General features: G+C 39.2%; 4 protein-coding genes across 15 annotated transcripts; 2 read left to right on the forward strand and 2 right to left on the reverse strand.

Annotated features, from left to right (window-relative positions):
* The first annotated feature begins 1,276 nt into the window (after positions 1 to 1,276).
* HECW2 (HECT, C2 and WW domain containing E3 ubiquitin protein ligase 2) lies at positions 1,277 to 150,595 on the forward strand. Of its 3 annotated transcripts, none has more exons than XM_058839804.1 (29): positions 1,277 to 1,440; positions 47,361 to 47,701; positions 74,165 to 74,272; positions 85,804 to 85,898; positions 89,796 to 89,871; positions 91,675 to 91,844; positions 94,293 to 94,435; positions 97,306 to 97,406; positions 97,978 to 99,315; positions 99,482 to 99,577; positions 101,893 to 102,043; positions 102,417 to 102,520; positions 105,641 to 105,765; positions 106,371 to 106,556; positions 110,438 to 110,572; positions 113,322 to 113,424; positions 114,415 to 114,511; positions 117,898 to 117,981; positions 119,677 to 119,786; positions 123,250 to 123,370; positions 125,392 to 125,505; positions 129,109 to 129,261; positions 131,296 to 131,394; positions 132,577 to 132,706; positions 133,287 to 133,433; positions 133,829 to 133,943; positions 134,704 to 134,789; positions 136,116 to 136,228; positions 141,725 to 150,595. In XM_058839804.1, the coding sequence occupies exons 2-29, from the start codon at positions 47,410 to 47,412 to the stop codon at positions 141,834 to 141,836; spliced, it is 4,704 nt and encodes a 1,567-aa protein (XP_058695787.1). In that variant the 5' UTR covers positions 1,277 to 1,440; positions 47,361 to 47,409; the 3' UTR covers positions 141,837 to 150,595. The 3 variants fall into 3 exon arrangements, with proteins under 3 accessions (XP_058695787.1, XP_058695788.1, XP_058695789.1); XM_058839805.1 differs by lacking the exon at positions 1,277 to 1,440 and adding an exon at positions 30,704 to 30,718; XM_058839806.1 differs by lacking the exons at positions 1,277 to 1,440; positions 47,361 to 47,701 and adding an exon at positions 68,212 to 68,603.
* Positions 150,596 to 154,179: 3,584 nt separating this feature from the next.
* STK17B (serine/threonine kinase 17b) lies at positions 154,180 to 169,626 on the forward strand. Of its 4 annotated transcripts, none has more exons than XM_058840434.1 (8): positions 154,180 to 154,246; positions 156,300 to 156,449; positions 160,118 to 160,330; positions 161,975 to 162,119; positions 162,389 to 162,515; positions 163,383 to 163,431; positions 164,766 to 164,945; positions 166,755 to 169,626. In XM_058840434.1, the coding sequence occupies exons 2-8, from the start codon at positions 156,328 to 156,330 to the stop codon at positions 167,035 to 167,037; spliced, it is 1,119 nt and encodes a 372-aa protein (XP_058696417.1). In that variant the 5' UTR covers positions 154,180 to 154,246; positions 156,300 to 156,327; the 3' UTR covers positions 167,038 to 169,626. The 4 variants fall into 4 exon arrangements, with proteins under 4 accessions (XP_058696417.1, XP_058696418.1, XP_058696419.1 ...); XM_058840435.1 differs by having other exon boundaries at positions 154,183 to 154,242; positions 156,303 to 156,449; XM_058840436.1 differs by having other exon boundaries at positions 154,227 to 154,242.
* Positions 169,627 to 187,189: 17,563 nt separating this feature from the next.
* On the reverse strand, positions 187,190 to 195,101 carry LOC131579709 (baculoviral IAP repeat-containing protein 5.1-like). 2 transcript variants are annotated; one of them, XM_058840062.1, is made up of 4 exons: positions 194,929 to 195,101; positions 194,182 to 194,291; positions 193,755 to 193,869; positions 187,190 to 187,517 (listed from the first exon to the last, which is right to left on the reverse strand). In XM_058840062.1, the coding sequence occupies exons 1-4, from the start codon at positions 195,064 to 195,066 to the stop codon at positions 187,311 to 187,313; spliced, it is 570 nt and encodes a 189-aa protein (XP_058696045.1). In that variant the 5' UTR covers positions 195,067 to 195,101; the 3' UTR covers positions 187,190 to 187,310. The 2 variants fall into 2 exon arrangements, with proteins under 2 accessions (XP_058696045.1, XP_058696046.1); XM_058840063.1 differs by lacking the exon at positions 187,190 to 187,517 and adding an exon at positions 192,214 to 192,668.
* Positions 195,102 to 200,866: 5,765 nt separating this feature from the next.
* SLC39A10 (solute carrier family 39 member 10) lies at positions 200,867 to 251,753 on the reverse strand. Of its 6 annotated transcripts, none has more exons than XM_058839705.1 (12): positions 232,957 to 233,041; positions 231,573 to 231,727; positions 219,253 to 220,323; positions 218,038 to 218,239; positions 213,850 to 214,019; positions 212,673 to 212,891; positions 211,214 to 211,334; positions 209,556 to 209,924; positions 207,642 to 207,722; positions 205,864 to 206,054; positions 203,922 to 204,090; positions 200,867 to 203,014 (listed from the first exon to the last, which is right to left on the reverse strand). In XM_058839705.1, exons 2-11 carry the CDS (start codon positions 231,582 to 231,584, stop codon positions 203,932 to 203,934), a joined length of 2,595 nt encoding a protein of 864 aa, XP_058695688.1. In that variant the 5' UTR covers positions 231,585 to 231,727; positions 232,957 to 233,041; the 3' UTR covers positions 200,867 to 203,014; positions 203,922 to 203,931. The 6 variants fall into 6 exon arrangements, with proteins under 6 accessions (XP_058695688.1, XP_058695689.1, XP_058695690.1 ...); XM_058839706.1 differs by lacking the exon at positions 232,957 to 233,041 and adding an exon at positions 232,584 to 232,697; XM_058839707.1 differs by lacking the exons at positions 231,573 to 231,727; positions 232,957 to 233,041 and adding an exon at positions 251,620 to 251,753.
* Positions 251,754 to 288,358: the final 36,605 nt, after the last annotated feature.

The following is a 288,358-nucleotide window of genomic DNA, read 5'->3' on the forward strand; positions in this document are numbered from 1 at the left end:
CAATGACTTTTATAGCTTGACCTACTTTGGAATCCAGCCTCTTACACTTGTATCTGGAGCAGTTCCTCTAGTACAGAAGGGCTGAAGAGCAAATTCCCTCCTTCTATTGAAGCCCAAGCCCACAGTGCCATGGGCTTCAGTACAGAAAGGATTTGGAGCCCAGGGCTTTGAGAATCCACTATATTTACTTTTTATTTTGACATGCATTAATTTAATATAGTTGCCATCTATACATATTCTGCAGAAACTATGTAGAAAGAATACAGAAACCCATGTAGTTTCCCATCTATTGTTTTATTTATATATAATAGAAAACAGATGTGGAATACAAAGTAGCAATGACTGATGTGCTCCGTGGTTGTGGGAATATTTTATCTTAATATGATATACAGAACAAAGCATGAGGTGCTGTCTCATAATAATAACCATAACCTTGATAGTGTAAGAATATGTCAATTTTCTCCTGTTACTGACATTACCGTGTTTTTGTTGGGCTGCAATTCTGCAGTGTTTCACATCTCTCTTCCTCTAGATTACTACGTGTTTTGTACATATTCATGTATTTTAAGTTTTCATTTCATTTGTGGTGTTTTTGTAACCACATTTTCCTGTGAAAACAATCTTGAATTCATTGTGATGGACAAAGCAGAAGTGAAATTGCCGAAAAAGTAGGGAATGTAGAGCTGTCGGCTCTGACTGCTGCGAAACAGACGGGTAATTGGCACTGAGGGGATGTGGAAGGCTGGCTCATACTCACGGCTGATGACACCGATAGCCGTCAGTGCAGATAACTGTGTGTGACTTAAAAAAAAAAACCCACCCCGGCGTTTCAAAGCACCACCTCAGTGGCGCTTGCTCGTCAATAGCGGTAACAATGTAGCAGCCGCAGGAGCATTTCCCTCGCTCCGCACGGGGATCGCTGCTCACCCGCCCGCCCCGTTCGCTCATTCTCGGGGTTGCTGACCGGGGCTCGCCGAGCGGATCTGGGTCCGGGCCGGGGTCCCCTGCGACGCGCTGGGCGCTGCACCCGGGGCCTGGGCGGCCGCATCCCCCTGCCTTGCGGGCGGCTTTGTTATCGGCTGCCCGGCCCCGGCGCCGCCCAGGCCCGCGGGGCTGCGGCCTCGGCCCCGGCCCTGCCGCCCCCACCCACGGCCGTGCCCGATCGCGGGGAAGATGCCGGCGCGGAGGCGGGGGCTGGCGGAGGGGCGGGGGGCGCGGCCCCGGCGCTGAGACGGCGCGGGGGCGGAGGGCGGCGCGGGCGCCCCTGCGCGGGAGGCGCTCGCCCCGCCGTGGGCGCGGAGGGGCCGCCGCCACCGGCGGGAGCCGCGTGCCGCAAGGACGGGGTGACTCCGGCCGCCGCCCGGCTCCGCAGCGGCAGCGGGAGCCGCCCTCGCCCGGAGCCCGCCGCGGGCGCGGAGCCGCAGTGCGCGCCTCGGCCAGGTGAGTGGGCGCCGGTGGCCGCGGGAGCCGCCCGCGGGGCTGGGGAGGCGGCGGGGCCGGCGCGGGGCTCTCCGCGGGTGACGGCGGGGCCGCGGCAGGTGCGGCACCCCCGGGACTCCGCTCCTCGCCCCAGCGCCCGCCGCGGTGGCCCCATCATGCGGGAGGCTCGGGCGCCGCGCTGCCGCGGAGCCCCGCAGGGTTCCGCTCGGCTTAATTTAAGTCGGTTTTGGGCCATTAAATTATAACTGGTTTCCTGCCCGGGGAAGGCGTTCAGCACTTTGTGTGCCGCGTTTATTTCCTCCGGGCTGTCCCCCTTCGCCTTTTAGTGTATTTATTTATGTATAAGGCTGTTCTCCAGATTCTATATAGCACTGTCCGTGGTGGGGAAGAAGGATCACCGCAGTTTTCAAGCGTGTTGTTTTCGAAACAGGGGGACTTTATATGTGTTTCTATTCCCGTATGCACGAAATACAGCACAATGACAGTATGTGTGTGGGAAAAATAGGTTTATATTCGTGTCCTCACTGTTCTGTGGATTGTTTGTTGATGTGGAGATTTTGTTCTTTTCTTAGTACGTTTTTGGTTTTTTCTCTTAACCTTTTCAGTGCATATCACTACAAACCAGGGTGTTTGAGAAAAATGAAATTCTCTTTTGGCTTGTATGATGCCAAAACAGATGAGAGTGTGGTATATGTAGTCAGTAATAGAGTTACATAATTTATTATCGCTTATTTTGTTCCTGTATTTATGTCAGGAACACGGAGAGAATATTTTTAATTATTTTTTCCCCTCCCTTTTCTGGGGTGCTGTGTGACACAGTCTTTGCACTACACTACATTGCATTAGAATATTTGCAAGAGATTCGGCCCCGAATCATTCCTGTACCCGAAACACCATCAGGGGCCTTACCTTGCTTCACTTTGTTGATGTCCAGGACTGCTTCCTGTATGCTCCAAAATTTGTAGATTTGTAGATTTTTTTTTTCTGCCCCAACAACTATATTGTTTTCTTACTTTTTCAATAAAAAGTAAGTCAGACCTTTATAAATATTTCAGTAGTGGTTATGCACAGCGCTAAGGTACAGAAGGAAATCTGTGTCATGGACAAATTGAAAAACATTCCTTCTATAGGCAGGTGAGCTGTTTGCTCACGTATTGGACTTCCTTGGAGAAAATGTCTTTATAAGATGATAATATGTGGTTGCAGTATCAGGCCATAAGGCATGATGTCATTATTAGCATATGAAAAGAACAAGCCTAATGGTTCCTGTCAATCAACACTGCTGTTCAGGCTCTAAATTTCCAAAAAATGTGGTGGTTGCTTTTGTGTCAGCTGGAGCTACCACAGTGGATGTAGAGTCTAATCCACATGTGTGTATCTGTCTTTCTGTTTTTAAAAGAGACACCTTAAAAGGGGCTCTGAGATTCCATGGAGCTCATATGATTGACTGGAAACCACTTTTAAACTTCTGCTTGGTAGTAGTTTAACTTGACAGAACTGTAGATGAAAAGCCTCCTTTCTGTCCATCTGTCTTTATAAAAACAGCCTTCTGGTGATGCCAGAGCAGAGCCATGGTTTGTTAGCACTATGGATTTAGTTTGGCTTCAAGCATTTACCAGCCTCTGCAAGGACCCTCTGTCTTCCTTAAAGACCTATTGTTTTCTTGCTATTTGTTTTTTAGAGTGAATTTAGCTTATGGGCATTTCTGTTTGTTTTACACTTCCAGTGTTTTTTCAAACCTGGAAGAATGCACAGTGTTACACCTTTAAGAAACTGTATGATAGTACAGTGGCTGCTAGCCAGAAATAATATACTGTTTTGTCAGACTTCCTGAGAAGAAATTGAATGAATTTTATGTTTTCCCCCTTTATAAGATTAAGTAGTAATGCCTAATGGAAAAGAAATTAACTTTTTCCTTTATGTGCCAACATGCTTTAAACTGCAAAGATTTGGTATGCTGTAAAATAAGGGGGATTTCTATGTATGAGACTCAATCTACAGATTAAATTCTTGAATAATTACGTATAATTCCTCTTCCTTTTTTTTTCTTTTTAATCTAACTCAGCATTTTGTTTGTTCAAAAACTCCTTCAGTCAGTGGCAGAATGCTTAGAATATTGCATTTTCTCCATTGGCTAATGAACACCTGTTCAGGTAATGTTACTGAATCATTAAAAACGAGATGTAAATAATGTGCTTCAAATGTAGCAGCATGTTCAAAATCCTTTATTTGAGACTGTATCCAAAACACTGCCTTTCAAAGCATGGAGTGCTCTGACTGGCTGAGCCTAATTTTGTTTGATCCTGCTGTCGTTATGCATGGCACGGCCATAACCTTTGTCTTCACATTGTCCCTTGCTAATCAGAGGGGGAGAGGCTGGAGTGTAGCTACCACCAGAAGGAAGTGTATCAATTTCATTGCCAACAGATGGAACAGAATTGACTGTTTCATGTAGAAGTTCTCTTATCTATCAGGAAAGGAGACATACTCCTGCAACCTTGGAAGCGTATGTTTTGGTGCTTTGAAGCTACTTGGCGTTATGTGAGGTGTTTCTCTAATCACATCGGGGCCCTTTGGCAATTGAGAGTGACATGATCGATTATTTTGATATTTGAGTTTAGTATCTGAGAGAAGTTCCTTGTAATTTCCATTGAAATTGGAGTAAACTTCATAGTTTATGTATCATTTATTATACATCACTATGCAGGGTGTTTGTGATGTGCCTGCACGACAACTTGTTTGTGGTCAGTGGGAATATCAGTGAGGAAAAGGCTGAAAATCCATCTCTGGCAGTAGGATAAAAAATAGTGATACAGCTTTGTGTAGCATGGATGTGTGTTACAAGGACACATCTTTGTGGGAAGTAGGATATGATGCTAAAATACTGTAGTACTTGCAGAAGAGTTCAAGTAGCACTTTTTGGTTTTATATTTTTACAGAAACACAGACATCAGTGCTTGAAATGTGTCTTTTCTTAAAATTGAAGGAAGTTGTGGAGCAGTTGCATGCTCACTTCTTCATAGTTGTGTTAAATGGCTGTGGTTGGATTGTGAATTTTCATTGGAAGTGCAAGCCCTGACTGTTTGTTGGAGGTGGTCGCTCGCATTACAAGTGGATGTGTTTGTTATCCCTTCCAGCACATAGGAATCCTGTAACTTGGTTTGATAATAAAGTTGGTGTTAGGTTTCCAAGTTCTGCTGACAGGATGAACACGTTTAGCATTTGAAGCAAATGGGAAGTCACAGCCTTCATTTCACTCCATGTTCCCTTGGAGAGCTGTTCTTTCTTCTCAGGATACCTGGTGGTACTGGGGAGAAAATGACAAGTGTCCCAGGCTAAGTCTGGTTTGGATGTAGCCATGGGCTTGTGCCATTATTTTGAGTTTTGTTACATTTGCACAGTTTTGTGTTAGAACTGTATTTTTCTTTGTTTGGGGAGGACTAGAATGCTAATAGCAGTTGCTTAATGAACAATAATACTTGTATTTCATAATTTGTTTAATAAATTTGTCATAAAGTAGGCAGTTTTGAAAAAAAATAAACAATAATTATGTTTGAAAGAAAGATTTGAAAGAGGATCTTTTCTTTGACATGTAGTTATCAATGTTTCTACATGGCAAGTTGCAGCTTGTGTCTGTGAAACAGTAATAGTGGAAATGAATTTAGAATTGAAGTGTGAGTCCATCATTATTTGACCAAAAGACTCAACTAGTGCAGTCAAACCAAACCTAACAGCTCAAGTGGTGCATTATTTGTACTTTAGAACTAAGGAGATACCCAAAAGTGGATGATTGATGGGTCATCTGAATTGTTTCCTTTTGGGGGGGGGGTTAAGGAGTCATTGTGACATAATAATTGTTTGGGTCTTTGTTCATGGTATTAATGAACATGAAAATGAAAAGAATGTTGAAAATAAAGACTAGGATGTTGCAATAATAAAATAACTATTGTTGAGCTGGTGTTTTTTGATGTTGCATCATAAGATCGGCAGACAAATGGAGGAGTTTTTCATACAGTGTTTTGGTTCAGATTTCTTGAAGTCTGTGCCTCCTTTCATTTGTGAAGCTGTATATACACACACATAATTTGATTTTATGACTTCCAGTCATAAAAACTTTAATAGCATTGTCAATATCCCTATATGCCTTATCTTGACCACCAGAGAAGGATATTAGGTAACAAAAATTAACATTTTGATAAGAAGCCCACCTAAATATTGCATGGAGGACAGTCAAATGTGTTTTGTTAAGTGCTGTGGTGGCCAGGATCCATTGGCTAGGATCCACTTGAAAAATCAGATTAAAAGTTTTTGTGCTTGACAAATCCAATGTCATTAGTTTAAAAATTCCCTGAAGGGTAGTATTGTAATTAGATGAGCCCAAAGCATACAGCAGTAAATTTTATTTTCTTCAAGGCATGACCAGCAGCATCTTTAAAAATGAAAACATTGACTGATCCTTGTCAGATAGAGTAGCCACAGTAGGAAAAAAGAGTTTTCCAGGAATAAATGTGATAGCTGAAGCTGCAGCACCTCATGGTGAGTGGAGTGGATCAACCATAGACTGATGGGAAGCAGTGTGGTCTGTAAGGATCCTGCTGAAAAAAATGCTCAAAAATGGTAATTCACTTGGTGCCTTATATCAAGGGCATTGGATATTACATGCCGAGCAAAATAATGTTAAAAATATTATAAAACCAGCAATGCCCTTTGGATCTTGACTGTCAGAAAGGTCAATCTTTGAGTGATTCCTTAACCTCACTCTCACAAGAGCATGTGAGCTTCATAGTGCTAGGCTACAGCATTCCAGCTTCAGAAGTACTTGTTCAATGGTCTATTTTCTTTATTTAAGAGGAATTTTTAAAAGGCCAGTCTGCTTGGTTGATCTTATTATTCTCCTGCATGTTTACTGATTTGAATCTGTTTTGAGCTGGTAGTTTGATAGAAGAGATTTCTCCTACTAGAAACAAGGAGTAGAGATTGTAAATGTATTATCTCTAAAATGTAGCCATAACTACATAAACCCATATTTTATGTTTCTTGCTTCATTGCTCTAATAAAAATGTCTTCATTGTCTTCACCAACATAAGTATCACATTCATGGAAATAATTTCCAAAATATTTATATTGTGAAGGAAAATAAGAAAAACACAACTGTTGTGCTCTGAGTCTTGCAGAACTTCCCCTGAGGAAGGTAAGGTAAGGCTGGGGCTGTACGTGCTGAACCTGAGTGCTCTCATAGGGTTGTGGCACTGTCCAGGTGTCAGAAGCTCCCTGGCCTGCCTTGGGCCAGTGTCAGCAGCTCTGATGGAGCACTGCTAAGGGACAGCCATGGGCTAGGGACTGTCCTAACATGGATTAGGGACAAGACAGGCCTGTTCCGTGAGAAACGTGGGACAAGAGCATTTAGCGTGTGCTCTCTCCTGCATGGCTTCAGCATCTGGCCTGTTCTCATGCAGGTACAGATGTAGCCACAGAGATGCTGCTGCACATGTGTGGATTAGAAAAACTCCGATTGAATGCTCTTTATCTAGACAAAGACAGGAGGCCACTGTCACTTAGGAGGAAGCAACCCTTAAGGAAGTTTGGTGCATATTGTTGTTTCATATCTGTGTGTCTGTATAAAAAAATAAATATATATACATACACACACGCACATACAGACATTGTTTCATATAATAGCCATCTTCTTATGTTTTGAAAAATGCCATGTTGAGCAATTCCCAGACCTTCCGAAAATGCTGTTAGGATCTTTTAAGTATGTGTAGCTAATTATCATAATTGGAGTAAATGTCACAGTTTGTGATTGCCTTACATGGTGTTTTAGTATCAAATGTTCACCTAATAATCTCTGCTTGTGTAGATACGACATCACTTCTCTGTTTCATTTCCTAAAATGTGTTTTGACTTCCTTGGAGTGAAATAACTTTGAGCAAAATACAACTTTGGCCTAACTCAACTTTTATAAAAAAGTCCCATTAACTTGAGTGTGTGCTGTCAGCTTGCTCTGAGCTTGGGTAATATGCCTTATGTTGGGCTGTTGACAGGCTGATATTTTTCATTATGGAGCTATAGGTTAATGTAGAGAGCCACTGCAAAAACCCTGGTGCTGCTGCTAAGCAGATGTAAATTGTCACACTTCTTAATGTTCCACAGAGCTCTTGATTTTTCCCACCTCTTGCCTTAGTTTCAGTGTCATATATTTAGTTGCACTGAACAGTGTAGATCTATTTTTTGTTCTTGATACCAAAGATGTAGGCTTTTTCATTCTTGAGAGAGAGGTTTTAGGGGTTTTTAAATCTTTTTAGGCATTGTATAAAACATACTGTAAATATTGCAAATTATGGAAGGCTGCTTTTTATAGAGTGGATTTATGGATACCTTTATATTAAATAGGTAAATAAAGTCAAATTGTCAGACTTCATGTTCTAAGTGGTGGACTAATCACTGGTTTAAAATGTTATCCTTATTTTCATTAGTTGAATTTGGTTGGGTGTTTTTTGTTTACTTTATTGGGTATTGGGTTTAATTTTGCCTGGTAGTTTTAAGAATACTCATTTCCAGTGACATGTTGTGTATTTTAAAAACTGGCTCATTGTTTTGGAAAAAATCGTTGCTTTTTATGTTGTTTCATTTCCTCTTTATACTGATGTTGATACTGACTGCGTACAAAGGCATAGATTTAAGTACGGGGTTTCTACTTAAGGTAAGTCAACAGTAGGTAAGGCTTTGGCTTAGATACACTACAAATAAGTCTGGTTTTGATTTATGTTGAGCTGAAGATATGCTTGCTCCATCTTGATAGGGTAAATCACTAAGTGCAACAATTAATTGCCAAGGCTTTAAGAACATGAAGTCGGGAGGTTTTTAAACCTTGCTTATGCTTATCTTGGTTTTTAAAGAGTTTGAAATGCTATAAATAAAAGAAGTGTGTTCAACACCTCTTGCCATAAACTTCAATTGTCAGCTGTACAAAGGGTATATGAAGTCAATATGAGGAGGACTAATGCATCTGTTTAATTTCTCTTTTAATGGGAGAACTGCCACGGATTTGCTTGAAAGAAGCTTTTTTTTCATATACTGCTGGGTTTTGGGTTTAAGTTAGTACACTTTGAATCTGTTCATGGAAGAAAATATAAGTCTCAGGTCTTGTGCACGTCACTGTGTCTCCTTTCCAAGGTTTGTGTTGTTATTGTCACCATAGAAGAGCTTTTCTTTCTTGTACTTGGATAAAAATTCACCCAAACAAATGGGAGATTGTGGTGGAGGAACAAAGCACAAGCATTGATGAACTCTCAGTTACTTGGTCTGGAAAAAATCAGAAATACTTCTCATTAAATCTTTCTTGAGTGTGATTTCAGGGGTACTTTTTGCTCTCATATGTGGACATTTTTCTGACAAATTAATGTGATTTTTAAATTAATGACATCCCTTTATTAATGTGTAAGAATAAGTTCAGGCTATCTGTATATTAAAGACTTTGTTATCTGAAATACGCATTGATTAACCACATGTGAAATGTTATGTGTTGACCTAGTGTCTTACCTGGTTATGTGTCATTTGGAAAAGAAAAAGCAGGATTGAAAGAGCAAAGAATTTAGCTTTCTACAGGATATGCTTCATGACTTGTGGCTGTAAGTCAGCTGCAAGCAAACTTTATTTGTCAAATAATTATTTTGATCATAATTTGCAACCCTAAAATAAATTGATTGTTTACTCATGTAAGTAACCCCATGAAAAATTAATATTGGAATAATTTCTTGTTAGTACAGAGCAAGTTGTCTCTCCCTGTCCCTGCAGTCTGGACAGCAGCAGGGCCAGGACAATTAGGATCCATGGAGTATCACAGCTGAGGCTGCTTTTGTGTCTTCCTGCTGCTGAGGATGGCTTGTCCTTTTGATCCTCCTCTATCCAAAATACGTTTGGAATGTAAATCTCATTTGTTACCTCTTGGGAAACCAGTAATGAAATCTTTTACTTTCAGACTGACGACCTAAGACTGGTGTGGATTGCTGAAGGCTAGAAGTTGTCTTTTAAGGGAGAACAAATTAAAGGGAAGTTTTGCATCCTGTGGATAAAAAATGAATCTTCTTAACTGAGTTCTGTGCTGGATGATTTGAATAAGGGAAGGTGGTCTTGTGTATAATAATATTGTCATTGTTTTTCTCACTGTTTTCAGACTTGCTGAGATTTACTGAAAAAGGAGATGCTTGTATGCCCGGTTCCAGCTAATCTAGATGGATATAATGCTTAATTGGCCTACTGTGATTTACACTTCTTAGATCAGGCCAAGTACAGTTTAAATTGTTGAGTGGATTAACAGGATGTAATCTGCTTTGATTGGTGTAGCTGATCAGTTTTCCCTCATTCTGTGCAATGTACTAAGCAACTGGTTGAAAAATTTGGTGAAATGTGGTTTTCTGCAGAAAACCAGCAGAAGTATTGCATGATGCATTCACATTTCCTGTATACAGGGAGAAAGTTTTCTCCTACAAATATTCTACTTTGTAAGTTACTCATTGGATATTTATGTTACTGCATATGCTCTCTGATATTTGTAAAATGTTAGATAGATTTGAGTGAAGACATTTTATCTCACTAAAATGTAAATAGTAATTTACATGGATGTAGTAATATTTTGTAGGTCTTTACTTAAAAGTTTAGTTCTTGTCATTACCTCAAATTAGAAACAGTCCATGTGTGATCTCTTAGAGCATGAATGTTCCAAGATGTAATTAGGTGCTATAGCCATATTTTCACCTGCAGGTGGTATTTCACTTATTGATAGTTTGTAATAAATAGCATGGCTAGAAGTCTGAGTTGAACAGAGTATCACCTATTTTACAGTTAGCAGGAATTGAATTTTAAATTCTCAATTGACTGAAGTTTTTATCCATTATTCGCACATGGAAAAGTCCCAATGAATAAAGAGCTAGAAGTGTTTATAGCACTGTTCCTCCTGGACTTCACAGAAAATTTTTTTCTATAGGCTTTTATAGTGGAAAGGTTGAGTTGGACTGTGAACTGTCCCACGGGTGTGTGGATCTGGCATAATGCAGTTAGCAAAGCCCAGGATTAATGCTCAAAGAACTGAGGATAAAATGCCCTTGGTTGTAAGGATTCAGCTGTGGAACAGTCTGCCAGATCACATTAGTGAAATCTGAACTCCTGCAAATGCTTCCAGATTTTGAGTTTTGAGGAAGCCCTTTCATGACAAGTGATGTCTCAATGTGAAAAGCTTCCTTTTGCTGCCCTTATCATAGAATCACAGAATGTTGAGGGGCTGGAATGGAACTTAAAGACCATCTAGTCGCAACCCCCAAATTTATCTCATTTTCAAAAAGCACACAGTAAAATAAAACAGTGCTTCCTTAAATGTTGCAACCTCCATGAAACCTGTTTAGGACTTCACTATTGCTTTTGATTTATAAATACTGTAATACTGGTCTTGGGGGTGGCATAAAACACCCAACATACATCTTCCTGTCTGTTGAAACTTAGGATAGGAATGTAATGGATCCACCCAAAATCAAGCTTCCTAAGTATCATACCTTCCTAGAAATAGTGTTCTATAAAGAGTTATGCCTAGCTTACCCTCTAATTTTTGAATGATAGTTCGACCATTATGGAACAGATTATTTTAAATTCAACTTCCTAACTGTAAGAGTCCAAGTGATTTTATGTAATATTACATTGTGAGATTCTTTTCCTCCTAATTATCGCTGGTGTGTGTTTAAGGAGGTATTTTAATTGGAAAACCACAGAACTCTAATCAATTTAAGCACAGAAAAGGAACAATTAATGTTTTAAGACTATGTGTTCTGAAATGTCATGTATCCATTATCTTAAAATTATTCTTTTGATTACTTTCTTTGAAGTTTTCCTATCTTATCATCTTGTATGTCCCGAAGTGCTTTCTCTTCTGATTTCCTTCCTCTACCACTCTCTCTCTCTGTTTTGTCTTCAGGCATCTCTGCAATTATCTTGTCATTTTCATCCCTCCTCAGACCTCCAGTAATTTTGGATTTCTGCAGTTCTCTGCATGCACATTCATACTCATGGCTTTTGTCATCCTTTTCTTGTCCTTTTTGGTTTAGTAAGGATGGGAGCCTGGAGAGTGAAGTTTTGATTACCCTTGCATAGAGTAATAGAAAAAACCGCGTTCATTAGAAAGAAATATTGTAGTTGTTGGGGTCACCTCTGAAGTCAGCCATCCTGGCCAGCCATGGGACTGTCAAAATGTGAACTAAAATGAGGGTTGTATTCACAAAACAGGGAACATGATTAGAATTCAGCTCTGTCTCCCTTTTTCCTGGTCTGTAGCAGATGCCTTGGGTCACCTTTTTTATCAGCTGCTGAACTCTGCCGGTGCGGTAACATTTTTTAAAGATACTGCATCTGAGAGACTGAAAGTCCTTGATGTCTGATTTTCTCCTGTGTGTCAGGAAAGGGTGGCACATGGGAGCTTTTGCTTTCACCTCCAGCAGCTTCTGTGCATTGGCAATGAGGAGGAATATTCACTTGAGATTTTTTACCCCTCTTCCTTGATGGAAGAGTGGGATGCTGCTTTCCAAAACAAGAAAATGGAGCAAGGACTGATCAGGATCAATCTGCAAACTCATTTGCTTCAGCTATGCTTATGGCTTTTTTTAGCAGTTGGAGTGAGTTTTACTGTTTTTTTATAGAACTTAGCCATAAAAGATTAAGGTTAGTACCAGGACTTTTTTTAGTCACTTCAAAAAATTAAAAATATAGTGGTTTGCCCACACACAGAATACTAATTTTAGTTAAGATTTTTTTAGCAAAATCATGAAATTGTTAGAGCCATTTCTGAGCTGAGAACACATTTGTAAAATTTTTTAAATGTTTTCTGCATATGGTATTATTAAGCATGAGTCTAGAATGGTCCATGGTGCTTTATTAGGTTTTGATAAGTAATTTTATCAGAAGCCAGGAGTGTGAGTAATAAGTAAATGTACACGATTTATATGTAGTTTAGGCAGACATTAGTGTTGCAGAAATAGAAGCACCACTAACGAGCAGCAACTGAGGTACCTGAGTAATGAAAACCCTTACTGGTTTCTTTTAGGACAGTAATACTTGCATCTTCCCTTTGACCTCTTGGACACAAACTAATTTGTTTAAATTTCTGGACAAAATAATTCCTCTGGCCATTAAGATGTCCAGAAACTTTCTGTATTCCCTTTTGCTGTTAGAATATCATGATTAGCATCAACACTTAGAAACTCTGCACAGTCTAACTTCACTGTCATAACTGATCTTACTGAAATGTGTTCATGTCTCAAATTCTGCATTTTGATTCTTTTGCCTTTCCTGTTGAATATTTTTGCTGGAAGCAGCTGCTCACAGCAGAGAATTTAAAAAGCAGCTGTACAAAGATTTCCAGTCATTAACTTGTATCAGTGTTCTCTGTTCCTCTGGAGTGCCCGGGTTCATATGTTGCACTTGGACTCTGGTCTCATTTGAGGCACAGAATGGTGGGCCGTGCTCTTGACTTGCTGTTGTACTTGATGGGAATTTAGCATTGGGTAATGCTTTAAGAGCAGCAAAGGAGTGGCAAAGTAGCATACTGGGTACATAACTCATACCAAGAAGATCAGTTAGTAAATTTAGAACAGCCTTTCTTTTGGGAATGTGTGGAGGCAAACAAGCAGTTTCAAGGGAGATGAACCACTTCTGCAAAATCACAGTTTCATTGTAGACACTTGGTATAGCCTGGTGCTTAACATTGGGTTGCTCTGCAGTTATACTTGGTTGCCAATTAATAGCTTTGCACTAGGAGATAGAAAAGTAGAGGGAATGGGAAGAAGAGAATTTTGAAAATGTAGTTTAATAAAATGGATTGGATCATGAAGATTAAAGAATAGCACAGGAAAGCATCAGGCTTATGCAAAGGGAGAGCAGTTTTAGCAGGATTAATTTGTTGCCAGCCTTAACAAATCTGTACATTTTCATTTGTTTTCGTTAGAAGCCTGGAGTGTAAGCTGACTAATTGTTTACTAGTTAGGAAGTGGAAACTGCAATTATTTGGGTCAGTGGATGGAAGGTTTGTCATCTTTTCAGGTTCAAAAGGAGCCTCTGAGATAAGTATCTTGAAACTCTTAAAGTCAGAACATTGAATTATTGTATTTCCAGTTGCATGACTGTTACCTTGTTCTTCTCTGTGCAGTTTTGTGAGGATAATTAAATAACCTGATGTTTTGAAAAATTCCAAGGAAGATGCGTAACAGCTCACATGCAGCAGACACCACGATGTTTTTTCTATTAGCGTGCAGTGGCCCCTACTCTCCCTAGGGCTCCAGGAATGTATTAAACTTTTCCTAATGGCTGTGTTCAAGGCCAGTCCTTATTACAAAAGTGAGAGAAAGAACTCAGGGGAAAAAGAAGAGGCAGAATTTGACTAGAAATAGTGTTACTCTTGGTGTCAAAGCTACCTTTAAAAACAAACCCAAATTGTTTGGTATTGCTGTGAGAACCTTTTATTCTGTCTATGCTTTGCTTTCAGCATGGAGATGATACTTGGCTTTGGAAATACTGTTTTATGTCAATGCATTCATGCAGTAATTCTGTGGAAGGGAGGACTTTTCCTGCTAGAGGAAAGCTTTGGATAACTTAATCACATTTCAGCCTCCTGACAAGTTGCAGGTGGTGCTCTGGCTGCTCTTCCAGAGAACAGTGACTCATCATGACCTACAGCACGGTTAAGATACAGGTAAACTCACATTGTGCTGAGTTTTAGATGAACTAACACGTACACTTGAGGTTTTTTCCACAAAGTTTTTAAACAGTTAAATGCACTCACTTGTGACTCAGTAAACGTTGTTCTTTTTTTGACCAAAATGCCAAGCTTGTTAAAATGCTTCTGGATTCTTTAGGAGAGGTCTTTAAAATACTTTATATAACTTACTATAATTGTTTCATGAAGTGTTTCAGAATAAGGAAAATTGTGAGATAAAACTTGGGGTGGGGAGGAGGAAGAGAGGATTTGACTGAGAGGAAGAAAATAAATAGCTACTATGCTTGGAAGGAAAAATAAGTAGGGATGATTTTGCAGTTTTGCATGTTACTGAAGACTGTTCACTTTACAGTACGTTTGTGACATGCAAAAATTTGTTGTAGGTGTGGGTGAATTTTTTTGTATTGCAAATTATTTTCTTTGAAAAAATCTTGCTTTGTTTCTTCTTATAAACAAACCAAGCAGCCACAGTGTGCTTCTAGTAATTTGGTGGGAAACAAAGTTTATGTCACTGGCTATGATTGAACAAGGCAAATTTGGACCTTAATACCTAATTGGTGTCCAAGGTGTTTACTCTTAGTAGGAGTATGGAAAAAGAATGTTGGAGTTCATCTGGAATGTGGTTGTAATGCATGTTATTGTCTTGCTTCTGTAGTGTGTGCACAGTATAAACCATAATTGTTTTTGAAAAGTTCATTTCTTATTTTAACTTCTCAAGATTATCTGTTGCAGAACCCAAGTTAAAGTAATATTGTTGGCTACAAGTCAGGATGATTGTGGTTGTCTTTTTTTTCAGGGAACACCCTAAGTACTATCAGGCAAATATTTTTATATATATATAATTTATGTTAATTATAGTTTTCAGAACAAGAAATTGTATAAGGGAATTTATGTAAGTTTAAAATATATGTCTGTTATAATTGATCTTTAGACATGTGAGAGGAACTGAAAATCAAAAATTAAATTTCATGTCAGACACTGAGATGGTATCGCAGGGCTAATTTTTGCACTCAGACTTTTTTCCTCATTTTCATATGGAGCTTACAGGTAGAGGCTTAGTGCAGGACTGGGATTCTGCATTATAATATTTATTAGAAAGTGTGTTTATCACCCTTCAAAAGGTGGCTACTTCTGTGGTAGAAAAGTGGGACTGAAAATTGGGGTGTTAAGGGAAACTCAGGTCAGAAGGAAGGAAGGTATTGTCCTTGTCTTGAAAATGTTGCCAAAGAATTGTTGGCCAAAATTGAACACTAAGCAATGAACCTGTGTTTTATAATGGAGTGTATTTAAGACCTGAACTGTTTTGAAGGTGAAATCCCAAATCATCAAAGCATTGAAGCATACTTTTCAGTCCAGTTTGGCAGAATGCTGAAGTGCCTACTTATTTCCATAGATGCTTAATCAGATGCCTGGGGGAGAGCTGCAGTTGCAGATGTTGAGAAATTTAAGTCAGGCTCCTTCCTCTTTTGAAAATCAGCTCTATTTTTACAAAACAGAATCCCTAGATTATCTTTTAAAAGCAGGTTCTTGTAAGGATTTTTTTTCCCCCTAGAGAAAAGGTTTTAAATAAAAAAGGACAGAATTTGCTTTTGAAATGGAGAAATATGAGTGTGGATGAAATGAATACTAGAGCTTTCCATCTTTGAAATTACTTTTGAAAACAAGCAGAGAGAAGTTTAAGTGTGTTATTGCTCAGAATATTTTTGTTATTTTCTTGTTGATTGCTGTAGATGCCTGTGTATTAAAATGCTAATTTTTTTTCCAGGTTAGCCTTTATTTACAATGTGCAGTTTTTGACTGACTCATGCCTTGTGTGATAGGCCTTACGTGAAATGCAGGTGAATGTTCTTCTTTGTGATTTATATAGTGTTTGGGGTTTAATAGGATTACTGGGGCTTTAGCCTGAGGTGCTGCAAATCAGTAAGTCAGTGTCAGCTTGGTGCCAGGCAGGTACAATACTGATCACAGGGGCATTAGAGTGAGCAGCTGTGCTTCTTCTAAGCTGTGTGCTTAGAAACCAGCAGCAGAAGTGTGGTCAGTAATGCTTAAGGCCTAGCTCTTCTTATCCTCAGACAGTCTGTGTAGCAGAGAAAAGCAAAATAATCCTTTATTCCACTCCCTGCTCCCTAGCCAAAACATAAGCTGAAATGCAAACCAAAGATTGAACAATCTAACTGGATGAAATAATCTGTTCCTACACTAGATATGAACATCACCAGTCAAGTGGATCCCTGTTTGTTTAAAGTGTTCTGCAGATCATCTGGGACCTTTAGTCTGAGAAACATGGTTTGGGTATTAAAAGGGACCACCTTCTTCATGTGATTCACAAGAACAAGTGAAGAAACAAGTTTGTAGATCAAGAAATGGAGACTCCAGAAAGAAATGCTGTTCACTTCACAACCTTTATGTGAGTTCTTCCAGAGATAAACTGAAGCCTTCTCTTTATGAACACATCATGTGACAGGGATTTGCCCTCTGCCTTTCCCAGTAAACAGTTCCAAGGTTCAGCTGCAGTTACTGCTAGGAAATTGCAGACTGTTTCAAGGTTGAATTGATGCAGCTTTAATTGTTAGCTGCTGGATCCTATTGCATTACTATCAGCAAGTTTGAAAAGGTCTTGCTACCAGATCTGCTTCTCAGGGAATAAGTGCTTATTTCTGGTAATCAAATGACCCATCAGTCTTCTCTTCATTTAGCTGACTTGGGCAGGGCTCCCTGAGACTTCAAAAATGGAAAAAGTAGATGGGAGAGGAAAATAAATAGCATATAATGATAAGAGCATATGATGTGAAGCAAATAAGATGATATCTATGCAACATATCCCACTGCAAAGATAGAAATATTGAGAAAATCAAGAAGACCTTTAGGTCCTTTCCCAAGCCCTTGAAGTCCTCCACGTGAAACGGTGCCTGGCGTGGGTGGTGGTGATGCCAGCGTGGATCTTAGCCAAGCACTGCTTTGCAATTTTCCATGATTGCCTTTGAAGCAAAGACCATAAAACAGGAAGGTGTTAAGACAAACTTACAGCTTGGCTGAGACACTGGGAATGGTGCTTCTTGGAATTAGTACTTAGGATATTAATCCACATTTTTTGTTAAGAAAAACAGAATTGTCCAGTGTATAAAAATGTTTAAATACTTTTTTTCCCCTACAACAGTATTGACTTGCCCTATACATCTGTAACCAGTGTTGATTTAAACTCTAATTTTGGGGCCACTTTTGTGTGAATTTCCATTACATGCAATATGGATACAAAAAGTCTGCCTGCACAAAAAGTGTTGTAGTCTGTTGTAATCCTCTAAATTTAAGGATTTGTAAGGTAGCAGAGGAAGGACTAAGAATAGCTCTAGAAAAATAGTGATTGAAGGTTGCTACTACCAAAACCATTCATCCAGCCTGCAGCCCACTCTCTGTGTGCTCTGCAGCTGTGCCAGAAAATATGCTGTATGAACAATGTGGACAGTTGTGGCCTGTTCTCTGTTTTTTGGCTCAGCCTCAGAGTGAATCAGGAGGTGTGCACATGCTTTCTGGCAAAATACCCTTTTCAGAAGTGCTGGGGGAGGGCATGTAACCCAGTAATTGTGTCTGGGTGTCTTTGCTGCACACATGACAGTTCAAGGGACAGAGGAAATGCAGGATTTGGTCTTCCGTTGGCACTGGAAGAATCTCAGGTGTCTTGTCTAGTCAGGAAGAGTAGGTGTACTGCATTTTCCTTCTGAGTGCAGACTGAAACTTTGGCCTTGTTAGGAGGTGGTACTGAATCTTGCCTCCCCAGGAGGTGTGTATTTGATGGGTACATTTTCCAGCCTGTCATGTAGAGAGGCAGAATGGTTGGATTGAATTCTGTCCTTAGAGCCAATTCTGTGGCAGTTGCTGCATCTTCAGGATCAGGACCTCCGAATGGACTTTGTACAGTCTTCAGGTGTCATTTGTCTTTTCACCATATCTTCAAAGTTATTTACTGCATTCGTCTGTTTTCCTTGTCTTTCATTCTACCATCTTTCTTTTTGTGTCCTTTTAGCTTCTTCCAGTAATTATTAGCTCTGATCCCACTGGTGTAGCGTTTTTTTATTTGAAAAGTATGCATCTTGGCTGATGATACCTTGAAGCAAGACAGTCAAGGCTAAAGAATGAGTGGAAACAAAGTTTTCTCATTTGGAAATTAAATGCCTGACTAGGATCTCATAAGTTTGAATTTTTCTGTGTTTTTTCTTTGAATAGAAGCTGGATTTTGGCATTAGGGTGATATTGGCGGGGATATCCGTATAATACAGGCCACTCAGATACCTGTTTTTCCTTGGCCTAAGGAGTTAATAGCACGCCATTTGATGCTCTTACCCTGCAGTCATAAAGGAAAATACCTTTATGATTCTTAAGTCCATCCATTAACCCAGCACTGCCAACCCCACTGCTACACTGTGCCCCTATGTACCAGTTCTGTGCATCTTCTGAATGCCTTCAGGGATGGTGACCATTTCCCTGGGCAGAGGGTTTCAATGTTTGACAGCTCTTTTGGTGAAGAATTTTTTCCTAATATCCAATCTAAACCTCACCTGGTGCACCTTGGGGGCATTTCCTCATGTCTATTCCTTGTTAACTGGGAGAAGAGACTGACACCTACCTGACTACAACCTCCTTTCAGGTAGTTGTAAAGAGACGTAAGGTCCCCCTGAATCTTCTTTTCTCCAGGATAAACTCCCTTAGCCACTCCTTATCAGATGTGTGCTCTTCACCAGCTCCAATGCCCTTCTTTGGACATGCTCCACCCTCTCTCTCAATGCCCTTCTGTAGTGAGGGGCCTAGAACTGAACAAAGAGTTTGAACCTCACCAATGCTCAAAGTTTTAAATAAATTCATTCTGCTTTCACTCATGTTGGGTGTCTTGTCTTCAACTGTGTCACCCTAAGAAAACAAAAAACATGTTGCAGAACACTGAAAGGAAGAAAAATCCTCTTCTTTTTTTTCTGTGTGGTTTTGTGGTGTGAATAGTATGGCAGTGTGGCACTGTTGAAATTAGGAATTTGCTAATTAGTTAAATATGCCTTAAGCTCATTTTAGTTCCAATCCCTAAGTATGCATATGTTTGGTGTAGAGCTGTTAGGGAGTGGAAGGTGAGTGTAGTGGGAAGACAGGCCAGGGAGGTGCCAGGCTTCTCCCTTGCTCCATGAGAACCCGTATCATTGGGTGAAGGCAAACGTTGGATGGATGTCTTTGCCTCAGAGTGGGGAGTAGAGCACTAGAAGCAAACATTGTTAATAGCATTAACTTAGTATTTTATGTTGGTACTGTTTTTGTACATACTATACAATATTAGAAGCTCCGTGTTTTTAGGCAGTCCCAAAGGTATCAGGGAATTTCATGCACATGTAGCTCAATGAAGCTTTGTTAGCTGAAAGCCATTTTTTTGTTGAGTGGGAGTCTTCAGTGTTTCTAAGTCTTGTGAATGTTCTCTCTTTTTACTTGTATATCAGTAGGAGAAATGGACATGCTTCAAAGTACTGTAAAAACTAATCCAGCTCGGAGAAAGTCGCCTTTGTCTCCTATTGTTTTGTTTTCAGTGAAATGCAAATTGGCTTTCAGGTTGATGGTAATACCACAGACACATTGCAAATAGAAGATTATATAATAAAGACTGAGTGTGTGTTATTTGATAAACTTAAAGCTTTGGTCTAGAAGGAATTCTGAATCAAACTATATAAGCATTACAATGAAATGCAGGTGAACGTGAAATTTAAGTCAGGGTTAAGCTTCAGAAACTTTTAACTTGGATGAAGAATTGAGTGATTTTAAAGGTTAAGAAAAAAAGTGTAACTTTGGTTAATGAACTGTTTAATCAATGTGTCAGAGTTCCCTTTACTTTCTTCTAGAAACATCCTAGTTTGTCAGGTTTCTTTTCTTGTTTGGAGAAACTCAGGACCTGTGTCTAAAATTTGACAGAAGTTTTGGATAATTCATTAGTCTGATAAAAAGTGTGTGCTAGAGGATTTGGCAATTGACTTAATTTCTTCTTTAAATTAGTATGTTGGGAGATAACAGACTAATATGTTCAGTATCATCGTAAAGATAAACTAAAACCATGATGAGCTATGGTGCAAGAAAATACAGCTGTATCCAGCTGAGGGAAGGTGACCCATCTCTTTTAAAACTCCCACTAAAACTGGTTTTACTGCACAATTGGTCCTATTGGCGATTCTGAATCTGAGATTAATGATTACTGACATGGCTTAACTAAAGGACTTTCTGGCCTGAAAATGGCAGAAAAAAAAAAATATCTGTGTGGTGTTTCTTTTTCTCTGTGATTTTTCTTTTTTTTTTTTTTTTTCCTGTAGGTGAGGAATCACATTTAACTGTGTGCTCCTGATTGCAGTCTGTAGTAAATTTGTGAGAGTTTCACAGTAACAAGATCAGACAGCGAATCAATCAGAGATGTTCTTGTGTTGGGTTTGGCTTTTGCTGCTGCCTGTGATGTGGCTTCTAATGCATCGGCAAAGATGAGTTCTGCTTCTTTATCACTGAGATACCAGATAATTGTTTCTGTCAGGATCTCTGGATTTTCTGTGTGCTTCCCATCACTGAATGAAAGTCTATATTAACCCTCACTGCATGTTATGTTAATTTTTATTTGATGTTGGTTTTTGATTTTGTAGATGTCTGAAATTCTGTGGCATTGCTCTGATTTCTCAGCATTTTATGCCATCATTTGTTGAGGCTAATGGATAACCTTGTAAGTGCCACTTCAGAGCCTATGCAACATAAAGTGATTTAGAGCTTGACCTAGAACAATACCCTTTGTCCTGAGGATTTAAAATCACAATCATAGAATGGTCTGGATTGGAAGAGACCTTAAAGGCATCCCATTGCCATTTGCAGGGACTGCTTCCACTAGACCAGGTTGCTCATCGCTGCTCCTCCCTGGCTGTAAATACATCCAGGGATGGGGAGTTCACAGCCACCCTGGGCAGTATGTTCCAGTGCTGCACCATCCTCACAGTAAGGAATTTCTTCACTATATCTAAGCTAAATCTGTCCTCCTTTGTCTTAAAGCCCCTGCCCTGGTCACTAGTCACCAGTGTCCAGCTCTCTTGTGGGCCCCTGGGACTGGAAGGCCTCCCCAGAGCCTTTTCCAGACTGAAGATCCCCAGTTCTCTCAGCTTGTCTTTATACTTGTTTGTGGAGTTGAGAATTCTCTATCTAAATCCAGATTTTCTGACTAATATTGTCTACCACTCTCTACTTGCTTTCCAGTTTAAATTTTAGGTGTAGTGATATGCATCTGAATTTGGGTACCCACTGACCAGTCTCATTTTCTTTCTATATGTGGAGGATTCCTAAATCATTTCCCATTAAAGTTTTGTTCTCTGTTCCAAGCAGTGAAATATTAAGCCCAAGCTTCATTTTTCTGGAGGTCTGTGCATACTTTTTTTCTTTCGCTGCTGGTATAAACCCTTCACTATGCCACACTGATCCTGCCCCACTGCAGTTTGTGGGGCAGGATCACCAGAAATTAGCATGAGGTGTTTCTTTTGTGGAACGCTGTTTGTATAGTGCTTATAGTAGCATGCGTGCTGCTTAGTGTAAGACTGTGTTCCTCTAATACTGGATAAGCTTTTAAGAGTTATTATTAATCCTTAAACAAAGAAGAAGCTACAGAATTAAAAAATTCAAAATGTATGCCTATGTCCTTCTTGGGAATGAGTTCCATCCTGCCTAACCACAACAATTATGTCTTCAAGTCCTTCTTAACCTGGATTGTGCTGTGATTCTAGTAGGGATGCAGAAAAAGCAGCTTTCCACAAATAAAATTTAGAAAAGGCAACAAAGGCTGGGTTTTGCAGTATCTGTGCCTAGCCTAGCACCTGTGTCTCCAGAATGGCTTTATTTGTGAATCTTCACACATCCACTTTTATGTAAAACTGGGCTGCACAACTGGCATTTAGTATTGCATGGCCAATGTATTATATAAGGAAACAGTACTTCTGACTCTGATGTGTAATAATATTTTGTTATAAGGAGAAAAGACAAGAAAATAAGAGGTTAGGTCATAAGTCTGGAGAAACAGAGGGGTAGAAGGTAGGAGGGAGAAAGAGGATATGAATGAATTCTACAAGTAATAACTTCTAATGTTTTTATAAAAATAAGCATATTTTTTTCAGCTTTTAAGATGCTCTTGGCCTTTTGTAAGCTTTCTGAACACTAGGGGAGCTGCTGAACAGCTCAGGGTTTAAAAAGGCCTGGCACGGTGGTAAAGTTTGCACGATGCTAAGTTGGCCTTGCATTTACATTTTTAACTGTCAGGTGACAGCAGGATAGTTAGCGCCGTTCTTCAGGGCTCTGCTCTGGCAGAGCGGTGGGGAAAAGATGGCAGGTCCTACCCTGAATCAATATAGCAGTTCCCACTGACTTGTAGGGAGCCCAATGCTTTCTAAAATATAGTCTCTAGCAAATTGAATATTATTTTGAGATTTTTATGTGCTGCTGACCTGCCAAATGCTTTTTATTTTGATATTCGTTTATCTGTTTAATTATTTTTTTGTTTATATTCTTCAGGGCAGGAATTGATTCTCACTCTGTGAGACAGAGGACCTTATTTGATTCCTGCCTGGGGATAGTTCATTGTATCTTAACATGTGAATATTCCCTGGGCAAAAGGGTATTTTTTTTCCTCAAATCCATTAAAGTTGGGTAGGCCAATCTAAATCAAGCCTTGTGTGATGAAATCCAAGATAATCCAAAGATAACGCTTGAGGATGTCCAGTCAATAACAACTGTTTGATTAGAGGTTTTTTTTGTAGTGCAGACTATTTCTTCCCAAGCATCCAAAACATCCAGGGTATCCAAGTTTTTACTTCTACCTTCTAAAGGCAGGTTGGGTTTTTCTAAATTTAAAAATTCTCATACCTCTTTTACCATAATGAATGTCAAAGTAAGGGATCTCTTCCATGTTTTTTTTGACTCTGGGCTAAGTGAAAGCTTATGTACTTCTGTGATGTTTGTGCCACTTGCAGGATGGGTGTGGGATAGCAAATTCTTCCAGGGATGTGGTCACAGCCCTAAGCCTGCCAGTGTTCAGGAAGTGTTTGGACAACACTCAGGTACATGGTGGGATTCTTGGGGATGGTGCTGGACAGGGCTAGGAGCTGGACTCGATGGGTGTCTTCCAATCCAGCACATTCTACAATTCTGTGAAATTTTGGCATAGATTTGACATCAGAATAGAAATTAAAACTTGAGGCTTGGATTCTTTCCTACGTTTTTAGACTACATTTTTGGCTATAGCAAGTGAAGCATGAGACATGCAAAGAACAAAGTCCACCATGGCAGTTCCATATAAACAAGTTCACCTTTGCAATCATGGAAAAATAAAAAGATTGCGCTATTAAAAAATCAAAACACTCCAGCATTTCTAAAAGATTGATGAATTTAACCAGTGCTGAAAATGTATCATCCGCTTGTGTAGTGTGTATCATCTGCTTTTTTTTGTCCCTTCTAGTCTAGACAGTTTAGGATGCCATTAGTGAAGTTTCCACTTGTTTGAGAGTGCTGGGATATTGTAGAAAGAATGTGAATGAAGAGCAGGGGTAATTTCTCAAACAAAGCCTGACAGCTTCTTTGTGACCCCTACTGTTTGTGGACTTCATGCTGAGCAGTTCTAGTGATGAATTCTGACATGCAGTAAGCTATGGTGCATCCAGGCGCTAGAGAAAGTCATTCACACAGAGGTAAAAGGTGAAGTAGCAGGTGCTATCATGTAGTAACTGGCACAGCTCCTTGGAAAATCAGTTAAGCTAATCTTGGTTTATGCCAGCCTCAAGTATACTCTTAAAATGTAGCCAAGACACGTTCTTACAAATAAATATATATGATAATAATTTTCAAAGTGAATGGGAAGTTACTGCATGTTATTCATACTTACCACTCTCAAAGATTCCAGTTTTCTCCATTGATCATTAGTAATTGTGAATATCCCACAAGTGATATACATCTGACTTTAAATGATGAATTTTACTGGGTTGATATATGTGATCTTGGTGAGTATAATGTTTTTTCTTTATAGGTTTTTGTTTTTAATATATGGAGGAAAACAATCAGAATAGCAATAGTAGTGTTTCATGTTCCTAGAGGACTTAGTAAAGTACCAGTAAAAGAGGCCCAAAGAGAAAATACTACAGAAAATGAAGGGAATGGGTTATGAAACGTAGCATATTAAATAAAATAATGCTGTTAAGATAAAGGGTTGTTACTACATTGCAGAAGTATTAGCCTGTAACTATTGTTACCAGTTCATCTTGTCAGCAGTGTTCTTCACTTTTGCTTTTTGAATTGGAACATTTTATTTAGACATCTCTCATTCCAGCATGTTTTTTACTTGCATGGAAACAGATGATTGTTTTACTGTATCATATTTTTCTTTAACAATACATATACAAGGGATGTCTGCAATTTTGAGGATCTTTTTTCTTCCATAATGATGATCTGTCCATCTGTTTCCATGTGGGGTTCTTGTGCATTGCCATTGTTATAAATACCAGTGAATGCAGATACTGCAATGACTCACTCATTGTACATGTCTAATCTTTAAGTATCTCTGGAATATTAATGCTTCAGGCTTCATAAATACATCAGATGTTGCAATGTCTTCTCATGGGGTCTGCCTCAAAATAATTATTAGCATGTGGTAAAAGTTGAACTGTGTCCTACAGAAATGAAGAGTGTTAACGAGAGTTTTAATATAATTTCCACTGTGCCTGTAAGACTTCCAGAAAAATAACACTAGAAGAGTTAAGTAGCAGCTATCAAAAGTATTTATGTATGTCATTCACTGAAAATGGTTTTCCATTTAATCCTAGGAAAAAATAGACATGATATATCGAATTTGATGAGTGTACTGACAATTTAGTGTGAAGGCAAATCCCTCCTCAAAAGGAAGAAATGATTTGTTCTCCACAATTGCATTTAGGAACCTAAACCTTGGCATAAATGACATTAAGTTATATGACCAATTCTCCTGAGCACTATTAAATGTTTTTGGAAGCTTAATTGTAATGAATTAGCTGTTACAAGTTTCTTCCTTCATCCTGGCACTAGTGAGTTTAATTTATATATAATATCTAGGAGTCTGTACCTGTGTCCAACTCAATTTGAACACATGCCATGAGGTTTTTTAAGTGCCATGTAAGGATTGTACAATTAAACATCATAAGTACATTAGTAGACGTAGATCCATGTAATGTTGGTAGATGAGCCTTGTTAAAGCGTCTCCACTGTAAATAGAGCATCTTAACTTTTTATTTAGTTGAGCTTTTGAGTTTGATATTAAAAAAACCCCCCACAACTTCCATTTGTATTAGTGTCTGTATAAATATGTGTATGTGTATACACACACATCCTTTCCATTTTACAACAGAAACTGAAAATCCCAAATCCAGACACAGCAGAATGGAGCTGCATGGCAGCTCCCCTTGCCTTGGTTATAGGGGATATGTTTTTTAGGACTATTGAATCAGTGTTTAATATTTAAGTAGAAAACATGAATATTTTCATAACAGTTATGCTCACATGGTTATGATGTATCAGAGCACAACGTAGCCAATAATTCACTGCCAGTTCCCTAGTGCTGAACTTATGAATTATTTACTCTCCACAGCAGCAGAAGGATGCAAGTTAAGAGCAGAGTGTTGAGTAAGGGCGGCTTTGTGCTCATTGCATTACAAAGCCATGCTTAAAACAGCTTCAGTGTCACGCTATTGTTTTTCTTGTGCTCAGGAAATACCTTTCAGAAGTGTGAGTGTGAGGAGGAGAGAGTGAGGGGTGCCGCAGCCGATCGTTGGCTCCTGAATGCCCTGGTGCAGCACAGTTCAGCAGCCCAGCTTAGGGGAAGGGAAAGCCTCCCGCAGCCCCAGGGCAGAAGGAGGAAGAAGTGAGGGTTCATCCAGTGAAGTATGGGCTGTGAAAGGAATTAGCAAAGCATCTCACTAGGAAAGCTTCTTGGAAGGAAATATGAATATATCTTTTTATGGAGTTTAAACACCCCTGGGATTTCCTATCCATGCCATGTCCTATCTGAAACCTCCTGAAATCCTCCTGAAAGCTTTGTTAAAGTAGCTTCAAACTTTTATTCTTTGGTTTGTTCGCTACTCATGACTTACATATTTGTGCTGGAAGCTTGTATAAATTTTTTAAAAATGTAAAATACCACTTCATTTTATTCATGAGTCTACTGACCTGTTGTGAATACAAATTTCCTTGTGTATTTGGGACTATTTCAGTGTCTCTCTATGACCTGAGAGACATCCCTATGTGGAATTCACTCCAGTTATAGAGAGCATATATCCACTGCAATCCAGCATGATTTAACTGACTAGTGTGAGCATAAACAGCTTTTATTGAACTGTGGCAATAGTGGCAATTTAGTCTAGATTTGACAGCTTATGCAACGTTTTGGTCTTAACTGTACAATGATGTAAAAAAAAAAAAAAAGTAATTGAGTTTAGCTGTTTGAAGGCAGTTTTTTTGGACAGCTTGCCATTGCAGTAATACACAGGGATGCAAACAATATGGTTTGCATTAAAGAAGGTACTGTAATCATTATTCTAAAATGTTTATCAAAAAAGGACTAATTGAAGGTGTTACCATACTGTGTTTGTGTTCTGTTCAAAGGCAATACATGTATGTACTGACCCAACAATGGGTGATGCTGTAAGTGACCTTAAGAAAAGATCAACTGTGTTGAAAACACTTGATGAAAGTTCTGATTTCCAGTTTTGATCAGTGATGAATTAATGAATTCTTAGTGTTTTAATGCCTTCCTCTTTCTCCTGCCCTCTTCAAATACATTTAGGAGACTAATGTTTCCATAAAGTCAGATTCATTAGTAAGGAAGGGACTAAGGCAAAAACCCCCCAACAATTGAGATAAGACCTAAATGACTGCTGTACATAGTGCTTCTTTCCTGCCACCCACAAATACCTTGATGCAGGATAAAATTAAATTACTGTTGATTTTTTACTGATTAGGTTCAGTTGTTCTCTTAGATTATAGTCATCAAGTTCATTACATTGTGCATTTGGCAAGAGTAGAAAGGAGTCTTCTTAAACTCCAGCTACAATATAGCAGTATTTTGATTACATTGAAAAATTCTGTGGCAATTCACAATTAATATTTTGAGAGGGTTATAAAAAAAATTTCTTTCTAAGTAGTAGTTTATCTGAAGTCAAATCAATTAATTTACTCCTTGATAAGACCATGTCTGCATAATTTTCTGGTTTTTTGGGTCTCTTTCTCAGAAGGGTGGCCGAGACATGGCAGGGGGTGGCTTTGATGGAGGGGTAAAGGAAAGCAGAAGGATGCTCAGCCCCTCTGGGGAGATGACTGAAAGCTGTGCCAGGGCCCTGAGAGAGCAGTGCTGAGAAGGGCTCTCCGTCCCAGGTCTGGTGACAGAAAACAATCTGCCAGAGAGTGAAGCAGAGGAAAGGAAGGCAAAGACAGGCTGGGTGGCAGAGGCAGAGATGGCTGATACTCCCCATAGTGTTTGTTTTTTTGGCATATATGTACTAATCTTTTTTATTTGTGTTACTCCAAAAACATGGATTGGTTCAGAATGACACATTGCATATGAAGCAATACAGTGCACTACAGATACTGACTACTGCTTTAATAAAGTCAGTGTAGCTATTGTTGGGGAAAAGCTGATAAATATTTTGACACAAAAAGAGAGAATGTCAGCCATTTACTGTGGGGAGTTTGGCAGTCTTTCCAAATTAGGCAATTTGGACTAGTCTTCCATTATTTTTGGCCAACTTTGCTGGCACTGTACTGGTTTATCAGAAACATCACAAATAATTTTCTGAGAGTGAATTCTTTTGGAGAAACAAGACGGGATACTTTTCTTTGCATGGGAGGAGATCATATATGCAAAAGACTGACATATGATAAAACAAATCTTCCTTTCACTTATTTCACTGTGTTCAGATGATCTATATTGAGTGCTGGAAGAGTTGTGTGATTACCCGCAGACATTCCCTTTATAGTGCATCAAAGGGCCTTAGGAACATGCACTTGATCACTGCAATAAATTTTGGTAATTAGAGGCATGGCAAAATGCTGTTGCTAGAAAGTGGATATAAAGAGTTGAGACTGTTACCTTTAGCAAGAGAAGGAGATCAAGGGAATGCTAAAAGCATGCCAGATTGTGAGTGTGCTTAGTGCCTATAGCTGTAAACTCTAAAATTCATAAATGCAGTGTGAGATTAAGAGTTTGGGCAAAAGACTGATGTGGTCAGGCTAGAACTAGGTCCTTGACCAACAGAAGCCCCTTTAGTTTAAGCTTTTCTCAAATGAACAGCTGGACAAGAAAGATTATTGTTAGATAAGAAACTATTGTAAAAAGACTGGGTTTCTCCTGATAAATAAATTGGGTTTTATCAAAAGCACTACAATATTTGAGAGCAGTCCAGTTTAAGTATTTAATTTAAAAAGAATTTTGGTATTGTTGTTATCTTAGAGAGTCATTGCTGAAATAAACTTCAGTCTCTCTAATAAAATATTTAGTTTCAAACTATTATGCTCTACATCCTGCAGGGCACAGACTAATATTTTCCATGAGTCAAAAGAGAATGGTGAGAGTATGGGCAGGCGGCAAGATTTGCGGTTTTTTTTCAAACTACACCTTGGCAATCAAAACGTACATTTTCTTCTGTTACTGTTTCTGGCTTGCAGATGTGGGATTAGATCAAGAGAAATCTGCCCTGAGGGTAAAAAATTCAGGAAAACAGAAAAACTGGTAGTAAAAAAGCATTTAAAAAATTTTAGTGAAGAGATCTTTTTAGTTATGATGTGCAAGAAGGCTTCTCCCCTTTTCCTTTGGTTTTTAGGACATGACTTATCTTCTGACACAGCTGGTGCTTACTATGCTGGCTATGGTAAATAAAACATGTTGGTTGTGTTTTCCAGGTTGGCATATTTGCTTCTTTTTGTTGATTTTTGTCTCCGTGGAGAACACGTCACCTTGTTGTGTTTATAACTCGAATAACTTGGTTGTGCATATAGCTTTAAAAAGTCATACTTGGAGTCTAGTGATTTTTTTTTTCTTTTTCCTTTTTTTTTTTTTTTTTTTTTTCCCTGACATGTTTCCTTTGTTAGACAATGAGTCACAAGCTGTCTTATCCTATTAATAGCTTATTAATTTTTAATTTCAAAGACTCCTTTTGTAAATGTACTGTATTGAGTAAATCGTTAGGAGTTCTCTGCTTCTCTAAATAAGTAATTATGCATTTCAAGGTAGTTCTATCAGTTTAATTCATTGATTACACACAAATTGTACAAATTAACAAACAACATGCTAATAAAATCCGCTGTTTATTGAAGGGTGACAGTTCTCTCAAATAAAACATGGCTCTGGAAAACTGTTCCTGGCAGTGTAGCTTGTTCATAATGTTCTGTCATTTGTTTTTTTCAAATCCTAATCTCTAATGGCACATATATTAAAAAGAAGTAATTGGAAACAAAATCAACAGTATGAATTCTGAAAATATTCTTCAGTCTTTTTTCATAAATATTTTGAAAGTAATTTAAAATATTCAGATAGTTCATAGCAATACAGTGCTAACATCTCCTAGGTGCCAACTAGAGAAGGTGTCAGGGATACTGTGAAAGAGAATTGAGGAGAGCTTTATATAGAAATTCTCAGTTGAATGTGTCAGGAGGGTTTAAACCGTTTTCTTGGTGTATCATACTTCAAAAGGTGTTTCAGGGACAGTTAGGATGAAGGGAACAAATTCTGATAAGGAACCTTGAAGCTCATGGAGGAGGAAAAGCACCAAATCTAGAAGTAATGAAAAGTATGCTTTAAAGTAACAGTCATTTCTGTGGTTTTCTTACCGATTTCACAGAAAAGCATTAGGACCAGAGATTTAGTCCTGGGAGTCTCCTTATTTAAGAAACTTCACTGTACGTATTCAGACCCCTCTGACTAGTTAATTCCTCTTCACTCTGTCTTTTCTACTCCTTAGAAAAACCTGCACTATGTGAACTTAAATTCTCTTAAGAACAAAATGCAACTATGATTATGTGAGGTTGATGTTAGATGTAAAATAGCTCTTGTATTTCCAGAATCTCACCTACTTCTAGTTTCATCTTTAGCAAAAAGAATGGCATGTTATGAAATGCAGGGTGTCTACACCGTGGTTTTGACTAATTGGAAATCATAATGCTTAAAAAAACCCCACCAACCAATCCACAAAAAAAACCCCAAAAACCAACCCCCCAAAAAAGCTCCAAAAACACCCACACAGCAACTGTTTAATGCCCATGAGAAAGTTGATTGTGTTAAGCTGAATATTCCACTGTCAATCTATTAATAATGGAAGAGTTTAGTCATAACTGAACTCCAACTGTGGATTAATAATGGAATCATTATGAATTCTAGGTAAGAAGAAATGACCGCCTTAGCTATGGCTCTCATGTATGTTACAACCTTAGAGTTCATGATGCTTATAGGAAATGACATCTTCACCTTGAGAATTTGAAGTGAGTAAAATCATATTTGCTACATGAAATATATTTCTGTGTTTGTTTTATTTGATGATTAAAACAAAGTGAGATCTCGGTTTTGTTAGAGCTTTTTGTTATGAGAGTGCTCCTTTATTTGAAAGACCTCAGGCACTGTGCATGTTAGGCTTTACCCTGGTGCTGAATAAGCCTTGCCATCTGCTGCTGCTCCCAAGCACTCAAGAGGGGCAGAGAGGGTCCTGTTAGCTTCAGCAGGTATTGAGCTTGCCCTTACCTGGTCAGCAGATGCTTGTGTATATGCTTGAGCTGACCTGGTAAATGTTGGGGGGAAACATCCTCTGGCTGCAGTTGGAACTTTAGGAATGATGTTTCACTGGCCACACTTTCTGGATAAGGATAAGTTGCATTTTAGGATGTGCTCCACCAAATATAACTGTTAGACGTATTTGTGCCTTAGCACAGAGAAGTTTCCTCTGTATGTAGATTGTAAGAAAACTATAAAAGCCTATGCTATATTTAGATCTGTTTGGTTATTGCTCACTAAATATAGGCAATATCCAAAATTGTAGTTTTTAGCGTTAAGGAGTCATGTATTTTTCACTAGTTGCTTTTCTGGTCTCATATGCTTAAATCACTATATTTTTGTTGCCTGGCTGTATGACACCCTGTGACACCCTCTGCAGCATTCTGTAATCTCCAGGAATTTCAGTGCCTGTTATATCATGCATACTTGATTAAATCCTCCCGGTAGCCTGTAGGTAGCAGAAGGTACTGCCCCTGAGGCTTAAGTTTCCAGTAGGCATGCCTGATAAAAAAATAAACAGGAACAAATCAACAAGGAACCCTATCAGACATTTCTTAGTGTATCCATCATAGCTGGATGCTAGTTCAGATAGTGCATAACACTTTTCCAAGGATGTGGTTAGAACATAAAAGCCCAGGACCTCTCCTGGGGCCTGGAGACACCCTACATTCCCTGTGCACACAAGGGAAGAATTGGGACTCTCAGGAGAGTGAAGTGTAAGAATTGCAGGTTCTGATTAGCTCTGAAAGGCTGGTGGCATGACATGGGAACTGTTTAATTTTCTGACCCTCGTGGAAGTTCCCAGATGGATCTGTGGCAGTATTTCTGATCTTTTAATTACCATGTCTCTCCCCCTGCAGAATAGTCTGTCCAACCACCAAGTGTGCTATTAGCACTTTTTAACAACCCATCGATTTGCTTTTGTGTAGCCGCTGCTCCCTGAGCATCCGCTGGGCAGAGCTGAACTCCAGCAGATCAGCACCAGCTCCCCTTGCCTTGACGGGCAGTGCTCTGGGAGAGATGAAGACAATTCCAAACTGAGTACATCTCATCTTGACATATCCAGGCACGTGCAGCCTCTGGCTGCTCCTGGATGTAGTTCAAGACCTCAGAGGTTTGCTGCATCACTAGGGTTCATAGCAGAGAAAGTAAATTCTAATATTTCATCTTGTGTGGTTATAATCCTTCAGTTTGGAAACTGCTTATTGTTGTGTGTACCAGTCCTCTTTGCTTATTCTAACGTAAGTATTTGTCAGTCTCCAGTGAAGTTTGGAGTGTTTTCCTAGGGTTTTCCCTTGCACCAGAAGTATCAGTTGGCAAATTTTAACCCTTAAATGCCATAAGCATGCTGTACACTCTAGGTGTACCTTTGCTAGGTCTTCTATTGCCATTTGCTTCAGGAGCTGAAGCTCTGAATTTTGGTGTTCAGGAAAACACACAATTACAGTGATGATCCAGGTTTATACTGGCAATCCACTGCAGTACAGATGGGGGTTGATAACCCAGAACTTTTGGTGGTAATTATGTAGAAAATGCCAAGAAGCAAGTTAATAGGTTTAAGAAGTTATTTTCATGGAAAGCTGTTGGCATGAGTGTATGTCATGTATATCTGCTCAGAATTGGTCATGACTTCTGGTCAGGTGCAGTGGGGAGCCACTTCTACATCTCTGTTAGGTTGGATACAGTTGTAAAACAATTTCTTCTTATAAGAAACACTAGAAAGTAAGTTTGAGAATAGCATGTTCTATAATTGAAGCTCTTTTTTTTGTTTTAGACAAGATGCAGCATCTGATGGGATGTCAGCAACACTGGTACACGTATTCCTCTGTGATCAAGGAGAAATGGAGTTAAAGTAATTGTGTTAAGCGCTTAAAAATACTCTGCTTTGTTTCCTACAGTCAGTACTAGTGGGAGATGACAAACTAGTGGCTCAATATTAGGACACTTGGATTAAACACTTTTGCCATGTGGAGGATACCTATTAATTTGAAGTTAACTAATACAGGCCACGTTACATTAGTAGTAGAGGCCTGCTGGGCTGTTTTCAGCAGTTGCTGCTGTTCCAACTGCAGTTGGCATCACTGATGTGTATTGGGGGTATTTCAGTGAAGCCTTTGGAAAGAACGAGTGGTCTGCTTTCTCAGTGCCTGTAAAACTGCTGCCCTTCAACAGCAGACCTGTGTTGTCACCCAGACGTTGGTTGTGACCAATTAACAAGAGTAGTTAAGTGCTTTTTATGGTGTTTGATTTTTCTGAAGGGTTCAGCTTTGGGGTTCAGCCTTATTTTGAAATATGTTTTTCTATTGTACCACTGCTTTCTCTAAAAACTGGTATTCTTTTGCAGTTCCAGCACGCTCCATGAATTTTTGGTGTTGGCAGCCCTAAGACTCGTTTGTGTGTTAATCTGAGGTTTGTGTTTGCTTTACAGTGTGGTGGAGGTGTCAGATTGTTAGTGAAGTACAACATCCTCTGCTTGATTAGGCTGCTGCTGCATTTCAGGAAAAACAGCTTAAAAGTGCTGTTATGAAACCTGATGGTGGTTGCCTAAACCTGATATTTTTTTATTACTCGCCTACTGGACTTGCATCACAGGGATAAAACAATTTAGTGGTAATAAACAGTAATTTGTCTGCAATTGTATGGTCATATAATTTATTAGGCAAACAATTTTAAAAAAATCAAAGCAATCTCAAACTACATGGAAATCCACCAGCTCCCCAGCAGTGTTGATAGGAGACTTCATTCATATATTTTCAAATAATGACGTGATTTTGGCAAACTATTAAATCCAGTCAGTATGTGGGTATTTGTTTTGAGTGACTTGTCTTTAATTCTGCTTAGTAATAACCTACAACAGAGGTTGGCGGTGGTAATTTGGCACAACTGAAGGGCTGACACAGAGGCAGTGACATTATCTAACCAGAAAACTGCATTGCATCTTGCTTTTAGGGAAGGTCACCCTGGGAAGTCAACTTCCAAATGCAGGATAATGCGGGGACATTTCCATTAATAAGGTAAAAAACAAACAATCAGTATAGTTTGGGATTTTTTAGCTTTTTCCCCCCCAAAAATAATTATTTTCCCAAAATTTTATTTTATGTTGTTGGGTTTTGATCATGTTGCATATAGCCATTTTCAGTCTTTCTTTTTTGAACCTTAAGCTAGGAGATTTGCACAAGCAATATTGAGCAACTGGATCCTGGGTGGTAGGGAAGGGAGGACAGTGTGCTTGAAACCAAAATGCATTTGTGCATAGTAAGGACACCAAAAATAACAGAACATGTCGATTTCTTTTTCTTTTTGGTTCTATGGTAAAAGACTGACTGTTTCTGAAAAATCTGGAAAAAATAGGTGTTTCTGATCATCGAGTGTAATGCATCATAAGAAAAGCAGAGATAAATCTTGAGTGTTTACTAGGCTGAATGTGAAGAAGGGAGGAAGAAATATACTTTATTTATAATATTCTGGGTTTCAAATAAATCATGTGAATTTTACTCTGAATTATCAGTTTTAAGTAGCTGTATGTCTATGCAAAGCTCAAATCCTAAAGTGTCTTCATAAAGAGTAAGCCAAGGACATTTCACTGAAAAATCACTATCATGTTATTGCACCTGTTTTACTGTTCCTCCCGCAAAAAGATTAAAATGGTGTAGGTATATGATTTAAAACTTCATCCATAAAAATGTTGAAGTTACCTCTGCTGTAATGGTGCTGTGCTTTTTGCTTTTTTGCTTTTTAATTTTTTAATTTTTTTGCTCTTTAATTAAGAATATGTCTGATGTGGATTAAGCTACATTTTATAGTTGCACATTGAAAAATAGATTACATTTAAAATCAAGGAATTAATTTTAAAGAATGCAGTATGCTATGATGTCTTTGTTTCGTTTTGTCACACAGCAATTAGCAACTCTTAGCTCAATCAGAACAAGTCCTTTGGTTTAAATACACCCAGGTCCCTTTAAAAACATAAAGGCACAACACAACATGTTAAAAATAAAATAAAAAAAAAAAAAATCCCCGACATAATAAGTGTAGGAAATTTAGGACTCCAGATGAGATTGTCTGAACTTCTGTTTATATATTTGGTGGTATGTGTGCTGGGATTTCTTGGCTGTATTTATAAACACTGATTTCAATCTTTTTCCGTTTCCTGGGGCTGTAGCACCTACGCCCTGGGGTGGATTTATATAGAATTGTGGTGTGTTCCTGAATGTGTGTAGCCTCCACCAGAACTAGCGCAGTCTTTATTAAAATCCTTTGTTCCGTTGTGTCTGTAATGTGACTTGATGTTAAAAATGAATGTGAAAATACAATCAGAAAATTTGACGCATTTGGCTCAATTTCAGATTTCCTTTGTTGGTGGGGGGCCAAAGTAATTTTATTCTGAAAATGAAATATTGAGATGAAAAGATAAAGATTTAAGTAGTTACTTCAGGGTTTTTTGGTAAGTCTAGTGGATACATCTGCTGCTGGTTGCTGTATGTTACCCGGTGCAGGAGTCCTCTTACTAATGGATTCTTTCTAAACACACAAATTGCAGATGGGGACTGGGCTGCAAGAGACCTGTGCCTGCTGGGAGATGGATGAGCAGACTTTGCTGCACATTCCTGCAGATGGCAGAGGGCAGAACTCTTCAGAATCCTTTATGCCAAGATCCCAGGGGCTGGGGTTTTTGTGGGCTGATGAATTTAGGGCCAGTGATAGCAATGTAAATACGTGCAATGAGAATCCTTTCAACAATGGTCTATTTCTTTGCAGGATGAAGATGAATGAAAAATTTTTCAGCCTGGAAAAATCCTGTGATACACAGCTCTATTTTTAGCTCTACTTATTAAAAACTCATGCATATTTAATAGTAAAAGTATTAATTCATAATAAGCCTCATCTTTATATAGCCCACTTTGTATTGTTGTCTTTTCACTAATTGTTCATGTAGCTTCTGAAAGATTTCTGCTTCATTTACTGCAGAAACCAAGGAAAGCAGAAAATGCAGCGGTAATCCTGTAAGGAGAAAAAAATTACAGCATGTACTCACTGAACTAAATAATTGTAATTGTAAGGTGTACTTAAAAGGAGGGGAGGCATGGCTGGTGATAGCTTTGGTACCTCTAACTCCTCAGTGGTCTGTGCTCTAGCACAATTTCCTCATCTCAAGAGCACAGACCAGACACAGCCAAGTGTGCACTGGGAGGCATTTGCAGGTGATAATGGCATGTGCAGTTACCCCAGGAGTATCTTGGTTGTCAAAGTGGTGCTCCTTAGGACTCTTAACTGGTGCTGTCTTCTCTTGAGTGGTTACAGATTGTAAACTGTAAATCAACAAACTGTTAAATAGGGGAAGTTTTTCCAGTCTGTCTCCCTCTTCCTTTCTAGTTGAGATTTGGCATGTGTCTCTGGCTCTGAGGCTGTTCCCTGTGTTTCCTCAGAGCTTCTCGCCTCTGACCACTTCAGTGATTGCCCTGAAGTGGTTTGACTTTGAGGAGGGAGGGAATTTGTATGGCATAGATTATGTCTAAATGTCCTACTGATGTCTTGCTGCACCTTAACAAATTCAGGCATCTTCTCTTAATAACCTGTTGATATAAATTAACTAATCTGACTGACACTGTTGTGGAAGAGAATTTATCCAGGGCACAGAAACTACTTACCAATCTGACTTCTTTTTACTGAAATGATAAAAGTGCTCTGTTTCTTGAATTATTCAGCTAAAATGTATCCTTAAAATTATTTCAGTGTTTTCAAAAAAAAGATAGTAAAGCAGTTGGTGCATAAGAGTTCTGACAGTGTTCCAAGCATGAAGTTCTGACCTAAAATATATTTTGGAGGAAAATCTGAAATAGGACATAATACTGCAATCTCCTTCTTTAAAACAAGTTATTAGACTTGGAAGTGTTTGTACGGTGCTATTTTGTGGTTTTTAAAAGACAAGACTGTTGCTGTTAAGCAACAGAACTGGTTTGGTTTAGAGCTGAAGTGTTTTGAATATTAAACTGATTTATCCTATAAGTAGAGAGGGTGGTATCAACACTTTCCTATAGAGCCCTGCCGTCTTTCTGCCTGGATTTATTTAGGCTGAAGATCAGCATATGTGTTTAACACAGACAAACAATTTGGGTTTTTTTTCTTATTCTGGGCTCTTTTTTTGTGGATTATAAGGAAATGATTTAAAGAAGGTAGAGCAGGTGTTTTCTGAAGGAGGAAATCTTTAGGGCTTTCAATCTCTGTAGTTTCTGCAAAGATTGCATTCATAGCTGTTTGATTCTCTGCAGTATTTCTAAATTAATACACTGGCTACCTTAAGTTAAACTCAAAAAAATATATATGAGAAACATGATAATAATGATGTGTTTTATGACATGTTTTTGGTAATGGCACCTCCTCCTTAAGGACATACTTAGGACAGTCAGCACGCAAAAGCCATTGCTTTGAGCTGGCATGACCATCAGTTCTTCTCTTCTTAGTGTCAGGGATGCCTTTAGTAGATGTTTGTTTTGTAGAGCTTCATTAATTCAAAAAGTTTCATTTAACTGTAGACAAGCAGGAATGTTCTCATGTTTTAATTCAGCCAGAGAGTCTCCTCAAATCTTTATGGAAATGCAGGCTTTGTGGGGGGACAATTATAACTGGCAAAATGACCTAAATTGAAATATCAAAAGGGTAAAAGGGGCAGAAGGATGGAAATTCACATTTATACAGACGGACAGTTAAATTCACTCCAGCAAAATTTGTCAGTTCTTAAAAATAATTGTTTCCTGTTTTCCTCGTCTACTGATTGTATCTACAGTTTATTTATAAGATTTAGGTACACAAAGCTTTGGGTTGGTTTTGTTTTTAATTTTCCTTTGTTTTGTAAGGAGACCAATTGAGTCTTTTTAAAACATCTTCCCGCCCACATTATGATCAGTTTTACCAGGTTGGAACTTGAAAAAAATGGAGAATCGGGGAAATTGCTTTGCTCTGGCCTGGTGGGCACTCTTCTATTCTACTTTTAGTCTGCCAACATGTTTCAGTTACAGAATTCTTGAACTTGCAGTCAGTTGATACATGTTCTGCACAAAGAAAAGCATTTTTTTGAAGTTGATAATGCCCCTTTGTGACAGAACTGAATATAGTATCATGAACTCAAGTGTGTGCTGCTTGGAGAGAAGCAGCATTCCCGTTTTCCCTGGTAACGTGGGAATCTCTGTGTGAGAGATGTACCTGGTCTGTGGTGGTTTGTTACCATTTCAGTGGGTGAAATCAATTCTATCTGGTAGAAAATTGAGCTCAAACAGGCTTGAAAATGGGAATGACTGTATTGGATTTAGGTTTGCATGGATGGAAGAATGAATGTTTAATCATATTCATTGTATGTTCCGAGGATTTCCATCAGCATAGAATGGATTTCCAGTTAAAAATTGAACGAAAATTAATTTATATAAATGCTTATTGCATATCTAACTCTACATACACCAGGTTTTAAAAACTGCCAAATAAATGCTTGAATCAGGCTCTGTTAAGTATCACTAAAATACAGCTGTCATTCCTGGATGTGACACTCATTGAATAGTTTCTGCTTGAGTACCAGTTGCAGAGTCTTGGAATGAAAATGTAGAACTATTCTCATAGTAAGCAGTAAATAATTGTCGTACTTCTTCTGTCAAGTACATTATTTTATAAATGGCTTTTTGAATTGTGCCTTTTTTGGCCTGGCAGATTTCCTTTATTTTTTTCCAAAAGAATACATCTTTTCTGTTTGTCAAGCTTTTTAGCATTGTATGCTTTCTTCTGGTACTGTGTTTATTTCCTTTCCTGAACAGGCAAATGCTAAGTTTTTCTTTTTCTGCAGAAGTTCTGTGTTTTGGTCTTTACTTTCCCTTGTGAAAAAGCCTTGGGAGAAAACTTATAATTGGATAATTCTTATATTTATTTATATTTATTTATAATTGGGCTGTTGCTGCTGATGTTCTGGAAATTCTCCTAAAGACAGGAGGGATTTCAGGAGAGTTGAATGGGTTACCCTTTTTTTTTTTTTTTTTGTCATTTATAGGCTCCTGTAGACTTTCACATATGTAAGTATGAGCATATATTATAGTTTATTCACAGAATAATTGAATTCTAATTTCCCCATACTGTGACAAAGTAGCTTCTCATAAAGATTATAGTCTGTCTTTCTAGTATAGACATTTGAAGGGGGCTGTGTTTTAGATGGATTATATGACTTGGCATCAGAAGTCTAAACTGAGAGAAGTTGCATTAGTACTTGAAGGGAAATTCTTGAATACAACCAATCAACAGCAACTAGCAGTAGATACAGCTGTGTCATGGACACTCAAGATCAAAGCCTGGCAGTGGAGATTCTGGTTTTGAAGTTTTCTGTAGACTACCATTGCATCTTAAATTATCCAAGGCCACAGTTCACAATATGCAGGGTTTAATGGCTGCATGGCTGTACCTTGAGTCTGTGCCCCAATTGTGAACTCCACTCCACGAGTGCTGCTACAGGTAAGATTACTGAAATAAATGAACTTGGTTCAAGTAGTTGCCACACCAGGAGGAGGTTAAGGAGGGGATATCGTACATGTGGAACATGGCCTGTTGGTTGTGAAATTGCCCTACAATTTCACAACCAATTTCCAGTCAGGTTTTGTTTCTTATGTGAGTAGCCTAGAGGATGGAAGCCTATCTGGTATGTTTAATTTAAATTTATGTGCCGTTCTTATATTGCTACTTTGGTGAAAGATGGGAATGAGTTTTAGGCAATGGACATCCTCCTGTATGTCTGCAGAGTAATACTAAGATACATCTGCAGGCCAGATGGATCTCACAGCCTGGCAGCTGCAGCAGAAGGGATTAGATGAACCCTCTGTAATCTCTTCCATACAATTCCAGACAGGTTATCCAGGCTCTCAGTGTTCAACTCCACAGTTCATGTGGCTGAGTTAGCTTGAAGTGTTTCAGGGCTTCTTACTCCACCTGAGCTGTGGGGACAGTATTGTGGGGACATGGGACATTTGTCTTCCTCGACAACAAGGGACACCAGTAAGTACCCTCTTAACCTGGTATAACTGTATGGTGCTGGGCTATGCATATGTGTGTGGATGTATGCACTGGTCTCTGGGAACGTATTTATGACTTTAATTCTTTTGACCAGTGGCCAGTGTGATGTATACCAGCTTGCTCCATGCTGAAGCTTTTGCCTGGTAATTAATGCAGTAAGTTGTACCGAAAGCCCAGTGCCTGGTGGGCTACTGGGCAGGGTGTGTGGACCTGTCAGAAATATGCACAGCTCTTCAGACTGCTGGCTTTGATAAAAGGGTTGAGCAGGAACTTCTGTCTGGTGTAAGGAAGTTGCTGTTGGGTAGACGATGGAAGGTTTACTCAAGCAGCTAAGGTCATATGAGAGTGACATTTGTTTCCAGGTAGATACAAAAGTGTATAGGACTCATCTTACGAATTAACTGTATGAAAATCAATTGAAAATACGTATTCTCTTACACTCTGAATTAACTGAACTGTTCTCTGGCCAAATAATGAATGGACTGTTTTCTTAAAGTGTATGTTTATGCTGAACTATATGTTTTTTCCCTTAGGGTAGATTTTCAGCCAGTCTAAATTATATGGTGGTTTTGAAATCTGAGCTGATGTTTAACATCTGAGCTGAGTCACCAGGTTTGAGTCCAAAGCAGACTGGAGATGCGTGCGCACGTTCTTTCCTTTTTTCCTCCCTCTCCTCAGCAGCAACATCCTTGTCAAATTACAGTGCGGTAAATTTTAGCTTTACCTTAAAACATCTGAGTCCAGTTTCCAGAATTTGCAAGTTGGGATTTCCCAGCAGTGATTTCAGAGGATGAGTTAGCAGACTGAAGGCAGAGTTTCCTCAGCACAGTTTACTTCCCGCATGGCTCAGAGCAGGGCAACAAGGCAAAAGGACATCCCAGCAAAATTCTATCCTTTTTCATTCAGTCTCGAGTAACTGCAGCTTCTTCCACAGATCAAGACAGAAAGTGGTTTTGGCCCTCTGAATGATTTTTTGGAGGACCTCTTCCCCTAAGGACACCAGCTACCTGGCACAGCCAGCACAACGTCAGGCACGTCATGTAGTCTGGCACACCAGTGGGAATACTTTGAATGGAAAAGTCAAAACGTTTCTCTTTGGGAGAAGCTCTACAAAGTGCTGTGTCTTTCAAGATGCTTAAGTTGACCATTGACAATTTTCCTGATTAAAAAGGAAATCTGGTTGAAAGATTGTTCACATATAGGTTTGTTTCTGGAACCTGTGAAATTTATTAAGTTCTTTCATCATCATTGCTTCAGGCTGCTTCTAAGAGTATCCAGTAATTGTTCTAATTGTTCTAGTAACTGTCTTATGAAAGACTGGGGGGCTTTGTTGAAGGAGGAAGTAAGCAGATCAGCAGAAAAATAATTTTTCTGAATTTAACTTGTCTCTGTGTTTCTGGAAAGAACAATTTATATTTCAAGACAGTTGCTATTCAGTTAATTTAAAGCTGAATTAAAGCAACTTTTAATTTTATTCCATTAAAAAAGAGAGATATTAAAGAACATTTAAGCATTTCAGCTAGTATCTAAATCCTGTGTCAGTTATGATGGTAGCTTTCAATCATTTTTAGTATCTTTCAAGAGCTCTCCAAATAAAAGTAATATTCAGAACTGGCTGTTCAGGGAAAAAATAGTGAATAAAAATTAATTGTCAAAGGTGTAAAACAGAACGGGGGTGAAAAAAGAGAGACTTCTCTCCCTTTTAATCTTTCTGATATATCCTGAGTATCCTTGTAATTAAAAAGAGAAATGGTGTCAGAAGTGTAATGATTTGATTTTTCCAGTTTATGACATCGCTCTTTTGATTTTCATCAGATCACAAACTCTCTAGGTTTGGAATGATCACTTTTTGCCTTCCTGCCATCTCTGGACTTGTTTGTATCATCTACCTGCATAACTAGTAATTTAAAACACGCAGACTTAATGAGCATTCAGGCATTCTAGGTAGCAATATTGAACAGTTAGGACTATATTTTAGCTGAAGGATCTCATAACTTTCTGCCTGCTGTTGATGCTCAGAACTGTGCAGTTATATAATATGATGATAGTTACATTTTTGAAATACTGTATTTTATGATCTACGGGGACAAAATTAAATTTCCACTACGTGATACAAGTTTGTTAATTAATGAGCTAAATCCTAAAGACTTAGGGTATAGCCATGGTCATGTAAGTGAAAAGGCTTTATTACCTTCTCCTTGTTAATCAGTGGAGAAAAATAGGCATCCCAAAGAACTGATTTTTCTTGGCTCTTGAAGAGATACTGTGACAGCTTTTATATTCATCTTTATCTTGGTGATTGAATAGGAAGCATCCAAATGTGTTAGCTTAACTTGGATCTGACAGAATGTTAGCTAATGGAGGAAAAATCCTATTAATCAGTGAAATACCTTCTGAGAAAAATTCCATTATGTGGATTGCAGAAAACTTGATGAGTAGAAATTCTTGGAAAAATTCCAGCAGGAGTAACAAGAAAAGGACATCTGGGCAGAAGGATGAAGCTTTTCACTCACTTTTGTCGGCAGAGAAAAGGATGCCTCATGCCAGCTTTATCTGATTTTATTATTTTGTTGTGAGTGTTTTTATTTTATTTTATTTTTCGTAGACCAAATCTGGTATCTGAAATAGTGAAATACAGGCCTGAAAGGAAACTATTGAATTAAAGATCTATCCAGTTAATCCCTTTGTCTCAGGCCAAATCAGCTCCTGATGATTGTGCTGAGTAAGTAGCTGGTGGGTTTTACTGGGAGAGGCCCATCTGTCCTGCTGGCAGAGGTGCACAGCAGCTCTAGAGGGGAGAAAGGCTCTTTAGTGCTGGAGCAGGGTGAGTGCAGAGTGGCGAAGCATATGAGTGAATCATGGTTAACCATCACCCGGGTGCATATGCAGGTTTTGCAGCCGACAGTGAATTCTGACTATTCTGCTTTTGCCAGAGTTTCTAGCAGGTTTGAAGCCAGTATAGGGACTGGAGAGTCCTGCCTTATCGCAGAAAATATGCTATTTTTGAGGTCTGTGCAGAGAAGAATCTCCAAATTCTGAATTTATTCAAGAAACATTTTCTCAGCCACTTTAAGCTCAGACAGATGGTCAGTTTGAACCTTATATTGTAGCCTTTATAAATCTTCGTACTGAACAAAGCACAGGTGTAATTGGAAAACCAGCATGCTTTCTTGTTTTTTGTATTCTTAATGTGTTCTTCAGCCTATATAATTATGGGGATTGCTTATCTCAGCATGGGAGAGGCATTTGAGAATTATGCATGATGTGAATGTGTCCAAAGGAGAACAGGAGAGCTGGTGAGGGTCCTGTGAGGAGCAGGTGAGGGAGCTGGGGGTGTTTAGCCTGGAATAGAAGAGGTGCAGGGGGAACATTACGGCTCTCTACAAGTTCCTGAAAGTAGTCGGGTGTCAGTCTCTTCTCCCAGGTGACAGACAAAAAGACCAGGGGAAGCGGCCTCAAGCTGCCCTGGGGAGCATAATTGAATATTAGGGAAAATTTCTAAGGGAAAGGAGTTGTCAGACATTGACAGCGGTGAACCTCTGTTGGAACTCTGAATCCAAAACTTTTTACAAACCTGCGTTAGGTTAATTGTTGGGCTGGATGTTGGTAAAGGTCTTTTTCAGCCTAAGCGATTCGGTGATGCCGTGGATGGGGGACATTTGGGTGTCGGTTGTGCAGCGTGTCCCGCAGCAGCAGAGCCAGCCGTGTGCGGAGCGCTGCCGAGGGCAGGGAGCCTGGGCTCTGCGGGCCGGCGAGAGCAGGCGGTGCCCGCTGCTAATGACGGGGTTAATGAGCGCATCCCCGGCAGCGCCCCGAGCCCCCGCTCCGAGCACAGGCCGGGGCCCCGGGGCCGGCCCTGCCGAGCTGCTTCACTCTCAGCGCTCCGGGAGGAGGCTGGGAGCAGCACCCGTCTGCCGCATCAAAGAGCACTACATAAACAAGAAATGAATCACTGGTAGGAGTAAGATAAACAGGGCAGCATGTGAACTCTGCTTTGTTTTGCGTGGTGGGGTAGGATTTTTTTGTTATTCCTATGCTGGAACTCTTGGAAATCCATTAATGTGTTTTTTTAAGATGTTGAATATTTGGCTGTGTGAAACGGCCTGACGTTTCTTGTCAACCTCCTTTAGTGAAGAAGGTTGGGAAAGAGGATTTTTTCTGTCTGTATTTTGTGTATTAAATGGAACTGTTTCCCGTTCTAGTCCCTCTGCTTAGTAATTGGGGAGTATATTTAGATAGAAATAATCCTGAACTTGGGCCACTTAGAGATTAAGAGGAAATCAGTTCTAGTTCTCTCTAAGCTTGTCAAGTACTGAAGAAAATGCTGTGATACCGATAAGCAGCTTTGATACAGGTTTCACTTTTCAACTGAAATAGTTTGCTAACGTTAGTATCTGCTGATTCCCTGAATGCCTGTATTTTCCTATGCTTTTAATTCAGGTTGAACATTTCAGTTTGCCTTCATGAAACAATATGCCTGGCCAGCTTGGTGTGATACTGACTGATAGCACTGCTCTGATCGCATTCAGCCTGATGAGCTCAACCTACATGGCAGGGCAGGTGCACACAGCTCATCCTGGGCATTGTCTTTACAGCATGTCTGGGTGCAAATGCTCAGTGGTGCTTAGCAGGAACTGAAGGTGGGAGGATAATTCTTATTTTCAGTCTATGGTAGGATGTATGTGTTAATGTTCTGTTAGTTATTAGTGACAGACATCAAGAATTGTTAACCCAATGAACTAATTTCTTTTGTAGGCAGGAAGGCACTGTGTAAGTTTCTCATCTCTTTTCTGGGTTACAAATAATTGAAGTAGTGGCTCTTCTTGCCCTTCTGTCACTTCTTATGGCTTGGGTTTTATGGCAATCATCTTTTCCCCTTTTACAATATGAGTATTGTATTTCTCTCTTCACAAATATCCTTAATTAATCTCATTGTGAGATACTACATAGCAGAGTATTATCTGACATAAGGGCCCCCTTGAGGGTCCCTTTACGACCTCTTTTAATGATTTAGAAGATGCTGTAAAAGCTTATGAGTCCTGAAAGCTTGAAGATTTTTCTTTAACACACAACAGGAGCTCATTTACATGTGAGTTAAACTTGTTGGCTGCAAGTTGTTTTCAGTTGCTTTATGTGGTTTGTTTAGTTCACACTTGGAATTATGAATAGGATGGAACAAGTTATCCAGTGTTTAGATTTGTGGTTTACTTTACTTTCAGAAACTAATGTGTTTCAGCAGAGTGGTAGGCATTAGGACTTAAGAAAATGGACTGTTGCAAAGAAGTTAATGTTTTTCTCCGGTTATTTTCATCTCTCAAACTGTGGCGTAGTCCTGGCTAGTATAAGTTAATTCTCATGTGTCCTTAACCATAGATGAGTTTGTCCATCTGCCATGTATAAATTTTCAATATGTTCCAACAAATGCCAGTGCTGCCCCGGGTACAGCGTAAGGCTCTGCAGCAGAAGGAAATTTCTTCTTCCCTTCTATTAAAACTTTGTCTTTAACCTGTAGTCCTCCTGCATGACACTTATTTTGCAGAGATTCTACTGCTGTAAAACCACCACATACAGTAGTTCAAAAATACATGAATCTGTGGCTGTGGGACAGAAGAAAATTAATTTAATAGTTCTCTGTCACGCTGTTAATTAAAACTGCCCGATCTCCTGGCACTGAGGTTTCACGTGGTTCCCATGGAGCATGAGCTGCTTGTTGTGGTGGGCAGCCTCAGGAGCAAATGGGGACCTCCTGACTTGGGGGTAGAACTCTGTCAGTGTGACATTTAACACTTAACTGTAGTGTGTGTGCTGCCACTCACAGGGCTGATCCGTGTGTTTCACTGGCTTGTAGGGAATGTGGAGGCTGTTTCTTACCAACTTTTCTGGTCTCAAAACACTCTGGGATTTTCAGATCTAGTGAATAAAGCTTTGCCTAGAGAAACAAGATACTAACTTCCCTGACTCATTTAAAAAAGCCCTTTTAACTAAAGTTTCCCTTTTGTCACCTACCCTGATGTCAGAGTGTGTGGGAACATGGCAGAGAGGAGGTAGTGAACCCTGCTGATATCCAGCACCTGAAGTAAAATGTGTACGCAGCCAAAATATTCCTCATGTAAGGAAAGACTTGGTCATGTACTTTGTGAAGTAAACGTGGTCGTCTCTGTGTTGCTTCTGTATATGTAGAATTATTGAACTGAATTTTTGTTTCCTTCCTTTTCTGCATTATTTGATGCTGAATCACATACAGGGTATGATATGCTGCACACAGCTGGATAAGTTGAACTTTATTTTTCCCCTTTGTTTGTTCTTAGTGTTTCAAAACATCTCCCATTCTTTTTGGTATGCCTGAAGAGTCCGTCCATACACTGAAATAGTACTGAAAATAAAATTGAAGATAAGTTATGATTTATTGCAAGTTGTGAGTAATGTGAGGGCTTATTTTCAAATGACAATAACTTAGAAGCTATGGATAATGAAATGCAAGTTCTGGTTCTGAATGTATGGTGTGATGATATTGGCATGGCCCTTTCAGGGAAGACACTTCAGGGAAGTGTCTGCTCAGGGCTGGATGAAAACAGTCAATGACAGCTCCTTTGCTGAAAAAATTGCCTTGAATTCCTAAGGCGCTCTTTTCTAATGGATAGAAATGGACAACAAAAAGTTTGACTGCACAGATGAATCGACTAATTGGATATATCTGTAGTCTAAAGTACCTCAGTCAATGGTTTGACATATTTTTGTATGATATAGAGGACCTCGGAAGCTATGCTTTGTACCTTATAAGGTAAAATCCTTACAAGATGATTTTATAGTAGCATAAATCTGGGATACAATATTTCTACTGAAATATGTCCAACCTTACTATTCTCTTCAACACTTATGCTGATCAAAGAGTGCATATAGAATATTGCTGAAACTACCATAAACATCATGTACTGCTGTGATTTTTATGGTAGAAGATGAGTTCATTATGTCTTTTCTCGTAAGGCTACTTCACTCTTAAGGCCAGACTTAAATTAGCTTTGTTACTGTGGCTGTTCTTGTTTCATAGATTATCCTGGATGATTTGCTTTTTGCTGTTTTCTGGCTTACGAATGTTTTTTCTTGGTTTATGGCTAACTCTGAATTTTGTTGTAAATGAATCATGGGTTTTTTAAATGCACAGTTCTTTGCAGTGGTAGAGCAATGAAGAAAAAGATTGCACTCAGTCTGTTTCAGGCTTCTGTGGGAACATTTTTGAGCTAATACTTCTCAGTTTAATAACTGACTGAGTCACCTCCTGTCTCACTTAAAACTTTCTTTTTTCCTTCTTTGTGATAGATCTCTGAACAACAACTTTTTTACGTGAATTGGCAGAAGTGGAGAAGAGATGGCCAGCTCAGCCCGAGAGCACCTGCTCTTCGTGCGCCGTCGCAACCCGCAGCTCCGGTACACCCTGAGCCCCGAGAACCTGCAGAGCCTGGCCTCTCAGGGCACCATGCCTGAGAACATGAACTTGCAGCGTGCCAACAGTGACACTGATTTAGTCACCTCGGATAGCAGGTCTAGTTTGACAGCCAGCATGTACGAATACACCTTGGGACAGTCTCAGAACCTCATCATTTTCTGGGATATTAAGGAAGAAGTAGATCCAACTGACTGGATAGGACTTTATCACATAGGTAAGTCAGAATTGTGTTCAATATTTGTGTGTTTCTTACTATTTTGCCACTTCATATTTCTTTTTCTGGTATGTGTTCTGGTATACTACAGAATTAATCTATAGATAAAGCTGAGGTCCAACTGCAGACAGTTGCCTTGGATTCCTCTTCGCTTTTCTCTGCAGTTAGCTATGTAAAAACATGATTGTAATTTATGTAGATTTAGTTCCTCAGTGACCTGCTAGGAGATGAAATGCATTATTCTTAAACAACAAATATGCATATAGTTTCCTGTTTCCACCTTTGCTGGTGGCTGGCTTACAGACTGGAAAATTTGAAGTACCATACTCATCATTTAACTTGATGTGCTTACAGTCCAATGCTTATACATTATCTTGGACAAGTAACCTATTATCACTTGTGAAAAGCTACATTATCATTTGTATAAGTCTTTGATTTTGTAGAACTGAAATAGCATCAATTCTGAAGGAGTGAAAATTTCTGTTTACGAGGAATTCTTGTAGAAGGAAATCCTCTCCAGAGATTCTTCTGTGTGGGTTTTTTTTTTTTGTGCTGTTCAGGCTATTTCATAGGAGGGAGCTGGAAAGAGCATTAGGCTGTCATGCAAGGGCCTGTGGGTTGTGCATGCCGTAACAAATAATGTGCCTCCAAAGGGGTGATCATTAGGTCAATTGATTGGTGCTGAGAGCATCACAAACCTATCTGGGTTGTGATTTTCCTCTGTGTTGTGCTTAATCAAGGATGCAAACATCCCTGCTGCATGTGTGGTTTGGAAATGTCCAAAGGACAGTCTTTATGTCTCCACTAGGAAGGGAGCACCTCCGGTACCTGGAGCAGCATGTGGAGTTTCATCACCCTCTCAGGAATCACTTCACATGCACTAAATTTAACCAGTGCACTGAATTTCACCAAGTGAAATTATGATGGGTTCATTTGTTCCAAAATTGTCCTGCTTCTCTGGACCTAATTACTCATGTACAGAGAATGGTCAATTCAAGCTGCCAGAAGCAGCTATGACAAAACTGATGGAGACAGTTCTGACCACTGAAGTTATACCTGTGCTGGGGACTAAGTGTAGTGCAGTGAAATGTAGTGCCTCAATAGGATTTTTGAGAGCACTTGCTGTGCCACCTTTTCCTAGGATGTTCCATCTCTGCATCATTTAATGTTACATTCTGTGCAGATGCTTATCTTTTTTCTTGGTCTGACATTTTTTTCCATCATTACCATAGTTCCACAAACTGGACATTATTAACTTATGCTGTTCCAGTGCATACCTGGCTATAAAAACTCTATTGGAGTTGGTGTATAAGCTGCAGTCTCTCCTGGAACAAACTGTGGATGTGCACTAACCTTTAAGCCACCTAAATGGAGTGTCTCCATACTATACAGGAAGGGAGCTCCTCAACAGCATTAGCTACTGAAGTGTGATCTGTGCTGTAAAATGCACAGACTGCTAAATGAGCTGAACCATACTAATTTAAATACATCGAGAGCTTCATCTGCATAAAGGTACAACAATCTTTCCTGTTGTTTCTTTATGGTTCACAGCACTTCAGGATTGATATTCAATAAACTAAAATGCAAAAACTCTGTAAAAATTCTTATTGATTCTTCCTCTAGGCTGAAAGTGATTTTTCTTTTTTTCATGATTAAAAATATTTCTACATTCAGTGTGTTGAGTCTCTAAAGTATGAAACAATATTAAGTTACCACAGGATAAGAATCCTATAAGGAACACCCAAATTTATGCCTTCTTGGCCCTGAACCCTCCATTATATGACCATGTGATACCAGAGTGTGTGAATGCTTTCTTGTTAAATGGTGGAAGGTCCAAAAGCTTTTGTCTCCATTGCCACTTGGAATCCATGAATAGTGATGTGAGTTTTGTTAATGATTGAAAATAGATCTGAGCAGAGTGTTTCCTTTGTCTTGTGGTTTCATCATTCTGAATGATGAAATTGCACATTTTTTAACAACAGAGGTAAGGACATAGTCTGATAGCATGCCTGTCTATCTTTGATGTCAATTTTTTGATCAACTCTTTCAAGTGTTAAAAAAACCCTTTTCATTTGCATACCTTTTATAGCCACAGTTAAGGTAAGTTAAATTCTACAGGTGTAATCCAGCATTTTTCGTCCTGTATAACAATTGTTGTGAAGTACCTCCGTTTTCCACTTATTCCTTTGGAAGTTAAGGACACTTCTTATTTTCTCAGGAGAGGCATGCTAGTTGGTGAATATTTTTAAGAATAAAAGCTCCATTATCAAGCATATTGTTAAAATTTAATGCACTTGCTTGAGGTTTTCCATCCTGGTCTTTGTTTAAAATGAAAATTATTTCATTTAAGTCCCGCCTCAGGCACAGGCTCTGGGAATTCTGTGTGGTCACTAACACAAGGCAGCGCTGGGGCGCTCTGCCAGCTTGCTGCTGTACCTCCAGTATTCCCCCATGTCTTCTAGTAAAGCTCCATTTTTCGAGGAGCTAGAGGCAGAAAAAGGCAAATATTTTGCTCTTATTTTAAAACCCAAAAGCACAGTCCTGTGGCTTAACTGTCGTGCAATCGGGATCAGTGTTTTGAGGGGAAAAAGTGGTTGTTGATTCTGTAAAGAGAAGATGAATATTCTAAAATGAGCATTATTCTGAGCTCAGGCATTTGTACAGAGATTTGGCAAAGATCTGAAGCAATCCAGGTACATTTTCAGCTCAAGTTAAGTTTTGTAGAATACATCCATTATAAAAGGAATTGAAAATGGAACACTGGAATCTGTCTTGCCTCTTCATTCACTAATTTACTCAATTAGCATGTTCTCATTAGTTGTCTATAAAGAGAAGGCTGATCTGTGCTTCTGAGTGTGGTTTTATTGCTGGGTTAGAACTGCAGTGGCTCACTAGGAATCCCACCAAAGCTCTTAACAGAGGTTTCTGTAGAAGAGGCTGACCAGAAACCACTGCACACATTCACCCAGACATGGACTGATGCAGTTGGTCACAAGGCTGTCAGCAGAGTCACCAACTCTCCTGTTTGTGCTTTGCAGGTGACTGATTTGCTTTCACTAAGGAATAGTAGATGGAGCTTTTCCTAGTACAGTACAACTTCAGTGAATTGTTTGGCCTGCTAAATGGTTAAGAAAAGAAATGTTACCTTTTAAAATGAGAAAAGCCCAAGGGAACAAACACAGAATCATGTTATTCTGAAGGACTGATTTTTTTAATTTATTTTTCTTTTTAAGCGCATGTCAATATTTTTTTTTGGGGACTTCTGGTTATTTTATTCAAAAAAAGGAAAGAAGTCATAAATGAACACATACGTTGTAGAAAAGACTGTGTTTTATGGGACATTAATTCACAGAATACTCCTGTACAGAAACTTTTGGTCTTTCATTTTTAAATGCAAGGAGTTGAACCTTACTGAAAGATTCTACATAGCTAAATTCATGCTCAGTTTTTCTAGAATTTTGTATTTTAAACAACGATTTTAGATTTATATGTGAGTTTGCTCACTTGTAGCATACTTGTATCTTCTTCAGTTTCATCAATGTGCATGTTAAAACAAGGCCCGTTTTCTTGCTGAGGATTTGCTTTGTATGCATGTTCTTTTTTTTTTTTTTTTTTCTTTCCCAGTGTATTCCTAAGGATTACCAGAAGAAAAGTGTATGTGAGGGACACGGTGTATTCTCTGAAGGCAAACTTCCTTTTTCCTGGCTATTTCTGGATTTGTACTGGCTGAACTTTTAAAAGTGTCAGTGGCACTTGTGGAATGGTCTTGTCCATCAAGTTTTGTTAAAGCAGCTTTCTGTCTGCAGAGGCGAGATGTGTGGGAGTGCAGATAGCACAGCTGTGAAAGCACAGAGGGGTGTCCCACTGAGGCTGCGTGCAAGGCAGGAATGTTTGCTCTCTTTGGGTGAATTGGGCAGTGTTGCAGTGAAACGTGGAATTGTCAAATCTGAAATGCAGGTTTATCATTTTGGATTCAGCTTTAAGTTCTGCCTAGAATGGAGTTGTCATTTTTTCTTCAGAACTGGTAATGAGGATTGTCACTTGAGAGTGACAAGGCGTGATGAAATTTGAAGAGGGGGCTTTTTAGTAGAGATACTGGGCCTGTGCTTACTTTGAGAAGTAGAGGTAAATTTTCAGTTTTCTTCCTGTCCTAAGGAGAAGGAAGGAAGAAATCCTCTTCTCAAAATTTCTTGATTTTTAATTATGATTTAGACTGAAAACCACTATCTTTTGAAGTTGTAAAAGACTACAGAATTTAACAGACATCCTCTTAGACCCATAAGGTTTTCCTGTTCAGTAGCGACCCAGCATTTGCTTTGTGCATGCCTGTTTTAAAAATTATTGTTGTTAAAAGCAATATTTAATATGTTGGAGGTTGTTTCTTATTTCCTCTATTTATGAAGGATCTGCATCTTGCTATGGCAAGAGTCAAGCTCTTGGAATCTTGAAGTGAGTAAAGCTGTGCCAAATATTGGTCCCAGTTGGAATCAAAGAAGATAAATGGATATTCAGTTTGAAGTAACTATGAGATCCCAGTTTTCTTGCTACTGTGTTATTATAGCAACAGGCTTCCAGGACTTCCTTGGAAAGTGAGAGCTGCTCATAAAGACGAACAGGTGGACTCTCCACTGCTCATGGGGTGCTGAGGGAAGTTGCATCTTGATAAGTGTTATGGGTTGTCATGAAGTCTCATATTAAAAGAAAACAGGAAGTACAAAATAAGGAATAAAAAGTCAGCAGAGAGAAGTGAACCCTATTTCTGGTTAAAATAGATTCTCTCCCATGGCCAAATTGCCCAGGTTGGCCTATTTTTGTCCTAATTTACAGAGTCCTATTTATGAGATGCTTGCCCTCATTCTAGAGATCCTTAGCACATTTGAAATGCTGGGTGTCAAAGGCCATTGTATTTGTTTCTATTAGCTGCTTTACAGAGGCTGCTTGGCTTTTTGTTATACATACCTACACCATGGATCCAAAATAGCATTATAAAACCAAACAAAAATAGAAAGAAACAAAACCCCCCACCCCTGATGTGAAGTTATGTAGGGCAATTTAGACAGGCTCTGGGTTTATACTAAGCTTCCTAGGGTAATGGAGTTTGCAGCCTCTTCTTTTCAGGTCAGACAGGATTAAAAAGAAAAAAGCTTTTGCATAAACTGCCTTTAGTACACCTAAAATAGAGGCTCACATTAGAGAGATTATAGACTGTTAAAATACTTTATTCCTAGAAGATTTTTTTGGTTTGCATTATAGAAAACATACAAAGTAGTATCTTCATTCTCTTTCAGAAAATTCTGATTATTCACTTGATTTCCACCCCCCCTTCCTTTTCTCTTCTTTCCTTGTCTGTACTTTAAAACGTGAGCAGTACTGTTCATGTCTGTTGACTACTTGCTAGGCATAAAACTATAAATTTGTTGTTACTCCCCATTCTGGCTGCTTCTAAGGTCTGCAAACCATAGGCCTGAGTTTCTGTGTGGAAGAGTCTTTACCCAGCTGGCTCCATGAGAGTATGTGGCTTTGACTTCCAGGATGCTGGCATTGTGCTGTTTGTCATCAGCCATGGTGAGTGGGAAAAACTGCTTTGATTTCTTTTGCTGGTGATGTAGTAATATTTGGGAAAGGCCACCTCTTGAGTGGGATAATGAAAAGTGGAGGCAGTCTAATATAACAACTGTATCCTAAAATGTGATGAGGCTTCAGTGCTCTAAAAAAAAAAGTATAATAATCTAGGGATCTTCAGAAGCTTTCCCTCCAGGTACTTTCAGTTCTTCCTAAGTCCTGACCCACATACTAAGCTCCTTTTTCACCAACATGGAATTTGTTACTTTCTCCTCTTCAGTTGTGAGCTGATGAACTTCATTCAAAAGTCAGTGTATTGACAGTGTAATACCATTTCTTTACTGCAAAAAATTAGAAGATGTGGATAGGAAGTGTTTTCTCTATGCATTTTTCATTGCAGGTAGCAGATGCCTGAAAAGATACTTGTTACATTAAAATATATACATTTTATTTGTTTTAAGAGGAAAATAATTAATTCCCTGCTCAAACCCCCAAAATCTAGGCTCTTGTGGGATGATACATAAGTTCAAGCTGTGACAGGAAAATGTCCTGCCAGAACATCCAAACTTTCCAGTTAATTGTGGATTTTTTCAGTTTTTGAGATAGCCCTGACCTGAAAACTAGACAAATGTAGCTGCGGGGAGGACATTTTCAGCTGTGTTGTCAGTATCTTTCCACTGCAAGAGATTTTGGTGTGACAACATTTATAATCCTTTGGATAGAAAGTGGTGTTCTCGCCATCCTGCCTTTTTGAGGTAACTGTTCTAGCAGATGGAAAGATGGCAAATACAAACACGGGATAATAAAGAACCATGTAGACCTCTGGATTTGTAGTATTCCCTTTTACCATAAAACTGCCTTGTGTCAGCTTGTATTTTAATTTGTTTGAAGGAGATTGGTTTTAAATTTCTTTTAAAGACATTTCCAGTGCTGTTTTCTATCATGAAATCAACATACCATACAGTATTTTTAAAGTAATTTGGAAAAAGTTCTTCCAAGCCAGTGATAACGTAATTGAAAAAGGAATTGCATAAATTCATCTATTGATTTTTTTATTTTTCATGTGAGAAATAGATTATGGATTACTTTTGCATTATGCATAGTGTTAGAATTCGTCCTGTACATTTTTAATGAAGTTCTTGGCTCCTGTGTCTGCATGGATTTATCAGTTTCTCAGTTAATGGAGAATCAGTTAATGGAGAAGTGTTATAAGCTGAGTGTTAAAAAGCATATGTTAAGCACGTGACTGGGGTGGGTAAAGCCACTGGGACATGAAAAGATGACACACAAACATACAGGAAATCACATACCAGGACTCTGAGGCTAACCCTTCATTGGCAGATATGTTTACTATAATATTTTAATATGTTCTGGTATTGGATACACAGGTTCTTAAATTATAACTGGAGGAGGTTAATGAAGGTATCAGTACTGATTCTGGTAGGCCTCCTTTCCCAGCAAAGCATATCAAGATTTATCTTGCAATTTATGCTATTTGAAGGACAGAGAATGGCCAGATCTGAAACTTTTCTGGTATGGAAAAATTTTCAGCTGGTCCAGAGTAGTACCCCATCCCTTGTACAATTTGCCATTTTGGCATGAGGGAGGTTCTGGTTTGGGGTGAAGATGCTGGAGCTGTGCAGTTACGCTGACTGTGCTTTGCTGGCGCTCGCCCTGCGGGCACAGCAGAACCTGAGCGTGTCTGCGCTGGCAGTGTGTCCTGTCTCCGTGCACAGCAGCAGCCAGGACTCCATCACACTCGCTGTAATAGGCAGCCAGTTTTCAGGCAAGCAGATCCTCTTTCTGAGCTTTGTTTCAAGGTCTGCTCAAACTCTCTTCATGAGATTTGCCTCCTTTGTGCAGCAGTCATTCTGAGTTAGTGTCAAACTGTTTAGTTTTACATCCTGTTGAAGTCACTGATCACTAATGTGTCAGTAGTCCTTGAAACTTCATAAAAATTAGTAGGTTCATTGCCCTTGTTGTTCCTGCTCTAACCTTGCGAATAAATTAATCCCTTATCTCCCAATGTATGGTAATGCAAAAAATGAACCTACAGTGTCCATAAAGGTAAGGTAATCATTCTGCATGTACTGTAGTCGGGCAAAGAGGAAAAAGACAGACACCTATTCAGATACGGTATGAGCTCTCATGCTCTATTAAATGCATCCTTCCTAGAGAATCTAAATTTTATCTAATTGTCAAAAATGTACTTCATGTGACTTAGGTCACATGTGAGGATAATATTCAAAAGGTGAATACTGAAATCTTGGACCTAATAGGTGTCATCCACGAAGAAGACTAAGAACTGAATGCATTCCACGCCTTGCAAAATCAGGACCTTAATCAATGTTTTATCTTTGCCTTAGAAAGTGGAAGCATTTTCTTGTTTATGAAGCTAGTTAAGCCTTAATGGGTTTGACTTTATAAAAAGAAATATGTGTAGAAAAACATTACAATGCAGTCGTGGGCACATTTGGTTGTCACCAAGATAAATATCCAGTAATGACCTCATTAAGAAAAGAAAAAAAAAATATTTCTATGTTCACTGTAGTTTAATTTGTATCTAGGGTTTCATGCATGACATAGTTCAGCAGATGGTAGCCTGCAGGCTGGGGGAAAATTCAGTTTGACAAATTTTTCAACATAGATGCATCTCTCAATTTTAGTAGACTTCCAGACAGGCAGTTGCTTCCCAGATACTGAATAAGGATGCAACAATCTACCAAAGTCAACAATGAATAAGATTTTTAGGAGTTATTGATGGAGGTGGTACTTAATGTGCAGGCAACAACACTTTTGTGATGTATTCTTAAAGTTGTAAATTTGAGCAACGGGGTGAAAAGTGCATTGTCCAGTTCCTTTTGAAAATCCCAAACCAAACATACCCTTCTATGTGTTCAGAAATGAAATCCCAGCCATCCGACCTGACTGACATCAGTACTACTGCCCCAAGGGATGCGAGGAGCTGTGGCTTTTGTTGTGCATTCGTTAATTTTTGGGTTTGGGAAGCAGTCCTTATTCCAGCATGTTGACCTGAGTGCACTCTTCCTCTCCTGTTCAGGCAGTGAAATACAGATCTGTGTGTTTCAGAGTCATGAAGATGACTGTGCTCGGTGCTGCTGTTCGCTGCCCGCTGGCTGAGCAGCGCTAAACTGGCAGAGCATTTACTCTCCTAAGAATACAAACAGCTCTGGGCCGGTTTAGCATCTTGGAGGGGCTGAGAGACAGCAGCAGGAGTTACCTGCAGGAGTGTGGAACCAGCAGTGGGAGGGACACTGCAGGCAGTAATTTGCCACTGGACCTGCTCAGCTGCAATGTGCAAGTGGCCCCAGCAGAGAGGCTGTGATGGGATGTGATTTGTAGGCTACTGTAAAAGGAGTGTGAGTCTGCACTGTTTGCAATTACTTATGTCTGGGTTTACTTGTGTTGCTGGGAGTAGCTGAGTTGGTGAGCCTTTGTTTCAAGTTGCATTCAATTCTAGGTTCCCTTCGTTGCCTGAGGAGTCCCAGGGAATTAAAGCTTTTTAAAAATACTCTCCTGGAAATGGAGAAGAGGTAATGGAAATATTGTATATAGGTGCTTTCAATATAATTACACAAGTTAATAAAACTTCCTTTCCTTTATTAGTCTACGTTTTTGTGTTATTTTTTGCTGTTGCATGTTAACAGTATGCAAGAGAGTGGTTTTTATTTTGGAGATTTTGTGCTAAAAAGTTAAAAAAGCAAAATCGTTATCTCATTTCTTGACTTCTGATGATGCTTTTTGGCCCTGGTTAAAATGATACTGCTTCTAAAGAACTGCAAAATGACCTTTGTATTTCTTCTGGCTTTGGTCTCATCCAGTTTAATCTGCAGAGCTATTTAGTACTTATCATAAGAATAGTTTGGCTTCATTTCTCTTATCTTCATGACATCATCTTAAATATTTGAGATGATAAATAAGTATATTGGCATCCTTTTTGTTGAAGAGGTAAATCTTAACTGTGAAGTAATCATCTATCTCACTACAAAACTGCTAAAGCCTAAATGTGAGAAAAATGATCTGGCAATGTATATGGGGGAAAAAACCACATTCCTATTACTCTGAATGTGACAGAGTGGTGCTTAACACAAGTTAGCAGTTTTAATGGTTGTTACTTGAAAACTGTTTGTGCCATCAGTGCATTACTCAGAAGTTAACTTATCTTGGAAATTCTAAATTGTCTTCAGCTGAAATAGATTTCAAAACTCATGAGTGATCTTCTCCTTTTCCCCCCTCTTCTCCATCTATATACTGCATGTCATGTGATAAAGAATAGGTTATAAGATGCTATTTTTTAGATAATGTCCTTTTGCTTAGGACTGCTCCGCAGTTAAATGTAGTAAATCAAGACTTTTTCATAAAACTCCATTTAAATTGCCAAAGGAAAATTGTCTTCTGTTTAGCTGGAGCATGAACTCTACTAGTTACTTTGAGGTGGCTTATTTGATACACAAGAACATTTACTAGTGCCTTGAGACATTGATACATTGCTGGAAACCCCTGAAGGTAATGAGTCTGTGATGAGGTAATTCAGTGGTGTGTTACTCATCTCACTGAAAATGCTCTCTTGCATATATGGTTTGACCATGGACTCTGTACCTTTAGGGATAAGCACCAGGGTCTGAAAGCTCTCATGAGGCACACAGGCAGCAGTGTTCTTAATTTAAGTATAGGGGAGATCCATTAAACTGTTTCAGGGAAGGGTTTTTGTCTTTGTAGGGAGAAAACAAACTTAGGAAAACCACTTCCTGATTAGCCATAGCATGTTGCTTTTAAAGTGGGTGTAAGGAGAGTTACGATGATGGGAAACAAACATTATGTTTCACAGAAAATATTTCAGGTTCTTTTAGAATTCCTTCCTGCTCGTTTCTTTAGAAATCTAAGACTGACTTATCTTATTGTGTGTGTATATTGGATGAATTTCTTCCAGGATGTGTTGGCTCATTTCCTTGAGTACTTCTAAATTTTCTGAATTTTTTTTCAGTCACAACAGATAGCTCAAAAAGCTTTAAGGAAATGAGTCAACCTCCTGAAATAAATTGCTTTCTGAATAGAGGATACTGAGTTTGACATCACAGACGCCCTTGATAGTTCTGTGGATACTAATTAACAGATAGTCTCTGAAAATCTGTTGTGTGCTCCACCTTCCAAAAGGATTTGGGAGACAAATATCCCCAGTGACCACCTGAACTTTCCTGTTAGGAATGTGGGGCGTGCTTCTAGACGGACAGGTGTGAGAGGTGCAGACAGGGAGGTGATGGGCAGGCTCTCTAATGCAAGATTAAGGATGTTGTTGAACTTAAGTGTAAATTAATAGGAGTAATGTAAAGGTGCTAAGTTGAGGACTACAAAGCTTTCCTAAAACAACAATGAAATATGAAGGCTGCATGGGCAAAGTGCTTTGGTCCTTATTTTATTACTCACAAGCAATTTGCATTCTGGTTCCAGGAGCCCTTGCTGTGGGTGTCCTGAGTGTCCTGCAGATGCCCAAAGCAGGTGAGGTGAGGAAGTGCCTGGCCACATTCTCTTTGGGTTGCAGGAGTCCCAGCAGGGAGTTTCCTTGCTTGGGGCTTTGCTGAGTCACTGCGCTGGCAACTGACTGCAGTCTTATATAGTCAGATTAAAAATAAGTAAGAGGACACCATTTTAGTAACATATCTGTCTTATACAGTAGGTAGGCACAGGATTCGGGATTTTCTTTGCTTCCCAAGGATTACTCAGCAACTCGGGGACAGAAATGGGAAAGCCAGCACCAAACACCATGATCTGGGATTTTCTCTCTAATGAGCCTAACTAAAAGTAAAACCAGATGGCCCTTAATATTTAGGAAGTTTTATGTCTGGATCTAAACTTTGAGCTCTGAGGCAGCAAGTAATAAGCCAGCTTGCCCTGCTTTGATGCATTACACAGAAAGTCCCTGATGCAGGCAGTGAATACCACATCTCTTAAGCAGAGGCAATGTGCATCTCCAGACAGGTGACATGCACTGTCAGGCACTCAAAGGAAATCTGAATACATGCACAATAGAGAGAAGAAAGCCTGGAACATCTGCAAAGGAGTTGACCCTGTTGGTTGTAAAGTGTCTAAGACCAGTGAGAGTTGCATAAAAGCAGGTATGAAATACAAATCCAACTGCAGTGGAAGGAGACAGAATAAGGTGTAGGGCTTTGTCTCTGGTTTTGTGGTTATTGTCAGTGATTACTGCCTGTAACTTGCAGTTGTGAACAATTAAGTTCCTACATTTCTCTTGTTGGAGCATAAGTGTTGGCCATGATAGTTTGGTACCATGATCTCTGAGGTTTTTAATACAACCTTTAGGAGTGAAGTACCAGTGCGTGCAGGCAAAAGGACAGAATAGTTATGGTTTATTAAAAAACAAGCAAAAGCATTGCATCAATAGAAGCATCCCTTTTGAAGAAATTATTGATTGATTCGGCAGGAATGCAAGAAAGAAAAACAATGCTTGACACAAGATTGACTTGCAGGTCAGCGTACTTACCTAGTTGCAGCTCCAGCTTGAGCATAGGGGATAGTATATCCCAAGTGTGATAGAGAGAATCAGCAAAAATAGGTGGCTAAAACCATCAGGACAAACTCCTGCCTCATTGTGACAAAATAGGTTTGGTGGTCTCAGCAAAGAACCAATAAAAACCTTATGAATGTCTGTCAGACAAGCCCCAGGCTGCAGTCCAAGGGAACTTGAATCAGGTCAGGGAGAGTGCAAGAATGCAGGCACTGAGACAGCAGTGAACACTTTATATTTCTTCCATCTGTATACCTTGCAAAAATAGCATCTTTGAAAGTGTATGTGCAAATTTGGAATGTGCTGTGCTCCTGATCTATTTCTGGATTATCCTGTGTCTGCTTAAAGATTAATTCAGTGTATAAGCACGCTATACTGTTTGGTGGACTGGACTGAGGAAAACATTATGTGCTTCTGTAAAGTGAACTGGGTCAGACTTTAGTCATATGCTCATCCAAAGAACCTGTTCTGGTGACTACAGTGTTTCCCTAATTGTGCTGTTAAATTCTGCAATGTCAGCGTGCTAGTGCCAGATCCCCAAATGGGACAGTCTGTGTTTGCAACTAATCAGTGACACACAATATAAAATTATGCAAAAATACAAAAACCACAGCCTGGCTGAAACTTATGCTCCAGGGACTTGGTTCACAAATATTAGCAAAGTTTACAGCTCACTGTACAAACCTGTGGCTAGTTAGGTGGGATATAACCAATCTGAATGGATTTTTTGTTTGCAGTTTTATATACTTTTAAACCCATAGATATATTTTTTTGTATATTTGTATATATTTGTCGTTTTTGTATAATGCTTGCCCACTTCTTGGATGTACACTACCACATTGAATAGTTCTGGCTATGCTCACTGGAAAAATATACGTTTTTGGAAACAGAGTATTTTATTTCAGGTGCAACATTAGTAGGAAATGCTTAGAAAAGATGTTTGCTTTGTGTAGGTTTATTGGGCTTTATAATGAAATCAGATTCTTGAAACATTTATTCTTTTTGTTGGTCACTTTTGAATTTGGGTTAAATTACTGAGACATTGAAGCATGACAAAAGGATATTGTCAAAATATAAATACTTTTCTATATTCCAAACCAGGAAGCTCCCTGGCTTTCTAATAAATTCCCTAAGGAACCTATTACTGTCAAATGACAATAGACTAGTTTGCATTCCTGCTTAAACAACTCATAATATTGAAGATAAACTTAAAAACAACAGCTGCTAAGGGAATATTAAAATCCCACAAGATCCTGAAGAGATGTGTGTTGCAGAGACACAGAATAAAATGTTTTTTGACAAGTTTCAGAAACTAGAAGAATTTCTGAGGGGCAGTGAGTAATCACTTGAATCTGGAAAAGGTGTTTTCCCTAAAAAATATTTTTGGGAATGGACTAGAACACTGAAAATGAAATGCTAGCTGATACTGTTACTGTCAAAAGGTTGGAACAGGCTAAGAAGAATTTTGATCAATGTCAGAAACCGTAAGCAATAATCAAGTGCAATCAAAAGTGAAGCTGAGGAATCAAAAGGATGTCCTTTCCTTTCAGTGATGAGTCAGGGCTCTCCACCCAGTGTTGAAGGATGCCACATTGCTGAAAATTCATGGATATCTGTGCCATCATAATAGGTCCAGGGTTCAAACCATCAACCATTTGAGAGTGCAAAACCCAAACTAACCTCCTGGATTCCTAGATGTCAGCTGTTGTCTGTAGGAAAACTTTTTTCTGTGTATCTGATCTGTTCTGTGGGTGTACTGCTTCTTGTTTTAGCCCTCATTCCTAGCAATAAATAGCACTTTCACACACTCACACACCAAAAAAAGAAATAAGTCTAAGTAAACACCAAGTAAAACAAGGGCTGAAAATGCAAAAGTGATTGAGGGTCAAATGAACCTCCACAGGACTCTTGGGAAGTGTGTTTGACACATGCTTTGCTCTTTGCTGGTTCATTCCAGGAAAGGAAAGAGAACTGTGGGGAATGCTGAAGGTGGGACTTAGTATCAAAAGCAAAATGAGAACATCCAACTAGGTGGCCATAAAAGCAGCTGGCGGATCACTGTGTGCGGAGGCAGGGTCAGCTTTTGGGTGATACTGGCTCTGTAATTCAAAATGGTTTGTGCTCAGAGTATAACACCCCTGCTGATGCTTTTTGGGTTTTGTTTTTTTGTTTTTTTTTTTTTTTTTTTTTTTTTTAAAATATGTATTGCAGTAAACTTTCAGTAATTCTGGTAGAAACTTCCACTGGCGAAAGCTACTTGTTAGAACTGCTGGAGGGTGTACATATGTGGGCAGTTAAAACACTTAATTCGCATTCGTGGTTACAGTCATTCTCCTTCATGGCCATGAGCAGAACAAGCCATCTGGCAAGGGAGTGCCTCCTTCTCATCACACAGCTGAAAGCTTCCCACAAATGAGATTTCAGCTCATTAGGATACTTTATGCCTTTACAGGGATTTGAGAAGAAATATGTACCTTTAATCTCTTGTGCTTTCATCTGAGTTGCATGTTTTCATTCTGTTCTAGAAAATATATTTACTGAATTTAGCCTTTTGATTGCATATATGAATTAAAGATTTTTTCTGCAGTTTATTCAGAATTGTTATAAATGCCTAATGAATTATTTGGGCCTGCGGCTCTTTCATTGAAAGTTGTGAAATGATTGGAGGGTTAGAAGTGTGAACCCTTGCTGAATAACACTGCTCTTGTGCTGATGGCTTCCTTTATTTTGATAGGTAAAGATTAAAAAGTTACTTTTGGGGTGTAGCTGCTTATGGTTGGTTGGTGTTTGTCTGTATCTCTGAAGCACCTGGAAGGTCTCGTTGGTCAAGATGTTGGACATAGATAAGTGGCTGATCTGAAGTGACTGAGCTCATCCTTTGAGCTATATCATTATTTTCTAGCATTTGTAAAATGTAAATATTTCTGCCAGTAATAGGTCTCTTAGAATATGAATAGGAAAAGAGCATATCAGGTGGACAATGCACCAGTGAATTCAGGTCACTTTTTCTAGAAGATAATTGCAGAAATGGAGGGATTTGTGTCACTTAAGTAAGTAAGAATGAGGTTTTCAAATTATTGATGTGATGAGTAACTAGTTCTGGCTTTTCACCAATTTTGAGGATCATCTGTCAGGTGAGTTTTTTTAATTAATAAATTTATTAACGTAAAGGCTGTGTAACCTAAATTATAGATGCTTACAATTTATCATCACCTCACTTTTAGGACTATAGGATGAAAAGGGTAAATGAGCATGATACTTGTCAAAAAGTGGTTGCAGAATTTATGTGAATTTATAAAGTACTCATGTATCATTATTAAGTTGTAGGGCAGGGGAAACAGGATGGTTGCTAATAATTAGGCATGGAATGGCTCCTGATAATTAGGGCAAGAAGTTTTGTAGTTGATTAGGTAAATAGTAACAGGTTTGATACCTCCCTTAGCTACAGGGAACCCATCTTACCACTGGCTGGGTTTGAGACAGTAATGTACCATTGCTACTGTAAACTCTGTATAAAACAGGGCAGCGTCTTCTGCGAAAAAGGGAAAGGGAACAGAAGGGTAAGCGAAAAAGGAAAGCAGGAAACTAGACAATGTTCTGTGCAAATCTACAGGTCAATAACAGCAAATATGCTTGTAATGAATTTTACACTGTTTCATGGGTAGCCAACATGGGGCATTTTGCTAAAGGCTGTCTGGAAATAAAGGTGAGTACTCAAGCTGAATGTTTCAGTAATACACAGTTGCCAAGTACTTCTTTCATATCTGATTCTAAAATTTTATAAATATAAACAGAACAAGTAACACTTGGCAACAGTTTCAAAATACAGATTTAAAATAATCTGCATATGATTTTGAAATCTCTTCTAACCTGTTGTGCTTTTCCTACTTGTGCATTGGAGTGGTGTGTAAAGGGCAGATGTACATTTCATAACACTTCAAAATGGTGTTTAGTCTTTAGATTTGCAAACAACAACAAAAAAGTAAAAATAGAACACAGTCATCCATTCTATTTTAAGTCCTCTCAGTTATGGCAATTGCATTTGCTGACAGCTCCATGAGAAAAGCCTCTTCTTGAGGTATAAGTCATTTACAGAAGGTCTACATGTGGAAGAAATTGCACTTTAGATTATTTTATGAGCTAATAATGGCTCTCAAATGAGCCCATATTCTACTGAAATTAAACCCAGAAGAGATCATTACATCATTCATTATAATCTACTGTCTATTACAGGCCACTCAGTGTTGTCCAAATTTCACCTCTCCTGAATATTCCTGCTCTGAGAAGATGAAAATGTGACTGTTGCCAGAGAGCAGCAGCAGTCTGAATTGGAATAATGTTCTGATTGCAGAGCAGGAATTGCTCCAAGTACATTTTGAGGCTGAGAAGGAGGGAAGAGGGATGGCCATAACCCTATGGCCTTTCCTGAAGTGTTATCTACTGTTTCCACTTGAGAAATGTTTGACCAGAAAAAAACAAACACCAAGCAAAACTGCCTGTTTCTCTGGGACCTTTCTGCACTGGGTGTCTGCATACAGGACCAGATGCTTGCTGGTTAATAAATAAACCAGCATGAAGGCTGTAGAATAAATGACCCCTCACTTTTTCTGCTGCCTGTGGGATTACATGTGATGTGTATGAAGACAACCACAGCAGAGAAAGCCCTCTGTGGAAGTGCAGCTGTGCTAGTAGCAAAATTGTGCTTTTGTTGGTAATGTTTATTTACCAACAGAATTTCCTGGGGGCAGGTTAGGCTGTGTAGACAAGAGCGTGGCTTTGCTGGTATCACATCTTCCACAGCAGGAATACTTTGTTATATTTCCGAATTTTTCTGGCAAAGATTTGTGATGGGAATGTGGTCACAGATAAAAGTGCATGCCCCTTATCCTTGGAAGCTGTAATCCTCTTCTGCATGCAGCTAAAGCAAGCTCAGCAGCTCGTGTGCTGCCAGCAAACAAGTGCTTATCTGACACCATATAAGGCTGTGGCTGAGGAGGAAAATGATGAAAAACATTCCACAATAAACTTAGACTGGCAGATTTAATATGGCTGAGAAGAGCTTAGACAGATTTTTTTTTTTTTTGGCTTTTTTGGTTTAGCTCTGACAGCATTTACCCCCATAATAACCTTTTAATGTTAATTAGGAAAAAATTCCTTGTGTTTCTAGATATTCTAAACAATTCTGTCCCAGAATAACAGGATTTTAGGATGTTGGTGCACGCCGGGTTTGTTGTAGAGGTTGGTTTTAGTTTTTTTTTCCTCTCAGACTTGTTACTGTTAAAAGCAAGAGAAACACCTTGAGGATACAAGAATGCGGGAGTGTCAGGATGTGTTTAGGGCCATGGTGGGGAGCAGGATATAACAGTGAGGAGCATATTGAGAAGGAATTATGGTTGTGAAGATGAGTTTAAGTTTTACCAAGATGGGAGATGCAGTGAAGTGCTTTTAAAAAAAAAGGAAATGATGCTACAGGAGAGAGGCTTCTCTTTTCTTTAATATATTGCTTGCATCTTTGCTGTCCTTGTGTCCTCTTATCTTTATAATGCAATAGCCTGCTAAGTTATTGTAGTACCTTAGATACTTGGAATAGTCCAACTTTGGTAGCCACTGGTGGCCTAAATCTGAATTTCCAGACTGTTCCCTGCCTGGTGGCCACTGCTTTTAGCAGTCTCTATCTTCTGCAGACACCACTTAGCTCGAATCACCAGCAGCTGAGATGATTGTGAGTTGACAGGAGAGCTTTTGCCTCATCTGTGTGCTGCTTCTTTCAGGAAGAGATTGAAGCACCCCCCGTTCTCCCTCACATATAGCTAACTGGATCTCGAGAATTAAATGGTAGGTGATTTATTAGCATTTTTCAAAGATGTTGGGAGTCATCTGCCATATCATTCAGCATCTAATAGTGTTTATGTCTAAGGGTGTGCAGTGCTATCTGTCAGAATTTATTCAGTGTCATTCTCTAGCTTAATTTTTGGTCTAACATTTATGTATTTCTTATAGTAGCCAGTCATTAGCAGTGCAGTGCAGGAGCAGCCAAGCACTGTGTCTGTGTGCTGTGCAGGATGTGGTTTCCAGGTGAATCGGTCAGCTGGCAGGTGACTCATGATGCACAAGGCGCTTGTGCCATGGGACTGGCACATGTGTGAAACCTGAACTGTAGATGGGAATGAAGTGCACATCGTTTATGAAGAAGGATTAGTAAGATTTTCAGGAAAGAGGTTAAACTTGAGGTCATTTCCTTCCTCTTGTTACGCTTTTGAATTTCTGCCAGTAAGATGGGTGAAAGGACTTATTTTTGTCTTTGAATGCTTTGAATTTCAATGATGCCTTCACTTTGAATACAGAGAAATGGAATTCCACTTTATTCCTGCTGTTGTACTGTCATATGTCTGAAAAAATGACTTGTATTTTTTTTCAGAATCTTTGTGTCCTGCATTCTATTTAACTAATCCTTTGAGCTACTGCTGTGCCCTGAAATACCACATTGTGTGAGAGCATATGGAGATGCTCTGATCCCCATGCTGAAGTGTTACTGTACATAAAGAAGGAATCAAAATGTATATATTATATGTATAATTCTTGAAAAAGAAGGAAATGGCCAGTGTCAGAATATAAGCTGTGTATGAAAATGAGAGCAAGGATTTCCCCACTCTATTAAGTTTCAGTAGCAAAAAGGTTTCATGGTTTGGTGTTTGGATGGGGTTGTATGGTATGGTTTCTATGCTCTGCTTCTGCAGCTGAAGTAGGAGAAAAGTGTTAGAGATCATGATGATTCCATTCTGTCAGTCACAACTAGAAAAATTAATAATGCCTCTTGCTGTGTAAAGCAATAGAGTGCAATAAAAGTCAGCAACACGTTAATGTACGTCACAGGCTGCGCACGGGGAAATGCAACTGGAGTCTTTATGCTTCTTGCCCACAGCTCAGGGGCAATCAGTAGAGGTACAAGAAGCTTAAATTTGGTTGTGCAATAGGAAAAACTGCTGCTGTGCAGTGAGTAACAAATGCCTCTTTGCTTTTCTGACCATGGGTCATGATTATACATGAAAACGATCCTTTGCCGCTAATATAGCAGGACTGTGACACCAGAAGGCTGAAATCTGTGTCCAGGCTGGAATTTGCTACTGTGTGAGGCTGTAAGAGCATCTCTAGTACCTTTTTCTGCCTCTTTTCTGCTTTTGCTTTTTATCTCAGTTGAAAACTTGTGTCTTGTATTTCTGTTACTTCACAAGTTTTTTCCAAAGTGTCCTGAAGAGTAAAGAGAACTGTGATAGTACGATCTTGCAGCTGCTTAGGGAGCTTTAAAGACTGTCCAAGAATTTTCTTCTTAACTTTTTTTGGGGTTGCTCTCTTGATATTCAGGGAGAAATGTTTCCAGCCATTTAGTACACAGCAGTGTGTTACATTTCTCTTACAATATTCCAGTTCTGATGTTCTTTCGCCTTCTGTCCTTTGAAGATACAATTCCTAGAGGTGCTCATGCAAGCACAAAGCAGTACATTAGCTTTCATCTCTTCGTTAGCAAAGAATCCATCTTAATTCCTTGGACTGGAAGCGTTTTTGGAAAACCTTCAAGCTGAATAAGAACAGATACTCCTGTAAGAGGTGGAATGGGGTTTTTTACTTTTTGTTTTGTTTGGTTTTTTTTTAATCTGAGTATTAGTAGGAAAACCAAAATTTGCTGAGAGCCTGAACCTACAGCTCCACAAGTATGCAGTTTAATGAAATGTGTGCTGTGAAAGATTTAATCTCAGACTATAGACCAGATTGCAGATTCCTTTAGGAACCCTTTTTGTTCTTGAGGTGCTGGGCCTGCTTTGGCACGGTTTGGGTCCTTGCCACAGGCTGAAGGAATTTTAGGTCAGCTGCAGTTGTAGTTCTACCAGGAGGCTGTTGAAGAGTCACGAGCATCTGAGGAATAGAGACTTGTACAAGCTCCTGCCCTGAGGTGGCATTTACCACCCTGAAGGAGGAGAGGTAGTAATGGAAGCTCTCTGCTACCCGCTTGTCCTGCTGCCCAGGAGTGCCCTGTGCAGAGTTATCCTGACTTTAAGGCAGCTTCATCCCAGCCAGACGTCATGGAGCACTCCCCTCTTCCCTGAAATAACTGGATTTGTGGGGAAGTCATGTGGGAGAGCAAAATACTGTGTAAACAAAAGCCAGCACTTCCAGTGAGCTCCCGCTGTGCTTGTTGCTGTGGCTGCCTTGCCGTCATTTCTAGGATTTAAGGATCCTCCTGTTTACATCAGCCTGCCCATGCTGCAGGGCTGTGGCCATGCTGAGGAATCCTCCCATGGACAAGGCAAGGAAGGAAGTGGAGGGAGGATGGGGCTTCGGCATCCTGTACCCTTTGGAGGGGAGTGGCTGCAAATAGCAGAGCTTGAAGGACGTAATACCTTATGTGTTCTAGCACAGGCTGCTCGAGCCCAGAGAAACCCTTGAATAGAGGAGAAGAGGCAGACGATGGTGTGTAACCGCTCGAAACTGCCGCGGAGTTTGAGAACATCCTTCTAAAAGCCTTTCCTTCAAATGACAGGAGGAAGGGGGAGGACAGACGTGTCTCGTGGAGCTGAGATTATGCAACAGTGCTAACACAGAGCTAAAGCCTCCAAACTTGAGCTGCACAGGCTGGGCCCAGAAGGCAACTTCTGTAGAAAACACTGGTTGTGATTGGGAACGAGGATGCTGTTTTCAATATCCATCCTGTAAAACATTACTGGTTTTTATTCTTCTGTTAATTGGGCTCTGATGGAGGAATGCAGTTTAGGATCCACAGGCATCCTCTGGAATGGCCAGGTAAGGCTAGAAGGTACAACTAAGTGTTGATCTTTAATTTCAGCAATGGTGCTGTCTTTCATGAGAAATATTTTGGTTCCACCAGATAACCTGTGTTCACAGGCTGAGATGGGCAATTCTGAAAATCAGAGAAATAAGCTCTGGCTTAGTGTGTTAATATTTGTTTATATGGTACTAACTGATGCCTGTTTTAAATGGATTGACATAATGTGATTTATTATAGTAATTGCTTGCAGTAGAAACCCTTGAACCTGTTTACTTAATGACTTTCTGGAAAAGGAGGGAGGCCTCAGGTGATAAAATATATCTTCTCCTTAGAATTGTCCTGATACAGTTTCCAGTTGCTTTTAAGCATATTTTGGGTATAAGGAAGAAATATTAATTCATTAGGTCAGTAAACACTGTGCTACTTATTTACTGATCACCCATGGATTTTTGTTTCTAGAACTAAATTATTAGAGGTTACCAAAGTGAAAATTGCACAAAAGTTAGCGTTGCAGACTTTCCCAGTTGTTTGCCCAAAATCCACTGTACATATTTTTTGGAATGTTCTTGTTAGTCTTACATTTTGGTGACAGTCTGTTTTACTGCTTGGAAGTCTGTGCTCACACTGAAAAGCAGAATGCAGTTGCTGGCATTGAGATTGAGGTCTTCAGAAGCAATGCATGTAAATGCATGTAAATTAATGTTTTGTTTTACATTGGAAATGCCATCCTAGAGATTTCCTGATGGTTGGCTCAAGTTCAGAAATATTCTCCAATGCAGATTAACCACAAGCCTGTTTCTTTTAAAGACTAAGTGACATGATGGAGTAAAATAGGTAGGGGAGTGGCCCTTCTTGGTAGGATGTTTATGGGAGGAACCGATGGCAAATCCACAGATCTCAGCCTCAGACAAAACTAGATTGTAACCCTGCTATTCTCCAGCCTTCCAGCGCTGCTGATCCTCACTGTAAGAGAACACTTGCCAAGAGAAATGAGTGAGTGATGCTTTAAAAGCTTAGTACCAATACTCCTCTTAATAACTGAATGCATTGCACACACCATCTTCAGTGCCCAAAATTTATTGACATTGGCCTAAAATGTGAAAGAAGTCAGCATTCTGATAATATGAACTTAATTTAAAATTTTAAATTGAAACTGAAAAATAGAAACACTTTGAAAGATTTTGTGTAAAGCATCTTCCAGAAAGGGATGAAAAATTGGAGATTGGGATGTAAATCCCAAAGGAGGATAAGAGAATTATGCAGGGATACAATGATGTTACCAACGTGATTGATCTTTTCTGAGCTAAGCTGCATGGATTTTTCAAGAGCTGTGAATTAGTGTATCCATATATGGTAGTGAAAGATGAGAATTGTTAAGTTGTATATAATTAAGGCTGACAGCCAGAATCTATTAACATCACCTTTGCTCTGGTATGAGCATCTTTATGAAAGTGTTAGAGTAAAGAGATCAGAATGCAAAAGTTTGAACCTCTTAGATTGCTATAGTGACCTTTGCTTATTGCACAGGAAAAAAAATTAATCAGTGATGTTTCCACACCAGGGATTTGTGCTTTCTATAATGTTTTGGTATTTTGAAAAATAAAAAATAATTTGCGTAGATGGAAACAACCCTTTTATCACAAAACCTGACACTACTGAGGACAGAAACTGGGACCAGAAGATGAGTGTTGGTGTGCCTATGACTGGTCTGTGCACTGGGACTGTAAAGCTTCTTTCACGTAGTTCATCGCTAGCAGTTCCTCTTTCTCCATTTTATAAAGGATGGTATCTTATTTGTTTATTTGTTGTTTTAATTTATGCAAGATGACACTGTGAGGTGATGGATCTCAGGTAGCTTATCCTTTTTTCCTGACAGAAATAATGAAAGATGTAAGACAAAGAACAAAATGTGAGCTCCTCAGAAGCCTCCTGACCCCTGATGTCAGACACTGGCTTAGCACAGCTTCCAACACTCCGTAACATCCTTGTGCAAAGCTGGGAGTAGGAGATGATAAAACATGATTGTGCAGCCAGACAGGCGGGAGAAATGGGAAAACAGCAGTAACCCCTGACATTGGGGCAGGCTGGGGGCAGACTGTCTGCATATCAGCTTTGCAGAAGAAGACCTGAAGGTCCTGGTGGACAAGTTGAGGAAGAGCCAACAGTGTGCCAGTGCAACTTTTCTTAATGCCAGGTTTGGCTGATTGTTTAGTAGTTAAATAAAGAAAACATTGTTACTCAGAAAGTTTTTGCTTTACAGTGATTTCAAGGAGCTTTGCTCAGAGTGAAGTTCCACACAGCGATACATTTATTATTACCCACTTTTTGCTGTAGGACATTATCTAATGTACTCTGATTTGTACAGGGGCTGCAGCTCTGAGTTCTGTTCTATAGTATTTTTTGTCTAAGAATTACTGAAGATAGAAATTGCGCATCTTGCATTGTTTTATTTCTTTCATAAGTGTAGCCTCACTGGACAAGATACTGATGCAGTAAGACAGTATTTTGTTGCATATTTTATGTTCTGGGAAGGGATATTTATATCTACTCTTTGGCCCAGATTCTGGAACAGCCGCCAGTTTCACAAACAGCAACAATTATGTGCTAAAAGGAGAATAGAATTGCTTAGAATCGAAGTTCCCTATGGAATATATATTTATGGAGGGAGAGTGTGTGCATGTATGTTTGGGGGAAGAGAAGAAATGAGGGAGTGATAATTCTGATGTTGCTCTTTGTGCTCTTAAACACTTTCATTTTTTTGGTCAATATTTTTATCAGCATTATTGTGTACTTGTTTTCATTCCATGCATTTTTTTCCTGTTCAGTTTTTCTTTTTAAAATCCATGAACCGATGTTTGAAGTTATTTTTTCCATATGCATTAGTAATGTTATTTTCCCCCTATGTCAGTAACATCATAAAAGTAGAAAAAAATCCATCTGTTTCAGAAGAAAGTCAAAGCTGACCAAAATAAATTCTGTAATTTGAGTCGATTACTGACAGGCAGTGGTCTGTTAGCATTTTCCATCCCTCTGTCTCTACCACCTTCTGTTGCAGTGGCAGCGTGCCTGTGGGCAGAGTATCAGTGATTTAGTCTTCACTGCTGCAAAGGACTCCATTCCTTCATGGAAGAGCTGGAAACCCAGGCACTTCTGTAAATGTGGGATTTTATTAAATAAACTGAAAGAAAGCGTTCTGAATTCTTGTAACTACCAACTCGGAATTTGAGACTCAGTTCATGAGAACCTTTTCTGAAGCTCACTAATATCCTTGTAAAAATTCCCATTGACTTTGCTTTGTGACTGATTTAAAAAACAACAGTTTCTTGTGCCTTATTTTTGGAAATCTTACCAGTAAAAGCATATTTCATTGCTTCAGGCTTTGTTCATTTGTTGAACAAGATAAGAATAAAAAACCTCATGCATATTATTATACCAAATATCCATCCTTCTGCTTATAATCATGAACAGACTCTTTCCAATTGATTAAATACAGAAATTTGGAACTAGAGCATGTTAGGTGAGATGTTTACTGTCAGGAATACAACCTAATTTACCTAGATGAAATGAGAATGCTGAATAGTTTAAAACTCTTGTGTTTCAGATAACTGGAATTTGTAAAGAATCTGCTCACTTTTGGTAGTAATGTTTTAGATAACCACATTTATATGGTGAGCAGTCACTAGTGTAGTGTTGCTGGAAGTTAAGCTGAATCTTATGGCTTCCCAGTGTTCTGTCTGGAAAAAAATAGGGGGTCTTGGGATAGGAAGGCACAATAAAAAAGTAAATAAATTCATCAACAGTGTATTCTTTTGGTTAGTGTGTCATTGCAAACCACACAGATTTTTTTATAAGGCCTGTGATGATTTACAGGCTGTACACATTCAGTGCTCCTCTTCATACAGCTTTGAAAAAAACCCCAGCAAAATGTGGGAGAGATACAGCTTTGTTTACTCTGAAAGTTTTTTACTCTAATGAAAAATAAGTAAGTGCAGTTTAAGATTTTCTGGTGCATGCAGTTTGTGTCCAATCATGTTGATTCTGCACGAGAAGTTAAGCCTGAAGGCATTACAAGCTTGAGGATCACAAGTGTTAGAAGAACTGTTCTGTCCCTTCTCCTTGTCATTGAGATAATTATGAAACTCTCCTGGACTTGTCATGGTATTGAGGTGTTGAGACTAAAGCTTTATAAAAATTCTCAAAGTCACCCATGGCTGGAGGCATAAAAATATAAGTAGCTTGCCATGGCCCCTTCTTGATTTTTCAGAGCTCTTCTATGTTTTGGGCAGTGTGTAAGTCCACTTGAGCAACTGCAGAAATCCAGCATGTGCCTCTTAATGCTCCGTGTTGGTTTGGTGGGATGAGATGTACAGATTGCACTAATCATAATTCAGTGGGATTACCACATGAGCGCTGAGATGAGCTGTCAGAATGAAAGGAGAAAGAGAATCTGTAGTGGGAATTCATATTTTTAAGATGAAACTAAGAAAGCTGCATTGTTTATTATTCTTTCATAAATAGTACATGGATATCTCAAATGTAGGTGACGGTTCTGTAATCTTATGTGGGAGTTCCTACCAAAGGAATGAGCTTCATGAACAAAGCCACAGTAGCCTAGGTTCTTAGTGAAGTCTTTTTAGATTTGTAGAATGCACTCAAATGTATATAATACAAGAGGGTCTTTTTAAAAAAGATTAAAGAATATGCAGTATCACTGGAAAGAATTAGGATGTTGTATTTGACGTCATAGATGTAGTTCTTGTCTAGTCTAGTTAAGAAACAGCTGCTGAAATGCACTGGTACAATGTCACAATGCATACTTCCTAAAACTTCCTGTACAAAAGAGTTAAGTTGGATTTATGTCAGCTTTGTCCATGTCATCAGAAGTAACCTTTGTGCCCTTTCAAACAGCTTCTTGCCCTGGTTTTCTTTCATTCGCATGGTGTTCTGGGTGTCCGAATACAGGCTGGAACCTAAAAAGGCCCTAAGACCTGTGTTTGTTAGGAGAAAAGTCTTAATTTGAAAAGGGATAATACTGATATTGCTAAGCTGCTCTGCAGATACTATTTGCTTTGAATGTTTTCTCTGAACGTAATTTTCTGAATCTCTCCTTTCTAGCTCTGGCTTACTGACAGTTCTGCACTTTGGGCCTCTAACTGGATACCCTTAGTTACAATTCTGCATTTCCTGGCTAGGGAATGAATGCTAGATTTTCACATCACAGAGCAGGACCAGTGCATAACATGGTGTGGTAACTCTGTGATGCAGTTTCAATCAGCTGTACACTCCTAATAGCCTCTCGGTTGGATTAGAGAAGTTTTGGAATTTAATACCATAGCTTGGCAGGTCACCTCTTACAGGAAGACTTCTATTTACTTTGGCTGTGTGTCTGTCTGCTCACTCTGCATAAATTGGTCTATCAAGTGTACAAGAGAAGCTATTTATCTTTTGCCAGTTAATTCAATATATTTTTTATTTTTTTTTAATGTAATACAAGTAATTTTTTGTATCTGGGCCTCTTGAAACAGAAAGCCAAGAAAACTTTGCTGAAAGTTATTTTTTGCCTTTCCTCCTTTAGATGAGAACTCTCCAGCCAATTTCTGGGATTCCAAGAATCGGGGAGTGACTGGCACGCAAAAAGGACAAATTGTATGGCGAATTGAACCTGGCCCCTACTTTATGGAATGTGAGTACCTGTTTATGCAGTGCATATTCCAAGGCAGGTCCACAGGGTGGCATTTGATACCCATTTCATCAGTCCCTCTGGTAAAGCAAGGAAATTGATTGTATTGTTCTTACCGGGGAGCATTTCCCAATGTGTTTGCTGGACATGATAAAAATGGAGTGGAGCTTAGATGTATGGTTGTATTCTAGTGATGTTCTTAGCAAATTTCACTTTAAGGGAGGAAGGAGTTGCCTTGTGTGGTGTGATGTAGTATATACACATTTGAAAGATGAAGTCCCTTCCCAGAGAAGTTCCAAATTTCAGCTGGACAAATATTAATGGTAAGTGTGTGTGAAGGAAAAGGTAGTAAGCTGATACTTCTTGCTGATGTTTGTTAGCAGGAAGGTTGGATTTGTCTCTAGGAAGTGCCAATGTCCTGTTCGGTTGCATCCGAATTTCTCAGCTGAAGATTTGTTACACTGGAAAATCCGCTGGGCAGTTTGGAAATACTGAGAGTCTTTATGTGACTGAAATAAAAAGCCTTCAGTTGAACTGTGTAATGACTGTTGGTAGTCAAGCTTCAAGTGGAAGAGCTACACCCACCACTCCCTCAGACAACCAGGATTTATAGGAAGCTGAGCTACTCTGCTGTGGGCTGGGCTTTTTCTTTGTTGTTTTTTTGCTTTTTGATGAAACTATGCTATCCTACCATATGAAGCATATGATCCCTAAAGAAACTGATCATAGGATATTGTATCAGAGCTTGCTAGGAACTCTGATGTGCCAAGCATCAAAGTGGCAATCTGTTCCAGAAGAGCTCTGAGTTGCTCTACCACCTGTTCAGCCTCACAGTAATGAATATTCTTTCATAAGTTAAAAAAAAATAAAAAATAAAAATACTCCCACTCTTCACTTCACTGTGGTGAAATAAAGCATTGCAGTGCTGCTTATTGTAGGTCTTGGCAGCAATTTTTGTTCCAATTAACTGATAGAACAGTAATACATGTATTTAAAGAGGTGTTGTATACCCTGTACTAAAAATAGATATTAAAGCTTCCTATTTCTAGAACTCATCATTGAATCTTGCCAACTTGCCCTATGTGTTACACAACACACTTCTCAAAAAAAATATAAAAGTGCCTATATAGGATAAAACTAAATTCCATTTCAGGAGTTCATCACATTATAATTACCAAACTGAAGACAATGCTCAAGAAAATAATGAAGATTATTAACTTCTCTGGTGCCAAAGACACTGGTATATCAAAGCAGATTAAAATGTCTGTTAGTAAAGTTCATTGCCTTACCTTTCTTGTACACAAACTCCATTAGTGTTGTTGCCAGTATGGGCAGTTTAACTTCAAGGATGTTTGTCTCTTCTAGCTGGTTATGTGTTGCTCCACAGTGTGTTGAGGTTAGACTGTTGAATAGTACTTACAGTTCAGCTGAGTAACCCAAACTAATGCTTCAAGAACTACTAGCTTGGACTTAAAATCAGCTGCAACTGACTTAGCACTTTGCAACTTAGTCCACATTGCAGTCAGCTGAAAGGAAGTGCAGGATGTGTGTTCTTCGGTCATGGTGAGCTTCACTATCAAACAGCTCTGCTGCCATACAATGAACAAGAGACAAGCAATTGTGTAGCAGCTGAGAGCTGTAAAAAGGAATGTTTATGAACATATGTTGCTATAGCACATAGTATGGTAGATAAATATGTCACCAGTGACACTTGAGTTTTGAGTAAGGCCAAAAACTGCACTGAAACACTTTACTGAATTTCTGATTCCACTTTTTAAATGAGAGGTCTCCACAGATCCATGACCATGTTTGCTCAGCAAGGCTTTTCCTGAAGCTTACAGGTGGTGAAGCAGCACTGATGTAACTACAGGCAGCTGCTCTTTTCTTTTACTTTTCTATTCCTCAGCTTACAAAATCACAGCAGGGGCAAACGCAGCAGGTGGCTGCGCCCTTCAGGTACAACCGCGGTGTCACTGCGATGCAGTGCCAGGCGGGTGTGGGAAGAGCGGTGCTGTCAGGTTTCTTACCACGCCCTGCAGACCTGTCACTGCCCAGCCTGTGCCAGCCACACATCCAAACTTAGCTCCCCTGTTAACCTCCTTCTGCTGTTATGGTGCAGATAGGATTTGTCTCTCACTATAGCACTGCACGTGATGCGTGTCATAGCAAGAGGGAGAGACAAATGAAGAGTCTAACATTGTCAGTAAACATGTGCCCGATTTATTAAATTTAAGGTAATGCTGATGCTTTATTCCATCATTGTTTTCCAAATTTGGGAAAGAGCTCTCCAGTTGTAGATTTCTTGTGTTTAGAAATATCTTTGCTGAGAGGCAGAATAGATGAGATACAGGTTGCGGTGTGTTTGGTTTATCATATTTACTTTTCACAGTAATGACATTCAGCAGATCATTAGCAGTGTCCCTGAATTTTTAAAGCAGCAGATCCCATAAAGGGGAGGAAACGTTGGGGGAGAAGCATGAACAAAATTTGTAAGTGGATCAATCTAAAGTCAGTTGAAGACTACCCACAGCATAAGAATACTCATTGTATCCAATCTGCTCACAACTGGGACCAGCACTTGACCTGCTAAAGTGTGGTTTTTATTGAAAACTTTCAAGGACAGAGATTTTGTGGATGCTGTAGGTAACTTGTTCTAGTGCTGCAGTATTGTTCCCGCTAAAAAGATTTCTGTGAAATCCAATATGAATGGCTGTAGCTTAAATTTGGGCCATTGCCCTTTTTAAAAACTGCGATAGAACTGGAAACAGTAGAGATAGCAACATTTTTCCTGCCTTAACCTCCTCTTCACCAGACAAAACAGGGCCAGCTTCTTTAGCCATTCTCACATGTCATGTTCTGTCCATCCAAACCACCTTTGTAGCCCTTTGGTCTTCACTCTCCATTTTCTCCATGCTCTTGAGCCTAGGGACCCAAAACTAGACACAGTATTCCTCACCAGTACCAAGTAGAGGGGGACAGTACTTAATTGCCATCTGTATACTGTGAAACCACATAATTGCAGGTTCCCTGCTATATACTGTGATACCTACATGATTGCAATGTGTTCTGCAAGCCTGAGAAGCATTGAACTTGCTCTGGCAATGAGAACTGATGATGCTCATTAACAGTTATGCTAAGGAACTACAATAATCCTTTAGGATTTACACTCAAAACTGGCCTAAAGTTGTCATGTCTTTTTGGGAGGAAAAGGAATGCAAGTTACTAATGCTGGATAATGAGTTTTGCTCTGTCAGCATGCACTTACACCAAAGACTGGATGTGGGTTTTCCCTGGCAGTGTCAGAGCCTAGGGACATTATGTATCTGTTCACCAGTAACATCTCTGGGGGGGTGAAGTGCAGAGAATTATGGCATTGCTAACGAGCCATATGCAAACAAATCTCATGCAGAAGGAGTATTTCCATTTTAATTGCATTAATGTTAATCAGTGGGAGTCAGCTGGGTTATGCCTTAGACTCCTGCAAAAAGAAAGATTTGTGTTTTAAGAAAAACATCTTATGCCTTAATTTGGGAAGCTATTTTTCCATGACCATAATTGTAAATAATTGTAAATTTATTCACCAAAGTCTCTCCAATTTAGGCTTATGTTTCAAGGTGTAGGCTTGGATAAACATTTTTCTGAATTTCTCATTACTGTGTATCTGCAGTCTTGTAACTCAGTGTTAAGATCACTTAATTTGTTCCTCTTAAAAATCCCTTCCTAGGGATTCAGTATCTCATATTTTTCCAAGAAAGTAACATGTAAAGGCATAGTTTGCCATCTGCTCTATTCAGATCAAGCAACCTGCAGAAAGAACGGAGGGGAGAGTCTCCTCTTCGTACTAAAAACAGACGTTAATTCCCCTCAAAGCATCCAAAATTAGCAAAACAAGGATGATCAAAGGAAACTCTATTTTTCTTGGACAAAAATCAGCACAAAAATTCTGTAGGCTCTTCCCTGGAAGGGAGAATCAAAGGCATCAATGGTGAAATAAAGAGAAATTAACTTAATGTATTCCAGAAAAACAAGCAGCCTCTGAGAGGAGTGGCTGAGGAAGGGGAGGGAGGAAATACTATGCAGAGGAGAAAGGAAATATTTGCAAAATACCAAGTCCAGCTCACCGTCACAAACAGCCAATGTCCTTAAGATGTCACCTCGAGACAATGTGAGTGGCTCTGAACTGCAGAGCCAGCCCGTACAAAGGCAGGTGTTCCTCTTGCTTTTCCCTGGGGAAGGAGCAAAAGCGCTTTGTAGGCATGAAAGAGAACTCAGTCATTTTAGACATTCAAGAAGGTGAGTTTGAGGATCAATATGCCTGATTCGCTGTTTCCTCACGTAGCAGAGGTGGCTTTCAAACATCCTGCTCTGAGGCTTGCTAAAATGTGACTGAAGAAAAACAGTGACTCATTACATGGCTCCCTCAATATTTTTTTGCTGTGTAAACTGCAGAAGGATTGCTAAACTCAGCTCTGAAGTTTTCATCCTCCTGTAAAAGGAAACAGGTTCAAGTAGTAATATCCTAACTGGTGGCAGTAGTGGGAAAGTGCCACACAGGTGTGGTCATCTGGTATTTAGTGTGGCATCAGGCTGTTCAGGTCCCTAAGTACATCGAGGCCTTTACTTTCTGGTGCAAGAGAGGTTTCAGTTGCCCCAGAAATTATTTCAGATGGCAAGTGTTTCTCTGGGTATAGGAGTCTGTGAGCTTGGGATGGAAGGGGCTCCCTTTGGGGCATTGTGCTGGAAACAGAGTGGATGGTGATGGTATTCCTTCTGGAGAACAGAGACAGCAGAAAGGTGGCATGAAATGATCCGTAGGAAGGCCGGTGATAGAAAAAACACGTAAGAAAAAGCCTGAGTTTTATTTGTGGCTAGTTGGTAAAAGCTGCTGCTCATTTATAAGCTGCAGCTTCTAAGTCAGTTTTCTGCAGTATGGGGAAGGACAGGTCATGATGGAGATGCCATGGCAGGGAGATTCACCATAGGACAGCACTGCTGTGCAAGAGGTAACTGGTGCTTATGCACTTCCATATGCAATGTGCCCAGAAGTTAAAAGCTGTACATATTCTAATAGGTAAAAGAGTGGGGTGGTCACTGTTCAGCACTGTGGATGATCGTGTGTTCACTCTTGATCCTCTACCATGGTCCTGCCTGGTTTATTAGTAAGGGCTTAGGCTGAGAGCCTGCTTTGAGTTTGTATTGACCTTGTATTTATAAGTTATAGTCTTGGTCCCATGAGTGTTAATTACAGTGTCTACAAGAAGCACCTTCACCTACTTTACCTGTCTTTGTTTTTTTTTATTCCATTTTGGTGTCACAGTCATTACTTTTAGTAGAATAGAAATACATTGATTTGCATGTATTTTCTTTGCCAGTGCTATGGCTTTATGTTGTGAGCAATAATCCATAGTGGCAGCTGTTGGGGTTCATCCAGAGACTGCCAGTCTTGTCACATCAATAATTTCCAAGTTCCCCCTGGGATGTTCGTGGTTAAATTACTTCTGGTGCCACACTGCGATACTTGGCCGCAGTGACTGCACAGATGCAGTGTGTTTTGAACTAAAATCTCATTTGTGGCATAGAATCACAGAATAGTTTCAGTTGGAAGGGACCTTTAAAGGTCTCTAGTCCAACCCCCTTGCAATGAGCAGGGCCATCTTTGATGGGTCAGATTGCTCAGATCCCTATCCAACCTGATCTTGAGTGCTTCCAGAGGTGAGGCACTTACTACCTCTCTGAGCAGCCTGTGCCAGCATTTCACCACCCTCACTGTATAAAGTTTCATCCCTGTGTCTAGTCTGAATCTATCCTATTTTAGTATGAAACCATCACCCACTGTCCCTGGTAAAAAATTTGTCCCCATCTTTTTGATAAGCTCCCTTCACATATTGAAAGGCTGCAGTGAGGTCTCCTCAGAGCTTTTTCTGCTCCAGGCTGAGAAAACCCAACTCTCTCAGCCTGTCTTCATAGGAGAGGTTCTCCATTTCTCTGATCTCTTGGTGGCCTCCTCTGCAGTCACTCCACCAGGTCCCTGTCCCTCCTGTGCTGGGGCCCCCAGAGCTGGGTGCAGGGTTCCAGGTGGCATCTCAGAGCAGAGGGGCAGAATCCCCTGCCTTGCCCTGCTGCCCACGGGGCTTTGGATGCAGCCTGGGACACGTTTGGCTTTCTGGGTTGTGATTGCCATTGCTGGGTCCTGTCCAGCCTCTCCTCCACCAGCATGCCCAGCTCCTTTCAGCAGGGCTGCTCTTGATCCGTTCATCCCCTGTGAGTTAAGACCATGAGTAGACTGTGAGATATATTCAGAAGACATGGTAATGTGTGTGTTCACATTTGCACTGGTATCATGCTAAAAGTGAGGTTTTATGTGGTGCTCTTGGTATTCAGTCCCTATTTCCATGAAATTATAACTTCTGCAAAAACAGTGTATTAAGACTGAAATTGCTGTACTTTGTAGCTAGCAAAGCAGATTCCCAACTCTCTTTTTTCTTTTTTAGATATTGAAGGAAAAGAAGTACCAATTTAGTAATTGAACTTTATATACTTTTAGCTTTTAAGGGCTGCTTGTAACTAGAGGTATGAACATAGTTTAGTTTTTGTAATGGTTTTGACCATAACGATCAATGTTAATGAATGTTCGTAATTCATTGCTTGCACCCAATCTTTATATTTTTGCCATTTAAAATTTTACCAGTTAAATTCTGTAAAGGTCATGGTTTTCTCACATGGAATTGTTCTGAGCCTGGAACATTCATCTGTGCAGTGCCCCGCAACCAGCGCCCTTTCAGTGGTCTGTCTGGGGACTCATGGTTATTGTCCCTACTCTATTTATAGACATAGTCACTGAGTTAGAAATACTTCTTTTCTTTTTCTGCTGGTTTTTTATGTTGTCTCTTAACAGCTATTTTTGAGTATCACAAATAACTGAAACAGGATCAAGTCTTGTATTTTTTACATTTGTGGCAGGTTTTGTTGACTTCCTTAAGCACATAATACTCCAGTGTTTTGTTTTAAAGGTTAGATTATAATTAAATGCTTTGCCAAACTGGAGCATAATAGTCATTGCTCATGACTATAAATAAAAATCTCTAATGACAGCAAAGTGAGTGGGGCTGGCAGGGATAGGATGGCTCTGTTACCTGAACAAGCATTTGTCCGTGTTCCCTTTGAAGCAGGTTAGATGGAAAGACCACTGGGACATAAGCATTTTCTGTTATTGATCCTACTTTAGCTAAAATGCTTTCAGTAAGTCACTTTGTAGGCGGTTTGCCTAATGTTCCTGTAAAATAAATTCTGTGATACACCTGCTGAGAGAGATGACAAGTACCTGAGGGCTGCCAGCTTTGGCCCTTGCATTCTGCTGCTGTGTTTGCTACTGTCCAGTAGGAAATAATCAAAAATGCACATGCTGAAAGGGATGCAGAGAAGAGAATGCTAAATGTCCAAATAGAAATGTGGAGTTCACTGAACTGTCACACTATGGAAAAGTTCAACTGGCAGGACATGCAGAGCACTGCTAAATTTCTGCAGTTGTCTATCAGGTTCAGATGGGAAAAAAATAGGATTTAACACAATTTCTTTTGCATGGATTTCATCTCCCTTTATAGCTTTGTAAAGCATGAATGCGAGTGACTTCATTTGTTCTAGTTTTCTTAAATATGTTTTGCAGAACATGGTCTCATATTTTTCCAGTGAGTTACTGTGCTGTCAGCTTTTTCCTTGGTGAATGTTGGAGGACATATGTTTCTATCTGCAGAGAGCCATGGATTCAGCCCAAGTACCTTCTGGGCACTCAGCTGCAGTGGCCAGGAAGTTTTAGCTGCTGTGCAGGTTCCATACAGTGAATTGGGAGCACTGTTTTGCTCCATAGAGTGTTGTAACCCAGCTCGGATTTGACTTCTGGAGATGTGTCTGTTTATCCCTTCTCAATGGAGATGATCCCACCTCTAATATTGGTGTTTTGTTTGACTGGGGTCTGTCTGAAGCAAGCTGTTCTTACAGCAAACACACCTGCCTTCCTGCATTGTCAGTCTCATGAAAAGAATACATTCTCCTAGGATTATGCTTACATGTTTAAGTATTCTTAGTATCTTTCTTTCATAAAGCATTCTTCTGATGGACAAAGGTAAAGTATTAAAGGCGGTAAAAAAGTAGTTAGTGAGGCACTTTGGGGAATTAGTGATGTTTTCAACCCAAGCTGTTACTTAGTGTAAGCTGATCCCTTTATTATTGAAGAGGCAAAAGTATATGATCCATAGAGGTAAGAGCACTATTATTTCATGCAGGTGTTCTTTCGAAATTCAAATGTCAATGTTTGAGTCCCAGAAACCTTTACTGATTCCAACATTTTTGTGTAATGGACCTGAGCTATAAGACTATGGTTATAAAATGGTAACAGCTATTAGCTTTTAAAGAAGGGGATTATGGTTTCACAGAGTTTTCTGATTAATTAGCATGCATGTATATATATTTAACTTTTTATATGGCCATGTGATAACTTTGAAAGAATCATAAATTCCCCAATTTAATTTTTGGTTTATTTTTAAATAAAGAAGGAATTTATTGTAGTCATTTGATGTCTGGAGGAGTGTCAATTATAAGAAGGCACGTGTAGTAGCAAAAAGACATTAATTTTTCCCCTGATTGAAAATTCTTTTGTGTTCTGAAACATCTTATTTTCATTAATGATACAGAAAATGGTCCAGTGGTCAGCTACAGATGTTTTTCTTTTGCTGGGTTTACTGTTCTTAACATTTTCATTAGGGATCCCATGCAAAGGAATCTCATTAACCTGTTGAGGAAGAATAAGGAGGAAAGAAATAAAAGATGTGCCAGTTTCCCCTGAAGACAACACATAAAAGCAAGGTGGCAGGAGAAATGAAAGAAACTGGGAAAACTCTGTAGGTGACACATGCTAATATGCATTTAGAGTATGGAATAGTTCAGAGTAAATGTATGTGTTAATGTAGTATTGAACTAATTTCTCAAAATATTGAAGTCCTGTTAGCAGATAATTGAACTTACTGCTGCTGAAGAAGTCTGTGTTTGTGGGGCCTTAGAACACATCTCAGCACACCACCTGTAACTACCAGGAACAGCCATAGATACTTGTTTTCAATATATCTAGAGGTCAGGAATCAATCAGTCAAGAATCAAGAAAAACCTCTTCTAATCAAGGTTTTTTTCCTGATAGCACAGCACAAGACATGTCAAAAATCTACATCCTCAGCTGCTTTGAACTTACAGGGTTCCTCTGAGATTCCTTCATCTGTTAACATTAACTGCAGTTTCTAGCTTTGTTAGCCAAGAAAAAAACCACTTTGCTGTCTCTTATACTATGAAGTGTTTGTATTGTTGCTGTGTATAAGATCCAGTCTTGTAAATCCATGTTCATTTTGACATCTGTGTGCATATGGCAGGTAGCCCATTTTTCAATTTTGTGCTGAATTTCAAGCACAGTGTCTCTTGTATTAATCCCACTGACACAGTGCTAACAGCAGATCTGCCGTTTCTCTAAATGCATGTGTGAATGAAGTGCTGTATAAAGCCCAAACTGAATCAGTGCCGCTTCTGCTGGCAAGTGAGAGAAAAAGTATCCATGTCATGTTTTAAAGTGCTCTGCTTTTTCTAATTATTTCTAGCAATAAGTTCTGAAGTTTGGTCTTTTGTTTGTTTGATTGTTTTTTTTTAATTTAGTGTGCATGCAAAGGGATTGTCCTTGATCCATTTCTTGAATCAAGCATTGTTCTATGACCAGCCATATACAGGTATTGGAAAGTACTGTACACTCATGGGAATCATTGAGAGAAACAAGTACGAGGCTGCAAAACTTGTACTATTGCATTTCAGCCTTTAGATCAATGTACCTGTCAGTGTAGTGAGAGTATTTGTCCACCATCACATTATGGATTGTCCATGGATAAGCAGCTGGTAAGTTTTCCATTGCTGGATTCTGTTGAAAAGTGATGAGCTGAGGGAAGATAGTCACAACAGGCTGGATAAACAGCAGCTCCAGAAACTATCCAAAAAATTGAGCTTTGATTGCGATAAAAGTAAATAGAAGTAAGCAATATAGTTGGAAATTGTAAGTCTTAGTGGAATAATACATTGTCTTAACCACGCCCTCATGTAGGCATAATATGTTCTCAGTGTGAATAAGAGATGCTCAGACTTGAGTTCTTGTTACTCAATATGTGCATTTTACAATGTGGAAAGTCCACTACTTGGTATAAATCCTCCCAGATTTTTCAAGTGCTGAGCCTCTGATTTTGTGTGACCTAGAAATTTTTGTTTGTCCTGAATGCAAGTATTGTTGGTATGTAAGCAGAACTGCTCAGTTCAGGAGGAAACTAACCCATAGTCGTGCCTGATAACTTCTAGGTCTGATAAACCTTTGTAGGTGATTAAAAATCCTGTCTGCATTTTGAATTTTGCTCTAAAGCTTGTGGTAAATAGAGCATGTTTTGTCTGTGTGTGTGAACTCATCTGTGAGGAGGAGGCAGTGGGCTCAGCAGCTTCTCCACCTCCTGATTCCCTGGAGGCACTGTCAGCCAGATACTTTCCTTTGAAGGGTTGTTCTGAGGTGTCTCCTCTGGAGGAAGATAGTAAATGAATGTTGATCTGTAGCTGCAGCAAATTTAAAAATAAATAATCCTTTTTGGCTGAGCAGGCTTGCAGGGTGGGTTTCTGAGTAGGGATAAGTGGGTATTTTATCTTGCAGTGATGAAATACCTCAACCCTCAAGGAATCATGCCATATATGTCTCAAAACTCTGCAGTTTTGTACTTCACTGACTACTGCCATATTGTTAAACCAAGCAGAGGAATTGAACTGCCAAGACTTTCATACACATCCTCTGTCTGAACTGACTGCTGTAATTCCTGCCTGCCTTTGGCCATTGCTGTCTGCCTGTGGCCATCTCTGTACCCAGAGGTAAAACCCTCATCAGCCTTACACAGAAAAGTTATCCCAATGGAGAAGGAAAACAGACATTCTTCCAGATAGGGAAAATCCCACAGGATCAAGGGCAGCCATAATTATAGCTGTTCTGCTTGGTTGGAAGAATGCAGAGGAACTACAGGGGCGGTCAGTTAAACATAATACTCCTTTGTTTGCAGTAAATGCAGTTTAGCAAAACAAAACTTTAATCAGTGGGACCAGAAACATGGTGCAACATTTACCTTTCCTGTTTTCTGATATATAAAATGATTCCAGCTTCCTTCAGGTATGTGTCATGTTATTCCAAAGTCCTACAGAACCATCCTAATGGGAAATGTCCAAATGTCCCAGTATGCCTTTTCCAGGGCTGATGATATAGTAGCAGAAATATAAGTTGCAGAATTAGGTAAGTTATCATTTTTGTCTTTTAAGTAGCAGTAGCAGACCCAACACGCAATGAGGATATAACCAGCAGCTCTATTTTTAATTTCCTGTTAGAGTATTTCTGAAGATAGGTCACTGAATGCTGGATCCTTTTGTTGTGTTTCTTTTGCCTAGGGTCAGTCATGAAGTGTTTAATGTGTTTTTTGTTTTCTTTCCAGCTGAAATAAAGATCTGTTTTAAATACTACCATGGTGTTAGTGGAGCCCTGCGAGCTACTACTCCATGTATCACTGTGAAAAACCCTGCTGTGATGGTGAGTTTAGTCTATTTGTTAATTGTATTTGTAGAAGATGATTTATTGATGGGTTTCATAAAATGATAGTACTGATGACAGCATTAACTGTCAGACCAACCTGTCAATGTCTCCTATTTTTACTATTGACAGCAATTATTTTTAAAAAAACATGTATTGCATTACAAAAACTATAAAACTGGGAAGTGCTTTCCATGATTTTGTATTGCTCATAATGAAATAACAGTAAAAAGTCACTGGGTTTAACTGAAATCTTTTATGCTGACAATTTGACTTTGCTTGTATTCAGTTTTTTGCTGCTTACAGTCTTCAGTAATTTAACACTGTAATAGAAATTTTTCCCACTGATTATATATATAACTTAAACCATGTCCAGTCTCTGTTTCTTCCTATTTCTTAAACATTTCCTAATATTCAGTATGAAACTGTTGCAGAGATAGCAATTGTTAATATAAATGAAACTGGACTCTTGCAAAAATTGCTGAATTCTTTGAGTGTTCATATATCATTGAAATTTGGTAATTCCCTGATTATCGAGAAGTATTGTCTTACTGTGTTTGTGTTATGAGACTTGTTTAAGTTTTAGAGGAGTTTTTTTAGTTGTTTAAGTAGTAGTGGAATAATTGTTAAAGAAGTGGCAGAAAAGGCTACCAAACTTGTACCATGGTGCTTTTGCTGCAGATAATTTATCTAACGAGTTAGCTTTTCAGCTAAGCTTCAGCAAGTTTCACAGTGCATTTGATTCGTTGATGTTAGCTGCCAAATATTTAAGATCACAGCTGTCAGGGTGGCGTCCTGACAACTGCAGCATTGAAGATGCAGTAAAGCAGAAGTTACTCAGACTGAATGGCTTTTATTCTGAACTTCTGCTTTTTCAGTGTTGTGTCTTATATACAAGTGCATGCAATGGTTATCTGACACTAAATGTGCTATACTAGGCTTTATATCTTAATATACCAACTGTGTGGGGGTGTTCTCGTAGAATTACAAACCTAGGTGATAGCATCATTTAATTTTCAGATCTTCGTCAGCTCTCACTGTGAGTAACAGTTTCACAGATGCATACAGACTCGATACTTTACAGGAGAAAATGTGTCATAGTTAATGAGCCTGACAGCTGCTGTCTTTAATGTCAATTTATAAACTGAAGGCAGTAAGGTAGTCTGATTTTGAACAAGAGGAAAAAATGCATCTCAAAGTAACCCTTGGAATGCGTTGCATGCTGCACTATAGCATTACTGAGAAGCAGAATGATTGTACTGAATGGAGAAAGCAGTTGAACTTTTGTATTTTCTTGACCTTATCATGTTATCCACCAGTAATTTTGAGGTTCATTGGACAAAAGGACATCTGAACTTCTGTCATCTAAGTATGCATTTAATGATTTGGCAGCTACCTGGAGATCTGTCTTTCAGAGTCACGGTAATTCTCGAAGGCTTATATCAGCTTTCACTGTGTAAATTTCTTTCCTTTGAAAGATAATGTAGGGTCCTGGGTATTGTTCAGAATTCACACACCTGCTGGAAAGGATAATTTTACATAAACATTTTTGTTTGCGTTAGTGCAGTGCAGACTTTCAGAAATAGTGAGCTGTCAGTTTTCCTGATGAGAATGTTGTATGACAGTTCAGATGATACTTCCTAAAAATGTCATACTGGCTTAGTTATGTGTAAGTAAACCTATTGTTAAACATTCAAACCTCGCTGCATTTCCATGGCTTTGGTGTTGAGCTTAAGCACTGTGCAGTAGAGATCACTGGGTTCTCTGGGTACTGGTTCTGTCTGTTCCTAGAGAAATGCTGTTTGAGGAAATGGTAAGAAAATCATGGTGTGCTCACTCGCCTTTCTAATGATACAATAAAATTCCTTGCTTACTGGATTTTCTCATACTGATGGTGTAGTTCAGTCCATCGTATTTTGGATAAGCAGCTAACATTCTATTGTGTTACTTTGTCTTAGGGGAAATAGAAGGCCTGGTGGAGCATTCAGAAACACTGTGTTATACCAGATGACATGGCCTTTGTGCAGCAATACTTATGTGTGTGTGTGTGTGTGTGTGTGTACTGGGATGAAATTTTTCACTTGGCTCAGAAGGATTGAAACTGCTGTTCAGGTCATAATGGAACAGGACGAGGTTATATAGAAAAGTTATGGAAGTGCTAAGGAACACTGCCACCATTCATGTTGCTATAGATGAATTGTGGGCAAATTCTATTTACCATTACATGAGGTTATGATTAGCAATAAATTTTTTTTTATTTGAATGGAGTCTGACTTGTAGCAGAAAAATAGGTATAGAATGGGGAAGGCCTTTTTGTTTATTAAGAGTAACATTTTTAACAAGGAAAACTGTGTGTGCTGAAATAAGTCCAAAAGAGGAAACTGGAATACGCAGCATTCCTGTGGCCTTGCCTGAACAGCACCACTGTCACAGTGGGATGCACCCCTCACTGCTTCCATGGTATCTGTCTGTAGACAAGGGGACACTGATCCAGCTGGAATTAACCCATTGCTTTTGATGCCTTCATAATTTTGCTACCAACTGTCGCTGCTTATGCATCCAGATAAAATCATTGGCATAATAAAGTCATGCTGGGTGGAAAAGGGATAGTTCTGAGCACTCTGGCAAGGCTCATCTTGCCCTGAGAGGTGGGAAGTGCGCCTGAAGCCAGCAGTGAGGGAAGGGAATGGACTGGCTGATGAGTGGCAGCGTGTCCTCTCACAAGACCGCTGAGGCCCACAGGGATGTCAGGCCCCAACACCATGGCTGTTTCTTCATCACTTTGGAGAAATCCACACATTTGCTAATGCCCATGAGATTCCAATGTGCTTGCTGATCATCGTGGGAAGTATTTGAAATTATATTATTAAGTAGCTTAAAGCAGTATAAAAAGGAATGATTGTGTGTTTGATGAATACAAAGCGGCTTCCCTGTGGCTCCAGAGTCATTTATCCATCTGGTGACTTCAAACCACTGCTCAGCTGCTCAGGGCTGCCTCAGTCCATCTATGCACACAGGTGTGCCCATTTTTATTCAGCTTATTTGCATCATTCAATGCATCAGGCCCTGTTCTATCACTGGTATTAGTCCTTAGTCCTGTATTTGCCTCAAGTTTTTTCTGTGTCACCTCTCCTGCCTGGGAGCGAGAGCAGTGCCTGCCCGGGGAACCATTTGTCTTCAAAGATCTCTCCATTGATGCCTCTGTGATGGATTATTCGGCTGGATGCACATCTCCTCTGTCTTTAAAGACAAATCCTTCTGCTAGTTGAAAGAGACAGACATTAATACATGAGAAACATTTTATTCTGAAGTAGTGCTTTACCTAATGAGGGATTTCGGTAGAAACCAAACCTCAAAATCTGTGAAGCATAAGCTTTTAGGCCACATTTATATTTAGATGTCTGATGCGCTTTTCTGTTTAAAAGGAGCTTTTGTTAATAGAGCTGAAAGCTTTTTTAGTCTCTCTTTGATCTCTTTGCTTTTTTTTTGTTGCACACTAAATTATCTATTTGTGGAAAGTGACAAAAGTTACATATGCTGTCACTGGACAGCTGAGTGCTTTGATGTGTATTACAAATCCATACTGTTTGTTATTTTACAAAAGGGAAAGCTGTAAAAGATACAGGTTTTCTCTGATTAATATTGTCTGCATGTGTATTAGCCTATACATGTTCTGTTTGGAAGATTTGGGCTACTGGTGTATTAGCACTGTGTGACATAAATAATAGATATTTTGCTGTAAACTAATGCTGTGGCTGAGACTGTCTGTGGTAATAGGCAGTATTTGGTCAGACCTTCCTGAGCATAGTACCTTAAAATTGTGTTTTCATCCCCAGGCATGTACAAAGCAGATGAAAATTTCTGTGGTATTGTTCTTTTTTTTTTTCTCCTTTTCAGATGGGAGTAGAAGGCACAGATGAAGGTGCTTCTGGAGCTCAGCACTCTAGGAAGTTGGTCAGCTTTACCCTATCAGGTAAAAAACAACACTTCTCTGTGTTTTACAAATTATTGTTTAAAAAAAATGTAAGTTGCTGTTCTAAATAACATCAAAGATGGAATGCTTTTCTTCATTAGCCTCTGTAGGAGCACACTCTAGTGGCTTGAAAGATGTCATTTCTTTAGTACTTCTGTTTGTTGAAAGCCAGCCAGAATCATGGATCTCCAGGAGTGAAAGAAATGGATTTGTTATATCCCAGAATGAAAAATTTAGGGAAATTTCCACTTTGCACAAGGGACAGTTCCTCTCAGATTGAAGAGTGGAAAACAACTTCTAACTAAAATGCGGTCTGGCTCCATCACTTTGAAAAAAGCAATAGCTGCAAATGGTGGTTTATAAAGGGAAAAAAAATTCACTTGTGACAGAGCTAAGCTGTCACTACAGTGAAATAGCTGTAGGGGTGCAGTCTACCAGCTTCACTTGTTTTGATTAGCGCTTTTTTCCAGGGAAATCTTGTGTGAGACAGAAGTGCGTTCAGCTTGAGCAAAGGCAGATGAAATTTGCTTTTGAATCTTGAAGAGTTGACAATAAAAATGTGTAGAGATTGTAGAGGTAGAGGAGAAAAATTCCACTGCTTTTTGAAGTGGCCTTTCAGCAGTTACCTGAGATAGAGCTGATAGGTTGTACAGACTCACATAGCGGACTGCACAAGTAATTGCTTTGTGAATCTGAAAAACCTGTTTTGTTTAATATACAGTTGTGATTCTGCCTGAGGAGTCCCATGAAATCATTTTGAAAGGTGTATTGACTGATATATGTGACATACGTAACATATGTCCTGTAATGTTTTTAGGTTGTTCATTTGCACATGACATTTTATTTCATCGTGTTTCTACTGTGTGGCTTAATTCTGAATATGGTGTAGGATCCTTTTTTTTACCAAATCCACAGGCATGGCATTTAATTTTAGAGCAGTGAATTCTGCCTGCATGTATAAATGATATGTGCCAGTTGCATTGCTGCATGCAGCATACTGAGGTACTTAATGGAAAATACACAAGTCTTATGCTTCAGCAAACCTACAGAGAAAAAAAGAAATATTTCACAGTTAAGTTTAGAATATAATAATATATAAAAAAGTACCTCTTTATTTTTGTTGCTGAAGCTTGCACTATTGTTGAAGTCCTTAGTAATGACAATACTCTCCTGAGGAAGTTATTATTTATTATTCTAAGTTGCGAGGGCTGCAGTACTGAGGTTTCTCTAGGAAGAAAAAAGCCTTTTCAGAAAATTTTGCCTCCTTTTATGTGAGATGGATTATCTGCTCTGTTCTGAGAAAATTGCATCATAGTCCAGAGCAGACTTGGGAAGTTACATTTATCAAAGACTGAACTTCTGGAAGGTGTCTGTTCACTGCATTACCTCCCATACAATTTTTTATCTCCTCTTTTCATCCAGAAACAAAACAAGTACTGTGATTAATTTTGGGATGTTTTTGTTGGGGTTTCTTTTCTTTCTTTGAGTGGAAATACCTTAAATACCTTACTGAGAAAAGCATTTGTAGGTTAGCTACAAGTTTATGCTTTTTGTTTTACAAATAACTGGAGGCTCAAATGTAAATGAGGATGTTGATACCTTTCTTCCTTATATTCTTTTGGGAAAACACTTGATTTCCTGCTGTACATTGGATCCAGTTAATGTGTGAGTACTTTTAAGTTGCTTTATTTAGTAATCTATGGTGAATTGATTTCCTGGGTAATATTTTAGGAATACACTACTTTGTGAACTAGCTTTAATTTACTCAGTTCCTTTTTCCTTCCTTCTTGTTTTGCTTTATAGATATTAGAGCAGCTGGACTTAAAAAAGGCATGTTCTTCAATCCTGATCCTTATCTAAAGATGTCCATTCAGCCAGGCAAGAAAAGTACATTTCCTACATTTGCTCACCATGGCCAGGAAAGAAGGTCGACTATCATCAGTAACACAACTAATCCTGTTTGGCACAGAGAGGTAATGTATCCCTTTTGAGAGCTGTCTGCCTGCTGATGCAGTGTACCAGGCTTGCATTTTCTCCTCATGCATTAGTCCTCTGAAAGCTGTGAGCTTATTTTGTAGCTAGTTATTTAAAGTGACACAGAAATTTTAGTAATTTTAGGAACCTTGTTGGTGGATAGAAACAGTTTTCATCTGCATATTAAAGCTGGGTATTTAAGCTGTTGGCAGGTTTTCGTTCCCTTCTGTGCTAAAAAAAGGCTGAACCCACTTAACCACCGTGTCGATTCCTCGAAATTGCAAAAATAAATTAATTAAGGTTGGATTGTATGTTGTGAGAAGACTCTTTTTAAAGAGAAGTTACACTACATGAACATTTATGCCCAGTTATTGCAACAACCATTCATTTAGAAATGGTACTTTCATGGTGTGTAGCAGGTGACAAATTTTCAGTTTTGTCAGGCTGAGGGGGAGCAAGTTACACTATGCAGGAAGGAAAACCCAGGAAGGTGTTAGAGCACCGCTCAGCAAGGGGGGAAAACAGGTAATCTAGCAGAAGCCAATTTGCCAAACGTGTTTGTGTTGGGTAAACTGTGCAGATCCCATGGAAGGAATTCAGTCCCACAACTGTCGTTGAATTCAGGAGAGCCATGTCTGGGTTTCTGAAGATAAATGTTTATGTGGCAAAGTGAAACTGCTGACACACATCCATAGCCCTTTCAGGACTGGCAAGCCTGTACTGTGGTGAATGTTAATGTATTCTGTAGGAAGATGAAAACTGAGTAGGCTTTTGGAAATGTTTCCACAAATCATAAAGCAAACAAGCAGTAAAGCACAACTGGGCAGGGTCAGTATTAGCACTGCCCTGGGGTGCTGGGTTGTGGGAAAGACTGTAGATGTGAACAGTCTTAAAATCTTTTTAAAAATTGAAGTTTTGATCTCTAAACTGATTCTCCAATTTTCTGTTTGTCTGTCCATCTATCCAGTAGACAGAAAGAAAATCTACTCCTTTTTTCCCCCTCCCTTTTTTTCTCCTCCAGTTCTCCTTGGCTTTGAAGCTTATTAGAAAGAGATAATGTTCACTGGTGCACACATTGTATCAGCTTGCTTTAGCTGCTGGATCTTCCCTGTAGCAATGCTCTGACAACAGCAGTTATGATCCCATTACATATTCCGTCCTAGTGGTGCAGAATTGATCCTGTTCTACATCTAATACTTTCTGCAAAGTAATTTGCAATATTATAGCAAACTGAGAGTGGCAAGTTTTAAAGTTCTGTTTATCAGAGGAACCCAGTTGTGACAGTTGCCCAGCATGAGGAAGGGATTTTATTCCTGACCCAGTTTAATTGGTTTTTTTGAAGATGTTTATGTGATGCCTACAGCTGAACTGAAGAGCTGTTTCTCCTATTGTTCATTGTTCAGTATATCTTTGGCTACCTAACCACATGTGTATTAGGCATTGTGCACAGGTTGTGGTTTGCTCAGAGGTCTTAAAGGTGGCAGATGGTAAAAGTATAACCAGATGACCTTGTTTTTTTCTGAATAGGTTATGCCATACTTTGCTTGTTTATTTGGAATATCTTAAAATCTAGATGACAAATACAAATTTTGGATTCCTAAGCTTGTTTTCCTAAGGGAATTTTTCATCACACTGTATGTATGTATGTGTGTGTGTGTATCTGCCAACATGTTTACTTAACATTTGCCCTGTACCACTTCTGATCTAAGAGATCTAAGAGATGAAGTACTCAAAATGCACGAAAATGAAAGCTGTAGAGAGTAACTGTGTTAATGTTCCCATGTAGGGAAAGCTGGAAGAATGATTTTACCAAATATCAAGAAATCTTCTGTAAATTAGCACCATATTGTTAAAAGGCCCCAAGTGTGGGAAAGGTTCTCTTGGAGTTCGCTGAGATGTGTCAATGCTGGGGCAAACCTCCATAGAAAATTCTCCTCCTCTAGTAATGCTGCTCCTGAATACACATTGCCCTTTTGACTTCCTGTCGTGCATACAAAACATGAATGCAAAGCATGGTATTGGGAGAGAAATTCTTCTGAGCACAGTCTGGAGTGAGACACTTCCTTCCTTCCTCCCGCACTGACCTGTCAGAGTGCAGCAAGGATTCCTTCTCTTTTTGCTTTCCCCTATGCAAATAGGAGCAAGCAGTAGGATACATAGTATTTTGCTTTCTGACCCTGAAAACTAGACCCTGAAAGTGCTTTTATCAGGTGCAATTTCTTACTGAGAGTTCTTTTCAAGGAACAGTGAAAGAGAATGGGGAACAGTAAAAAGCTACTTACATATGCAAAAATTCATTAATAAATGACGTTGTTATATTTTGCCATGTGGAAACTGCTGTCATCAGTCATTACTTTTAGAGTTCGCTGCACATTAATAGTAATTAAGTACATTCTTTCTGAATAGAGGTGTATTGATATGGTGTCAAATATGTTCTTTCCTTCCAGAAATATTCTTTTGTTGCACTTCTAACAGATGTCCTGGAAATTGAGGTTAAAGACAAATTTGCCAAGAGTCGTCCAATCATCAAGCGCTTCCTTGGGAAGTTAACCATACCTGTTCAGAGACTATTGGAGAGACATGCAATTGGGTAAATGAATACATTCTTAATGCTAACTTGTGTTCAGCAGGAAGACTCAGCATCTAGGATACTGAGGGCAAAGGGCAGCCTTTCTGGCTTATTGGTACAGACTAGAAAATTTTTGCTACATCTGTACTAAGAAATATATTGTAATTGTAATAGCTTTATTGCCTGACTGGAAAATGGCAATGTTTCTAGCCTGGTCCTGAATACATGTACCCATGTTTGTGTTGATGTGTGTCTATCTGTTTTTCAGCTTAATTTCTTTACATGAAAAAAATGCTATTCACAAGAAACATTATCCTCTGGCTAGCTAGTCAAGAAGCAAGGCATTATCACACTACTTCATGGTTGTGTGCAAATCTCTTAGAAGAAGCAGATATAACTGACTGACTTCTTGAACAGCTGAAGTCTTTTTAATTGTCAGTTCAGTAATCAGAGATTTAATATCCCTTCAGTGAATTGGCCAGTCCTGCAAGGCTGTGACTCCTTATTTTTCAGAGTGCTTCTAGTACTACACAGTTTAAATTGCCTGTCGTTATGAATAGCTCACTGATGGAAGTAAATGTCTCAGTCAAAATTCACCTGTTGTGCATGCCTTTTGTTAAGGCCTGGCCTCAAAGTTTGCTAAAGTTAATGTGTCTCCATTGACTTAAGCCACTGAATTAGGCCCATGTGGAATTATGGTGAAATTAAACGTGTATTTTCTTCTTTAAAGCTGAAGGGAATGGCACTGTCATCACACTTATACAAACTGGCCTCCTTTTTCACAGATATTCCCCTCAAAGTAACAAGTTGCATAAGGGGAGAAAATCAAACTCAATTTGAAAACAGTTTTCAGCTTTACATTTTCAAAGTGGTGTCTGCATTGGTAAGTAAAGGAAGAATAAAATTGTAGAGTAGCTTAAAATTTTGGTAATACCTTCTGACACAGAATTTGTTAAAAAACATTTTTTTAAAAAACCTGTCCATTTGCTTTGTAGTGGTATCCAAGAACAGTGCAGGTATATGCACAATATAACTTTTCGAAAAAGTGCCTCACCTTGTGCCTCACCTTGTGTTTCAACAAATTGTGTTTGGTTGAACAAGCAGCTTTTTCTAATAAATTTGCACACTCCTATACACTCAAAAATAGCACCATGATACAGGCTAGTTTCAAAACCTAGAGCAGGGTGTTTATTTCCTTGCTAAGCACCAAAATGTTTTTCTGCTCTGGGATCTCTGGTGCTGTGATTTCTGGAAATTGCCAGTTTGCTGTGTTCATCAGTTCTCACCTCTGTTTTTTCAAACCATTAATCTGGAACACTTTTCCTGTTTTCTTCTCCATATTTCAATTCTATATATTTGATATATAAAATATTTTCAGAAAAGGAGAGGCAGTGTAAGAAATTAGTATTAAGAATATGGATATTTGGTTGGTTTGCCATACTGCTGTTGGAACTGACATTAAATCTGTTTTGCCTCTTCATCTGTAATATACCTGTCCATTTTCAGTTTTTGTGTAAAGACAGACAGTATTTCACCAAAGGTTTTGCAAGGTAAAGTAGTGGTTAATGTAGATGTGAAGTAAAAATCTATCAAATACACAATTAACTGCTAATGCTCATGCTTTTTTGGTTTTTTTGGGATTTTTGGGTTTTTTTGGGGGTCAAGCAAGTATAACACCATCATTTTAGTGATGTCAAGGATGATTATTAAGGAACGAAAAGGTGAAATCCAGAACCAGCCACTTTCAGATAAATTCTGCCCCACTTTTAGCTGTAGTCAGGGCTCACAAGTTTGTGTAATGAAATGGCCAGTGGCTTTTAATTTCCTGGAAAACATGATAAATGAGATGAGAATCATCTACAATTGATTTGGCTGAATACAGAGAAGGCATTATGCATGACATGGCTTTCTCTATTCTTGAATGGCCTGGAGTAATATAAAACTTATGTAAAAACTGGAAACCTCAGATACCTAACTGATGAATTGTACTTGGAGTACAGAGTGAAGAGTCTGTGACAGGTCCTGGAGACGCTACTGCAGAGATTTGGTATCATGTGAGCTACAGAGCAGCATGGAAAGGGGAGGCTGCTTGTCCACTCAGGGCTTTTTTTTTCCTAAAAGTTTATGCAAACTACTGCAGCTTATTTCACTAATAACTGCTTTTGGTTTATTTTATTTTATGAATGCTCTCAGCAAAGGAGAGATGTTTGTACCAGTATAAAGTTATTTGCATAAATAACAATAATTTCCTGTGGAGGTCATTAGTATCTCCCTCTTCTTCCTTCAGCTGTCCCAGCTGTGCTGAGGGGAGCTGGGGCTGTGAATTCTGGCTGTGCCTAAATTAAAACATACAGCCTGGAATCTGATCCAAAGTCTCAAGCTGATACAAGTGTCTAATCTAGTCTGAGCCCCACTGAATTCAGTAACTCTTAAGAACGTATTTAAAGATAAATCCAAGCATTAATAGCTTTTCTTAATCAGAATGTAGAAGTGCTTTCTTGAAGTGAAAAATGATGAAGTAACTATTTATGACTTTTGTACATAGTAAAAACCACAAGGGGGCAGAAAGGTTTTGTTAATTATTAAACACTTGTATTGGGGGAAAGAGGTGGTTAGGAGAGAGGGATCTTTGCAGTTTGATGTGTTTTGAACTGAAGATGTCTAGTGATGTATAAGAATTTGTGGGGCACCATCTGTATTTGGAATTGATCAAACATAGTTTTTTAAGCTGCTTTGTCTGTTAACTAAAGGTATTTTAAACCATTGTTGGTGCTTGTGCTTTTCCATACAAACCGAAGTATGTGGCCAATTTTAAGACCATAATATAAATTACATACTGAAAACATGAAACCTGCAAAAATTTTTAAAACCTAATATTTTTGATTTTGCAGAGACCAGGTTCTCAGCTATAATCTTGGCAGAAGGCTTCCAGCTGATCATGTTAGTGGGTATCTCCAATTCAAAGTGGAAATTACATCTTCTGTTCATGAAGGTGAGAATTTGTCGATCATCTGGATCTCCAGATAGTCGTATGAAGAGAGTTTCTAAGTATTTCTTTGTCTAGGCTTTTCTGTTGTTGAGGACATAAAATACCTTCTCATTCATGTGTGGTCCCCCCACTACAGATTTTTTCTATTGAGATTCAAAATTTAGATATGGCAGGTGCTGACTTGGAGATGGCAGTTCCCAAACCACCAACACTTAGCATATTGTTTTTTATTTTCTTTCTAAACAAATCTGCTTATGATGCTCATTTTATGCATTTTATGCTTGGCACTGCTCTGTCCTTTGAAAGCAAAATGGGAATCCTTTAAAGTCATACTGCACACCTCTTAGTTTTTCTATATCCTACAAAACAGTACAGACTTATATGGAGAAAATTCTGTAACTGCTGTTCCAACACGGTAGATGCCTCTGTTATTTTGATTAAAGTTTCTTCCCTTAGTTTTTTGATTGAAGTAAGCAAACATCTTCAAGGATGTGTATTTTTATATAATTCAAGTAGAACGAACCATGTATTGCTGGTGCTCTGTGTTTCATGTTCAGTCTTTCTGTCTCTGCAGATGCTTCACCAGAAACAGTTGGCACTTTGCTAGGAACCAGCTCTGTAAATGGAGACTTGGGGAGCCCCTCTGATGATGAGGACATGCCAGCAGGACATCATGATACATCCACGGTGTGTTCCAATGGCCCAGTCTTTGAGGAATCTTCTGGAGACACAATCCTGAGACACTCTTTAAGGACTAGTAGGACTTTGGAGACAGACCAGGATGAGCTGACCTCTGGTGCTTCAAGATCATCCCCTCCCAGAGGTCGCCAGGACTCACTAAATGACTATCTCGATGCAATAGAACACAACAACCATCCCAGACCAGGGACATCTGCCTGTGGTGACCGTCCACGAGGAGCCTCCCCAAAACTGAGGAGTAGCTTCCCTACTGACACAAGACTTAATGCTATGCTTCACATTGACTCGGATGAAGAGGAGCACGAGCTGCATCAAGACCTGGGTTTTCCATCTTCTTTGGAAGATGATGGTGGTTTAGTAATGCTCAATGGTGCTACCAGAAATGTCGAAAGAAATGAAGTAAGTTCCTTGTCAGATCAGGTAATGCCAGGACCTGCAGAGAATGAAAGGGTTTCAGCCTCTGATGCTCCTTTGCCATCAACTGATGACCAGCAAGATTCTCTCCCGGAGCTTCCCCCTCCAGAGGAAGGAGGCGAAAGCCTGCAGGGTTCTCAGGCTGAAGCCCCAGCAGAGCAGGCTGGCAGCGAGTCCTCTGCCCCTCCGGAGGCAGAGCAGCCTCCCGGCAGTGCAGACACGGGAGCTGCTGAAGCTGCAGGTGGGAGCAGACGGGGCGTCAGCGAGACGGAGTCCACTGACCAAGGCTCGGAGCCTTCGCAGCTGTCGTCAGAGACGGAGCAGAGCGACCCGGCTCGCACCGAGAGCGTCAGCGAGGCCAGCACCCGGCCCGAGGGGGAGAGCGACGCCGAGGGGGCCGACAGCTCCTGCAACGAGAGCGCGACGGTGCGGCGCTCCTCCGTGGAAGTGCGCTGCTCCTCCTGCGAGAGCACCAGGTTTCCCGAGACTCCAGCCTTTTCTTCCCAGGAGGAAGAGGAGGGAGCCTGTGCCCCCGAGGCAGCGGCGGCGGAGCCGGGTGCTGAAGCACAGGACTCTGCGAGTGCTGCTGGTTCTCTGCCGGCCGTGCAGTTACCTCAGGAGGAGGCACAGGAGGCTGAGGCAGGTGAGCTGCAAGACCAAGAGGAAGCAGAAGAAATCTGGCAAAGAAGAAGAAGCCTGCAGGCAGCAGCTGCCCAGAGCCAGTCTCAGGATGAAGAAATTGAAGGAGCACAGGCAGCTTGTGAGGGTGCCACAGCGCAGCTTGAAGGAGCTACTGGAGGTAACAACTGCAGGAGGCACTTTCTGGAGTGACCTTACTGTATCTGAAAACAAAGAGAGTTAATTTCTCGATTTCAAGATTTGAAATTTCTTGCTCAGTTTAGAGGCAATTCTAGGGCTTCCCTACATTGACTGAAAAAAATAATTTGTGTGTGTTTTGATTCCAGGTTCTCCCGCCAATGGCCATCAGCCCTTGAGGTCCCTGCCTTCGGTGCGTCAGGATGTTAGCCGGTACCAGAGAGTGGATGAGGCTCTGCCACCAAGTGAGCTTCTCCATGCTTTAACTGGGGGATAAGCTGCCAGGGTCTCATTACTGAAAGTTCATTACATTTCCTTTTTGAATGTGAGAACTGAGAATGAGCAGCTGAGAAGTTGGAAGTGAGGAGTGATGATGGTTGAGTCCGGTGTTGTTGTGATAATTACACCTGGTGCACACAGACTTGTCACTCATGCAGAGACAGTGCTGCCTTTCCTGTGTGCACTGCACAGGGAGAGGAGGTGATGGTGCTTGGGAGGCACTGTGAGGTGTCAAGCACTCTAAAATCTCTGAATACTTCTTGTGTGGTAATGATTTACAAAGGAATATACAACATCTCTCATATCTGGAGATTAACTTCAAGGTCTGTGCTTTCCTTGCATTTTTTGAGGCAGAGTGAAGATTTTATGTTAAATAAACCTGGACATGAAGCCTTAGAAGAGCCTTAATGAACAAATGAATTGTAATTTCGCTAATGCATATGAAAAATACACGGCTCTCATTTATTGAACTTATTCACTTGCTTAAACTTTGAGAAGTGAAAATCTATTCAGTATTAGGAATACTGAAAGGACTGAGCCCCCCCCCCCAAAAAAAAAAGGTACACAGCTGATAGGCAAACATTGCTTTTAACCAAATAGGCAAAAAAAAAAAAAGTAAGTTCAGACCCACTGAAGTCTGTGGCAAAGCTCTGTTACTTTAAAAGTCAGGAATTAAGCTATTTAGTGTAAAATGAACAGATCCCTATTTCCCAGTATGGTATGGGACTGTGTTTACTCTGTAATTGGAGCAAGTAACTGGAAGGAGCCTGATAGCAGAACACAAATATAACTGTGTGTGGAAAGCCAGGATGATGATATGGCTGTGCTCCCTACTGGTTCTGTTACAATCAGATTAATCCTGTGTGCAGATCTTTGAGTTAATTAACTGCCATCCTATTCTACCAGTTTTACATTTTAAAAAACTGTGTTTGGGAGACAAATATTTCAGAAATGCGCAGAGATAGCTTGTCCAGTTCTGTCGTTGTAGAAGAAAACTATACACTACAGCAACTACTTGAAAAAACTGCTGAAATGCTAGTGGAAAAAGCTTTGGCTGTGTAGTATTTTAACATTTCTGACATTTGCTGGGTTTCTGCACATTCATGTGTGGTATGATGCATGTACACATCACCCTTTTTCAGTCAAAGCCCAATACAATACTCTATGTAAATAAATAATTTGATAATATGAATAAAGTCTACTAATCATTGTCTAGATTAAGTTTTTTTCTCCAAAGCTCTGCTTTCGGATGTGTGACAGGTTTAATATTTTAATACTGAAAAATTAGGGAAACTATTAAGAATATTATTTTGAGCTGTAAACAGTAATTTCTTTTTAATTTGGGTTATATTAAATTTGTTGTTCCACCAGAATTTGAAAGTAAGGATGAAAAATATGTGTATTTCTTTCAGTCTTGTGTCAGGTCAAGTTAAAGAACAAGAGAATTTAAATGTTTATCTTTAATTTTGCCTATAATGTACACCAGTATGCTCCAGTTCCTACATTCCTGGGGAAAAATTAACAAAGTGTGATCATGAAATTTTGATGAATGAAAATTTTGCAATTCAGCAAGCTATTTGTAACACATTTGACTAACAGTGATTTGATAAAATATAGCCTTATATAGAAACTTAGCAGAAGACAGCCTTGTCCATCACAATGCTGATGCAAATACTTTACTTTGGAAGCCATTGCCCAAGTGTTTAAACTTGTCAGAATTGGGCATAAACATGACAAGAAAAACCCCAGCTTACTGGGATATATATATATATAACATAGATATACAGTGGTTTAGGGCTTGACAATTAAGCAGGATAATGAGTTCACAAATGTAAACAGTTTGAGGGTTTTTTATTTTTGTTGTTTGATTTTCCTCCAGTGAGCAATTCCTTTCTTCCTGGAATACTTGGGTGTTTTATTTTGTTTACAAACTCTGGTTTAAAAACTTAAGTGGTTTTATTTTATCAGCAGATACTACTTTCACTTAGACTTGCAATATAGATAGTCTCATCTAGACACCTTCTGAGCTCTCAAAGACTATGTTTCAGTTGATGTGCTATGTGGTTTGCATGATTTCTGTAGTTGCAAGTGTCTAAGAATTGGGCATTTGTCTGTTTCTGTATAGATGTGTATTTTGTATATACATATGTATATATGTTGAAGTAGTAATTGTTATAGAGACTTGAAACAATAGACAGGGTTTTAAAAGTGACAGAGCTCATACAAATCAATGAATAAACCCCAGGCCCTCCATAGTTTACAGTATTTTATTGCTCCTTAGACTGGGAGGCTCGAATTGACAGCCATGGACGGATTTTTTACGTGGACCACGTGAACAGGACAACAACATGGCAGCGACCCACAGCTCCCCCAGCCCCACAGATTCTCCAGAGGTCAAATTCCATCCAGCAGATGGAACAGCTGAATCGCCGGTAAGAATTACCCTTGGTGCTTGTGAATTTGGTGTGCTTGCAAAGCTGCATTCACCATTGCAAGACTGAGAGAGGAGACAAGGCCACAGCTGCTCCCACAGCTGGCCTTACATGGTTATTTTTATGTGGCAGTTGCTTTTGGTTTGCATGTGAGCTTCCAGGACTTCTGCGTTCCACCTGTGATCTTAAGCTATGTGACCAAAAATAATACATCTGATAATGGTTGTCAGAAATTCAAAAGGCTATTAATGCAGAAATCAGAGGTAAATATATGTTAACATACATGGCAGAAAATATGGGCAGGCTCTCTCAGAGCCAGAATTGGGTCATAGTTACCATATACTATATGTAAAGTCCAGTTTTCCAACCCTAGGTACCAGAGCATCCGAAGAACAATGACAAATGACAGGCCTGAAGAGCACACAAATGCCATGGATGGAGCTGCAGAGGAAGCTGAATTTCATCATTCTAATTCAGGTTAAAAAAATGAATTTTTTTCCCCTTCTCCAAAGAAGGGAGCTCATCTCATAGAGGATTTAGTGAAAGTACATAAGGCAAACCCTAATTTCTTCCTCTGAAAGTCTGTGTGAAAATAAAGCCATTTATTTTCATTGCTGTCTAGTTTTGAAAGTTATGACTCAGCCTCCTCAATATGCTGAAGAGAAGATTGTGAGATTCAGAGGACTTTTCTATCAGTACCAGACTAGTTTAGAAAGCAGGACATTTGCAGTGAAAAAATATGAAATTGTGTGGTCTGGCTTACAAATATCTTGACTTTGCTTATGCAGTTTGAAATAGTAGAATGTAGAACTAGAAGGGGCTTTATCTCTGTAGATAGAGCTGTTCCTAGGCCATAATTGCCAAATGCTGTCTTGTGAGTTCTTATATTCTCCACTTGAGGGGCATTCTTTGACTTTTTAGACAGTCTACTCATCATTCTTCTTATATAAAGATGTAACATATATACTTAACATATACATAATACATACTTGTAACATACTCTTATATCCATTGCTTCCTAGTCTTTCCTTGTGACTTCTGGTTTTAGGTCTCAGATTAGTTTTTTGGCCTACTCAGAATTGTCTTGAGTTGGTCTTCAGCTTCTGAGGAATATTTCAGAAAATCAAATAAAACTATGACTCTTGTGTACTGAAGAGGTTGTGGAAATGTCGTATATAAAACACTCCTTGTACATTCCTGCAGAAGGTTTGTTTTGTTTTGTTGGTTTTTTTTAATAGTTTGTCACTGACCAGTGTTCAGTCTTTGGTCTGCTAAAATCAGGTTCTGATCCTTGTGTGCAGAACTTTGGCACAAATATCTGTTTTCATCTGGTCCTTGTGAGTTGATTATCCCTACCTGCACACAGATCTTTGTACTTTTCTAATGTGCCTCTGTGGTTTTGAATCTTGTCCATCCTGCTGTCCAAGTACTGCAGAATCTCCTAATTGGAGCAAGTTTTGTCTTCCCTGTCCAGTCATTAGTAAAAATAATGAGTAGGACCAGACCCAGAGAGATCTTAGTAAAACATCTTGATGGACTCTAACAGCATATAGCCCATTCCTTCTGTGAACTCTTTCAGACCTCTGACAGAGTTACTGGTGTCTCAGCCATTTTTCCATCTTGTTTCCTAACTGTTAGAGTGCATGTCACCTGACCTAAAGGCTTTGGAAACCTTTAATTTGCACCACAAAGTTTAACCTGTTCTCTCTCACCTCCCTTTTTTCATTCTTCTGATAGACAGTTAACCTTTGGAATGAACATAGGAAGAAAGACTGTTTTTTAGAGTGAACATCATTATTTTTTTCTTTTCACTAAGCAGTTCTCTCCTTGGTCATCTTCCTACTAAAAATTTACTAACACATTTATAAAGTTTGTTATTCATCCAGTCCCAGCTGTGTGGTGTCATGTGCTTTGGCTTTGTCTCTAGATGCTCTTGATGTATTCTTATAAAAGTCTCTCCTAAATTAATCAGATATGCAAGCAGTGTCACCCATTTTCGAGTTTCAAGTCATTGTAGAACTTGAGATTTACCCAGGTGTTCCCTTTTATTACTTGTAGTCTTCAATTCTGTTGTAGCTGTTTCCTTTTCTTTGTACATGTGCAGCCAGATGGTTTGTGCTGTACACAAATCAGCTGTGAGCAAATTCAGGTCAAACCCTAAACAGCAAATTCAGCTGAATAAACTTTGCATAAACCAAATTCATAAGCCTCAAACTGTGATAAAAACCCACCTGGGTACCCATTCTGGTTTCCAGATTGCCCGGACTGTGACAGAGGACTTACCTGGTGCATGTCACAGCATCTTCCAGGGTGTGAGAGTTACTTGTAAAACTTTGATGTACACCCAAGTTTTGCACCAGTACAGAGTTCATGTAAAACTTCAGTGTGTGTCTGTGTCTGCAAAACATTCCCAGCCCAAGTATTCAGGCACAGCTTCAGGAGCCTTTGTGCTGCTCTGCCTTCACCCCATTCAATGACATGCTCCATGTGGGACAGCTTGAGGTCTATTCTTTAATTAGTGTTTCTAAAAATCCTCTTGTTCATTTATTTTACCAATTACCCTCTCACTTCCTGGTTTCCTCTAATGTGTTTATTTTCTCCATTCCCTTTTTTCCATATTTACCTATGCATACTTAGAATTTTACCTTTATTATTTTCCTCTTCTTTTGTTATTTCTTCTTACTTTTCCCTCAGCTTAGAGTCTCATTCACTGCCTTTCTCCTTGCTCTGCTTGTGTGTTATGATCTTTTATATCTGTGATAACTGTGGTCTACATGATTGATATTCATTTGATGGAGAAGTGTGCACATACTGCAACGTTTAAAAAAGAAAGAAACTGAAGTGTAGGTGGCAGCACACAGTGTAATATCACTGAAGACCAAATCTGAAATTGCAGTTTTTCATTTACATTAAAAATATGCTTCCAAATATCTTCAAAGAGAATTGGAGGCAACAGTTTTGACATTGTAGCAAACACCACTCAGTATATTTTCATTTCCTTCCTGGTACTGAAGAAAAATCAGGGCACTTCTTCTGTAGTTGCTAGGAGAAGACACAAATGTTTATTGGAAGTTGAAATGTGAAAGGTACTTCCTTGGCAACCTGATTCTTACTTTCATAAGCTTCTTCAATACTGTATCAAGACTGGGGCTGTGGTAATGGCAGATTTATTGTTTAAGAAGGAATGAAACATTTATAAGTGTACAATGACTTTTATATCCATTAGTTAACATTTAAAAATAACTTACCTGCATACAGCTACAGTGTAGCAGTGCAGACATGCCCAGGGGACTTTCTTGCATTTTATATACAGGCACAAACTTGGTAACCCAAACAATTTAATGTGATTTTATTTTACTGATTGTTTACCAAAAACACAAGTAAATATTAGTAAACTAAAATGGTCATATTTTCAGAAACTTCAGTGTTATGTTAGAAGAGATTTGGGTACGCTTATATGTGGACTGTCCTCAGTAAATCTGGAATAGTTGTGTACTTAATACTTTCCTTGCTTGTGTGATTCACATCAATCTAGTTGTTTGCAGGGATGCTTTGGTAATAACTGCTGGAAGCCTTTGTCATTTACTTTGGTCTTAGATTTTCGAAGAGAGAATGTGCTGCCTCACTCTACCTCCAGATCCAGACTTACTTTATTGCTCCAGTCTCCCCCTGTGAAATTCCTTATCAGCCCAGAGTTCTTTACAGTGCTGCATTCTAACCCTGTGAGTACGATGACTACAGCTCAAAAGCTTTCATAAATATGTGCTTATAAATGCAGTTGCTTTGTGTACAAATATACTGCTCGGTGTGTGATGTTGAGATATTGGTAGTACATAGGGAGGCTAGATTCACTCATCATTGTCCCCTCAAATTATTGGGCTATCAGAGCCATTCTAGCTCTGCATGATAGCAATTTTTATTTTCCACTCGGTTCTTCATCATTCTTATAATACAAAATTATTTGTTTATGGAAATAATAGCTTTCTTACTGTGCTTTGCACAGGGTGAGACACAATTCTGAGAAATACCTTCCTGCTTAATGGCAGTATTTGTTTCCCCCAGATTGCCTGGTTTATATCAAAGTGTATAAGAGGTCACACTGAACAAAAATCCATCTTAATATATATCTTTTCCTTTTCTGCCCGTTCTTCAGTGCTTCTTTTTGCATTAGTTCCCCCCAGTGTTTCTTTGTGTAATGGGATTTATGGTGTAAGGAGAAGCAATGGAATGAGTAACTTCAGCAGATCCACTTACAATGAACAGGGTTGTCTTTTGTGGTCAGAGCAGTTTTCTCTTTGAAAAGCCTTTGCTGTTGTGTGTTTTTCAGAGTGCCTACCGCATGTTTACAAATAACACGTGTCTGAAGCACATGATCACCAAAGTCCGGCGGGACACCCACCACTTTGAGCGCTACCAGCACAACCGGGATCTGGTGGGCTTCCTCAATATGTTTGCCAACAAACAGCTGGAGCTGCCTAGGGGTTGGGAGATGAAACACGACCATCAGGGCAAGGTAACTCTACAGTGCTAAGAAGGCCTTGTGTTCATCAGTTTCTGAGTTGAAATGAATGTACTTGAGGTAAAACAGATGGTCTGGGACAGCTCTGGGGAGGACCACTCTGGTGGTTGTGTATTGCTTGGAAGGAAAGAGATGTTATGGAGATGATGAGGAAGAGATGGTACAGAGTGGGTTTCCTTAGGAGGTATTAGAGATCTTAAATAGTTGCAGGTCTCACTGGCTTTTTTAAATAGGTGTCAATTTTTAATTTCCTAAAAAATTATTTTGATACCACTTTCATGGTTGTGATGTAAGTTTTAATGTAACTTTAAGCTATTGCATCCTCAGTATATAGAACATGATACTTTTTTGTAAAAAACAGCATGGTTAAAAACAGACTGTGATTAGCATTTGAGGAAGTGATAAGGCTTATCAGTTCATTAGGATTACTGGCATATTTAGCTTCTTGGTTCTTACATTTATCACTCTCAATGTGGTTAGCTGTGAGAGTCCATATAAATAATGATCTTGATGCTTGGAAAGATTAGACAGTTCTAAACTGAAGGGTAAAACTGTTTGAGGGTTGTTTCCTAGATTTTTTTAACTCTGAAAAGCACTTTGTTTTTTTGTTAGACACGCAACTAGGAATGTGCAATTCTACTAATGTTGTTCTTTGCCTCACTGTTTTCATTTTTAAGTCATTCTTGTGCTGTTCAGTTCTTCAGAGGCCAGTTTTCTCCTGAAGAATAGGGCAATTTTCAATTTTCTTTAATATGTGCTCCATAGAGAGAATTAGACCTTTGGATTTCTGGGATGGTATTTTGTGACAGCAATGCTACCACAGTATTAATCAAGAAGAGGAAGCACTGAATAAATTCCTACTGGGATTTCTTCACTTTGAATTAGTCTTAGTATTGCTCATTTTCATTACGTGTAATTGTCTGTGTCACAAGTGCCAGTTGTGGCCAGTAGAAAAGCCTATTCAGTACTCAAGAGAGACCATGGCCAGCACATGGCAAGAGCAGTGCTTGGGGACACCAAACCGAAGCTGGACCTGCCTTTATTAAAGCATAAACCTAAAGAGAAGCAAGTTGAACTTAGCCATAACTCAACAGATAATTACATTTCCTTTGTTTAACTGCTCTTCCCTGCTGAGAAGAGGTTTATCCTTTATTTTTTCATATATCACAGTGAAAGCTTGGTGCTCTTGCTCATGAGGCACAGCAACGGTTCAGGCCCTGGTGCAATGCTGAGTAGTGGTGTTTTCACTCCCCCTTGGCAGTGTGGTGCTGCTTGCCTGTCCTCTGCGTGGGCTGTCTTCCAGGGTCAGCTGGGGACTGCTGACCTCTGAACTCCCTCCAGAGCTGCACAGCAAAACCCTGCTGCCCACTCTTCTTTGACTCCTCTGTGTATCCCCAACAGGAGATAATACAGTGCAGTCCTCCCTAAGGGTCTGGTGTGACTACAGTGTCGTTTCTGATGAGCATTACAGATGATCCTTCATCAGTCACCCACCACAGAGAGGCAGAAAGGCATTGGAAAGATGGGGTAGCAGGAAGCATTATATAGGCTTTATATCACCTGAGCTGAACTTTGAGATTCTGCCTTGCTGTGTCCATGTGCATACACACAGACATTGTACAGATATGTGCAGTTGTGCACTGTGTGTAAGCACGTGTACGTATTTTAAAGCCAGATGCAAGTCTTTGTGCTTTTTACTTAGATCTCTGCAAGACGGACATATATATATTAGAAGTTATTAGAGGACATTTTTGGTTTTTCTCTCTACAGTTAAAGAAATCATAGTAATTGACTACTGAAGTCTTCAATAGGCAGAAAAGGTGTTTTAGCAAGCTTCACAGATTTTAACTGGAAGAATAACCAGGGCAACTATTCATGTTTAATGGGCTAAATATAGTTTTGGCACGACCTATTCTATGTCAGTCTCTTCAAGCATTGTAGATTTATGGATTATAGCTAGGCAGGAGTTATGAGAGGAATTTTTTTGGAAGGAGATTGTGAACCACACTGTATTTTGAGCTGTGTGCCAGTGTCCAGATTAGCCCAAAGCATTGAAGCTCCAATGGTTATCTTCACCAAGGCTTCAAAGTGTGCTAATTTATGCTTTGTTTTAAAATAGGTTATTAGTAGCTGGCCTGCAACCATACATATTTAATAAGTTATGATTGTCTTTATCTTCGTGTCTAAACGGAGTTGTTATTTAAATAGAATTCTGTGGAGCGCTGCATGCAATTCTGGAGTGCTGCATTAACTCAGAACTGAGTGGTGCAGCTCCAGGTGGTACTACCTCCTATACTAAATCAGGATTTTTTTACTAAGCAATTTAACAATATGGTGTTGACTTACTGAAGTAGTGTTCTGCAACTGTGGTGTCTCTCCATATGCTTCTCCCTCCTTGGGAAATGGAAGTATGAATTTTCTCCCACTGCAGTCCATAATGGCATGTATAGCATGACACACTGGTTTGTCTACCTACCTTCACAGCAGTCAGAAGAATTGTATTTGCTCTGGTCTGGTTTTCCCAAGCAGTCTGAAATAATGATTCCATGAATATTGGAAGCTGGTGGTGCTGCCAGAAGAGTTGTTCTGCTCTCTTCTCATCTGTGGTGAGCTGAGGTTACAGAACCCAGCAGGGAGAGGGACAAACAGAGAGTAATTTTAGCCTGGACCAGCTCCCCTGATGGGTTCACTGCATGGCTACACAAACACTTGTGCCAGCACAAGGCAGGAAGGGCACACAGGGGATGAAACCAGTGGTCAGAAGGGGGAAAGATGAGAATATTTCTGTTGCTGACACCACAGGAATATATTGTTTGTGGAACTGTGGTTGAAGTCCCTCACTGGTAGCCAAAAACAGAAATGGCTCCCACAGTCCCTGACCACCTCTCTGCTAGTCCAGATTCTTTGATTCCTCGAACCAGATGTCACTTTCCTGTAATTCTCCTGTTCAAAACAATTTTTTTGCCACTTCCACATGTTTCCAGTATTGTGACAGAAAACATGGAGTGTGTTGAAATAGAACAGTGCTGGTTTCCAAGTGCAACACTGGTGCTGAAAAAAGTTTGAATTTCAAGGCTTAGAAACCTGCTTGGTTTAAACTGGGTAGAATTGTAGGAGGTTTCAGTTTTCCAAGATTCATGTTCCTGTGACCTTGTTTTCAGCAAATGGTTGACTGGCCAGTATGTGGTTGTTCTCATCAATTGCCTGATTTAAATTTTTTTGTTGCCATCATCTTTGTGTTCTTGGCTGACCTTTCTTTTTGGTTTTCAGAGACTATTTTTTTTTTGTTTGGAGTGGTGCTTTAGGATGTTTTTTGCATTTTGTTTCAGTTTTTAGAAAAAAAGGTCAGTGAACTTAGAACACTTGTAGCAGGAATATGGCAAAAATGCCTCTTGGCCTCTTGGTAATCATAGTTCATCACTGGGTGCAAGCATACACTTGACATATATACAGCCAATTGTGTTCATAATTATATGATAAATACTTCACAAAAGGTAATAGGTTTGCCACTTAATGACACCTTTTTAGATGCTTATAAGGGGATGAAAAGGAGAATACACCAGGATTACTTTTATTAAATATTCAAGTTTTCTTTTCTTGACAGTCATAATAAAGCTTTCCACTTCTGATGCTTGTCAGATGACAATTTCAAAGTATAGACACGAACAAAATAAGGCATTAAACAATTAATCCCTTCAGTGGGATAGAAAAGTGTTATCCTCCTCCTGCAGAGGGGAAATGCAAGCCACAGTAACAGATTTCTCACAGCCCCACCTGATCAAATGAAACCTAGATCCCCAACAGGTGGTAACCTCAGACATAATTTATATAAAAAAGTATTGCTGATTAATTCTGTCTTCCCTGTCCTCCTGCAGGCTTTCTTTGTCGACCACAACTCACGCACCACGACGTTCATCGACCCACGGCTGCCCTTGCAGAGCAGCAGGCCCACCAGTGCTCTGGTCCATCGGCAGCACCTGACTCGGCAGCGCAGCCACAGTGCTGGGGAGGTGAGTGGGGTCTGGGCCTCCTCCTCGGGAGCAGCACCTGGTTAACACCAGCCTCTTTCACATTCCATGTGGGGAGGAGCATGATTCTTCTGTAACAGTGCAGCAGTCCGCTGTAAGGATTTATCTTTTTTCCTGCTAGCCGTTGTTGCTTTTAACATGCAGGAATTCAGAGGAAAAATAACAAATATGAGTTTTTCTTACTTGGAATTTGCAGTAACCACACTTAACCACAGGAGAGCATCTGATTACTGATTACTGGTTCCTGTATCCAGTCTTCCACTGACAAAATATGTGTTGTCCAGCATGGTGTCTGCTGAGTTTGTTCATATATAAGTGTGCAAAATGAGAGGGGGGGAAAGATACATGTGTGACTATACATCTAATTCTCCAACTTTCTCATGAAGTACGAGAAAACCATACCACATACAGCTTTATCAGTCTGTTACATGGCTTTGAATATGTATTTCATCTCTACTTCCTGATCAGAAATACATGGAAACCACTATTTTGTTGTTATGTTGTTGTGCACTGTTTTCACTGGCTGTCCCCATATTGTTGTTGTCACTTCCTTATACTGTTGTATGTGCAGTGACTTGGACTTCAGTTGTACTTTATTTAAAAGCCTCTGTACTGTGGTTGTCTTTTCAGGAGAGGGTTATTCCATGCCAGGAATTGAAGATAACACAATTCAGAATAGCAGGAGAAATGCTCTGATTTATCCTTTTCTTAGCTCAGTCTTGTGGCAGATGAAGGTCTGCCAGACCTCTGTTTCAGAGCAAACATCAATCTTAGTGTCTGCCACTTCTCTAACAGGGCTTCCACTGAGCTGCAGCGTGTGCTACAGCACTGGCTGCATATCTTGTCACATCCTGTGTGAACATGGTTTAGTCAGCCCCCCTCCAGTGTCAGGTATATTTTGCAAATGGTTTTAAATAGCATTTTCCATCAATTTGCTGATGTTATGTGTAAGACAAGAAAGTTAGAAGTGCCTTCATATAGCTATTTAGATCTTGAATAGGGTAAAGAAAGTACTTCTGTTGTGATTGATTTGTAGCAGAGCAGAGGTAATTTTTTCTTCTTGACTTTGCCCAACATGCACTCAAATTATCTCTCTTTAAGCAGCATCCAGTAGCTCTGCACTTAAAACACGTATTTGTGACAACCATGCTGCTGAAGTTGTCAATGCTGCAAAATAAGTATAGTTCATCCGACAAGAAATGATAATATATACTGCATATACATAGTGCTGCTTACCTGTCAAAATTTCCCACTTCATCTAGATACATGAAATTGCTTAAACCATTTTTCTACAAGCAATTTTAGAAATGTTTCCTTGATATTGTTACAGTTGTAAATTGAATTGAGGTGTAATTCCAGATAGGAATCTCAAGCATAGCAGTTCAATACAGTATTGCCACTCTAGGATTAATGATACAATTATGTTCTTTTGTCATTTGTATGAGCCTGAACACCAGTTTTTCCTCTGCACTTTAGGACTTATGTATTGCATATTTGCATTTTTTCCCTATTTTTAAGCTATTGCATAAAGGAACTGTACATTACTGCAAAAGATGAGTACTTAATTAAAAGAAAAATACTTTCTTTGGCATTAACTTGCCATGAACTTTGATGTTCTGAAGTCACTGACCCAGTTTTTACAGAGGGATGCTCTAAAGCAAACATGAACCAGTGTAAGGAATGCCTTTTTAGCTAAAGCCGAACTGCAGTGTGAAGCTGGGGCTAATAATAATGGCATTCCTTTTCCAGCACATTGCCTAACAGGAAATGATTCTTCATTTTTCTGAAAGAATATTATGAGAGAGCAGAAAGGTCTTGGGAGATATCTTGGGACTTTTGCTGCTTTGTGATTTCAGAGATTGGATTTTAAAGCAACATTTTATAATTATTTGATCTTTTGCAGTTAGATGTTTTAGAGATCTTTGAAGCTTGGGAGTGCAGTTTAAATGCTAACCATTACATGTAGGCAGATAAACGGAGAAGTAAACAAAGAGGGTCCAGCAGGATGAAAAAGAGATTGATCAAATGTTTTACAGAGATAAAATACTGAATACTGAGAAATATCTGAAACCTCATCATGCAGTAAACTGCAGCAGTTGCCCTGACATAACAAATGCCTTTAAGAACAATTTTATATTGTGGTTCTACCCTAAAAATTATTCACATGCAATTTTTTTTAAGCCCAGAAGGTGAATACAAGAAAAACAGAACAATGTTTCTGAATTACTCTAGGAGACAAGTTTTTACCAATTTTGGACTTTTTTGCCTTGCCTGAATGTGAATTAATTTCTTTATTCTCCTTTGAGGCTTCAGCCACAAACTTGTTTCCACTTCAAATTTAGGGAAACTCCACTGATGCACAGAGGTAATAGAGGTTCTAATGAAGGAGCAGAATTTTGTTTCCAGAATATTTCGTATAAAGATGTCCATGAATTACAAAAGACAAAATTAAATCACAAAATTAAGAGAGGTATCCCAGTTTTAATTTTTTTGATCTCTTTTCAGAATGGGACTGTTTAAAAATAGCAGTAAGTTTTGCATCAGTTTTGGTTCTTCCTATTAATGGGCCCAGTACAGTATGTGTGTCCTAACATCACAGCTGCTTCCTGCTGCAGTGATTACTGGGGATAGTGATCAAGCAAAGCCTTGATGTGTGAGAAGTAAATTCTCACTTTTCTGAGTGCACGTGCTGGCACAGAGATGCTCACTGTGGTTACTTGCACATTTTCAGGTCGGAGAGGACTCCCGTCATTCAGGACCCCCAGTTTTGCCAAGACCATCCAGCACTTTTAACACAGTCAGCAGAGCTCAGTACCAGGATGTGGTTCCAGTGGGTACGTCAGCACTGGGGAGTTCTCCATCTCTGTGGGGGTCATGGTGCTGTGCACTGCTGGGGTTTCCATTTGCTTGGGATGGCTAAAAGTTGCCACTGGTTATGATCCTCCTGTCCATCAGCATTTCCCCACTGTTCAGTTGGAACCTTCAGAGCTGGAAGTGTGCAGAACCGAATTACTGATGTATTTTACCTTCCTAGCTCACAGGATGAACTGGAGCCAGGGAATCAGATTGGGTCCTAATGGGACTCCATGTATTCCTAGTGATTTTTAATTTTTATTTTTTTTCACAACTTCTGAGCATCTATTTTGGCAGGATTGCAGAAAGTGTTAATCAGCTTGGAATTAGTCATTAGCTTAACTTCTGTTCTCAGTTACATACACACAGAGTTACTGACTTCTGTGCCACCACATACAGAATGTAGCTTATTACATCTAGCAGCTGTCACATTGTGCTAAATCAAGATAAATTAATCCGATTAACTGTAACTGGCTCTTTGTACTGTGGCATGTTTACTTGAAAACCTCTGCCCATTTAAATCCTGCCCCTTGCCATGGACATGGTGTGCATGCTTCACAGGCTCAGCCATTAATGAGGATTTGAGGGTGTTTCCAATGGCCGCTTAATGTTTGAGAATAGATTTCAGTGCAGTGAAAACCAAGATCCCTGCAATTTTATTCCAACAATAAATATTCTGGTTTGGCCTTAGCTAAGAGTGTGAATGCTGAAATATAATAGAAATTGCTAACAGAATTATAGTTTCTAGCAGTGGAAAGGATATGTCACAATGAGATTTGGTTCATAATCAAGAAGTGTGTTCCTTAAAAGACAATAGAATTGGTAGTCTTACATACAAAAGTATTAACACAATACTTCTAACCTTAAAACTGTGAAGGTGAAGTGTGTCATTATTGTTGAAGACTCAGGAATGGCATCCTTTGTTTTGGGATCTCCTTGTTTCAGCATGGTATTTTTGTTAACATTTTCAGCTTACAATGACAAGATAGTTGCATTTTTGCGGCAGCCCAATATCTTTGAAATTCTACAAGAGCGTCAACCAGATCTTACCAGGAATCATTCACTCAGGTAAGAAAATTAGTGAAGTTTGCTATTCCTATTTCAGTAAAAAATGCTATTTACAATTAGCTTTTCATTAATTCATTAATTTTCATTAATTAACAGTGGAGCATAACAGATTATAGACTTCTGGTGCATTCAAACATATTCATAAAGCTGTGGGAAATAGTTGTTTACTGTATTTCTGTGTAACGGCCTGTAACAAGGTTGAGGAGAAGAGAGGTAATGTTTTATTATCAAATAAAGGTACCTACAAGAAAATGTTTGGAACAACTGGCATAAGAGACGTGCTGATTTCTTCCTAATGTGCCAAGACAGCTGGATGGCGCAGCAAATGTGCCCATTCATTTGGTATGTGTACAGCTGGGAGCATGAGGCAGAATGGCATTTGGGTTTGTCCTTATCTTCACAAAGCACATTACAGAAAGGCTGTCCTGACCCTATGACATCTGGAGGTAATCTTGTATCAATCAGAATTTTTGATGTCTCTCCAAAATTTACAAAATGGGATATCTACAGATTTTTGCAACAACATCTGAGGAAGGATGATCTTTGTTGTGTGGTTGCTATGACTCCCTCCTATGTTAAGATTTGGAAATGGAACCAGCAACTTGGATAGTAGTGACCAGAACTGAAATGAATGTATCTATTCTCCCTTGGAAACTAAATTTAAAAAATGCTGCTTTGATTGTTGGCAGTCTCTCCTGTGCAGTGCTGTGTTCCAGAGAAGATTATCATTAATATAATATATTATTATCATTATTATAATATAATATTAATATAATGTACCTGGCATGGCAGCCAGCACTGGTACTCATTCTTTTTCTGTTTTGTGTTACTTACTGATCCCTTTTCCTCTGTGTTCTGCAAGTTCCGAAAATTCAACAAGCTGCCCTGTTTTGCAGTTTCCCCATGTGTAGTGTAACAAATTTTGTGGTGTGACTTCTGTGATAAAGGTGTGGTTTACCTTCTAAAGAATTCCTGGCTGCCAAAACTGAAACAATGTACTAGCAGAATACAAGCTCTCTAGAAAATACAGCAGAAATCTACAGTTCTCAGCATGTCAAAACCCATATCACTATACCCATATCACTATAGGCAAGTTTGTCCCACCAGGCTTGGTTTGAAATCTGCTGGGGAATAGTATACAAACAATTTCTGGTTGCTTGTAGTTTTATTGCTTCATATTCTTTTTCCCAGGGTGCTTGATTTCCTTTAGTGTGATAGCAATCGGTGTAATTTTCTTCATGTGTGTTTTGGGGTTTTTTAACAAATCAGAGTTCAAATTGCTCACAAGATTTGTTGGTATTCCCCGATTCTGCTTCTGGTAGAACATTGCTTCCTGATTACAGATTCATAATTTCCCACAAACTGAGACTTTCTAAAGAAAAGATGGCTTTCAGATTAAAAATGGAAGATCAGAAGATAAAAGCTAGAGTTTTCTGTACCTCCTCATTTGCTTGAGATTATATGTCCTGCACATTTACTTTGGAAGGAGACTGGTTTATGCCTTAACTGACTTGTGTCAGCAGAATGACTGGGGATTTTAATGAACATAGTTTTATTTTACATTGAATGGGATTGGTTAGAAAAGCCATTCTGTTAAGCTGAATGGTTCCATTCTAATTTTAGTATTTGAAGTTAGTAATTTGATTAAGGTAAATTACCTTCCATTATGCCTCTCCTATATCCTTCTAAAGCTGATGCATCAGTAACATTTTCATTTTTATAAAGATGTCAGTTTTATTTTTCTTGGTTAGTCTTTTAAGACCCTGATTTAGCAAATTATTGGAATCCATTTCTGTTTGACACATTGTGAGACATGGATATTGCTGTACACTTGATAAATTAACTGACCTTGATAAATTAACCTGAAATCCTTCAGTATTAATTCTTTGTGTAAGAAGAGATAAGAAGTTGAGATTCTATTAATATATAAAATAAAACTATACTACATGTAGAAAATTGCTGTTCAGAAGTTTCACGGTGGAGTGAGAACATTATATTTAATATATATTTATTAGGCATGTTGCCAAGATTAAATCTTCTTCCAAGCCAGTGCAGGTAAAACTGAGAGGCTGCTAAATAATGTAAAAGGCTTCAGGCAAAGGCATCTGTTATACATTAAATATAATTTACATCTTAATGGAAGGCAAAAGGCATATGTATTAAAAAACTGTCACTGAAATCACAACTCTTGCTGGTAACCCAGGAAGTCATGGATTGCATTCATGTGGAAGGCTGCATATATTAGTTAACCCAGATAATGCCCTTCTGGTTTCTGGTGTTGCTGCCCACCGAATGCTAAGATATATCTTGTAATCCACCATTTATTTCCTCCAGCCTTGCCATTTGGGCACTGATATAAAGTGAAGTGGGCTCTGGAAGTGTCCAGATGTCCCTGCTCTGCCAATTGCACGGACTGTTTTGGACCTTCTTGTCACTGTTGGTAATAGGACCTGAGGTAGACGGACCTCTGAGCTGAGCTAATGCTGCTGTTCTTATACAGAGGTCTTTACTTTTCGATTTGTTTGGGGGTTTTGTCCTTTGGATTTGGGACAGGTTTTACTACATAGATTTGGTTCTTGTTTTCTTTTCCTCCAGAAGTGTAAAGCTAAATTAGAATTTATCTCTACTGTACTGTCGTACTGACAAAGAAAAAATATGAAGGATATACTTGTGTTTCAGAATGCAGGGAAAGGCTCTGCAGAGAAAAAGAATAGGAATCCAAGGAATTACATTCAGTACAGATCCTAAAATTACCATGCTCAGAACTTAGGATGCACAGATTCCACAACAGTGACCAGACTGGGTCAAGGAGAAAGAATGTGTGCTTAGATGAAATAGAGGGGAGAAATAATACAGGTTTTTTTACTGGAAGATACCGTAAATGCAGTATGGTATGAAAATGCTGGCTTTAAAATTACAAGTATGCATTGTAATGTATGGCTTGCATTTGTACAGAGATTCAGATGAGGCAGTGCCTCTTTATTTAAAGAGTTCACTTTTGCAGTAGGAATGTTCTCTTACAAGTTTCAGCCTCCTACTTTGAATTCAGAGACAGGGACTTGAGTGTGAATTTGAGGGATTGATTTTCCTTTTATTTTTTTTTAATTTCTTAAAATTTTCTTTTACTGTTTGAGTGACTGTGCTACCTACAAAGTGCATGAGCATGGAAGAGATGAGGGTAACAGGAGCATCGTTCCTCAGAACTAATTAGCTTTTTGATTCTAATATTTTACTGCTCACGTGGACTTGATATGGCAGGGAAAAAAAGTAGGGAAAAGCATAACCCAGAGGTTTCTGACATACTCTGTACTTTTTCTTTGTGCTGTGGTACACTTTGATGCCCTATTTGCAAAAGGTATTTTGAAAGCCTTTTTTTGCTTACACAGGGAGAAGATCCAGTTCATCCGGACAGAGGGAACACCTGGGCTGGTGCGTTTATCCAGTGATGCAGACCTTGTCATGTTACTCAGGTAGGTGCTGCTGCTGCCCATGCACGTGGAACATGCTGTGGCAGCTGCTGAGGAGCTTTCAGGGAACAGCATGTGCTGATGTTGTCACCCAATCATTTCCCCTCCACTCCTTGGACTTGCAGCTGGGAGAGCTACAGCTCAAGGCTCAGGTTTTATTTTCATCATGTTCAGTTCTAGATGGTCACACTTTTCACAGGACGATGGAATACGAAAGGCAAGTGTAAGAGCACTGTGGTTGTGATTTATATGGGTTTTCCCAGACCACCTTTAATTGTCATGTTGCATCCAGCCTTGATGCTTAGAAAGGTGATGCAGCTCAGACCTTTATTCAACCATGTGCCTTGTGCTACTTTTAGAATGTATCTCTTCAGTTCTGTGCTCTGGGAAGTGCCTGTTTGTAAAGGCACATCCTTGAGAGGTGTTTTTATTATCTTGCCTCTTCACTGTGCTGTCAAGCATTGTTCCCTTTAGTCAAAGCAATATTCTTACAGACTTCAGGAAATGGGAAGCTGATTCTTTACTAGTTTTCATTTAAGCTATTAACTCCAAAAATCAGGCAGATTTTTTGCTAAAATTAAACCCTTTAATCTTGATGCTGTGCTATCATCCACAGTAAAAGTGCATCAGGAAAATCACAGGTCCTTTAAAATTGAATCTAGTGAAATAGAATTAACATTAGTAGTTGTATGATGAGGCCAGGTTGCATAATGATAATCTTTCCTGGTCCCTAAACCTCCAAGTTATTACAACTATTAAAAAAAATAAATCTCATTTTAAATCTATGTTTGGGCCTTTTTTGAAATGTAAATATTGTTTCTTAAAAAACTTAGAAGATTTTTGTGTAACTCGGAGGAAAATACCATATGGCCATGACTGTAAAAAGAACATTCAGGAAGGACCCATTTAAAAAAAAATCCATGTAAAAAAAAAAAAGTCTAGCTGTGTTTTTGGTGAACAGACTTAGTAAGAAACATCTTTTATTTGAACATTGTTTTCATTGCATTGGATTGCAGGAGATTGTCTTGCAGTTCTTTCTATAGCTCAATTTTTGAAAATAATTTTTACATATTATCACAGTAATTTGTGTCATGTTTCCCATTCAAGAGTACATATATATATATATATATATATACATGCATACATACACACACAGATGCAGTGATCAGGCTGCAAAATGTTTGGGGTTTTTTCACCTAGAAAGTTGTGTATCACTAATAAATGAAGCATGAAGTAACTTAACTTGAACAGGCTAGATGTGATACCTGGTTCAGCAGGAGTGTTATTAAACATAAAATATTATGCTAACAAGCTTACCAGTCAATACACGTAACAAGTTCAGATGTGATTCTTAATCCTGGAGGCTTAGTGTGTTTCTGAATAAGGTTATTGACCCCTTTGCAATGAGAACATTAAAAAATAAAAAAAAGAGGGGGACCCATGAATTTTCAAGGCTGATTAACTGTATTTTAACCTTGAGAACAAATATCCAAATAGCAGTTACTGCTTTCCAGTACTTTCAAAATCTTCTTGAGGAAATGGAAATAAAATATTTTGGAGCACTGTAAGTGTGCACAGTGGAAATAGTAAGTGACTACCAAAGAAAGCAGGTTAATAACTAGAGATTTATCCTTAGAAGGTGAAACCTGCCATTTATTCAAATAAACATGTTCTTTCTTCTTTGCTTCTTTTTGCCAGCTTGTTTGAGGAGGAAATAATGTCATATGTGCCGCCACATGCCTTACTTCATCCTAGTTATTGCCAGTCCCCGAGAGGCTCGCCGGTGTCTTCGCCTCAGAACTCTCCAGGTAAGTTGCTCAGTCAAAGCTTCTGCAGGGGCTCCGTGAAACCACTTCTTATCCTTGATAAGACAAAGATCTAGAACTATTTTTGAGCAAAGTCAACAAGTACAATTGCATTTGACTGTCAGACTTGGACATTTGCCTTGGGCTCACAAGATGCTTTGCTGGGTGTATTACATCTTCAGGGGTTGTGATTTTGTTCTGACTTGTAAAAAACATGCAGACTTGTTTCTCACTGATGTGAAACAACTGACTGCTCATGCCAGCATCCTGATGCCTGGAGAATTAAAAGCATGGATCTAATAACTGTGCATTAAAATGGCAATGTAATGGGGCTGTGGGGCAATAAGGGACAATTTTATGTATAAAAGCCAGCTTGTTATACTTTAACACGAGCTTAAAACCTAGGATGCTGCAGCTGTCTGAATATTCATGTCAGAATGGAATGAAAGTGATATTTCAGATTCTAAGTTGCAGATCAGAATTAAATTCTTGCAAGTATGAGAAGTTCCCTTTGAAGGCCATGTTGATAGATGTTGCTATGCTTAGTTTCCTCAAGATAATAGATAAAAAAAATCAGAAGTGGCTTAAGGGGATTTCTACAAATTTGATAACGAAAGTATAGATAAATAGAGAACATTTGGGGCGTAAGCAACTCTAGATAGTTCTAGACAACAAGAAATTTTTATCAGAAAAAGAACTGTGATTTTCATGGGCATTTCCCAGTTCACAATAATAAAAAGCTTTGCTTTTTCATGGAACCAGATTAAATGCATTCATAAACATGCGGTAGCTTTTCCTGCTGTTGGACAAAGGACCTCTGTGAGATCTCTCTGAAGAAACTATCTAAAGACTTCAGTGATCTTATGGCATTCTGCAAAGCAGTGAAATACAATAATCACATTTATTAATACTTTTAGTATGTGTATGGTTTAGACATAACTGTTTCTCTTTATTGAAGAGAAGGGAATTATGAAATCTGCATGTATGCATCTTACTTCCAATTGCAAACCTGTCAGTCTTTTATAAATAAAACCAGTTTTGGCTTCCAGAGTTAAGATTTCTTAATCACTGGTATGTGTACCAAAGCATGCTGGGCATGGCTTCATTCCAAAAAAGTCATTTCAAAATACATTCAGTCTTTAACATGTGATATTCTCATTTACTCACAGTAGCAGCAGATAGTAGAGAATGAGCAGTGATGGTTTTAGTCTCATTCTCCCTAAAATTGTAATCTCTCTTCTGGCTCAAAAAAAAAAAAATAGAGAGACCATTGAATCTCTCTGTCAGTCTGCAAGCATGCGCATCTGTGTTGGTGTACAAATGACTTTTTTGATGAGAAATTGTAAATAGCCCATGTTTCTATGGAGGCTCTGTGTTTTCTCAGCAGCTAAGTAAGCTGGCAGTGCTGCACTGCATGGGGTGGGGTGTTAAGGATCCATTGTTCAGATCAGTCACAATCACTTGTACTTTCTCTTTTGGGAAGGATGAACAGTCATGAAGCTACTCTTTATATCTGCTTTAAAATATAACCTCTTTGAAAATCAAGTATGACTATCACATTAGTGGTGGTTTTTAGCTCTTCCATTAGCATCTTTTGTTCCCAAGGCGGAAGTAATCACTATAATTGCCCAGGAATTTCTTGGCATATGCATCTGATTCACAGTGAGGACTTGTCATGTGCTGATGGAATATTATTATGCTGATTTCTGAACCATGAAGTAATGTGTTACCAGATTCATGTTTTGTGGTACCCTTCAAAAAATCCAGTTTCCTTCAGTGGTTAACATTGAAGTTTACTTTTGTTGCCTTTTTCTGGTGACTGCATTTTTGTACATACTTTGACCCAAAGCAAAACAAACAGTGGAGAGGGAAAAGGCCAATAGTTAAAAAGCTGTTTAGAGTTTCTGTGAGTTTTCAGGAGATTTCAGCCGAGTGTACCTTTGGAAGCTCTTGGTGCTCTCAGTAAAAGAGGAAAACCACTATAGCTCAATCAATGACTATGATCTGGTTTTCCAGAGGGGTCCATCATGTTCCTTTTGGAGCCCTGCAGATTCCATGATATTTACTATTTCTCCCACACTTCACTTCAAGCCTGGAACAAGTGCCAAGTGTCTTTCAGGTCAGACAGGTCTTTTAAAGACCTGTTAAATGGCATTCAGTGTTGTTAGTGAGCTCACTGCTCTCTGATCTGTGCAGATAGACTCTGCAGCTCCTTCCAGCCCCACTTCCGCAGGATGTGCTGTCGCTTTTTCTGTCAGACCCATGGGCTTTGTGGCTGCTCTTCCCCTGTCTCTGCCCACAGGCTGAACGGATGCACCTCCTCTCTTTTATTACCTGAAGCCTTACATTCCCATGCCTTCCCCCACAGTAGCAATCAACGTTTCTGTATTGGCTTAGTTTCATGCAGGGACCCAAAAGTAAACTTGCATGAAGAACTGAGCTAAAAGACAGAACTCTGCATAAAACTGCTGCTAAACTGTTCATTTGTGCTTTCAGTGCATTAGAGGTGACCTCTAGTTCCAAAGAAGTACTTGGCAACTTATGCATACTTTACGGCATGAAAAATTTTAAACATCCTCCGAATTTTTTGTGTGGGATGTCTACACAGTCACACGGGGAAGGAGTTTAACTGCTCCTTGGCACCCTGCCTCACAGTTGAATCAGTGGAAATAATTTATCCAGGGAGGCAGTGAAAGTCCTAATGAGGGCTATTCTCAGAATAGATCAGACCAAACACCTAATTTGTATATACTGGACTTCTACATGCAATTGTAGGGTATGCCTTTTTTTTTTTTTTTTTGGTGTACAGTTCTCACCTCTCCTTGCTTTTAAGAAATTGACCCTCAAAACCAGTTTTTCAAAATTAAATTCATTTACATGACGATCATGCATGTTTCTGCGGCCACAGATTAGAAGTTTTACAAACTTAAATTTGGTAGTCTTTCCATTCTTCCTATATTTTTCTTCCTTGTTACTTCCTGAGGAAAAAGCTTCTGCTAAGGAAAATGTTTTCCTTCTTCCTCTTGGTGTAGTCAACAGGGGCAATGCAGGGTCTAGTCTGTTTATACTTAATTTCTGAGTTGCTGTTTTCCTGATAATATTAAAACCAGAACAGAACTTTATTGCATGAACTGTTATAAAGGTTAGACATAAAGCGTGCTTGAAAAACAAAAAGTCTTTCTAGTTACTTGTGCTGTTCTTTTAATCCATCTTTTGCATTGACCTGGATTTACTCTCTTGAGATTTACTTTTGAAAGATGATACTATTGAAAGTGAGCAACCAAAAAGTCTTGGATGCAGAGCAGATTTGAAGATATGCAGCTTTTTTTTTTAGTCTTTATAAAGGTGACTAAACCAAGCACATACCATGCATACCTTTTGCTAGTAAGGAGTCTTTCCAGTAGCAGATGGGACATCCATCAGGTCATGTCACTAGGGCTCACTCTTTGCTCCTTGCTCCCTGCAGGTACTCAGCGTGCCAATGCCCGAGCTCCAGCTCCGTACAAAAGAGATTTTGAAGCCAAACTGAGGAACTTCTACAGGAAGTTAGAGACTAAAGGATACGGACAAGGCCCAGGGAAATTGAAGTATGTTGAAGCATCTCATGAAATTTAATTTCTTTTCAGGCAGCTTGCCTTGCCTCATGTATCTGCAAACTTCTTCCCATTAAAAGGAATGCAGATGTTATGGTTACCCAGGCATTTCTGGGAATATAAAACCTGTAATAAAAGACTTAATGCCAGCATGTGATTCATAGCAGAGGATACAGCAAGTTCTGAGCACCTCTGTGCTCCCTCCAACTATGTTTTTGTACAGACAATATTACCAATACAGTGCCAAAAAGAGCTTTGGGAAGAGGCCTGCAGAATAGGAGGCATCTGAATTCTTCCATTATAGCAACTGCAATGATATAAACAGTTACATTTTCTCATATCTTTTTCCACTAAAAAAAATTAGATAGGCCAGTCTTTTGTACATCATTGCCTGTCCTGATACTATAGTCCTTTTTAGTAAAGAGGATTCACATGTTAAATGTTATTAAATACATAGGATTGCCTTAAAAAACAGCTAATATTTTTATTTTAGCAGTCTGAATGCTAGAGTGCTTGAGTGAGGCCTTGCCTCCTTCATTTATTTGCTAATCATGTGATTATGTGCTGTTATATATCAGGATTGTCCTCACAAGATACTTTCAAAATTTTGTAAATTGCCAAGTCTTGTGCCAGTTAACAAACTCACAGCCATGAGGCACTAGAACATGATTTAATAATTTCCTCTGTTATAAAAAGGGGGTTTTCTATCTGGTTTTGGGTTTTTTTTTTTAATTTCCTTCAGCCAGTCACTTCTCTTATTTTGCAGAAATCTATGCAAAGCTCAGACTTCATTCATGTGAGCTTGTAACAAGTTCTGCAAACTGAAATGGGATTAAAATTGTATTGTTTAGACAAGTCTTAAGAGGCAAAGGTTGAGCAGTTTCATATAATGAAATCATAAACAGTAAAAATCTTGTCTGTGAAAACTTTGTCCTGAATGCTTGGGCAAATAACCGGTGGGGAGCATTCGTTCCCTGAAATATCTGTTCCATTTCTTACACCCTTTTTTCCTGTCCTTTCTTCCCTGACCTATTTGCCATCACACTGTAGATTTTTAAGCTGTAATTTTACATGTGAATGGAAGTGTTCTCTGGGTTGCTTTCCCAGGCAGCAGTGCTGACCTGTTCAAAGCAGGGCCCAGCACAGCTCCACTGCTACCTGGGTCCTCTTGTTGTCCAGATACCTGCTCAGTTCCTGGGTTCTCTCCTTGCATGTCCTCGGCAGGATGGCTCAGGGCACTCACTGGGCTCTGCAGGGCCAGCAGGGGCTGTGCAGGAGCCTGCGGTGGGTTCAGCTGCCTTCCTGCAGGCCGCAGCAGCTGCCGTCTGACAGGCACACACAGAAGGCAGTATTTGAATATAAAGCAAGTGAAGTTTCAGGAAACTAGTTAAACACATTTTTATAAAATGTTTAAGTAAGGAGGATTCTTTCACCTCTTATTTTATATCTTCATGACACTTCCTCATTTTCACAATTTTTCTTTCAGAAGGTCCATTGCGTTTTCACACGTGATGCTTCAGTGGGGTTTTCTACCAATAATTGCCATTCCTTGTAGACCTTTTGTACCATCATACACTCAAGGATAGTGTGTGTTTCTGGGTTTACCGTACTGTGATTTTCCATGGTTTTATCATTTTCTGTGTTAAGAGATTTATTTTTTTGGAAAAAATTAGATTCCTACTCACAGTAAAACTCACTTAGGGACCCAGCTTTTCAAAAGGATTTCAGACTTAATGAAAATGCCAGCTTCAGGACCTTTCCCCTTAAGACTTTAATTACAGAAGAACCAAGGTAGACAAACAACTACACTTCTTTGTACAAGGGACATTTTATTGAAATGTAAAGTAGACCGTTGAAGGAAATAGACTAAGAGGAGCTTCCTGATCTGGATAAAATTATCCAGCAGAAACAGGTATCTCTGAAATCACCCTGTTACTATCCTGCAGTGTAAATGGTTGTTTCCAAATGTGGTTCATGTTCACAAATTGCTGTTTCAAAATAATTTTGCCCTTCAGATTAATCATCAGGAGAGATCACTTGCTAGAAGATGCCTTTAACCAGATCATGGGCTACTCAAGAAAAGACCTGCAGAGAAATAAACTCTATGTCACGTTTGTTGGGGAAGAAGGGTGAGTAGAACAGGAAAGTATTTGTGGTCTGAGAACTCTGTCTTGCATCTTCTCTCTCACCAGCCTTGTTGTCTAGAGTGAAAAGAGGAAGGACTGCAGTCAGGAAATGCCACATACACAAGCCTAGAACTTACAGCTGTTCAAGATGGCTTCTTAAGCATTTTGCAATATCCTGCCTTTGTAGAAGTAATGTGAATGCTTGTGTGAATTTTCCCAATAGTTGGTGTGTGTCTCAGAATGTTGCTGGGAAAGCAAATTAAAAACCAAACAACTTTCTAGTGTTATTCATATTACTTTTCTCTCAGTGCTGTTGTGTCTGCAGGGCTTACCAAATGACAGCTGCCATTTGTTGGAGGGAGAGTGCTTTCGGAGTAGGCTATGGGCTCAGTCCTTAATTTAGTCCCTGTTTGAGGCACTGGGAGCAGAAAGCCCTCAGTGCTGCAGGAGGTGCTCACTGCCTCTCCAGGCCAGGGCCTACCTCACAAATAAAAGCAACTGGGCTGTTGTCAGTTGTTAAAAAAACCCAAATATTCCCCACACTTCTAAGTCCTCTTCGGAGAACTCTCAGTCCGTGTCTAATGAAAAGTGTAATGTGTTACATGTTGTGAGATGAGCTCTGCAAAGCAAGATGTGGTTAGATTTCCTCTGCTAGTGAAACTGAAACAATGTACTATTTGCTGCTTTTGTCTCTTGATTTGTGCCCCTTTTGGCAGTTCTTAAAGCCCACTTGTCTGTTGTTGAAACAGTTCATGAGTATATTTGTAAATACATTCAAACTTTTATTCCATGATATTCAGAAAACTGCAGCACAGCTCTTGGAATGCTGTAGTGTGTGCTATTGCCATGCAATGTGTGAGTCTTTAAATTGCAAAGTTGTAATAGAAACATCTCTTACAAGATTAGATAAAATTAGTGTCTTTGAAAACCTCTAAATCCTGCTGTTTGTTTAAAGTTCACTCTGAAGCACTCACTGTTTAATAAAGATGCAGTGAAGTCTTAAAATAAAGGATGTTGACAGCTGAGAGCCAAGTGTGGACTTGTTCATATAAATAATATCACCATGCTGTCTGAGGAAAAACTCAGAACTGGAATGGCAAGGCTGGTACACAATGAGATTATGCTGTATTGACAAAGGAGGGTGGGGATGCAGGAGCAAGGCCTGTTTTACACAGCCCCTACCAGCCTTTACTTTCACAGCTGCAGACTCAAATCAGATTTAAAAATGAAAGGGAAATTTTTAAATCATACATGAGATAGAGATTGATCCAGATACACCATCTCCTTTCATCAGACCTCAGACTTTTGCATTTTATCACTCAGCAACACAAAGAGTGACCTGGAAATGGGGGTGACACCTTCTGTCCCCATTATATCCAGCTTTACAGGAGACTCTAGCCTTAATGGAAAAGAATAAGTTAATTAAGAGCAAAGTCAAATTAAAATGACGTCAGTCCTTTATTTACACATCTGTATTTTTAATGAAGAAAGGATGTGTGCAAACAGTGTTGTTTCATAAGAGATGGTGCAAGGATATGTATCACATCCAGCTACTCATTTGGCCAGGTGAAGAAAGACAGGTCAGGGTGGAGGAGAGGAGGAATACTGAAAGTTAATTGTTTCCTATTTGCTTCTCCTTTTTTAAGAGTTTAAGTAGGAGTTTGCTTTTGCATTTCTTTTCCTCTTGGTAAAGAGATGTAAGTCATAAAGTAATGGGTAAGGAAATACATACATAATACAACATTTTAGTAATTATTGATTTATTAGTGTATAAAATAGTGAGTGGGCAATTCAGACATGGTTATTGCTGTTCAAGTTATTTCTGTCGTAAGTCTCAATGTTTATCTTCATCAACTCTTCAGTTTCTATACTCATCAATTGTGATGCTCATGTAATAGTTTTTATACACTCATAATTCATGTGGTGATACATTACAAAAATTCAGATAGAAAGAATATGGTTCCTTGTTTTTCCTGAGTTCTTTGAACTACTAGGAGAAGCTGCTTTGCATTTAAAAGTGGTAAATCTGAAGTATTAATGGCGCTTCCTAGGAGACATGAGTCATGTTGCCAACAACATATTACTGTCCTGAATATCCAAATGCCCCACAGTTGCAGCTGTTGTGTGGTTGCATACCTCTTGTATGAAGTTTTCTCACCCTTGTGCCAAGCCTTTAATTGTAGGATAAATCTCACTGGCAGTGCAGGACTCTCTTGATTGATTTACTTAACATGACTCACAGTAACTGCATACAGAGGGAGCTGTATGAAATGGCTGATAGTCAAACACACAGTTTCCTTTCTATCTCAGGATTTCATAGTGTGTCTGATTATCTCAGAAGTTTGCAAGAGTCTTCCAGGTGACCCTTTACTTCCTCCTGGTATTTGTGCCAGCAGTTATCTATGGTATCAAACCATTTTTGATTTTTTTTTTCTCTGATTTATTGATGTAATCAACCCTTTCTTGCCAGGGTAAGGATCTGTTTCAGTACTTCACTGTTGAAGCTTAGCAGAAGTGAAATACTTCCAAGTGACTGAAGGGAAAATGTTTTTTATTCAGCTGAGGAAAGAGGGTTTGTCCTTAGCTTGATAATGGCACCTAGCCTTTACTTTCCTGACAACTTCTTCCTCAAAAACAACTCTCATTTGTGGTTGTCTTTTGTAAAAGTTTATGAGCCAAAACATTCATAGCAGAACTTTCTGAAAGCTGACCTTCTTGGGGGTACTTCTGTCTGTGCATTGTCTTAGTACTTGAGTCAAATATTAAAACTTTGGTCTATAAAAGATGTATATTTTTATCTATTTGTTAGGGTTATAATATTCTCTGTTCCCCACTGGAAAACCCCTAGTTTTCTGTTTTCCAACTCTAACAGAGCATTAACATCATACCTAACTCATTTTGCTGGTGACCTGCAAATGTCACAATTCAGTCTCAGTGCATTGTCAGCAATGAGTTTGTTTATCATTCAGGAAGAAGGGGTTATTTGGATTCACTAATACTGGAATCTTGAAATAGGGAAAAAAAGAAGAAAACAATAAAAAAAAAACAACAAAGGAAGTGCACTCTCCAAAAGACATTTAAATGCACTCAAATCTGGAAGACAGACAAGAAAATTTAGACCAAGAAACATAAATCACTGAAGCAATCTCAGACTATATTGCTGGGGGAAACAGAAATATTATCCCTCAAATTGTCCTATGGTTGCAAGTCTGTAAAGACAAAACATGACCGTTGTTTATTTTCATTGTTAATTTGTCAGATGCAGATAAGTCTGATTTTGGCTCTTTTCATGATTTTCCTCCTCCCCACCCTAGCCACCCCCAGTTATTTGGTTATATTCCTGTGGCAAAAAGGCCATTACAGCTGGAGCCAAAGGTTTTTTCTGAGAGCAGCCCACATGGAGAGCTTCATTCCAGTCCTCCAAGCCATTCCATTTTAAAATAGTCCCTTGAGAGTTCCACATACTTTGGCATTAGGCAATCTGCATGGATAAGGGTCTTGGTTAAAATCTTACGAAATTTTAATCAAAATATAGTGTAAGGAATGTAGATTAAAAAAAAAAAAAAGAAAGTTTCTTCATAGTAATATCAGGTTTTTTCTTTAAAGGTTGGACTACAGTGGACCATCAAGAGAGTTTTTTTTCCTGGTGTCGAGGGAGCTCTTCAATCCATATTATGGTTTGTTTGAATATTCAGCCAACGATACCTACACAGTACAAATAAGTCCCATGTCTGCTTTTGTAGACAATCACCATGAGTGGTAAGAATTATTTTATTTTTGTCTTTCAGATACATTTTCTGTTATTCCCATTTGTAGAGCAACTGCTCAAATCTGCTCAGACTTGTAACACAGAATCTGATCTTTTTAACCAGCAGCAAAATAATTGCATTTCTTTGGACTTCCCTGATTTTGGTTTCTCTTGTGGTTTTTAAATGATCTTATTTCTCACAAGGTCAGCAAAATTATGATTTGGAACATGTACCATGGGATTGTCTCAAAACACAACTCCCTGCATTTCTTGTACATTAGCAGTCATTTCATGAAAGCAATATTAACCTCTTGTGTATTAGGAAAACAGCAAGAAAAAATAACAACATACTGACTTTTTGTCAGCTAAGGGGATGAAGGGAGGTTTCAGGCATGTATTGCTGTATGTAATTTTAAGTCTAATTTTGAGTCTTCCTAAAGAGTACAGAGATCTCCTCAGGGGACAAACCCCAACATACTTATTGGAAGTTAATATGTGGTGATACCTTAATCAGGGGTAGGGAGAAGACTGCTGATGACACAGCTTTGAAACAGTCCGTACATTTATCCATGCTTCTAAAATAGTTATCGAGGATTTTTGCATAATCGCATTTTCACAATTATAAGCCAGTTTAAATCGCCCTCAGTTGATTTAAGCCATGGCATCACCATAAATCTGTAAAGCCATGCTGTGACTATTAACAGAGAATTCTGCTGTGTTAGTAGTTGGATTGCATTAATAGCGGAAAGACAACTGCTCATCTCTGTAGGACAGATATGCACTGAGTTCCTATTTTTTGAAAGCCAGTTATAAAGAATGAGTGTCAGAGGGGAATCTCATTACTAATTTTACAAATTAAAAGAAAATTAACTGGTTGGCAGCTCAGTTAGTTGAAGCAATTTGCCTGTTGAACTCCAGTACTTCAAGTCTCTATTGGAAAGGCAGAACAGACTGGCAGAGAGGTGAGAGAAAACCCTTACGTGCTATGCAGCTTCTGCCAAAACTTTTATTCATCCCTGGCTTCTGCAGTGCTGGACCAGAGACCTTGGGAATGAAGGAGGCATGACCCCTATCTCTTTTAGGGAGTGCTGGTTTTGTACAGCCCCAGGGGGAATTCAGAAAATGCAGCTGTGACAAGCAATTAGTGCATGGAAAGGAGAAGGCTCTGCATGTCACATCCTCATCTTGCAAACATTGTACAAGCAGGTATAATAAAGCCCTAATTTTTCCAAGAAAAATGTTGTAAGTGATGCATAAACAGAAAGTTCAAGAAACATTTACTTTGAAAACAAACACTAGACTTTAATCTAGTTCTAGAATTGTGGAAGAGTTTTCACAATGGATCTTGATTCTCATGGGAATATTTGCAAAGACCCTCCTATTTCAAGGTGCTGCCATCTGATCTCAACCCTGGCAAACTTCTTCCTTACACACCCAACAAAGTGAAGATAAAGGAAGAGAGAGCTGAGAAAAGGAGATACAGATCCTGTTGACATAGGGCTGGAGATCACTACAATACATGAAAAACTGTCTGGCCCTGTGAAAACATACATAGACCTCCTTAACCACAGTCAGAAGAGGGAGCAAGGAGCCACTGTAAGCAGGAAAGACAGGCAGCATGAGCTGTCAGGCTGGGAAAGAGTAGAAAAACCTTTGGCCTCTCTGTAACATGAAAAAAACTTAATCCTGTAGGGGTGTAAAATGAAAATAGATAGTGGATATCATTTTGGGAGATAATGTGTTTATAAAGTGGCTGCTCTGGCAGTGGCTGATTGGGTTAAATACGGATTTGACTTTTTTGAGCAGTTGTAACTTAGGTATCTGAGGGATTTTCCACACCCTGCAGACTTGCTTTTTTTTATTCTTTTTTTTCCCTGTCCCTTACTGAGAATGTTAAAGAAACCCAAGAAATAAACAAAAATACCACAATTTAGACATAGCTGTCTGATTTAATAATACTGTTTGGAAATACATGCAAGTTTTGATGACCGAGCAGTGTACCAACCATAGTTTCAGTATCACGACTGTAACTCTTTCTCTTCCAGGTTCAGGTTTAGTGGTCGAATTCTTGGTCTTGCTCTGATACATCAGTATTTGCTGGATGCCTTTTTTACAAGACCCTTTTATAAAGCCCTCCTTCGAATGTGAGTAGAATTGTTCTGTCTTCTCTTTTGTTTGGTTCCTTCCCCATCAAATGATGCCATTTTGTGTATGGATTATTCATGATACTTTATTGACAAAGGAGACAGACCATTACTTCTAATTCAATAAATTGATTTAATTCCATACATTTTTTTTTTAAATTTCCTTGTTTCCAAAACCTCAGAATGATGTTTGTGCTCAGTATGAGAACCTCGTGTTTTGTTTTAGCCCTGTTACCAGCTTTATTCTACAAAATCGTAGATTTGAAGATGTACAATGAAATGCTGTGGGCTTATTCCAGATATTAATAGAGTTCTTATTCATTTGTCATGTAATGACTCACAGGATAGGATATGAATCACTTCATAACTTAGACTGCACCATCCATTCTCAGAGGTAGACTGATTGTTGGCAATCTCCATTTGGAGGAGCTGTACTCTGATAGACTTCAGACTTAGTTTCCAGAACTACTGCTTCTGTTCTGGCTGAAACAATGAGAGCTGTGCTTTCTCAGCATGTCTGGAACCTAAGATCCAATGAATGTAAGGTGCTTTACTTTTTATTTGAAAGCTGGTTTTGAGAAGTCTGGAAGCTTTTTTTCTTTTCTATAAAACATTGCATGTTTGAGTAGTGGGGAGTAATTCATCCATTCCTACTGCACGTGTATTTCAAAAACACCTAAATGCTAGCAGCATCATTTTAGTGAAGAAGGACGAGGTAAGGGAAAGTATGGCAAAAGGTAAAAAGATCCTTTGTGGTAAGCTTGAAATCTAAGCAGTTCAACGAATGATGAGAGATGAGGCAGTGTAGCCACATAAAGAACACTGCTTGCTTGTTAAAAAACCTTACAATTTCCTTTATTATTTGAATTTTTTGTCTCTTCAATGTATGTATTTTCATAATTCCTGAATGTACTTCACAGGAAACATGGGGCAGACTCACCATAAGCTTAAGAAGCAATGTGTCTTCAAATTAAATTCTGGAGTTTTGTGTATTTACAGAATTACTTTGTGTTATATAATAACTGCTGTTACCAGGCAAATAAACAGAGATTTGAAATTGTCCTCTTTACTGATGTTTCTCTTGGCTCCCATTCACAGTCTGTTTTGTCTGAGTTTACTTTCTGAGCACAGGCTGCTGCCATCATCTGTATTTATTTGTTTTCTTCTTCTTTCTCCTCTCAGACTCTGTGACCTGAGTGACCTGGAATATCTGGATGAAGAGTTTCACCAGAGTTTGCAGTGGATGAAAGACAATGATATACACGATATCCTAGATCTCACATTTACTGTAAATGAAGAAGTTTTTGGGCAGGTGTGCAAGTTTCTTCATTTCCTTCGTGCATTCAGCTGCCAGATAAAAATTTATTTGGACAGAAGAAAAAGTGTCCCTATATGATGCTTTGAACATGTATTAAAAAAATTCCTGCTGGTGAAACCAATGTTGAAATCCAAGGAGAAATTATTATTTGTGCCCAGTCAAATGTGTTCTTGTGGTTAAGGAGATTTTCTGGAGAGTATCTGAAATATCAAGACTTTAGGATTGCTTTGCCTAGAGGTAGTTAACCTGGATTTAATTGCAGCAAAGTTGCCATTCAAAGGTATTACAACACCTTTGTTAAGGTATTATTCAGAAAACTTCACTACTTTAGTCACTTCTTCTCAACTTATTCTTAATACTAATTACATAGATTCCTCAGACTAAATGGAATTTGAAATACTATTTGAAAAAAGCATTTTTTATATGTTCTCTCACTTCACATATTTTGGTTTGCTAGTCAGGCTTGGTTAGTGATTTTGAGGAACTACTTCAACTTAAAAATTTGAATTATTACAATTCCTTCTTTTGACTTTATAATAATTGTGTTGTCACTTGGTCATTTTTTTGTTCTAAGATCACAGAACGTGAACTAAAACCAGGAGGTGCCAATATCCCAGTCACTGAAAAGAACAAGAAAGAATACATAGAGAGAATGGTGAAATGGAGAATTGAGAGAGGAGTTGTACAACAAACAGAAAGTCTAGTTCGTGGTTTCTATGAGGTAAAAGGCTTCAAAATTAAATTTACTTCCTTACTCTTTCCAAAATATTTTTCTTCTCATATACATTTCCAAAATACATGGTCCCAGATACAATCAGAAGTGCCCTAGCAGATACTGGAAGAGGAAGGGAGGGTAAAAAAAAATTTTTAGTCATTGATGTAAAAAGTATGGTTATCTTCTTTGCACTGGACAGTACTCTCCATCACTGTATGATTAACACTGCATCCTTGCTCTGTTTCTGCATTGGGTCTCTGAGACTTGTTTGTTTAAAAGGACAAAATCTGAATTTTGAATTACTGAAATGATACCTGGTAAATACCTCAGTAACAGACTTTATGGGGAGGCACAACTCAGTACATGAAGAAAGCTGCTATGTATTTCATTTCCTTTCACAGGTGGTTGATGCAAGACTGGTGTCTGTATTTGATGCCAGAGAACTGGAACTGGTTATAGCTGGAACAGCAGAAATTGACTTGAGTGATTGGAGAAATAATACAGAGTACAGAGGAGGTAACTTGAGTTTTGACTTGTTCAGTGAAAGTGTCGAGGACTGTGGAACTACCCAGCTCTTGAGACAGTAAAGAACCATCCCATGAGATATATTTATAGTACATTAAGCTAGTGTCAGGGGAAGGTAATTTGTCCATTTTAGTTTGCTTCATTGCATCCCCTTGCAGCTCTTCCCTGGCTGTTCTTGCCCAGACAGCACAACAGAGCACTCTTCTCCACAGAAAGTGCCAGCTGCACACTGGGAGGGTACGTCCCAGATGTGGGAGAGAAATGGAAATGGTAGCCATTCTTAGTCAGAGATTCCTCTTTTTTTTTTACACACTCAAAGCTGACATGAAATCAGAAATCCTGGTGGCTGCAGGCTAGTAGTTGAGATAATTTGAGAACAACAGAAGATTTGGGAACAGAAGATTTGAGATACTGTGATACAGATGGTTGTAGCATCATTTGTAGCTTTAGATAGATAAATACCACAGTATTGGAACATTTCAAGAATTGGTATTCCTGTTAATGACTGATTAATGGAAGAAATGTTTGCAGGAGGGATCTCACTTCTTTTTGTCATGGCATATTCATTCTCTGCCTTTAGGATTTTTAAGCATTTTAGAAATATTTTTCTCTCCCCTCCTGCCTTTTGATGCAATTGGATAAAGAATATGGCATTATTGTGACTCGGGTTACACTAGGAAAAGCTTACTAATTATTTCCTCAACCACTTTCATAGCACCTAAAAGTATAAAGGCTCTTGTTGTTTTAACAGGTTATCATGACAATCACATTGTAATTCGGTGGTTTTGGGCTGCTGTGGAAAGGTTCAACAATGAACAACGACTAAGACTTTTACAGGTAAGAAATCAGCTGATCTGCATAAAAATAATTGAATTTTCATGCTAAACTAGCCCCATCCTGGTTTAGGATACCTGTAAATTATGGTGATGTTTGCTAGTGGGAATAGCCTGAGTCAGAGGCTAAATTAAATGTAATACATTCAAGTGACAGAAGCTCACAGCTATTTTTATAGATTTCTAAGTTAAAAATTACATTTAAGTTACAATGGCTGAGGTCAATAATCCTTTACTGTTGTTTGATTAAAAGTACATTAAGACTCCTAAAGATAGAAAAGGAAAACTGTGTAAATGGTTATGTCATTAGGTAGAAATGTTAATAGTATTTATACAGCTTAGGAAGGAAAAAAGCTTAGATGGAAGTTCAAGGCCTCAAATTATAAAATAATGATGGAAACCTTAAAGTCAGTCCAATTCCATTTTCACTAAACCTGCAGGTTGCAGTCACTCTGCAGCTGGAGGACAAAATATCTCAACAGAAGAATATTTATACATGTGCATTTACTACTGAGTTAAATTTTTTAAGGTCAGGTTACATCCATCCTATCCACTGCAAAGCATACCACGTTATTGATCTTATATGAAATCTGCTGGTTTTAGCAATTCTGAATTTTCACCTGATCACTGAATTATGAAGAATTTTCTTTTTTGAATCCGTTTCAGTATTTTTAAAAAAACTGTAAAAAAGCAGTGTGGAACATCTCATTTGATGGAGAGACAGAAATGTGTTCCTATCACACCTTTTAGTCAAAAGTTTTATAACATCCAGGTCATTGCAAATTTAGTAGTCTGTGATCTGTTAAAAGCTAGGTTTGATCTGATCATGACAGGTTGTAAGTAAAACTGCTCACCCGTCAGTATTTCAGCAAATGTCAGTGAGCATACCTAACCTTCAGAATTTACTCCTTTTCTTACAGGAGTTAACTGTGGTTTATAAAGCAGTGGAAATCTATATAGCTAGAAAGGCATAACACAAAGCCACCTGACATTATTACTTTTTGTATTAATTCCTTTTAATGCAGGAAACAGCAGCAAAAAAACTCACTTAGGCTTAAGTCTGAGTAACTGGATACTGATAGCATGTTATTCTACAGTATTTATGCAGCAGAAAAACCTTTGGAGGAGATTAATCTGTTAAGTTGCCTCTTGTAGAGCCCAGCCAGGAAGTGGTGCGTTTGCCCTTAGCCTCCATGTAAAGTAGCATTTATTGCTTGTGCCTCATGGATTCCCTTGCTTTGCAAATGCTTTTCCAAAAGTGTGTGCTGCTGTGAGTGTCTCCCCAGCCCATGTGTGCAGGCCCTGTCCTGACGTGTGTTTGTGCTGGCAGTTTGTCACAGGCACCTCCAGCATTCCCTACGAAGGCTTTGCCTCTCTCCGGGGGAGCAACGGGCCCAGGCGCTTCTGCGTGGAGAAGTGGGGGAAGATCACTGCTCTTCCAAGGTACAGCTCTGGGGGCACTAATGCCAGGGTGTCTTCCCAGTGCCACTCTCTGGGGTAACAGAGCACCTGTTTGACAAACACTAACAACTTGCTTTCACTGAATATGCAAATATACTTTCCCTTACATGCAAATTTCCTTCCCCGTTGTTGCAGCGTCTGATGCATCCATTTTGGTTTGAACTCAGCTTTGTTCCCTTAAGATGGACAAGGCAGTGTAACTGTGGCTGACATACATATTGTAGTGTTTTTATCATGGAAAATTATTTTAGAATGATAGCTACTTCTGACTTTCTTTGTTACATTTGATTAAATGTGCATGTATTTACTTACTGAATGTACAGTTCACAAGTTAGGAGCAAAACTTAACATGACTTGAAATAGCTCTTGTGATGATGTCTGACTGAAAGCTACTATCATATTTTTTGCATCAGACACAGGCTTTATATTACAGTTTAGTAATAAATTTTTTATGTTTGGTCTGATGTCAAGTGTTAACAAATACTGAAGAGGCAAGTTGTGAGTGCAGAATAGGTTGGGAGGGACTAATTTCACTTGAGAAGCAGCAAGAGAGACAAGAGAAAGTAAGGATTTCAAGGAGAACAAGTAAGATCAATTGAAATAGGTGAAGAAGGTAAAGGAACAGTGTGAGAGTCCAAGATATGAAAGCAGGAGTTGAGCTGTACAAGCCCTTGAAATTTATATTGGGTAGGGCAGGTTTAGAGGAATAGGATGAAAAGATTAAAAAAAACAAAAAACAAACCTTTCCAATTTTTACAGCAGAAAAAAGAATTCTTTTCAGAGGACCATGGTAACAATACCAGGACTAGACTAATATTAACATGTGATGAAAAAAATACCTTCACTTGGCTTCTTCATTGAAAAAATGACAGGTTCTTGTCTTTACTGTGATCATACTGATAGCTGGGAGATTTTCTTTCACCTGTGAAAGAGCTGTGATTCTGCAGCCTCTAGAATGGATTAGAGGTGGTTAGACACAGATTAGTGTGTGGAGTGTGGGCAACCTAACTCTGCTTCATCAGACCTCAGCTTTATTATGCTGTGTACAGCCTCTGAAGGCAGCTTTGGGCTGGGCTGATCCATGGAGGAGACTCAACCCTAATCATAAACCCACTCTTCATAAACAAGATGCCTTGGGATTAACTTGCATTCAGAGTCTCATCTTTGACACAGGGTGGCTGTCAGAGACACACAGAGTCTCTCTGACCAGCAACCTGTAGGTTTTTCCTCCAGCACAAGGTCAAAGACAGAAATGTCTCTTGGGTTGGCTCCTGCCATCAGAACCACATGGAGAAGGTCCTGGACTCAGAAGTGGTGCTGTGAAATCCACAGGCACTGCAGGTGGCCTTTAAACAAAGCCATATTTCCTGTTTACAGCACAAATGAGAGCCAGGCAATTGAGGATGAAAGGAATCCAAATCCTGAAAATCAGTTTAATCTCAAATATTCTGTTTCATCTGGGGGCTTGGTAATATCTTGTAGCCCAATAAGTCTCCTTTATAGTTTGATTATGATTGGCCTATGGTCTAGTTTTGATTTTGTTTAAGAAGTAAAAGCTGTGACTTTTTAGAAAAATAATTTCTGACTTCAAATTTCAAGATTTTTCTTTTTTGTGAGTTTAAGTAAGAAAAAAGATTGCATGATTTTTTCCATGTATTCTCTGAAGCTGAAATTCCCGGTGCTTGCAAGCAGAGCTTGCAGCATGGAAAATGGTTAGGACCTGCCAGAATAGGATGTTCAGAATTTCCTCTGGAAAGCTTATGCAGAACCCTGGTTGCAATAAATTGCAGAATAAAACTGCTTCCAAAAGTGCAATATGGAGAAACACGTTGAGAATCTTTGCAATCATAGGCTGTTCATCAAGTTTGGGGGAAATGCCAACTCCTCACATTTAAGAAGTTGTATCATTCATTGAAATTTCACTTGTTTCCCTTGGTTAGGAAACGTTTGATTTTTGTCTCTCTGGATCATTTTTAGCATACAAATGTGAGAATTAAAAAATAAAAACTGTGTGTGACAAACACCTATGGTCATCATGAGCAAGCAGTTCTGGGTATTCACACATGGGGAACCTTGATCTCATAAAAAATGAAGCATCTTCCATGTTTGTACTTAAGTGGGTTAAGCCCCAAGCCAAAAGCACTGTTTGCATTTTTGCACGTGTATATTCTTGGATGGAGTGCAGCTTCAGCCTGGGTCTCAGCAGCCTCTGAGACTCCCCGCGCAAACACTGGGTACTGCTGGCTTGGAGGTAACATATCAGTAACTACAACCCCGAGTAGCAACTTTCGAGAGGTTTCCTAACAAGCCCAGCATGTGTCAACACATTGCTGGATCTGCGGGGAACGCTGCCCTAGGACTCTCTGACTCTTACTGATTCTCAGATAACTAAAGCTTTTATGTTAAGGCCCATCACTCACTCCTGGCAGTGTTGTACTTTGCAAAGTGCCCTCTTAGCAGGAGTGCCTGTGAAATTTGATAGTGCTTGGTGCAGGGGTGGCAAAAGTGCAGATTTAACAGGTCAGTGGACTTTGTTTCTTCCTCTGTTTCTAAAAACACTACTGCAGTGCTGAAAACACATAAGAAAGCCCATCCCCATCTCTTCTTCCTTGTCTGAGACACAAAGGGCAGCTAGGATAGTCACTTAGGTATGTGGCTGTGGCCTAAGCAGCTGTGAATGTAAACACAAAAGTTTTCACTAAATGTTTGCCTAGTTCCCACTGTTCTGACTTCTGTGTAATCAGTTCTGCTGAATCCAAATAGTGAGATTTCTGTAAGGCACATGTCAGGTTGCTGAGCTTGTATCCTCTTTTACACTAGGTAGCATGTAAAATGCCCTGGAAGGATTGATTATTACGGGTCTAGCTAACTATTGCCGTGCCAGTGCCACTACTACTTCCTTCTTTTGCACTGAATTACAGATCAGACTAAACTAGGGGAGGGACTGTTACTCTTTCAGTTCACTCCCATGCTGAGAAATTGGTTCCAGGTTCATTGCTGTACATTATTTATTCATGCATGTGATGATTCACTTGAAAGTTATATTTATGTTTGACTATTGCATTTTAAGCCTGTCACTTGCTTCTACTACAGTAATCAAAATGAAGGGGAGTTTAATTTGGAATCTGGGAATCTAGACTTTAGGCACCAAGATGGGTTTTTATGTTGTCATGAGATGTGAGCCCAGGAAGATGAACAGTTGGTGGCCATGTGGTTTGAAATGTTGGAATGGGGAGATACTACCCAGAAGGAAAAAAACACGTTTCTCTCAAGGACTTAGGAAGTTATTTGCTGGGGTTGGAAAAGCATGCATCGCCTCAGAAGACAAAGGTCTTGCTTTTGTCTTTTTTAATTACTTGGTTTTCCACAGTAAGTGATTCCATTTTCAAAATTGCCCTCAAAATAAGATAAAACTCAGTTCTCTTAATAAATGTAAACAACATGCCAGCTTACTATTAAACCAGTTCATAATGAATCCCTTGCTAATTATATACTGTGTCTTTTATAATTTGTGGTTTTACAGCCCACACAGCATGATCCATAGTTCTAATGAGTGGCTGTCAGCCCCATGGAGCAGAAGCATGTGGTTAGGCTCTTAATTGCCTAAGACTCTCCAACACTCTACACTGAATTCAAGGGATCACGGAGTTCCATTTGCTGCTGGGCTTAAATTGGTCTTTGTCTTCAAAAGAGTATTTTCAATTTTTTTAAAGTACTCTGCGGGAAATGGAATAATTTAATCTATGTCACAGATATTATTTTATAAGGTTTTTTGGAGAGGCAAAGGAGGCTTTTCCTCCAGAAACCTTAAGAGAGATGACTGGATAGAAAAGTTTTACCAGACCTCTGGAACAGAGTAGAGAAATGCCATCTCTGCTGCACTACAGCATGTAGCAGCGGTGTTCTTCTAAGGGTACTACAGTATTTGGGGAGGCTGCTAAAAGCAGTGGTTTTTTTAAGTGATAGCTTATTTGGTATTTGGACTGTGTTTATAATAATAGTGTGCTGTATATACATATCTTCAGCCTGATATTTTTATGACACTACAAGGCTGTAACTGAGTGGGTGTTTCAGCTTCAATGAGTTTCAGTTTGTAATAGACTCTTGGGTTTTTTAACAAGTGAGATTAACCCACTTCACTCCATGTTCCATTCCCATAGCTGGGAGCTGAGAGGTACTTAAAGTGGCAGTTAATGAATTTGCTCACATGGAAGGCAGCACTTTCTGGCTCAAAGGAAGTCTGTACAGGTCTGTGATAGACAGCTGGATTGTGGGACTCGTTAGGTTAAATGACGAGCTGCATTTGCTGTAAAGACAGAGCTTGCTTCCATTAACATGTTACATATTTACACTTAATACAGATCATACTGATGAAGGGCAGGGCACTGCAGGAGGAGTTTGGTTTTCAATTAAATAAATAAAAGAATAAATAACTCTGTGATGTATTTTATTGCAAAAGAATGAAGTATTTGTAAACAGAGACCTGGCAAAATACTAAAATCAGTCTAAAGTGAGGCTTTGTAACAAAGCTTTAGAACAGAAGAGATGCCTCTTCCAGTTTCTCTCTGCATCACTTCATCCTCAAGAACCCATCACATTAATAGTTACATGATCGATTTCATTAGAGCAGGCTCATCCACCACAGTGTTTTAGAAAGTATCATCCTTAGCATGCCCTGAGGTCAGGCAATGATATCTATGATTCCACTACGAAGAGAAACCATTGTTATCTCCCTTTTCATTCCCTGGAAGAGGTATTGAGAGGCTGTTCCAAATGTGTCAACAAACTGGAAGTAGATGGACTTCAGAAACTGAGAAATAAATTGCATGGTCGCCCTCTTAAGAAAGCAGGGTGGTTGCTAGAGGTTTGTGCATGGTTTTGTGTAATTCCAAAAGCTGCTGGCCTCTAGGACAGATATGTCCATTGGGAGTATCATCACAAGCAGTAACGCCTCAAGAACACCAGCCATATGCCAAGGACATTGTAGAAGGAAGAGCATGTAATTTATCTGTCTTTGACCACTGTGGGATTGTTTCCTGTAGATCTTGAGACATATGGAAATATCTTGTTTATCATTACAAATACAGTATTCAAGTATCATCCATACAGAAAAGAAAGGCTACATCTCAGAAGACACATTTAAAACCAAGATTTCAGACCAGACTGTTCGAATTGTACCATGCCAAATCATTTTTTTTCTTCATGCACATTTGATGGACAAAATTTATCCCATGCCTTTTGGACTGTCAGTATGTTTCTAAAGACCTTCATAAATGCTTCTTACTGGCTTATTTTAATGAGAAGAAAGTAGATTAAACCTCACTACCTGTTCAATTGGAAAACATCATTTGACAGAACAAAGTCTTCTAAAATAATACTATCTGCCCATCTCTATTCAAGCACATACCAGTCAGTGTGTTCTCTTTTGAACTTTTCAAATAATACACTTCTTTACCTCCTCTCTCTTTTTCCCCTCAGGGCTCACACTTGTTTCAATCGTCTGGACCTTCCCCCTTACCCATCATTCTCTATGTTATATGAAAAACTGTTGACAGCAGTAGAAGAGACAAGTACTTTTGGACTTGAGTGATACACAAACCACAGTGCCCAGCTCATTGGACTTTTGTGGATCTGTCTTCTCAAGGAATGAATGAACTTTTGTATTGGATTTCCTAGAGGAAAACTGTTTCATGGTGCAATTCAAATAATGAGGTTCCACAAAGGAGCTTGTGAAGCAATTAAAAAGCATTGCGGTAGTGGCAGAATTCTCGACAGTGAAACTAGAGTGTGCTTGGTGTGCAGGGAAAGCCAAGTCTTGCAATCCATGGGGTTTTGGGATGGCTACACTTCTTAAGTTTATGTTCTGAGCAAACCAGAAATGTGATGTCATGTTGGGATCCATCTGGCTACTGCAAAACTGACATGTACCCAAGGACTGGATTTCATCAGAGTTGTTGAATAGAAAATTCAAGTCAAAATGTGAAATTATGCAGCCCCTTACCTACCCAGTAAATTATCAAAAAAAGTATACAGCTGAACTTTTATAATTTTATTTTTTTTTTAAATTCATGAAGGTACATACATTACTTTATGCCATATGTTATAACAGCATATCCAACACTTGCTTTACCTAAGACTACGAGTGCCTGCATGGGGAACACCATAGAGCTCAAGTTCCTGGGGCAGAAATGAGTTGGAAGGAAAGTCAGCAACAAAGGATGTAACAACAACGGCTTGTGCATTGAGGGGGTTTGTGGAAATGTGTTTGCAAGTGGTGTGTATGACAAAATATGAGCTGTTACAATGAACTTAATAACTTATTAAGACTGATTTTATGCTTTATACTGCATGGAAACTATTTTAAGAAGAAACTAGCAATTTATCACAGCATATCAGGAAAAAACCCTAACACAGTGACTTCTGTTTATTTTTATAGGTTCATTATATTATGTTTCTTAGAGTGTAAACAGGAAACAAGCAAACAAAAGTGTTATTTCTGTTTTGTCACTTTCCATGCTTGAACAGACATTCTGCTAGTGTTTATTCTTTAAGCACTCTCCAGGGAAAAAATGCCTTTTATTTTTATAAGAGTAAAAAACTCCCGAAAATATTTTGCACTGAATGTACCAAAGTTGAAGGGACATTATGATCTGACTGATAGCAAATTGCATCACTATCAAATATCTATAAAAATGCTTAGAAACCAGGCTTTCTTCACAGTGCCATGTCTATAGATATCAGGACTGTGCACATAAGTAATAATTTTATAATACTATATGTGATATTGTAATATGCATTTATTTTAAATGCATCCGGGTCATTTTTCATGCATTGGATAACTTAATGCAGTGGAGTTTAATACAGATATTTCATATGCTCCCCACAACTTTTTATTTGTACAGCACTGTAAAACACTAGCTCATTTGGAAAACCATGAATAACTTTAAGGTGAGCCACTGATCATAATGCCACTGTCCTGTATCAGTGAACACCTACAAGATGTAAACTGTTCGTAGTGTCCAAGCTTGCGTTTTCACTGATAAATAGTTTTCTTATCAAATGTTATTTGAAGCAGTTTTTATGGCATATCAAACACTGCATGGACACCGATTTCTTTATGCTTAATTTTGCTGAAATACACAAGGCTTGCTTGCTTCTATTTTTGGTACTTTTCCTCCAGATGGTCTTGTGGAACACTTGTGCAGCTGTGCCCTGTTTCTTGCACAGCTGCTGTCACGCACTGCATCCACCACATTTTAAAATTCCAGGAGTTGTGCTCGGATACTGGATGACAAGAACGCAAACCCAGCTCTGTGCTGGCCCTTCTGGTAGCGCCACAGCACAGCAAGCCCTGTTCTGTGAGAAAAGTAGCTTTTGAAGTAACCTTCTCACTTTGGAGGCTCTTGAAGGGGCATCTGAGGGAGGTGTCCTGCTTGTTCTGGTGGGAGGTTTTTTCCAGCGGAGGCGAGCATCCCTGGAGATGTCATCAGCAGAGACTGCCAGTCCACCCGCCGAGGCAGAAGGCAGCTGCAGCTGTGGTGGTGACTGAGAAAGCCCTTCAGACTTGCTGAGGAAATGTCACATGTGCAAAGGAAAAGCAAAATCAGGGGGAAAGCATTCTTTTATTTCAAGAATAATTGAGCTTCTGCATGACATCTGGGACTCTCTTAAGTAACTTAGGTTTTCTTAGGCTACTTCTGGCTGGTATGAAGTAGCAAAGAAAAGTCCAAACACATCGCCCTGTTTCTACACGTATATTTATCAGTCTTTGCTAAGATTGCATGTCACAGGTGCTAATGCACATCTCTTTTCAGAACATGAATGAGCAGTAGGCAAACTGACTTTTCAGCAGGTCACTCCAGCATGGCTCATGTTTCATAGGATCCATTCACTGAGTAGCTAAAACTCTGGCACTCGGAGTAGAATGCAACTTCTGATTGGTCGAAGGACTACAGAATTTTCATTTTACAATACTGTGTTATCTGTGGTCTTAAAAAAGAGATTTCCCAGGTGGAAACTGTATCTACAAGTTTTGAACCAGATACTCTTTGGAATGAAAAGTTTAAATATTTGGCACAAAGTAAGTTTATACTAGTTTGCCTTTTAAGTTATGCTTTTGTACAAAACTAAAACAATAAACGCATCTTGTCAATTTTTATTTAAATATATCTGCTGCACCCATTTGTTCTGTATTTATGCATGTAAAAATAATTTAAATCAGCCATGATAATCTGGTATTCTGTAAAGATGTGACAGGGTCACCGGTGGGGCAGCTGTCAGTTAGAAAATAGATAAATATTAAAAAAAAAAATCAATCCAGAACCTTTGTAGCACTAAACCCAAGAGAGACTAAGGATAAGTTGCTGCTTCCTCCTCTGCTGCGAACATCCCCTGGGGGACTCCAGAAAAGCACTGAGTGAAGGTTGAGGTGTCAGCTGGGTACAGCTCCCTGTGCTGCCTCAAGCACTTGGCCCTTTGTGATGGTGTAAGTGATGCTGCTGCTCTGAAGGGATTAGCAAGGAAGGGAGTACAGGAAAGGAAGCCTGAGCTTAGTCAAATACCCACATCTCCCGGTAACTGCTTGGAATGTTCTCCCTTTGGTTTTTTGAAGCCATTCCTGTTAATCATGTCCCAGGGGAAAGCCAGTTTTCATGTCCTGCAGCTAACTGCAGCAGGCAACCACTAAGCAATTGCTTATGACAGACACAGTGTAGCAGGGATGAGGGTCCTCCCAGAGAAAGGCTGGGGAGCCTTTCCAAAGCTGTGTATCTCCTCCTCAGAGTTTTTCCAGATGGTGCTAAGGAGCTTTGCATTCAGGAAAGAAAAAAGTAGAAGAGTCCCTTCAGCCAATGTTAACTCATACTAACTTAACCTGCACCATCTCCATCACACAGAGGCTGGCAGGGGATGTCCCTGCAGGAATTTAAGTGAGGTGCCCATATTTCCTGCTCTGCTGGGAATGGAGCCACACATCACCAGCCAAGAAGCAGCTCCCAGGTCACTGCAGCCTGGGCAGGCTGGCAGCAGAGTGGCCTCTGTCCTGTACATGCCAGGGCCAGGGCCCCTCTCCCCTGCCCAGCAGAGGTATGTTTGCTCACCTGGTGCTGCTGGCAGTCATTACAGCCAGAACACTCCTAAATACACCACAAAAGCTTGGAATCAATGAAGTTGTGCAGTGTGGCACCTGCTGTAGCAAGCAGTCACCCTTTCAGAGCCTGCAGGCCAGCAGCTGTGAGGGGAGTGGTGCCTTTGGCCACAGCAGGTAGGGCACAGCCATCTGCCACCTCTGTCACACTGCCAGCAGCACCTGGCAGGGCACAACAGGAAAGCCTTTCTATCCAGACCTTTTTCCTCACCCCCTCTCTGCCTGTTGTTTTCCCTTAGTATTCATCAAATATTTGCCTGCTTTTGCTTTTAAACATCATTATCCTTGTACTGACTCCACCATGAAAAGTGTTAACATGGCTTAGAGAGTATGTGGGATGAACTCTTCTGCATTCATTCACAGGCCTGCTTATGGGCACCACATGAACTCCACATGGCAGCAGTTAACCCTGGGTCACACAGGGGCAGGGGATATCTGTAATCTTCGGGGAAACTGAAAATCTAGGCAGCAGCATCCTGGCAGGACATCACACAAAGCTTCTTTAGGAGCTGGACTGGCAGAGCACCGGACTGCTAGTTTGCTCAGTTTAAAATTATAGGAAAGAGAAGAGGTTTGTGGTTTCTTGTGTATTTTTAATCCTTTAAAAGAAAGTTTAAGAAATAATTCCTTTTGAAGCATTTGCAATGGTATCATCTTGTTGTTAAATGTAATCTCAGCAGTATTAATTGCAGATGTTTGCTGCGTTTCTGCAGCGGTAGCAGCAGAGTTTATGGAGCTGCTTGAAGCACGCTGTCTCTGGGCTGAGGAAATCCCTGTTCACATCAGGGGAATCTTCAGCAGCTGTGTTTGAATGGCCAGTGGAAGTTCACTTCCCATAGCATAAAGCAAGTTACTTCTTTTCAGTGAATGAAACTTACTTGCATTAAATTATACTAATAGTGTTGTTTTTCCTGCCACTTATTTTACGTGGAGGGTTAATATATTCCTGTTAGCACTAATGGGAATTGAGCAGATGGTTGATCTCCAGTCATAAGATTGCAGGTGTAGCTTTCATCTACTGCTATTTCCCCTTCTCATCCTTTTCTCTCTGGGCAAGCAGTTGAACTGCTAGCAAAATTTCAGAAGAATTACTCAAAGCTGGCTTCTTAAACTGTTTGCATGTTGGCTCAATTATGTGCTATAAAACAGAACTGCAGAAATGCTATGGGTTGACTGGCTCATCAGTTTAATTAAAAAATTTTCTACAATTTTGTTAGTGCAACTACAGTGGCTGCTGTTGGACTAGTCCACCCTTTGGCCTAAATACTTTACAATAAAAAAGAATTTGGGAGGTTGAATTTGAAATTCAATTTGAATTTGTTTGCTGGGAAACTAAATATATGTTAGGTAAATAGCAGAGGAAAAGAATAACTTTACTGTAAAGGCAGTATAACCCACTTTTGTTAGCAGTATGCAGAATTACAATGCTGACCCTCCAAACACAGAATTTTCACAATGAAAGCTGGTTTATGTTTCCAGACAGACCATAAACTTTATAGTGCTTCTGTTCAGCTTTAGACTGACTGAATTTTGGCACCAGGCTACTACTATTTAGGATGTTCATTGCTATGAAATATTTTTTATTTAAACACTTTCAGTATTTTTACTGTTTTTTTCCCTGTAGGACTTCATAGGCTTTGCTCAGAGCCATATTATGCTGTAGGTATTTTAAGGTAAAATCATGAGTATTTGATAATTCTGTTTTGCATGACTGACCTTCTGGCCACTGTTTAGAAAGGTTCCTCCTGACTGTCAGAAAAAGGATGACGGTCAAAGACTGCTGGAATGGTTATGATCCATTGAAGTATCTGTATGTATTCAAAATGCATTTAAAAATACCTCCTGAGGGCTATGTGAAATAGTTGCTACTGTTGTTGATTAGCTCCTTTCTAAATCAATCATTCAAAATTTGAACATTTCTTTTCAGATTACATTGCAGAATAATTATTCTAAAATTTTTACTAGAGATTAATTCTGACAAATTTCTCAAAGCTATGATGGATGTGAAAGGGAGGTGAGCTATGCTGCTCTCAGTCCTTTTGCCTGTTAAAAAACTTCAGAATAACAAAACTTTATCTTTTGGGTTTCAGTTGTTTCTTGTTTTCAGAACTTTGAGATTTTCATTCAGCCCATATTAGAAAAATCCTTGCCTACTTTGAGGCTTTTGTTAAGCACTCAGGAGGTATATTGTTCAACTAATTTAACATACTTTTGTGCTGACATCAATTAGCTTTTAAATGTATAGGCCTACAGAACTCGACAGGACTCTGGTCTCCCTTATTCTGGGCTGCCTTCCAAAGCCATCCATCCTGTCCCTTTTGATTGCACATAATCCTACAATCACCCAGAGACAATTGCTGACCACCTACACTGACTGTAGCTGTAGTATCAGTAAGTAAGACTCTGGCTTTGGGTTTGCTTTCAAAAGCAGTCCCTCAGTCCAGGGTCAACAGGATCACTGTTACACTGATACCAAGACTGAGTGGTTAAAGAAAAATAGTCATAAAGGTTTGGTTTTTTTTTAAATAGTTGATTAGGTATCCAAGGGTAAAATGTCTTTCAGTTTTGGTTTTGTGAAATAACTGAGGCAGGGGATTTTGCTTGCAATGTTTTATATTGCCAGAATTTGTGGTCCCCATGGGCTGCCCCAGGCTGTTGGCCAGGTGGGTGCAGAGCCTTTGCAGTGGGGCAGGGGATGCTGATCCAGGAATCACAGCAGTAGGAGATTTCTTACTGTAGTGAGGACTGTGCCTTCCACAGCTGGAGGCTTTCTCCTGCAGCCCTTGAACTGGATTCTTCCCAAAAGCTGGTTCTATCTGTGATGCCTGCTAATTGCAATACAAGCAGCTCGTGACACACTCCATCGACTATTCAACATCTTTCATTTTGAACGAGGATTACATTTTTCATAATTAGAAATGCCCATCCAGCAGTATAAGGTCAATAAAAGGGGATTTTGCTGAGACATCATATTTGATTGCCGTGCTGACTGCAGTCAGACGTTGGAGCTCACTAATTTTAAAGTAGATTACTGTATGAGTACGAAAATAAATCTCAGAAGCCTCATAAATAGTTCTAAGAAGGAATGTAATTGTAGGTGCTATAATGATAAGACAAGGCAGTTCCACGCAGCACACAAGATAACAGCCACGGAGAAGTGCTGGAGTGAAGACAAGTCTGAGAGTAGGGACAGAAAAAGAACATCACTTCCAGGATAGGGAGCAGGACAGTGAACTGAGATGACCCCTGGGATATAAAACAGGATACTTCCTGCTTGAAAATTAGGCTATGATAATGCACGTAGGAAAAAATGACTGTTCATCCTGAAATACACTGGTGTTACTGCAACTGCAAGATGTGCTTTAACTGATTATTAGCTTTTGAAAATCTAAGTACACAGTCAGAAAATTTACTTCTATGTGGTTTAGCTTTTTTGTTTTGGTTTATTGGGACTGGGTGGTTTGTTTTTTTATTTGGGCTATTTTCAGGAAAACTAAGGCTTCTAAATAAAATAAGGGTGGTGTCTGGAAGCCTTTTTTTATTTGTACAAGTAATGACTATTTATTGCTATCTGCATTTGGCAAGGGATACAACTTCTGATAAAAGGTTAGATCATCACAACCAATGGTGACTTTCCTTTTCAATGTGATGGGCCAAATCCCTAATGTTTAGACATGTCAAAATGCAGCTTTTTGGTTTTTTTAAAGATACTTGACGTACATTATGTTTGTATAAGAACCATGCATTTCCACAAAGACAAGGATTGATGTAGCATTTCCAAAGCTCACTTAGGGTAATTAGAATATTCTCAATGACCTAGGTTAACTTTAGCCAAGCTGATGCAAGTCTTGATTCCATTCACACACTAATGACATTATCCAAAAAAATACTGTGTAAGAGGATGGGAGGGTTTCATGGTGGGTTTCTGTACCTAAAAGTTGACCTGTTTTTTTACATAAAAGACAAGACTATTGAATGAGTTAATATGAGAGTCAAGATAAGAATTCCTTGTGAGTTTTCTTCTTCAACATGGTTACTGAGATGGTAGGAGTTTTATATAAAACTTGAAGTTCTAAATGAGAAGACAGCTCCCATGTTGAACCATACTGGTTCAGTAGTTCCACACAGCAGGACATTTTTCTGCAATGAGTCTGCAACACTCAGGAGACTGCTGTTTATTATCAGCATTGCAGGGAGGTGGAGAATTATGATAATACTAACTACATCAATCACATTTTGATTGGAGGATTTGATTTGGAGGATGCTTTTTCTTTGCACGCTGTTTTTCCTAGGAATGACATAGCCTTGAGGGCATCCATGAATCCTGATCAGCAAGGCTGCTTTTTGAATAATTGACTGAGCATTTGTACTTGTAAGGGCTGGTACAGTATGGAAAGGGAGATCTTTCGAGGAGAAGAAGGTAATGAGGGATGTGGTGTGGAATGCTGCTACCCCCAAGTCAGTCGATGTTCCTGCCCTTGCTAGGTTACAGTTGGGGTTATTCAGCATGTTTAAAAGTGTGTAGTTTTACAAGATTTTGTAGTGGGGATGCAGGCATCCAGAATCTAACAGGATTATAGGTGCATCTTCCTCATTTTTGACAATTACTTGATATAATTTTATACCAAGTTCTTTGTTTTTAAAGAATTTCAGGCACTGAGAATACGGAGTGCATATTTATTTCTAAGCTTTAAGTAGAACACAGTGTATTTTTTAATCCTTTCCATACTTTTCAGTTAAGTGTTCACAAGACTGTATATCAAATACAATTCCAAGTTTTTCTATCTTTCTACAAGCCAGTTTCAGTTTCATCTGAATTTGGTACATAACTTTCACAAAACACTAAATGGGGAATACATGCTTCAAGCATTAAGACGGTTTCCCCCCTTTTCCCCATTTACACTGCATTACATTTCATGATTTTTTTTCTTTGAGGCAGAGAGAACAGATAGAAAATGTGTTGAGTATGTTATGGGGGCACACAATGTGTGTCATTGTGCCTGGCTTCAAGGAATGTACTATAATGTTTGACTGCTCACAGATTTACATAATTTGAATACAGGACTGTTGTGTTGTATTCCCTGTTACTGAAAAACATTTGGGGAAAAGAATTTTCTGTGTATAATTTTATTTTCATACTGATCTCTATTTTGTTTAAGACCATGTTTCATCATGAAATCACTTAATTAAAATAAACCTTCTTACAAAATCTGCTTTGTAAATCATCTCTTTTATTGAACCTCTGAATGTGCCATAACATCCTTTTTGAAGTGAGTACTTTTAGATCATTCTGTCTTTTGCAGCATTTAAAAACCTCTAGAGAAACCACAAGATACTCTTTCTGACATCTCCTTTGCTAAGATTCCTGGTGGCCTGTGGAGTCTGGCGTATTACAAATCACGATTTTAAAAGTGGGGAAATTAAGGATTCTGGAGCCATATGCAAGATAATTTGAGTATGAGCTACATAGGAAAGAAAAAACCACCTATGACAAACAAAGCACCGGATATCACAGCAAACACATTGGAGAGACCCCGGCTTCATGGAAGAGCCTCTGCTTTGGAATGGAGTATCAGAGCTGGCAGCAAAATACTTCCCAGCAGTGGCTGTAACACAGGAAAGCTCTCTTTTTCACAGAGAAAAAGGGGAAAAAGCTTTTTTTTTTTTTTGTCCTTAATAAAAGTCAGTGGCCCCCACCAAATATTTCCTTCTGCTTTTCTAAAAGATAATACTGATCAGAGTGAGGGAAACTGGTCTTTAATCAGCTCTTAGGCAAGGGTTCTCCCCACCACGATGCAACCCAAGGAGAACGGTTAAATGACAGCTTATCACTTCTCCTGTGTGTTACACAAACTGTTTGGAGAATCTGACAGTGAAGTGACATTTCCATTTTTTAAAGACTTTCTAGAAGGTGATTTAGCATTCTCTTGCTGCTACTTGAGAAGTGGTGCAAGCTAACCTGAGTCATTGAAGGAGAGCTGCTGCGGGAAGAGGCAAGGCTTTGGGACTGGAGCCCTTTCAGAATCTGTTCTCTGTTGTCATTCTTGATGTCACACTCGTATTTTCATCCAGGTCACTGATAATTGATGCCACGTAGTGCACAATCACTCACTTTCCCTCTGTGTAGACACTGGAGTTGGCCTGGAGCTCGTGCTGGGTGACACTGAGGCAGCTGTGGGAAGCAGTGCCTGGGTGGAATCCAGAGATTTCCCACTGCATTGTGGATTGCCTTGTGTGAGAAAGTGGTGCAGAGATTTTAACATGGGGGGAGGATATCAGAATTTTTAAAAATACCTTTATTAAATAAAAAACGAGTTGGAGAAGGCTCAGACACTTTGAGCTTCTAGCTGTGCAGCTCTTAATGCCATGTGCTTGTCCCCACCTTGGTTCCCTGCTGAGGAGGATAGGCTGCCATGTCTTCACTCCAAACATCATCAACCCGTGACAGACCTGAGCTGAAATCAGCATTCCTGAGGGAGCTGAGCTTTTTCCACGAGGCTGGCTCCCTAAAACACCTGTGGCTCTGATCACCGGGGGCTGTGCATCACTGCTGTGCCAAATGGTCGCTGATCAAGTGGAAAGAGTTCTTTCCATGACAACCTCTAAAGGCTGAAAAGAGACAGCTTTGTAATGGATAGATAATCAAGGTAAGCCAGAGAAGAAGAAACTAAGAACGGGAGTTATGAAGCTAACACCTTTAATTGCTATTTTTTAATTATCCCAAAGACCAGGTGTATACATTAGGAATAATAATAGTTCATGATCCTGTACTGTTGTGACCTTCAGCCTACCCATTCCCCCTTCTCCACCTTTGTTTGTCCTTCTCAGTTGTGGTGTATCTAAGTAAAATTCCAAAGTCCTCAGGGTGGAGTCCTGTCAATTATACCCTTCTCTAAGTGCCATTCATGTTTCTATGGCATTTTATAAACAGATAACCAAGAACTACAATAACATGCATGTCATGAAGCATTTTTGGTATTTACTTGGTTTTCAAAACTTAAAGGGAGAGTAGAGCAAAACCTGCAGAGCATCAATAAAGACAAAAACAGCTAAGGAGACAAACATAAGCACTGTCATTTACTTGTTGGCACCATGTGCTATAATAACCTAAAGCATCTTAATTGTGGACATCATTTAAATTTACTCTCTGGCTCATTTGGTATGTTTGGAATGCTGCCTGCTTTTCATACTGTGCAAAGAGCACTTCTCAACAAAACCAATCCTGTCCACATGTTGTATTTTTATTTGAGAGATGTATTTGAAATCATGTTATAATCAAGAAACAGTATGATCTGGAACCCTGCAGAGATGGTGGAACTTAGTGGGAGAAAGTAGATTTTGTATTGCTTTTGTCGAAAATATCCACAGCTCTAAGTGTTAAAAAGCCAGATGGAACTTCAAGCAAGCAGGGTTTACATGTTTTTAGTAGGTACTTCAGTGTGCCAGCTACGTGGTAGACATATTCTAGACTCTTCAAGAATACTTTCTGCTTTCTTATCTTCATTTATGGTACTTTCATCTTAATGCAAGCTTTGCTGTGACTGCATGACTTAGGCACTGTAATAAACACAGCAATTACCCATTTCACTGGCAGTGCCATGGCACAAACAGAATTAACCCAGTAACTCTAATGGGGCACTGCTGAAATGAAATTTACACAACTCTTAAACTCTTATGCTACATTACTATTACTGCCTTCATGACAAATCTATTATAAAACGGATGTTTGCAAATTTCTTAGCTGGTTGGATTGCTTCAGAGGAAATAAATTTGACAAACAAATTGCAGCTATTTTAGAACTCTTTCTAACTTCAGCTTATTTCTGAACCATGCTTTAGGCTATTTTGAGTCCTCGGAAAGAGTCTTTGAAAGCACAGGTTAGAGTCTTTTTACTTTGTTGTTGGTTTTTGGTTTTTTGTTTTTTGTTTTAGTTTTTTGAGGTTTTTTTTGTGGGCTTCTTACGAGGCTCTGAAGACCCTGTTTCCACTTGCATGCATGACTAAGATTGTCAAACGTGCTCCGTGCGAGCCGTGTACTTATACGGAAGGGCTGAAAGCGGCTCTGTTCCCGGCAGCTGTCGGTGAGAACTGGTTTATCGCTCGGTTTTTAACTGCACTGGGCCAGTGCTGTGGTCGCCGAGCCTTCGCGGCTGCGTCACTCGCACAGCGGCGGCGGGGCCAGCACGGCGCCTCTGTCCCCGCACGGCGCCTCTGTCCCCGCACGGCGCCTCTGTCCCCGCACGGAGCCTCTGTCCCCGCACGGCGCCTCTGTCCCCGCCACGTCCCGCACCAGGACGGAGCGGAATCCCTGCAGACGGGGCTCGTGTCCCCCGCTCCCCAGCCCGGGGACATGCACGGGATGGCGTCCTGCAACGGGACCTGCCCGCGCACCTGCCCCGCTGCCTCGGCCGTTCCCCGCTGCTCCAGCGCTCGGGGATGCAGGGGACGCACCGAGGAGCCTTTGCTGTGGGGTTCGGCTGGCACGCAGCCCCGGGATCGGGACGTGCCATGGGTGCCCTGTGGCCCGAAGCACACCCCGCGAGGTGCGGACACGAGCGGCCGCCCCGCAGTGCCCGAGCCCCGGCACCCCTCGCTCCCTCACGGCCGGGCCGCACCTGCCGCTGGGGGCCGGGCGGCCGGCAGGGGGCGCTGCCCGCACTGAGGGCGCTCCCGCCAATCGCCGGGCCTCTGGGCGCCGCGGCTGGGAGCGGATTGGCTGTCCTGCCGAGTGGGCGGGGCCTGGTACTCGCTCCGCTGGGGCAGCCGCTCCTCCCGGGTTGCGCCTTTCAAACGCCGAGAGGCGGCGAGTGAGCGGGAGCGGCGCTGTGAGGGACGGCGGGCGGCGGCCAGCGGTGAGTGTGGCCGGCCGGGGGGCTGCGGTATGCTGAGCTGAGCCGAGCCGAGCCGAGCCTCTGTCTGGGTGCGGTGGAAGCGCCGCGCTGCCTCCTTGCCCGGTGCCGGGTCGCGCCAGCGGCAGCGCGGGGGTGCCTGTGAGGGGAGTCGGGGCTGTCCCGTGGGGACCGGGCCGGGTCCCGCCCGGCCGCTGCCAAACATCTGCCCGGCCCGGCCCGGGGATTCGATGTCTTTAGAAAAGGTTAAAGGAGCTGACTTTTTTTCCGGTTAAACTTCCCTAGTTTAGTGGGAAGCCTTTTTTTCCCCATAGCTAGTTGAATTTCATTCTTCTGGGTAGATTCCATGCCTCTCTGTGGGTTTCTGCCTGCTGTGGATATGTGTTCTTCTCTATTCTTGATTATACTGGGCTAAAAAAAGGAAGATGTGGTGTTTTACCAGAGAAGCAACGTCAAAGCAACCTGAGGCAGAAGCTCTCCTTAATAATTGCTTTGTACGAACGACCATGTAAAATGAAAGCTTACGTAATAAACTCGATAATGGTAATAAACCTGATAATGGTAATAAACCTGATAATAGTAAACTCTCAATTAATGAGGCCAGTTATCGAACACAAATGGTTTTCTGCTGAAGTACAGCAGGAGAAAGATACAGTTTAGGGGTTAAAGTTATCAAGTGAGCACAGCCCTAAGGAGAGTCATGTAAAATTTCAGACATCAAAATTGTCCTCTTAAATGGTAAACTGTCATATAATTGTGGGAGGAGGAATGCTTGCTTGTTACAGAGTGAGTCAAAGACTTGTGTATTAGATTGTATTGTGGCCTTTTCATAATTTCTTAAAGAAGCTATTTCCTGCATATCAGATGATGCTTTGAAGATATTTTTAAACTGTGTAGTTTGGGTCTTTTCCCTGCTAAATTATGTATGATGATTTGAATCCAAAATATTTCTAATATGAATATCCATGTTCCATCCCACATGGGAATGTGAACAATGCTGGATGGGTACTGGGTTACATTTGGATCATAACTAGTTTGAGTGTCCCCAGAAGTGTCTGACAGTGCATTTCTGTCATTTAAACTGCAAGTGTATTTTTGTGAGTTTGCTGTCTCTGAATTGTAATTTGCTTTTTTTTTTTTTTTTTTCCTTTCACTAATAAAGGTAAACCTCTTTAACTTAAAGAAGCTATCAATTACTACTTCTGGTATCCTTCAGTGGCTTTTTTCTGACTTGCTTTTGCATTTCACCTGAAGAGAGGCTTCAGGCCTGTAAATGTGAATACCAAACCCCAGTATTTTTATTTGGTTTGGTTTAGTTGGTTTTGTTTTTTTTTTTTACTGTAGTAGAAATTATGTGGGTGGGTGTATCTTCATAATGTGCTGTTCTACTGGTTTATTAAGGTAATTTAATCAGGATTACTACATCATTTGATTCTAAATGATCTGAACTTGCAAAGAGGACCTTGTCCATTCATGCTTCTCTCTGACAATTAACTCAGCCTTAAAAAGGAAACTTAGAGGAGCTATGAGTGGGCTGAATAACAAATGTGAATATTCCTACTAGGAAAAGGACCCCATTTTGTCCTGTTGTTGCCTATTCCTGCCGTGTTGCAGTTAACAAACAGGAAGGACTTTTGGTGAGTTCCCCCAGGAATGAATATCTGTTAAAAGTGTAAGCTTAAGGGAAGTGTGGAACTTACCCAGAATCCAGAGAGGAATTTCAGAAAGATTAAAAAAAGGTACATCTCATTAATAGTTAAGTAGCTATTAGCATTTTTATTAGAACTAAAGCTTATCCCTAGTATCTTATGGATGTGCTCCAGGGAGAAAAAAACCCCAACTTATCTCAAGTGTTTACATTATTAAATTAGCATGTCCTGATTAATATTCCTTTCCAGTTTTTATTTTTAGTGATTAAATGTGTTGTTTTCAGGCTGCTTCTGAACAAAGTTCTGGCTGTTATAGTTTTATAGCCCTAAATTCATAGTATTTGTAGCATTTGTATACTTTCTTATGCTGTTACTATGGAATTTCCAAAACTGTTAATTGTTTTGCTTCAGCAGGTGGCTTGTAGAAGAGCTCCTGACAATGTCGAGGAGAAAGCTGGAGAATAAAAGCCTTTCTGGCTTGTTGGCCACATCTCTGCACACACCATTCAAGACAGAAAACTTCCACAATTTTTATATGCTTGAATCAAAAGAGCTAGGAAGGTAAGATTATTCCTATTTATTTTGTTTGAGCAAGAGGAATTTCTGCTGCAAGAAAATTCTCTGTAAAATGAAGCAAACCTTTATGGTAAGAGATGAAGAAGGAAGTATGCACCTATCCTTTCCTGTCCCCTTCTTTGTTTCACAGTGGGTTTTTTAGGGAACAGGGACAGTGAGGCATAAGTTGCCAGCCTTTTCCATGTCAGAGAGATCTGGAGGGTTTTCATAGGCATGTAGATTTGGGATTATTTTCCTTTCCCTGCCTAGTCCACATAGATTCCAGGGGCATGGCCTGAACAAGAGATGACATTGTAAGACAAAGAATGAGGATTTTGAGTTGGTTGTTCCAGGTGTTTGGGTGATTTTTCTGAAGAAAACAAGGACCTTTTCTCTCCCTTTTCCAACCTCAAGCAGTTAGACTGAGTTTCAAACAAGCTGCTGTTTCAGAGCAGTTTTGCAGCCTGCTTCCCTTGCCCTAGTTTATAACAGTAAAATAGGAAATAAAACACTGAAGCACCCAAACTCTTGGTATTTATGATGCTGTTTCAGACATACAGGTGAATATGTGTTTTGAAATCACTGGGTTAATTCATGCATTGAAAATACTCAGTGAATTGGGTGTAAAGCCATGCAAACATGATGCTGTGATTGTGTTTCCCAGCTCCCTGAAGAAGTAGGCTGGGTCAGTCTCACAGCTGTGCCTTGCTGTGCTGCATAAGGATGCTTTGCCCCACAGCTCGTTTTGTCAGCAGAGATGCTCTTCTGCATGCGGTTTGTGAGCTCTTCAGCCTTCATTGTTCTCTTTTTTTTTTTTTCTCTCTATTTTTCTAGCATGTGCTTTTTCTGGTACACTTTATAGAAGTACAGATTACAGCCCATAACTTTTCTTCTTTTCTTAACTTTTGTCAGCTCTGCTTTTGAATTCTAAGCTCTACAGAAGCAGTTTATATGCAGCACCCTCTAGAACTCAGGTATTGTTCCAACGCTGGATTTTCAGACTCTACATACTTGTGAGATGATGTCTAAAGCAAACAAAAGTGTAGATTTTGTGTGAATTCCAGAACAGAGTTTTTAATTTTTTTCTGTGCATGCAAAACCAGGCATAACAAAATAAGTGCCAAAATGCAAAGAAAACAGAAGCAGAGCTCTGTTTTACAAACATATTTGTGATTTCTCCTGGACTAACTGCTTGTGTATTTTTTTCATGTTTTTAAGTGTATAAATGCTTTTTAAGTGATGTAAAATCCCTCTTTTCTTTGTAATCTCTCTCAAGGATTGAGTCTGCTTTAATTTTCACTTGCAATTTTCTTTTTCCTCTTGAGATTATGTAGTAAATAGTTCTCTTGTTCTCTGCTTAAGCTTCCCAAGCCCCATTTCTTTCTCCCACACCCTTATCTGTTGGGTCCTTTGGTATTTAAGAGACTGACTCATGAAGCTGGCAGGTTAGGTTCTGTTTAGTGGCTTAAGTACTTCTGTCCCTGGTGTGTGCATGGCTTGGCTTCTTTTGAAGTAGTTAAATTTCTGTGGTTTCTGAGCTGAGATATGAAAACATCCTGAAATCAGTTTTTCTTGCAGAGCTGGGTTGTGAAGGGGGATGGTTGCACAGGCAAGGAGTGGGAACTGCTCCACTTGCGTCAGTGCAGCACTTCCGAGCTGACTTTTTTGTGTTTCTGGAGCAATTTCCACAGCTCTAAAACACTTTTTTGTCATATTTTTTGCCTTAATTTTTGCCTTAATTGGAACACTACTAATAAACAAGTGGAAGGAAATCTCAGATCTGGAGGGATCACTGACCTTTCAAAGTTGTTAAACGCACAGCAGCCACAAGGAAGATGTGCCAAAACTGCTGGGGAAGATCTTGCAGTTCTCATGAAACTAAACTGGTTCCCCTTTGTTAATTTTAGAGACACTTTCGTGGCTGGCAGGGTTGACGTGATGCTAAAAAGAGAATGTGAGCTGGAGGGGAGAGTGTTTTCAGCTTGGGTACATTATGAAATTGAGCTCAGTAACTTCAAATGCTCTGAAATAAGGAGCTGGGTTAACAGTTGGGAAAGGATGTGGCCATTTCAGGCTTACAGGTAGTTGCTAAGGTGAAAAGTGTGCATTTATCAGACTAAATAACTTTCATCTCTGAAGTTTACTGCTTTTCAAAAGAGGATCGAGAAAGTCTACAACTAGTTGATGTTGAAATAAATGATGTCAGAAGGCCTGTTTCATTGAATTTGTTTTTAAGTTATAGCACTATGATTCAAAGTCATCTTTAACTATTTAATAATTTAGGTACTTTTGTACAATTATTTGCAAATGAAAATTGATTTTTTGCATGAGATGCTCATCCCCATTTTGATTAAATACTGAAATGTAGATTTCTTTTCAAAAAATGTACTTACTTTTTTTTTTTTTCAAGGAATGTTCCTTTTCAGCACTGGGATTTTTGCACCAGAAAAAAAGGAAAGCCTGCAAGGCAATGTGGTGTTTTCTACTAAAGAAGCTAATTTAGTTTAAAGAGCACAGCTCAGATAGCTAAAGAGTTAGTTAAAGAGCACAGCTCGTTCTGACCTGTTTCATTGCGTTTGTTCTTAGTATGCTGTGGTAACAAAAAATAGACAGGGTTTTTTTTAAGAGATAAATGTAGATTGTGCACTTTGTACATAGCTTGATACTGTTTTTAGAACTTTACTCACAGTTTATTGCAGCCTTTCAAGTTGTTTTTTTGTAAATAAGGCTTCCTGTACCATTTGAGAACACATTTCATCTATGCAACCAGGCATTTCTGGGAATGCCATATTAGTGGTTATGAAATTGTTTTTTTCAGGAGTTTATAACTTGGCCTTAAAAAAACTGCATTTTTTCCTCCTAATTTTTTAAAAGATCAGCTTGATGTTTTAAGTACAGTATGTGGCTTTCTTCTAAAAACATTTCTTTGCCAAAATATGGTTTTGTTTCCATACCTAAACAGCTGGCTAGGAAATAAAGCAGCACACTTTGTCTAACTGTAATTGAGGAAGAGAATGCTAACTAGTGGGTGCTTTCCTATTAAGATGTTTTGAAACATTTTGCAGATACCTGGGATTTTTGTAGCAGTAGTACATGGTTTGTGGAAGGAAGTTCTCTTTATGACTACATTTTTTTTTTCACTGAAAACCTCCTGCCCCACCCATGCATTTAAATGTGCTTTGTTTTCCCTGTTCATTCTCTGCATTTCACAGGGGCTTACTTTGTTTATTGTTGTCCTGTAGGTGTTGTAATGAGGTTGAGGGTATTCTAATATCTTGCCAACCTGAACAGAGCTCTGGGCAGCCTGCTAAGTCCTCATGGCTGGCCCTGCTTTAAGCATGAGGTTTTTAGAGACCTCCAGAAATCCTTTCCAACTGAATTATTCTGTGACCTGACAGTGAAAATGTCCCTGTAACTTGATACTCTGATTTAATGTTTAGCTAGGCTGTGTAAAGGGAATTTTACTGGGTTGCACCAGAGCTTCATCTAGCTTAGTATCCTTCTACAGTGCCTGCAAGTGAATGTTCAGGAAACAGTGCAAGAGCAGGCCAAGCATGGCATTTCCCAATACATTTTTTTGTTTGTTTCAAATTATTTTCTGTCTTCTTATTTCTAATATTAATTTATACACTTTTGATTTCCTGCATCTCAGTGCTTTCCATTTTATTTTGTAGAGGAAGATGTGCTGTGGTTAGAAAATGTGTAGCTAAATCCACAGGCCAAGAGTATGCAGCTAAATTCTTAAAGAAAAGAAGACGAGGTCAAGACTGCAGAGCAGAGATTCTGCATGAAATTGCTGTCCTTGAGTTAATGAAATCCAATCCTCGCATAGTTAATCTCCATGAAGTCTATGAAACAGCAAATGAAATCATCTTAGTGTTGGAATAGTAAGTATGTCTTCATCACATATTCCATGTCTGTAGGAAAAAAAAATCTTTCAGTGTATTAATTTTTTTCATGAATTGCCTGAATGCCCAGAAGAATTGCAACAGTACCCTGTATACATTATACTGATCTTTCATTATAGTACACTTTATGTTTTTTTCCTTTAAGAATGTTTCAGGCAAGGTGACTGTAAATGTTCTTGGAATAACATAGAAGGTCCTGAGTGCTTTGATTCAACTTAAATCACCAAAAAAAAAAGTCACTGATACCAAGTACACAGATTTCAAAGAGGTTGAGCACATCCATGCCTGTGAACTTCAAGTTAGCACTTTTGGTGACTGAAGACTTACAGTTAGTTTGTTTGTTTTGAACTCCAGAATTTAGTAGTTTTGTTATTTTAAAACTGACTTTTCGAGCAGTTTCCTAAAAGATTCCCATCTTTTTTACACATGTCCCCAAACCTTATTAGCCCTGAAAATATTAGTTTAATTTGGGAATTGAATTTGAATTATCTATCATATTTGTTGTATGTGTAAATTTTTTGTGGAATGTAAGGAAGAAAAATACAGCCTGTGAAATGAATTCTTTCTAAGCTTTAAGTTTTGTCTACAAAGTATTTGTAAGTGCTGTTAATGGTGGTCTCTGCACACCATGATCTATTATTTGGAAAACTTGAAGGCATTTAGCTAGATTCCATGTTAAAAAGCCTTTTTCCCCTGAAACTAGATGACCCCTAACATATTATTTGCTGTTCTAAGGCTTTTTGTGCAAATCCTTTAGTGCAGAGCTTTCAGCTCTTTGCCCATCTGGGTGCCCACCATTGAATATGGGTGTAATGTAGCTTGAGCACAGGAATACTGTGGGAGCTGACAGCCTTGTGAGAGCTGAAATTCATGGCGTCCTCTGCCCATCCCCTCATGTCCATGTTGCCATAAAGTCACCTAGGGGAGCATTACTGCCACCTCCCGTAACCTCAGCAGGTTTGTGGCTGTGTTCATTCCTTTTGTCCGTTGTCTGACTTTTTAATAGACTCTTATTTTGTCAGCAATGAAGTTTAGTCTCAGCGATCTGTAGTTTTGAGGAAGCCTTTCATCTTTGAGAGAAACTTCAGGCACTCAGAGCAGGCTGAGTAATGATCTCAAGCCCGGCCTGAAAGGAGACAGCTGACACTGCAGCCAAGTGTAGGAATAACTCATAAACCACAGGAACACAGATATTTCCATGCTGCTTTACAGTGCTCTGCATTATTTATGAACTGGTCTCATGGAAGAAATTTTAGATTTGACTTGAAAAGAAAGGCTTCTTTGATTGGGAACTGATGATAGAACTCAACTTCTGGAAGGCATCTTCCAACTTGCTTGAGGGACCAACCAGAGAATTATGAGGGTACCAGTCAAAGGAGCTTTTTGCTGTCTCAACTGCTTTTAGAGGCTATAAGGAAAGAAAAATCATAATCAGATTATTTTTTTCCCCTTTTCTAAGTGTTTATATTAAGTGTTTTTGTGTAAATGTGTAAAAAAAAAAATTCCCAGCCTCTCTGATGTTACAGATATATGTTAGATGAATATGTGCTATTGAAAACATTTTTCCTCACTTAAGCTTCAAAATATAAACTTAATACATAGGTGTTCTTTAATGTGTTTCAGTGCTGCTGGAGGAGAAATATTTGACTTGTGTGTCCCAGATCTGGATGACAGAATTGGTGAAAGGGATATTGTAAGACTTATCAGGCAAATACTTGAAGGACTTTGCTGCTTGCATGAAAACAATATTGTTCATCTTGATTTAAAGGTGAGGCTGCAGCAGGCTTTGTGTTAGCATTTTATTTTCAGTTTATTATACTCATTGAAGTCATTTGGTAAATACATAAAAAGATGACAAAAAAAGGAGATTAAGTTATATTAAAATGAGATTAAAAGGATAGAGATTAAATATTTTTAAATTATAATAAATATTTAGCAATAATGATTGCATAATAGAAGCTGAAATGTCACTTAGTACATTAGGCTTTTTTTCAGATTGTATTTTATTAATTATGAATGCAATATTTTCTATTCTAGCCTCAAAATATTTTGCTGAGCAGTCTCAATCCTCTTGGTGATGTAAAAATTGTAGATTTTGGGATGTCCCGGAAGCTTGAGAATTCCAATGAACTGCGGCAGATCATGGGAACAACAGAGTATCTCGGTAGGGGAGGGCTACTTCACAACATCTGTGTGGGCTTTTGTGAAAACAGGAACAGTTCACATAGCACACTTAGCAGCTTAATATCTGATAAAGGTCACAGGGCAAGACAAAGTGTTTTTAACTGTTCTTTTTTAAGAGCAGTCAACAAATATTTGCACCAAAAAATTCCAACTTCTATCAATAAGTACACATCTCGATTTTATACCGTAATATTTGCTGGGATACAGGCTGTTAAATTGTTCCAATTAGAATTGAAATACAACATTAGCATGCACAAAAAAAATGTTCTTTGAATTAATATAACATCTTCAGTGTTATTCAATATGATGATTTAATGAGATTAAAATACTCCTTGGAAAGGGAAAGATTGCTGTTAACACTTAGCCCTCTCTGAGGGACAAGTTTCCTTCATGATTTGCCAATACTCAATGTTAAGAGCACTTCATTCTGAGTAACTTGCTTCCTAGCCTATGCTAACAGCCACTGATCTTAAAATTGGCTTGGTCATCTTGTTTTGCAGTTTTAACATGCTGAAGGGTTTATGCATTCCCCTTAAAAAGCTGTATAATTCAAAACCTCTTAGGAGAAAAACTGACGTGCATGCATGTGATTGGAACCCATTTTGGAACCTGGATAAACTTCAGGCTGTGTAGAGCCACTTTGGTGTGAACCAAGTAAACATCCGTGTCTAGGCAAATGGAAACAACTTGTTGCCACCCTTACGGCTTGGAAATAATAAACCTAATTATTGAAACTACATGTTGAGTATCTCAATAATGGTTGGCAAAAGAATGCCAGAAATGTAGTGTATGATTCAAGGCCATTTGAATAACATATTTATTAAAGCATTTTTCTTCATCTCCTTAGCTCCAGAAATCTTGAACTATGATCCCATTACCACAGCTACAGACATGTGGTATGTTTTGTCTTCATTTTACTGACCCCTTAACAATCTAAGGGCCTGATTCAGTTTCATCTGGCTTCCAAGAATCCCCTTCTGTTGGTGGGCTGGCTGAAAGAGGGAGGGAGGGAAGGAGGGGAGGGGAAGAAGACCTCAGGATGTAACTGAGGGCTTGCAGGAGTTTATGGGTTTGTTGCACACTTAGTGGGGAATGCAGGTGGCTTCTGAGCCTGTAGAGAATAGGTGTTTGTTCTGAGGGAGTAATAACAGTGGCTGGATAACATACTTCAGGTATTACTTACTCCTGGATGACGTGCTTCAGGTATTAGCTACTCTAGGATACTTCCCACTTTTACATCATTAAATATTTTTTTATACAAATTATAAGAAGGATGTAAACTTCCTACTTTTTATTTTTAGATAAATACCTGCAGAAAGAATCATAAAAAATGACAAGTACCTTGAACTGACCCACAACTTTTTGTGGCTTTTTAATTTTATGACCTATATTAAAGACTAGCTTTGAAATGTTTCCTTTAAAACATAAAATCTTCAGCTTCTTAATTAAAATTCACTGTTGAAAGTTGCTAATTGCTCCTTTGAAATCCTCAACTCATAATAGTAACTAAATCTGTTCATTAATGTTATTTTAATCATGTATTATTTGCCTGCTATTGTGGGAAAACATAAAAAAACCCTATTGACGCTCTGCTCACAATGACAAACCCAGCAGCTGCATATTTCCACACTGCAATGGGTGCTAAATTCTGATCTATCAGATAGACCACAGATAGGTTTTTATTATGCATCAAGAAACGATCTTAAGATTTATAATAGATTGCATGATGTGGTGCTCATGTTCTTGGGAGAAACATCTCATCTAGAATAGATTGTAACACAACTCAGGTGTCAAATGTACACAGAGGTTGATTAAAAGTCTTTGCTCTGTCATCCAGAATTACAGTGAAGGATGTTTTATTTGCATGCAGATTAGAATGTCTTTTTTGCAGCTCTGTTATCCAGAACTGCCCAAGAGTGGGCTGTGTAAAAGTAGTATTTCCTTTTTCTAACAATCTCAGTAGGAAGAAAAGAGTATATTGAAATTAAACAATTTTCAACAATCCTTTCATTGAGATATATACACACATACCTTTCTTTGTGTATGTGCAGTCATGCTTGAATCACATAAAATTGAGGTGTAGCACGTTTGCTGTAATTCTGAGTGTGGGATATGTCAGGAAGTTTGATCTGTAGCACAGCAAACATATGCAAGATGTATTGTTTAGGTTCTCTAGTAGGTTTATATAATTTGGTCTCTAGTAGGTTTATACAGTGTGTTCTTATCTCAGGAACATCGGTGTCATCTCATACATGCTGCTGACACAAGAATCTCCGTTTGTGGGGGCTGACGTTCAAGAAACTTACCTTAATATATCTCAAGTTAACGTGGATTATTCAGAAGAAACATTTTCATCAGTTTCACAGCCTGCAAAAGACTTCATTCAAAAACTTCTCATAAAAAATCCAGAGTAAGTAGCAAACTCCTCCCAGCAAGAATCTAAATTTGTGGAGCACCTAGAAAAGGTGAATGTTAGTTTATGTTCTTAATGCCACTGATAAGATCAGCTGGATATTTCACAATGCATTGGTATTTTCAACTGGATATTTAAAAATGCAGGTTCATGCTTTTCCATAAAGTGTGAGAAGAATCTTGGATTCGATGACTGGCTAAAATTGTCAGATATTATTTTTATTATTTTTACAGATAACATTATTGTCAGTCAGGCTTGTTCTTTGAGTTTTTTAGTTTGAGTTTCTTTGTTTTCATTCAGATGATAGATTTTTTAAGATTTTATTAAAGCATACTCTAGAATAAAGTCACATTCTTTTCTATAATTATTGTAGTTTGGAAAGGCAGTGCTCTTTGCAGTCCTTTCTTGTTTCCTGACTTACCTTTATCTTTTTACTTAAATACATCTCTTACTATATATTTATACTTGGCAGTGCTTTGCCTTGTTTAGTCTTCTAAAAATGTTCTCAATCCAAAGTGAAAATTTTTTTGTTTGTAAGGCACACTCCCTTAACTCTGCATTCTTCAGTTCAGACTGTAATCAAGACCTTGCAAAGCAGCTGGACTTTGAGAAGTGAGCTGGTCAGGTATTATTGATTGCAGTGCTAGATATTGCCACCAGTGGGGTGAGACAGTAATCCTTGTCAGCTTCAGAGAGCCTCCAGCAGGCAGGAGTGAGCCTGCCTGGCTGAGAGAGGCTCTTGGATAGGAGGTGATTCCTGGGAAGTGGCTGCTCTGAGGCAATAAGGACTCCATATAAAGCATGTCTGAAGAGTTCTTCCTGCCTTAACATCTCACATACACGGTCTGTAAGGATCTGAAATGATTCACAAAACGCCAGTATCATGAGAGAATCTTATCTTTCATATTTGTGGAGCATCTAGAAAAAGGGAATCAATGATGAAGAACCTGCTTTGATAACTCTTAGTGTGCACCTGTGGGATATTTGACATTCTGTCACCATTAGTACTCACATTCTCCTGGGCATTTAGAGAATCTTCATTATATCCTCAATAAGCTGCCTTTTTTTTTCTCCCCATTCCAACTCTTGATGACTACACCTCCTTGAATTTTAAGAGGAAAACTCTTAAACAGAGTTTAAGTTTAACTCTGTAAAGTTACACTTTTCTGAGTGAAAAATATTCCCATGTTCTGGCAGAGTTAGGGACAAGTAGTGGGCTCTATTGCCTTGGAGCCAGTTTTCTGGCAAGTTCTGTGGAAGTTAACAATGCAGAACACAATTAAAACTTGAAGTAGCACTGTACTAGGTTATCCAGAGGAGCAATTTTCTGATTTGTTCAGTAGGATCTACATTTTGAAGGGTTTATGCTAGATGAATTGCAAGAGTAAAACAATAGAAAATGTCAGAGTTGATGACATCCTGTTAACTTGGCTATCCTTGAAAGCATAATGACTGAATATTCATGAGCCTCACTATTTATGGTCTGTATAAAACACATGACATTAAAAGCAAAAACAAGTGCCCATTTATGTGTACCATGTTGAAAACATTCCAAGGGACTGTGTTGAAAACATTCCCAGGAACTGTATTCCTTGTTCTGGTGAAAGCTTACCAGCTTTAGGGTAATCCATCAAGTAAGTTTAGGTGCGTGTACCCAATACTTGTAGCAGCTGAGGTAGGGGTGAAAACACACCAATATTGACTCTTCGGTGTCAATTTTTCTTGGGATTTTTAGAATCAGAGCTATTTTAGATTTTTAGTATTGGTGAAATTAACTTGAGCACCTTTCCCTTTCTCCTTCCAAAGGGACAGGCCCACTGCAGCAGACTGTCTCTCCCATTCGTGGTTGCAGCAAGGGGAGCTCACGCTCCTATGCAGCCCTGAAGAAACTTGCTGCTCCTCTCAGCTTCCAGGACACACAACAAAGTGCTCAGAAGAGCGGAGTGTAAAATCCAGCTGCAGTGGTAGCTGCAGCGACAAGGAGGACAAGGAGAACATTCCAGAGGACAGCAGTACGCTCTCCAAACGCTTCCGCTTCGATGATTCTTTGCAGTATCCCCAAGACTTCGTGACAGACTTTGTGTGTTAATGTGTGATACAGACTTTTCATGAAATGCATTCAGCATAGTCCGTTCCAGTGGTGAAAGAAAGGTTCTGGCTTGCCAATTCATGCAGCATTGGCAAACTGGAAATGCACTTTGATTCTTTTATGCTGGTGCCTCCTTTTCTATCCATTGCTGGCAGTGGATTTAACTCCTGAGGAATTGGAGTTGTGCCAATAAAATGAATTATTTTTTTTAAGAAGATATAATTAAATATTTTTGCACTTTTCAAGTTCTAGTCAAAAGGTGATGCTAGAGCAAACAAACTGAAACCTGCAAGTGAGTTTGAACGTAGTCTTTGCCAAACAGTGGTTGAACACATGCATGCTTTTAGGACTACCCTTAGTAAGAAATTGGGAAGGGAAGAAGGGAGGCTGAATCCTGCTGGTTTATTGGAGTTGCTTGCTACCATTCTCACCACTTTCAATAGAGGCTAAATTTGATATGTTTTGGAACTATGGTACATCTGTTGGAGCCATTTGGAAACCTGTTTTCCCTCTAGCATCACTAATAGTTGTGCCTTATAGATCTGGTCTACTTGGGCATTATCATGCATATTCTGTGTGGTTATGCTGTGTTGCATCTCTGCAACACTTGGTAGAGAAAACAGGTATATTGTCAGTGCTTGTGGGTCTTGGCTTATTACCATAAATTACGTTTGAAGATGAGGTTCCTATGCTGATGTGAATATTTGAACTTGGTGGTTTGTTTTTATCAAACTTTTGAAATAGTATAATCTATCTGTACTGATTTTTCCTTATGTTAAAAACAAAACAAAACAATCCCCCCTCAAAAACCCCACACAAACAAGCCCCAAAACACAGAGCCTCTAGCTAAAAGCAGTGAAACTGAGTAAACTGAAAATAACCATTTTTGCCAGTGAAACTGCAATGAACAACTTTTCTCTGTGCCCTTCTAATGTAGAAGTGCATCTTGCTGTCAATTAGTGTTGCCCATAATTACTCAGCTTCATGCCTGCTCTGAGAAATGGACTGCAGTGTGTTAGTATTTAAAGATAAACTACCTAATAATTGTTTTAAGCCTTTAAAATTGGTTTGGTTAGTGCTATTTTTTAAAGTTCTGTGCCTTCCACTTCCACTGGTTTCTGGCTCTAAGGTAATAATGCCTGTGTCAAGTTTTGTCTTAGAGCAAATGCCAGTTGTGCCTTAACAGCCTGAAACTAATATTCATAAAATAAGCCTCCTAATCATATCAGACTCTGGGAGCCTTTTGGGCAGTGAATTTATTAAAACTCACGTAGATATTTTGAAAGCAAATGCCACTTTGAAATATTTTGGGATTTTCCACTCTTCAAAGCTTAAATTTAATTGTCTTTGAATTGGATTTGTTTTCTGTAATAAAATACCACAATCTGATAATCCTTTTGAAGTGTGCCTGTGGATTTTTCAGTAGTCAGGCAGATTGGCATTTTGGAATATGATGGAGAGGTGAACCTGATGGGTGGTAAAAGGTTGTGTTTTATCTTTCTTCACACAAGGAAAGAGCAGGTTTTTCCTAAACAGATTTCAATATAAGGTGTCACCTTAACACATGGGGCGATTCAGGACTGATGTCTTGGTTTGGGGGAATGCTCACGTGGACAAGTGGAAAGCAGAGGTGTAAGGCATGTAAAACTTTTCAGCTTCTGTTTGTCAGTAGAAAAAGTTCTCCAAGCCTTAATTTCATGTGAAATGAAGTAATGGGTTTCTTCAGCAGAGACAAAGCCCTGATAGCTGGGTGTGAGGGAACCACACAGTCTCCCCTGTGTATGAATTCTCATGGAGCTTTTTTCAGTGGTACTGATTGTATATATAATTACAGAATTACTTTGCAGGAGGAGGCAGCTGTTGGATTGTGCTCAGGTACTTTACACCCTTACTTTTCAAAGTCCTTGGCTTTTCCCAGTTGAGTCTTACCTGACCTTTTGATTTTTTTCCACCATCATGGATTTCAGTTTGAACTGGGTAAGTTAAAACTACAGATTTTTTGATATATATGTAGAAGTTAAAGTTTACTTGAGATAAAGAAGAAAAGGCCAAAAAGCTGTGTAGATAAAGGTAAAGAAGAATGTTTTAAAAAATTGTTATAATTTAAAATTCTTCCAAAATATTCCTGAATTGAAATTACAACTATTTTTTAGCATCTGGAAAATAAAGCTGATAGCTTATTCCAGCACTTTATGACAAAGCTGTTATTCCTTATGATTTTTATCACAGTATCTGTTGTTTACATTTCTTACTGCTATAGAGGTAACTTATCTATAAATAATTGAAAAATTGTTTTATCCAAAGAATTAAAATTTTGAAGACTTGATTTGTATTTTATATGTACTTAAAATCTACTTTGAATCAGACTTTGTTTGGATAAGTGCATTTGATTTATTTTAAAATATTGTTATGCAGATTAACTCCAATTGAATGTAAATGCATACATTGTAGGCAACTGTTAGTCTGTTTCGTGTCCTGCCATATTACTGGGACTTTCCAAGTGTGAATGAATGCTGAGTAACATTTTCAGAAGACTGAAGTCATACTTCTATGCAGTTCATGATCTTTTTATATTTAACAAAAAATAAATTTGCCATTTTTCCAAAACTTCTGTGTATTTGTTTATTCACAGACTCAGAGGCTGGTTGAGGTTGAGAGGGACCTCTGGAAGTCATGCTGTCCAAGCCCCCTGCTCCAGCCATCCTGTCTAGGTCTTGTTGGCCAGAACAATGTCCAGATGGTTTTGGATCTCCAAGGAAGGACACTGTCTCCCTGGGCCACCTGCTGCAGTTCTCAGTCAGCCTCACAGTCAAAGTATGTTCTTGTGCTCAGGTGGAACCTTTTGGGTTCCAGTGTGTGCCCACTCCCTCTTGTCCTGTCACTGGGTGTCACTGACAAGAGCCTGGCTCCATCTTTGCATCCCCACTTCAGATGATGATAAGTGTTCATAAGAGTCTCCCTGAGCTTTCTTCTGGCTAAACAGTCCCTGCTGCCTCATCCTTTCCTCATAAGAGAGATGCTGCAGTCCCTGAATGCCTTTGTGGCCTTTAGTTGGACTGCCAGCTATGTCTGTGTGTCTCACACTGGGTGCTGGGATGCCCAGAACTGGGCACTGCTCCTGTGTGAGTAACGGGAAGGATCACCTCTGTCATCCTGCTGGTGCTGCCCCTGCTATCAACCTGGTCTGGGGCACACTGCTGGCTCCTGTTCAACTCCAGGATCCCACAGCCTTCTCTGCAAAGGGGTTATTCCATCTGGATGGCCCCAGGGTGTTATCACTGTATGCATCATTGTATGGGACTGTTCCTCCACAGCTCATTTCCCCAGCCTGCAGAGATCCCTATGGATGGCAGCAAGACCCACAGGTGTATCAGCTACTCCCAGTTTTGTGTCACCTGCAGCCTTGCTGAGGGCATGCCCATCATCATTAACCAGGGTCTTCTGGGGGAGTGTCAGAGGTCTCACCAGGGTCTCAGCAGGCAGCATCTGCTGCTCTCCCTTCAGCTCCTGGCAGTCATTTCAGTGCAGAGGGTTGCTCAAGTCTGACTTCCCCTTGCTGAATCCATGCTGACTACAACCAGTGAATCATGAACTTAGCAGCTCACTTCCCGGAGCTGTTTTCCACGTGTCTGGGGTTTATGTAGAAAATGTTAGTGTTCCTATTTGCAATGATCTAGTTATATCTTGCTCTTGCAGAAGGAGCTGATACTTTTTATGCTGAATTCTAGTGCTCCTTTGAATGGCCATGTAAGACAACTTAAATAGAGTCTTTGTTATACATATTAACTTCCTAGGGCACCAATGGTACATTTGTTTCATTTTCAAGTAGATGGCTGAAATAAAAACCAGCAAAACCCAAAACAAGTGATCTTTAGAAAGGGAGTTGCACTCAAAAGAGGGGGTTAACTCCTGGTGTTATGTTATGTATGTTTCTTCCAAAGGCCAGTTTCATTGACAAAGCTTTTCCATTGTTTGAAATGCACAAATGGGCTTTCTTTTTCATGAAAGAAACAGTGTATTCATGTGGTTGCTTTGGTGTTGCAGCATTAAGTTCAGAAATTATCTGAATATTTATATTATTGCAGTGAGAGCTCCTATTAGGAATGATGCCTATTTTTTTTAACACATCAGGAAAACAAACTACTCTGTTTAGTGGTGACTTGAGACAATTTGAAATTTCTGCCTTTTCAGAATTCCTCAGGAAGGAGACATCTTTGAGAAATGCATCACAGTGGCTTTAAACTGAGAGTAGAGTTAGACTAGATAATGGGAAGAAATTCTTGACAGTGGGGGTCATGAGGCACTGGAACAGGTTGCTCAAAAAAGCTGTGGATGCTCCATCCCTAGAAGTGTTCAAGGCCAGGTTGGATGGAGCTCTGAGCAACCTGATCTAATGGAATGTGTCCCTGCACATGGCAGAGGGCTGGAACTGCATGGTTTGTAAGGTCCCTCCCAACCCAAACCATTATATGATGATAACTGACCCTTTTCTTACCAGGACAGCTGTGCTTGTACTCTTCCCAAGTGAGGCAAATTGAGTTTGAAAAAATGTTTTGTAGAATTGGGGCAGAACGCGAGTGTGCAATTACTGTGTTTGTTTCAGATACTACTCATCCTGGGCATTAAGAACCTGGCAGCTGACAGGCTTGAAAAGACTGTTTGGTCCACTCAGCATTGCAGAAATGAGCAAGATACAGAATGAATCAGAATGTAGAAAGTCTACCCAATTTACTGGTAATATTACAGGGCTGAATTGGCAAGTCCTCTACCACTGAGTAATGTGCTATGGAAGTATAAGGAAACTTTTTAATAATTAAAAGCAGGTGCAGAAATTGTGACATAAAAGTTCTTATCTGGTAGCCCATGTAGTGAATGAACATCAAGGTAGGTATTCTTGTTTTTTAGAAGAACTTTTGATAACGAAAAATGCTACATGTATAAGGCTTTTCTTTATAAGATTTCTCATATTAGCAATCTGTCTCTTTCTTACTCTGATGAGTACAAGCAGGCAAGCTATTTCCAGTTTCCTAATCAGACAATAAACCCCAAAATGTCACATTCTAGCAAAAGGGCTCCCATGCCAGCAACTGGCAGTGTGTGCTGAGTGTGCCACTACTTGCTGTAGGTGTAGTTCTAATAGTCAAAATAGCAGGGAGCTCCCTTTGCATGGTTTCCAGCGGGACTGGTCCATATCATAGCCAGTACAAGTAGAGCTTGCTTCAATCTCCCCATGATAGGTTGAGTATGAGGGTATTTCTCACTTCAAAATCAAAACCAGGCTTTGGTGCTGGCTTGGATTTAGAAAGTGTGCTGGGAATTCCAGGTGATGTTGAACTTTCTGCAGCTGGACAAAGCAGAAATACCCTAGTGGTTCTTTGCCTGTGCTATTCTAATAAAGGGGCTTTTGTGTTTAAAACTTCCTATCTAGACTCATAATGTTCTGTGTTGCAGTTCACAAGATTGGTTACAGGCCTGAATTGCAGCTTATTTATAGGGATTTTTTTCAGCAGGCTCACTCTGTAAAATGTAGTGCTACCTTTTATATATTTCTGTGAAAACATATAGAAACCTCATTTGAAACTGACAAAGTATTCAACATGGTAAAAGCTATTTCATATCCCATATAAATCCAGACCTGGCCACAGCAGTGTTAGAAATCATCCCAACCATGCCAGTAGTTGATTTAGATTGGCCTTGGATTCAGTGAAGGAAACGCCCACTGACTACCAATGAAACTGAGTGAGATTTGTCTTTATATTTTCTTGTATTCTGTGATTTTCCAGGAGCGTAGGGGCAGGTTGTTTCAATCCTAAGTCATTGTGCACAAGATGGGCTGATGCGTAGTGAGGCACCTGGAAAACCTTTGGTTGCTATGGTGGGTCAGCCACCCTAGGCCATTCTATTTTAGCAGGAATCATTTTGCTGACACAGCTGAGCTCCTTTGCACTTTTAGCAGACGCACCTGCCCCCCTGCTTTGCCTAAAGATGAGCACCTGCACTCACTTATTGATACAAGTGGGTTATTTATAAAGGTAAGGGGGACACCTGCCTAGGCAGCAGAGAATGGCACATGCTGCTCAAAGCCACCATCACCATCCGTATTTGAAACTGGCAGGCACAGGAGCTTTTTCTGCTGGCAGGCTCGCGGTGCAGCTGAGCTCTGGCCTGGCACAGCTCCAGATACTTTGTGGAAGTTTAATTCCTCCCCTCAGGTGTGAGGTGTTCTCGGCTGAGGCGAGCGCGGGGCTCAGCACCGCGGCCGGGATTAGGCTCCCGCAGGTTTCCTGGCTGGGATGAGGGGTGGGAGCCGGGGTGAGGCGGTGGGAGCCGGGGTGAGGCGGTGGGAGCCGGGGTGAGGCGGTGGGAGCCGGGATGAGGCGGTGGGAGCCGGGATGAGGCGGTGGGAGCCGGGGTGAGGCGGTGGGAGCCGGGAAGCAGCTCTGTGGTGCTGCTCTGTGCCGTGTCCTGCTGCGGAGCCCCGGCAGCGGCCGAGCGCGGGGCCTCGGGGCGGTGGCTGAGGGACACCGGGCTGCCGGAGCGGCTTTCTGAGCTGAAAGGTGCGTTTGGTTTGGGGTTTGCTTATTTATTTATTTATTTCAACTTAACTCCGTTTTATGAGTTAACCTTCTGCCATGCCGGGTTTTACCGCTGCCAGCCCAGCCCTCGCTCGGTGTGAGCGGGGCCTGCGGGGCGCAGAGGCCGCGGCGCCCGGTCCCGCTGAAGCGCAGGGCACTGGTACCCAACAATCAAACCGCGCTGTCTGTGCTGCGAACTCTGCAAAACAGGGGTTTACAAGCAACACAGTCCTCCTTAAAGCTGCCCAGATCTCCTTTAATTGGTTTAGCAGTGCAAATTTAAACAGATGCTTTTGGTTTGGGCTGCTGTTCGTGCCATGTTTCCAGAGAGAGTGACTCTCTCCTACGGGCACCCCTTTAGAAACCACAGAAATTAATCTGCGTACCAAGTCTTCAGCTTGGTGCAAAGTACAAAATATTATGTCATTGTCTTGGTTTCAGCAGGACTAGAGTTCACTTTCTTCTCAGTAGCTGGCAGAGTGCTGTGTTTTGGACTCAGTTTGACAATTACATTGATAACAGGCTGATGTTTTGGTTGTTGCTAGGCAGTGCTTACCCAAATCAAGGTCACTTGAGCTTTATATTTCAGTTTCATTATGAAAGACGTGGAGAACAAAGAGCATGTTCAAAGTTCAGAGTCACCTGATTGATTCAGGTGATCTTACCCACGTCAGCTGTAAAGCTGCTGATAAACTCGAGTCCATCAGATCACTACAGGCTGGTTATGGGGCTGTGAAAAGAGTCTTGGGGGAACTGTGTATTGGGAAGATAATGTGGTGTGGGGATGTAGTTACAGTCTACAGAGAAAATGATGCCAGATTCCTCTTGGTGCTTTGCTGCAGCAGCAGGAGGGGCAGCGCCCTCAGTTCGAAGAGAGAGGAATTCCTACCTGGCATAGGGATGACATTCTTTGCAGTGAATGATAAAGCAGGGGAGAAGTTTGCCTGCGGAGGCAGTGGCCTCGGAGAGCTTCAAGTCCCTGCTGGACAAGGCTCTGTGCAATCTCTTTCAAAAAATTTTTATGTGAATTTTTAAAAATTCAAAAATGCATTACCTTGCAGGCAGTTTGCAAGAGCAATAAAGTGGCATCAGGGAAGGTGAAAATAAACGATATGAATTTAAACAAAAATCTTTGCAAAAATTGTGAGTAGGATCATGATTTACTAAGCCCAGCCCATGATGCAGTTCTTCCATTTGAATCTGTCATCAAACTTTATTTTTCAGCTATGACAGCCATTAAAACAATATTGAAATAAACTGAACTTAGACCTTTGAATGTCAAAGTATTGAACCAAGATTAATGAGGTGTATTCAATTACACAACTGTTCTCACTTAAAATAGTAGTAATAATAGTACTATTAGTAAAAGAAAAAAATTATTGATATGAGTTAATAAAAAGTTTATGAAGTTAATGAAGTATGAAGTTAATAAAAATTAATTACATTTTTCATTTTGTCTTTATTCTGGTTTTAATGTCTAACTTTTGTGTATGTTGTATATATATAATTTATAATATAAATTATAATCTGTACATATTATATAGATAATATGTATATAATATGTGCACATAGCTTGCGTGTACAATCTGCAAATAAATATACATATATTATGGGGGTGTGCTCAAAACTTTCATGCTGATAAGGACATGTGGTCAAGAAAGTTTGGAGGTCACATATGTAGAGGAGTATGGTAGCAAGCAGTGTGGTTGGTTAGCCATGTAGGTATTTAGAGAGCAATACAGGTATTTATTTAGTGATAATGGGCATTCATTCTGGACATCTCAGAGCTGTTTTCCAGAAAGCACTGTGTTTGTGTATGATGGCTTGGGGCTCATTTCTAAGCCCATCTAACCAGTTTAAGCAACAGACAACAAGTAATTTCTGTAGTGTGGGTAACATGCCGGGAGAATTAAATTGCATATTCTGCAGGCTTCTGAGCAGGCGGTGTAGTCAATGAATATCTCTTGGTTTTCCTGAATTAAATTCAAGCAATCGAATTAGCTGTGTAAGACTTGATATCCATTCCCAATACACTAAATTAATCAAAGACCTGAAATCTGAAGTGTGGAGAACTGGAATATGCACTTACTTCTTCACAAGAAAACTTTAAAAAGCACTCACTGGCAAGTTGTATGAAGTCATTTTGCCTTTACAACCTTTGTTGAATGATCATTTAAAATTTAGCAGATGTAGACTTTGCAGTTTGGGAACTGTAAAATCCCATCTCCTCACTTCACAAGTATCTCTTCAGTAATCAACCCCCTGCTGTTTCTTTGATGTATTTATGTTTCAGTTCAGCAAAACACTTACGTTCACCTTTGAAATGTAACTTGTCTTTAGTCACTTGCTGTTCAGCTGAGTTCTGATGCATGTGCCTGGTGTTAAATGTTGGGAATACAGGTGGGTGCCTCAGTGTTCAGCTGAATTTGTGTCTGAGTGATTTGAACTTTTGCCACAGTGAATTTTAATATCAGGCATAGTTGCAACAATTTTTTCAAGGAAGAAATAGAATATTTTCCCTCTGAGAATATGGTGCCTTTAAGATGCATATGTTTTATGGTATAATTTTGTGTTGGGAAATGAACAAATTGCATTTCATCATGGGTAGTGTGTAATATTATACTGGCATGAAACCTCTTCTGAGATTTAAACTGCAAGTTTACTGAGCATGGTAATTTGTTCCTATATGATCCTAATACGGCATCTCAATGATGTGATTGTGGAATACAACAGAAGATAGACTGGACGGAGAAGTGAACCCAGAAGAAGTAGAAGTGATGTAGAAAACTGCTGGCATGGGCTGTATAAACTTGTCAAAGCCTTCCACATTTCTCCACATGCATTAGCAGTAACAAGGCAAGTTAAATACAAAGTAGAAGAATTGAGATGACACGTTCCTCTAATCCAGGTGATTCACAATCCTGGTTTGCAAGAAAGATGCTGGGAAAGATGTCCAAAGTTGTGGGTTTACCACTGTATTCTTCTGAAAACTTAAATGATTTGTCATACATTAACTTGCATTTTGAACCATTCCTAGAAAAGTTTTGAGCCTGTCAATGAAACAGCTGGCAAAGAGCATTCAATTGAGAAAGCTTTAATGGAAAGGAATTCCAAATGGGATAAAGTTGAGTTATTGACTATAGAGAAACAGGAACCCATATTTTGTCATCGGTAGATGGTATCCAGACCACATTGTCAAAATTCAGACTGTTGAGAGGATTTCTTTTCATTAAACATTATGAAAGAGAAATAGGTTATTTTCTCTAATACATCACCAACTATTGTAACCAAACAAGAAATCTCTTCTGCTTAATCTAAAGCATGGAGACTTCAAATGCTTTTGTTTATCCTCTTTAAGGAGTGAATTAATCTTGTTTTAAAGGGATAGAGCTTTTGTCCCTTGTCAGCCACACACTATTTAATCCCTTCAAGCTGATTTTTCACTCTTTAATTAATGATGTGGGAGTGCTAATGCATTGGAGACGTTCCTAAATACTTTTAACAGTAACTCTGGTACTTAAGACAGCAGATGTATTATATAAATACCTTCGTTTTACCAGCAAAAATATATCTGAAGTAGAGATGGAAAGGTTGGAGACTAAGAGAATATTGTCTAAACTTTCTACTTAAAATATAAAGCTACTGAATTATTTAGCTCTTCAACAATTAAAAATGTTAGGGCTTATGGAAAGGAGATGAAGAAACTGAAGACAAGACAAATTTCAGGGATGTGGTGAAAGATCTGTAGTTTTTTTCCAAAGCAGAAAATTAAATTCTAACATAAAGCATAGTGTTCAAAACTCTGTACTTCCATCTTTGAGCTGGTTTTGTCTCTTTTCTCAATGAAATACTTCTTAAATCGCCCTTAAAACATAGCCATATTGTGAAAACCTAGAAGCCTTTCCTAGAAAGCTTGGCTAAAAATATCTAGCTAACACGGATACCTCAAAACTCCCACAGACTTGCAGAAATGCTATTTCAGATTTCATTACATATTCAGTAAACATGAATACATATGTACATATCCCTACGTGTGCATTCCAATGAGTATTCTGTAATTGTTACACTACCATAGTATAGAAGCTCCTTCCTTGTTAATGTGAAATAGTTGGGTTAGCCTATTTAAAAAGAGTAAGCTTGTCATGGTAATTTCATCATTTCAGCTTTCAGAGTGTTTTGATGACTGACAGTGATAATACAAGGTATTACTTCAATTACACAAGACAGTTGCTTCAGTCTTTGAGATTCAGGCAATTACACAATGGTTGTTCTCTTAGTAACCTAACAATGCATGGAGAATTCTGGATTGATGCCAAAGAGAATTCCAGATTCCTTGTCTCATTTTGGTGTAAGCAAATTAACTAACCTTCCTCGTGGAAACTGCATTTTTCTCTAGCTCTTGGTAGAAGCAAGGTCACCAGAGCTGAGGCCCCAGAAGCTCAAAGATGAGAGAGGGACTTTGTTTAGAGGAAATGGTACATGTTGGGTACCAACAATGGTCTGTTGTTTAGAACCTGTGGCAGTGAATAAAGGAAGAAGTTAAGTAAGTTTTCACATTTTTAATTTGACATGACTTGGTGCAGCCACCATGTATGGGTGTGCTGTTGAGACAATTACTGCCATGGTTCTGGTGATGTTGAATGAATTGTATATTTGTACAACAAATGAGTTTACTGTACAAATATACCATTTCTATTTTAACAGAATGCACTTATGGTAATAATTCCATCTCTGCTGCCCAGTAGTATGTGAGTTGTAAAAAAATGTTTCCTGTTTCTATATGGGAAAGAAGAATATAGGTATTTGTTACAGGGTTATAAATAGGATTTTGTTTTTATATATTTTTTGCAAATTGTTTATGTCAGTGAATTAGGAATAGAGAGAACTGCTATCATCACATCTGTGTAAGAAGTGAAGTAAGAAGTGTCAAATGGTCGTGGTAAATAATTTTTAAATGACGCAAAAAAGTGAGAATATTTAGAAAAAATGATAGACTAAAGGATCTTGAAGTTTTTGCTTTTAAAGGAAATATTGGATAACTTATTATTAATATAATTATGAATTATATTAATGTGTACCCATAGTGGGTACAGTAATGTGTTCCACATCCACACTAGGAATTTGAAGTCAGAAATAAAATATGACTTAAGTATTGGGCTATTTACTACTTGAAATCTTTTCATTAAAACCACATGTCTTTTTGTTGTCCTGTATGCAGAACAAAGCCTGCTTAGTTTTGGTTCAACAGTTTAGGGTGCTTTCCTGTCCTCTGCGATCTCAACCTATCCTAGCAAATGAAATAGTGGTCTGGGCGTGGGTGTTTGTCAGAAGCCAGATTCCATATTCTGTTAAAGTGAATTAGTCCACAAATACTATTACATACTAAAACATGTCCTGCATTTATTCTCTGGTACTGTTTGTTTCTTGGATTCACTTCATTTGGGAACTCCTGCCACCAGCTTTTCAAATGATCCAGTTGCAGAAAATAATGTGGCATTTGTTATTGCAGGAAATCATATGAGGTGAAATCAGCTGAAATCTTAAAGCTTCCACCTGTTGCACCTGCTGCTGAATATGCAAACTGCCCTAAAGGTCTCAGCAGTCTACTGAAAATGCTTTGCTGAAAGCACCAGTTAATGCATCTGATTAATGTCCCTCTACTGGGAATGCAAAGGAAAGCTGTTTTTCATACAGGAGATTCTGGATGAAAGGCTGAAGGTTCAGGCTACTTGGCTTTATTTGGAGCCAATTTTCAGTTTTGACATCATGGCTCAGATGCCTGAAGGAAAGTGCATAATTCAATACTTGACTAAAAGACTTGATGAAATCAGTTTTTCAGGTACATACTGCTGTCTTGAGTATAGAGTGAATTTCTAGTATGTACCAATAAAATTGCTTCTGATAATCTATTTTCTGCTTCATCTTAGCTTCCTTACTTAGATTCTTTAAAAAATGACTGGTTCAGACAGAATCATAGAAACATTGGTTGGGAGGAGACTCTGGAGTTCAGTTAATCTGGCTCCTTTCAAAAAGCAGAAACTTTTGGCACCACTACATCAAGTCAGCTACTGCTTTGTGTATTTAAATTCAGAAATCTCCATGAACACAGATTTCTTGCAGATTACCTCCAGAGGCTTCAGGGCTCCTAGGGAATAATTTTTTCCTGCTGTCCAAGCTGAATCTCCCTAGCAAAGATTTGTACCTGTTACTGGCTACAGTTAAATTCCACCTTAATTTCCACTTCACCAAACAGAGCAAGTCCAGCTCTCCAAAACTCCTCTCATGCATGCTCTGCAGATTCTGATCCACAGGGAATTACCAGCTACCTTGTGATTCTGGTAATCCTATTATATAATTCCAACAATGATTCAAAAACCTGTCTGTATTCTGAAGATCTTCGCTAATATCAAGGAATTTCTAGTAGGATGTTGCATTTTTAATGTATTTGTAAGTGGGCTTACTAAACTATCCAAAAAAAGGCAAGGAATTGAGAAGTTTGCTGGGTATTTCTGAATATTGTGTTCTGAACGATCCATTTTGATAAAATCATCTAATTCAGATATTCAGTGCTACTCAATTACAAAGTATTTTTTTGGAATGTACTATGTGCTATCACTGGCAGGGGGAAAAAACCCCATGTTTTGCGCAGGAGCGTGTAAATGCCAGAAGAGAAGTTCAACAGTGTCAGGTTGATTTTGGCTAAAGCAGGCATCAGTTTCCAAAAGGTGGCACTGTCCTTCCACAAATGCAGTGTCTGAGGTTCATGGCTTAAAGCATAAAGCTAATTTGAGTCTCTTCAGGCTGATTTGTTTTTTGCATTTGTATGACATTGTGTAATAAAATTGCTTTATTAGCTTAGTTTTTCATTGCAAATTTGAATAATCATACATTATTCCTTCATTATAAATATCTAATTTAAACAAATGTGTTGATGAGGTTTAAATTACTTGGTGGTTTAATTTCCACTTCCCATAAATTTTAAGAAAATCTTGGGTACAGAACTTTTTCTGTCTTCCCAGAGAACAAAACAGAAGGGAGAAAAAAGGCAAGAAAAAACCCCAAATGTAAAAAAAAAAAAAGTCTCAGGCTGTGATCTGTGATATATTAAAAGTTATATTTAGAAACTAAAATACTGATGGTCTTTTAACAGGCTACTCAGACTATTTTTGTACACTTCATTTATGTGCTTCTCTTGATACTTTTTTCCCCTGCAGTTGACACTGGCAGTGTCACTGACAAAATAAATTACACTGATGTTTTGAATGAGTGGGAATGATGCCATTCCCTTTTTTATTTCATACCTTAGTTGTAAATAGGAAACTATGTTGAAACATAAATTATTTTTTCCCTAGCTTTTTCTCATATGAAAGGAAAAAACAAGCAGAAAGAATCCCATTTATAAAACTGGCAGCACCACTCTGATTTGCTTTACCAGTTGCAATTATTCTATTTGCTGTTGATAAATATACTAAGAAAGGGAACAAAACCCACTTTTCCCTTGACAATGTGTAGTTATACAATAGTGTGCATTAAAAACAGTTTTATAAAGCCAATTATGAGCTGTGCTGGCATGCTGACATCTCGGTTGTCTATGTGTAGGTGAAGTTTCTGCAGCTGGCTGTGGTTGGGTGTGATGTGAGAGGCAGGAGGCACGAGGTGAATGTGTTTCCTGCACAAAGGAAGGCTGTGATTATTGCATTAGGGAGCTGCACCCCATCACCATCCCTTAGATCAGCACACAGCTCTGCGTTTGGCACTAGGTGGGAGGGTTTTGTGTAACACCAGCAGGGGATTAAAGCAAAACTGAATGCATATTGCAAATGTGCATCAAACATTCAGAGCTTTGGGCTGATATGGAACTTGGAATTTAGTATTAATTCTCCAAACTGAAGCTGAGAAGGAGTTGTGTGTCCAATCTGCCTTGGGTCCCAGTGAGGAGTTTGCTCTCGGGATGCGTTTTTCACCCCTGGCTGTGCGCAGCAGTGGAGCCTCTGTCCTCAGGTGTCCTTGTCCCGCTAGTGGCCCCAGCTGATGCTCTGTGAGCCTGTTCTGCCTCCCTCAGGGCCTTCCCTGACACGGGATGTGATGGGCTCTGACAAAACTGCTCCTACTGGAAAGACTTGAGCACATCTTTGTCCTCTGGTGTCCGTCGTTGTTGTCACTGTCAGCAGTTCTTGCGAGTACTGATCAGGCTGAATTTTTCCTGTGAATCTCTGGAGTTTCTTATGATGGATACAGTTGTGTGTTTTGTTTTCATCCTGGACGTGTGCTCCTGGCTGTGTGTGTTCAGGGGCAGGCACTGGGCACAGCAGAGGGACCTCGGGGTCTGCTGGGATTTCTGGTTACCTCTTTTTCCATCTCACCTCTGGCCGTCCCAGCACCACTGAGGTTCTGGGCACACTGGTTTAGGTGGCAGAGGAGATGCCTTGGCAGAACCTGTGTCCCAGGCTTTGGGAAGTGCAGCAGGGGATTGGGATTCATCAGTCCCCACTTCCTTGCCAGGACTTTGCCCTGACAGAACATTTTGTATTGCAACATGAGGAGTTTGGATCAGTTCATGATGTCCTGGCATGGAACTGAACTAGAATAAATTCAGTCATGGTTTAAATTCAAGCCCATACTGGAACTGAGTAGAAGCATTTGTTTGGTTTGATTCCTTCACTGTAAATCTGCATAATTTCCTACATTTCAGTGTGTCTTTTCTCCCCAACCCCATACCTGGTGAGCAAGATTAAAAGCTGTAATGATGATTAGGCTATAAATGGGTCATAAGGCAAATTAAATGTCAGAACCTGATGTTCAGACAACTGCATTCTTTAAAGAGCCTTTTCAAAACCTTTTTTGCATTTGTATTAGCTGAGATAACTTTCATCTTACGCAGTAGCTTTTCTAATAATTTACATTAATTTAATTTGAGAGATCAATTTGGAAAGCACTAGAAAGAATTTGGAAAGCACTTCATATCTTAATGTATATTTTGTTATCTGTACCGTGTACAAATACAAGTAACCCAGTATTTATTCAACAATGTGTCTTGACAGGTGTTGTTCAGGTGCTGTTGTGAAAAGAAATAAAAATACAATTTCTTGTCTTCTTGAAACAAGTAGAATTTTGTTTTGAGAACAAAATTTTTAAAATGTATTTAGTTAGGAAATGTCTCAGGATCAGGGAATTACTTTTTTAGATCACATTGCTAGTTAGTGTTGGTACTGAAGTGTCAGTGTTGCCTGTGTACAGCTTCGCCAAATTAATACTTATATATTGTGTATATATTTATATATATTATATAGAAAGAAGGATTATTCCTTGCATTGAATTCTGATACTGATTACTGGTTAAAATGTCTGCCTTTGTTGTTGTCATAAAAGTACACTTTAAAAAATCCATCAAAACGTTTGAATTGCTCACGTTGCTCAATCACTCGATGCAGTTGAATAGCCGGTGTAAATTCGTGTTGCTCCAACAGAACGATGGGAGTTGATCAATTGACCCTGTTTTGAAATTATTTTCAGAAATAATAGTTTGCATGTTTTGAATAATTTCATACAAGCTGCCTAACTACTTCTCCTGTGAACTCCGGCAATGAGCAAGGTCAGTAAATTGTAAACCTGACAATGTTTTTGAGTAAAGCAGAATGTGATACAGAGATTCATTTTGATTAATACTTCCTGCAGTGCTGTGTGGTGATTCACTTGAAAAAGCAATAAAATTTTTATCTGGAATAATTTCTTTTCCAGAACAGACATGTGCTGACAGTAGTAACAACAGACAAGAGGCTGGAAAAACTGAGGAAGTGCAATGAATTTCTGGAAATAATTCTCAAGGGACGCTATAAGGAGAGGAACTGGGTTTGGGTCCCCATACACAGACTTGACAGTGTGCAGTGAATACAGTGCAAAGTCAGCCAAAACAAGAATAAAAATGAAAACTGAAATGCTAGTTCAGTCCCAGAGAAATATCCCTACAGTGCAGAGAACAGGACAAGAAATCTTGTGAGGGAAAAACTCTTAAGGGTGTTGTTTGTTTGTTTGTTTTTATCATGGAAAACTATTGTGTAAAGGTTGTACCTGGTTGCTCTACTCAATTTCCTTAATGTTTTCTATTGCTGGGAAGGTATAAATAATAACTTTTTATGTACTGGAGGTGGATTAGCTGTTGAAGAGGGAGTTTTTGTTTATCCTTTTCAGTTTATATGTTACAGAGACTGTAAGTAAATTTTTACATCTTTAAACTGATCTTCAGTTAATACAGTGGGACATAGTACACAGGAATTGCAGGGGCCAGTACACAAGAATTATTGCTGTGGATAAACTTTTTTTTAATCTAACTTTAAATGGTCTTTTAAGTAAATTGTTCAGATGTTTTTCATAATTATGTATTCATAAGTAGTATTGGACAGAATAAAATGGAAACATGGGTATTTCCTGTGTTGCAGGAATTAAGTTGTGTATGCTATTTTGTTTGCAGATATGTGCCATTGATGTTTTATATTTGGGTTTGTAAAAAAAAAAAAGCATCTCAAACCCCTGTTGAGCTACTGGTGAATGAAAGACATTGTACTGGTATCATAGTGAGAAGAAACAATTTAATAGAGAGATATAAAAGTAATATAGTAAAAAATAAGAAATACATAAGAAATACAAGCAAACATAATCATGCTGAAGACCAGACATTTAACTTCCTAACTTTTAAATTTTTTGCAGGCACCAGGGGATTTCTGGGCCAGGATAATAGACAGACTGAGGACATTGTCACCTTGGTGTGAGGAAAGCTGTCTAAGCAGAATCGAGTGACTCTAGGAGCACTTGTTGAGCTTGATGTTCATGCTGAGGATGTTCTTTCATCTCTAGTAAGCAAAAAAGGCAAAGATGAGAGTGACTTTGAATGGTTAAGTCAGCTTAGGTGCCACTGGGAGGTGAGTGATACCTCTCAATCCTATTAGAAGGTAATTTCTGTTCACAGTTTTTCAATTTCTGCTTGCTTACTCACACAGGGAATGGTTACACTGCAGTGAGAATTTCTGCTGATAAGATAATACCTGGAACAATCATTTTATGGATTGCTAACTAGAATGGCTGGTAGCCAGACGTAAACAGCTTTTAATTAAAATTACTTGCTTCATCTCTGCTGAGTCTCAGTGCATTTGCTGAATTTGCAGGGAATGTTACAGACTGTATTTTTGTTTTGTGATACTGCAGGAAAAAGAATGTTACAGGGATGACAATTTCAGTTAAAGATTTTAATTTACTTACTAAATGTAATAAGTAATTAATTAATTAAATGATGTAATGTGTACTTTACATCACAAAAATAATATTGACAATATTTACTGGAAAAATATTAATTCTTTTACTGGATAGTGGTAGGATACAATGTTTTACATTAATCAGGACAAGATCACCTGTAATACAAGAGACATTTTCTGTGAAATATAAAACAATTTTTAAAAAAATGTAGGGGTCGTGCATTAACCATAACTACAATTATTGGTCATGATTGCTTCTGTTTATCTTTTATAAAGTCTATTAACTACTTCAATAGCTGGACATGACAGTTTTACTCTGCAGTACTCTTAGTAGGATCTTATTTTAGGTAATGTTTAGTTTTAAAACCAGTAGTTTTGTTTGATACTTTATTATTTACTAATTGGTAATTTTTTCTTTATTTGGGTTGCATTGAAATGAGTATCTCAGCAGCCATGCAGTTGTTTCTAACAGCATTGAGCCAAAAAATACTGTGTTCTTTTTGTTTTTCTTTAAATAGGTCATAACCAGCCATGGAGTTTTATGATATGTAAGTATGTAGTAAAAAAAATAGTTAAATTTCACTAAAGAGATCAGTCTATCAGTGTAATTTAACACCAAAAGAGAAGTGAAATTGCTAGTGGAATTGAAATTATGCAAAAACCAATAATACAGATCAAATCATGTAAGATACCTGGTAAGGTGTAGAGCCTGATTTTCAGCTGTGGGTTTTTCTAAGAAGGCATGGAAGCAACATTCTCTTCAGATAGCAACAACAAAGTTAACATCCTCTGAGAGTGTTGCACAAAACTGGGGCATCTTGAAATGTCCTTGGAAGTTTCTGGTAGTCCCATCAAGCCCACAGGGTATTTTTTGGCATGCATTGGCTTTGATGCATTGAAGAAGTGTGCTTTTTTTTGGATGCTGTTTCTAATTTGGAACATCTGGAGCTGACGATGGAGCAGTAAATCTCCTCTGGGCACTAAGGTCAATGTGGCCCTTGAAAGCTGGCAGGCTTCTTATTTGTGGAATGCCTCTCCTACATCCCCACTCATATCTGCTTTCTTGTGAGGAGATAAACTTCCAATGATTTTACCAAGAGTTCAGATTAATCTCTTAACTTGCAAATTAGTACATTAAAAAATTTCAAGTTTATTTCTGCCTTCTGTGCTAATGCAGTTTTAAGTCTGTTCTGGGTAAATCCTGTTGCTGATTATATGGGCAAAAAATAGGCAACATTTAGAAGATGATTTTTTTAAGAATTATGGTATATCATCTTGAGCTTCTTTCAGAAAAATAGAAAATGAATTTGAAATGGACTATTTAAGTCTTGTCTGTAGTTCAAGTCAGCTCTCTGTGTGTTTCTTGTGCACTCTGGTATGGTTTGGAAGTAGAGGAGAGGGCAAAACTACACAAGTAGTTTGTTCCTGTGGTGTAAACCAGCTGCTATGGTTACCAGGACAGAGAGGGTGGTAACTGCAGCAAGAATTGCATCATCTTCCAAATATCCCATGTCTGAAATGTGTCTGTACTAGATAGTTAAGCATTCTAAAAAAGAAGGGTTGAATTCCTGCTAAAGCCTATGTTTTGATAGGTTATAAACATGCCTGGAAAGATGGCTTAGTTAGAAACTGACAACATAAATGCCAATTATGGATTTATAAGGAGCTTTTTTTGCAGAAAAGAATGTACCTACTTTCATGAGACAGTGATCTCTTTAAAGGGTTCTTGTTTTTGTTGTAGATTATTTCCTTCACTTGTTAATATTTCCTGTATCTCACGCAGATCTATTTCAAATTACGTATTTTATACTGATCTTCCTTTATTTGAGTGAAAATGTAACTGAATAGACTTTGGTGTGCTGGTCCTGATAGTAGTTTTTGTTCTTTAAAAATTTCCATTAGAAGAAGGTGTTTTCTTTCTATATGTTGAAATTACTTAAGAAAACATTTGTGTAGGAAAATAACCTGTGAATATTTTAAATGTTTGTAAAATGTCTCTAAAATGATCTTGTAATATAATCAGGAATTTTTTCTATTCTGACATTGACTTATGTAGCAAAAAAAATGCGCAGCAGGCAGAACAATTTAATGGTGGCCTTGAGGGTGAGAAAACTTGCTGGCATGAGACTGCTTTGGAGCTGGGAATGCAGGACATCAACTCGACTGGAATACACTCATTCCATCAGGCATTGCAGCTTACCTAGCAGCCTTTACATCCAGCTACAGGCAAGTGATATATACAGTGATTTTTGTCCCCCTGTGTTTTTAATAATCTAAATTTAATTAATTTCTCTAATGTAAATATTTTTTTAAATTACATTTTAGTAAAATAAATGGAATTGAAACTGTGTTGCTGTAGGCTTTTGAGTTTTGTTTATAAAAGTCCTGTGGAATATTCTTTATTTCCTCTACTGTAGGGTACTTTTTACTGTGTAAAACATGGAGTCCCTTGGTTAATTTTCTTCTCTAAAGGAACAGTAGATCCAGAACAGCAGATGCTCCATCACTGCAGATATTGTGTTATTGCTCCATCCCTGGAAGTGTCCAAGGTCAGGTTGGATGGGGCCCTGAGCAATCGGGGGCCCATGGCAAGAGCTTAGAACAGGGTGATCTTTAAGGTCCTTTCCAGTCCAGGCCATTCTTTTATTCTTGATTTGTACCTGTAACTTAGCAAAATAAACAGAAATTCAGAATACAGAAAAAGCTTGACATGGCAGATAATTTTTATCTATAAGAACCTTTGGCTGTCAAGATTAACCTAACTTTGAATGTTTTTGAACACCAAAACCTGCCACTGAATTCAGCTGAAGAATTTAAAATCTACTTATTTTGAAAATCATGTCCAGGTTAATGAAAATTACTAAAAATTAAGAAACGAGAAAATCAATGTCTGTCATTTGAAGATAGAATTTGCATATTATCCCTCTTTCCCCTTCTCCTTCAATGCACTTACATTGACACCAGAAATACTACAGATCCAGGGCATTGATTGTACTTCTGGAAGCAAAACTACTTGTTGAAATTAGAGGATGTAGGCTGGGATTCTGATTGTATATGTAATTTTCTTCAAGTAATTACTGTATTAATAATTCAATCACTCAGGCTAAACAGTCGACAAATGTTAATGAATTCAACACTTGTACAGTTCATCCTCCATTTCACTTTTTCACAGCTTTGATCAAAATTCTTTTTGAACTAATGGAAAGATGATTAGCATTTTAAAACTAAATAATGATAACTTTTAATTCTGAAATGTGAGATAGAATCTACCTCAAACTGATGGTACATATATTATGCCAGTAGTTATGAGTTTATGGCTGGATATTAGGACCACAGGAACCATATAAAATGCAACTCAAGCTTTTTGTAACAACAAATTTTTTTAAAAGTAGAATTTGCAAGCAATCCAAGGAGAATTTGCAAACATACACGGTACCTGCTTATGCATTCCCATCAATGAAGAAGGATTTTATAGATGATGAAAGCTCTGTGTGTTTGGCTAGTATTAGAGAACTATTCTTTAATTATTCAAATAGTCTGAAGTGGGATATACTGAAAATAATACGTGACTGACACTTCAAGGTAGGGAAAGATATAATGCAGTTTTTAGCTGAATTTTACCCAAATGCTAAATTCCTGTTTTAAAATAAGAACTAACAAAATTATTACGAACAAATTACATAAATATTTCTGCTTAACCAGACCCTGCTTAACGTGCAGGTTTCCTGTGTTCAGTTTACAGTCTGCAATTGCTGGAATCCTCTTATGTTGAAAAGGTAACCTGGCTCCATCTCCCTTGGGTCTCCCTTTGAGCTCTCAGATGTGACTGAGCCACGTAGAAATTAGGGAGCTTAGCAATTCTTCCAGTACATTTTTGACCCACTGCTGACCACTGCTATGTGCTGTGAGATTCTCTTTCTACCACTGCTGATGCTACTGCCTCATCTGACATATTCAGGTGGTACATTCCTCCAGCCAAACTTCCTCTCTTAAATTTGTGCTTTCTTCCACAATATCCATTTTCATTAGTGGAAAAATCCCTTGGTTTTCACTTGAAAAGGCTTATGCATGTAAATTTATTAAAGCTGTTCAAAATTTCAGAGAGATATTATTATTTTGAATTAAATATAAAACTGAATGTGATTAAATTTTCTAGTAAGTAAGAACTCTTATTCTAAATACATTCTTTCAAAGAGGAAAATTGGTTTTTGTAAACAAAGAACTTTAAGATTCATCTATCTCCTCTTAAATTCATCAAGGATTGTACTGAGTATGTGCCTGCTATGATTGCATGCAGATGTGTTTTTGCTGTAATGACAAAAGGGAATAACTTGCCTTAAGAAACACTTTGAGGTAAACATTTGAAGAGCTTATATTCCAGTTTTGAAAGTTTGTATTTTCCCCTTCAGTAATGCAAGAAGATGGCCTCTGATGATGGCTCCTTAGGGAGCTACCAAACAAACAAATGAATAAATAACACAGAAAAAGCCAATAATTTGTGTATAATCAAACTCACTGACCCTCAGTTTATTACAACACTGGAAAAGTGCATTCAGTTTGGCAATGCTGGAAGGTTGATTAATGAAAGTGTAAATTACAGAAGGACCTGGAGGGGGCACAATTAGCTAAAAAATAGAAGTACTGACTACTCAATGTTCTCATAGTTAAGGAAAATAGATTTGTTTTTCCCCCTTGCTTTGAATCAAATAAATACTATTGAAGCCCTCACTCCAAGTTATACTTAAAACCATAAGATATTTCTTATCACAATGTAATAATCAGTTTAATTTATATATTTGCTTCATGAATATTGCTATTTCTTTTTTTTTCCCTATTACAATAATGTTTCTATGCATTATCTTGCTGGAAAATCAATTAAGGTGAGCAGTTTGAAGATAAATGTGCAACTTCTTGGCTAAAACCTGGGAAGAATTCCTGACATTTGTTTATTCCTCCTCCCCTGCCAACTTTTTTTTACACTGCTGAGTGACTGGTATCACCTTATAAGTGTTGACATTTCTCACATCTAATACTTCACCTTGCAATACTGACATTCTTTCACCCAGTCAGGAATTTATTTAATTAATTACTTTCATCACCTTTTCCAGTCTGGATCTCCTGATGCTCACTGGTCACCTTTTTAATAAAAATATTTACAGGCCTCAATGCAATAGTCACCTCACATGTAGAAACCACATCAGGTTTTTCTGTCTGTAGGACAGGGAACAGTCTGGGCAGTCTAAGTTTAGCAGAGCTGTTAAAGATATTGCTAGTAATCATTTTAGTCGGAGCTTAATATTTTGAGATTGTATTTGAATTTACCTTTGAGGTAACCTTTACCACCAAGGCCGTCCCTGTTCTATAAATCCAGCCTCTTTGATTTTAAGTCTTATTATTTTACATCTCAAAACATCCCCTGTATCCCTGTGTGCCTAAATTAAAGTAAGCAATAAGTAAAATTACCTCACTTTGATTCCAAACCTTTCTGTCAGCAAAAATATGAAGATACGAAACCCAAATCCCAGCCTGCCAGCATGAAGTACAGCAATCATCCCCAGGAAATGTTTGGTGTAAGCCCCTTTTGATGATTTTACCCAGTGAAGGCAGAGGTAGGCAGCCCCACTGAAAATTCTGTGAATTAATAATTCACATAGCACTGTTTGGCTTGGGCTACCTGCATGAAGTTGTAGGTGAATACTAGGATGTATTCATCTGTTGTGAATACATCAAGTTGAGGACTTTAGTTATTTGGGAAATTGTCACCTGAAAAATGAACAGAGAAATGAGGACATTGGAAAAAGAGACTGAGGGAGGGGACTACTTCATTATGCATACTGGGATTAAAGCTTTTTTTAGTCTATAGCTAAAATAAGCACAAGGTGCTGACATTCAGCAGTAAAGATCCAAGAGGTGGGGGACAGCTGTGTGTGCATTCACACAGCCAAACAAGAGAAAGTCCTTCAGGTAAGCAGTGTTCAGTAAAATGAAATCTATAGAGTCTCTATCATCTGTTTACTTCTAAAGACTCTCAAACAGTAACACCAAAGCCGAGAGCATTACTGACCCCTGCCTGGCAGATCAAAAGGAATGGCAATATCTGCCACTGTCCTGATGCAGAGTTGCTGCACCTTTCACTTGTTGGGTGAAAGCATCTTTTATCACCCATGTATCTCTAATACTCACAAATAGTCTGTGGTCAGGCTAATACAAAGTTAACACCCCACACCAACTGCTGCAGTAGCAATGTAACAGCTGGATTGGGCACAGGCCCTTTACAAACCAAGCTCTCTGGCGCTTTGCTTGACGTTAATTTTCTCATTCTTGTTTTTCTGCCATCACTTTCTGCATTCAGCTGCTGCCTAACTCATAGTTACCTAGCAATACTGTAGTGTGATTGTCATTGATGACATGTTATCATTTTAACATTCAAGACTGGCATTAGAATAGAAAAAGGGAGCTAAAATGGATGCCCACTTTCCCCCACACATAATTTCTTCACTTTTGAGAGAAGAACTTGAACTTAAAAATTACTCTAAATCTAAGACAGTAATGCTGTGCTATACAAGAAGCTTCTTAGAGTAACATTTAAAGTTTTTTTTTAAAAAAAAGCTTTAAGTATGTCAATCTCATTTCTGTAACTTAATAAAAATTTCTTCATGGATTGATGTGTCAAGTTAGGGGATAACTTACTGTCAAGATAGGGAATTCATAAATGCTTCAAAGAATGTTGAAATACATGTTTCTGGAATCCCCAGCATGAGGATTTTCCTGCAGAGTGGAAAGACAAGTCAGGGGAAAAGCCTGCTATTCATTCACTGACTAAGACCTGACAAAGTATTGAGAAAGGTCTGTCTGCATGTTAAAAACCAAAAAATATCTGCAAGTATGCATTTTTATTCTACAACAGTCTTTCATAAAGGAAAATAGGAATTAATAACATTTTAAAAGAACTCCAGTGAGTTTGAAATATAATGAAAAACTTTTAAAAACAGAATAGTAGGGCTTTAGCTTTTGTTGTTTAGTTTTTGTTGTTTCAGTTGCACACCAAAAGCCCCAGAGCTCTTCCTGGTGGCTGTCTTACATACCTTGTGTCTACTCTTATTCAGTACACCTGCTATTTGTGCTGGATGTCATTATCTGTGTCAATCTTGACTGATCTAGAAAGACAACTTAGTGGCAAGCAGGAGTGTAGATAATGCAGGTGCTTAAAGCAATTGTTGCACAGGCCCGTTTTGTTTGCTGGAAAGTGTTTTGAAGCAGAGCTGTTCTGATTTGAGCCTGCCTAGGTGTAAGGTTTTAACAGAGATCACAGAAAGCACTCACAGTTGTGAATCTTTATTCCAAAAAAGAGCCAGCTTGCAAAAAATAGAATAAAAGTATATGCTTAAACGTTTTTCATACAGTGGCAGGATAGTGGGAGTACTCTTAGATGCCCACCCAGCCGTAGCAAAAAAGCACATCGTGAAAGTCAGGCCATACCTGTCTACTCCCTCCTCTGATGCAGGGAGGCTGAGAGCAATTCTCCACAAACACTCCCCTCACCCACCTCTTCAGCTTTAGATTTGCAAGCAGGCAAAGCGAGGAATGTTTGCACGAAATTAAGAGACTTTTAGAGTCAGACTTCACAGCCCACTCGTCCTGGGCTCTTTCGGGCCAGCAGCTGAGGCTCCCGGCTGCTGGGCTGCCGGCTCATCCCCGGGAGGCGGCGGTGCCGGGAGCTGGGGTTTGGAGCCAAAGTAATCCACGAGCCTCTGCCTCGTTGCCGCGACTTCTTCTTGAAAAGAGTTTATTGTGCACCTGCCAACTTTGCACTTGAATCAAAGCAAGAGATTGAGCCTTTCAGCTGAGCAGTTTAACTTTGTAGCTCAGCCAAATTCCAACCCCCCGCTCAGGCTGCGTTAGGGTATCAGTGCTCCAGGACAGCGACCGTACCCTGCTCAGCCTAGCTCACAGCCCTTCCAGCTATCGGTGACAGTATCCTTGGGGCTAAGTGTTCCCACATGAAGCTGCTGCTTCTGATTTTGTATATACTGTACTTAGAAATAAAGTCATATTATGGCCAAGACCCCTTTTGTACTGTGAAACATTGCTCTAAATCATTCACAGTTCAAGTTAGGTACCACCACCACCTCACTCTTAGTCCACCTTCTAAAATATCACTGTGCCACGTGATCCTATTTTTTCATACTTTAATCTGTTGCACAGTGATGCTTAAATGCTTATTCTTGACAGTCATCAGGTATATATTTGATACAGAACATTATTAGCAAGGCAAAGATCTTATTTGTGCAAACCCACCAATAAGTAATATGCAGAACCTTTTACTGGGCCTCATCAGAGAACTTAGTTCACTTGATTCTTACTATCCATAGGATTAGGGCTCATATCAGCTGATCTTGTTCAACAGAGCAGCTCAGTTGTGTGCTTTTTTACATGTCCACACTATGGCATGAAGTCCCAGAACTGGGGAGGAGTAAAATATTTGAAATGGCCTTTAAAGTTTAATTAGGCAGATTTATATGTAAAATCAGACATGTGAAGCAATGGCCTTGCCAAATTTTGTCTTTTCGTGTACATTGTTTCTGAGAATGATAGTGCTGCTCATGTTGAGTTTTCTGCACTGATTATTGCACCTTATATATATGTATATATATTTCAGCTGTAATGAGTGTTGGAAAAACACTTCTGAAGGAAACAGGTTCAAAAGCCAGCCAAACTACACTGAGAAGTGCTTAGGTGCAGATTTCTTAGCCAATAATATACATAAATCATTACTTCAGAATAAGTCATGTTCTAGCCTTAGACAATCATTCCTGGCTGATGCTTGGAAGTCTTAGCAAGAGAAGTTCTTACTTATATTCTAGTTTTTAATTTCAGATTACATGGTTAGCACTTACAATGAAGGTCCTCAGCCGAGTCATTTCCAGCATGTAATACTCCTCCATTGTCAGCTCATCAAAGTGCTTGGGAAGGGATAAAAAGTCACAGGTGTGACGTTTGGTGTGCTCCTCCCTGCAATATAAACCCAGAATAAGAACAGGTCTTAAAGCCATGGAAGTTTCATTTCAGAAGATGAAGAGAGCTGTACAGGCAGGTCTCTTCAGCACTTGTGCTGTCTATCAGCAGAAACAGTATCATACAGAAAAGATGAAATAGATTTTAGTGGATCTCAGATAAAACTAGTTGAACAATTTTATGACAAGTGGGCAAGATAGACTTCCAGTTTTGTGAACTGTTGTGGTAGAAAACAAAAGGGACTCACTGTAAAATTACTGAAGAAATTTGGAGAGGTACTTCAAGAGCACTGTTACCATCTGTGCTTACCATGGGTCGTCATTTGGTTCCCAGTCTGCCAGTTCTAACAAGCAAAAGAAACATTTTGCCACATCTGGTTCACTTTCACCCGGACAATGGATGAAGCCAGCCTTTGCCATCTGCAGGGGACAGTTTAGAAGTTTAGAGCCTTATCCCACACACTACTTGTGTTTCCTGCCACTTTATGATGTCTAGTCAGGACACCAAAGATTAACTTTGTTTCAGTAACCAAACACCTTCTCAGTTAATTCTTGCAGCATAACTCCTCTGAGATTCAGGCTGGCAGTATCATGTGTGGGCCAAGGTAGAAGTCAGGTGGATTTTTAATTTAAATAATTTCCATTTCTGGATTTGAAGTATTGATCTTTAGCCTACTAGTTTACCCACTACTTTATCCCTCCTGTTGGAGCTGTACTTATTTAATATAGGCTGCTTTGTCATGAATAGAAATTTGCAATTAGAAAGACTATGTAATACAATAAATTATTTTTTGAATGACAGGAATAACAACAAAAAAATGGAATAAGACCAGTAACTATTAAAATCTGTAGGCAGACTAGTGGACCAACACAGAATAACCAGTAAATCCCACTACAGGATTTCTGAGCAGGGAACAGAGGAAAGCTGAATATTTAGCTTTTCATCTTCAGGCTTAGTGGATTCCTCTTAAAGCTGAATATACTTAACAATGACTTCACATTCAGTCATAGTACATACAAATTAAGGCAGAGGCAAAACAACCATTTTCAGACTTACATTCTCTGGAGTGCACTTGCAGTTCTCCTGGAAGGGCCACTTGGTGAAGGTTTTTAAACGCCTCTCATATTCATACATCTCCTTAAAATCAGTTAAGAGCTTGGAAGCTGAGCTAAGCTCTTGCAGGAGGGTCTCCATCAGGGAAGCCTGCAGTCAGTGTAGGGCAGAGCCTCCCTCCTGTTCTCCCATTTAAGGCCTTTGCTAATTGGTGACACATTGCACCTGCAGAGCAGGGGAGGGCCTAAAGCAGCCTCAGTCCCTTCCTAACACAGCTGAGGCAATGGGCAGGACAACCAAGGGAAATAGCTACTGGAATCTCTTCCCCTTGTGTCCTAGGTCATATATTTTCTAACTTAAAGCACCTATAGTAATTGCAGATTTTACAATTGAAATGTCAGAAACTGCACGTTAAAAACTCTAGTTACAAATATGGAAACTTTGCATGTAAAGTTTTAAAAAATGCTGTCCCGAGTGCAACCAAAGGGGTTGAATTAACGTTGCTATTTGAATCCTTCAGTGTTTCCTGAATTTCATGTTCAGAGATTAATTCTTAGGATTGTCTTTGCAAATACTGTTGTGCTTCTTTAAAGAGGAGGTGGTTATTTTATAATATTATAATATTTCTATTCTATTTTAAAATACTATAGAGCATGGCCAGATGATGGATGATATTATTTTAAAGGTGTATATTTATAAGGGTTAACAGCATCAAAGAGTTAAGCTGTCATTTTATAATCTGTCTCTTATTTTGGTACAGAGTCCAGTTAAATTCAGTTGAAGTTTAAACATCAGTGTCGTCAAGACTGCTGCATGCAACAGCTTTCTAAGCCAAGATCTTAACACTTCTGAAAGATGTTGCATTGTGAGACTTGAAAATTTAAATTTTCTCTGAAATACAGATGGAGTAAGTGCAGAAAATAATCCAGTACATTATTCTGTCCAGATGTGGTGACAGAAATGAGATTAAAGAACATTTGTATAGGATTTCCAATGTCAGCTCTTAGAGAATTGTTTTTGCTTAGATTTACAAATGCTACATCACGGATTCCTCTGGGACTGTACTGGTGTCTATTTTTATGTGCAGGAATACTGCCCTTGAAATTTATATTCAGATATTTAGAGTAACAAGTATTACATGAAAATAGGACTCCTTAATTCCTTTATTTTTCTTTTCTTTTTCCAGATAATACCAAGGTGTAGGAAATTATCATTCATGTACTGGGCCCTCCAAGCACTGATATTTATAGTTTCTCCTGATGCTGACTCCATGGCAGCCCTTCTTAAGTTTGCTGAGGATCAGGTATTTTAATCTCTTTTTTACTGTAGTTGATGTTTGTGTGAGTATGTGTGTGCATGTGTGAGTGTATTTGTATGAAGCAAGGAAATTTGTAAATTTAAAAGTTGAAATGCCAAACTAAACCCAAAACCGGTTTTTGACTGCCCAAAAATGTGGTAAAATTGATCTCATGATTCTCTTTAATAGAAGGTACTAATTCATGCAAATGGATTGCTTTCAGGAATTAATTTGTCTGTTGTTTAAAAGAAATTGTAGGTTAAATGTTTTGACATATTTTATCATCTTGTGATGTCATGATCTATTGAATTAATGAGTTTGTGCCATTTCAAATGGAATGGAAAATGCAAAAATGGACAATGCAAAAATGGAACAATACCATAATAGTTTAAATGTTTCTTGTAAGCAGTCTTATTTGAAAATGGTATTTTTTTCAAACACGCATTATTGTGTAAGACATTATTTAATCAAAAACACCACAGTAATATGGGACCTTGGAGTCCTGGGTGACATTTATACATCAGAATTGAAATATGGATTTTTATTTGTTTTTTTCTTTGACTGTATTTATGGCACTTAAAGCAAACAAACAAAAAATTCCCAACAGCCCAAATCAGTTCTAATGTAGAAAAGTACGGCTAGAATATTGGAAAGTAAGATTATACATGTAATAGCACATGCTAAGCTGTATTTCCTGCATTTCCTGCCTGTAATTCTGTCAGAATTCTGTGCTGTAGAGAATGACAGGTACATTTCAAGTCTCCAGCCACCAAGCTGCAAATGTATCCTGCATTTTATAGTAGGTTGTCTACATCCTTCAAGAGAATACTGTTTGCAGAAGTGTTCTGAAACTGTCAGAATTTCATAGGTCCAGATAAAATGGATTGGTGGTTGGAGCTTTTCACTGGAAGATACATAAGAGGTGGCATGACGTGAAAGAAAACTGTATTTTAAACTATACAGTATATTAAATATCTGATATCCACTATCTGATCCTGAATTTTACAGTAAGTGCAGAAAACCTGTGAGTAATGCTGCAACTTTGTAAATCAGTTAAAGCAGACTCTGATGAATATGTATCTATGATCTGGGGGGAGAAAGCCTCAGAAATGAAATAGTTGTCTTCCACTGCAAGGAAAGTAGTTTCAGTTACTGCCAATAGTGGAGAAAATGGATTTTTTATTTTATTGCTTGTCTCATATTTCATCAATTGAAACTTGTTGCCATGGCATTAATAATACAGCTCTTTTTCAGGTGTTTTTTTCAAAAAAAAGGTAAGACTGAGAAAACTTATCCTGTTCTAATAATTTGATTTGTGTTTGCAATCACATTTTACATTATTTTGCATTATTTTTCTATAATTAATGTAGATTATCTAAATGAGTTTATATATTTAGCCAAAAGGTCTCAGTTAAAAACCAAATCCAACATTTCTACCTGATGTCTTTGTGTAAAGGCCAGAAATTGAACTTGGTAAGGATTGTATGAACAATATTTTATAATAAAGAGGTGTTAAATGTATATGTGCATGGTCTCATACATACAGTTGTATGTAATGTATGTTAGATGTACACAAATAACTTTAAAAATTAAAATTGCTTTGAAGTTTTAAGAGACTGTTTGGAGCTGATGCTCATGACCATTTAAAGACATCCTGCTGAAGGCCTTGGTTTGTCAAGAGAAGATTTCCCCTGACTCACAAAGCTAGCAGGTGGAAGCTGGGCTCTGAGAGGCTCAGCTCTGCTGAGCACAACAGGAGAAATGAGCTGTTCCTGCAGGGTGTAAAGCATCCTCCTGCCAGCCCTGAGGGCTGCCTGGGATTTGCTCAGTGCTAGGGACAAGGCCAGCCCCTGGGCTGCTGCAGGGTGGATCCAGCCGGGATCCAGCTGAGGAACTCGGGCAGAGGTGGCTGTTTCCCATAGAAGCCTCTCAGGAATTTGCCAGCACTACTGGCACTTTTTCATGTTCCAGCTTCCTAAGCAGCCCAGCAAGGCCAAAGTCTGTTCAAGTTATGGATGGGCAGGAACAGGGGTGTTACTATCACTGTCAGCCTGGAGTGATTTTGGTTATTAATGTGGTTAATGTGCAAATTTAAGCAACAACATGATTTATTAACAGGCAAGAGATTCAAGCAACTTTACAGAGGTGTTTCTTTCCTGACAGGGGCCTGTGAGGGGGATGTCCTCCTATTACATGTCTGAAGGTTCTGAACAAGTAACAAATACAGTTCCTGGCAGGGAGTGAACCTGGTTTTGTCCTAAAAGACAATGATTTGGATGTAGCAAACATTTCTTTGTACTCTTTTTGACTGTTTTGCTTCATTCCAGTTCTCAGTACATCACCCATTCTTGCCTTCCTGCAAATAATTTTCTGTTATCACTCATTTTTTTCTTCTTATGCACCTAAGAGGAGTCTAGCTTCTCCCAACCACAAGAATTTAAGCATGCTTTATTTTCTAAAAATATAAAGAAGAAAAAAAATGATGAGGACAGCCATGGCCTTGTGATAGCATACTTTTATTTTAGAAAGATGCCAAACAAGTAAGAGATAATTTGGGAAAAGTTTTCCCTAAACTTGTATCCAGGGAGTTTCAGCTGCAGTACTATGGAAATTTTTGGTGCTTTTTCTTCAAAAGCAGCAATGGCTGCCTGATTTGTGGGATGATTATTAAAAAGTATTTGAAGGGCTGGAGATGAAATGGTTCAAGCATGAATTAGGAGAAGTAATTAACAGCTTTTAAACTTTCCAGTGAGAATTCTGGCTGCCTTCCAAGTGAATTAGTGATACTGATAGGGCTGCCCAGGGAAGTGCTGGGCTGCTGCTCAGATCACTGTCCTGTTTTTCTGCAGGAACTGCCAGCTGATGCTCCTCACTGCCACTGGGGAATGCAGTTATGGTGCCAGAGGCACTGAGAACTGGGATTTGCTTTGTAAGTGTTCTGAAGATGTTATTTTCCTCAGAAATAGTTAAAATGTCAATTATATACTTGATCCAAGTGGTGTTTATTTTGTCTCTCCTCAGGGAGATGTAAGTATTTCAGAACAACAGAACTACCAAGAGCTATTTTTATTTTTTTTTTAATAGGTGTATCTTTACTGAAACTGATGTGTCTCAGTGTTTACTCAGTCACTGTTTGCTTTGGTGGCTTAATCTCACCTTCTATCAGGCCTTGTTTCAGTGACTTTTGAGAAAGGGACGTTTTATAAACACCACCCAATTACTGTCATTAAATTGACTGCTCTGTGTGAGTCAGCACTCGGGGAACAGTAAGTGAGAAACACAACCTAGTGAAGTTAAAGTCATTTTAAAATAGGCACACAAGAAATTATCCATTATATCTACTGGAGGCAGAAAGACCACAATAATCAGCTTAATTTATCACACAGGAGTTGTGTCAGTCGCAGCAAAACACCTTCAGGCACTTGGCAGGCAGTGGGCTTGGTCAGGGGCTGCAGCCCCTTGCACTTGGTATCTCATTTTAATGGAATTGTCAGCTCGCAGATTTTTTCAGAAATAGTATCTTTTATATCTTAGTTCACACACTTTATTCATCATTCTAGAAAAGCCTGTAGTGGTTTTGAAGTACAGCTTGTGGCCTCTTGTGAGCTGCTTGGCTGCTTCTGCATCTTCTTTTCAGTCTAGAGGTATTATTTTTCCCCCACCCTTTCTCCATACCAAAGCTGTACTGAATATACAAAGACACTTGCACAGAATCCTTTCCCAGAGGTCTTTGGTATGACTGAAAATGCTGATAGTACCAAGGATCAGTCAGGAACACAACTGCTATTTGACAGCATTCTTACACAAAGCCACACACCACCTTACCCTAACCTTCTACTGGATATCTATGTTTGTATGTTGACATTCCCTCACGAGTTTTTACTGTACTTCAATGTGTATCTCCACTCTGGTGAAATTACTTTTCCGCTTAAGAGTATTTCAAGGCTTTCTTTTGGGTTTGTATTTTTTCTGTCTTCTTGAAGGAAATGTTTTGTGCCTGTACAGTCAGTTTATGTATCTCCCACTTCCTCCAGCTTTTAACAATCTTCAACTCCTTGGCCAGTTTTAGTCCAGTTTGTAAGCCAGGTACAGTCTAGTGCTACCATGGTTCAGGAGAAAGAAAAAAAGACACAGCTGTAGGCAGCTGGATTTTGTTAGGTCTAAGCTAGTAACTTTTACTGCAGTAATAGAGGGAATTCTGCTGCTTTAGAGAAAGCACTTGCAGCAATGCCACAGAATGTGAAAAAAGAATAGTGAGGATGGTTTTACAGCTAGTAAAACTCAGAAGTGCTCTGGGCAGATCATGTTTCTGAAGCACGTGAGTGAGAATTTCCTAGGGTGGGCAGCTCTGCAGAAGAGGCTGTGAACCCTTTCCCTGAGCAGTCCAATGACTACAGGATCAGGCAGAAGATCACAGTAACTTTCTACAGAATTGCCCAATCCACTCTTGTCTCCAGTGTTGCTCCTACCTGACAACCTAGATGTTTCTAACATCTTCAGTTGGACAGAGCATTTATGTTGGTTTTTAATTGTTAAACAACCCTGTCAGAATTTCTTTTAAGAGCTTGATGTCTGCTGAACTGAAAGGAGTACTAAAACACAGAATTAATCAACCCTTAAAAAACTCAACAAAAATATCTGCTCCTTGAATAATTTTTTTTTTTATTTTCTGAAGGCTCCTTATGTATAAGGAACATACATAAAATGAACACAACACTGTTGACAATGAACAAAACAGCATTTGATAATTTCCAGCTTTATAAAATTTTTAAAAAATGATTTAGTTATAACAAAAAAAAAACAATAGCTCAGCAAGTTATCTTATTGGACCATTATCACATTTTAAACCATAGACTCAATTGTTAATGGGGAGAGGAAAGAAAAAAATAAAAAAAGAAAAAAATAATCACACTGCATCTAGCAACTACAACATTTTCTAAGCATAATCACAGCGGATTGAGTGCAATGTGATTTACATCAGAATTCACATGGGATGTCACACAGTGACAGCATTGTAATATACAAGTAACATTTACGCCCTCCAACGAATACAAGTTAAATGAGACTCTGGATTCAAGCAAAATGGAATGTTGAAGCCAAGTAGAAATGTAGTGGAATTCAGATTGTCTGTAACATGACTCAAAAGTGTACATTAGAATCATCTGGAATTCAATACTGGTGGAAACACAGAGAAGTCACAGCTGCTACACTGCTCTGTTACATTTGCAATAAATACTAGAAAATAAAAGTAAACAATCTATATTCCATGAAAAATATAGTACCTACCTTCAATGACCATGTTTTTCCCTTGTCTGAAGATGGTCTTGGAAGGAAGTTAACTATTTTCCTACAGAGGCAGTGTATTGTGCTATAACCACGTTCCAACTAATACAACAGTAAATATACTACTGGAAATACAGAAATCTTCATTTGAAGAGAATTAAGAGAAACCTTAAAAATTATTTGACAAAACATCAGTTCAGCTGCATAATGACCCCCTTATATTTCAGAATTAACAAAAAAGAAAAAACTTAAACTGACTGACTTAATATAAAAGAAACAGATTGTTTAAACTCAGATCCTCAGAAGGTATCCAGGAAGTTCTGTCTCATTGACCTAACATGGGTACTATGTAAAAACGTCACCCAGGAGTTTTACACTGCAGAAATTAAGCAATCTGAAGCTAACAACATTGTGTTTGCTAATTAGGGTTCTACAGCTAACATGTTTAAAGAGAAAAAAAGAAAAACTAAGTTCAGAACATTGAATGGCTGTGTGCCTGAACTCTGGGCTTTTGGCTTCTTCACTGAAGAAACTGCACCCTTCTTTGAAATGGACCCTTAATACTGTTTCAGGATACTGCATTAGGAAGAAATACTGGCAACCAACTGATACCTTTAAAATACATGAGCTGCTCTCAGTAAAAGCTAAACTGACCAATGAAGCTTCCGAAGTAAAGGGCCACAGGAAACACAGGAACTTGAAATGGAATGCAGATACCCACTGGCTCTCATTAAAGGCGTTAGGATTAGTGTTTTTAGCAGCTACACTGGCACCAAGCAGACCGGGACTTTAGAACTTACGGCACAATAGTCAAAGTACAGCTTTTACCTGGCATACACAGAAGAGAGACAAACTGGATGTTTTAAAAAAAGGCTACTACCATGCTTAGGACTGGTACTACAGAATCAACTTGCACTCCCCACAAACTCACAATTTATTTTTTTTTAAGGAGATGGGTACAAGAAGAACTAACTCATGTCTGGCAATAAATGCCTGTCAGCACAATCTGATTTAGGACAGCTGGTCCCAGCAAGTTAAGGCCCAAATTTTCAGTCTATTCTTCTAAATGACACATACCATGGTTCTACCACATCTGCTTTTTAATAATCTAATTTAAATACCAAAATTGTAAAAAAATATCATAGAAATGAACTCCTTTATACTGGAAGTAGAAATCTTCTTACATATTCTTTACTGCCAGAAACGGCTGGTGTCACAATGTCTGATATCAAGGCATTGTAGGAACAGATTTGATGCGCTGTTACAGTATCGTAAATACCCTACCAGTACAACATACACAGATCATAATTTAACCCTTGTGTCCAGCTTCAGGAACTAGCATCTTGCACCTTGGTTTAACATGAAGAGAAGAAAACAGTCCAAAATAATCATTTAAAAAAATGGAGAAATTCCCACATGGATTCTCTTGTTAAAAGTGTTTGCACAAATTCACAGCCACAATTCTTCAGTAGTTTATGCTGCAAGTGGCACACAATACATGTTTAGCGTCTGTAAGAAAGAACCAGAAACAGCTCAATAACTCCAAGGACAGGGACTTCCCCAAGCTAACACTAATTCTACTGCATTTGGCATTTTCCTACTAATATCAAGGAACAAACATCAAATAAATCTCAGCTGGGGAAAAACATCATCAAACTGACCCTCGACAGAAGTTACACTTTGCAGAGTACATGGCAACAGCCTGCCTTCTTACACAGGAGCTTGGCAATGATGGAGTGCAGCTTAACACAGCTTGGAAGAATTTAAACAGTGTTTAGGCTTGGGGTTTCTTTTTAAAAATTTAAGCCAGCACAGTGGTTTCCAGTCATGTCCTGCTGTAAGATTGAATACTTCAAGTCACCACTATGCAGAAAAATCAGCACAGGATAAATATATATATATATACAGAGGGGCACACACACATGTATATGTGTGCACCTCTGCCTATATCTATATAGATCTATATATAATATATATGCATATACATAAGAGACAGCTATGCGCTACTCAAGACTCATGTGGCACTAGAAGTTTCCCTGGGTTCCTTGCACAGGTATGAGTTTCAGCTGTAACATCTTCTGGGTTCTGTCCAAGTGCACTAATGGAATGGTATTTTCCCAAATGAAAAGGTATTTCCCCGTATTTTTTCTTCCTTAAGCAATCAGTGCTCTCTATACAGCACCTTGGCCCTTATTTCTCAGATTTAGGGTTACCTAAACGTCGCTTACTCGAGTTTAGCAGTTGTGTTGGGTCATCTGATGGGATTATAGAAAAGCAGAAGCTACTCTAGGCAGAAAGGAATCTCCTGTCCTTGTGTAAGCAGTGCAAGCACCACGTGTCCTCTGAGCAGTGTGCACACAGCCACACAGTGCAGACTCAAAGCCAGACAGCAACAGATTGGAACCACAGTGATTACCAGCATCAGGTCAAAATTGGATGTCTAGCACAATTTTGTCTTCATAGAGGGCAATCACCAGCATGATGGCAAATCCAAGAAGCAGGCCTAGGTTCTGAAGAATAAACTGCCCCACAGGACAATAACCATGCTCTTCATTATCTCCATCTCCATGAAGCATTTCTGGAAGCTAAAAGATACAAAACAATTAAGGAAGTTATTTCACATCTACTCCATTTATACATGGACAAGTTTACAACATGGTATTGTCAACGATAAACACACCAGGGTTCAGATATAAAACCAATACACTAAGAGACAGCTTAAACTCTACGGAACAACTACATTCAATAAAAACATGATCACATGATGTATTTACAAAACAAACTAAAAATGCCTTTCCTTGAACTTTCACCCAATCATCCATGTAATTGAGCATTAAGTTCCTCAAGACAGGGCGCAGCCCAATATTCTTCGAGTTCTGTTAATTTTAAAAGAATTCAAGTCATGCTCAAATAAACATATGACTTTGATTAACTTAGGCATTCATTTATCATGTGAGAAGCTAACACATATTCACATACACATCCCTTTAGAATATGGGAATGATAGCTACAAACAATTCAAGAGAAATTTTATATGCAGATGTAAGAACTTATGAAAGTTCTGGACATTACTGATATTGCTCACCTATGAGGAAGAGTCAGAGTACTGTCAAAATCAACTAATTGTAGTGTTCTTGGAAATGTAAAAGTAAGTTCTGTGTTTTACAAAGCCATCCACATAGAACAGAAGTAAAATATTTACAAGGAAATTAATTCAAGCAAGCAGGAGGTAAATGTTAAGATCTGGTTACTGAGAGATGCTTCTGCCTGAATTAAGGTGTGAGACCATATGCTAAAGTCAAGAGTCAGGATTTTATTTAACAGCAAACATGAGGCAGAGAAAGAAAGAAAAAGGAAAGAGAGAGGAGGGAGAGGAGAAAGAAGGAGTGTGATACAAAGATGAAGCAGAAGATAGTCACCACCCGCGGATCCAGCTGCATCCCCCTGGTCCTCTTCACCCTGGCTTCCCCAGGGTGGGTGTCCTGAGGTCACTCCAAAGTTCTCACCATTTACACATTTCAGCAGACAAAGGCTCGATGCTCACTGGCTATGCAGTTCTCTTACTCTGCTGGTTAAATGACTCCCTCACTTCCAATGCTAATTAGTCCCAACCCAGTCTCTCTCTTCCTTTGAGTCTGCCTGGTGCTCTGGTCTGGAGGCTGGCCCCTGCTGGGCCCAGCCAGAGCTCATTCTCAGCAGAGCTGCAGAGCTCCCTTCTCTCCAGCTTTGTTTACTTCTCCTTAGGCCTGAGATAATCAGACAATAGTCTCACCTGAACCTTATCTTAAGTCAGACACTCTATTTAACAATTCAGCAGGCCCTGAAAAGGACTTATTCACCTATTAATAGATTAGAGTAACCTTATAACAACAGTGTATTTACAAATTAAAGTCTCTGTAATGAAGCGGAGAGAATTACAAAGAACCCCAAAAGTGAAAAATGATCTCATCACCTTTGGGCCGGGAAAGACAAGAAGTGAAAAAATGGCCTTATTTAAATGAAGCTCTGAAGAAGCTTAAAGGAGAGAAATAAGGACTGAATATGGGTTGGGAACGTGCACAGCAGTACTGCTGCCTGAAGGGTCTGATCTATAGAGTACACACACTAAGGATAACGCACCTGTGTGCTCTTGAAGCAGCAGCATTTTTACAGCAGGTACTTTTTTCAAAAGCTACTCACCACAACAACTCTGGATTACCAGCTGCTCATAGTAAAAGTTTAGACTAAACTTTCCAGAACTGAATATATGACGATGAAATCTCAGTGAAGAATAAACCTGAACGCCAGACTGAAGTGCAGCACCCAGAGAAGTGCCAGGTTTCCCTCCCAGCAGGCCCCAAAGCCCCAGCCAGCCGTACCATGTCGACCAGGGCCACGTAGAGGAACATGCCGGCGGTGACGGCGAAGATCCAGAGGGTGATGTTGTTGGTGTACTGCCCCACGGCCGTGCCGATGAGCATGCCGATGTAGGCCATCATGGCTGACAGCAGGTTGTACACGATGGCCTGCTTCACCGTCATCCCTGCCTTCAGCAGCACCGCAAAGTCACCTGTGGGGGACAACAGGGCTCGGCATCAGCGCTGCTCCAGCAACCAGAGAAACCCACCTCGCCAGAGAGTGCTGCTGCAGGGGCCCGGAGGCAGAGCCAGCCACAGCGAGCCACAGCAAGAACTGAACTTATGCACAGCTATCCCTTGATTAAAATATGATTTAAAGGCGCCTGTTCACCATGCTGACTGTCAGAAAGGTACCAGTGATTAACTGTGAAGGGTAAATGGAGGAGTCCAGGGCTGCTCTTCCCACAGAGAATACGCCTGTGTGGCACACACACCTTTATTTCAGAGGCTCTTCATGGCACATAAAACCAGAGGCTTAGCTTGGATCAATACCTGTGAAAATTCCTCTTAGCTATACACATCTCATTATGCAAATCCAGGAGGAGGATAATGAGGCATTTGTCCCCACAGAAGGTGACAATGAATTTGAATTTGAGCACTAGGAACTAGAGGTACATTCACAAAGAACTCCCATCCACGCTGAATCAGTTTTCTGGTTGAAGACGTGTCAGGTTAATATGTTCTATTCTGAGTTCAGGACAGCTCTGCTAAATTAGGTGCTAAAACTAGATATTCTATAAAAGTCTAGACTTCAGTCTTGTAATCAGCTCTAACAGTGTTACTCCATTGAAACTGAATTCTTGTGATCATGAGAAGTGTAAGATGGTGTACAGACATAAGGGCAATTAATGTAATATTCTGATGTAATACATATTTGAAATTATTTGCCTAATCTAGAATCAAAAATTACAATCAAAACATGAAAATTTAAAAAAAAAAATAGGTATAAACTACTCACCCCTTATACATGGTTAATTTCATCATGCTATGCTGTCAAGTTCTAAGCCCTGTATACATTGCAATCCTTTATGTACTGCAGCAGCTTCACCTCACTAATGACTGCAGAGCACACGTGTCAAACCACAAACATCTGCTCTATTATTTGCCACCTGTGCCCACGATTTACCTATAAGCTCAGGAGCTGCCTATATAAAATGCTTTCCCTCAACAGAAGATTCCTCCTCTCTCTGTTCTTTTTAAACTCTCAGGGTGCAGTAAATTTTCATGCAATATGGAAACAGGTTCCATCATGGTTAGCTACCTCCAGAAGAAATGCTTCAATTAGGGGGAAGAATCGATGGCACTGGCAACAGTACCTGCAACCTTTACCCTAAATGGCTACACCTGCTGAACTTGGCCACAATTGGAACAAAGCCTCTTCTGAAGATCCCCACATGGAATTTTACTCATGTAAACCTGTGTTTACTTATGTGACTTAAGTCTGTGTACAACAATGCCACACAGAGTAGTGTGAAACTCTCTAAAATGCAGAGCTGTGTAAAATGTATGCTCCTAAGAACATTTTTAAAACATGCTCAAAAAGCTTCACAGAAGTGCTGTAACAAGACACTGCCAATATAATCCTGTAGCAGTACCTACTCTGAAGCAGTATTTCTCCCTCACTCTCTGAAGTTCTGGTCACCTCTGCAGCTTCTGCACTGCATTGTGCTTATCACAGGATCACAACAGCTTTTAGATAAGTATTTTGCACAGATGGAGCACAGAGTTTCTACACTTACCTAATTCATGGGGAAGCTCGTGACAAAATACTGCTATAGATGTACTAATTCCCCCTGTCAGTCCAGCACTAAAAGCTGCTCCTAGAAAAAAAAAAAAAAAAGAAAAAAAATTAAAATGTTATTTCACTATTTTCAGGTCAGAAAATCAATTGACTTTGCAGAGCTGACACCATTCTGTTAGAATGCACACTGATTTTTTTCAGTATGTCTGTGTCCTGTCTGCACTTAAATGGGAAATACTGGAAGCACCCTGGATGTGCATTACCACTGCAGGCTTTATTACTCATTTACCTGAAAGACAAACCCTGGAGAGGACAACACAGCTGGGCCAAAAATGAGACACAAAGGCAACCAGCTAATAAATAGCACCACTTTTACACTTTTAGGAACTTTCAATTACATGAGGGCAGCTAGGAATGCACATGATTAGGAGTCTGGCTCTCTCCTTTCCAACTCAGAAATCCAAACTAATATTTAACCCATAACCTCTCTAACTCCTTTCTACTTATTTTTAGAGTACATATCAGCAATATCAGTAAGCCAGACCTGGAAAATAATAAGGATAAAAACATTGCCATAAATATATTTCAGTACTTTTGCATAAGCTAATGGAATTCAATCAACTTTAAGTTCATACCTTAAATAATTCTGAGATGAGAAAACTGGTATTAAATTTCTGTACTGTAGCAGAGAAAAGCACAAAAAAAGCCTGCAGTGAGCAGTCAAAACAGGCAGCATAAAGCAGAAAGAGAAGACATAATCTGAAGACAGAGGGGAAATTTAATTTTCCTCTGGATTCCTCATAGCTTGATATATTAAAAAGATGAGCATGCTTTTCTAAAATCTACATTTTACCACAAATTCAGCTGTTTGGGCTTGACCCAGGAATATTTAGAAATGGAGTTTCAATACTGTGAAGTTCTCAACAGAAGGTGTGGCAATTGTTTTTGGCCTTAGAAGCCATTGTCTAAATGTCTTACCTGTTTAATGTGAAAATGAAGCAACAAGTTAATTTTTAAAGAGTTTGGGTTTCTTTAGAAGTTGTCATAAGAAATTGGAGAAACTGCAGCAGATTGCACTGTTAATTAGTGACCCCAGCAAATGCTTATCCCCCATCCTTCAAAATGGGTGTGTCCCTCCTGCCATTAGTTCAGAACCCTGCGTGCTCTTACTCTTAAGCAGCTACCTTAGCAAAAAATCAAAAACATACACTTCAGTCCTCTCACCATCACACTGATTTGTATATCCAAATTAATACACTTTACAATTCAAATCACATTTAGAGCATTGTGTGACTCCACGTTGATTTAATAAATTGAATAAAATCTGTTTGGTGCTTCAGTTTCTTCTGTACTTAGTAGAAATAAATCTATACTGACCATGAGCCAAAATAATACTTTGCTTAAACAAAAATTACATTATCCTATGTAATACTTTTAAAATATTATTTTTGTAACCTGACTCACAGTGTATTTTAATTTGCAAGTACTGTGTAATTCTATGTATTATTAACAATAATAAAAATAGTATTACTATTATTGTTAGTAAATATCATTCTAAATAAGACTGAAAGGCATTTATTTATAATTCTAAGGCAACTGAGACCCAAACAAGAAACGTAGGTTACTGTGCTCCATAAATCCCAAGGTTTGTCTGCACCAATCTCTCCTTGGCAGAGATTGTCACTGTCACTGCTACTGATACAATAATTTTAGTGGAAATAGCACAAATATTAACAAAAGGGAAACATACAATTGGCAGCCTTTTAATTTCTGCTCTGCAGGAGACTGAACAGTGGCAGTAACCACAGGTGCTAACTGGAAGCCTTACCTGTGATCACTGATAAGTCAAATACTAGCAGAGTTACTAAAGGTAAGGAGAAACTGTTGAGAAATACTCAGTGCTTTTGCTTACCGATTGCTAAGCCATCACTAAAGTTGTGAATGCCATCTCCCATAATTACCATCCAAGCAATATTAGCTATCCCAGTATCTTTCAGGTCTTTTCCAGAATGACAGTGGCCATGGGAATGATGGGAATGTTTGTGATGCCAGTGGTGACTGTGTTTTCTAGCTATCATTTTATCTTCGCCATGGCTGTCATACTCGGAATCGTGCAGCTCGTGCTCTTGGGCGGCGTGGGAGACGTCGTTGTGAGAGTGGTGCAGGTTGTTCTCCTCTTCTACAGACAGGTAGTTTTTGGCAGGGGGCTCCAGCTGCCCATCCAAGTCAGTGAGTTCAGTTTCATTCAGTCGATCTTCAGACAAAACCGAGTCATCTGCTCCTGCATTGAACCAGTTGGCAGACACTGAGTAAATTCCTGTTTAACAGCAACCACTGCACCCCTGAACTAAAGGTTAACTGCTCTGGGAAAGCAAAACAAGTATTGTAACATATCCCAGTCTAGTAACACTCTTGTCAGCATTCAATCCAAAAACTAAGTCTGTCACTGAGACATTTTGTCACAAATTTGCATGTACAACATATAAAAATCTCCACCACAAGGCAGCAGCACTGCACCCATAGCACTCAAAGCCAGTTTTAACCCAGCCTACGCTCGAGCCTGTAATTTTGCTACTGACAAAGTCTATGGTTCAAGACTGGCAAAGAAGAGCTGCCAGAATGATGATAATGTCTTAGAGCTCTAGATGGGATCTGAATGGCTCAGGAACCCTATCTGGCTCTGCCTGCACATGCCCACACAGGTCACAGCTCAGCCTCCACTGTCATGTGGACACTTCAAATGTTCCAACGCCTGCACTGCTGAAAGACTTGCCACGATCTATGCCAGTGCCCCAAATCCCATCTGAGACTGTTTGAGTGGAGAAGGCTGCAGCCCTAACACTCCCTTCTACAAATCAAATGAAATAAACCTAATTTGCACAAATACAAATTTGTATAGGTTTTTCATCAACAAATTAATTCTGCAGCCACACAGGCAGCAGAACTGGAAGGTTATGAAGTGAAGCCCTTGCCCTTCTCTCCCCCTGTGAGAAGGGGGATAGAGCATTTCTTCTGGGTACACACAGCATGAGGATTCACGGGCTGTCATGACAGAACAGTGTGCAAAAGTTATTTTGGATACTTGAGGATTATTCAGGATACTTGGTTGTATTTATGGAAAGAAACAGATTTTGTTTATATGTAACTGGTCAGATGCTGGAATCTTCAAAGTGGAACAGATATCCCCATTCATTGTGTGGGTGTTCATTTTTCATCTAATTTTTGCCAGGGCTGAGCTAGTCAGGCACAGCTTAACCAAAACACACCCTGAAAACAAACAAACAAACAAACAAACTCCTGAAGACCCACAGCCACCCAAAACACAACTGCTTCAGAAGTCTGAGAACCATCTCTATGGCATATTAGGAAATGTTCAGAGAGCCCTCAGGTCTAAGGAAAACAAAATAAAAGTAAGATTTAATAGGGAAAAGCCTATTAAGTTTTATTAACAATGATTTGCATAATAGCAGCAAACCTGTACAAGAGGTTACATGCTACACACCATGCCCCAGTAAAGTGCTCCTACTCTGGATCTCCCAATCAGAGAGAATTCTGACAGCAACTGCCTACCTGCAAGGGGTTTCAGCTGAAGCCAGTCAGCATCTGGTCTGTTATTTAATTTGTGATCAGAAAGTTTCCTTCCAATTGGTGATTCTTCAGTCTGGTTTTTTTTGCACCATTTCTGCTTACTCTGCAACAGAAAAGAGGTAACTTCTGGTTTATAAAAGGACACTGATGGAAATAACAGGAACTGAAATGCTGTCCAAAAATCTCTTCTAAATCTCTTCTCTCTTAACATGTATGACAGAGATATGTTACTTCAGAATATTGATCTTTATAAGGCTCAGCAACAATCCCTATCCCAGCGGGACACTTAGCTACTTACCATGGAATCTCACTCCCAAACACACACACAGAAATATATTTCACTTTAGAGTAAGAGGGGATATTCTGACAAGGATTGCTCTCACAGCCCAGGAATACTTCTGTGCAGCTATTAAATTTGTTCAAGAAAGCAAGCATGCAGCAAGAACAGCTCCTCTAATTTGTTCAACTTTGTTTTTTTGTTTTCATTCCTGTAACTTCCTTGTATTTCCCTTTAAGAAAGCAGCAAGCTTTTCTATAGCTCATACAGCAGACACCAAGGATTTGCAAAAGCAGCCTAGGAGATTTAATTATTTAATTAATCTCAAAGAAGACATGCCCCATGTAACAGTTTTTGTCCTTTTATGAGAAGATCTGAGAAATGTCTCCTCCAATACAGAAAATCTTTTGCTGCCTGCATGTCCAGCTCAGACAGCAAGTCTAACATGAAAACAGAGAAGCTGAAAAGCTTTCACAGTCATTTTGGAAGAAGCAAGTTGGAGTTTTACCAAAATAATTTTCTCCTCGAAGTTGAATAACAAAGGCAAAGGCTAAAACTGAATTTCCATGCACACTCACACTCCCCAGGGTATCTGCTCTCCTTTTATACCCCTATCATAAATACAGAATGCCCCAACACTAAAAATCCAGTAATTTTTTGAGAAACAAGTTAAAATTTGACTGGCAACTTACATAAAGCAGGTTGTCTGAAAATTTTAACATTTTTCTGCTGTGGAAAACCTGGATACTTCTGTTACACTGGCATTGTTAGGTAAAAGCATACTGCTAAATTTCTTGTCAACTGTCTGACAGTTGCTGGGTCTACGACCAGACCTTTCCTATATATTACAATGCTTTCTCCTGCTTTTGAAAAAAAAAGCCAGGGAGGTTTAGAAGAAGAGCTGCAAACTCTTTTACTTAGATCTGCCTCCAAATGTAGCAGCCAGAAAGCTGCAGCTTCCTCCCTCAGATTCCTACACCGTTTTCCCCAAGTTACCTTGTTGAGAAAAGCAACTTCTTTAGGAAATGTATCCCTCACATATCATCAGACAGAATACAGAGCAGCAGCAGCAGCACTTCTTCACGGAGTAAACACAATTCCTCAGCACTCACAAAACAGCTTTAGGTAACATATTTTTAAACAGCAAACCATTTCAATACCTACCTTTTGTTTATTGTAATGTTTGTACATTCTTATACAATGCTCAATGATGAAGAGAACATAAATGCCTCCAAGTGCCAAGAGCCCTTTGAGCACGGGATCGTTTTCCTCCAGAAAGCCCTCAGTGTGCGCCGCGTGCGCGTGGCCGTGCCGGTGGGAGCGCCTGTGCTCGTGCACGTGGCCTTGGCCATGGTGGTGGCTGTGGTTGTGGCCTCCGTGGGACTGGCAGGAGAGACAACAGTGACACCACTGGGGCAACCAGGACACTGAAATGGCACTGGGCCAGAAAAAATAACATGAACCCCCACCGTTTCTTGGTTTTTCTTCACACTAACATATTTTACCACATAAGTTTTTCAATAGACTATTCATTACCCTAATCAGTAAAAAAATTTCCTCTGTGAATTTTTTTTTTGAGGGGGTAGATAATGTAGCTTCAGCTTTTCTCTCACGATGCTGAAGATGAGACTAACACTCAGAAATGTCACATGGAATTACCATTCTTACCCTCTCATGAGCAACCAAGCCTTATGACCTTTTTAACTATCACAGTCAATTACAGCCTAAATTCTGATCTGAAATATGAACTTAAAAAAAAACCCCTAAAACCATGACCAAAAATGTGTATTAGAATTACACATTTACACAAAGAACATGTAAATATTCGTCTTTGTGCTAAACAACTGAGGCAACAAACATTTAGAAAACATTTCCCCTTTTAAGAATTACAGTACACCATCATGAATTAAAAGCTGCTTACCTTCCCTGGGCAATTGCTTGATTCAGTACATTAGAGGTTAATTTCAAATCTAGTAACCAGGCAGGTTAATCCCCAGGAAATACTTTTAGGTGGTACTGATACACAACTATCAGTAAACAAGAGACAGCAATACTGCTAATTTTAAAATACTCCTGTTGTTGGGCTCATGAGTATTTTACAATAGTGTGACATCAGTTCAACAATGAATACACAACTACTTTTCCCCTCCTTTTTTTTTTAGAAAAACACATTTCCTTCCTTTCTGTCAGCAGAAAGTCTCCAACACTGCTGGTGTCCCTCACAATCAAGTCAATCTAAAGGTGCGTCAGAACATTTCTTTATCGACACTATCAAACAATTCCTTGAAAATTCTGGACTTATTTACAATTAAGAATAAAAAGGTAAGGAAATCATACTTACATGTGGCAAGAGATGGAGCAGTGCATCTCCACTCATTGTTCCTACAGCCAGAGCTACCAAGAAAGTTAGAAGAAATTTGAAGCACCATTGGTTAATGATGGGAACCAAGATCACACCTAGCAAGGAAAGCAGGCTAATGACGGTGATAGAGATGATACCACAAAACCAGGCTGTGGGAAGAAATGAACACAGAAAGGTTATCAGAACAACACCTGGAAAACTTTTTAAGGCTGATTAATGACTTTCAACTATCTCTTAAGAAGGTGACTTTTGTTTAACCTAAGATGTGTGATTGTTCACTCAAAAGCTGTTGAAAAATATAAAGGCAGTACTGAAGTCCACAGCAAAACCAAAAATACACAGGTTTATTCACAGCACAGTATAATATATTGAGATATCAGAAGACAATTAGCTAAAAAGAGCCCAGCAATTCTTCCTGATTGTTAGCTCCAGGCTTAGCTTTGTAGCCCTTCATGAAACAAAGAGCAAAAGGTTCCATACTGGAACAAAACCACCTCTGCTACTTAACTTACTAGGGCTCTACAAACGCTATTGTGTATGTAACAGTTGCTTTTAATACGGTTCTCATGCAAAATTTTTCTGGATTCTGTATTTCTCCCCATTTGGAGTCACATGTTTAGTTTGGCACTATTTATTTCACCTTGTGCTTCGAAACATACACTTCTTCACGAGAAGACTCAACCTTTGGCAGAGGAACTCTAAAATCAAATGCTACAATAAGAGCTTGAAAAGCTGAAAGCAACTTGCTACCACCAAATAGCAACATTTATTTTTTCTGAGAATCTCTACTGTTACCATTAGAAGAGATAATGGGATGTGGTACACCCAACATATTCCTATTAATAAGGGAAGATGTGAAAATTTCTACATGACATTGGAAAGAAAGAATTACAGAAGAAACAGATCCTATAAACAAAGAGACAGAGCTCTTTCAGTCAGCATCTCACTGTAATAAAATATTTTCTTTAAGTTTTAGCACAAAGGCTTTGATTTTCTTCCACAGGGTTTTTCCTAGCTCAACTTTTAATCAAAAATGTCTACCACAATTTGCCAACTTTAATGTAAGTTACAACTCCTGACTCAGAATCACTAACATTTCCACATTTCAGAGCACAATGTGACTTTCCTTGCATCTGTGAGGGTCCACAAGTAGGAGAAAACATCTTGGAAAATGGGGCAAAGTATAGGTGAGAGGACAAGAAAAGAGGAACAAATATGTTGTAGCTGCTCAGCGTCAGCATCAGGGTGAAACACCGCAAGAACTCTGTGCCAAACCCACTGTGGAGCAGATTTAGGCGACTTTGCCAATTGAAGTGTGGCTGCTGTAGTCTCCATCTGGTTCAACACCAAAGCTTACAACATCTGCTGCTTTAAATTTTATTTTGGGATATCTATTCTTACTAAGTCTGTGGCTGTCATTCCACAACATTGCATAAAAGCAAACAATCCAACTGAAATGCAAGGGGTGCAAGACTACATCCACTGGGAGAAGATGACTGCAAAAAGCTTTAGACAGTATGAGGTGTGCACTGACAGACATGAGAACTGAGACAGAGCAAAAGAGAACTGGTGACAGGGCAAAGTCTGCAGTCAGACGAGGAACTGAAAAACTGGTGTTGGAAAACAGGAATACAAAAGTAGGTCTAAAGTTGAGGCAGGACCCCGATGACTAAAATACTGCCACAGCCTTGACTGATCCCCACAGCACTTTAGCCATGTACCCTGGACTGACAGGCTCTGCTGAAAATCCAGCATATGTGGAGCTGTCCCTCAATGCCCAACCAAGCACGCAGGCACAAGCAGCCCAGATAAAAATGACACAGCCACTGGGCAGGACACTGCCCCCAAGCTGGACACTCTGGTGTTAAGTGCCAGGTTAGACGATCAACAGCCTTTCATGGAGAAAAATGGAAAGGCTAAAGTTTCACCTATCACAGGAGGTTTGGCAGATACACCTCTGAGGGGTTGAAATACTCCTATGGATGATACAGGACCTAAACATGGCATCATGATTAAGATAAGGCACATGAGATTAGAATATGGAATCTGCACCTCCCTCAGATCGAGCTCCAAGGAGCACTGGCATCTGCACAGGCAGAATTACAACATGTGCCTGATCTGAGACACTTCTAATCAACAGCTCTAAGTGATCTCCATCTTTAAACAAAACCCTCCCTGTTTACTTGTGTGACTTCTATTGGCTTCATTCATAGCAGGGTGTGCCTTTCCTTTTCAGCTGTTTAGGGGCCCCAGCGATGACAAAGCCCCTCTTCCAGCAGGGTACACTGTGAAAGCTCAGTTCTATGGAAGCCCTTGAGAATCCTCCATTAGAAGATGTCACAGAACTATCTGTGAATTACAGGAAGAAAACTCAACATGGCTTCATAAGTTTTTGGCTGTTAATTACATTATTTTTCTTTAGAAAACCACAGTAGCAGAGGTAATGGAAACCTCACAGGCTGGTATCAATGAACAGAAGCAATACTGGCCTGTTAAGATTGTTTGAAAGCTTTAACTAAAACTAAAGTCAACCACAGAAAGCTCATGTTTAAAAGTCACTGCATCCTCCTAATTTTGGTGAATACTTCTATTTAAAAATGTTTATATTAGCTCAGATGGGCACATGCTTTCATTTCAGTACACTCCTACAACCTATAGCTTAAGTTACTCTATGACTGACATTTGCCCTACACCTCCCACAACCCCCACATTCCAGTTAGGATTTGATATTTTTTGATTCACTTCCTTACATAAGAAGGGACAATTATGATTACATCAACCGAAATCTTGATGTAATTAATATAAGAGAATACAGGAAATTGTTATGCAGAATGATTTATCATAATCTAATCAAGCTGACCTGTTCTGCAGGTTACTGTTTGAAAGCCAGATCAATGAGTTAGAACCCAATTTTTTTTAACTAACTGGCAAAGGTGTTGTTTATACTCAAGGTATAAGATGCCATAAAACATGTTAAATGTTCACAATAAGCTTCACTAATTTTGCAAATTAAGTCTCTCAAAAAGTTAAAGGTCTTCAAGCTGAGTTATTAATGAACTCCCTTTCTCATTACAGAGAAATAAAATGCAATCTTTTAAAAAGAAGCACTCATCTGTAGAAGTTTCCTAATTAAACTGGTTCAAAGCAAGTGCAACATGACAGTTTTGTATAGGGTTTCAACATTTTAATTGGCAGAAAATGCTTAGAGCTGCTCTAGCAATGCTCTTGGTAATAAGGCAGGGGTCAGCTCTTCCTACACTGAGACCACACCACAAAGCAATTGCTGTTGTACAAAACACCCACTGTATCTGCTTTACAGCAATCTCTGAACAGCTAACAAGACAGCAGATGTGTCACTAGAGGAGATATAAGTCAATTATTCTAATGACTCTGCAATTGTTAAGAAAGATTACCAGCAATGCGTTCTCCCCAACAGTTATTAACATCTATGAGAATGCAGTTATTTCAAGCTTTACTCCTAATGATGCTAATATGCACCTATGCACTAATCCATATTCACATTACTAATACTTTCATTTTCAAAATACAGACATTATAACCAAGATTTTTGAGATTTTTATATTTTAATGCAACTAAACATCAACAGTCCCATTATAATTTATGAAAGATAGCAGTGGCAAACGTATTTAAAAAGTGATTTCAGTTATGAAATCACAACAATGGATTCTACCTTTAAAGTAACTGCTTTAATGGTAGTAAAGATATTTTAACTTAGAACTATGGTGATGGGAGGAAGTTTACTCAGTTTTATTCAAGGCACACACAAAAAAAATCAAAACTGGAAACAAGAGGATTTTGATGGAACACTTCTCATGTGCTTAGAGAGAAATAGTCAGAAAAGGGAAGTGTCAGAAATGGGAATTAAGATGCTCTAGTACTTCCTTAAGTCTATTTTTTTAAGTTCATCAAAAATTTGGCATGTCAATTCTGCAGACCCGTATCACTGCTAAAACATAAAAATAGTAAGACCTAAAATCTTATTTTCCAGTGAATGAACTGTGATGAAAGTGTTGTTCTCTATTCCTGAATTAATAGGTCCAGGTCAAATTTATTAAGAAATTTAGTGCCAAAGTAACACTGCAACTTTCCAACTTTTAGACAAACATATGGACCAGCTCAGTCCCACTAATTAAAAAAGATACCTACCTGATGCACCTGTTTTATCTTTATTCTCAATTGAAGCATTTTTACTTCTTGTAAAATCTTCCAGGTCATCATAATGTACAATACAAAGCCTTCTCTCAATCTGGTAGAGCAAAGCAGGGCACATGTACACGAAGAGCTCAGGAGATATTAGAGAGCTGGCTTCCAGACCATAGTACCGTAGCAACTGTGTGGCATTTAAGCACTGCAAGCAAATTGTACAAACAAATTAAATATAAAAGCATCTATTTTCACTTATGGAAAATACAGGGTATTATCTGAGAACACAAACAAAGCAGAAACATTGGACCCAACGTTCCACCAGCGCTAAAACATATTTTAAACTGATCTACGTGGTTTAGGAAAGAAAGAAACAGTAAAAATATCTGCACCACAAACTCGAGTCTCCCAACACCTACATAACTTCTGATAAATGTCAATGAAAAGCAGTCTCCATATTCTTTACATAGTACAAGCAATGAAGAAAGAGCAACAGGTGAAGAGTGGAAAGCTGTAAATCCAAAATAGGTTTTTCAACACTTCTGTTTACCTATCAACCTTCTGTGTTTTGAGTTTCTTTTTAATACAGTTTGAAACCTTGAACTCAGCACTCTCTCCATCCTTCCAGTTTAAAATTATGACAAGGTCCTGCATCTGTAGTTAACTGTAAGAGGAAGGGATTTATGGTGCTGACGGAAATAATGGATGCTGAAGGATAAAAGAGAAGAGCTTCTACTGAGAAGAGTGCTACTGAAGCTACACCTGAAATTGCTTCTTAATCTCTTAGGACAAAGACATCAGAAGTGTGCAGAAAAGATGCAGGTATTTTAGGAAAGAGCGTCTGTGCAGTTTTCAAAAATGTTAATGACCTCAGATTCAGAAAGAAGTCCAAATAAGGAGTGCGTGGTGGCATTTTTCCAGAATATTGGGAAGGGAAGAACCTCACCTGTAAGCAGGGTATATCAGAAAGCTTTATGGATCAACTGCATACAGATAAATAAGCATGACAATAGGTCTCTGGAAAAGATAAGTGATGGGCACACAGAAATGACAACTCATCAGCTCAGAACTGTGGCAGTGACCTCTAGAACTGTCACTCTGCTTACCTGTATTGCACTATGGTCCCAAACACGATCCTCGTTACTTGTGGGTATGCACCTTCAATTATGATGTGACAGCACTGAGAGTCAACTTACCAGCTCTCCATGTCATACTCACCTCTTCATGCTTGTGCTCGTCTTCGCTATGATCCTTGTGGCCACGTGCTGCAGGAAGAGCGTGTTTCCTCACGCTGATCTGCTTGTGCGAGGCCTCTCGCTTGCTGGTGTGGCGGTGCCCGGCGGCACTGCCCACACTGCCATCCTGGTGCCCGTGGCTGGCAGAGCGCTCACTGCTGTGCTCGTGGTGGTGCACGTGCAAGTGAGAGGCGTCATGGACGTGGTCATGTTTGTGAACCCGATTGTGCTCGTACTGGTCACCGGGATCGTGCTCCGGAGCATAATCCCACGTAGTGTCTCCCGACGTCTCGCTGATTTTCTTCTGCTTCTTCTTCTGTTTCCGCTGTTTCCGTTCTGGCTGATCCTGCGTGGTGTTTGTCTCTGTGGAAGGCTCGTGGCTCTGCTCCGCGTGGTCACCGTGACTGACGGAATCGTTGCGCGAGTGGCGCGTGCCGTTGTGCTCGTGCCGGTGCGGGCGCGAGTGGTGGTGGTGGTGACGGCGGCTTTGGTTATGAATGTGTTTGCCATCCTCCTTCACCGAGGGCACCGCTGTGTCTCTCTCAGCGTCACATCTGTGATTTCTCTTTGCAGACACACCAACTGTGGTCTGGTTTTCTGAATCTGAGTGGCTGTGGGCATGGTTACGAGGATGAAAATGCTTTCCTTCCTGTACTTCCAAAGCATACAAGTGAGAAACATGATCATGGCCAATATCATCATGATTTATCATCACTACTTTTACCTCTCCCAAACCAAGGCTAATCAACAGTTTTTCCAGGCCAAAAAAGGATAATCTTCCATTTTCACCGTAGCGATCAAAAATCTTTTCAATGTAGTATTTTTGTTCATTTTCTGCTTCCAACGTTGAAAATTTACTGGGCATAGATTCTGTTCCTCCATTCTGGAAGTATGATTCATTTGAGATCTGATAGTCATTATGGTCGTGTACACGATCCTTTTTGGGACCACTGTTATGTCCATCTCCGTGGCAATGATTGCACTGATGAAAAATAAATGTCAGCAAACAAATGATGCAAAATTTTGTGTGCATGTGTACCTTCATCTCTGTTTCCTACAAGAAACACAAAAGGAAGTGCTTAGCTGTAAAAGCAATCCCAATGTCAATTTATATGGCATATCAGTTTGGTACTTATGCCAACTGAATCACTCACACAACTTTTTACATACTGGCAGTAAAATAGCAATTGCTGTACTTTTACTGCAGAAATCATATTAATGTACTTTTCTTATCCAACAGTAAGAATGATTCTGTGTATTTTAGAGATGTGGTTTTACAAACCATACTTACAGAAGGCAATGGTAAGAAAAAGATTAACAACATTTATAGTCAGTCATATCAGAATATTTTTGTGCATATTTTCAGAGAGATCTATACTTATGATAACCTATAATATTGAAAATCTTGATAAAACACAAGCTACAAAATACTGAATATTATTTTAAAATAACAATGCTGTATTGTCCTGTTCACAGGGGTGACAGGCAGGTAATACTGCTGCAAACCCACAAACCATTTGTTCTCTTTTTTGCTGCTAAAGTGCCTCCACTGAACATACACTTATATGAACATACAATTCCCTATTTTGAAATTGCCCATTACCAATGTAAAAATAAGTTGTCATTAACCAACTTCAATGAATTGCTTAAATGTTCATATTTTTAGTTCTTTTCACTTACATTGGTGATCTACATGGACATCCATTTTTAACCAGGGTTATATGGAAAACACCTGCTTATGCAACTCAAAAAATACTGTTAATGCTGACAGCTGTCAAACTGAAAGCAGTTAGTGCTGATTTTTAGAAATTATATCATTGAGACAACGTGGATTTTAATTTAGCCTTACATGTAAAAAACTTGCAATTCAACACCAGGTTATGGAGGAGACACTGCCAAAGCTCATCTTGTGCTCAGAATTGAAAACAATTCACCATTTTACACTGCAGCAAATGCAAGGATATAAGGGGATGGGCAAAAGGCCAGCTGTGCTTTAAGCTCTTAACAGTGCCAGTGGTTTTATTTCCTGATGTGCACCGTGACTCAAGTGCTGCTGGCCCTACAGTCCCAGACAGTGACCTGCCCAGCACATCCTGAAGTGCCACTGACTCACATTGAGACAGGAGAAATCGGGTTGTCCTTCCCAAGTCCCCCACAGCTGCTCGCTAAAATGTGCTTTGTAAAACCAGCCAGGAGAGTGCTCTGCAGCAAACCACAAACATTTGAAGTCCGTATTACTTTCCCAAAATACCAGCCTGCTCTTTTGTGATTAAACACTTGCAACCACATTACTGCACACATACACACACTCAAAATCTGTTGGAAGCTCCAATACTAGTAACAGGTTGGCAGAGAAAAGAACTGCCTTCCAAAGACTTTTTATGGCAAATAAGTGTGTCAACACAGAAGACTGGGGAAAAACCTTTGTCCTGTTAACCTCTACAAATCCAAAATATGAAAATTCGCTTTTTATTGGAACTTCAAAAACTTAAAAAAAATTTAAAAAAACCAAAATTCTCTTTTGCATTGCTGTCCCGCTTGAAAATATAAGCCCAGAAGAATGAATATCTGTCAAATGGAGGCATCTGCATCAAAATTGATTCCATGGATTTCAGATAGGTCAATGGCTACTTGTTGTACATTAGTGGTTTATTTTTATAAGCAACTGTTCAATCATCAGTCTGGAATAACTACAGTTTATCTCCAGTTCAACCCCCTACATTCCAGTTACTGATTTCAGGGCTGTGATAAAACTTTTTCAAGTAGTTCAGTACAAGTTCATTCCCCAAACTTACTGAAATATTCTTTTCATATATTAATATGATAAGATAAGACACCTTTTCTCCCCTGTTGCCACATAATGGTAATACAATCAGAACAAGAAAAGTTAAATTATTCTCATTTAAACAAGCATGATCCAGACTGAAATATCTCTACCAGGAAATTCATGACCAAAGCATGCTCATAATCCTTTTCACAACCTCATGATCTTTTCCATGTGACTGTCTCATACAATACTACTAATACATTACTTGGAAACTTTAGTCATGCATCCCTAATTGTGGTGTTTAGCTTTGAATGGTACCTTTTCTCTATGCCCTAGTAGTAAAAATAGCTTGTAACCTATGACAGCGATTCATTGCTGAAAAACAAGAGCTGAGCAGTATCAAACCAGTTACTGGTTTCATCAATTACTTGTCTGTTTTCAGTTAAAACAGAAATAACCCTAGCCCGCTATTTCTGATCTTCTATTGTAAAATATTCTGTATCTTCCATTGCAAATCTTGTTACAGAACAGATACTTAAAAACCAAATGTGCCAATAATAAAAAGTTTCCAAAAGAACAACCAGAAAGAATTAATTCTTTCTTTTAAAATGAGCTCCATTATTCTCTAAGCAACTGGAAATAGCTGTCAAGTTTAACCTGTCAGGCAGTACTCATATGTGTATAACACTGGAAAGCTGAAGTCCAAGTTCTATACACTTCAGAGGCACAAAATTGTATATAGCTGATCTCATTATAGGAACATTAAGACTCTCAAATCCCTTCAAGAGAATATGCAAGGGCAGCCTGAGGACAAGGCTACACCGAAGTTGAAAAAGATTCTGCCTATTACTGCTGTCAGCCTTTGCCTAATTCTGTTCACTCACCCTGCTGCCTCCCCTCCTCGGCTCCTGAGGGGCAGGAACGCCATCCCGGGCAGCCGGGAGTGACAACTCCAAGCCATGGGTCAGTAATGAACTGCAGCACCTGTAAAGGGCACAGCTGAAACACCAGCACCTGCTGCACTTCCCTGAGCTGCAACAAGAACAGAGTCCTTCCCGACACCTCAGGCAGCGGGACAAGCCCACCCCACGCCAAGCTCCAAAATTAGAACGCGTCCATTTGCAGAAGCGTGTCCCACCAGAGGGCATTACAGAAAGGCACCTCATCCCCTCCCCACACAGCAGTGCAAGAGATCATTCCCAGCAAATGGAGAACTGATTGAACATCCACACACACACAGGCTGCAGGTGAAAGCACCTGGGCACTGCGTGAGCATTTGCCTTCTCTGCATGGGAAACCCAGCAAACCTCTCTGCAAACCACTGTCTGCCTAGGGTGTTTCAGCTACTTAAGCAAAGGCGCCTGTGATCAGAGCTGGGTTTGGTTTTGTTTCTTTTTAAAAGTTTTTTTTCCATTCAATTTCCCTTGGATTTCTGAAATTTATCCACAGTGTTTTCTATTTCAACTGTTCTTATATAGCACTTTATGCTTTAAAGCCGGGAATATGAACATGATTGTGGGGACATCTTTGTTTACCAACTGTTTCACTGAGACTAGAAAACTAGTTCAAGACTTAGGCTGCACTTAAAACAACAAACTTGGATTCAAATAACGTGGTCATAGAAAATTCAAACTCAAATGAAAGCCACATCTGTTATTCCAGCATTTGCAGCCCACATAGTACAGCATTTTTTCAGTGTACAATGCTGACTAGAATATTTTAAGTGCCCAACTTTCTTCCCCCTAACCCTTTTTCTTGTCTACTCCCAGCAATTTTAATAACCTGAAATATTTGTAATACAAATGCACTGATTTCTTCCCTTCCCACGCTCCTTCCCAAGTAATTTCAGTTTCACTCCCTTGTTGTTCAACTTTCTTATCCTAGTTTTTCTCTGAAGAATGCTCTGCTCATCTGTGAAAAACATCTTGACTCCTCTAAGTTACTCAGCTTGGATGCCACAGAGAGTGAAGTGCCTTAGCATGATTTCATGGGCAGCTCTGAGTTCCACACCAAACACGTGCTGCAGCTAAGGCAAGAGAGAGCCCAGAGAGACAAGGGGTGCTGAAAATAAGGACAAAGCAATATTCTTACCAAACGAAGGCATTCTCACTGTGAGGCTGTAAAAGTTCAGCATTTGTGTATTTCATGTCTATTAAGAACTTCTCAGAGTAACAGCTCTATGAGAAATGCCAATTTCTTAAAAAGAGAAATATTTCTTGAAATAAATTACTGACTACATGTAAGTTTTTCTTACAATTCCTAAAATTTAACTTCTTTTCTACATTGCAGGTATTTGCTCCAATGTACATGCAGGAGAGATAAATGCAGCTTCCCCCTCCATCCTGAACTGTGCAATACTTCACACAAATATTTAGTTCAAAAACAAGGCCAGAATCTGAAAATCCAAATGAACCTACTCTACATTTTTAAAATTTCATTTTTAAAGCAAATACTAGAATAAAAAGCCATATTAATCCAGCACACATCTTTAAGATAAATGATTTTTTAAAAAAGAAATGTGAAATTAATATATTGTTGTCACTGAAAGACATTTTAAGAAAGCCATAAACCCATTTTAACTAAATAAAAACAACCAGTTTTAATCAGTCATAAGCTGACATTAGCCTCTGCTAATGAAAACAGGAAAGCATGCTACAGATCAATAAAGTTAAAATTAACCATTTCTAACTTTAGTTCTCACCCATCTCCTGTATTTTCTTCCTTCTTCAATTTCAGTGAAACAGGTTTGTGGATTTCAGTAAAACTCATTCATTTGAAAACCTGAAGGCCAGTAGGAGGGGCACTTTGTAAGAACAGACCATTAACTAATTGATCCAAACCCTATTTGCTAAGTTAATACCAGATAAGACTTAAAGAGTACAGAAAGCATTTATGCATAACTGAACACACCATGAATACTTAAAATCTGAACTGTGAAGTATTTGAAAAGCCCAGTCCAAAGCATAACAAAATGATCTTGAACTAATACAGTAGCAATCTACTGGCTCAGGTATCCACAAAGAACATTTATTCTGAACATAAAAAACTGGACAGCCTTCTTCAAAGGGTCAGTTATTTGTAAGAAATTGCTGAATACAGTATCCTTCTCAGAGCTCAAAAGAATATAAAAACTTCACAATACTTGCAAGTTCAGTAAGTACTAGTTCTGCTCACTAATAATTAATTTGCAGTCTTTCATATATAAATTGGATGTAGTCCATGAAACACCTATCAATGCACAGAATTTATAACAGTGTTTTAGCTTTTGTGCCAATATTCTGTATTGAATATACTGTTCAATTAGATCCTATTAAGATACCAACCAGTGCTTGTAAGATTGAAATACTTGAAAAGATGGACCAGTTACAGCTGCATTTTAATATTTCATTTTTCTTCTGAAAGCAAGCAAATTGTTTTGGTTAGCATCAAGGCTGAAGTTCAACAAATATTTTCAGATGGTGTTGCACTTAAAGCAGCAGTGCTGCCTGCCCCCATTGCTTCACTCTCGTTCCTATTCCCACAGAATCATTTTTGGATGCCAGCACATTTGTTTGCTGATCTGTTCACAGCAGCTGTACAACTAGATTGTGCTGAAAAATCAGAATCATCCCAGAAAAAAAAAAAAAAAGATTATTTTCATGACAGGTTGCTTTTCCTATCTGGCTCACTCTGCAGCTGCACAAACATCACAGTCCACACAAAAAGAGAGCCACCTAGCTTTAGGTGGGAACACCAGTAACTGATCTGGTTGATCTGCTGTCTAGCAGAGTATTTTGACAGAGCACAAATAAAACAACTGGCCACCTCACAATGCACTCAAATAACATTAAAGCATATTTCCTACTGAAAGCCATTTGAGAATAATTTCTCCAACTTTCTCCTCAAAACAGAATATAACAATATTTCTAATAAAGTGTTAAAACCAGTTGCAGTACTTTTATTGTTCTTATAACTTACACCACTATTCATCCTTGCACTACACACTGTACTACTTATGGTATGTCAGAAGGCATTAAAGGCATGTCTTTGAGGAGTGTTTAATACCTACATCATTATAATAAACCTCTCTCCATCACTGCTACAATCCAAAAAGGAATTATGCATGCCTACTGCTAAGCCAATGACTTCTTTCACTTGAAAAAACCAGAAAAATAAATTTAGAAAAGCTGTCAATTATGGAAGTCCACTTAAACATGAAACTAAAGCATACTTCTCTTACATGTGCTATGCCAAATTAGTGCCCGATTGTGAAGGCCATTCCTAGAATGATGAGGTTTCAAATGATATACCACTGAATCAAATCTGCATTTTTAAATAAGAGATTTAGTTCATCAACCAACATCACAGACTTTTAGAAGGTGCTCAAATTCTTAGCAAACTTAGTCAAGAACAAACCAGGAGAACTTCTACTCTAAGACAGCATGCAGCTACTGGAACCAGTGACATCCTGAATTAGTGAGCTCCCAAACTTGTCTCTGTTCAGTAATTGTGGGGGACAAAGGAGTTTGTGAAGATGTCTTGGCAGATTCAGAAGTAACATTTAACCAGTCTGACAGGACATAAAATAGTTGTACATATTTCAACAGGCAAATCCACCAAGAAAATGTCCAGCTGAACCAATTAGTGTCATGTTCACATTCCAGGTGAGACCTCAGCAGAATCCATGCCATCTTCCAGCTATCACTTATTTTAACCAAGATTATTCTGAAAGCTCTACCTGGCTAATCATTACAGGTTTGTGTGATGATAGAGGCAACCATTCAAACTCATACAAATGGCTTCAAACATCACTCATCACGAACTATAAACCTTTCTGAGCAAGGTATTAACTTGGAAGAGACACAAGTTTAAGGTGATATAATGAGAATGTCGTTATTTAACACCCAGTATTACTCAGTGCAAGATCCGAGACAGAAGAGGGGCAAGGAAGCACTGTATTACTGGTACCATGTGAGGCAGAAATGTTAAGGGTCTGGCATTGCTTATTGTCAAGGGAAGTAAAGCTGAAGCAAACCATAAGTGCATGTCCAGAATAAAAAATTGCAGAGCAAGTGAGGCATCATTCTGGTATTTCACTATTATTCAATCACTGCTTGATTGAATACAAGGAACTCCTGTATGACATTTTTCGTAGGATATGGGCAGAATTCAGCAAAAAATGTGGGGTTTTCCCATTGTTGATATACATTCCTTTTATGTGTAGAACAATGTACTCCTCTACATGTTTCACATTGAGAATATTTTGTTTATAAGATATAATTAATCCTTTGTCTGATTTACTGTTAACAATTAAGCTACAGTAATGGAGAAAATTCCAGTAAATTACTTTATTTATAGAAACTCTCAAGATTTTCCACAAATAAGTGGCAATTTGCCTTTATCAACTTTATTCCTGTTTTAAGAACTCAAGAAATACAAGGCAAAGTATCATCTTCAACGACTGTGAAAGCATTTTACATCACTCAGCGTAACTGTTTGCTGCAATTAATTTGAATCACAAAGCTTGATACAAGGGAAACAATAGTAATTTTTTATATTTGCTGCATTGTTATTAAAACATCTCATTTTCACCTGTTCTTTTATGAGTCAGCATTAACCCCTCACATTCCTCTCCCTACTACTGAACATACATAACTAGCAAAAGCCAGCATAAGAATTTTCGCCTAAAGCCACCAAAAATGAACTTCTGGGTGTATCACACTCTGCAAGACACAGATGCATAAATTTAGACTACACACTTTTAAAAACTCAGTCTCTTGTTTGGAGTACAAAGACAGCAACTCAGCGAAAAAATGACTAGTTATGGGCATACTACAATGAAAAGCAAAATTTTGTATATACATCCTGCTGCAGCTACTGTGTATTTATTTACTGAATGTATGGTCTGGGAGCAAGTAGACCCTGTTAATATTGATGCTTTAAGTTTTAGCTTTCATTTTTTTTTTTATTCTGTGCTGTCCAGGTGTAGTTTTGAGCTTCATACTAAGTGTTAGTGAGCTCTCTTCACAGAGTAAGTAGACAAAACAATTCCTCTTTTAGTTTGATAGCAAGGACAGTCATTACAAGTTTCAGGCCCAAAAGCATAAACGGTGGACTGAAGAGAGAAAAAAAAGAAGGAACACACTTCATAATCTAAGATGCAATTGGACAATTAACCCAAATATGCAGACGGACCAAAACTTATAAAATCATTAATAAACAACACCTGAAAGAGCTCTTTATGCATGTGGTGCAAGTCACGTAATCTAGAGATCTGCATCTTTATACATAAATTGTATGACAACACCTGCCTGGAATTCCTGTTGGATTATAGTGGTCCTTATTAGGACCTGTGACTGGTAACCATTTCTAAAGCATTTATAACCTACATGCAGAAACACTGCAGAAAGTCTCTGTTTATTGTATTTACAATTTCATGCAAATTCTGCATAAAATTTCTTTCGTACATTCTTAATGTGAAGAGCATTTTATTTCACATATACATTTTATCTTACCTAACCAACCACGATGCAGACTGATGACTTTCAGACATGATCAGTTATGTATCAACTTCCAATATTACAAAGACTCTCCCAAATCTAGATTGGTTTAGCTACCTCAGTGACTTCAGAACTGCGCCTTTACCACTTAAGATATTATTCAGACCTATTCACACTTATTCAGAACTGTGCTTATCACTTAAGCACCAAATTGAACACTGATGCAATTTTCTGTATCTCCTAACAGTCCAGAAACTCTCTAGAGTTTTAAGTCCTCTGTTAATATTCCACATTTTTTACAGACAGGCTACTTTGTTTGATACTGACTTGTGATGTCAACACACAACAAAAAGAGATGTTTCTCTGACAAACTTCATGAGGCTACAGAGAAGGTGACAGCCAGATGAGAATGAAGCTCCTGGGTCACTGAGAGAGAAAGGACAACAGCTGAGTCACTCCTTCTCTGCAGCAATGGGAAAAGCAGCCAGGAAATGGAAAGAGAGATGAGGCAGCACAATGTGATAGGAGAACATTTCCAGTCTAACGAATCATGTCCCCCAGCACGGGAACAACACCCTACAAGTAATTCCAACATCCCCTTCTCAGTAGCTTTTGAGACTGACACCAGCAAACCATCATCTTCCAATTATTTTATGCTGCTTTCCAGCTTTCTGGATATTAAAACCTGTATAGACTTTGCACTATCACAAGAGATAATGAAAGTGACTTCAAACAAGTATTTTTTAACTTCTTTACTCTTCAGATTTTTATTACATCCAAAAAGCCTGGAGCAATGGCACTGATTCAATAGCACTAAAATACTATGAATAGGGGTACTGACGCAGCACATACCTTTCTTTCCTTTAGGAGGTTACACCGTGGCAGGACATGTTTTCCAGCATTTCAATCAGTTTTTGAAAATTAGAAAAAAAATGGTTTTATTAGCTTTGCCTAATTGGTACACATTTCCTTACCAGACCTTATTAGGTGTATTTCAAGTAATATCTCAGCTGTAATTAAAGTATGATGTAAGAGCAGTCTTAATTCTTTCTGCATTAAGTGTTACTTCAGGCCTTTATCAGCAAGATAAAATTACTCATTTCATTTCAGATAACTTCCCCCAAAGATAATACTTTTCAGATGATAAAATTGTTTTAAATAATTGCTATCTAAATTAAGTTGGACTCCCACAGTAAACCAGGAAGTTATATAGATTTTCTTCACATTAGAATAGAAATTGCTTCCCAAAAGGCATAAATTCTCAGTATTCACAGAACTCACCCTGCACCTAAAGCTCAATCCTGTGAAAAGTATGCCTGCCCAAGGAACAAAACTGCCATTAAACCTTCCTCCTCTGAAACGTCTGCTGGCATTTTAAAACGTGTTACAAAAAGTCAAGATGCATTTGACAATTCTGAAAACATCCTAAAAAATAATATGCTATGAAATACCAAGTGTTCCGAGATCACTGCTCATTGAACTGAGAAGAAAATAGAATGAGATTTTCCCATTCTGGTATCATTTTCCTTGCCGACACATGCAGTTGTGTCTGTCCATCCCTCCTACTGTCCAACAGTTTGTATAGGTGCCACCATCCTTCCACCAAGTTTCACCACAGTAAAGGACCAAATAGTAACTTACAGAAAAACTTTCACGTAGTTTGGCTTTTAAGTAGCTCGTGTAATTTTAATCAGCAATTCCATCTGATGAAAACACGTAAATGTTCTTGTGAATGTTGTCAAATTGATTTACTTTATCACTGATTTATCAAGTGCCCATCACACATTCAAAACAAACTTCCACTTCTGTAAAAACTGTGACAGAGACAGGAATAAGTCTTTACAATAGGCACAATCATGATCAAACGACATTGAAATTGGACAGCCAAGACAAACAAGTCCAAACATACTTCCTTTGGGACTATAGACAAGCTTGAAGTCCATGTGATCTGAGCACTACTTAAAAAGTTTTTTCAGACTTGAATGAGCCATTGCTTTGCAGAAAATGCATTATGAATTGAAAGAGTAAATTACAGTTGCTTGACTTACTTAGGGAAGAACAGGAAGAAAACCTATGCCATGTTGGATATATTAATTTTGCTATATGTACATATTTATCTCACTTGTGCAAGTCGAAGTAATGATGGTCAGCATGTGCTTTTTCACATCAGGTACACTTTCTAGGACACGTCTGAATTACCCGGATGATCCAATTTAATTAAATTATTTTCTTACAATGGGAAAAACATCTACCAGGACAAAGCCTGTGAGCACATCTGAGTAACTCTAAACCATAACTCTGCTGTAATTGCACGTTTTATGTGGATATATGCTGCAAACTTAATACCTGGCTTTTACGTAAGCCAATCTGGCAAGCACAAAGCCGTATACAAATATTAACCGAAAAAAAGCCCATAGTTTTGGAGGACTTTTTTTAAGTAGCCAGAATCTCCAGTCATACTGCCAATTCCAGATAGGTAACAGTGTATAACCCCTCTACACCCACCCGTGGACACTGATGTCATGCCCATATGGAACTGCCACCATTAATCTCATCAAACACACACAATTAATTCAGTCTATCTATCTAGGCTCTCTTCTCCTTTAGAAATAGACTGCATGGCTGCATACTTTTCTCTGAAGAATGACTTATGAAGCAGTTTAAAATAAAAATGCTGCAGTTACACACCACCACTAACCCAACTTTAACCATTAATCTAGCACAAGAATTTAGCTGGTAAAGTATAGTGACACTGCTCAATGTTCTTGGGGGACCACTGAGGTTTTTGCAGTTACTGTCTTACATTACCATGCCAGACTATTAACCTGTAGAGTAACCATTAGTCTCTCACTTTGGAGTTGCATAGTGTGCCTCAGTCCAAATTCCTATTTGCCTGCACATCTGAAGCAAAATGTGTCATTCAGCAAAGGAAATCAGAGTGCATTCTCTGTTCATGTCAAAATTAAAAAAAAATCATATACCTTTTCAATATAGGAAGTTTTCTATTTTTATGTCACTGTGTCAGTTACTGCTACCCAAAGGGATATAAGGACATACCCGCTGGAACATGCCAGGAATTACTTTTGTTAACTAGATGACAACTCCTTCCGCTCGTCTGAAAACTAACCAGGTCCTCCAGTGTGCATTTCTCAGTTCTGTGTCAGGCTCGAGGTTATCACAGGTTCCCTTGGTGTTACGGTACAAGATCCTACCTTAATAAAAAAAACACATCATGATTGCTACTTACAGACACACGGTGTTAGGAGTGCTAGAAACCCCAGGTATTTCTACTCCGGCAACTCTTGCTCAGAGTTTTAAGAGCTAGCCAGCATGAACACTTCTACAGAGAGGCCCAAAAACGACAAAGATAGATAGAGATTTAAAACAGCAATTTTATTCCGCAGTTTCAACGTTAAGTATATATTTCCAAAGGATGCAGCATAAACAGCAGTGATGGTTGAGAACAGAAAATCAATGTTCTTCGCTCATCATTTCTGTGTCTGTACAGCACAGCCACAAAGCCTCCTGGCCCTTCCGCCCTTACCCTTATTTAAGGTTACGTTCAGGTTACAGCCCGGCTGATTTTTCCGCAGCTGTTAACGCTAAATCCCAACCGTAAACCCCGCAAGATTTAATCGCGTGGCTTGTTCTTGATCCACCGCCCCGGTACTGCCCCCCAAATACCGCCAAGTCCTGCGGTGGTCCTTGGCGGATCCCGCAGGCCGCTCCGGCCCCGCAGCGCCTATGCCGGGCGGGCAGGGCCGGCACCTTCCCCCGCACCCGCGGCCTCCACGTGGCCGCACGGAGAGCGAGCGAGAGAGCTCGGCAGGGCCGGGGCGCGCCCGGAGCCGCACTCCCGGCAGGAAGGCTGCCAGAGGGAAGCGGGAGAGCGAGCACCGAGCAGCTCCGCGCGGCTCGAACCCGCCCGGCCACGGGGGCCCGCCGCCCCCCGACCCCGCCGCGCCCTGCCGCCCCCCTTTCTCTCTCCGCCCGAGCAGCCCAGGCAGCCGCGGCCCCGCCGCCACGTCCCGGGCCCCCGTTCCGGGCGCGGGGGCGGGGAGGATTTACCTGCCGCATGGTCGCCTCCCGAGCAGAGGAAGAAAGGGGGTGGGGGGGATGCGCCAGGGCCGCGGCGGCGCCTCGTGTTCCGCCGCCTCGGGGGCAGCGCGGGCGCGGCCCCCCCGCCCCCCGGCCCCGCGCCCACCCCGCGGCCCCGCGCCCCGCCGCCACGTGATGAGGCGGCCGCGCCGCCGCGCGCCCCTCTCGCCGCCCCGCATCGCGGGCGAGCCGCTGTCCGCTGCCGCCGCTCGGTCCCCGCCGCGGCTCCTCGCCCGCACCGCCGCCCCCCCGCCCCGGCGCGGCCCGGGCCGGCCGCCACCCGCTCCGCGGCGCCGGGCGGCTGTGGGGGAGGGCATGTAAACAAATGGGGTTTTATAGCTACCTCACTCGAGTGCCGTGTGCATCTCCCTCTCCGCTCGGTACCAAACCGCCGCGGCGCCTCCTCCTCCTCCTCCTGCCGCTCCGCCGGCGCTATTCACAGACCCGGCTACGCCGCGCTTGCCCTGCACACGCGGCCCCGCAGCCCGCGCTGCCCAATGCGCAGCCATTTCCTCCAGCGCTACGAAAGTGGCGTAGCGGCCCTGCCCGCCCGCCCCTCGCTGCGGCGGCTCCGCGCACGGCACGGCCGTGGCCGCGGGGCCCGGGCAGCGGCGGAGAGAGCCCCGCGGGCCCGGGGGAGCGCGGCCGCCGGCCCTGCCCCGGTCCGGGGAGCCCGGCCTGGGCGGCTCGGGGGGAGCCGGGCCGAGCTGTCGCCTCTGCAGCCGCCTGGGGAGAGGGTCCGTCAGCAACAACGGGGCGTTTCGTACCTTCCTGTCGAGGTACCTTCCAGGCCGAGGTGGGCACTAACCCCCGCTTATTTAACTCCAGAAACTCCTGTCAGGCTTGCTGATGCCACCAAAGCCTGCTCAGGCAATGAACGTCTCCCCATGCCGAGGTGGAGCCCCTCGTCACCACACATTTCATTCCTAGACAACAACTACAGAGCTAAATAAAGCCCCCAAACCAAACCGAAGCAAGCCTTCGGTAAATCAAAACCCTCGCTAGCTCAACACCGAGGATCAGGGGGCATTTCGGTTTTTAACCTAAGACATACAACATAGTGGAGTCTTTCACAACAAACCATATTTTAAAATAGACCAGCGTGTTTTGGAATGGTTATTTATAGAAAGCAACGTTCAAAGGCTGAAGCGCAGCTACAGGAACGTTTCAGATAAGTTTTAGGCTGTTTCATTTTTCTCTTGGAGAAATTTGCATAGAATTTCCACGACATTTTCTTCCAAAAATAACAAGTGTTTCCATTGCAGGCTTCAATCTAGAAGTCTGCTATGTATCTAGAAGTAAACCGACCTTCCCAGTATTTGTTAAGGATGCCCACGTTTGTTTTTTTTATATTACTGAATTGGAACTAATGTAATTATTTCTAGAAATGTTCCTTTGTTAAACCAGATGATTCACACCAGCACTGCCTTCCTTAAGTCTGGCCTGGCAGAGACAGAGTCCTATCTTATCCTGTTCTAGTCCTGTTTGAAGTCCAGGGCATATCCCAAGGTTATTCACCCCAAAAGCCTCCCAAAGTTACGTGATTTTTTTTTTTTTGCTTGGTGATGTGTAAAGGATTACTTCTGTTTGTTTAGCAACCAAAAGAAAGTTGTTACCCGTAAGAGTCCAAAAACCACATAAGCATTAAACTGAAGTCACAGTGCAACAGAAAACCAGAGCAAACTTTTCCAGATACGATAAATGTTCATTCTAATGCAGGTACTATAACAGACAAAGACACATAGACCTCTCAAATGACCTAAGATCACATCAGCTGTGTGCATTACAGTACACCAATTTTTTTGGTATGTGATGCTAAATCTTTTTGGAACTTTTCTGATTACTCTGTTGTTTGCCCATGAGGTTCACATCTCAGTGACAGAATTTATAATTTCATATCTCCTCCAATATCTTTTTCTCTCTTCAGTATTTATTTTTGGGGGAAAAAATAACACAATCCCTCTCATTTTTTTGCTGTGTGTCTGACCAAATCCATCACTAGAATATAAACCATGCTAGTCCAAAGTCAGTAGCTCACATCAAGTTTTAGGGACTGTTAAAAAGTGATTATGAGGTAGTATACCAAACTGTTGCTTCAGATCATTTTGTATGTTGATTTGAATGATTTTTATCTTGAAGCAGGTCTACCTCTCAGAATTTTAACACAGCAAATAAAGCACAGATCTGATTTTGATGTTGGTTATTAGGCATTTATAACAATGCCACTGTTGATCACTAGATGTGACTGATTTGTATTGCTGTTTGCTCTAGAAATAGATCTACCGAGTGGAAAAAAAAAAACCCTTTAACTTTTTTTTTTCCATGAGAGTTTATTCAGAGGGAATTGTACTCAGCAATATGGGGTTTTTTAGCTTTTTTGAGTAAAATTCAAGTAATGCAAAATCTCCTTAAAAGAAATCGAGAACTCTAAAAAGCAAAATACTGATGCTACACATTGACTTTCCAGAAACTCACCCAGCCAAGGTGTACCAATAAATAGATCTCTGTTAGTGGGCTCTCCTCCCTTCCAGCTGTTACCCACTCTAACATATATCTGTTCATTTTAAATCCAGAAGGGGCCATTAGCAGGCCTGCCAGCACTCTGCTAACATTTCCTGCTAACAAATGAGTCGCATTTGTAGTTTGAGTTAGAACATTCCCCGTCAGCATGCTCATGGCTTTCTCCTGATGTATTGAAAAGCCTGCTTGTAGAATATCTAGAATATTTCCCCCGTAGTTTTACTCTGTATCTTGCATTTAGGCTTCTTCTCACCAGTTTTAACCATACATCTTAGTGCAAGAACTGCACATCAGTATTCAAGGAAAAGAAAGTTGGACTTTCTATAACATAGGTTCAGAAACTCAAACCAAAAATTATTAGATCAGGCATTTACCATGAAGAAAAGCTGAGGAGTGTGTTTCCCAACTTTCTGTGCTGCAGGGAAGCTGGAACAGCAGAGCAGGGCAGCCAGCACTGCAAGAGTGCTGAGAGCTTGAGAAAACACAAATGTATGCAACAAACCCAGACTGACTTTTCAAGCTTCAAAAAGAATATGTTACCATACTTCTAGAACAGAACTGGTTTGCTTTTTTTTCCCCTCTTCTCTCACAGGGCACTTCCTCGCTGAGTGGCACTGCAGAGCACACACTCATATTTTGGGTAGAGGAAGGGAATATATATATATATACAGATCTCACACACTGATTTCCTGTCCCCCCCCTTGCAACAACCCAATTGCTGATGAGGGGTTAGAAGGTTGAAATGTATATGTATAAAAAAAGAAGTAATTTTTTTAGACAAATTATCAAAAAAAAAAAAAAAAAACAACCCACAAAACCCCAACAAAACCCAAAGCTTCTCAGTAATTCTGCACACAGAGTTAGCTCTTGCATCCTGATAGTGCCTCTGACTGTAAACAGAAGTAAGAGTCTTGTGAGTATTCCTTGGATAACTGGAACAGTAGTACTGAAAAATATTTTGACTGGGAGAAATTAATTTAGAAAGCTGGTAGTTGAAGGTGTACGCAAATCTTGTTATATAAGTGGGAGGAAAACGTCACTACTTGGTATCAAAATGAAGTTTTGTACCCCTCTGGCAAATTCAGCTGTGTTTGGTTGAAGAGCCCAACTTTATTTTCTTGCTTTTGAAATATTGATGTCTCATGAAAAAGCCAAGGTAATGGCTTGAAACATCAACTTCCTCCTTTTCTTCTAAATTGTTTTGTCCAAGATTTAATCAGAATTTAAGGCACTCTGAACGCTAACATAACGCTAACATGTTTGTGGCACATGTTACACACATTTTTTCTTTGCTGGTCTGTTTCTGTCTGCCTTTCATTCATTCTGAGAGCCTGAAACAAAGTCAGAAATGCTGTTTCTTCTATGACAATGACCAACAAGTATTGCTCAGTCCTGCTTGAGAAGTTCAGTATTAGAATTAACCTTGAGAATGGCTAACAGGGCACAGCTGTTGTCAATGCAGACTTGCCAAGCAGGATTTTGCCCAGTTCCTCAGGAGTGGAAGAGCTTTGCTACAGGAAGCTTGCTCACAAGTCCACTGACAAGAGCTCTGAAGTGAAATACCAGGGAATCATACAGAAATCATAATTTCCTACTCTGTGTCTTAAATGTGACCTACTGACAGCTGTCCCTTCTGCTCTGAATTTACTGATGTATTTTCTGTCTAACCATCTCTGGTTAGTTGTGTTTTATAGATTGACTTGTACTTTCATAGCTTGGCAATTCGAGCTGTGCTCGTCCCCAGGCACTGAGATTGGTGCTGAAGCAGCAGAGACTTTGCTTATGGCAAGGACAGAAGGGAACTGTGGAAGCATCAGGGGGAACTTAAACAAGCAGGTAGTGATTCTGTGATTAAAGCTTGTGCTTGGAAATAGGAAGTGATGTCCTCTGGGGGATTTCACTGCCTCAGGACTACTTGGTTTGTTTGCAGTGAATTTAAAGCCCAAGTTTATTTAATTCCACAGCCATATATATATAAAAATGGTACTTTCAGTAGAGACTATATATGCTTTTTATTCTCCTTCCTGCCTAACTGGGTGCTCTCCCTTAAGCCTTGCTTGGCAGGTTTCTTTAATTAGCTCTGGTCGGTTTCAACTCTGTGAATTCCAATGGTAAATCAAAGTAGATCTGGCTAGTTTTGCATGAACTAGTAAGTATAATTTGAAAATTACTTTAGTTGTAAGATGGGGAAGAAAAGGGAAATCCATCTGAGCTTTTTTGTTTTTTTTTTTCTAGAAACCATTCTTGCCCTTTTTCTCTTACAACATGTCAATACCCTTCTGTTTGGACAGTGTCCAGACATGTATGAGCATTTGTGTAGGTTTTGAAGCAAAAGTATCAAAATCAATAATACCATCTGCATAATTTTAAATATGGTATCAGTGTAAGTACCAATGGGAAGTCAGTTCAAACAGAAATCTAGGAATTTTTTTATTTATTATTTTTAACATGCCAAAACAAGATACAGGTTTTAAAGGTCTTTGTTTTAAAAGATTTTGAATTGGTGTCTGTGGGGAAAGGCTGGGCTTTTATGTTTTGTTTTGAAACATGGGCTGACATTTTTAGAAAAAATATAAATCCTTCTTCATTGGCTCTAGACTTAAGGTTGCATAAACACTAAAGGACATAAGCAGAAGGGTGTTATGCTGCAGCAGCAACTGAAGTCTTTGGTGCACTCAAAGGTTTCTCTGCAATTTGGGAAACAGCCAATACGACCTTTGGCTAATTTTGCAAAGCTAGCAAACACTGGTATACTCATCCACAGGAAGACTTGCTGGCAAACTTGACTTTGTTAAATGACTCTCCCTTTGTTTTGTTATTATTTGCTTTAAACGTAACTGTCTAGTCCTGCTCTCTAAAGCAGTCAAAAGCCCTTTCATTGGATCTGAGACAGGCAGGATTTGCTGGTTGCAGGTCTGGGATAAAATTCAACGTGGAAGACATTAGAAAGTGTGTCACAGCCTTCTTCCTGTCGTGCAGACTCAGGTTTATTTATTTTTCTCCCTTCCTGCCTGCCTGCAGAAAACACCTGTTTGCTTGTGGCACCTTGTCTGTAGGCAGTGGTTGCAGGGAGATAGCATCTTCTTCCAAAGGATGTGGTGGGCGGGAAAGGCCAGTCAGCTGCTTCCTGCAGCATGAGTGGGGTGAGATTGCAGAGCACAAAGAACTTCTGGTCATGTTCACACAAGGCCTCTGTATCAATAAATATGGATATTATCTCTTGGAACCAGGCAGGGTTTGAAACATTAAACAAAGCTGTGCTAGCTGGCTGGGTGGGGTAGAAATTCCTCTAAAGGCTTTCACTTACAAAAGCAAGCGACTGATTCCAAAACTGACCCACCTGACCAAAGAGAAAATATTGGCTTTAATGTAATCTCTTTACAAGCTGAGGAATTTGTTTTACACCCTCTTCTCAAACACAGTGGAAAAATAATAATGAGACTGGCCCTGACATTATTTGAAGAAATCAATGAGGAGATTAAAATAACAAAGGTCAGCATCTTTTTATTATCAGTCCCTGTCAAATTTTAACAACTGATTTGGTGAATTGGCATTTTTTTATATATGACCTAGACTTAGCTGAGTAATGGAAGCATAGCTCTTCTAAAGCTGGATTTTAGTAGGCAGCTGGGGTGAAGTTCCCCATTTCTTTCACCTCTGTTACCACTGGAAGTGGAAATGACAAATTTTGAACTCACGCAATTCTGCCATTATCGGCAGGAAGAATCAGGAAGGCAAGACATCCTTAAGCTGCTGGCTGCCTGTTTGGGGTGCCTCAGGGATATTGCTCATCTGTGAAATTTTGGCAGTGGACAGGGAAGCCGTACAGCCTCATCTTTAGCGTAGATCCAAAACCTCAGAGACATCTACAGAGAACATGTGGGACAAGAACATGCACTGGCAGGGAAAATAAAGATATTGTTTGCAGAAATAAAGCAAATTATGAAATGGGTGTTTTGTTTGCTTTTCTTTAAATAAACTGTACCAGTAACAAAATCTAAAATCAAGAGAAAGGCTCTCAAAATCAAAATTATTAAAGACTGGTCCATAGTTTAGGGAAAGAAATAACTTATGTTCAGCTATGTTTATCCTTCCATGCCTGGTAATTCATAACTGGGAACTGAAGGGAGCAGTAGGATGTTGGCCTTTAGGGCACTATTAAAACTACATGACTTTTGATTTGAAATGCTGGTAGGCACCTAAAGTTAGATTGTTTCCCCCCAATATTTACATTCGTGATTTTTACACCTGTATTTCATGATTTCTAGAGAAACTAAGGAGCCAGCAGGAAGAGTGTGAATTAGGAAACACCCCAATTTCCAAACCTTTAAGTACAGCCATTTGACAGTACATTTAGGTGTTGTAGCTTTATTTTCCATCTCGCTCCCCCAAGATCCTTTGCAGAGTTGATGATAATTTTTTGTTTTAATGACTCAGGAAGGAGTGTGAATTTAAACATGAAGAGCTATGAAAAAGGGAGTATTTAGCTGATACACAGCAAGATGAATCATGGGGACACCTAAATATGGTGTAAATTACAAGAAATGTAAAAACCAGAGATGAGTATCTGTGGAATTACAGGGAGAGACAGACCATGGAGATGTTGCACAGTCGAACTGGGAAGAGAACAGAGAAGTGGAGAGGCCTGTTACATAACTATTTCTGATCTGCATGGCTTAGCAACCTCACTTGATACCTCCTTCTGTAAACCAGTAGTAACTCCTCTGAGAGCAAGCACAGCAGCAGCAGGATAGACTCTCACAGTGATGAATACTTCCTGTTACTGCTTTGAAAGGAAGAGAAGTTTTGATGCATTTTCTCAAGCATGGGACTAAGGAGACTGCTTGTGACAGAGGGGATGTGGTCACATGTCTTTGCTGAGCCATCAGGTGATGGATTTGCCATGTGTTAGAGCATTGAGAGCCCTGAGGAAGACTCAAGGGTGACAATGCCAATAAGCAAGCAGAGAGAAAATAAAGCATTTATGCAGTGATTGGGCTGGACTATGCTGAATGACATCCAGTCTGTCCATACATGGATGTTATCCAAGAAAATTAACTCACAAGCTCATGGAAAGAAAATCCCTCTGAGACTAAACTCAGTGCTGGTGTTGTATTGTCAACACTGAAATTGAAAAGGAAAAAAGAAAGAAAAAGTTGCATTTGAAAATGCTTGATTTCACTCACACTGTTAGTGACTTCCCACTCCTCTCATATAACCCTGCCTTACATTTCTTATTCCTCTCTACATAAATACAAATAAAAAAATCATTGCCATATACACAAAGAGTAACCTCTTAATGATCATATGTAGTAGCTCTTATTAAATGATTGTGCATTTCTCCAAGAAAAATGTGAGTACATGCCTTTTCATGGTTGAGGAGAGCATCCCAAGAATGTTCAAAATAAAATGTTGAACAGAAAATGCAGTTTGTTCTATAATATGATATTGTATTATATTATATACTTATATTATATTGTTATCTATTATAACAGATTTACATTATTGAATGTATACCAAAATGCACCACAAGCATGTAGTGATGTAATTCAAGGCTAAAAATTAATTGAAAAAAAATCCCTCAATTCTACTGCCTTTTGGACAGATAGAAGCAAAATAAAGGACTCATGAGAGAACTTAATATTTATTTTCTCATTTAATTGTGGTGCCATCTCTCATCAACTATGTCTATTCATGGAAATGTTTCCAACAGATGGCTTCCTTTAAACATAGGAAGAGTGTATCTGTATGATTTCCAAAGTGTTTTGCTCTCCTGCTGAGGTTTGTTAGTTATTTCTCAGAAGAAAAAAAATTACCTATGAAGGTGCTTCACCCTGTTCATCCATTAAAGTGAGTGGGTGGTGATTCTCACTGAACTCACAGCAGCTTTTGGCTGTCAGGCCACTTACGCCAGTACCTACACCCAGTACCTTAAAAGGCTTCATAAAATCAGAACCTTTCTTTGAACCAGTATTTACATCAGAGAATCACCTTTCTCTGTTTTTTTGCAGGCAGTTTAGTACAAATCTTTGCAGCTGGGCAAACATTATAATTTCATTTATGTTTTCAAATTTTTTTATTAATGGTTCGATGTATGAGAGAAATCCACTGGATTAATTGCAAGTGCAATCTGAAATTTGAAAGCCTATATAACCTGTTTGATATAAACTAATTTCCAGTTTACTAAAATTCTGAGAATAAGTCTCCAAAGCACAACATAGTATCCTTTGGCAAATCAATACACATAATGGAAAGAAGGAATTGCTACACTGCAGCTTCAAGGCATTGCTTCTTCAAGATAAAAAGAAGCTAAAACTAAAGTCAATACTTACAAATGATTTGCAAGGAAGCTTGAAATGAGAATATTTTAGTTAAGCCAGGTACTTGAAAAGAGACTGCTTTTGGGGTCTCCAGCTCACATGTACCTGAATTGGGCTGGCTCACTGCCAGATTCTGTGAAATTCTCAACCCAAAACCAGCTCACAGAGTTTTACTTAAGTTATCTCAGATGACAGAAAAATACTGAGTTTGGACAGTGTGATTCTGGGATAACATTTATACTATGGGATGTGTCAAATTAATAGCATAAGAATGACAAGAATTTGTTTCTGTTTTTCCAAGGGACGTTGGTTTTAAGGTAATGTGCTCTTCTTACCCTCAGAGAAGTATCCAAATTTTGTCCCCATTATCTCAGAAGATATTAACAGCATCACAGCTATCACTAATTAGACAAAAGAAAAGACTGGCTATGCATCTTCTAAAAACAGTGAACCAGAAAATGAGCTGCCAATGCCTGAAAGTCCTCCAGGTATCCCCTTCTTGAGAGCAGCATGCACACATTACAGATCAGATCAGGCCACTTACACGATGTTGAGTGCCAGCTCCATCATTCAGGACAGCAGTGTCTGATTCTTGTCATTTCTCTCTTTCTCCTCTTCCTCATTTACAGGAGGGAGAGACTGCATGGCCTTTAGTCATTTCCCTAAACAGGAAGAGTTGCTGTCTATGCAGTTTCTTTTTTAAACTACTGTATTTTTAAGGAGCTGTTTGAAGAAGGTTTTTTTATTTATTATTGTATTGAAATTGAACCTTGAGCTAGTAAAAACAATATTATGGTAGTGCTCTAGTTATAAAACCGGAGCTGCTGTTTTCCCAAGAGGACACTTCAAATTGCTGCACAAAACCTGTGACTGTTGAGCACTGAGAGGTTTGCAGTGTACAAACCCCAAATTGTGAACAGCCAGGCAGCAATAGACAGTTTTTCAGAGGTTATTGCTGCTAGTTTAATTGTAACCTGAAACATAGAAAAAAGGGATTTTTTTTTAGTGGAGGGTGGGGTGGATCAATATTGCAAAGTTTTCAGTTTTTTAATGCCACTTGTGTTGTACTGCAAAACAGCACAGAAACCACATTAGTTTCAAGAATCGGTGATCTCCTGAGGCCAAAGGACAGAGTCACTCTTTGTTTTAATATAACCTGGTCAGCAATCATTGAGAAAGCTGAGTGAGGAGGAGAGAACAGGACTTCAGGAGTTTGGCAGAGGCAGATGGAATTTCCCCCCAAACATCTCTGTCAATTCATTGCACCATAACTGTTGTGGTCTTCCTGACATATCCCAGAACTTTTATGGCTCGTGTTTAGCCCTTTGGCTGGAATCCCCAGTGAAGTCACCCAGCCATTTTGGATTATAGGTTATAATGTCCTCTAAAGACAACACACAGCTCTGCTCTCTTGTCCTCAGAACATCTGCTTTCCTGAGTGTGACAGATACAGTGAAAATTGCCACAGAAAGCTTTTCAGGGATGATAGAATCATAGAATTGTCAAGGCTGGAAGAGATCATCCAGTCCAACCATCAACCTTGTACTACCACAAACCATGAGATGATTCAGTCTTTATAAGGCAGTTTGAATTTTCAAGAATCTGCAAAAGCAACGGACCCTCTTTTTCCTAACATGATGTAAGTGTACAGTCTCACCTGGGCAGAGGCCCCAGAGGAACATTCTGGCTTCCAGGAGTAGGAAATGAAGCCAGCAGTTCTGTTTCTTCTGGAGGCAGAATTTCCAGGTACTTTTCTGACAGTGTGTTCCTCAAAGGAACAGAATCTACTGGTCAGTCAGTCTCACCTGAGTGCCTGGCAAGATCATGGAGCAGATTCTCCTGGGAACTATGCTAAGGCATATGGAAAATAAGGAGGAGAGCAATGACAGCCTGAGGGCATGGCTTTACTAAGGGCAAGTCATGCCTGATGAGTGTGGTGGCTGGGATAGGGTTACAGTTGGTGATGGGTAAGAGTAGAGCAAGTGGCATCATCTGCCCGGAGCTGTGCAAAGTGCTTGACGCTGTCCCTCATGACATCCTTGTCTCTAAAGTGGGAAGACGTGGATTTGGCAGATGGATACTTGGTGGGTAATGGATTGGTTAGATGCTCACACTCAGTGTCAACAGCTCAACGTCCAGGTGGAGACCAGAGATGAGTGATGTTCCTCAGGGGCTGATGTTGGGATCGACACTTTTTAACATCAGTGACGCAGACAATGGGATTGGGTGTACCCTCAGCAAATTTGCCAACAACACCGACTGTGTGGTGTGCTTGACACGTTGGAGGGAAGGAATTCCATCCAGAGGGACCTGGACAGGCTGGAGAGCTTGGCCCATGTGAACTTCATGAGGTTCAACAAGGCCAGGGTTGTTTGAAGGTTTTTTGAAGAACAGGAAACAGTTCCTAATCTAGTGCTGATGGATCCTCTGTGGCAGCACTTGCCAAGGTGGAATCATAACTGGATACTAACCGTACAGAGGGATGAATAAGAAAAATCTGTTGCTGATAAGGGCTCAAATATGAGGCTTCAGGTAACTATTACTCCTCACTGCCCAGTTACTCTTCTCACTGCAGGCCCTCGAAGTCCCTCACCACTGACTGCTGTCTCACAGTGTCTTTCTCAGCCAGCCAAGCCCTGGTGACACAGAAGAAATGCTATATATGTGCATTTGGTCCTGTGATACTGCTGAGGAATAATCTTCCCAGAATTAAATTTTATCCTTCAATAACCGTGCAGGAAGAGACAGCTTGAGAACACTTTCCCATTTGACTTTTGCATAGTGAACCTTATCTGGAGCAGACTTTCACAGCACCACTGAAGTTAATGCCTTAATAAAAACAACTTCTCCTCAATGGACTTTGTTTGCTTTAGCCTGACCTTATTTTCAGGGGATTAAAATTTAGCAATAATATTTTTATGGTCTTGAACTCTCTTCTGTTTTCGGAAAAAATCATGTTGTTAAGTTCAGAAAGGAGGCAGAAATTTTTTTCCTTTAGTATCACTTTGCCACGTTCTAGGAGGAGCAAAACCACACACCAGAAGAGTCTCACAAAAAAAAAAAAAAAAAAAAGGTAACAGAACTTTTGTAGAGAATTTATTTCCACACCGATTTTTTAAAAAGTATATATAAAAAGTGATGTACACCATTTTGATGGTATACGTCAAATAGCTCTACTACTTTGTTGAGATGTTTGAGGTCAAGATTTAGAATGATTACTGAAATACCTAAAAAGCAAGTGAGCCATATGTGAGTAACAAGGTTTTAATCTTTACCCACACACTCCAGACATGCACATTATCTTTGGCAGAAAGACAAAGCTGCTCGGAAAAATTGACACTGGTATTCAGTAGGGAACAGGGAGTCCTGTGGAGACAATGGGATGTAAGACTTTCCTCCCTCCGCCTCCCATTGTGCTTATGGCTGGTGAAGTTCCAAGAGAACGTGGAAAAAAGATTTCTAAAGGTTTCTATTACCCTGAAACAACCATTTTCCTTAGTCACCTAATGAACCCAAAGGAAGCCCACTTGGTTTAATTTTTTCCCTGAAAACGATCATAAAGCAAGTTGATAAAGGAATACGCTACTTACCCTTTATCAGGCTCTGATTCTAGAGTGTAAAGCGTTTTGCTGGCTTTACACAGGCAAGTATTTACCTCAGTCAGTTGCTTAGTAGCTCCTTTCAAATCAATAGGAATGTAAATGTGCTAGTATCGAGGCACGTGCTTTACTCCTGCTGAATCATGTCCTTTGCATGTTGCAGTCATTACTGAAAAATGTGGTTGTGACCATACACCAAATTTGTTTTGGAAGGTAGAACATGCCGTGACATCATGGTGTGTGTGAGTGGTGGGGTAGGAGAAGGGGGATGATGAATGTTTTTGGCTGTGAGACTACTAAGCATTCAGATATTTAGCAAATTCTGCCATTTCCAGAAAAATCCTAGATGCTAGAATCCAAGCATTTGAAAGCCATGTTATTTCTTTAGGTACACTGCATACACATTAAATAAAAAACAAGCCAAAACAACACTTTGATTTCTGCCAGGTATGTGACACCATAACAACCACTATAACAACATAACAAATCTGCTTTTTTTAAAGAAGGGTTTCGTACACATTCAATTCAGTATGGACCAAGATGACGGTGTTCTAATTGATAGGAACATTTAGGAGCCTCTGGTATGCAGAGAAATATTATCTCAAATACTACATGGGTGAATGAGAAATGTAGTATACCAAGAAGCTGATACAAAATCTATGAAAATAAATGTGCTCACTTCAGTCAGCTCTGAAATAAACTTCAACGTTAGTTTTAGTTCTCAAGGTTCAGTTTCAATAGAGATTTTTTGGGGGTGAAAATGGCAGAGAAAAATATGAAAGATAACCTATCATCTACAATGAAGCAGTAATACTCAGCTATCATTAAGTCATGGCTTGCTTGCTCTCACATAGAAATCTTTGCAGAGGAGGAAAGCTTACCTTCCCTCTCGCTCCTTCATGCAAATTGTTTTGGTTTTTAGTTTCTTGAAGCCATCACAGAAAATGTCTGATTTTGTTGTAAGCAGCAAGGTGTTTGTGTTTGATTGCTTCCAACTGCCAGAAGCTGTTGCAGAAAAGTCTGCAGCGTTACTATTCCAGAAATTACGTACTGTCTGCCTTGCTGCATTGCTGCTTTGCTTTACCTTCTTTTGCTTATGTCCAGATGATATAATCCTACATATATCATATGTTCACATATCTCTCTCCCTCTATCTATCTGTGTATCTATTTTCACAGATACGCCCAAATCTAAAACCGTCCAATGCAAAGATGGAATCAGGGGTCTTGCAGAGGAATGAAGCAAGCATCTTGCTATTAAGAAAATAAAATATTTATTGAGGTCAGAGGTGGAAGTTTACTAGATTAAAGCAGCACAGTGGGAATAGAAAACTAGCTGTGCCCTGAGGATTGGATTTGTAGCTGAAGCAGGGGAGGATATGTTCAGAGTGCAGATAGCTCAGCCAAACCTAATTAGGTACGCAGCACTCAGCCTGTTCACAGACTCTGTCTCCACTGATTGATACTTCTCTTATGATCAGATTGTTTTTTATTAGAAGGTTGGGGCTCTACCAGATGATTTTAAGGATCAATTGAAAATAAATGACAGGCTCATGATTTACCTGGTATAAACCTGAAAAATATACACATCATGCTTTAAATTGTCAAGCATAAATTACCATGTTCTTTCCAGAGTGTGATATCTGTTGTGGGAGTAACTGGTTTGTTTTAGGATTCCTCATGTTAGATAAAATTAATGATGATATTTTCTTCTGTTTCCTTAGTCAGAACATTTATTTGTACAATCACCTCTAAGTTTAGAGTTTTCCAGGCGAATTTTTGGACACAGAATGAAATACAGGAACAAGAAAAACCCTTTCAGGCAGTAAAGCTGCATTTTTAATCCCAGCAGTGATCTGTCATTCTCTGTTAAAGAGAAAATGCTGGATGTATTTTTAGACCAGCTTAATTCCACTATCTGCATGAGGTTTCTCCTTGCAGTAACAGGAGTAGTGCTTGGATGTGGAGAGTTGACACCTCATCTGTGCAGAGGCAAGGTGCTTTCTTTTTTCTGTGAGAGAGGACGGTTTAAGGTTAAGCCAATAATTATGCCAAAGCTATATGGATTGAGTAGTATTAGGTCTACAGTGAGAGGAAATGGACTTAGAACAGCATTGCAGGGAGCACCTGCAAAATCCTTCATCTGAGGAGTCAGCCAGAGATTTGCTTCTGTTGAGCTACAGTTTTTCTTCTATTGTCCCTTCTGGTTACTGAAGGCTTTTATTCAGTGCAGAGGTACTGGAGGTGAAGTGTGAAAGTGGGCTAATTTAACTCCCCCATTAGTCCTGTTAGTCCTGCCTCTTGCTATTTTCCTCAGAGTCAGCAACCAGTGATAAGAAATCGGAGAAGGGTATGGGACTGCATACCAATAGAGATAAGAGTGAACAAATTGTTGAGGAGGTGGTAAGCATCTTTTATGCAGATGGAATTATAATAATGATTTTTCTTGGCCAAAGCAAGACAGATACAGTCATAAATAGCTATGAGTTTTGAAATCCTGCTAATCTAATTGCTCTTTTGAGCCCCATCTGTTTATACTGATGGGTGCAGTTTTAAAAGTCAGAATAAAAGAAAGGCACAAAGTGAACAACTAATGTTCCTAACCAGATGCCACTACCTTGCCCTTAATTCTCTCCTGAGAGGATCAAAGGGATAACTCTACCAGCTACTCCATATCTGAACTAGAATTCTGATTAATTGGAGGTGCTGCTCTAGAGAAAGGCTTGGTGGGGGTGGGAGGTGTGAGTGTGTGTTAACTGCAAACCTCAGTTTGGGGATGCAGTTCAAATATAGCTGAAGACTGGACAGCAGGAGTCCTCAAATTGAAAAATACTATTAAGATGTATCAATACTATAAGATGTATTAAGAAACATGGGTCTGCTTCACAAAGGGTTTTAAAATGTAGCTCAAGATCATCTCAGGGTAATTAAAAATCAAAGGGTCAGAATCCGTTTCAGACAAAATTAAAGAGGTAGAAAATGCTCGTAATTATATGTTCAGTGCTTTAATAGAAGAAAATAAAAGGTTTGACCTGAAATGGAAAATGGAAAACTAATCTGCAATATATAAGTACCACTTGAGTCAGGTGCCCAAAGGAATTGGCAGTGTCAAAAAGCTTTCTGCTCCCACTTTGCCTTTGCAAAGGTGGATGGCTGATGCACTAAAGTAGTATTTTAGGGAAAATTCAAAAGCCATTGCTGGCCTGGAAGAATGCCTGAAAGGAAGTGTTTGAGAACATTGAAGTATCTCTTCTAACATACTTAACCAATTTTCCAAGGGACACAGGTTATGAGAGATTTTTTTAACTTCAGTTTCAGCAATTTCCAGGCTGTATAATACTGCCCCTGAAGCTCTTGGAAAGGAGTTCTAACTATTTGTCATTCATAAGCCCCACTTCCCACTTTGAGTAGATTAAGATTCCAGATCTAGATTTGTCTCACTGGTACATGTCTGGGGAAAAGTCTAAGACGTTCCTTTAGCAATGGAGAATTACCTCAGCAGTCACAAACTCTCGAACAGTCTTAAAATTCAAGTGTGACATACATGGAGATCCTCATGAATATCTACAGGTGTGAAATGATCTGGCCAGTGATACTTTTATGCTTCCCAGGAGTCTTCAGGTCCTAGATAGAAGTTGATTTTGAGAGAATGAGTGCTTTGGGATATTGGTCCCATTCTCAGTGAAAGCCTTCAGACTCCTCACATGCAGTTATTGTGGATTCATGCAGTTGTACAAGAGTTTTCTTGCAGGATTGGCTTTATCTGGGAATCTGTGATATTTTCCTGCAGCTTACATGCAGGAAGTTCTATATGTGTCGCATTTATGAGGTACATGGAAAGGGGTGCCCTTGCAAAGTCCTAGGTTTGAGCAGGCAGGCTCTTCAACCTGCATAAAACCTCAGAGATGTTGTCTTTTCACCTTAATCAGAATGGAAAACTGAGCCTTAACTGATAGGGACATAAAGGAAAAATATTCTTCTAGAGCTCTCTTTCAGTGATGTCTAAAGGATCATGTTCTGAGCATTAACTTGACGTTTCAATTTAACATTAACTGTATTATAAATCGTGATATAAAAAAAAGAATGGCACACCGTCATTCCTGATGCTACTCAAACCCTATGCAGAGGGACTAAAAGTGACTTAAAACCAGTGATGAGAAATGTAAAACCTAGAAGCCATTTAATAGATCTGGTATTCAAAAAATGTACTTCCTTTGTTTTTTAGTAGTTTTTTCCATATGGGCTTAAAAGCCCACTTAGTGTTTCAGTTAGACACAATTAATTAGCAATATAATTTCTACTGGTCTGAGGAACAAAGCTTGAAAATGAATGCAAATAATTAATCTATGCTAGCAAGAATTAAGACAAATGTTGCAATTCCTAAGCTTGGAGCTTGAAATTAGAAACAAAAGAAAATCCCAGTAAGTTAACACCAGGAGAGATGCACAACTGGAAACACAATATAGAGTTTTTGACAGTCAGTTTCACCCTGGCTCTTTGCCAGTAAATCATAATTTCCTTTAGAAGGAAGAAGTACAACTCATGGCTTTACTTTGAAAGAATTTAATAGCCAGTACTTCTTTAACCTAGAATGAAATATTAGTGTCAAAATGGGATCTCAATAGAATTAGTTAGAGGGAATAATGAGAATACACCAAATGATATGAGAGAAGATAATAATCAGAAATACTAAAAAAACACCAAACCAATCAACCCTACATAGCACCCCTCTCCCCCCCACCAACACCACATCCCCACACTTTCCTCAAATATGTCTCTTGGACCAAGTAAGAAATCATAAGGGCAATATGATATATATTAGAATATAGATAGGATATAAGAACAAGTTTGATAGAGTGAAAAGTTAAGCAGTACTTAAAAACAAGAAATCTGATCAGACACTGCAAGACACTGCTTAAGATTTATCAGCATTGATTATTTTGTAATATTCAAGAATTTTCCCTCTTCCACTGAGCACTCCTTTATGCTTTCAAAACGTTCATTTCCTTTAGGCCTATCCAGGAGCAACCTCACCTGCCTAGACAGTAATCAGATTATGCTAATGGTGCTCCAGAGGCCCAACTAAAATTTAAACCTGCTGTGATGTAAAACACCCTTTCTTTTCAAGCAATTCAAGACCCAGCCTGATGCTGTTTTCACACAGCTTGTCATGCAAGGTGATACTTAATGTGCATATGCTACCTGCCAGTCTGATTTAATTGTGTAACTCAGCTTACCTGCAGTTTATCCAAGATCAGACCTTACAAGAAATCAAACACTGCATTTTGTAGAAGTGCATTTGTGAAGACTATCACTTCTGCTCCCTGAACCCTTTCCCTCCAAAAATTGCTTTTGCGGGACACTATGATATTGCCACCCCTAGATTTGGTATCTGAGTTGAGGTGGCAGCCCTTACTTTTGCTTGATTTTAGCTACAGATGATGCATCACTGGCAAATTAAATTTTTAATTATATAACACATTTCTTAATCTAACAAAAAAAAAAAGAGAAGAAAAATATTTCTTTTATGCACACTTAAAAACATCCATTGCCTTATTAGAATGTAACCAATTTATAATAATCCTTTTTAAATGCAGGTGTTTGATTAATCCGTTTGGACAACTATGCAACATTCTGCTCTACCACTTTCACATTACTGCTGACCTGTTTAATTTCTAAACCAATTCCAGAGAGCAGTTCAAGAGGAAGTGATGTAATTTGCTTGTTTCTCTTGGAGCTGCTTCTAAGCGCATGCCATTAACACTCTATACATGAATGATGGGAAAATAGTCATGGTGTGTCATTAAAGGCTGGTGATGAACACACACAGCGTATTTCTCTCATTCATTACTGCTCAAACACGATCCAGCTATATTCTTCTCTTATTCCATACATGCCTACTCTTTTTTTTTTGTTTTTGCAACCATCCAGCAGGCCTTTACTTATCAAGCTCCCTATTTGCAAAGTAAATGGCACATATTGGGAGCCAGCCTTGTGCTGTTCATCCAGCTGCTAAGTGCATTTAGTGTGCAACATGCTTTCATCTCATAAAGCTCTGCTTAGAGCTTTAACACCCAACCCTCCCAAGTGAAGATGTTGCAAAACTTACAGCACTTTTGAATTAGTACAAGAGATGGTCCCATATATCATTATTACATCTGACAGCACGTTTCTCACTCATGAACCAATTTCCTGGAAGAGTATTTTATGCCCACAACAAATTTTAATCTAAAAGTATGAGCCTATATTTCTACATTTATTGCTTCTCTTTACAAACTGAAGGATTACAACTGAAGGATTACTTTTATCTCTTTGCTCTCCCTGATAGTTCATATTCCGTGGGACAGAACAAGCTGATTTATAAAGTAAGCCAATTTTTAATCCTTGGGTTTACACCTACATTGTTACAGTTAAGGATTTTGAAGCAAACTCAAATACTCATTCTGCATCTGCAGCTTCCTTAAGAATTCTGTAGTAGTTTATTATGTTTCACCATGTCATTGCCTGGTAACATTCTGTCTGCTCAGCAAGGGTAACAGAAAGAAATAAGATATCCCACTATACTTACTGCCTGTCCTGGAGATGACTGGACTCTGTCTTCACAGGGAGGGAAAAGAGACTAGAGATTTTATTGTAATAAATGTAAAGCATTCCCTAAGCCTCTCCATCCACAGCAGTGCCACAGAAGACTACTGGGACAACATTTTATGGAGAAGGAGGTCTAAAACACGTGGAGGATGTTTACATGATACTGCTACCAGGAACTGACCATGAAACAGGGCACTTTTGGGAAAAAGCTTATCATGAAAACTACGTAAAATTCCTGCCTCTGGCTGCCAGTAGTGGCTTAGTGGATTCCCCTGAGATGATATACAAACAAAGGGCACCAAAGTGTGCAAAGGACATGGTTATGTAATTATGAGGCAATTTCTACGCTACAGAAATAAGATTATGGTAGTACTAAATGATTTCCTTTTTTTTTTTCTTGCATCAGACAATAGAACATCAACTATCAAAGAATTATGAGAGTTAATTTCTTTCCTGTTACTTTTACGTCAGTTTTCACAGGAACTAATTACAGGTAGTTTTCTCAGACACGATACTAATATTCTTTGTGTATCTGCTGGAAAAACTGCACATTTAACTAAATAGAATTAGTATTATAAATGTAATAGAATTAGTGTAATAAACGCATCTGAGATACTAAATATCCATCAAATATCTGTCTAAATAAGCTGCTTCAACACTGCAAGCCAAGTTTAGACACATGCATTTTGCTGTGTTAAATATGCACATTATTCAAACCAGGGCAACTGATCTGTAGATTAGAATTATTTGTACAGGTAACTGAAACAAATTAAATGCTCCCCGTTACAAACCCATATTTGAGTGCTAAGTATTTAATCATTCAATTGGGGTAGAGTTACATACTTACTTAGATAAAATGCTAGAAATCTGATGCAACCATTTGTGAAGACTTATTACATTTCTCCTGGGCAAAGATTGCAGATCAGCATTAATTTTCAAGACCTAATTTAGATGATCAAGGTTACCTTTCATTTTTGCAATAGTGCATTCTCTGTATAATATAATGCTTTGCCATGAACATCTTATTTTATTACAGAAAATTTTATTATGTGTGGAAAGATTTTTAAATTGTGTGAAAAAACAGTGTGAAGATACCTACATAGAGAATATTTTAGTACTCTGAGAAATCATCATTACAGAGCAGCTAGCAAAACTGCTTAAAGATTATCTCTCAACTACATTTCTAGAACAGAAAACAACAACAAGTAGCATACTAAAAAATCTTATTTAAATACAAACTGTCTTCTAGATGCTGGATTTTCAGTACAGAGTTAAGGCTAATACAATCCAGGCTTGTAGACCTGTGAGTTTTCTATCTAAATAATTCTCAAAGTTCTGACAAAATAGTCAGAAACCTTCTTGCACAAAAAACAAACAAACAAACAAACAAACAAACAAACAAACAAACAAACTCCAGACAGGAAACTCCCCAGACCCATCAAGTTTGGAAACAGAACGTTCTGACTACAAACACTCTGTCAAACTCACAGGACTTCAAACACAGTCTAATTGCAAAAATTGACTGATTGAGCTGGGAAATAGTTAAGGAATACAAATTCAGATATCTGCTATAAATGAAAAGTAATTTTATTTTTAGGTGATGCAATAAGCAGAAATAATAAGACTACTACAGGAGATACAGGAGACTTTAATTTATGTACAAACCCTGAGTTAATGAGTGACACACATTTTAACTCAGATAGATGTAAAAGAGTTAGATAGGACCAATGAATAGATATTTGCTGATAAGAAAGAAGCAGATGTGAGTGCAGGGAAAATAAAAACAGACACCTAAAGCAGACAAAATAATTTGGGAAAATATCACTATGTAATGAGAGTGGATTACGGCAAAGAAATGCCCAAATTGCCTGTCACATATTAAACATAAGCAGTGGCCTGATTTTATACTTTTTTAGGTCTCCTTTGATAGAACCCTTTTTCTGAAATACGCCACAAACCAAAAGCTCAAAAAGAAGAGCAGAACCTGTGCAAGGAATCATTTACAGCAAAAGCAAAGCTGTTACTTAAGGCCTGAATACTGAAGACACGCAGTACTTAACTTTTGCTGTAATCCCAGTCATTTCAATGCCTCGACTTGTTGAATCTTTCCCTTCATTGTTGTCACTCAGTTGCCCTTGCATTTACCAGCTGAATTCTGTAAAGGCTGTTTAACAGAACCCCACATACCCTAAAAGTATAGTCCTGGAAGCCATTTCTTAACTGTCTGAAGGATGGTTAGACAAGTTTCTACATGCTCTTGCATGAGAAGTAGCAAGAAAATTAATTTGTTTTCATAAAAGTAAGATTTGGAACATTTAGGATTTGACATGTAACGTGTCAGTGAAAGAATGAGAGCTCCAAACAGAGCTATCCATTTAGGAAATTGATACCAAAACAAACTTTGTTGTAATCATTTCAGATTTGCTTGGGAAGCAAGGGGAGTGATGGCTAAGGTCTGCCATGGGACATCCTTTTTTGGAGAATGGAGGGTTCTCATCTGTTTTTAGAATGCATTTAAAAACCCTAAGGGTCTTTGATGATCAATAAAGTCCAAGCCTCTTAGATCTTGTCAATTAGAGTAGGTAGGCTTAGGCCAAGCAGAGTGGGAGAGCTAGCACCAGACAGCACCATGAGGCTTATTCTATGCATTTATTAAACCAATGCCTGTGTTGGCTGTAGCGATTTCAACTACTGGTTTGAGGTTTCTTTTCTTGGAATCAAGATCAAAGCTCTGATTATATAGTGGCATTAACAATTTAATGCTTTTTTTTTTTTTTTTCACAAGAGGGGGCCTGTTACTGTTTGTGATGTTCATCCTGCCAAAATCCAGTTTGGGATGTTGAACACTCCCTATCCAGAGCAATCTGGTTTTGTTGCCTCCTGTTTTATTGGAAAGAACATCATGCTGCAGGGGATGCATTTAATAGTTAATATGCTTATTATCTAAGTGCAGCTTTTGCTATCCTCTGCATTTCACAGCCAGGTAGTCTGGTGTTGAAGGATCACACAATTGTGTAAGTGTTCATTGTTTTTTTCATGTGGATGCCCGACAGGTGAAGTGACACTGAGCAAGATCCCAAGCTGTTAGGACAGTCTCCCACCAAGGTCACTATCAATGGCCACCTAAGCCACACAGTTGCTTTAACTCACACAGTCTGATTGAAATCTGGACTATTTTCTGAGGGCAAAGTCATCTCCACAGAGCCTGTACCTGGAGCTGCTTCACTCAGCAGCATTGCATATGAATTTGGGAAATTAGTATTGAAGGAAGGTAACTGAGGAACTCATTGCATATGGAGGAGTCAAAGCAGAGTGCTTATGCCCAGCAGAAGCAGCACTACACTGAAATCTGGAGCTTCAGCAGATTCTCAGGGAGAGGAGAATGCCACCTCTCATCCAGCAGCTCTTGACAGGTTTGAGCTGACTGGCAGTCAGTAGCTGTCCCTGTAACAGTCAATTTTTTGACAGAGAAGCTGCCAATGTTCAAGGCTATTGATGGTTTGGAGGAAATGTGTTTTCTGAATTGTGTAGGTGTTAATTCCAGTATATTTGCCTCCCTCTCCAGAGTGACACACTTCCCCACTATAGTGCAAAGCCTATTTCACTCCTGTTCAGAAAGCACCAGCATGAATATCAAAACTCCATGCTAACAGAGTATTTGAAACCTAGGCTTCTGTGAGCAAGGAAACAACTCACATAAATGTGGAAATGTTTGTTTTCCTGCTTGGCATTCCCCTAAGCATTTACCTGTTACTTATCTATTCTACCAATGAGCAGCTAAAGGGTGATAGTAGATAACAAATATTTAGTAACCAAGGATGCATCTTTTTGCTTTGCTCAGAGCTCTGAGGGCATCCAGCATCCAGTTCCCAGTGAGTCTGGAAGTCAACAGGAACCCAAGAGCTGAGTTTAGAGTCCCTTTTGGCAAGAAAAGCACCACCTGGTGAACCACTTTGAAAAGCTGAAAGAAGTAAACTGGTTTGCAAACACGTAGCAAAGCCCTTTGTTCTCACAAAGAATAAGGTGGAGATACTTCCCTGCAGTGACACCAATCAGAGAGGGGCTGAGGATGGCATGAGGAGCAGGATAAAAGGAAGGGATGGAGTTCATGGTACAATGCCCAGCTCCATGTGCTTCCTGCGCTGTTCCTAGCCAGGTTCTCAGGTGCTGAAAAATGATTTGTTTGAAGGTCACCCATTCTTCTGTGCTTAAACAAAAGTTTTTGGTAAAGTGTTAGTGATTTACAGAAGAATTAGACCATCAGAGCTGTAGTTTCATGCCAAGAAATCATAATATGGTTACACTGGGCCTAAGTCCAAAGTGAAAGTAGTTTGTAAAACCTGATTAAAATACTTGTATAATTTAAGAATTTTTTAGGTTCTCTTCCATCCTTAAAATCTACACCCATCTGTACACACAGTTTAAGCATTATGTGTCTGTTTACATGCCCTTTAATCAGCTGAATTAAAAAGCATCCCTGTGAGCTGCACGTGTTCATAAGTTTATGGAGGTCACTAGATTTAGTGGCACGGTATATTTGCAGATTACAGATTTACAGATAAGGACCTTACATTGTCCTTTTCTGAAGGAATGTATTCCTGACAATGTTTCCAACTTTTGAGTTGGGAAAAAAGGGACAAGAGAAACAAACATTCGGGACAAAAAAGCAGTCAATGATCCTAAATTGGAAAAGCCTCCCCTTTAGGTTGAGGCAGTGTGATGATTTGCTGCCTATCTACCTTACGTACTGGAACGTAGTGCAGAGATCCTGAGGGCAGTACTGGAGCTGAAGGCAGAGCAGCTGAGCAAATGTGGCTCTGTAGGACTGATCATAGTAGCTGTTCCTCATTGCCTTTGGTTGTGCCTGGATTTAGGGACAGAGACAATGGTGCAGGCAATGGATTTGAGTTGTGGCTACTCTGGTTAAAGACTGGGAAGAATTAGGTAATTTCTGGTAAAAAGTGAAAATATCTTTCAGTGGAAAAGACATTTTCTTCCACTTACTTAGAAACCTTTTATTATCCCTCCTCAGCTATTTCCCCAAGATTATGATTATCACCTTTATCTGATGGAATATGTATTTTCTTATGTTAAGCCAAATATCTGCCAATAAGGTCTTGCCTGTCATGCTAAAGCAGTGTCCTGGTCCCAGAGGGTAGTTTCAGAGGCAGTAAAAGTGCCTTGGTGGAGCATAGAAAATTATGCTGACTGTTCTGCAGAAATGCCGCTGCTTTAGGCTCTCAATCTCCTTCTAGCCCAAAACAGAAAGAAGATAGAATAAGTGCTAGCTCTGCTGCAGACTGGATGGAGCTCTAGGAAGTTTGTTTCCAAAGTTATCCTGTGCCTTTGGAAAGGACTGTTTTGGAAAAAGCTTCAAAGAACGAGAGTCCTTTAGGCTTTTAAATCTGTTGATCAGTTTATATGTTTTAGTCTTTCTCCACTACAGACTAGAAAAATTTTGATAAAAGCAGTCTCCTGATTAGCTTTGCTGTTCTCTTTAGCTCCTAAGTTGAAGTCTGCTGAAGTGTCCTTAGTCTTTGCTGCATAGGCTGCCAAAGCCCTCTACCTTTCAGTGGATCCAAAAGCACGTGTTTTGGATTGTAAGCAAGAAACAAAGAATGAAGGAAAGCCAGGAAGTCGTCAATCTAGGAAAAAAGTTAGAGTTTTAACTATGGCTCCTCCCAACAACTGATTAAAGGCTAACACAGCAGCTTGGCTGGAAAGACTGCTTCCCTCCTGACTCCCAAGGTAAGCAAACATTGTAAATGCTCTGGGAGAGTGGCAGCAGAAAAAAGGTGGAAAATTTCCCTTAGCATGGACTTTTCTGAAATGGGACCAAACAAAATCTGAATAACTCTTCAGCTATGAGATATGCTGATCTTAGCTATGGATTTGAGCTCTGCAGCTCATGGCCATTGTTAGGTGAGAGTTTTATGTGGACTGTTTAAACAAAAAAACTGATGTAATATGGCATATGGATGTGTTTTCTAGACAGCAAAGAAGTGATGGCCACACACAAACACGCACATGATTTCTTTTGATGCAGGAAGCTTTACCATTCAAAACAGTTGCCCCAAATGATGAGTTGAAGGTAAGCATTCAGATTAGAACTGGACAGCAATTTCCACCAGTGTGGAAAGTACCTGTGAGTTGGACCCAAGTGCAGTATTTAAAATATGGAGGTATTGCATTAACTCTCTGCAGCAGTGATTGCAAGTGGGAAAACTACCAGCTCATAGTGATGCTGTACTGAAATGAAGTAAAGTAAGAGCACAGAAATAACTTCACTAACATTCAGTGGTTGTCACGTGTACCAGCATCATCTGGATTTAACAACAACAGATTAACAGGATCATTAAAAAAATCCAAACAAACAAAACTGAAACACAACCGAAACCAAAAACCGAACTCAAAATCTCCAGACCACTCCCCCAAAATTACAAAGAATAAAACTATTTATTTTTATTGGAGAGTCTAGAAGCTGTGAGTGGCTATATTGCCAGGTTTACTCAACATATATTATGTATAATTATTAAGTGACATATATATGAACTCATTTACAAGAAGCTATTAGGAGAGCTAAGGATAGAATACTTTGAATTATGATGCTAAGACTCCAAGTTAACTATAGGTCCATATAAAGCTACTGAAAACCTACAGCTAATTACAGGCCATAAATGAAGCCGAGAGCAAGCCAGCTCCACTAAGATAAAAAAAAAAGAAGGAAACCAACCCCAAAAAACTCCACCATAGAATAACTAGGAATGGCAGAATAAGTTATGGTGTAAAAGACATCAATATCACAGCACCAGCATCACACAGTAACTCCAAAACAGACACTGGATTAAGAGTACAAGGTTTGCCCCACACCAGCTAGGAAAGTAAGTTAATGATGTGAGTTAATGATATGACTGAGGTGTTCAAACACTGACTAACCATGGTTATCCATTCTCTGCAATACCAATAACACGCCCTGACCGCCAAGCTGAGTACAAAAATCCCATCCCAACCCAAAAACCCCAACCCTCGGCAGGCCTGGATAGAAGTGTGGTACAACAGGAGATATTCTGATGTTGCATATGGAAAGCTGCCCCCTGCCAAGTTCACTGTAGTTTGGGAAAATTTATACACACACACACACACACACACACACACATACATACATATATATATATATAAAATAACCTCAGTTGCAGAGAGATGGGCCAAAGCCTGGAGGTGCCACTCTCTGCATTGATCCTTCTGGCTCTTTTCAAGAGCTGAAGCAGATGAGGGGTGGGGGAGAAGAGGAACATCAAGGTGTCAGGAAGATTCAATGCTGAAAATAAATTATTGTGTTCTATTTTAAACATCACAGCTTCCTGTCATTGCAGTTACAGCCACAGTAAATTCAAAATGTGTCTTTAATTCAAAGTACTGGAAAACAACACGTTGGGCTTGGCCTTTTGGGAAAGTCCATTTGTTGCAACTAGATTTCAGTAGGCATTGGGTATCTGGGCTTTACTGAACTTAAAAATCTCAGCCTTAAATTTTTGCTGTAGAGGTCTAAGGGAGAATTTTTGCATGTTATTGAGAGTAAAGTTAAGTGGATTTCAGAGAGAAACTTTTCAGAAAACCCCACTAATTATGTTGCTTCGGTAGTAAAAGATCAAAAAAGTCATTACCAGATTAAACATACTTTTCATTTTTTGGAGGCTTTGCTAGATCACATGGCTCAGGTAGTTAATTTGAAAACTAGCCCTTCTGAGCTTCCCACTTTGCTGTACAGATAATGAGCAATTCTGAATACAGTTGGTAATTAAACTTTTGTAAACTATTTGATCTCTTAACTTTTCTTGATAAAACATCTGTGAAACAGAGAAATTAACCAAATATTATGCAGCATTTTAATACTTAGAACAACAAAAACCCCACAAAACCCTTTCAATCCCCACTCATTTAGTTTGAAAATTCAGTTCCTTGAATTAAATTTTTCTGCCTTACTCTTACTTTTACTTTTCAGCCTATATCCATAGAGTATTTCTACTTGTAAAAAAAGTTAAAACAATTTAAATATAATAGATCCAGAAAAAGACAAGAGCAAAAAGGAAAAGCAAGGTCTGGTTACCAGTGCCATTTCCAGTGGAGAGATAAATTTCAAGAAGGTATGATTAATTATCGGTATTAAGAGTTGAATTATAGCTACAGAGGTTCTAAATAGAGCAGCCAGCATGTTTGGGTTAATTAATGATTAGAACATCAGGGATTATGGACAGAAAGGCTGAAGGAATGGTAGTGGCCACTGGCACTTGACATGACTAAGTGACAAAACAGGATGTGATTGTTGTTGTTTCCTTGCTTCAAGTCCTTTGGAGTCAAAAAGCTAGAAGGCATTTTTAAAGTTTATTTCTTTCCTGACATTCTAAACTCACATGTCACTTGCTAAAATTCTTTAAAATCTAGAGGATGACAAATGCTTTATAAGTTTGATATAAAAATTGTCCTTTTATGGCATGGCAGCAGCAGGGAGATGGGCCTGGAATTCGGTTTCAAACAATCACAATGCCAGCACAATTGAGAACCCCAGGTCCAGCTGGGCTTGGCTGTACGCTTGTCATGAGATTAGCAGTGAATGCATTTTAAACTGCTGACAGTGAAATCCCAGGCAATTTCTTTTCCTTCATGCAGCATTTGTTAACCTCAGCTAACATTCTAAAGAAGTAACACAATCCAGGTTTATTTATGTATATAATCTGTTCCAGCAATCTGTTAAATCATATGTTTACATTTTGAGTAAAGGCCCAATTACTAAACTTTATTCACCTCTTCCAGTGCAACTTTAGCAAGAATTACTGCTGATAGTACCTCATGATATTTTAAAATACATTACAGTTAGGTTTCACACCAGAGTGAGATCAATCTGCCGTTGCTGAAGACCCACAATATTTATTGCAACTTGACTGTGAAAATTTCCATTTATTAAATCTTATAACCTGTAGATCAGCAGCTCATTTCCCCACATTTCTGTGTGCTTACCATTAGGTCAGCAATAAAGTGTTCTCAGAAGTGGATAAATGCTTTGGAATGCTCACAGGGATGCAATGCTGTCACATAACAATGCACATACACACAGAGGATTAAAGGCAGTGACACAAGCTTGCAGGCAGCTTTGCTCTACAACAGGGGTAACAGTCCCTGCAGGATCAGCAGAAGGCATTTTACTTGCACACACAGATTTACAGAGTTTAACATATCAGGTACTTAGTGAAGTAAACAAGATTTTTTATCTGCATAAAATAAACGGCCATGGTAGTCTTCAAGCACACCTGTTCCCCAGCTAAACATGTTGGATTTTTACCACCCAGTCCCTTGCACGCTCCACTTCTCTAAAGGCCTGAAATTTGTAACGTGGCGTGTAAAATGGTGTGTACCTTGTTCACTGGACAGTGAAATGAACTTCACTGACTTAGGAGTTTTCAGCTTAGGAGATGACTTTCAGTTCTCCCTGTACACATCTGCTGATCCCAAAATTCATATTGTATCTCAGGAAGCTTCAGAGCCTGTGCTTGAGGTGCTGCCAAAATATGTCCCATGTTTCAGTAGAGAAAACACCAGAATTTGTTTCCCTAATGCTCTAAGAATGTCTGTTCTCATTTGAGTTTTACATTGAAGAGTCAATAAAATGATTTGTCAATTCAGTTTCCTTGATGCTATCAGTGTTTCTACATGGAAGCAGATTTCTTCCAGGACACATTGTTGTTTTTTTCACACAGATTCTGTCTAAGCTGCATTACCTGACTACACAGCCAGATAAAGAGTGTCAATGTAGATATTACTGTGACTCATTTGGCAGACAGGTATTTGTAAAAGACTGTAATTTTACTGTGTGCTGAAACCACAGTTCAGTCTCTGTGAATAAAGACTTTCTTGTATTTCAGATTTTCAACTTGCAGCCTGCTCCCTAACACACTGTTAATTAAGGGCTGATTGTCTTTAATCTTCATATTGCAAAGGTTTTACGGTCTTGCTGTGTATAGAGCATATATTTAGAGAAAGAGTGAGCTGGTCTCAGCTGGCTTGTCTAGATGCTAATGATGTAAATATACATCTCTGGAGAGGAGTTTGTTCTTCTTGGTTACACTGACACTGAATCAAAAGCCAGTTGTATGCATCAGTGTTCAGGCCACTATCTAGTGCTGAATATTTTGGTTTGGAACGAGCAGAACTAATGTGAGATGTGATAATCTGCATGTACCTTGTATTAAAAAGAAAACCCTAAATAAGAAGCCCATAAAAAACCCCAAACTCCCCAATGACAGGAAACACATATGATATCCTACCACGTTATCATTTCTCAGCTGCAATATCTAAAGAAGCCCAGATCATGAGAGAATTGATACTAAGGAAACTTTACTAATCACTTGTGACCACAGAGAAATTCTACTGGGAAAGGGAGAGAGTGCAAGCAAAACCAGAAGGAAAGGAATCTGACTGATGAGGGTGGAAAATGAAGGAACAATTCAAGATTTCACACACACCAACCCATCACTTTCAACTGTTCCATTTTTTGTAGTTGTTTCAGGCTCTGTTTAAGACTTTTGCTCCTTCAGTGGAGCACTGCTAAGTTTTCTTTCACTGCTTGTTTACTTAAGTAGACTAATGTGAACCTAGAATCCTGCTTTTACATTCATCAGGTCACTTACACATGTGCTCTCTCCTTTTTCTGTCATGTTTTGATCTTTGTCCTTCCCTTGACCATCAGTGCCACCCCTGAAGATCTCAATTCCTTTCCTTGTTGCAGAAATCTCTTTTCTTTCTGAACCATGACCATGTTACTACACCTCTTGTGAGCTTCATGTCAGTAGATCACCATGAGCTGAAGTAATAGCAAGGTTCAAGCCACCTGTAGGTCAAGGAGGTCAGATACTTCTCCATGTCCATTTCAATTACTTCAGTGGAACAGAAAGAGCCCTAAGAACTTCAAGGTAATTTCTTGCTCTGCATGAGATTCCTGGAATGTTGCTTGTGTGCACTTTCATACTCTCTTTTGTACTAGCCTAATGCTGTCTTCATTCTCCACTATCCTTATTTCCCTAAAACTTGTGAATTGGAAGATTATTGACTCCAGCCTTCTAATTTCCTTACACAAACATTAAACTGAACATCTGTGGCTCTGTTGTAATGTTAATAAATATTTGAATACAGGAAATGGGATGCTGTACTGCTAGAGATAATATGTATGTTCACTCCGTTCTTACAATAAACACCTTTTTCACATCTCCTTTCCTCCCCACTGCATCTACCATGATAGATAACCCCTCAAAGCTTTGCCCTCCTACAGAGAAACTGGGAAGAGAAAGGGGAACTAACTACTCCATCTATCAGGCTTCCCTCTGGCCCAAAGCTGTGTACGCTCCCACCGGGGATCTTCAGGGGAAGCACATTTTGTGCTGCAGAACATGTGCTAGTTTACATCCTGTTTTCATTCCTGCAGAAAATTCACTTCCTAAACAGTAATGGGGAGAGTTTCTGTAATCTCTTGATTGGCCAGGCTATATAAGAAGCCATGTTCTCTGAGTAACACAAAAACCTGGAGGCTTGAAAGCGGCACAGGGTGTGTTGGCCCTCTTGAGACTCACTGTTACTATACACAGTGTTGTGCAGACCAGCAGGATTAGCTCCAGAGACTTTATTAGGAAAAACAATTCTTGATTAACCTACACAGAAATATATACCCTGTAAAGTACTTTCAGCTGATTCCTACCCTTTGCCTCTGTGCTATCACAAAGAAATTATACCTCAGTAATGTCTGATTATTCACCATCTCCACTGCCTTTGCACCATTTGGTGCAGCCATTTCCAGCAGCACCAATCAATAGCAATACCACATTTCAGACTATTTGAAATACCCATCTTTTTTTCACCTTTATGTTCAGTTCATTCATTTGATAAATTCTGTGGCCTGGTAGATTAATAGCTTCCTTTACTAATACAGGAGTTTTTGCTGGTTTTATCTTTTCATCTCTAAAAGTCCAGCCAAGAATATGCTGAAAACTTGCTTTTTCCTAGGTCTTCACTATATAAAAAAAAAAAAAAAAAAAAAAAAAAAAAAGTGGGGGAGAATAATTACTTATTTTTAGCCTCTAGCAAGTCTGTAACGTTATGCAATTGTCAATGAAAATCTCATTTGACCTACATACATTTTATTAATGATGATGAACCAAAATGAAGGAAAGAAAGCCTTATTATTACTATTTCACAATATTAATAATATTTGATATGAAGTTACAGGGAAACAGATACAGTTTTATACTGTTTTCCAGTATGTACTAAACACTCTTCAAAAGCATCTTGCATTTCAGATGTTAAGATGTAAACCCTCCTAGAATAAAATGTCATTTGCCTTTCTCACTTAACCAGTCTCATAACAGATAAGTGAACACAACAGATAAAGCATAATCTGAAATGGTTAATGTCAAAGCTTGCAATATTAAAATGTATTAATCTGCTTGCTTATCACTCCTTTCTCACAAGGCACATAATTGTTTATCATTTGGGCTTAAATATTCCATGCCCAGTCCATGGCTGAGTTTGGATTTTTTTTTATGAGTGTGTGTGAGTATGTGTTTAAAGCTCTGCCAATTCTAGCTATTTACCAAGAATTATGGTAACAATTTTCTGTGTCTCACAGAGCAGACCTTATGTATAAAACAAAATGAGAGAATGGGAGGAGCACATGTCAAGGAGGAATCCTGTGCTCTTTCAAGAGAAAAAATAAAATCCACCCAAGTTTGGCCAAGTTAAAAGCTTTTGATAGAAGCTCATAAATGCCATTTGGACCCTCCAGCCCCAGCATCTAAGTATCTGACTGTGGTATGGGTTTACATTTCCTGATTGTGCCTAGCTTCCTTAGAGCTCCTTGCACTTATTGACTCTATTGACAGGTCTTCAAATTAGAAAGTGGAAAAGATGGACATTCCCAGTGCAGCTAATTTTGGATCAGGGCAGGCACTGAATGTGGGAGCAGCCTATCCATTTTTCCTAAATTCTGGAATATTATTTTTCTATGATAGTTAGACTTGATGATCTTAAAGGTTCTTTCCAACCTTAATGATTATATAACATTCTATGACATTCAGGAAGAGGAGGAAAAAGATTTTTAAAACAGAAGGTCAGAAAGTGTTTTGAAGAGGAATCAAGTGAAATGAAAGTCAAGGTACTTGACTTCTAATTTTGGGAACAACCTTTGTACTAGCTAGGTCCCACGCAAAACTGTATAAAATGGGTCTGCAAGCTCCCCTGCTTCTATTTTGATTTTTTTCTTTTTTTTTTTTTTTTGGTGTAAGATCCTATTTCCCTGATGTTAATGACTTAAAGATATGTGTGTGACCTCTACATCATCAAAATGAATGCAAGATAATATCTACCTTTCAACCCCAGCATTCTTCTCACTCTGCAGGTTAACAGAGAGAACAGCATAATGGGTTTTTATCTTCTAAATCTTACACTAATATCAACAATATGCACATGAGTGCCTACTTTTAAAGTTAAACATAGTAATTCAATTTTTCTTATCCCAAGTCAGTATTTGAATTGTTGGCTTCATGCTATCTTGTATCTTGTTGTGCTTATCTGGCACCTTTATTACGATCCCTTTTCTGATCTTTGGCCTTCCACAAGTCACCAAAGTCATTGCAGGGCTGTAATTTCCATACTGTTTGAAAATGGCAGCTATAGAAATAAAGCTGGCTCTTTATTTACTGTTCTCCTGCCCCCTGTCAAATCCCATTAAACAGGGGGAAACTGTAGAGTTTACATCGTCACAGGATCTCAGTTTTAAATCAAGAATTAAGGAGAGGAGTTGTGCAATTCCTTTGTTGTATGCCCATTATTGGCACAGCTAGTGGTGAATTTGGTGTAGCATATTATTCACTCTAGCCTTGACTTCCTTGTGACCCTCAGTGTGCACACAGCATTAAGCCTGCCTTCCTGCAGGGAAAAGCCCAGGCTGCATCTCACCTAGATAGGAGGAAAGGCAAGTCTGCCTGAACTGCAGTGCTTTGCTTGCCACACTGTTGGGTTTTTCCCCTGGCTGTACTGAACCTTTTTTTTTTTTTTTTTAGCCATTGTTCAGGTTTTGGCTGTACAGGACTTATGTTCTAGATCTCTATTTTTTCCTGTAATTTATTGGCCTTATCAGTAAAGATGGTTCCCTGTGGAACAGCTATATTTAGTTGATTTTGGATTCAGTTTTAGTCTTACAGTGACAGCTGTGCCCTCAAAAGCAGCTTGTAAACAGTTCCATGGAAAGGCATAAAGCACTCCAGGGGCTCACCAGAAGAGGAAGTGGGGCCACAAGTGTAGGACAGATAAGATCCCTAAGGGGATAAAGATAAGATTTAACTACAGAGACCAACCATTTCAAATAAGTGAGATTATGATAATAGGTAACATGAAGGTAGGCAAGGGGTTCTGAGGAACCACACAGATGAGCTTTGGGTGATGTGTATTAAAGAAGAAAGCTGCGGTGCAGACAGAAAGACGGGTCCATTGCTTCATACAGAAGAAGAAAATTGAGATTTCCACTTTGTTAAATAGTAGTTAGGAGAGGAGAACAGCTCTTTAGTGAGCTGTTACAAAAAGCTGGTTTAAAAATTACTTCATTAGCAGCATAGAACAATCTTGTTGGAAGGAGAGAAGCCATATTCTTCCCCTCAGACTCCTTAGGTACTCCTACTCTACTTTCCCATGTTTCTTGTGGCACAGTGTGCTTCTTGGGAGAAGCCCCTGCAGCTTTTCTCAAACCTCATCAGGATCAGCCTGGGCAACACCAAACATATCCATGGGCAAAATCTCCAGCACTCACTCTAGGAACTCTCTTCCCAGCCCATACAATGGCTCTCATAAAACTTCAGGGAACTTACTAAATTTAAAAGCTCTCCTGCCAAATTGGTTAAAAGCACCCAACATCACCAAAGCTTTGAAAAATGAGGCAATATAATTCTAAAAACATTGCTTATTTTAGGTCATTGTCTTTGTATACTAATGAAGCTTGCAAAGGCTGCAGCAAATTATGTAACTTCTGTACACCTGTTATAAACACCAGAAGTATTTGGCTAGTGGTTCTTTCCTCCCAGTCTCTTTGATTTCCCCTACAAAGATTTGAAAGCATGCGCCATGACAGGAAATCCAAAAACATTTGGTACCTTCTCTGCAAAAGCTGTTTTGCCTGGATTCATTTTACACTTCTGATAACACTCTGCTAAGATTTCTCTGAACTATCACAGTTAAAAAATGTTCCAGTAATAACAAGGCTATTGTTCAAGCATTTTCTGTCTTAATTCCCACAAATTTCTCAGAGAGAAGCCCAATCCCCTAAAAGAGTAATGATTCAATCCCTTACGAGTTTGGAATATGTCCCTAGACAGATGGAAAGAGGGTATGTGAGAGCTGTACTTGGATTGAAGGCACAAGTATATTTTTAAAACAACCTGTATCACCAAAACCTTTGTTTGCTTCAAGTAATTTGGTGATCTGTTGTTTTATATGTTGTTACACAGAGTTCATCCTGGTTTTCAGCAAGGAATGGCATCAAGCAGAGAGGAAAACTTTTCCAGAGCTGCTGTGTGGCCATCCAGCCTTGGCTTTTTGCACTGGTCATTGACCAATCTATCTGCATTTCGACAGGGCACTTGGTCATCTTGACCTATTAGAAAAACCCACTTGAGATTGATGTGATTTGGTTCAGGAAGATTTGTAGAACTCACACTTCATCTGTCAGCATGGTCTCAGGCAAAGTTTGGGGATTTCACCAAAGAAAGGGAGGAAGCTCAAGACATGGTAAGGTATGATACCTGGCCCAGGTATGCAAATCAGTAATCCAAAATTTTGGACATTTTTCTGTAGCTGGTTTATTCTGGCTTACATAATTATAAATACACAACATATTTAGATGGCGCAGAGCTAAAAAAAACCCCCACAACAACAACAAATGATCTTGTTTTCTTTCTCTATTGTTTTCCAGTGAGTTTGTTCCATTTTGCAGCATGACAAAACCCCCCAGCATTCCAGTGCTTTAGCTCTGCACACTGCTATGGCCCATCAGATGTTCCCAGCTCTGCAGATGCTCTGTGGCTTTCTATACCCACTAAAGGGACACTTTCATTGTGGATGGCCATAGGCTGCAGAGCCCTTGTTAGCTCAGCATTCGCTGGAGGCAATTCATCTGTACAATACCTGGCACCAGTTTCAAAGACAACTTTTCACCTGAGGCATGTCTATCAAATGTTCTCAAATGGAGAAACGTATCTTAACGGAAAAAAAAAAAAAAGTTCTCTGAAAGATATTATAAAAACACACATGTAAGGACTGCAGACAACTTGTATGAGATCTTGTGTTTCACTTCTCAAATGGTTTACCTGTGCTTGAGAATACTCAGAACACAGGTAAAAGTCTTACAAATGCTAAGTTTAGCTTCTAACACTATAGTTACTCTTTATAACTATTGTGTTCTTTCTTTCAAATTCCTCATTTCCAATGAAAGTTTTTCTCAAACAAATGTAAGCCACATCTGAGGGGTTGCTTTGTTTTGCCGTACATAAGACCTTGAGATTAATTGCTTAATGCTTGGTATGGGTAAAAGTAAACCACAGAAACCTGGCAACAATATTTGAGTCACTAATACTCTTTTTCAAGCTATGTATTAATGCCAAGTAGCCCCCAAAGAAGCACAGATTAAAAAGAAATCATAAACCATACTAACATTTAGTGAAGCATACTGATATTTCTGCTGCATAATGGGTAAAAAAACTACAGCAGCTCCAGCTGAACTGTGCTGAAACTGAGTGTGAACAAGCAACATTCACCAATGGAAACATCCAAGGAACACAGACCAGTGTTCCAAAGGCAGCTCCAAAGAGTTTGAGAGATTAAAGTTATTAGCATGGTGGGGCTCTGATCCCATAAAGCACACTAGCTACATCATGCACGTGGAATTTTATGCTGAAAGGGAAAGTGAGTGAAGAAAGTTTGCAGGGTTAAACTTCTACTTTGATAAAGAGAAAGGGTTCTAGCAGCTTTATACAAGAAGTGCCCAAGTAAAGGAGGGGAAAAAACATCTGTAGAATATTTTCAAAATTTAAATGTTTGTCTTGAGTATGACAGAAAGAGCAAGAAAAGAATACAGATAAGTATTACAGAGAATACAATTATCTTTTCACAGTTTTCCTAGGCCTTTCAGTACGATCCCCCAGCTGCATTAGAAGTCAGTTCTGAGAGCAAACCCGGTCTCCTAAACAAGATTGTCACTTAAGCTGTACTTTATTTCTGACTTATTGAGAATTTAAGGGGCCCGGCCAGAATTCATACTTTAGATTTGATTATTTTTAGCCCTTGTGGCACCATTCTCCCTTCTCCTGTTACCCAGGCGACAGCTATCTATTGTTTTCTTTTGAAGAAAACCCAAAGCTGTGCAAAGCTATATGAATCTATGCCTCCTGGTGTATTCCACACCTAATAACACCCATTTTTGGCTTGTTTTTCAAACATGACATTCCTGTACAAAACAGGGTTGCCTCCCTCCATAACCCCAAATATTTTCTGCCTTCTTTCCTCAGCTTTTGAGGCTAGGAACACATGTAATCCCAGTCATCCACTGATATTTTACAGATTTTACTTTGCCTTACAGAGGCTCAGTGAGCAGCAGCATCAACAACAGACATTGCTCTGTTCTAGCAACCTGTCCTGATTTCACGTACCTTCCTAATACTGCTTTTCCTTCTGCCATCCAAGAAATTCTTTTAGCTAGAAACCACTGCTGTAATTAATCTTAGTTTTTAAGGATTAAACAGGGTACAAAAATCCAACAGAAGATGCACTGAGCCTTCTCTGGTAACCATGCTGCCATTTCCTGATTTTCCAGACTCTTACCTGTTGTGATTGTGGACAGTTGCATGGCTAGATAAGAATAACATCTCTATAGAAGTATCCAGATCATCTTCTAGAATCACTTAGGTTGGAAAAGACATTTAAGATTGAATTCAGCCACAAACCTAATGCTGCCAAGTCCACCAGAAGTGATAGGGTGAGCAGTTTTCCTTTTCCAGGTGCTTTCTAGAGTGCAGCTGGTGGTGATGTTAGTGAAGATAAGGATTACAATTTTTACTGTGTTTCTCTTTTAGTAAAACAAACCTTTCATCATGGATCTCCCCAAACTCCCTGCTGTACTGTTCCCACCTGCTATGCCACTAGAACCCACCGGAATGTGGCTGGACAACAACTGGAAGCGTTCAAACGGACTGTTAATCTTCCTGTGGGATTATTACTGAGTGATCTTCCATCATCACAGAAAGTTATCCCCTTCCCTGAAGGCCTTACAGACAAAGTGCAAAGCATCCAGCTCTCAGGTTTCCCGCTGCCCTTCCTGCCTCAGAGTGTAGGCTGGTTCAGACTGATGATTCACAGATCCATCTATTTTCAGCACAACTTCTTGGCCTTTTAGGTCATGGCACCACTTTTGCTTGCATGGATCTTGCTTGTGTGAAGAAACATGCCTGATGTCTGCTCCCAGCAGCCTTTCAGCAGCTGCCTCACCGTGCACTGCTTTGCTCCAGAGTGGGCTTATCTCTGTCCTCAGCAGCACACGGCACTTACCTGAGACAGACATTATCTTCTCATTTGAGTGCAGCCTGTTCACATTATGGAATGCATGTTCTCCATGGCACATATCCTGGTGGGGGGTCTCCTATAGGCTTTCAGAGCTTGTTTGCTCAGTTTGATGAGCTGCTAATTCTGTTTGATCTGGACAGCGGTCACACAGTGTCCCCAGCACCAAGTCAAGACAGAGGACACCCAACAGAAGCTTTTGAAGGAAGTGAATGATTTTAACTGGCTTCCAGTGTCCAGTCCCATGACAAGAACTGCTCCACACAGTGATCTGACTTTAGGCACAAAGATCCTTTTAAAGAGGCTTTGTTGAAGTGTAACAGCTTGGTAGAGATCAGTAGATAGTGATCTGAGTTAGGATCAGCTCCGACTCAATTCTCTGAGCACCACTGAGTCTTAAATGCAAATAATACAGAAAATAAGCTGGGAAGAAGTTATTTAGAGACCTCTATAGGTTTCTCAACACTAGGACCACCACAACTGTTGGGCAAAAATGATGTGAATAAGATACCAGTAATCCTGAAATAGGCAGTGTCTAGGCAGACATTAGACAACTGGATGAGTAGGAAATATTCCTGAGCCACACCAACCTTGGGAACTGACCAGCAGATTTGCCTGGTTAATGAAGACCTATACAAAGCAACCTATACAAAGAACCTATACAAAACCCCTATAGACAAACTTCTGGGCTCTGTCTATAGTGTATATTTTGAAGATGTTGTTTGTATAAAGATACAGTATTATTCAATCAAACTATGAGCAATGCTATCAGCATCACATAAAATACTTCATATAATGCAAATTTTTTAATCAGAAATTACTAACTTTTTTTGATGCTCAGTCATACAAGTGAAATATGACCTTGATCTTCTGTTTACAGAACAAACCCATGACATTAAATTTGCAAAAAGAACAGTACAGATCCATAGAAGTCATTGGCCTGAACTAGCCAAGCATTCAGTCTTCTAGTGGTACCCTGTAAGGAGGATTATGATACTAGCATGTACCTATTAAAAGGATAATTATGCTGAAGAAATTAAACAACCTACACATGATGCCTCAAGCTGTTGCAGTTTTCTTGCAGTATGCTTTAAAAGGCCATTGGCTGTGTCCACTTTTTTTTCAGATGCAGGGAAATACCTTCCTTTGAGACTGTGCCAATCTAAACTACAGAGTTAGTCATAGACCATAATGGCTTAAAATTTAGAACAACTTCAAGATGAGAGCACTGAGCTCATGTTCAGGCTGGAACTGTGACCCTGGTTGTTTCAAGTCCAAGGACAACCTACTCAGCCAGAATCAGTTCTTACATAACGTTGTAAAACATTTCTAAAAGTGTCCCTCTTAATCTTTTAGCAAGAAGTGCTTCTTATCCCAGAGTTATGGGGCATAACTGGGCAGCACAGGAGAGCTGTGCCAGCTGACAATGTTTAATGAGGGCAGAGCTCTAGCTTTTCATCAAGAAAAAACTTTTCAATAAGAAGTCCCCTTCTGCTGCAGCTGGCAAGCTGAGACTGAAACTTGCTTCCCCAGCTCTCCTTCTGCAGCAGTCTGCATGTAACATTACAGAGAAAATAAAAATTAGAGCAGCTTCAAAGAGGTGGTTTTTTTTTTTTTTTTTTTAAAAAAAAATGAAGTCACCAACAATTGTAGCTGTTTTAATCATCAGGAACCAACACCAACAAAGGCTTTATTCTTGCTGGAGATATGCAATATGGAAACATAGCACTAAGATTTTCAAGGTGTCCCTTTTCCTCTAAATATTAGACTCAAAATGTCAGTTTAAACCAAACAACATACCCCACCCCCCTCCACACCACAAAACCCAAATGTTCTGAGACAGAAACAAAAGCCAGAAGTCCCTGGAGCCTGTGTGTTGTTTCTGAAGGTGGGTCAGCTGGACATTGCCTTAGTTCTGTTTCCAGTGAACTGATATTTTTAGCTTAGTGTGTACTATTTGCTGAAAAGAACACGAAGCTGCAGTGATATCTCATTATCTAAGTCTCCTATAGCCCCTCAAACCCTGACAGAAAAAAATGAATAGATTGACTTCTGTTCTATACTGTCATTTTGAGTTACAAACTAACTTTTATGTTTTATGCATAATTACATTATTAATACATAGCAAAAAAAAAAAAATTCTTTACATGTTCTGCTTATATCTAATAGTTTTCCACTTGACTCTAGGACCAGTCCTTAAATAACATCTGCTCGTTCATAGGACTTCAAAACGCAGAGAGAGCAAGGGCCCAAACCCGTCATTACAGCCCAGCACAGTTTGTAATACTGTGGGTAGTTCTATTACACCACTGGTGAGGTTTGGCACAACTGAGCCTTCCAAGACAGAGGCAGACAATGAATCAAAGTAGATTCTCTGTAACAAGCTTAAAATTCTACAAGCAAAAAGCAAATCATCGGCCATGGAGCGCAGCTCCTGCAGCCCCACAGAACACAGCCCATGCTCAGGCTCAGCACACTGCACACCTTTTCCTCAGCCTTTGCTCCAAGAGCAGAGCAGTGCAAACACACTTACCTGGCTGTCCTGGGCTACAGAGGTCCTGGCACAGCCTGGATCCCCTTTATACAGCAGGCCTTCCACTGCTCCCTGTTCCCAATGTTCAAGTAAAGGAGAACTGTTTATGCTACTGCACTGATAAAAATCACCTCAGAGGGGCCCAGAGCTGCCCTCATAGCTCATAAATTATATAGTTTTACTCTGCTTGGCACAGGCTTGAACCCTGTTATAATTTAGGTTAAAAGACAACACAAAGTTTCTGCCTTTTCAGAGCCCTTCGGCAGTTTTGCTGCAAACCACAGGGTCTGGTCAGGCCTCTACAGGTGTTCTTAATTAGGAGAGAATCCACGTAAGGTACAAGCCTTAAAGATATATGGCTTTTAAACACAAGCCTTCAAAACTCAGCCGTATCATACCGTCATCTTCACTGAGTTATGCTTACAAAGAGCACAGATAAAATAGTGTTTAATCAGAACTGCTGCTTCCCTTTGCAAGCAAAAGATAATGAAATAGCTATCCTGCAGTATGAAAGCATTGAGTTATCTCATCCTAATGTGAGTGCGTGGTTGATTCACCTTCCTGTCTTTGACTTGCTTTAACACTTGGATTTAAAAAGTACTTCTGTCCTTAGAGGTAAGAGTCATGTATAAAAAAACAGCATGGAGACTTCTTGCAGAATGTGATTATTTTTGGGAACAAATCACCTGGTCTCTTGTTCACATTTTCAAGAGAAGACTGAATGACTTTAGAAAGTAAAAACTTCAGAGAGACAGGGTGAAACGGTGCATGGAAATAAATATGCAGCTGTGGCCTGGATGGTCATTAATGATGCACACAGCCTGTGAGGATGTATGGGAGAAACATTCTTCATTTTGAAAGAATCAGAGGAAAAAAAAGGCACAGGCAATTATGCCACACAGTGCCATGAAATATATTAGACCCTTTCTTATGCTGGATAAAATGAGATGAGAGGCTTACAAAAGCATTGTCACTGTCATATCCCAAAGGTTTCTCCAAAACAAGAGCCCTGGTTTTCCAAGCACCAAATTTGCAGAACAATCTGTCAAGGAATCTATTATATAATAGACCACAGAAGGTCTGGGACCAATAGACATTTGTCTTTCCAAAGGTCATAAAGTGCTGCCAGTGGAGCATTTTCCTGCTCCCTGAATTATGAACAGCAGACCTGTTCTGTGGCTGAGTTGGTTGGATCTTAATTTTTGTTAGTTGAGGGAGTAAGGATCATCTGTGGCCTGTGGAAATTCCCTACCAGGGTCTCTGTGAGACTGTGCTCCTGGGGGTTCCTGCTGCAGACCACTCTCAAGATGTTGCAATGTTTCAGGACTCTTCAGATCACCAGCTCCAGAAGAATTTCAGGAAGATGTCAGGATTGAAGGGGCCAGGTCAGGATTCTACCTGTGCAAAAGCAACATAAGCCAGTTGTTTATAAAAGGCTCTAGGCCAATGCTACTGTATTTTGAGTGGTCTCTCTGAAAGTTTAGGGATAACAGAAGGCCTCTGTCTTTCCTAAGTATTGAACTGTGCTATCTAAATAAAATTTTGAGAGTCACAACTGAACCATGTCCTATAACTGTCCCCAGTCTCTGTTAATGTTTATAGAAAGCCTAAGAACATTAACTTTTACCTCTGGACTTCTCATCAAGATGCCTAAAGTATATGGATAACTTTATAGAATCAACAACTGAGCTGTAAGGAAGTTTGGACCACATGCTAAGTTCCCAAAATAAAGTTTTGCAATTTCTGTAGTGGATTCAGCAGACCTAAACATGAAATGCATTCATAGGCAAAGTCTTCCCAGAGAGAATCTCTAGGTCAGATTTTGATTGAATTTATCTTAGCTAATTTACACATCAATTTAAGAAGGGTGGTTTTAATGTCTCTGTACTCCCACACATCCATGGCTATTTTCAGAACTACCCAGGATGCATTTTCATTGATTACAGTGCCCAAACAGGAGCCTGCCTTGATACTAATGCAGAGCAGCTGTTTTTCACGACCTTAACTACACATTGGTACAACAGCAGCCTGAACTGCAGCTGCCCTGCGGCAAATGCAGGAAGGGATGCTTTGATTTCCTGATTCTGGCCAGTGGATGTTATAAAACAGAATATATGGGCTATACAATGAGAAGTGTGCCCCTCAAACTGTGCTGAAACAAGTGGGTTTCAGCAACAGATACTCAGGCTTGCCTACAGGGTGCATTTGGCCATGATTATAGAGGAACTGTGTGGGTTCAGGGAACATGAAAATGAATCAGTGCACATCCCCCTGGTGTCCCATAATATCAATACTGTAATATAATAATATTTTTATTCAGTAGGTGTTGTTTCTGAGGGCTTCTAAATGCTTGCTGAACCTTCTTCCCCATCTTTTATTGCAGAAACCCTCAGCATTCCCAGCCTCCAGTTTAACAGAACCTGACTATCTCCATTGAATTCAGAAGTCCCCTGGATGGATTTGCTGACTTAGTGTTGGCCAGTGTCACCAGCTGAATTAGGAACCTTCATTTGGTGGTGGAGCTGCTTACCAGTGCCTCTTCTTGAAGTGTATTTTTAGTTCTGGATGTCTAGAAAGTCCTCAGCATCACCTCAGGAATGTGCCAAATCGACGTTAATTTCCAAAAAGTTCTGATATGAGAAGCAATTATGTCAAGTAAGATTCTTGGCTGAGAGAAACTGATGTTATCATTTAAAAAAAAGATCTGGCAAAGCCATGGTGGTAATGATATCAAAAGTAAATAAGTGCAGGAGATAATACAAAGATGCTGAGTTGGACAGGAAATTATTTCTAATATGAAGTCTTCCTTTTATAATACTCATTCCACCAAAATGGATGCATTTAAATTGCTGTTTAGGCACTCTTATTCATTGCTGTTTACAGAATATTAGTTTAAATGCAGAGTTCATTTAATTCTGGCTAGGTCAGTAATTGTGGTAATGAACAAGGTGTAGCCTCAGCCATTTGCTTTAAGAGGAATAAATGCTCATTTACAAAATAAAATTACTTTCTTTTTGTGATTTCATAGAGGTATTAAAAAAAAACAAACAACCCTGTTCTGGCTCAAGTGAAAACTTAGATTCCATGAAAGCTTAAAGTCATGACAATTCCTTGTGCACTACAAAACCTGTGACTGCTACGAAACAAGACCCACACACTTAAATTCTCAGCAATAAAAGTTTCAGATAAAAAAATTAATTATTATTTGATTAACTGGTAAAATGTGGTGGTATAAATAATTCAGATAATTTCCTTTTCCCACTGATGAATTCTTGATAAAGTTACTTGAGTACCAATTGTCTATAAATAGGTTTGATTAGGGCCTCCATATTTTCAGTCAGTGGTTCTACTTTGAATTGCTGTAGAATTAATAAACATGATTTTAAACTTGTAGTGATATGTCACATATATAAACAATTGTTTAATTCACAAAATAAACGATGAAGCTGGCTAGGGGTGTCATAGTTCAGCTTTGTAAAGTGGTTAACTTGCTCTTCTTGCCTTCACAAATGGAGGAATGGCTGCTTGATTTATTTTTTTTTAATAAATATCTTCAGCATATTTTGTAATATAACCCAGAGTTAAAGAATTCTTCTTTAAATCTGCTAGCTTATAATATCATGCAATCCAATTACATCCATTCTCAAAGGGCTCGATTCAAAGCTTTGAAACTAATGCCAATCAGTTTCTTCATTATTTCTTAATAAATCACAGCGTGATCAGTCAGTTCTGTAAGACACTTCTGTGTCTTCTGCATCCTCTGTAGAGAGTGCACTGGAAGCCAGGTCGATGTCTAATTTGGGGCATGGCATGAAAAATTAATGCAGACAAGAAAACCACAGAAATTAAACTCAACTGTTGTATGAAAAAGGTGGGGGTGTATTTAGGAGTGTAGTTTTGTAAAAGAACTTCCATTTAGGGGCAGTGGTGCCAGCGTGCTCACTGACTAACTTGAACCACGGCATAGAATCTGACAGCTCTACCTGGTGATGGTGAATGAGAGAAAGGCCTCCCAAAACTGTTCCTCAGATCTCTCACTGAGGAAGTGGTATGTTTATTTCTGCAGGAGTATGCTACATTTACAATTGTAATACTCTTTCAGTTTTGTAAAAGAGAAAAAAATCATTCAAATTAGGGCTTTGTTCAGTAAGGCAGGAGATCTCTTTTCTGGTTTAATGACAAACTTTAAAGGTGCACAAGTAAACCAGCAAATTATTTATTACCTGTGCCATTCTCTCAGCTATAAAATAAGTTTAGTAGTGCAGGCAGAGCAGCAAAATGCCACATTACTGGAATCTATTTTATAGTGATGGTGAAAAGAAGCAGGAAACAAAATGAACTGTGATATGCAAATAAAGACTGCAAGAACGTCACTGGAGATACTACAGTGGGAAAGGACAAGCAATTGGAGAAAAGAATATGAAGGAAGAGAACTATGAAGCAAAAAGGAACAAGAAGCAGCTGGGAAAGAGCCTGGTACTTTGATATAGATAGTAATTTAGAGTAAGAGTGAGCATGAAGTCTTATTAAATACACAACTATAATGCAAAAGAATACTCTCACAAAACTTGTTTTGTCCAGATGCCTGTACTCCTGAGTCCTGTGAAATGTAGTTAAGTTATATCTCCATTTTTAAGGTCAGAAGAGGTTTTGTAGTCTGTCTTCCATATACAGTATTCATCTCATCCAGCATTCACTCTGTGGAGCACAGTGTAAAAGGAAAATACCAGTGCAAAAGGAAATACCTGGCATTTTTTAAGAATCTGCATTTCTCCCATATTCTCTGCACCTTCTTGGAATATTCAAAGCTTCAATTTATTGAAGGTACTAAGTATAGGTTCTTCTTTCATGTGGGCAGAGACCAGTCAACATGTCCTTAGAAGAGTTGCCAAGAGCTAAACTGACTAAGACTGACTTGCTACAGTTTTCGGTTTAGGCTCACAACCTTTGTAGTAGCTGTTATTCTCCTCATTTAACACAAGCATTCAGTGATAACCTGTGAATCCAATTACAATGTCTTACTCAGAGGTTTTTGGTTTTCTTAATTTCTTTATAACCAACAAAAATGTTCCCTTAAAAATGTAAAATACCTTTTAATTTATGAATTCATTTGAAGAGATGCCATCATTCCACTTACTACCCTTGTGTTAAATTAGTACTATTCAATACAGAGACTTCACCAATGAGCCTTAAGGACTTTGTTCCTTCCCTGAACATATTAGGACTTCCTACCTTCCTTTCTATCCTAAATAGAAAAGTGAAATCATTGCCAGTGTTTAGGCTCTAGGCAGTTTTTGGCCTCAAGTTTTGTTCTCACAGTTTCTTCTCCCCCCAGTGCAGAGGCAGTGATTATGCCTGTGCTGATCTGACGTGTTGGTGCCTGTGTGTGCAGGAACCTCTCCTTGCCAGGGAGGCTCTGCCTGGGCACCCAGCACAGGAGTGTTGATCACACTGAGCTGAGACTGAACCCAGTATCACAGGGTGGTGTTCCTCTTCCTGCATAAACACCTGGAACAAAGGTGCTCCCATCATCCATGGATTTTTATCATTTTTTAACCCCTAGGCTTCCTAAAGTTGGAAGAAGGGAATTCATGAGCGGGTGACAGCACTGTGTCCTCAGTTTACTTTGAGACATACAACTAGGTTTTGAGGTTTGAAAATGAGCCTTCTTCTCCCAAGTTTACTTCCTGTTGCTCTTATTCCTTTTGCTACTTCAGCTGCAGAAGCCAGAGTAGTTTACTTCCTATAGTCTTCTTGGAATTACGATATTTCCCCCAAAAAACTAATTTATATTGGTTAAAATTATAGAAGCCAATGGATTGTTTGTCACCAGGCATTCAACTTTTGACGCATTTGCATTTATACCAGACTCTGGTATTCTGACTTACAATATCATACTTCAGTTGGAGTTAAGAGTAGTTTATTTATTGAATATTACTCCAGCTTGGAGGATCATAATAAAGGGAAAAACAATCATCTGTATTTAGAAATACAAATATGTAACTCTTTTGCTTATGTTACAATGAGGATGGTGAAGAACACTAAGGACTGAAAGGTTCAAATAGGAGGCTACAAAACCCAGGAACTTACTAGATTTTTGTTTATAAAATCTTACAAGCTAAGAGGGGATCCAAATGCTCCACTGACTTCCAGGGACATGCATTAAGTGTTAAGCAGATATTTCATTCAGAGCACTTTCTTGTGTAAAAAGGATTCTCTTGTTTGTGAAATTGTTCAGCTATTAGGTGAATCTATAATATGCCCTTCTCTAGTGCCTGAAACTGTTGTTGGAACTTGCATTCATTCTCTTATTCAAAATGATGTAATGAGAAAACAGCTAATGTGCTTAGTTTTTTTAAAGGAACTAACATGAAAAGTCTTGGAACACAAATTTTGGTAATTAACATGTTTGCTGACAAAAGCTATTTGTGTGCTGATGGCAAGCTGCTTCCGTATTGTATTTTATGTGCAGATGAAACTGCATGTAGGTACCTTCAGAGCTGAAACATGCCTGATCCCAAGCACCTTTCCTATCTTTTGGTAAAGTGCCTGAAGGGCAGGATTGAGAGAAATTGCTTGGGTATGGATAAAGACCTTCAAGGGTAAATCTCAACTGCAAGGATAATTTATACCCTCTTTTAAGAGACTGTGTTATGAGTCATTTCTATTGCAGGGTAATGTGATGGAGCACAATGCTGCTGCTGAAGCTGAGATATCCCTTAGGTGTCTATTGAATCCATTAGGCTCTGAAAATTGCAGCTCACTGATTATTGACTTACTCTGCAACAGTTTAGTTTGTGTGTGGAGCTTTCACTATCAAAAAGCTCTGGCGATTCCACATTAGAAAGTAATTTTCCATATGGCTTACTGGGAATTTAGGCACATAAACAGATACTCAGCAGTGATAATTAATGTAGTTTATTGAACAGGTTTCAGATTAGGCACATAATTTTCAGAGCTTTGTCAGTTTCTGTCTGAATATAGTGTTTATGTGCCTGGGAATTTGACTCTTCCTCTTGTGTTTTATTTTCCTTTGTTCTCCATTTTGATGATAAAAGGTAAATGCAAAGGTAGGATTGTGCTGATGCTGTGGAAACATACTTCATTGCAGTTTATAGACAGAAACCTCTGCAAGAAATAATGTTTATGTGATCATCTCATCTTGCCGCAGATGTTTTAGATTAAGCTTCTTCCTACACAGTCTGCACAAAAAACATGAGCAGATACTATAACATGCTGCATAGAAAATTGATATGAAATAGAAGCTGATGTGAAATTACAATGAGCAATTTAAGTGCCGACGTGGCGATATCCAGTTGTTCGCACTTAAATGTTTATGAGCAGAGGAGGAACTGGAAATAACAAGGACCTGCTCCATAACCAGGTCTGCTGGGTGTCCTAAGTGGATATAAATATAAAAAGCAACATATGGGGTATGGATTCATTTGTACTCTAAACAGTTTTGCAACATCTTTCTTTTGATAGAAGGAAAACAACCAAGCACAGCAAGCTTATGATACTGTGCAAATCTGTCACAGGCAAGGAAACACAGCCCTGGCCTCATCTGTTCTGAGCCTCCTCCAAAAGGAGAGGGAGAGGGCCCGCTTGGGAATTGCAGCCGTGCGCATCCTGTCCAACATCCTCAGGGAAGCACAGGCCAGTAGGGGATCATCAGGCATCATCAGGGAGCTTGGAGCCTGTGCTCCACAGGGCGCTGGAGCTGCCCATCAGGACAGAATCCCTGGGCACTGAGTGCCTCCTGAGCTGACACCCAACTGACCAGCAGCACTGTCCCTACTGTGACCTCTGGGGAACAGCCTGTCATGTCACATCTGGGGGTTTTGTCCTGAATTTGGCCTTCGAGAATCACTTGGGTTTGGAAACTTGTGTTTTTCTCCCCTATAGATTTCCTCTCTCCTTTTCTGCTCTGCTTTTCTTTAGTTTTGGTGTTTGTTTTCTTTTGTTATCCATGATTTTAGGTAAAATTTGACACTTGAAGTTCATCTTTTTTAGTAATTGGGAATGTTTCTCTGGTTAATGAAGATCATGGCTAAGGTTCCAGGGTTAGATATTGTTAAAAGCTGCTCTGCCAAGTTCCTCATAAATAATTCCTAGCAGATTTCTCTTCTAGTGTTTGTCATGCTAACATAATTTCAATTCAGAAAGAAAGACAAATGTTATTAGGACTCAATGAAGCAAATGCAGGAAGGAGTCATTTAACATAACACTGATAAAACTGGCAATAGATTACAGGAAATTTCTTGTCAGAGCTATGCAAACGTTATAAGTTTCTGCATTTATGACATTTTCTTTTAAATCTGAAGGTTTGATGAGTTAATTTTATGGGTAGACAGATTTTTGTTGTGGTTTTTTTTTTAGCTTAGGGTAAGGTTCCTCAAAAGAGAAATGCTCTTTTTTTGTATAAATTTTGCAGCCTGATTATGAACTAGCAGTATTTTTATATATAATTCATAATAGCAGAGAGAGAATTTTGAAGAGATTTGAACACTTAATATACCACTGTTACTTCATTATAATGTGGTAATTTGTAAAGCTTGTTGTGGGCTCAAGCTAATAATTGCATCTTCGCCTAAGATTCATAATATAGGCAGAGAGTCTGGTAACACAGAATCTGCATTTCAGTGACTAATATCATCCAAGCTCTTCAGTGACTAGTCTCATCCAAAAAGGTCTGTTCTTTGAAGTCAGCAGATACTGGATCAGACTTTAAAGGGAATTAATACATAATTATATTATAAAAAAGCTGAGATTCCTTTAAATTTTTTATATGAATACCTCAATGACCAACGTAATGGATTCCTTTTATTGTTTTTGGTTTTTTTGGGGTGGGGTGGGGCAAGGGGAAGAATAAAAGAGGAAAGTATTACTAGTGGGGGAATGGGATTTCCATTATATGAAACATTTCAAGGTTTCTGCATCCCTTTTAGATATGAACCAGTGTGAAAAAGTTTGGATTTTCAGTATGTGAAATGCAATTCGGAAAATGCTCTCAAGCTTGAAATAGCTCATTTAAGAAACTTGAATGCCTTTTTTTATTTTGACTCTGCTTTAGTATGAAGTATATTTCAAATTTTTATTTTACTCTATTAAATCCTAGGAATTGGTCTGTATCAAAAGAGATATAAGCATACATTTAAAGTAGTGCTTTATAGTTTTTCATGTGACAGATCTGGCTTTCTCAGTAGCAGCTTGTGCTATCACATTCTAGTTAAGCTGACACAGAGAAACATAAAGACACCTCTCATAAGAGCAAGAAGTTCTTCTGGTGCTCCTGAAATATCTCATCCTGTATACAATTTTTAGAGGAGCCATACAACATCTGACACTGCTCCTTCACCTCGTCAGACAGGATGCCTCATCTCCCACAAAGCAGCCTGTAAAAGTCTGTGAGTATTATGGGCCAGGATGCAGATGCTGCTCTTTCATGGAAAGATTTATGCTGGCAGAGCTCACTTGGATACCTTTGAAGAAAAGCAGCTGGAAAAACAAGGTGTCTAGGTGAATTCTTGAATTTCTTCCAGAGACAAAGTGACCCAGACTGATAATCTGTACATTCCAACAGCGGCAGGAAAATGCATGCATATGTCCCAGCAGTAATTCCCTCTCCCAGCTTCACATATTTTTTCCTCCTATTCAGACTCATAGGTGATACTGTTAAACAGGCACAAGACTTTGATCTTTCTCAGAGTCTAAAGGTTTCAAACTGTAAATCCTAAGAATGCTGCAAAAGTCATTAAATGCAATACTGAAGAGGTTCTGAGAATCAAAAGATTTTGAGGTTCTACTTTAATGAATTTTCAGGCTGTTATCACTTGCACATAATCCTTCTTAATTGTCCTTCCAATTGCTTGTGAAAATTCAAATTCAGAACAGGTATTTTTTGCCTCACCCAGCTTCAACTGTTCCCTTAGTAATATCTATGCAAAGTATTAATTACTAAATTGAACTTGCAAACATTTAAAAAATGGTTTCCTTCTCTCTTTGAAAGCATTTCATTCACAGCACAATTTCATTCATCAAAAGCACTGAAACATCTCAGTTTAAATCATCTGCATATTTATTTTTTCCCTTGGCCTCCAGCTGAGACACTAAATCTTATGCTTTACTTTCAGAGTTTTTGCTGCTCTGTGGAACAGTCAGGTTGAGAATTCTCTGCAGTCTTCTGGGGTTAAGGAAGATGGCATGAAAAAGAAGCTGCAGAAGGAACACCTGTGCAACTATCAGGAGGAAATATTGTTTTGGGAAAAGAAGAATTAATTGCTGGATGTTGTGGCTGTGTGGAAAATTAGGTCACCCTAATTTTTCATACTATTTTAGGACCAGGTAACTAATCACAAACCAGTAGTGTAATAAGGTCAGAGAGTTTTTATGGGGCTGTTAGACAAGTCGTAGACACCTGTACAAATAGGAGAGCTCCCAGGATGTGTGAGCTCAGCAAGGAGGAGCTCAGCAAGGTTTTTGCTTGATATCCTACCATATAACACTTCATTTTGTGCATTTTCTGATTAATCATAAAATCTCATCCAGCTGACTTCCAAAGCCAACTGGATCAGGTAGTCCTCTGTTCCATAGACACAGAGCCTCGCCCTGTCCCTCTCCAATGGAAATTCTGCAGGAAATGTTTGATGTAAATCATGCCAAGGTGCCACCAGTCTGAATTTCTTGCTGGAATTTTAGTATTTCTCTGTATTTGACTTATTCCTTATAATAAAAATTATTTTGGTTATGCAAAACCTCTGTCCTATCTTTTCTCCTTGCCATGTAGAAGTTTGAACACTATTGTATCTTACTGGATTATTTTCCTCCTTCTTTTTGTTTCTTTCTCTTTTCTTCTTTTTTTAATGCTGTTTTGACAGCCAGTCAATTTTTTAACCTCCCTTTGAAGAAGCTACTCAAAAGGGCAGGAGCACATGAGCTAACTTCAGGGATGAAAAAGGAGAGGTATTTTTAGAGTAAGGGGAACACAAAAAAAGAACTGGTTTATTTATTGTAAAAAACTGTGGAGGTCCTTAGCTTTGAGGCAGGCTGATGGCATGTCTGCCACACTCATGACAGACACTTCAAAGTGCAGAGACATTCTACAGCACTTCAAGGAATTTCCTGCTCTGCAAATAATGCTGCAGAAGAAACACTCAAGTCTAAGCAACACAGCATTGCAGAAAATCAGGTGGGATGTTTAACAAACCTTCCAGTTTTATGAAGCACGGGAATTCCATTAGGAGTGTGGACTATTTACCTTAACACAATCTTTCACTGGGATAAGAGAAGTAGAACTTGCTCTGTAGGTTTGTAATTGCTGAAATTAATAAGTGTGGCTCATCACTCTCTGCAGTACTATACCAATTTACTGTGCTCTTTTATCTCAATTACTTTCTGTGTGTGTCTTATATTTCTCTATTAAACTTCAGTAATTGTAACACTGTGGTAATAACATTAACATACTGAGTATTATATGATGGGCTATTTTACTTTACTCTGACTGCCTTATTTACATTATAATTATTAGTGTCTATATAAATGTGATTCATTGAACTAATAAAGTTTTCAGACAACTGCCATAGCTCATTGATTTTTTTTTCTGTGCAGAAATTTACCTTGCATTCTTAGTTGGATTTCCCTTCACTTTCAAGGCTGGCATTTGGACAACAAAGGCCTTCCACTTTAGCCCCATAGAAATGATACTTAATACTTCATTTTATCTTGATTTCATTAGGCTGACAAAGCAATTGAGAGTTACCAAAGTTGTATTTTCTCAACTGATCTGTTCTTTTGTTCAGAAATACTGCCAAAAGCACTCTTCTCACTCATCCTGCAGAACTGATGACCAAGTCATGATTTTTTGAAGCATTTAAGCAAAGTAAAGTTCAACAGTTAGCACTCTGAAATCTTAGTGTGGTTCATTAGCCATGCAGTTCTTCCCCAAGAGGAATTTGGACAATGCCTTTTGGATGGCACAGCTGTTTCAGCCTTCTTCTATCTGCAGAGCTGAATGAGTTCATGCCTCATGCGTGGTGTACCCTGTGTGCCCTGCAGGGACCAAGTCTGCAGCCAGTCCTACCACGATTTAGAAGTCAGTTAAGAATGTGGTAAATTAAAATAAAACGTAATCCAGAAAAAGGAACTACTGATTATAACCTCATGCTGTTCAGGTCTTCTTCATTTACTGGGGTTTTAACAAATCCTTCAAACTCCATCTAGCATGCCACCAGCTTATAACTTTAAAAACTAAACATAGAAGATTTCATGATAATAAGAAGATTGAGATAAATAACAATTATCAAAGAAATAGGTAAATACGGACTGTAAAAAGTTTAATCTATTTATGGCTCTCCTTCTGTGCCCTAGTCTAAGACAACTCAGTTGTCAGCCATTTTGTAGGAGATTGAGATTTCTCCCTGGTGGAGTGCAGTTGTTTCCAGTTGCTTTTCTTTCCAAACATTTGTGATAAGAGGGGTTTCACTCCATTGCTCTTGTTTCTCTGAGCATTTGTTTGACTGTAAGCTATGTACAGCTCTGTGGGTTGGGGTAATACTATCTTATATTGTGTGTTGTATGCCCTTTGTTCTTGGCATACATTGATTTCCCTTTTCATGAGGTGACCTTCATATTCCAGCTGTGTTGAGCACGAAGGGTATTTATTTCAGACTCCTTCCTTGCATGCTTAGCTAAGTCCTGCTGATGCTACCAGAAATTACAGAAGAACCAAGTGTCAGGAGATCCTAAATTGCAATGTCTGTGGGTCAGAGATCCCAGAGCTGTGATTCCAAGTGGTGTTAGAACCCACTTCTGAAGCTTTTAGTTTTCCAGTGTCTGACTTGTATTTCAGACATTTATTCCAGCTGCTGGAAACACTCATAGCCTGTGACACCACCTGCTGGGTATAGCCTGTGACACCACCTGCTGGGTAAGACCTCTGTGAAATGTTTATCTCACTGTAATCACAAGTGTTTATAAGGGATAAAGGACAACGTAATTTAAATGAGGAATAGAATTTAGAACCATCACAGGTCTATGTTAAGTTTTTGGTCTTTTGAGGGTTTGATACTTTTTCATTAGTGGCACATATTCCCTGCTCTATTTATTGGTGCAATAAACATACATTTACACTCCCTAAGGCTTCTTCTAACTAACCATGTGGGTCGAAGCTTCAAAAAGGATCTTTGCACAAACAGTGACTGGTAAACTTTACTGTAGCAGAGATTATGCCCTACTATAGTTATATCGAGATGCAAAGCCTTGTTATTAATGCAGACAGTTCTGAATGTATGAGCAAACAGTAAGAAAAATGGCTTTCAAGGCAATTATTTTGCAGACCACGGAATAACTGTGGTATAAGAAGCTAGTTTATCTCTGTTTCTTTTCTGTCTGCAGCACATTAATGCAGTACTTTTAGTATCTTCTCAGCTGAAAGAAAAATGGACAAAATAAGAAATTAGTCAAACAGCAGCCACAGGGAACTGGTATCTAGGTCTGGAACTCTAATTATACTCTAGGCTTAAATTATTTGCATTTTTACTGCAAAGTAGATTGTGTAGATTGTGGATAAAAGGCTAAAGTCTAGACTAAATCCAAAGTAATACAGACCCTCTTTTTCAGGCTTTGATTCAAGAATCTGTGTTTGTAGCTGTGTAGGGACTGCATAGTCATTCCCAGACTACATTGGAAAGGAATGGGAAACAATATAGCCCCTGGAATATTAGCTTCTAGATAGGAACATGTCACAGATGTTCAGTGAAATCAAAGAGGAGAACCATGATTTGACCCCTTTTTGTAGGTGCCCAAAGGGATATGAAGGACAACTGTATTAATACTATGAACAGAAGACTCTCAAAAGATCTGGACTGTTTGAAAGGCCAGTAACCAGGGGGCTGGTAAAAACCACCACAGGATATTAATCAGATTTCCAATGCTCGTTGCTACCATCTGGCCAGAAAATAGGTATTCCTGGGTCTGCTGGTCCTTGAAAAAGAAGCTACAGATTACTCAGTAATTCAAGTCAAAGTTGCTTCTATTTCTCCCAGGCGATTCAAACATGGTGGAATAAATCTACCCCTCTTGCAAGCGAAGAGATTTGTTGTGCACTATAAACTGTCGTGAAGCTCTCCAGAAGAGAATGAATAAAGCATGTCTGTAGAAAAGCTAGTGCCTCAGAAGGATTTATTCTCTCCAAATTTAAATATCCTCTTTTCATAGTGCTATCTAGTGCATTATGCAGCCCACCCACGAGTAAATATCAGGCAGTTGCACCAAGACCTGTCATTTCTGGGGTCCCAAAAGCTACTGCTTTCAAGGCTTCTCCATTACTGTCCATCCTGAGCTATAAATCAAGAAAGGTGCACATCCCACTTCTTCTCAAGCTCATATAAGGAAATCAATTTTACTTCATGAAAGATAAAACTATTGGTTTGGAAGATTAATGAATAATTCCAATCACTTTATAGCAAAAGAGTCTCAGTGATTGATCCCAAACCAGACAAAAGCCTTGCTCTGCATCACAAAGCTGGGATCCTGTACAAAGGGAAAGGGAGAAGGATACATAATTTGTGTATGTCACAAGAGCTACACATCCAATATAAGTTGCAGTTTATGCAGGAAAGTCCCAGAAATAGAAACAACCAGTCTCTGGTGAACTGCAGGATAAAAGCTGGAATGCTTATCCAGTGCGAGGATCTTACTTGCTTTGCTTCCTTAGTCTTTCACAAGCACTAAACCAAGCCCTAAACAAACATTTACCACATTTGAGCAGGATACTTAAGTAGATTCTCTGATGATATCTGACAGTTATTTTTATCTAGACTATTTTTCTGTGAAGATAAATCACAATTACCTGCAAAATTTAAAATACATTGATACTGTAATTATATTGCAGATATTTCTGCAGTGTTGATATTTTCCTTTTGAACAAAGTGATCTTTCAGGACTGTTCATTTGAATGTCTATTTTAAATAAAATAATTAAAGAAATGAATGCAAAACAATAATTTAAATAAACATTTTACAGGAATGCCATTGGGTTGTCAGCTTCATGTTTAAAAATATGCATTAAAGCCAGAACATCGGAGTAATGCAATTAAGATATGGCTTGCAAATGGAGCATCTATAAGTCATATTTCGGAAAAAAAAGCTAAAGAGCCTTTAATTTGCACTAGAAGCAAGCCTTAGCTGTTGTTTGCCTGTGCTAATTTGGTTTGTTGGTGTTTACTTAAGTCTGAAGTATTCAGATCAAAATCCGAACTTCTCCACAATTGCGAGTATTGCTTTGTTCTTGTGCTTTTCATGTATTTGCCACATCAGTCAGCTTTTCTTTGAAGTTTCCTCCTACTAAACTCATCCTGTGAAGACAGTTTTGCCCTCTATCACCCTGTGAATCTCACAGGCAAAATTTTTGGCATCGTCTTGAAATTCCAGCAATTGTTTAAGGCATGGAAGAAAATCTTTGGGTAAGAGAATGTGCTGGAGATGTCCATTCTCATGTAAAAAAGATACTATGGTTTATTATAGACAAGCTATACCTGTAAGTCATA

This window comes from Poecile atricapillus, chromosome 5 (assembly GCF_030490865.1).
Source record: "Poecile atricapillus isolate bPoeAtr1 chromosome 5, bPoeAtr1.hap1, whole genome shotgun sequence".
Taxonomy (NCBI): domain Eukaryota; kingdom Metazoa; phylum Chordata; class Aves; order Passeriformes; family Paridae; genus Poecile; species Poecile atricapillus.

Excerpts from the sequence above, each read along its gene's own strand:
- HECW2 (XM_058839804.1), top strand. The coding sequence starts at position 47,410 with ATGGCCAGCTCAGCCCGAGAGCACCTGCTCTTCGTGCGCCGTCGCAAC. Across the intron at positions 119,787-123,249 it reads TTCGCCTCAGAACTCTCCAG|GTACTCAGCGTGCCAATGCC; the intron begins GTAAGTTGCTCA and ends TGCTCCCTGCAG. Across the intron at positions 133,944-134,703 it reads TAATACAGAGTACAGAGGAG|GTTATCATGACAATCACATT; the intron begins GTAACTTGAGTT and ends TTGTTTTAACAG.
- STK17B (XM_058840434.1), top strand. The coding sequence starts at position 156,328 with ATGTCGAGGAGAAAGCTGGAGAATAAAAGCCTTTCTGGCTTGTTGGCC. Across the intron at positions 162,516-163,382 it reads GGGAACAACAGAGTATCTCG|CTCCAGAAATCTTGAACTAT; the intron begins GTAGGGGAGGGC and ends TCATCTCCTTAG. Across the intron at positions 163,432-164,765 it reads ACCACAGCTACAGACATGTG|GAACATCGGTGTCATCTCAT; the intron begins GTATGTTTTGTC and ends TTCTTATCTCAG.
- SLC39A10 (XM_058839705.1), bottom strand. Across the intron at positions 207,723-209,555 it reads TAGTGATGGCTTAGCAATCG|GAGCAGCTTTTAGTGCTGGA; the intron begins GTAAGCAAAAGC and ends TTTTTTTTCTAG. Across the intron at positions 206,055-207,641 it reads CGAGCTTCCCCATGAATTAG|GTGACTTTGCGGTGCTGCTG; the intron begins GTAAGTGTAGAA and ends TGTCCCCCACAG.
- LOC131579709 (XM_058840062.1), bottom strand. The coding sequence starts at position 195,066 with ATGGAGACCCTCCTGCAAGAGCTTAGCTCAGCTTCCAAGCTCTTAACT. Across the intron at positions 193,870-194,181 it reads GAACCAAATGACGACCCATG|GGAGGAGCACACCAAACGTC; the intron begins GTAAGCACAGAT and ends TTTATATTGCAG. Across the intron at positions 187,518-193,754 it reads CTCGGCTGAGGACCTTCATT|GTACAAATCAAGAATAAAAG; the intron begins GTAAGTGCTAAC and ends GCTAAGTTACAG.